The 288,358-nt window shown below is 45.6% G+C and overlaps 1 protein-coding gene across 2 annotated transcripts; it reads left to right on the top strand.

The window, feature by feature from the left end:
* Positions 1-147,094: 147,094 nt before the first annotated feature.
* CST7 (cystatin F) lies at positions 147,095-287,871 on the top strand. Of its 2 annotated transcripts, XM_085609325.1 has the most exons (5): positions 147,097-147,310; positions 195,635-195,714; positions 199,342-199,508; positions 235,791-235,907; positions 287,656-287,871. In XM_085609325.1, the coding sequence occupies exons 3-5, from the start codon at positions 199,350-199,352 to the stop codon at positions 287,731-287,733; spliced, it is 354 nt and encodes a 117-aa protein (XP_085465451.1). In that variant the 5' UTR covers positions 147,097-147,310; positions 195,635-195,714; positions 199,342-199,349; the 3' UTR covers positions 287,734-287,871. The 2 variants fall into 2 exon arrangements, with proteins under 2 accessions (XP_085465450.1, XP_085465451.1); XM_085609324.1 differs by lacking the exon at positions 195,635-195,714 and having other exon boundaries at positions 147,095-147,310.
* Positions 287,872-288,358: the final 487 nt, after the last annotated feature.

Below are 288,358 nucleotides of genomic sequence, written 5' to 3'. Positions count from 1 at the left end.
CCAACGAGACACTGAGACTTTTGGTGGATCCCTTGATCCCTTCGTGTAAATATTGACCTCGTTAACCTTTTTATTGCTGATAAAGAATTGCTTGTCACAAGACAACCTCCTTGAGTCCGGTGTGGTGGTGTTACTGTGCTAGTACGTGATAGGAGAAGGATCTCTCAGGAGACTTCTCGGCAGCGCTCGGCTACTTCGTGCAGTGAGAGGGCCCCCCCCCTTGGTGGTCTCACCGACTCCTCGGGGTCCGCCTTCCAACATTTGGTGGCCAGCGACGGGATCCGAGCCGAATGCAGTACGTACCAGCCAGTACCCACTAGCTACCCATCCAAACGAACAGCATCATGAGCAGCCAGGAAAACAACGCGACAATGGAGTTCCAGCCCGAACGGCTGGAAGAATATACGCACAAAGAATTAAAACAGTTCTGCAAAGACAAAGGCATTGCAACCACCAGCCTAGGTACCAAAGAAGAGATGCAGAAAGCTCTGAGGGCATGGTTGGAGGCCGGGGCAGGCCCCTCCCAGGAAGAAGGGCCCTTGCCCCTGACGGAGACCACAGCAACCGCACTGACTCCGGCAACCGGAGGAAGAAAGAGCCTAGAAACCGGCCTCTCCGAAGAAGAAATACGAGAGCGGGAAAAGGTCCGGAGCCACGAGCTAGAGCTCGCCCGACTGCGGCTGGACGGCGAACTCCAGCTGGCAGAAAAGAAACTGGCCCTCGAGCAGCTACGCCTTCAAGAAGAGATAGAAGAGAAGAGACGACACCGGGAGTTGGAGGAAAAGAAACTAACTCTTGAGCACGAGCGCAGTCTCAAGGAGCTCGAGATCAAGGCCAAGAACGGAGGGACCGACACCCCCAGTACTAGAGACACTCTACCGCCTTCCGAGGCCAAGGTACATATCCCGAAAGAGGTCGTCAAGGAGTATTACAAGAATGACGACATCCAACAATGGTTCAAGGCCTACGAGGTGGCCATGACCTCCCATCGGGTGCCCCGAAAAGACTGGGGCGCAGGCCTGTGGGGGCGATTCCTGAGTGAAGGGCGGGACACGCTGCTCCAGCTACCGGAGGAGGTGATGACCTCCTACGTTCACATGAAGGAGGCCCTGCTCACCCGCTACGGGCTAACAGCGGAAATGTACCGCCAGCGGTTCAGAGACTGCAAGAAAATCCCGGGTACCACATGGGTGGAATATGTGGACTTTTTCAGTCGGGCCCTAGAAGGGTGGATCAAAGGAAGCAAAGTAACCACCTACGGGCAGCTGGTCGACCTCATCGTGTGGGAACATCTTTCCAACAATTGCTTCGTGGAACTGAGACAGCACCTCCTCGACAGCAAAATGACCGACCCGCGAAAACTTGCCGTCGAGGCCGATCGATGGGTCAACTCCCGGGTCCCCCGGAGCTCAATGGGGGAGTACCAGAGGAACCCCAACGGACCCCCACGCCAGCGCGGTGGGGGGGAGGGCCGAACAGGAACCGAGACCCTCCCGCCGGGGCCCCCAGGAGCCCCCCTCGAGGGCCACCGCAGCCACATCTCTCCCCGAGCCTAGCTCGAAGGGTGGGCCCGGCCCGACCCGGACCACGGCCACCAGTGACCTGCTATGGCTGCCAACAAACCGGACACTTTGCCAGTGATCCGGCCTGCCCTCTGAACCGAAGAAACGGGGCCGGCGGGCCCCCGCCCCGGCAGCTGACAGCCGCCGCCTTGGGGGGAGGAGAAGAGGAAGAGGAGGCCCTCGACCAAGAGAACACTGAGTGGGAGCCGGCAGCCATGTCCCTGGTCTGCCTGGGTAGCCGAGAGATGGTACCCTGCACCCCCATCCCAACCAACACCCAGAAGTACCGGCAGCAGGTCACGGTCAACGGACAACGGGCCGAAGCCCTTCGCGACACAGGCGCCAGTATCACCGCTGTCCGCTGCCACCTGGTGACCCCTGAACAAATTCTACCGAATGTGTTGTGCCCCGTACGGACGGCCGACAACAGTGAAAGCCTATGCCAGATGGCCCTGGTCCCCTTCGAGTGGGGAGGGGTGACGGGCCTGCTGAAGGTGACAGTGCGCGACGACGCCCCGGTCGACTGCCTCCTGGGGAACGACTTGGAAAGTTCCCCCTGGGCTCAAGTAGAGCGACGGGAGCACCTCCGAATGTTGGGACTGGCTGATTGGGCCTGCGCCATCACCCGGTCCATGACCGCCCAGGCCCCCCGCTCATCCTCGACCTCCGGGACCGCCCAACCCGAGGGGCTCACACCCCCTCCCACCAGCAGCGAGGAGGAGGCGGACACCGACCCTGGGCCCAGCGAATCCTCCCCCGAAGAGATGGCTTCTCCGAACGCCCTACCAGAGCTGACGCAATGGCGACACGAAGGGGGCCCCACCCGAGAGCAGTTCCAGCAAGAACAACAGTCCTGTCCCTCTCTCGAAGGGGTCCGACAACAGGCGACCGCGCAAGCCAACGGTGACCAGACCGGCACCCACTGGATCTACTGGGCCGAGGGCCTGTTGTACAGTGAACAGAAAGTAGCAGAACTCGGGGCCAGCCGCGTGTTGGTGGTCCCCCTCCGCTTCCGGGAGTTCCTTCTCAACCTGGCCCATGATGTGCCCCTCGCCGGACACTTGGGGCAAGACAAAACGTACAGTCGTCTGGTGACCCACTTCTACTGGCCCCGGATGCGGAGAGATGTGGACAACCACTGCCGGTCCTGCCAGACCTGCCAAGCCAGCGGAAAGACGGGGGGTCGGGTCAAGGCCCCCCTCCAGCCCTTTCCCGCCGTCAGCACCCCGTTCGAACGGGTCGGAATCGATATTGTGGGACCCCTGGACCCCCAAACCGCCCTGGGCCACCGCTTCATCCTGGTCCTCGTGGACCACCCCACCAGGTACCCGGGGGCGGTCCCGCTAAGAACTATAACGGCCCCTGTGGTAGGCCGGGCCTTGATGGGGATCTTCTCCCGAGTGGGATTCCCCAGCGAAGTGGTGAGCGACCGCGGCACGAACTTTATCTCCAGGTACATGCGGTCCCTGTGGCAACAGTGCGGGGTCACATACAAGTTCACGACCCCCTATCACCCTCAGGGGAACGGACTGGTTGAGCGGTTCAACCGAACATTAAAAGGGATGATCCAGGGCCTGGAAGAACCCCTCAGGCGGAAATGGGATGTCCTGCTGCCCTGCCTCCTGTTTGCCTATCGGGAGGTCCCGCAGAAGTCCCTGGGGTTCAGTCCGTTTGAACTATTGTATGGACACCCGGTCCGCGGACCGCTCAGCCTGGTCAAGGAGGGCTGGGAGATGAAGCCCCGAGGCGCCCCTCCTGACGTCTACCGATACCTCCTGACCCTCCGAAACCAGACCCGCAAGTTCCGAGCCATGGCCGAAGCCAACCTCGAGGCCAGCCAGGAGGACATGAAGCGGTGGTACGATCGCAACACCTCTACTGTAGAATTCGAGCCAGGTCAGAAAGTATGGGTCATGGCCCCGGTCGAACCCGGCGCCCTCCAGGACAAGTGGACCGGGCCCTTCAAGGTGGTGGAGAAGAAAAGTCCCGTCACCTACCTGGTCGATCTGGAGTCCCCCCGGAACCCCCTCCGGGTCCTACATGCTAACAGGCTAAAACCCCACTTCGCCCGGACCGAACTGAGCCTGCTGCTGGCGACCGACGAGGGGGGCGAGGACGACTCCGAGCCCTTGCCCGACCTCTTGCAATCCGACATTCACGATGGATCGATCGAAGGGGTCCAACTCGCCTCGTCCCTGACCCCGGAACAGCGCAACGACTGCCAGCAATTACTGCGGGACTACGCAGCCCTCTTCTCTCTCACCCCGGGGGTGACCCACTGGTGCGTCCACGACGTCGACACCGGGGAGAGCCCCCCATACGACACAGAGCCTACCGGGTGCCTGACCGAGTGCGGGCCTGCATCCAGGCCGAAGTAGCGAAGATGCTGGCCCTGGGGGTCATCGAGCCTTCCGACAGCCCGTGGGCCAGCCCTGTCGTCCTGGTGCCCAAGGCTGCAGCTCCCGGTCACCCCCCGGAGTTGCGATTCTGCGTGGACTACCGAGCCCTGAATGCAGTAACCAAGACAGACGCACACCCGATACCCCGGGCCGACGAACTCATCGACCGCCTAGGGGCCGCTCGCTACTTGAGCACGCTGGACCTCACCGCCGGGTACTGGCAAATCCAGCTCACCCCCGGCGCCCAAGAAAGATCCGCCTTTTCGACTCCGGATGGGCATTACCACTTTCGGGTGATGCCCTTCGGAATGAAGAACGCCCCGGCCACCTTCCAAAGACTGGTGAACAAGGTTTTGGCCGGGCTTGAGGCCTTCAGCGCGGCCTACTTAGATGACATTGCCGTGTACAGCAACCACTGGGCCGAGCACCTCCTCCACCTGAAGGCCGTCCTGGCCGCCCTCCAGCAGGCCGGGCTCACAATCAAGGCCAGCAAATGTCAAATCGGCCACGGATCCGTGACCTACCTGGGCCATCAAGTGGGGAGCGGGCAGGTGGCCCCCCTCCAAGCGAAGATAAATGCCATCCAGACCTGGGAACCCCCCACTACCCAGACCGCTGTCCGGGCCTTCCTGGGCCTCACCGGATACTACCGGCGGTTTATCCGGGACTATGGGAGCATTGTTGGCCCCCTCACAGAGTTAACGTCCAAAAAGCAGCCCAAGAAGGTACACTGGACACCCCGCTGCCAAACAGCCTTCGACACCCTAAAAACAGCCATGTGTACTGCTCCGGTGCTGCATGCCCCGGACTACCAGAAGGAGTTCGTGGTACAGACGGACGCCTCCGAGTATGGGATCGGGGCCGTCCTATCCCAAGCCGACGAAAAGGGGCTCGACCGACCAGTGGCCTTCATCAGCCGACGACTACTGCCCCGAGAGCAACGCTGGAGCACTATTGAGCGCGAGGCCTTCGCTGTGGTGTGGGCCCTCAAGAAGCTCCGGCCCTACCTCTTTGGCGCCCACTTCCGGGTCCAGACCGACCACCGGCCCTTGCAATGGTTAATGCGAATGCGGGGCGAGAACCCCAAGCTGCTGCGATGGTCCATCTCGCTACAAGGGATGGACTTTGACGTCGAACACCGGCCCGGCAATGACCACGCCAACGCCGACGGCCTGTCCCGCTTCTTCCGCCTTCACGAGGAGAATCCCCAAGGAGATGGGTGACTCTCCATGCCTTCGGCTGGGGGGGACGCCTGTTGGACCCGGCCTCGTGGCGTGGTCCTTAACCCCCTGGATTGTGCCCGTTCCCCGCCCCGGCCGTCACGGGCCACCCGTCTGAACTGCACCAAGGCCCTTCACTCGGAGCTGCACGTGGTCGCATACTCCTCGTGGCTCCGCCATCTTGTTGGCATCCACGTCACACCGTGCACCAGCCGGCGCGACCCCGCTCAACCCGGCCTCGACCCCAGCGAAGCCCCGACATCGAGGCACCACGAACTAGCCAGGGGGTGCCGCAGGAACCATTCATCGCCCCCGGCGGAGGACAGTATCGATGGGACCCCCAACTGTCCTCCCCTCTCGAGGTGTGATCGCCCTGCAACTCCCATGGGCCTGGCGCCTCTCCTGCTGGGCGTCTGGCCACCTCCACCCGGCCACTCCGCCCCCTCGGGCGCATAGGTCCGGACATCAAAGGGCTCCAGACCTATATCTGGGGCGACCCCACCACAGCTCGGCAGTTGTATCCCAGAGTCGAGAGCCCTGCTGATTGAATCGCGGCTGACCCTACGGAGAAGAACTCTTGTCGGAACCATCACGAGCCCTGCTGACTGCGTCGCGGCTCCTTCTTGTGAACCCTTTTTGAACCACCTGGAACATCGGAGCCCTGCTGACGCTGTCGCGGCCCAACCTCGCTGAAACCTTCCTCGGAGCCCTGCTGACGACGTCGCGGCTCGAGCTGAGCAGAAACCATCTTGAGAGCCCTGCTGATTGAATCGCGGCTCTCCACGAACTGTACGCCAGAGCCCTGCTGACGCCGTCGCGGCTCGACCCCTCCGAGATCCGGAGGTCCTCCAGCTTGAGGATAAGAACTGGGCCCCAGGTACCCTCGTACCGCATTCCTGCCAAAGACTGTCCCGCTACCCCGACCCTTCCAACGAGACACTGAGACTTTTGGTGGATCCCTTGATCCCTTCGTGTAAATATTGACCTCGTAACCTTTTTATTGCTGATAAAGAATTGCTTGTCACAAGACAACCTCCTTGAGTCCGGTGTGGTGGTGTTACTGTGCTAGTACGTGATAGGAGAAGGATCTCTCAGGAGACTTCTCGGCAGCGCTCGGCTACTTCGTGCAGTGAGAGGGCCCCCCCTTGGTGGTCTCACCGACTCCTCGGGGTCCGCCTTCCAACAGGCTGGTACTCGACGAAGAGGCTGCTGGTGTTGAAAATATACCTGTTCCTTTGGGCCCTTCACCTTGGGAGGAAATGGGTGGTGGTAATGTCCAGTCTCTAATATAGGAGCCTCTCCCTGTGGTTACGGGGGTACTGGTTCTGGAGTGCCCTGCTACTTCTCTACGTAGGGTTCCCATTTCATTCCTAAGCTCTTGGGTCTCTCTACGGGAGGTCTGTACTTCTTGTTGGAGAGCATTTATGCTTTCCAACAGTGAGGCCATGACCGTTGCAGTGTCCATCGCTCAGGCAGGCTCATTCCTTGGGCTTGCCAATCTGTCGTGGAGTCAGTGGTTAAAGAACACAAAATTGCCACTAACCTCGGAAGGAAGCCTTCGGGAGCGATGGAGCGTGGTTTATCCCCCCTCGACCCTGAGGCGCAGACCCTCACAGAGCAATAACCACACTGCTGCGCGGGAAAGCCCCCCGGGGAAAAGGGAAGTGGATAAAATAAGAAAATGCTGCTGGGCGGTGAGATCTCTGATCCTGCGTCTACGAGGGGATCTGTGACTCAGCAGAGATACCTCCCAGGAAATAACTACAGAGGGAAGACAAGTGACAGAAAGGTAAATACGCGCTTCCCACCCCCTGCCTCCTCAAGTTCTCTAAGTTACGGTGTTACCCCCACAGCAAGCGAGACTTACTAGAGACAGTAGCAGCAACTGTACAGCACTTCAGTAAAGTCAACAACAGGTTACTTCAATGATTGCGCAAGGGTTGAGCGCGAGCATGCATCTCAGAACTTGGCAGTAGTAGATACAGTCAATCTCCCCCACACTGTTACGTCACAGTTTGGGGTTTGAATAATCGCTTCAGAGTTCACTTAACTGTTCACGGTTACAAAAACTGGGTAATCCCTGGGCCAGCAGGCTTCTAGGTATAGGTGAGTGTTTCACGTGCAGGTAGACTTGAAGGAGAGAAACGAACGGGGTCTAGCAAGGCAGCTAGCAACAGGGCAACAACCAGAGTTCTACGCATGGCCAAGCACACAGGGGGAATCAAGATGTTACTTGCTAGTGCGCTACTCACAGAACTGCATCAGACGGGAAGTCTCGACTTGAACTCATCGGCGGTTGATGGCTCCCTGGTCTCGAAACGGCGATGTCTCCGTCACAATGGCGCGGTCTCTTTTGCGGGTCGAGCCGCTGCAGGTCATCCGGCGCAGCGTCCGTTTCCATCACATGAACGTCTCCATCATGCCTACAAAACACAAAGGAAAAAACACAAAAAAGGACCAAACAAGCAATGACAAAGCCAATAAATACCCTACAAAAATTAATTGGACAAAGACACACCCACAACTCCAACGATATAAAGGACTACAATCACTACCATCATCCCTTGCAAACAGGAGACACAGCCAGCAGCAAACACCAGTACACAGCAACCACAGACACACTCACGACTCACACATCACACAACTCACACACCATCAGCACCTCATACAAAAGCACACACACATACACCTAGCAAAACCAACACCAACCCAACATCACTTGCACCCTCACACACACATCCCCCACCACCACCACCCATCACCATGCCTCCAAAGAAGAATCCAAAGTTCACAGATAGTGAGTTAGAAGTGCTGGTAGACGAGATCATCAGAGTAGAGCCACATTTGTTTGGTACATTGGTTCAAAGGACCCCCATCTCACAGAAAACCAAGATGTGGTGAGGATTGTGGACAAGGTGATCGCACAAGCACCAACGTTGCGCACAAAGGACGATATCCAGAATCAGTGGTATGACGTGCGCAGGAGGGTCAAGAAACTCATCGAGAAAGATCACGCCCTGAGTCAGCACACCGGCGGTGGCCCTCCTGCCAAACCAGTCTACTTCAAGACCTGGTAGGAGAAGGTGCGGGACATCCTACCACTAGAGAGCGTCCATGGCCTAAAAGACATCCCATAGCCTGGTGAGTACACAAACAACATAACCAAGATTGTGTGGCAAGGGGACAGTGAAACCATGCACCCCAAGCAAAGCTACACTACCCAATAGATAATCAACCCAAGATGTGCATGCCAGTCACACAAACACAATACCTGCCATCTCATAGTGACTGGGGACTGTGTCATGACATGCACCAACCTACAAACAAATAGAGCAAGCCAGTGACACTAAGCCAAATACACCCAGACAGACAGTTTGCCACCACAAACACACCACCTCACAGTGCAGCTGACTGTCAGGAAGGAATAGTGGGGATGCAGGTGAAGTGAGTGTAGACAAAAGCATGATGGGGCCTGTAGTCACAGATAATTCTCCCCCTCCTGATTGGCCCATCAAGTCCCCTCTGAAACATGCCCACATCACAGGGAGTGGAAAATGACTGAAAAGATGGCTGACACTGGCTCCTGCTGTGGGGAGCACAAGGCCCTGCTAGGGCCTGTGTGCAAATCACAAGCAGGACACCACTGACTGACATCCTGAAAGACAACTTGCACGCCCTACAATGGAAGCACGTTTCATGATGGGAAGGAGGACTGACAGCCCTGACCATACTAATCAGCATGGGGAGATACCCCCCCAACACAATCTCCACACAACTCACCAGGTACAATGCATTGACACACACCTCATTGAAATATCAGCAAAAGATACCCCGTACTGGGTGCTGCTGTGTGAAGCACAGGGGCGCACCTGGGACTTGTAGCCAAACAAACACCAGGATTTCACAGTCAGCCATCTTGCCATTGATGTCACACCCCCTCACAGGGAAGCAGAGTCAAGAGGAGGAAGCATGGGCATGCTGGGAAAGGGGGGTAGCCAAGAGTATGATGGGACTCGCAGTCACACACAACCTACACCCACCCACATGGCCCTGCAAGATCAACCTGAGCCATAATCGCCTCACAGGGAGTGGGAAGGGACTGACAAGATGTCTGACACTGGGCTCTGTTGTCGGGAGCACAAGGCCATGCTGACAAATGGCCAACAACAAGATCAAACTCTGTATGTGACAAGCTGGGAAAAAGCAGTGTACAGGCAGGCATCTGTTTGAAAAGTAGAAAATGTCATGTTTGTGAACCAACGATGCATGTAGAAACATAAATCACATTGTGTGTCTCTTCCAAACACAGGTCGTGCTGGGCACCCAGCGCCAAATGACGAGGATACCCAGTCCCAGACTCTGGTGGACACTGAGCTCTCTGGTCTGACTCTCTCACTGTCCTCTTCGGATGATGACAACCAACCTGGCCCCTCCGGTTTGAGCCATCATGCAGCACCAGCAGCAGCAACATCTGCACCCCCTGTTCCCATGCCTCCAGCATCTGGACACCGACAGGGCACCCCCGCCAACACGGACAGACCAAGGACAATCAACACCCACAGCACAGGGACACAGGACCCCCCGGAAGCTACAGCCAACACCACCAGCAACACCACCCAAGGGGTCACAGTGTCACCTGTGCGTACCGCTGCTGGTCCTGCCCGTGTGGAGAGGGATGCTGGGAGGGGTGTGAGGCACAGGGCACGCCTTGCAGAGGGGTCTGGACTGCATGATGACCCCCAACTGGCACGCATCTTAGATGCGTACCAGGATTGCACCGGAGGATTTGGCCAAGTAGTGGGGATCCTCAAGGACATGCAACAAGAGCAGGTCGCCCACCATGCCCGCATGGACGTAAAGTCGGATGCCCTTACTGCGGTGCATCGGGACATACTACAATGCCTCCGCCAGATCAACACCAACCTGTCCCCACCCCACTGTGTGCCCACAACATCTGTCGCAACACCCTCTGCCAGCGCCACAGGGAGGGAGGAGGACTCTGGCAGAGAGTCCCCTGCACCGCAGAGGCCTGCACAGGAGGATCCCCCCCCCCGGAAGAAGAGGGGCCATCCGAAGAAAGACATGTGAGAGGCAGATGTCCCAGCACATCCCCCAGGGCCTCCAAACCTGTTCTGGACAATGTTCTTTGTGGGCAACCCGTTCACCTTGTCCAATCGCACACAACTCGCCCACATTACATGGAGGGTTCATGTTGGGCCAATGTAGCAGACGACTGTGGACTTTACTCTGGACATTTCATCTACCAGCACTTCCAACTCCAATGTGAACTTTGGATTCCCAAACCACTGTACAGCACCCACAATCCTGTGCACTTCACTCACACATGTTTGTAAATAAACTCACCAGTACACCATACTTGCCTCTGTTGTGATTCCAACTTGTCATGTTCAGGGCGAAGTCGATCTGCTACACAACACAGTGCATGCCAAATACTGCATCAATGTGACCAACGTAAGGTGAGTCATGGGGATGTGACACATGTGAAGGAGACACACCACTATGGCAACACAAAACATACTCACCATGGCCATGTTACTCATCACACACAATGATGTTGACCTGAAACACATTGGCATGCACAGACACAACACCAAGCACAGTCAGTGGTAACAAGTCCACAGGTGAGGTAAGCAGATGTCACTCAGGTGTGGGAAGACAGACAACGCACATAACAAAGCGTAGCACAGGTTCATTACACATCAGCAACACGTTTATTCCAGCACTAGTTGCACGGTAATTTTACGTAACATTGGACACACGTTCACAATGTGTTGTAGAATGGAAGTCCAGGGATGTGTGGTACATCAGTTGATGGGAATTGTCAACTTCCACACTGGTGTTGGCTTCTGGGTGTTGGGCGTCAGTGTTGACCACACAACAGACAAAGGACCCTGGGAAGGACAGACAAGATACAGTCAAAAGCACAGACAAACGGGAGAGAAATGCAATACACATGCACAAAACATGTTGCAAAACACCTACACAAACACTAGTTAGCAGCACTACCCTATTTTGGAGTACACACCACCTGAATGGACACATCATAGCACGCATCCAGTCAAGTGGCACACTCAGACAGCAACAGAGCTGGCTCAACACATTCCAGGCTACCTCCATACATTCACATAACAACACTGGAAACTCACATTCAGGTGAAGAAGTTGTTGATGAGCTGGGAGCGGACGTCACCATCATCTTCATCATCACTGGCATCTTGGCCCAGGCCGGGATCCTCCACAGGTGCCGGACATTGGTCGTCGTCATCGTCATCCTGGATGAGAGGCACCCCCTTCCGCAACGCCATGTTGTGTAGCATGCAGCAGACCAGTATTATTTTGCACACCTTTGCAGGCTCATATGGGAGTGCCCCTCCGGTCTTGTCCAGGCAGCGAAAGCGGCTTTTCAGGAGGCCGAATGTCCGCTCAATCACCCTCCTGCTCCGACCATGTGCCTCATTGTAGCGCAGCTCGGCTGGTGTCACAGGGTTCCTGAGGGGTGTCAGCAACCACGGCATGTTGGGGTATCCAGAGTCACCTACACACACAAAAATGAACAAGTAGCTGAGTTTTGTAGGAGTGCGGAATACAACACTGACAAACACACACAATGAGAAACAGTCAGTACACACCGACAAGCCAGGCACGCTGAGCTGGCATCTGTGACATCAGCGTTGCAATGTGACTACTCCTCATAATGTAGGCATCGTGCGCCGAACCAGGGAACCGTGCACACATGTGTGATCAACATGTCAGTTTAGTGATGCATCTGCTCGGGTCCGCTTTGGACGAACGGGAGAGTGCACGGGCAAAATCCCCATTAGGAGCGGTGTCAGGCAGGGCTGTGTCCTGGCACCAATCCTTTTTAATTTATATATTAATGGATTGGAGAACGCCCTATGTAAGACAAGTTTTGATCCCCCATATGTAGCTGGCCGTCCTATTCCATTATTAATGTACGCGGACAATGCCGCACTAATGTCTCGCACCCAAGTGGGTCTACAACGCATGGTTGAGAATTTTGCCCTTTTTATGAAAGATCTGGGCTTACGAGTCAATATATCAAAAACCTTCATCATGCGATGTGGTAGAAGTGCAAAAGTAAAAGAAAACATATTTATTGATGGTCAGCAGCTATCTTGTGCAAATCAATTCTCTTACCTGGGCATTTTATTTACCGCAAAGGATGCTTGGAGCGAGGCTATATCAGCTAGAAAATTGGTAATGAATCGTGCAATTGCCGCTCTTAGATCCTTCTCGAGAAAACTCGGCACCAGACCTCCCACTGAACTAATTAAGATATATAAAGCCAAATGCGTTTCTGCCGCAATGTATGGTAGTGGGATCTGGGGTTTTGCTGATGTTTCCCAGCTGCAGGTTCTTGAAAATTCTTTTTTAAAAATTATCCTCGCTGTTCCTAGGGGTACCTCCAATTTTATTTGTCATTCAGAACTAGGTCTCCCTTTTATATCTGACCTTATTAAGTTGGAACCGGTATTACTTTGGCACAGGGTTTGGACAAAAGAAGAACCCAAACTCAACAGAGTCATACTGGCAGATGTTTTAAAACTAGATGGATACTCGAGGATACCGTGGTTAAACTATGTTCAAAAATTCTTAAGTGACATTGGTAAATTGGATTATTATTCAAAACCCCACACCATGTCTAATATTTCACGGAAAGACCTTAAAAAAGAGGGGTTGCACTTTTTAGAATCCTTAAGAATTACTGCTGAGGTCTTAAAACCCACTGTTTTAAATCATCACCTAATCTTAACTTCTTTTAATATTCAGCCCTACTTGATCCATGTTACACGTAATTATGACAGATTTTTATTAACTCGTTTTAGGCTGGGCCTTTTTCACAGACTGGTTAGTTTTCCATCAGTTAATAATTGGTCCCATGTATTACCTCCTTGTCCCTGTGATGGAAGTTCTCCCCAAAGTACAATGCATGTTGTTTTATTTTGTAAATTTTATCAACAAATGAGGAATGCCCAATTGTTACCTTTTCTAAGAGAGCTTGGCCACCGGCAATGCCGCCCGGCCATGTACGAAATTCAACGGTTGGACAATTGCCTCTGTGTTGCAACTATTACATTGTACTTAACCCCTTGAGTGCCCGCCCCTTTCCCCGCCCTGTGCCGGGCGTTTCATTAGCGGGCGGGGTTTATGACGAGCTGGTCTCGTCATGGGCACAGCGCAACCGCGGCCCATGACGAGACCAGCTCGTCATGGGCACTCAAGAGGTTAAAGAAAGTGATTTATATTAGAAATAGGATTATTATGTAAACGGTTTTCTCCCCATACTCTCTCTCATGACAATGTATTTTTTTATATGTTGCGTCTTTTTAAAAAAAATGTTTTTAAACCTTTTACTATGAACTGTACTGCTGTTATTTTATACTTTTATGATTGTATTCATTCACAATCGAATAAAGTTACAAATTAATTGAATTGAATTGAACATGTCAGCAAGACAGACCACCAGAGCATTGATCGAATGGTAGTGCTTCCTGTTCCGGTATGCCTGCTCATGTGCCTGTGGTGGTATCATGGCAACATGTGTCCCGTCAATGGATCCAATGACGTTTGGCATCCTCCCCAGTGTATAAAAGGCATCCTTCATTTCAGGGAGTTCATCTTGGCTCGGGAACTTGACATACAGGTCGAGGAATTGCAACATCCCCTCCAAGACATCGCGTAGCACCCGACTAAACATCGTTTGCGACATACCACCAGCAGTAGCCACAGTGTACTGGAAGGTACCAGTAGCAAAGAAGTGCAGGGCTGCCATCACCTTCACCTCTGGGGTCAGTGCTGTAGGGTATATCCAGCCAGGTAGCAGATGTGGCGCCAACTGCTCCGCCAACTCCTCATTCAGTGGCCTGGTGAAGTGGTACCGTCTGATGCTGTCGCGTTCCTGCATGGTTGCAAGGTCTGGGAACGGCCGATGGAGAGCTGGTACCCTGCAGTACAGAGATGCACAAAGGAAGATTGTCAGTACATCCACCCATGTGGCCATGACCACGATCACTATCACATGCTAGTTCATGACATTACACAATGTACTGAGGTGTGTGCTGTTGGGCATGGACACATATGTCACCTACAAGACCACCATCTCACATCTCAATTCCACATGTCCACATGAGTGCCATGTAGTGCAATGGGCTAATCATCTGGCTGTGTCACCCAACCTATGTGCTGCTGCAACGTTCAAAAAACCCACCCCAGTGACAAATGAGGACTCATGTCTCCCAGGCATCACAGATCTTTGCCATGCAGAAACCCAGGGTACCTGTATTGCCACATCAACACAGCAATGGACATGGCATAGCATGTACACACCACAAGGCAAGCGTAAGTCCCACAGGTAGTGGCCACTTTTGTTCATGCCGGCCCTACATGTACGTCTCTTAGACACACACCCCATCAAGGTTGATGCATATACCACATGGATGTGGAGACTGTCACCCATTGGTAACATGTGATCAGACACATCTGAGACACAACATGCACAAAGACTGTGGGTGCACATCAGTATTGGGGCCACAGGTCCCACTGTGACGTACATGCCATCACCCCCAGGACTCAGGGTGTATGTGACATGTCTTAAACATATCCAACCTGACACTGTGGCATTCACTCATGCCCATTACTGTCCAATTGCACATCACAGTGCTAATGTGCACAACACACAAAGGACTCTGCCCCCATGTACAAGATAACAGCTTGGGAGTGGCTGCACAAAGTGCCAGACAAAAAAACAGCTGTGGCCCCCTCAAACACCCAGGGAATGCAGCCTCACATGCCATGGGACACCGTGTGGCCAATGCTATACTGTGGCAGGTGAGTGCAGGTGTCCATGGCCAGTATATGTGTGTTGCATCCATCTAATAGTCACACTAATGAGGTCCGACGCGGGTGACAATGCATACGCATTGCACGGGTCATGACCGAGCCGTGCGTACGCCTTGTCATTGAATCCAATGAGGTCTGACGCGGGTGACAATGCGTACGCATTGCACGGGTCATGACCGAGCCGTGCTTATGCCTTGTCATTGAATCCAATGAGGTCCGACGCGGGTGACAATGCGTACGCATTGCACGGGTCATGACCCAGCCATGCGTACGCCTTGTCATTGAATCCAATGAGGTCCGACGCAGGTGACAATGCGTACGCATTGCACGGGTCATGACCGAGCCGTGCGTACGCCTTGTCATTGAATACAATGAGGTCCGACACGGGTGACAATGCGTACGCATTGCACGGGTCATGACCGAGCCGTGCGTACACCTTGTCATTAAATTCAATGAGGTCTGACGTGGGTGACTATAATGCATACGCGTCGGACAGGCATGGTCCGAGACAGGCATACGCCTTTGCCATTGAATCGTATGGAGACGGGTGCATGTGTATATTCAAAATACGCGTTGTACAGTCAGTTGAACGAGCCGGGCGCACCCATTGGCTCAGGACTGTCATGGAGACGGATGCGGATTCAAAACTTGTACGAGTTGTGCACTGGAAATTTAGTTGGATGCCTACAACAATGTTGCAATTTCAAATGTTCCATGAAGGTGAAGATTTGAACGATGCGGAAGGCGTGTACGAGTCGTACTTTTGAATGGATTGGCCAGATTCATAGGATGCAACCGTGTTGGACCTATCACTTGGGACACATGGCACAGAGTCTGCCTCTGCAGCACAGATATAAGGCTGGCTGGCCCCCAGGGAGCTCACTTGCCTGCACTACATGCTACTGGGCCACATCCCTGCTACCACTGCTGCTGTCTATGCATCCTCTGGCTCCTGCTATGGCACGTACACTGGAGAGGGCCCCAGCCTTCACTGAGGTGGAGAACCAGGCCCTGCTGGACGGGCTCCTTCCAGAGTACAGAAAGCTCTATGGGACACCAGGGGAGCAGGTGAGTGTGCTGTCCACTGCCTTCCTAATTATGCATGTTGTCTGACTAGCAGTACTAGCAGTGTGTACACCAGTGGCAAGCATTCTCACTGACTACTTTCATCCACCAAAGTGTGTAGGTACATGTAATGAATAGTTTTCCTGCTGCTAAAGTGCATTGTTGCAAGCTTAAAATATCCAGGCATTGTTAACATGTCAGACATGCATGTGAGTTTTCATTCCCCATGGTTGCACTACCTGTGTAATTTATTTCCCTTTGTGATGATGACATGTATATCCAATTGTGTGCTGCACAAATCTGGGGCATGTGTGTCAATGTATTTTTCACTTTGTCATCCTCACAGGTTGATGCCCACCAGAAGCAGGAGATCTGGCTGACCATCGCCCGGGCTGTTCGTTCTGTGGGGGTCTACAAGCGCCCCATCCGCAACTGCAAGAAGAGGTGGCAGGACCTTTGGGGCTGGACCCGGAGGATAGCTAGAGTCCAGCTGAAGCTGTCACCTCCACGCAGGAGGGGCAGACACCGGACCCTGACTCCCCACATGCTCCGTATACTGGCAGTGGTCTTCCCGGACCTGGATAGGCAGCTGAAGGCCAGACAGCAGCAGGAAGGGGGTAAGTCCATGCCTGATCTGTGTACTATGTCTGACATGCAAATAGCAGTCTTTTGTCCTGGTCACACTTCCACATTACGTAGGTCTTGTAGTCCCAAAATCAGGTCCCTCATCTGTGTGATGCACCCTCCTCATCTGTTCCACAGGTGTGGCCCCTACAGTCTGTTGCTTATTATTTTATTTTGTGTATTTTATATAGCGCGCAGCTACCCCAACGGGGTGTCCCGGCGCTTCTGAGTGAAAGCAGAGTGATAGTCCTGGGGGGGTTAACAAAAGAGAAAAGTTTTTAGTGCCTTACGGAAGGGTAATTCTTCCTGGATCATCCTAATTGCGATCGGGAGTTCGTTCCAGAGAGTTGTGGCACAGACCTGGAAGGTTTTACCTCCAGAACGTGCTTTCCTGAAACATGGTATGGAAAGCAGATGTTGGGAGTTGGAACGGAGGTTCCGAGAGTTACAGTAAGGACGGATACTAACAGAGAGGTAGGCGATCCCCTACCCCTAGTTGCTCGATGGGCTAAGGTCATGGCTTTAAATGCAGCTCTTTGATGGATTGGTAGCCAATGTAATGCTCTGCGATGAGGCGAAATATGGGTGCGTAGGGAAACCCCGCCGACCAGCCGAACAGCCGCATTCTGGACTGTCTGGAGCCGATGTAGGAAGCCCGCGGGCAACCCTTAATACAGGCCGTTCGCATAGTCCAGGTGAGATGTAATCAATGCCTGGACTATAGTTTTCCTGGTGTCACTAGGGAGATAGGTGATGAATTTCCTAATCATCCTGATCTTGGAAAAACAAGCGGCTGAAACGGTCTGTATTTGGTTGCTAAAAGAAAGATTTGAGTCCCACTTGACCCCTAGATTTTTTACAGAGTCCTTAGGGACAGGGGGAAGGCTAAGTTCCTGTGGCCACCAGAGAGTGCATCAAGAGGGGAGAGTTGATGGAAAAAGAGAACCTCCGTTTTCGCCGCATTCATGCCGAGGCAGTTATGGTCCATCCATTTTGAAATGTCCCGCAGACAATCCTTCAGAGGATCAAAAGTAGTCTGCGTGGCACTCTCATAGGAGAAAAGCAGCTGAATATCATCTGCATAGGAAATAGCTATGATGCCCGACCTAGCAATGAGTTCAGCCAGAGGAGACATTGAACAATAGTGGGCTCAAAGCCGAGCCTTGAGGGACACCCCATTTCAGGGTACGGCTAACAGAGGTAAAAGGGTGAGTATAGACTGCCTGGGTGCGATTAGACAAAAAAGAGGTCAGCCACTCCAGGGCCTTCCCCTGAATGCCCTTCGACCGAAGACGGTCAATCAGGATGGGGTGAGAGACGGTGTCGAATGCTGCCGACAAGTCGAGCAGCACCAGCACCGCTCTGGAACCCCCATCCAGTTTCCACCGCACAGAGTCGGCCATTTCTATAAGGGCAGACTCAGTGCTATGGCACTTTCTAAAACCATGTTGGGATTCATGAAGTAGGATGTGGGATTCAAGAAAACCTGCCAGTTGTTGCTGAGCTAGCTTTTCAAGGACCTTGGCAGGGGCTGGGAGCAAAGAAATGGGTCGATAGTTCACCGGCTCATTAGGATCTGTATTAGCTTTCTTTAAAATCGGGACCAGTTGGGCATGTTTCCAAGACTCCGGGAAAATTCCGGTTTTGAGCGAGTCATTCCAGATGTAGTTGAGGAAGGGATTAAGAAAAGAGGCCAATAATTTATATTGCTTGGCTGGCCAAGGGTCAAGTGGTGAGCTGGAGCGGCATCTAGACAGTTCCATCAGTGAGTGTTCCAGTGAGATTGCCTCAAAGTCTGAAAAGGTGGAAGAAGACTCGATGCGGTCAGGTAAAGGCGTATCACTCCCTAGATCATTATTCTTGGGGAAGGTGTCACAGATCTTCGCGATCTTGTCTTCAAAGAAGTCAGAGAGGCGGGAGCAAAGGGCCTGAGAGACTGGAAGACACTGTTTAAGAGCCAAGGATTCTGTGAAAGTCTTCACTGTGTTAAAAATTTCCCTGGCCGAGCCATGCGCTCTATTAATTTTCTCCTCCAGGTAACGTTTTTTATGCTCAATTATTTTCCTACGGTATTCTTTGAGGGCCAGTTTATATTTAAGTTTTGTGTCAATAGAATAGGATGACCTCCACCGGCGCTCCAACAGCTTACAAGAAGAATTATATTTCCGAAGCTCGTCGGAGTACCATGGGGCGGAGGGAGCTGCTCGAAAGGTTTTAATCGGTCGCATAGGAGCGAGCGAATCAATAGCAAAGGTGACCCAGCAGTTGAGGTTAGTCAGGCGTGAATCTAAATCAGGGGCGTCTTTGGGAGTGGTATTTACAAGATGTAGGGCAACACTGTCAGGGGAGATCTTACTCCAATTACGTCCTACCGCCTTAGGGGGAATTCTAGGTCTCACATGCTGGCAAAGATGAATAGCAAAAGGGATAAGAAAGTGGTCCGACCAAATCACCGGATAGGGATCCTCAATCAGGATGTTTGAGAAATTCGAGCAAATAAGATCAAGAGTATCACCAGCTTTGTGCGTAGGTTGAGAAACCAATTGGCTTAATCCAGCATCTTTTAAAGTAGAAAGAAAGTTAAGGCAAAGCTTGTCAGAAGAGTCCTCTGCATGTAAATTTAGGTCTCCTAGTAAAGTAAAATTGGCATAGCGTAGGCTAGCCTGAAGGACATAGTCCAAAAATGTAGCCAAGTAGGAAGCCTTAGATTTAGGAGGGCGATAGACCAGTAGCCCTGTCAGTGTGGTGTGTTCAGCTAATTTAATACAGAAGGGAAGGGCTTCAACCAGTTCAATTTGTGTGTAAGGGAAGGAAGAGATCGTCCATTGGGATCTATAAATAATAGCTACCCCACCTCCCCGATTACGACCCGCTCTATTGGCGCATAGGATATTATATTCCGGGGGAATGGCCAGGCATAAAGACGGATTAGATTCATCCTCCAGCCATGTTTCCGTAAGAAAAAGTAAATTCCAGTTATTGTCCATCAGAGACTGGGCGATATAGAGAGAATGTTTAGGCAGGGAGCGACAATTAATTAGGCCAGCCTTCATAGAGAAATTGCTGGTGTCTTTAGGGGCCTGAGACGGCGGCTGATCAAAGGGGCACGGGACCAATGTGTCATTCAGCATATTGCAAGGTATGCCCAACTCTGGATATAGGGCTAAGTCCCTTTGAAGAGAAACAGTGAGAGCACAGCATTTGTGTTGTATCGAAAAAAGAGACTCCTTACTATCTGTTTTGAAGCAAGATGTTGGGGTTTCCACAGAGTACCTGGCCTCGGCCGCGTCCTGATTGCAGACGGGCGCAGACGGGCAGGACTCTGGCACGACTCCGGCGCAGATCCGGCGCGTCCGCTGACCGCGTACGCTGCGCGGAGACATGACCGTTGCCTTTTATGCTGGTGACTGGACGCTTCCCCTACCCAAAATGGCCGCCGCGCTTCTGCCGATTCGAGGGAGAGCCTCCCAGCCCCAAAATCGACCGAGGTAGGCTCAGGGAGCAAGGCAGTGCGGGGAAAAACAATTTAGGTAGGATACCACGTCGAGTTTGAAATTATGAGCAGATTAAAACGATGTGCAATGTGCAAAGAAATCAAGCGCTTTATTTAAAATACGGCGATAATAGAGGCAATAAAGTATATAAAATGGTCACAGAGTCACAGCGCACAACAACCTCCCGGCTTCCGCCTCAGGAGAGACTCACACACTCACTCAGAAAGCTTATGTCACTAGGGCACTGTGTCCCTGCAGTCAGCTATGTTTCAGGTACCAGTCAGCATCAGTTCCCGTGACTCTGTTGTGTGTTTCATGGGTGGTTCAATTGTTTACACAATGCCTGAGATCTGACATGTGAACTGTGTGTGCCCTTGAGATGTTTACCAATTGCTGGTCTGACTCGCAACATGTTTCTGGGGTATTCAACACAAAACCATGCAGCAGGGGACTCAATTTTTTGGGCATCAGGAGTATGTATATCAAGTATGTCACAATTGCTTAGCCACCTGACTACTGTCCGGGGCAAAACACTGTTTCACTTAGTCCTGCACAGTCATGCCCCCTCAAGGGCATTCAGAAAAACTCTGTAATCCCACTCCTGTGTATGAAATTGCAGGTTGTGCTTAGTGACCTGTGCCCTCAGGTGTGTGCCTCTGTGTCATTAGGGTGTGGCTTGTTGCTACGTACACCTGGGGTGTCCATGATTCAGAGGGTCAGCATGACATCTGCAATGAGACTGTGGGAGACAAGACCTGTGTGACATATAGGTGTGTGATCATCTGACAGCGCACAATGGTGTATGCAACTGTGTCCCTCTAGCAGCTGGGTTATATGCATGGCAGACTGTGATGTGATGTGTTAATGTACATGTTAATGTACATGGATTTGTGTTTGCGGAGACTCATATGAATGATTTTCATGATGTGGGGTCTTCTGGGTCCTGGATATGTAGTGCGCTGGTCATCTGCAGAGTCAGATTTACCCCTGAGCTAAGATTGTGAGTCAGTGCATATTGTTGTTGTCTGGATGCCCTGCCCCTGTGACAGGAGACAGTGTTGACTGACTTTCAGGGCATCCCAGTGCCATGGCATTGAACTTGCTATGAGTGAGCCTGCGTTGTGTTCAAGTGTGCACCATGCACCCCATTGTGGCCTTGCCCATCAGGACATGAGTACATCATAGTGTGGGTTGCTGGCATGCATCCCAAGCATGTGAAATTAGTCTCTGCCCATCCCTTCATCCGGACACCTGTACTGAGTCAGTCGCAAGAGATGTGCTGTGTGTCTAGTGACATACTCCTACATGTTCACTTGCATGTACAACTAATGTGTGGGTGGTGCATGTTGGCACATTGGTGTGTTAGCATCCAACATGCAACGGACATATGTGTGAAAGTCAAGGAGGGATATGTGTGCCATGGTTGATGTTGAGAATGACATTTGTCTCATCCTAAACAGTGTTGGCACTTTGAGCTGTGTTCAGCTGATGATGCCAGGGCTTGCCCTGTGATGTGATGTACTCACTGTGGTGTGTGCAGTTGGTGCAGGTGACTGATGTTGTTCTCTTACTTCCTATTCCTATCCAGATACATCCACGGCCACAGGAGGGGACAGCTCCACGGACCAGGAGGAGCCACAGAGCCTTACAGGGACAGAAGGAGAGGAGTCAGGTGGACCCCGTGGCACGGAGGGTGAGTTGAGCCACACAGAGGAGTCGTCAGCACCATCCCCCCAGTTGAAGGCCACAGCAGCTCTGAGGATGACTCCCCTGTGGAGGCGGGTGTCACCAGCCTCCAAACACCGGCTAGTGAGGCTGTCTCCGCCACCACCACCACCACCACCACCCCCTCCCATCGGCTCACATCCATATCGGTCCCTGTGGGCTCCCGTGTTCGTGAGCATGTCTCCTTTGTGCCAGGCACCGCACCCCCTGCCCATGTGTCACCTGCTGCCCTGAGTGAGGAGTCTGTGGACTTACTTAGACAGATCCATGTAGGGCAGACGTCGATGCTGAAGGTCCTCAATCACACAGGTCTGTTGACACAACTGGTGTCATTCATGGAGGGCATTTCCTCGGGCATGTCTGCCCTACAGAGGACCAACCAGTCGGTGGCCTCCTCCCTGACGGCAGCAGTGTCCCTCCTCCAACAGTCCCACACCCCTCCTACCCCTGCACCACCCACGATTCCTAGCACCCTACCTGTCCCAAGCACCGAAACCCCCAAACCAAGGGGTAGATGTGCACACAAGCAAGCGCAGGGGACTGATTCCACACTCACAGGGGCTGGTTTGCTGACACACATCCACAACCACTCCACAGTCCTCCGAGACTTCCCCCTCCCAGCCCCCTTCCCTTGCCTCACCTGCAACCCCATCCCCCAGAAGCTCTTCCTCTGTGGCCTTGGCCTCTTCCCCACCGACCCAGCAGATCCTGATTACAAGGGGAAGAGGAAGTCCCCACACACAGAAGGGAGTGCCCCTCACACCCGGACACCCTCCCCCAGGTGCAGTCAGACCGAGACGCCCACCCGCAAGTCCCCCCGGTGCAAGAAGAGCAAGACCCCCCCACCAGCACGCAGCTCCAAGGCAAAGTCTCCGTCCTCCATCCCCCAGGCCACCACTCCAGAGGTTCCCTGCCACTCCCTGCCCCGGGTTCCCCACACACAGATACACCATCCCCAAAATGCTAAGGCCATCCCCCCCTAGCACTTGCTCCTCCACACCTGGTCAGACAGTTGGTGCCACTGATGTGGGGACTGTGTCCCCCCCCGCCCTGCCGACCTCACCTGTCCCCCATTTCGCTCCCATGGATGTAGGCACTGCTTTGGAGTCCACGACCACCCCGTCTGACTTGGGCACTGCAGTGGTGAGCCAGTCCACTCCATCTGGCCTACCCACTGGAGTTGTGCCGGCACCCACCCCATCTGACTTGTGCCCCATAGTTGTGACAGCACCCACCACTTCACTCAGCTCCACTGCAGTTGCAAGTGTCTCGCCTGCATCCCCCACCTCTTCACTGCCTCCTTCTGCTGCGCCCTGATCCTGTCCCTGTGGTGCCTGGCCTGCCCCCATGTATGCCCCTCCGAGGGGATGACCCCGGTCCTTAGCAGTGCAGGCATGCAGGGTGTGACAGTTGTCACTCTAGTTCACTCCTTGGCATTTGACATGGACTGGCCATTGGCCTTTTGGTTGCACAGACGTTTAGCATTTCATATACTGAATTTGTCACTCTAGTTCACTCCTTGCCATTTGGACATGGACTGGCCATTGGCCTTTTGTTGGAACAGACGTTTCACTTTTCATATGCTGAATAAAGCCTTTTACTTTGTCCCTGTGAACTTGATTTAGCTGTATATCATGTTGATATTGTTTTACATGCCCTTGCACCTGTAATGTTTGGTTTACAATGTTGCATACTGATGTGTTGATGTGAGGTACTCTCTGTGGTCCATGGGATATGTATCCTACTCGGGTGGGTATCCATGTCATCCTTTGCAGCTACCTGGGTGTGTAAAGATCAACTATTTGTTTACATCTCTCTGTGAGCATTTCATTGGCATGGTCACATCTGTGGCTTGCACCCCTGCACATATGATGTGCTTACCATTGTCCAAATTGTTACTTCCACATACTTCGTGCTTATCACTACAGGCCCTACAGGTGTGGGCATCATTGTAATAGGAGCAACTGGGTCCTCTGTGCAACATGCTAGACATATGTTTTGGGCATGTGCAGCTGACTTAGGGGAGACTCCCATACCTAGGCTGTTGTGACCAGAGCCTTCATTGTGTGGTAACTGATGGCTGACTGACCAAGTGTTCTGCAGACATGAGTGGGACTTGCGGTGAATATGTTTGGCACAGCTGGACTCCCACAGGAGTTGTGTCCCCTCAAGTTAGTGTGTTGTCCAGTGACATGGCCTGGGCCCATGGTGTGTGTTGTATGTGCATGTGTGTGTGTCCACATCCCTGTTCATACACAGACAGGGTTCCCTTGATATGTTCCTGTTGTTGATGCTTGCTGAGTGGTACTGGGTTCATCCCACTACTTTTCAAATGGGCTACCAGATGTGTGGGTGCATGACACACTACTGTTAATTGGTGTATCATCATTGTGATTTGTCAGTTCTGAGTGGTGATGATGTTGTCAGACACAGATGGGACACAGTCAGAGTTCCTCAAGGCACTTGTTTGTTCGCAAATATCATATATTTGTCCCTAGGTGGTAGTTTTCAGTGATTGAGACATGTGTATGTGTGTGTGACTGCTCCCACTTGTCGGGTTCACGGCAGCGATGCTGGCAGGTGTCAGCATGGGTGCCTTGTGTTCCACCCTTGGCATCGGCATAGTCCTGGGACTGTGGCAGGGATTCTGAAGGTTAGATGACCTTTGAGGTCATTGCCATGTACCGCATACTGTGCAGTGTGTCTGTCATTCCCCAGGGTTGTAAACAGTCCTTGTGTGATGTGTGTGTGCACCTTAGTTCCTGGCAACATTCCTGTGTTTGTCATGGGTGCATGTGCAATGTCACCTGTCCATGTGGACTTTACAGATACACATTGTTGCAGTTCAGGTGTGTGGTGTTGATGGTGGACTGATGTGAATGTTTGCATGGATGGTCCCCTAGATCCCGTTTGTCCATGGATGAGGGGCCATGCTGAGTGATTTGTGTTTGTGTATGTGTGATGTACGTTTGTGGCACAGGACACATGTCTGGGTTTCCCAGTTTGTACAACATCTGCCTTTGTCATCACAGTGGCGGTGTCATGCATGCATGTGTCACCCCACTGTCTGTTCCCTGGGGGTAGTGGTGTTGTGTGTCAGTCTCTTGCTGTGTTGGTGTTCATTCCAGCTTGTGTCACATGTGTCTGTTGTGCTTCCTCTCATCTCCCAACGCCTGATTGCCCACTGAGGGTGTCCCAATGATGGTTTACTTTTGTATGGCACTGTGTCCACATCTGTGTCACTGTGGTTCAGCCCCCCTCATGTGTTGTGTAGTTGCCTGGGGATACTGTGACACACACACACACACATGTTGTGTCCGATGTGCAGTGTGAGTTTGCCTGTTTGTGCATCTGCACCAGTGCATTGGTATTGCTGTTGTGGGCCTTGGTCTGGATGCTGTTTCTGTGATTTTGCCTGCTGTCCCTGTGAGTCATTTCACATCATTGTGCACATTCATCCTGGTTGTTGGGTGCCATTGCTGGCATGGAATGTGAGTTTGTGAGCTGACACCTACAGTCTACACATGTTGTTTTTATTGGTGTGTCTATTTTTGAGATGTGTGCATGCCTGGTGATGGTCACTTCTGCTGTTGTGTCATTGTACGCTGTATGCATTATCAGCCCCCATGTGTGGTGCTTGTCTGCACATGGCCGAGAGTGTTATGTTTTCACAGCACTGTTAGCCTCACCACATCTCTGTGTGTATGGGACACAACCACTAGTTTGACCCAGAAGTGTTTGATGTGTTGGGAGCAGGGATCATACATGCTGTTTGTTATTTGCAGCTTTGACCATGATGACACTTACCTTTTGGTCACTGTGATGAGGGGGGTTTGGTCCCCATCACCACAATGCTCCACATCTGCTGCATTTTGTGAGTCCCCACTTAACTTCTGCTCTACACAGTGAGGGGGTGTTCTTTTTACATTGCCTCAGTGCTATGGTGATGCTTGCCTTGTGTATGTCACACTCATGTGTTGGTCACACATGTGCTGTTACTTACATTGTATGCTTGTAGCCATAATCACTGTTGTGGGCATTTGTCACAAACTACACACTGTTGTCATGATGTCATGGGGGATGTATTTTGCGGACATACCTGATGTTTGCGTATGCTGGATGTGTTGCGCATCACCCATCCTATGGGTGTGGGTGGCAGGGGTGATGGGCAACAGGTCCCCTGTGAGTGGGGGAGGCAGGGGTGATGGGCAACATAGTCCCTATGGGTGGGGGTGGCAGTAGTGATGGGCACCAGGTCCCCTGTGAGTGGGGGTGGCAGGGGTGATGGGCAACATAGTCCCTATAGTTGAGGATGGCAGTAGTGATGAGCAACAGGTCCCCTGTGAGTGGGGGTGGCAGGGGTGATGGGCAACATAGTCCCTATGGGTGAGGGTGGCAGTAGTGATGAGCAACAGGTCCCCTGTGAGTGGGGGTGGCAGGGGTGATGGGCAACATAGTCCCTATGGGTGGGGGTGGCAGTAGTGATGAGCAACAGGTCCCCTGTGAGTGGGGGTGGCAGGGGTGATGGGCAACATAGTCCCTATTGGTGGGGGTGGCAGTGGTGATGAGCAACAGGTCCCCTGTGAGTGGGGGTGGCAGGGGTGATGGGCAACATAAGCCCTGTGAGTGGGGTGGCAGGGGTGATGGGCAACATAAGCCCTGTGAGTGGGGGTGGCAGGGGTGATGGGCAACATAAGCACTAGGGGTGTGGGTGGCAGGGGGGATGGGCAACATAGTCCCTATGGGTGGGGGTGGCAGTGGTGATGAGCAACAGGTCCCCTGTGAGTGGGGGTGGCAGTGGTGATGAGCAACAGGTCCCCTGTGAATGGGGGTGGCAGGGATGATGGGCAACATAAGCCCTGTGAGTGGGGGTGGCAGGGGTGATGGGCAACATAAGCCCTGTGAGTGGGGGTGGCAGGGGTGATGGGCAACATAAGCACTAGGAGTGTGGGTGGCAGGGGTGATGGGCAACATAGTCCCTATGGGTGGGGGTGGCAGTGGTGATGAGCAACAGGTCCCCTGTGAGTGGGGGTGGCAGGGGTGATGGGCAACATAAGCCCTGTGAGTGGGGATGGCAGGGGTGATGAGCAACATAAGCCCTGTGAGTGGGGGTGGCAGGGGTGATGGGCAACATAGTCCCTATGGGTTGGGGTGGCAGTAGTGCTGGGCAACAGGTCCCCTGTGAGTGGGGGTGGCAGGGGTGATGGGTAACATAGTCCCTATGGGTGGGGGTGGCAGTGGTGATGAGCAACAGGTCCCCTGTGAGTGGGGGTAGCAGGGGTGATGGGCAACATAAGCCCTGTGAGTGGGGGTGGCAGGGGTGATGAGCAACATAAGCCCTGTGAGTGGGGGTGGCAGGGGTGATGGGCAACATAGTTCCTATGGGTGGGGGTGGCAGTAGTGTTGGGCTTCAGGTCCCCTGTGAGTGGGGGTGGCAGGGGTGATGAGCAACAGGTCCCCTGTGAGTGGGGGTGGCAGGGGTGATGGGCAACATAAGCACTAGGGGTGTGGGTGGCAGGGGTGATGGGCAACAGGTCCCCTGTGAGTGGGGGTGGCAGGGGTGATGGGCAACATAAGCCCTGTGAGCGGGTGTGGCAGGGGTGATGGGCAACATAGTCCCTATGGGTGGGGGTGACAGTAGTGATGAGCAACAGGTCCCCTGTGAGTGGGGGTGGCATGGGTGATGGGCAACATAGTCTCTATGGGTGGGCTTGGCAGTAGTGATGGGCAACAGGCCCCCTAAGGGTGGGGGTGTTAGTGGTGCTGGCCATGCAACCCCTATGGTGGGCTGTTGTTAGTGGCCAGGATGTGGATCCCCTGTGTGTGTGTGCCATTTTGCAGGTACGTGTTGTTTGTTTATGTGGTAGGTGTCTGACTTACCACCTGCGCCGTCGGCGTCGGTTCCTCATCTGGTCATAGATGTAGAGTACTGGTATGACCTGCGTGATGGGATTCATGATGTGTTCGTGTCGTGCACGCTGCTTGTTGCTCCGTCTCGTACCCGCTGCAAGCTGGTCCGTCTCGTAGCCGTGTATTGATTTGGGGCGCGAATCGAAGCTGATATGCTTGTTTTCCGGATGCTGTGACGTGCCGTACGTGATGACCCATCCGGCACATAGGAAGTACGCATCGTACTTGTCATGCCGGAAACTGCTATGGATACTGCTTCCGGGCGACACGGTTCCCCTTTGGGAGTTACAGCTCGGACGGAGAATGGGGCTTGATTCACAGCCTACGTGTCGGTCGTTTTTGTGGCAGTTATGCGCATCGTACTTACTCTACAGGACGGACCGGCTCTGGGTACGTGTCAGCCGCAGGGTAAGGCTACGGACAGCTGTAGACCGGCCATAGGAATCGGCCCCTAAGTGTAACTCAAAATCGTGGTTTCTTTTGAAACTAATACAACCTATATCAGCAGAGATTTTTTTGTTAGAAATATACAGTATACGGGTGATACCTGTGGAAAAAACAGAAAGAGAGATCAAATACTGGGGTTATTCATGAACTAACTTTGCAAATGATGAGTCTATTTTACTCATCCTAAAAAAGCACATATGCGTATCTGGTGAAATATGTGAGAAAGTTGAAAATGAACTTACCCGTACATTACGAGTAAGAAACCTCCCTTCACCTGGCAACAGCTCAGGACGGGAGGCACCGCTCTAGAAAGAATGTTGGCATCAGTCTGGCTAAAATGTACATTGTAGCCTGACGGCAACTAAATGTTCATAATAAAGACAAAACGTACACATTACATTCCTAACCGGGATGAATGCGGGAATACATAGAGTGACAGATGACAAAAGGATAAGTCGTTTTGAACCAGACAAGTGCTGTCATGTGTTTCTAATATTACCATAGCATGGTCCTACGTCATTTAAACCATATGCCCTGAAGATGGAATTCTATCATGCTGTGTCGATATAAAACTGCCGCGGCCTTTGCAGTCTCTCAGGAAAACAAAGCTGTTTTTCAGAGCGCAGCAACATCAATAGTGCTACAACTGTGCTATTCAGATGTGAGAAAAACAATATAACTCTATCTGTGCCGAAGACTCCTCCCAGGGAATCGCTGCCTCACCAAATGCTAAAATAAGGTGACAGATATGGCACATGTAAATCAACCCTGGTTGAGGTGTCACCTTCTTCTTGCTGCTTGTACCCCGCAGCGACGGTGGAGGGCTCCAGTGCACCTGTTGCCTGTTGGTTTCTTCTCCTTCCTTTGGAGCATCCTCGGCCGAACCCTAAAAAAGGTCGGTTGGTCTGAAACTGAGGATGAGGCTGAAATGGCATCAGCTGTGGCGGGAAAGGTGGATTCAGAAATCCCCAAGGTGATGGGGACCACCACTGTTGATGTTGGGGACCAAATCGTCCCCCTCTCCAATAGGGTCTACTGACATTCCCACGGCCTCTGTTGGATTGTCCACCTTGGTTTGATAAATCAGAGTCACTCGACAATTCATCTGTACAGGATGATGAATAATTTGAACCATAGCATCTTCCTTTCTTGTTAAACTCAGGTGGAGAAAAAAAATTGTCACTAGTGTAAGGATAGACTCTTTCTAGAGAAAAACATGACAAATCTTTCTTAAATTTTTAAATTTTTGTTACTAAGATAGAATCTTTAAATTCTTTGTTGGGCTTATCAGATTCTTCTACATTCTTTTTGAATAGAGTGGCAGAGATGACAGTTTTGATCTGGGATTCAAGCGTTTGTATTTTAATTAAGATTGTATCTGCAATACCCTTGGCGGCGCTGATAATTAAAACCAGCCATTCGAGCATGCATCACCACGCGATGAGAGACCAATCTTTCATGATTCATTTGTCTTTCAAGAAGAGTTTAGGAGTGTTAGTAACGATCAGGACTGTTGGAGCACAGTTCCCTCTCAGGTACTCAGTCATTATAGCACCGTGTATTAGAGTGTGTGAGTGTGATTTCTTAAGCATGAGTAAAGTGGCCCAGTCATCTCCCTGGGTATTCCGAGCAGTTTGGAGTGTACCAATGCTTGGAGTGGTTAGAATAGAGTGGACCATAGCGTCTTCAAAGGCTAAGCCTGTAAACTCTGTCATGATGGAATGTGAGTGTACTAATTCTTTGATTCCAAAACAAATTGAATTTGAGAGCTAGCAAAACGCATTCAAGAAATGCGGTGTATCAAAGGACCCTCAGCCGCGGCTGCTCAAGAACAAACAATACAAAACCAGGAGTAGGGGGTCCTAGGGAAATTTTAAAGACCAGCACGCATAATTTCCCAAATCAACTATAATATAACACTAGGCTTCACCAAAACCTTCAGAGACCTAAAACCCAAGCATCCGAACTCTCATTCAAGCATCTAGTGGATCGTTAAATAAGGATGGAATCCCATCACTCACCATGGTGGCATGCTTCAATATCTGGAATTTCTCCTCTTGACACCTAGTGCAGCCAAAGGCTACAACCCCCTCACTGTGAGGGAGGAGCTCAGGGATGTTTTGTGATACTAATCTTGCCGAGGATCATCTAAAATCCGAGAACATGTAAAGCACTAAAGGTTATTTTGAGTAATGGGCGCAGTGCAAAAAATAGTGAAGTGTGTGATAAAACTAACTACTAAGGGAAAAAGACAAATAATTAACTCTTGGTGCCAGGATTAAAAACAGTGCAAGTGCAGTTTGGAAATAATAACTGCATCTGTCCGGTAAACAGGTCTACATGTTTTGGCCAATGTGACCTAACAAGTGTTGTGGCCTTCCTCAGGACCTAGATTTCATAGTGCTACTATGTAGTGAGATCAAACAGTAAGTGTAACTCAAAAATGTGGTTTCTTTTGAAACTAATACAACCTATATCACTAGAGATTTCTTTGTTAGAAGTATTCAGTATACTGGTGATACCTGTGAAAAAAACAGAAAGAGAGATCAAATGCTGGGGTTATTCATGAAAAAACTTTGCAAATGGTACTCATCCTAAAAAAACACATATACGTATCTGGTGAAATACGTGAGAAAGTTGAAAATGAACTTATCCGTACATTACGAGTAAGAAACCTCACCTTACCTGGCAACAGCTCAGGACAAGAGGCAACGCTCTAGAAAAAATTTGGCAACAGTCAGGCTAAAATGTACATTATAGCCTGATGGCAACTAAATGTTCATAATAAAAACAAAACGCACACACTACATTCCTAGCCGAGATAGATGCGGGAATACATAGAGTGACAGATGACAAAAGGATAAGTCGTTTTGAACGAGACAAGTGCAGTTGTGTGTTTATAATATTACCATAGCATGGTCCTACGTCATTTAAACCACATGCCCTGAAGATGGACTTCTATCATGCTGTGTCGATATAAAACTGCTGCTGCCATTGCAGTATCTCAGGAAAACAAACCTGTTTTTCAGAGCGAAGCAACATCAATAGTGCTACAAGTTTGCTAATCAGATGTGAGAAAAACGATATAACTCTATCTGTGCTGAAGACTCCTCCCAGGGAATCGCTGCCTCACCAAATGCTAAAATAAGGTGACAGATATGGCACATGTAAATCAACCATAATGGGATAAAGATATATCGGAAAACTGCTCAGTATCGTGGACGGCGGCTTTGGTATTATGGCTGATAGCATTATGGAGTGTTGGCTGCACAGTAATAGGGAAAATATATAGGTTTGAAGGCGCTTGCGCTGAAAAAACTGAATGAGGGTCAAGCTAAAAAACGGAACCGCGTCTCATATTAGCGGTCATATGGTTTAAGCATGATAGTTGCTAGGTAAATGTTGCTGCAGTTGTAGGCTCAGAAGCGCTTCTGTGTGAAACAGCTCAGTGACGCTTAAATTAAAAATGGAGCTGATCGCTAAGGCAAAGAAAGAGCAAATTTGATTTGATAGGACAATGCTATGGTAATATTATAAACACATGACAGCACTTTCCTGGTTCAAAACGACTTATCCTTTTGTCATCTGTCATTCTATGTATTCCCACATTCATCCCGGTTAGGAATGTAATGTGTATGTTTTGTTTTTATTATGAACATTTAGTTGCCGTCAGTCTATAATGTACATTTTATCCTGACTGATGCCAACATTTTTTCTAGCGTTACATATAAGGGTAAACCCAAACGTCACTGGGACCTGGGTATTGAACAGTACAATATAGAGTGTTCCCAGTAGGCAATATTTAAACAACAAACAGAAAAAATATACATGAATAGGAAAATAAATTGGAAATGATCACGTTGTGTGAATGATAGGACAGTGTTATTTAATCACACTGTACAAACACTATTTTATAGATCAACGATGCCATGGAATACTTTAAAAACAGCCAGCGCCCAGAAGAAAGAGGAAAGGGTCTGGGAAAGTATGGTGATTTGAGTGAGGGTGAAGGGGTACAAAAGGGAGAGAGTATTGTGCAAATCACATATTCATGTTTACATCAAACAGGGGCTCATCCTTTAGCCAAAAGTTTCATAACATTCTACATAGATTATTGTGTAGCCATGATCGAGAAGAATAACACAGTAGACCAATCATTGTTGATTATGCTGGCAAAGAAAAGAGTATCGACGTTTCAACCCCAAAATGATGTAGGCTCTTGAAATCCTTACGAAGGGGTCTTCCTCAGGACTGTGATGAAAGGGGAGGGGGCACCTGGGGAGTAAGTGTCCCTTGAATTACCATGTGCAGCCCTACAGGGAGGGCCGGTTTCGCAAAACGTTGGGCGCGTAGGCTCCAAGCGAACGAGGTTGGATGACTGCACCTGCAAGAGTAAGGTGTAGTTTATTAAAACCACCCAGCAGTCTTGGGGGGTCAGGAAGGTTAAGTCAGCTAAGGGACGCGGGGGAACAAAGCCACTTACTTAAAACGGATAGATATCCGACATGTCCCTTCCAATTAATCGCCTGATCAAGACCAGATTACTTGGCTTGGATCCCTCAGTTAAACAATCTGAAAAGTAGAGGACAAAGAACCATTGCTATAACAGACCTTGGATTGTGCATAAGCACAGTTTATGTACCACCACCACCACCCCTTGAGGCATAACAGAATTACCTGCTTATTTCTCTGATTGCAGATAGGCCCATAGGGCATGCAGTCAAGAGATTAAGGGAAAGGGAAAGCAGCGATTATACAAATCGACCTACAGCAAATTCAAGTACTTGCTGTTGATAGGCAGTGTGACTCAAAAAATGCGAAACCACTCACCGCTCTAAGGGGGGTGAAACAGTGTAGGAATCAGGCGGCCCAGCGGAGCAGAGTCTACGATTAAAAGAAGACAAGATCGGCGATTCAGAAGGGCCTTAAAAATGGGTCTGTATTACATAATTGTACCTGTTCACATAGGGACAAATACAGAAAGCGCCCATTCACAAAACTCACCGCTACACACGGGATGCTTCAATCTATGAGGAGGGAACTGGAGCTAGACAACACATGTGGTTTAAATAGAAACGCTCGTTCTCTAGAGCGTGTGCGTGACGTGGAGCCCCCAGATGATGGATGCTGATCAGGACGTGTCAGTACATTGCGTCTTTTCCAATGAAATGGAAAATAGACTTGCGTGTGGTCTATCAGGATACAATGTGTGTGCAAAACATGTCAGAGCATTGCGTCAATTTAAAAGTAAAGGCAAAGAATAGACTTAGTTGTGGTCTATGAGGATATAATTAATAGGACCCCTAAATTAGTGATTCAATAGTGTATAAATGCTCGAAAGAAGAAAGATTGTGATATTGCCGTGCCCTACCTGTGCGGCCCACTGGGGGATTGCCCGGTGCCCACTATGGCCAGTCCGGCCCTGGTTGTATTACTTTCAAAAGAAACCACGTTTTTGAGTTACACTTATTGTTTGATCTCACTACGCAGTAGCACTATGAAATCTAAGTCCTGAGGAAGGCCATGACACTTGTTAGGTCACATTGGCCGAAACATGTAGACTTGTTTACCGGACAGATGCAGTTATTATTTCCAAACTGCACTTGCACTGTTTTTAATCCTGACACCAAGAGTTAATTATTAAAGTCTTTTACTCTTGGTAGTTAGTTTTATCACACACTTCACTCTTTTTGCACTGCACTCATTACTCAAAATAACCCTTAGTGCTTTACATCTTTTCGGATTGTAGATGATCGTATGCAAGATTAGTATCACAAAACATCCCTGACCTCTTCCCTCACAGTGAGGGGGTTGTAGCCCTTGGCTGCACTAGGTGTTGCAGTCAAGAGGAGAAATCCCAGATGATGAAGCATGCCACCATGGTGAGTGATGGGATTCCGTCCTTATTTAAGGATCCCCTAGATCCGTGGTACTCATAGTACGGCCTGTGGGCCTCCAGCAGCCCGACAGGCCTTCCTTGGCGGCGGTGGACCTTGCAGGTAATGTACCCATGGCCCCCACAGAGAGAAAGAGAGAGAGAGAAAGAGAGAGAAAGTGGAGAAAGAGAGAGAAAGTGGAGAGAGAGAGAGAGAGAGAGAGAGGGAGTGGAGAGAGAGTGTGGAGAGAAAGACAGTGGAGAGAGAGAGTAGAGAGAGAAAGTGGAGAGAGAGTAGAGAGAGAGACTGACTGACTGAGAGACTGAGAAACTGACTGACCGAGAGACTGACAGAGAGAGACTGACAGAGAGAGACTGACTGACTGAGAGAGAGAGAGTGACTGACTAATAGAGAGACAGCCTGGCAGAGAGAGAGATACTGACTGACAGAGAGAGAAAGAGACTGACTGATAGAGACTGACTGACTAAGAGAGACTGGCTGGCTGAAAGAGAGACTGACTGGCTGAGAGAGAGACTGACTGGCTGAGAGAGAGACTGACTGACAGAGAGAGAGACTGACTGACAGAGAGACTGACTGATAGAGACTGACTGACTAAGAGAGACTGACTGGCTGAGAGAGAGACTGAGTGACTGACAGAGAGACTGAGTGACAGAGAGAGACTGACTGACTTATTGAGGTAGAGAGAAACTGGCTGACTGACTGAGGTAGAGAGAGGCTGACTGGCAGAGAGAGAGAGACTGAGAGAGGCAGACTGACAGAGAGAGAGAGACTGGGAGAGACTGACAAAGAGAGACTGACTGAGAGAGAAACTGACTGACAGAGAGACTGACAGACAGTGAGAGATTGACCGAGATAGAGAGAGAGAGAGAGAGAGAGAGAGAGAGACTTGGAGAGAGACTGGCTGACGGAGACCGACTGACTGAGAGAGAGACTGAGACTGAGATAGAGAGAGAGAGAGAGAGAGAGAGAGAGAGAGAGAGAGAGAGAGAGAGAGAGAGAGAGGCTGACTGACAGGGAGAGAGAGAGAGACTGACTGACAGAAAGAGAGAGACTGACTGAGAGAGAGAATGACTGACTGGCAGAAACTGACTGAGAGAGAGAGAGAAGGGGACTGACTGAGACTGACAGAGAGAGACTGACTGACTGGCTGAGAGACTGACAGAGAGAGAGAGACTGACTGACTGAGAGACTGACTGGCAGAGAGAATGATTGACTGAGAGACTGACTGAATGACAGAGAAAGAAAGCGACTGACTGACTGAGAGTGAGACTGACAGAGTCTGACTGACAGAAAGAGAGAGACTGACTGAGAGAGAGAGAGACTGACTGATGACAGAGACTGACTGACAGAGAGAGACTGAGAGAGACTGACTGAGACTGACAGATTGACTGACAGAGAGAGACTGACAGAGAGACTGGTGACTGACAGAGGGACTGACTGACAGAGAGAGAGAGAGAGACTGACTGACAGAAAGAGAGAGACTGACTAAGAGAGTGACTGACTGAAAGAGACTGACTAAGAGAGAGAGAGAGACAGACTGAGACTGACAGAGAGAGCATGAGTGACTGACAGAGAGACTGACAGAGAGAGAGAGAGAGGCTGTCTGACTGACAGAGAGAGACTGACTGACAGACAGACTGACTGACAGAAAGAGAGAGACTGACAGAGAGACACTGACTGACTGAGAGAGAGACTGACTGAGACTGACAGAGAGAGAGAGACTGACAGAGAGAGTGACTGACTGAGAGAGAGAGAGAGAGAGAGACTGACTGAGAGAAAGAGAGAGTGACTTGGAGAGAGACTGACTGACTGACAGAGACTGACTGACAGAGAGACTGACAGAGAGAGGGAGAGCGAGAGAGAGACTGACTGACAGAGAGAGACTGACTGACAGAAAGAGAGAGACTGACCGACAGACTGACAGAGAGAGACTGACAGAGAGAGACTGACTGACTGAGAGAGAGAGAGTGACTGACTAAGAGAGAGACAGCCTGGCAGAGAGAGAGATACTGACTGACAGAGAGAGAGAGAGACTGACTGATAGAGACTGACTGACTAAGAGAGACTGGCTGGCTGAAAGAGAGACTGACTGGCTGAGAGAGAGACTGACTGGCTGAGAGAGAGACTGACTGACAGAGAGAGAGAGAGACTGACTGACAGAGAGACTGACTGATAGAGACTGACTGACTAAGAGAGACTGACTGGCTGAGAGAGAGACTGAGTGACTGACAGAGAGACTGAGTGACAGAGAGAGACTGACTGACTTATTGAGGTAGAGAGAAACTGGCTGACTGACTGAGGTAGAGAGAGGCTGACTGGCAGAGAGAGAGAGAGCGGCTGAGAGAGGGAGACTGACAGAGAGAGAGAGACTGGGAGAGGCTGACAAAGAGAGACTGACTGAGAGAGAAACGGACTGACTGACAGAGAGAGACTGACTGACAGAGAGAAACAGACTGACAGAGAGACTGACAGACAGTGAGAGATTGACCGAGATAGAGAGGGAGAGAGAGAGAGAGAGAGAGAGAGAGAGAGAGAGAGAGAGAGAGACTTGGAGAGAGACTGGCTGACGGAGACCGACTGACTGAGACTGAGGTAGAGAGAGAGAGAGAGAGAGAGAGAGAGAGAGAGAGAGAGAGAGAGAGAGAGAGAGACTGACTGACAGGGAGAGCGAGAGAGACTGACTGACAGAAAGAGAGAGACTGACTGAGAGAGAGAATGACTGACTGGCAGAAACTGACTGAGAGAGAGAGAGGGGGACTGACTGAGACTGACAGAGAGAGACTGACTGACTGGCTGAGAGACTGACAGAGAGAGAGAGACTGACTGACTGAGAGAGAGTGACTGGCAGAGAGAATGATTGACTGAGAGACTGACTGAATGACAGAGAAAGCGAGCGACTGACTGACTGAGAGTGAGACTGACAGAGACTGACTGACAGAAAGAGAGAGACTGACTGAGAGAGAGAGAGACAGACTGATGACAGAGACTGACTGACAGAGAGAGACTGAGAGAGACTGACTGAGACTGACAGATTGACTGACAGAGAGAGACTGACAGAGAGACTGGTGACTGACAGAGGGACTGACTGACAGAGAGAGAGAGAGAGAGACTGACTGACAGAAAGAGAGAGACTGACTAAGAGAGTGACTGACTGAAAGAGACTGACTAAGAGAGAGAGAGAGAGAGAGACAGACTGAGACTGACAGAGAGAGCATGAGTGAATGACAGAGAGACTGACAGAGAGAGAGAGAGAGACTGACAGAGAGACACTGACTGACTGAGAGAGAGACTGACTGAGACTGACAGAGAGAGAGAGACTGACGGAGAGAGTGACTGACTGAGAGAGAGACTGACTGAGACTGACAGAGAGAGAGAGACTGACAGAGAGAGTGACTGACTGAGAGAGAGAGAGAGCGAGAGAGAGACTGACTGAGAGAAAGAGAGAGTGACTTGGAGAGAGACTGACTGACTGACAGAGACTGACTGACAGAGAGACTGACAGAGAGAGGGAGAGCGAGAGAGAGACTGACTGACAGAAAGAGAGAGACTGACCGAGAGACTGACAGAGAGAGACTGACAGAGAGAGACTGACTGACTGAGAGAGAGAGAGTGACTGACTAAGAGAGAGACAGCCTGGCAGAAAGAGAGATACTGACTGACAGAGAGAGAGAGAGACTGACTGATAGAGACTGACTGACTAAGAGAGACTGGCTGGCTGAAAGAGAGACTGACTGGCTGAGAGAGAGACTGACTGGCTGAGAGAGAGACTGACTGACAGAGAGAGAGAAACTGACTGACAGAGAGACTGACTGATAGAGACTGACTGACTAAGAGAGACTGACTGGCTGAGAGAGAGACTGAGTGACTGACAGAGAGACTGAGTGACAGAGAGAGACTGACTGACTTATTGAGGTAGAGAGAAACCAGCTGACTGACTGAGGTAGAGAGAGGTTGACTGGCAGAGAGAGAGAGAGCGGCTGAGAGAGGGAGACTGACAGAGAGAGAGAGACTAGGAGAGACTGACTAGGAGAGACTGACAAAGAGAGACTGACTGAGAGAGAAACTGACTGACTGACAGAGAGAGACTGACTGACAGAGAGAAACAGACTGACAGAGAGACTGACAGACAGTGAGAGATTGACCGAGATAGAGAGGGAGAGAGAGAGAGAGAGAGAGAGAGAGAGACTTGGAGAGAGACTGGCTGACGGAGACCGACTGACTGAGAGAGAGACTGAGACTGAGATAGAGAGAGAGAGAGAGAGAGAGAGAGAGAGAGAGAGAGAGAGAGAGAGAGAGAGAGAGAGAGAGACTGAATGACAGGGAGAGAGAGAGAGACTGACTGACAGAAAGAGAGAGACTGACTGAGAGAGAGAATGACTGACTGGCAGAAACTGACTGAGAGAGAGAGAGGGGGACTGACTGAGACTGACAGAGAGAGACTGACTGACTGGCTGAGAGACTGACAGAGAGAGAGAGACTGACTGACTGAGAGAGACTGACTGGCAGAGAGAATGACTGACTGAGAGACTGACTGAATGACAGAGAAAGAGAGCGACTGACTGGCTGAGAGTGAGACTGACAAGAGACTGACTGACAGAAAGAGAGAGACTGACTGAGAGAGAGAGAGACTGACTGATGACAGAGACTGACTGACAGAGAGAGACTGAGAGAGACTGACTGAGACTGACAGATTGACTGACAGAGAGAGACTGACAGAGAGACTGGTGACTGACAGAGGGACTGACTGACAGAGAGAGAGAGAGAGACTGACTGACAGAAAGAGAGAGACTGACTAAGAGAGTGACTGACTGACAGAGACTGACTAAGAGAGAGAGAGAGACAGACTGAGACTGACAGAGAGAGCCTGAGTGACTGACAGAGAGACTGACAGAGAGAGAGAGAGAGGCTGTCTGACTGACAGAGAGAGACTGACTTACAGACAGACTGACTGACAGAAAGAGAGAGACTGACAGAGAGACACTGACTGACTGAGAGAGAGACTGACTGAGACTGACAGAGAGAGAGAGAGAGAGACTGACATAGAGAGTGACTGACAGAGAGAGAGAGAGAGAGAGAGAGAGAGAGAGAGAGAGACTGACTGAGAGAAAGGGTGGTGTGACTTTGAGAGAGACTGACTGACTGACTGACAGAGACTGACTGACAGAGAGAGACTGAGACTGACAGAGAGAGAGAGACTGACAGAGAGAGGGAGAGCGAGAGAGAGACTGACTGACAGAAAGAGAGAGACTGACTGAGAGAGAGAATGACTGACTGACAGTGACTGACAGAGAGAGATAGAGAGAGACTGACTGAGACTGACAGAGAGAGACTGACTGACTGGCTGAGAGACTGACAGAGAGAGAGAGAGACTGACTGACCGAGAGAGACTGACTGACAGAGAGAATGACTGACTGACAGAGAGAGAGAGAGAGGGACTGACTGACTGAGAGTGAGACTGACAGAGACTGACTGACAGAAAGAGAGAGACTGACTGAGAGAGAGACTGACTGATGACAGAGACTGACTGACAGAGAGAGACTGACTGAGACTGACAGAGTGACAGAGAGAGACTGGTGACTGACAGAGGGACTGACTGACAGAGAGAGAGACTGGTGACTGACATAGGGACTGACTGATAGAGAGAGAGAGACTGACTGACAGAGAGAGACTGACTAAGAGAGAGACTGACTACGAGAGAGAGAGACAGATTGAGACTGACAGAGAGAGCCTGAGTAACTTACAGAGAGACTGACAGAGAGAGAGAGGCTGTCTGACAGACAGAGACTGACTGACAGAGAGACTGACTGAGAAACTGACTGACTGACAGAGAGAGAGACTGACAGAAAGAGACTGACTGACTGAGGGAGAGACTGACAGAGAGAGAGAGACTGACTGACTGACAGAGAGAGAGACTGACAGAGAGAGACTGACTGAGAGGGAGAGACTGACTGACAGAGACAGAGACTGTGATGGTATTGGGGTGAAAGTGTGAATAAAGCTATGCAATACCTCTGTCATGATGTGTCCATCCGGGACTGGGAGAATGAAGACTATACTGACCAGTTACCACCTTATGTTTCTCCTGTCTTTTGTTTTCAGTCACCGTGGGAATCGTCCATGCAGACTGTCACGTCCCCTTTAATTATGCACACTTCCCGGAATACCGGACCCATGTGATGGAGCCACATGTTCCTATGTGGAGTTCGTATCCTGAGGAGGCCGTCCATCCATACAGGAGGGGAGGAGCGTCGTCACATCGGACCACAGAAGTGAAGACTCCGGAAGAAACCTCGCAGCATCCCGTGAGATTCCCCGACTGGCAGGACAAGCAGCCATCATCCCTACGGGATCAGAGGGGGAGAGAACGCCGGAGCCACAGCTGAGAAGCCATGACGAACCTTATGAACGGAAGCCGGACCCCATCCTGTACTGCAGACAAGCCAGCCACGCTCCTGGAGTAGCGTGGCTCCCAGGGGTACATGCCCGCGTACCGGGCTGGTTTTCAAAAGGAGATTCGACTACAAGGAAACCTCTCTGTAAGCCTGGGGAGGAAGGAGGGAACTAAAGGGCTGACCCACTCATAGTGAAAGTCCCGGGTGGCGCTCACGATCACTTGGTGGCGGTCAAGGTGCTCTTCCCCCACACCTTTCCCTTGCACTGCGCGTGCCCAAAAGCCTCTGGTGAAACCCGTTTCTTTCTTCTTTCCTTTGTTTCCTATGATTTCATCACCTCACCTGTCCCAGAGTGAGAAAGAGAACAGGAGGATCCAGTAATGGACTGTACCCTACCTCTGAAGTCAAGAAAGAAAAGGGGATCTTGTTGCATTGCAATTCACTTAATAGTGGTGTGTCTCTAAATAAAACTCCTTGTTTCACCACCCTGGTATCCTGGTCCCTTACTGGTTATCCACACCCTCTTAAGATTGCTACTGTCTGCTAATAAAAATATATTATCAAAATGTGCTCTTTGTAGTTGCATCTGCTTTTGAAATACAGCATTTTCTAATGTTTTGAAATGGGTTTGATTTTTTTTTTACTCTAGGCCCCCCACTGACTCCATCCCACTCTCCCAATGATCCCACCCCTACCGGTGCGGCCCTCAGCCACAAACCACACTGTAATTTTGGCCCCCCCACAGAAAGTTTGTGAGTACCCATGCCCTAGATGCTTGATTGAGAGTTCATATGCTTGGGTTTTAGGTCTCTGAAGGTTTTGGTGAAGCCTATCAGACCCGCGGATAACCTAGTGTTATATTATAGGTGATTGGGGAAATTATCTTTGCCGGTCTCTAAAATTTCCCTTGGACCCCCTACTCCTGGTGGTATTGTATTGTTTAAAGTAGATATTTTCCACTCTCGTCTCTTTGACAGAATAAGCTCCTACTTCATTTTAGCCGGGAGCAAATTAAGGGCCAGTAATCCAAAAGGGGGTCCAGCTTCTTGGTACACAACGGATTGCAGATCCAAGCATTCAAAAATAGTATCGGCCAATAAATCTAAAGACAGCAGCCTAATTAGAGCCTCTAGAAGGAGTTATAAGGCAGTCCTGTACCATGCAAAGAAGGCGGGGGATGAACTCAGTTGGCAGCAACTAAAGGAAGCCTGTGCTGACAAAGATTTTAAAACATTCTGGTTCTTGTTTACTTGGGGTGACAAAACAGTGGCCCAATCCCCTCCAAGTCACATCACAGCTCAAGCCCGGTACGATCACTTTAAAAAGGTTTATTCCGATGTTGCTGACCCGCCCCCTACAGAGGATGCTGCTTGCCCTGTCCAGTCCTCAAGTGACAATTATTTTCTCCCTGAGCGAGATTGAGAGTTCTATCGGACGAAAAGCACAGTCCAAAGCCCCAGGGCCAGATGGCATCCTGGAAGATCTTTTTTTAATGGATATCTCTAACTCTGCTTGCTGCATTTTACTTCTTTCAAATGCCATAGCCAGTGGTGCTCCAGTTCCAGGGCCCTGGAAGGGGGGGGATGGGAAGTGGCCCCTATATATAAAAAGGGGATAGACGACAGCCCTGCAATTACAGGCCTATTAGCCTGATGGATGCGTTGCACAAAGATTTTTGCAGAGCCCTTCTATCAAAGATCCAAATATGGGCGGATGAAAATGCCATTTCATCACAATATCAAGCAGGTTTCAGAGAAAAGACAGGGACCATTGACCAGGTATTTCGCCTTTTGCTTCTCTACTGGAAAGTCGTAGTGATTGGCCAGGCCAGTCTGTACTCAGCTTTTATTGATATAAAGGTTGCCTTTGACCTATTTCCCAGGCTGAAGCTATGGCATGTGCTCAAAGACAAGGGAATCCCGCCACCAATTCTTAATATGGTTATCCGACTGCACAAGGATAATTTTGCTCGGATAAGATGAGGAACGCAGGGGCAACTCACAGACCATATTCCAGTCAGTAGGGGAGTATGCCAAGGCTGCGTTTTAGCCCCCACGCTTTTTTCTCTGTATATGAATGGAGTGGTAAGTTTCCTATCACAAGAGCCTGCCGATGCCTAATCTTTAGGTGGGGAAAAGTAACAACCGTCCTATTTGCAGATGACACGCTGCTGGTGTCAAAAGCCCCAGCAGGATTACAGTCATTACTAAATAGATTTAAACTATTTTGTGACACTCGGGCCTGGTAATAAACACCACCAAAACTAAATATTTGGGGTGTCATTACGATGCAGAAGGTCTGCCACCGCCAGCAGTGCGGTTACGGGCCTTCCACCATCGGAAAGCAATTTCCCCCGCCACATTACGATGGCAGGGGGAATCTGACCGCAATCATGGCCGGCGCAAAGACCGCCCACCACGGATCCGCCACAGGCAATAGTCACGATTGCCTGCCGGAGCGGTCAACATTCGTAAAATGGTGGCGGTGCCTAGCAGGCACCATCCGCTAAATTACGAAGCTGGCTACAGCCAGCCTTTCCATGGCCGCAAAACCACCATGGAAAGGCTGGCGGGGATTGGTTTGGGGGGCCCGTTGTACACCCCCCTTGTGTTGGGGGGAGGTGTGGGTGCACTAGGGGGGTACCCATGGTACCCCCCTACATTTCACTGCACTAAGTGGCAGGCACCGTTTGGTGCCTGCCACGTAGTGCAGTGAAATACACAACCAGCATTTTTTACATCGCGGCGGGCGCTGCAGTCAGCAGCACCTGCCGCAATGTGAAACTGCAAAATGCGACTGCCATGATGGTGGTCGCATCCTAATTAGGAGTGCGGGACCGCCGCATGCATGGCGGCCGGTCCCGATCCCTGCAACGATGGCGGTCGGACGAAAGTCCGACTGCGATCGAAATGACCCCCATGGATTTTAACCCCCACAAGTCACATGAAGGCAAACCAATCTCAGCGGGGACTCCTCTGGAAAGAGTTAGCACCTTCGATTATTTAGGAGTCAGGCTTGCGGAGAAAATGACCTGGAAACCCCATTTAACAAAGATGGTGCTGAGCCATAAGCGTGTCACAGGGGCACTAAGGAAAAACATCGCTCCTCTCACAGTAGACCTGTCGATGCACCTCCGCAGGTCTATGACTTAAAAGCTGTTAGCTCTGCCTTGAATGGGGCAGAGCTGTGGGGCTTTGACAAGACAATCGAGCTCTCTAGATCAGAGCATAAATTCTTAAGGAATCTAGTGATGCTGCCCCAAAGCATCCCACTTTTGCCTTTAATGTTAGATATGGGACGTGGACCTATTAGCGACATTGCTAGGCTCGGCCCTCTGTTGTTCTGGGTCAGAATTCAGAGGACTCTGGAGCTACTGCCTTATGCTGAGCCCTGACAGAGGTCATCCATTTGGATACCTCTACCAAGGTGGGGTGGATAAGAAATGTAAGGAAGATCGTGACTGACGTCGGGCTTCAGGAAGCCTGGGAAAAATCTTATTCACCCCTGCTCCAAAAAGACACAATAAAGAGACATTATTGGGAATGGGTTGCGCAACAAGATTCCATCAGGCCTGACCGGGGGAGACTCACCACGCAATTCCTATTGCACAAACAGGTCAGATTCCTGGAACCTTACCTAGACTTAATCCAGGTACCCCAGGATAGGAAACTATTCATCCAATTCAGGTTTGGCACTCTCCCTGTGAATGAGGTATCAGCCAAGTGACACAGCAATGACCCAAGCTTAAGCAACTGCCCAGGATGTAGGCACCTGTGGAGTCTGTAACCCACGTGCTGATTGCATGTCCAGTTTAAACTTGCCTAAGATCAAAATGGATAAAACCCATCTGCCATCAAATGGGCACACAGAATTATCGGGAGGCCTTGCGTATCCTCAAATCTGATACTAGACCTCTTTTTGTCTGTGCAGTTTCCAAGTTCCTTGGCCACATGTGGGGAATTAGGAGAAAGACACTTGAGAGAAGAGGTACAGAACTGAGCGGATTGGTCTCTAGCACCTAATTGGCCCTGGGCACTAAGCACTATCGCCTATGGAAATATGCTCACCAGCAGAGGCGTTGCACAAGCACTTTATTGCACAAAGTAAATGTTCTTTTAACTTGTACGGCAACAATGCACTTTTAAGACGTACTGTTTTTACTCCTATTATGATAGGCGGATACTTTTTAAGGCAGGCATGCCGGACTAAACCTTAAGTTCCAGTTGGTTCTAACACTGGCAGAGTGTCTCGTGAGGAAACTGGATAATGGATTGTGCTCTGATAACCACTTAACTGTCTGCACTTTGTAAAGACTCTGTCCCTGCATAAGGATGAAACTGTGTGTATTTTATGGCATGTCTCTCACGAGCTGCTCATATTTTATATTTTTTAACTATATTATATGTCTGTTGTGTTTATTCACATTTATGACAAGATTTGTCAAACAAAGCTTGTATTGATTGATTGAATAATTGACTGGAGCCTTTTGATCAATCCTTGGCAGAAATCCTGGGGAAATTCCTGGAGACAATTAAAATAAAGGGTGGGGATTTTAACGCCGTTTGTATCCTGGCCAGGCGTGATGAATACAGGCCCCAGCTAGGCCCGCAGGACACAAGGGTTCGCTCTCCTGTAATGGAATCTATAAGGAAGTTGGCACGGAAACTGCAAAGTACAAAGACAGCATTTATTAACCCTTAAGGGTGGTCCTACAATCCACACAACACTCTTCAGTATTGCATAGAGTAGCACAAAGAACTTGCGTACACGGTCCCCTTTTATACACAGTAGAGGGGCTCATAAGTGGGTGGATACAACATGAGGCAAGGAATGTTACCTTTTATGGACATTTTCGATGCAAGATCAATATGTGGGCGGAGCTGACACACTCCTTGAGCCCGCGAAAACATGGTCAAGCAAGGCTAACTGATAACAGATGTGGTCAAGTCTGGGCATGTGCCAGATGGACAAAGAAGCTATTTATAGACTGTTACTAGGCAGATTACAAGAGCAGCTAACACAGAGGTTGGACTCTTCTCGTGGGGAACACGTGGAAGCATGATAATACAAATGGAGTCCGAACTTCGGTCAACATAACGGAGAAAACATGCTCTATAAGAGGGGAATTAATGTCTTTAGTAAATGCTTAATCACATCGTTGTTTCAATTTACAACAGACGACCCTTTCAGCATTTACTGAAGACATCCGGCTTGTTAGGATAATCATCATGTATGTCAATTGTCATCATTTCTTCAACTTCTTTAGCTAAATGTTTCTGGTGAGCAACATTGGCAATAGTTTTCTTATCGGGGATACAAAATGATACACATAATGAGCAGAGTAAAGGACCACATTGAACGCAGATACAGCATGAAAACAGAACCGCTACAATAATGCAGAGACCAGTTAGAACCTTCCATCCCCAAGCAGTAATTAACGCCCAAAACCATCCAGAAAAGGACCAAGTGCCGTTTTCTGTATGGATCTCAGCTGCAATTTTATGCAGTTTATTGATGGCATTATAAACTGATGGCGTATGATCAGGGATAAACACACAACAGCTACTTCCAATAATTTTACATGCTCCTCCTCTATCAGCTAGCATACCGTCTAATACCATACGATTCTGCAATGCAACAATTCTAGTAATTTGCAATTCCTCCGTAAGATTCCCAAGTGCAGCAGCGGTCTGATTTGTCACCGCTTCTACCACTCTTGTTAATCTTCGGATCTTTCTACTGTTCAGGGCAGCTCCAACAAAGAAAAACAATCCTAAGTTAAAATCAATATACTGCTGCAGACTGGTATCAGTCTGATCTACATCGTCAAGTGATAAAGTACGTTTATACCTATTTACAGTCACATTATTCAATAATTTCAGATCCTTATGATAAGATGCGGGAGCTAGGAATACAGGAGGTAATAGAAATGATACATAGCATACCCCAGACCACCCAGCCGGCAGACGGTAATAACCTTTATTTCCACACACGAAGTACGTATTATGGGAGGCTAAAAAGGTACTATTGTTCAACCCGTCAATGTTTAGAACAGTAATACAATCACTAACACCAACAGGAATGAAACCCACACTCTGGACACACAGGTCCGCTTGAGCTTGTGCTACTTGAATTACAAACTTGTCCTTTCCCACAGTGTCTCTTGTGTTCGTGAAGATGTAGGGAATGGATTCATTGTCTGGTCGATACTCTTCCCACTCCCAAATTGTCCCATTCGCTTGTGGATACCCATTTTTGTCTTGATGGCATTCTTTATTGAGTCTGAAGAGCAATCGTCCCACTGTCGGTTTCCGAGTAGCAAAAAGCAAAGTATACCATGCTCTACAAGAGCCATTATGAGAGAAAGGAAGAGGTATAAATGGCGTTCCTCCTTTCTTCTGATGAGCTGGCATCATCCCACATATCCAACAGTTCGTAGCATTCGTAGCAACGTGGGTATGATGCAGCATCTGGATGAAAGTGTTATTCAAATAAGACTGTCGATGCTTCAACTCTTGATACGGTAATGTATAAAAGTAGTGCTCCTCAGGCACCGGAGTTGTCAACACAAGAATCTTCCGAGCAGGAGTTACATCCTCCACGAACCATGTGGTTATCCCAACAATGGCTACTGTCAACATGAACCCTAATGCACAAAGGATTTTCTTTTTCTCCATATCAAAGTAAAAATAAAACCCAATATCTTCCTGAAACTAAAAGTCTGTCAGAACTCTTCCCCTTGGGCAGCGGTTGATTTCTTCACCAGCGGGCCAAGACGGGTGTCGCTACACTAATGCAGGGCTGATCCCCCCCCTTGCCTCATCGGCTCTCCGTTTCACTAACCCAAGGGCCGTTCTGACAGTATGTCCCGGTACTGGAAAACTCACTTCCTTGGTCGAAGATGATATCGCCTTCCTCCAGGAGTCGTGTGGTCCGGAAAGAGCTCCTCAGTGGCGTTTGGCTCCGCAGCACGGCCTGTCTCTGCAGCCAAGATTTCTCGTTGATCGGTCAGCACGGCAGGTTCCACCAATCCGGGCGGCACCTTCCTACAGTGCAGGGAATGGATCCAATTCTTTCTGTTGGAGACTCGCACAGCCGTCCTCGTTGCGAGGAGGACCTGCTCAGGACCCGCCCATCTCGGTTCCAAGCTGTTCGTCCTGTCGAAAACTTTCACCATGACATGGTCCCCAGGCCGGAGACCATGTCCTTCACCGGTAGACCGATCAGGGAGCGCCTCTCGGACCTGTTGATGGATAGAAACCAAGTTATCCGTTAACTGTGCCAGATAATCGCTCATCATTACACAAGGTACATCATACACAGCCTTAGGTCTTGGTGGACCCCAAATATTCATTGGGCGTCCGAAAACAATTTCATAAGGTGTAAGGCCAGTTCGAGAGTGTGGTACCGATCTAATTGACAATAACGCCAGTGGCAGAGCGTCTGGCCAAGTCAAAGACGTTGAAGCTTGAATTTTAGCAATCTTAAGCTTCAGTGTACCATTATACTTCTCAACTAGGCCTGCAGACTGAGGGTGAAACACGGCATGGAACTTCTGAGTGATGCCTAGGCCCTTCAAGACATACTTTATAACATCCGCTACAAAGTGAGGGCCGTTATCACTCCACAGAAGTCTACAGACGCCATATCGAGGGAAGAACTCTTTCAGCAGCAACTTCGCAGTAGTCATTGCAGTATTGTCTTTCGTAGGGTACGCTTCAACCCATTTGCTGAAAGCGCAGACCACTACTAGAACATACTTCAGATTGTTACAGCGCTCAAGCTGGATGTAATCCATCTGCAAAACCTCGAAGGGTGCAGTGGGTGTCGCAAACCCTCCTGCTGGAGTTCGAGTGCCCTTTCCTGGGTTATACCTCAGGCAGATCATACAGGTCTGCACCACCCTCTTCGCTGTGCTAGCAATCTCTGGATGCTCCCAGACTTGGGTAAGCAATTTTACAATTGCGGAAGCTCCAACATGTGCTAGCCCATGTGCCATCTGAACCATAGGCTGAACAAAAGCCGTGGGTAATTTCCATCTATCCATCTGCTTATTTCTCCAGCAACCCTCATCATCCAATTCTCCCTCACTAGCCCATTGTTCCCGCTCTTTGTCAGAAGCGGTCCTTTGCATTTCTCGCACTTCCTCCTTCGCATCATGCCATCTTTCCACCTGTGACTTTACTACATACATGGCAGTAGTACCGGGCTGCATCGCAGTCTCCCGTGCTACTCGGTCTGCCAACGCATTCCCTTCTCCAACTTTATCAACTACTTTCCTATGGGCGCTACACTTGACGATGGCAATTTTCTTTGGGTATGTCAATGCAGTTAAAAGGTTGTGAACTAACTCTCCATGCATTATCTGTACTCCATGTGACGTTAAAAACCCTCTCTCCTTCCAGAGTAGGCCGAAGTCATGCGCTACTCCGAAGGCATAGCGGCTATCTGTATAAACATTCACACACAATCCTGTACTGAGCTCACATGCTCGTGTTAATGCTATCAGTTCCGCTGCTTGAGCTGATTTCTGTGGTATGCGTGCTGTCTCCACTATCGTTTGCAATGTGGTAATCGCATACGCTGCTGAAGTCGTACCATCTGGTAGCTTCAGACATGATCCGTCCACCCACAGTTCTCCATCTACATCTGGAAAGGGCGTATCCTGGAGATCAATACGACCCTTTGTTTGTTCCTCAGTCACGAGAATACAATCATGCGCTTTCCGCGCCTCATGCTGGGTTTCGGGGTATGGCAACAATGTTGCCGGGTTTAACGTTACGCACCTTTTTATCGTAATATGAGGAGCCAAAAGCGTCAACTCATATCCCGTTAAACGGGCGCTGGTCAAATGCTGCGTCTTCGTTTGATTGAGCAGGGCATCGACAGCATGGGGGACTAATACCAACAGCTTATGGGATAACACAATTCCCTCGCTTTGGCGTATTGACACAGCTGTCGCCGCAACCGAGCGAAAACACCCCGGTAATGCTCGGGCGACAGGATCAAGTACAGCCGAAAAATATGCACAAGGGCGCTGCTTATCGCCGTGCATCTGCACTAAAACTGACAATGCACATCCATCTTTCTCATGCACATACAACGAAAAGGGTTTTGCATAATCAGGGGTCCCTAACACTGGTGCTGAACAAAGGGCCTGCCGTAGTTGCTGAAAAGCAGTATCACACTCATCTGACCAAGGGATTGGGATAGGCGTGTCCTTTGTCAAGAGGGCTAACAATGGCTTAGCTATATGCGAAAACCCCAAAATCCACTGTCTACAAAAAGAAACAAGACCCAGAAATGCACGCACATCCTTCTGTGTGGACGGTCTCGGTGTATCCAGAATTACTTGGATACGATCCGGTGTGAGTGCACGTCCCTCCTTAGACAAAAGGTGACCCAAATAAGTCACCTTTGGTCTACAGAATTGCAATTTCTTCCTAGATACCTTATGATTGTGGGATGCTAAAAAGGAAAGTAAGGATAACGTACTTTTTTCACACAACTCCAAGGTGTCAGCCGCCAGCAAGATGTCATCGACATATTGAATGAGGGCGACCCCCTCGAGCAGAGCAAAGGAATCCAATTGTCGTTTCAAAGCCTGACTGTAAATACTAGGGCTTTCTGTGTAGCCCTGGGGGATCCTACAAAAACGATAAGATCTATTATTTAATGTAAATCCAAAAAGATATCGGCTATCAGGGTGAATAGGAATGGAAAAGAAGGCATTCTTCAAATCAATCACTGAGAACATGGTCGCCGTAGGCGGGACCAAGGTAAGCAACGTCGTGATATCGGAAACCACTGGGTACTGAGGTATCACGATCTTGTTCACTTCTCTCAAATCAATTATAAACCGATAAACTTTGGCATCCGTATCCTTTTTCAGTATGGGAAGAATCGGACTGTTACAAATGTTGTAGGGGACTTCCTCCACTACCCCTACCGCTATCAAATCCTGCACTATCTGTATAAGAGCCTCCTCCCCCTCCTGGGGAATACGGTACTGTGGGAGGCGTGGTAACACCGCCCCCTCCTGGACGCTAATGTGGACCGGTGGAATCACCATTTGTCCCACATCAGTATCCGAAGTTGCCCACAAAGCACGAGGGAGGGTAGCCAACAGCGCATCCTCAGACATCGTACACATCCGTTCTGATCGGAGGTAATTGTCATTCAATATTACCCGTACACCAGCAGGGGAGCAACGGATCGTAGCCCTAAAATGCTTTAACATATCAAGACCCATAATGTTGTCCGGTGTGTACGGGGCAAGCAGAAACGGACAGGGTGCAGAAAAAGAATCAACCTTAAACATGAGGGGCTGTGAAAGAGGGCTTCGGGAGAGTGTACCGTCAAACCCTACCGATGTGACCATTAAGCCGGATGGGGGAGCCCCCGGAGCCAATTGCTTAGACAGTGCACTACGTGTCGCTCCTGTATCCACTAGGAACTGATCAGTAGAGCCCAAAACCTCAGCCGATACATAAGGGCCCTTCTGATCGACCGGCACCTCAACTGATTCTAACCCCCATCCAACGCATTCCTATGCATGCTGAGAGTCATAGTACCCCGACCGGTCAATCCCCGACGCTTGGTACTGATGCTGGCGATCAAAAACATTCGATCTATCTCGGTGCTGCCCAGCAGAGTCAAACCGAGCCTGTTCGTTAGAATTCCCTCTAAAGTTCGAGAAACCCCCTCTACCTCGCGGGCCACCCTGAGTATGCCCCTGACGCGAAGCATGCAACACCGGGCAGTCCCTAGCCCAATGACCAGATTGCTTACAATACGCACATTGGTTCCTATTCAAATCAGATCGGCCCGAGGGAGGACCATAAGATCCTCCCCTACCTCTATTACTACCCCGTCGAGGCGGGCCATAGACTTGTGCCAACATCACCTTTGTTTTCAAATCTTTCGATTTCTTTTCCTCCTGGCCCTTTGCTTCTTGCTCCTGACGCTCATAATACTGGGCGATAGTCAGGAGGGCCGTCGGTGTAGCGGAGGACCAAGAACTTTCACTCGCTTTTAGACGGGCCGCAACTGCCGGCAGCAGATTAGCCACATATTTATCCGCAAAGAGGTGGCGTCCCGTATCGTCGGTAAGCGACTGTCCACTAAAATCATGAAACGTCTCCTCAAAGCGCGTAAAGAAGTCCGCAACTGACTCGTCAACTTTCTGTTTACATGCAGCTAACATATTCCAGTCAATCTTTTAGGGGGGATAATTGTCTTCAACTTAGCCACAATAGCAGCAGGGAGATCTAAAATAATCTGGGGCGGTTTCTGCGCGGGCTTCCGTTCCCTATCCTCATCCTCAAGGTCAGACCACCGGGCCTTAAAGGCAACTGTATCATCTACTTTTCGGACAGATCGCCACATATCCGGTGGTAGAATAAGGCCAAAGAACAGGTCTATATCTGCTAAGGTCATAACGCAAGAATTCAAGGCCCCCTCGACTTCTTCGTAGAAGGCCGCTGGATTCTTGCGGGGGTCAGGCAACGCATTCTTTAATGCCATAACATCAGCTCTATGCCACGGAGTATAAACCCAATTAGACACAAAATATCCCTTAGCATCGGCGGAGGTAATGTCCGAGCTAGTCCCCGCTCCTTTAGGAGGAACATACAAAGGCGCCGCCTCGCGCATTGGTTTAGCATGCACTAGATCGCTCTTATCTGATTGAGAGGTGGATGAGTGGCCTCCTGTAGTACATGAATCCGACTGCGTCTCCTCCCCTGCTCGTTGGCGCGCTTTTTCTTTATGGGCCAGCACCGCGTCCCGCAAGGCGAATAGCCGCCGAGCCGTATCAGAAGCCTTAGAGGGAGAAAAAACACCATCATGTAATGCTTTAGCATCCGATGTCACTTCTTCAGGCTCAAAGACACTAGAATATTTCCGAAAAGCAGCAATCACTTCCTCAGCGAAATGACCCAGAAAATACAATTTCTCTCTATCCTGCCACGACCCCCAGGTATGGAACAATTCATCCACGGACACCTTACCCTTAAGTGCACGGAAAGAGATTTGCCGAAGCTCAGCCATATGCTCAGCCGATAACATGGACCGCGTATCTACCTTACCCGGACTCGGGACAGAATCTTGCGGCCTCGGAGCAGATGCGCCAACATAAGGGGGCGGAGAGCGATCTAGTAAATAAAAATCATCATCAATATTATTAAGGACAGGATAGAGTGGCTGCCGAACAGCATATTGACCCGAAACTTGCAGCCTACGTTCTTTCTCTTGTCTCTCTGTCTGTTCTCTGTCTTCCCGACGCTTCGCTTCCTGGGCTCGCACATGATCATTCTTCCGTTGTTCTTTATCAAACAGCGCTTTCTCGCGCTTCTCTCGCTCACGCACCTCCTTCACCCACAACCGTACACACTCAAACATATCCTGACGAGCACGCCGCTTACACATACACTGTTCCACATACTCAATCTTACGTATATCAAACGATCCATACAAAGGCCATCGCAACTCAGGATCTTTTTTTGTATATTTCCTCCATACTGTGCTGTACATTATGGAAGAAAGACCATGCTTCACATACATATCCCTATTAGGAGTTCCCTCTGGGGGAGCTGGAGCAGATTCCTCGAGGTTCAACCGGTTCCCAAAACAGCAACACCACTTACGGAGTGCGCTGAAAGCAGGCATGCTCAGAAATAATGCAGAATATGCAATATTATAGAAAAAATGGCACTTAATCGTTGCGCCGTTCAAAGTTACACAGCTCCGGAGAAATCTCTCCACATTACCTGCCTATATGTGTTGCAACGCATATATTTTCATCAAAGACAAATACAAAATATGACTAGTCATCACAAATCAAACTCAAATAGCCAGACCAGGCTTCAAAAACTCGGAGCAAGTACCGTACACCGGTTCTTACCAATCAAGAGTCCAGATTCCAACTGCCAAGCTCCACAATCGCCCAAACGGCTTTCACGGCAGGTCCGACAGAAGAGGTCTCAGTCGAGGACCGGCGCCACCCAGACGGTCAGCTCAGAAGGGAAGGAAGAAAAACCTTGGGATGCCAGGGCTAAGACGCCGCTGGCAGTGATCACGTCCCCGGCCAAATTCCTCACCTTCGTCGCGACCAGTCCTTCGAGCATCCGAGTCGCCGATGAGCCCCACGTGACGGGCGCCAATTGATGAATACAGGCCCCAGCTAGGCCCGCAGGACACAAGGGTTCGCTCTCCTGTAATGGAATCTATAAGGAAGTTGGCACGGAAACTGCAAAGTACAAAGACAGCATTTATTAACCCTTAAGGGTGGTCCTACAATCCACACAACACTCTTCAGTATTGCATAGAGTAGCACAAAGAACTTGCGTACACGGTCCCCTTTTATACACAGTAGAGGGGCTCATAAGTGGGTGGATACAACATGAGGCAAGGAATGTTACCTTTTATGGACATTTTCGATGCAAGATCAATATGTGGGCGGAGCTGACACACTCCTTGAGCCCGCGAAAACATGGTCAAGCAAGGCTAACTGATAACAGATGTGGTCAAGTCTGGGCATGTGCCAGATGGACAAAGAAGCTATTTATAGACTGTTACTAGGCAGATTACAAGAGCAGCTAACACAGAGGTTGGACTCTTCTCGTGGGGAACACGTGGAAGCATGATAATACAAATGGAGTCCGAACTTCGGTCAACATAACGGAGAAAACATGCTCTATAAGAGGGGAATTAATGTCTTTAGTAAATGCTTAATCACATCGTTGTTTCAATTTACAACAGGCGGAGGTTCAGATGAAACAAGTACTGATTGCTACAACATTCCTAGAGCCTCCTTTTCATCTGGCTCAATAAAACAGGAGGTTAAGGTATTGAGTCAATGGCTGGTAATTTAAAAAATGACAACCTAGCAGCTGCAATATTTTGGCAGGGCTGTTCAGAGGGCCTGATTGATTATATATTCATTCCAGCCTGACAGTTTGGACTCTATCAAGATTTGAAAGTGGCAAAATATAGGGGAATTGATCATTGGGCCACGTCTGTTTCCATATGCTTTCATGAACCCGTGGCAGCCAATAAGGTGCTGCCCCTGGGGGTCTCCTTCCCTCTTAGACTCACAACACGTCTCGATCCAACTCACCTTAAGCTTTTGGCTGCGTACCAACTGACGGAAGACAATTATGGTTTTTATCTGAAATAAGGAAATAGAATCTTGCGGTTTAAGGGGATTATGGATAACGTGTTGGACCGTATACGTGTAAATATCACACATGGGTCACAGACAACGGACCATGTTAATGGGAAGGGTTGGTTTGACTTTGCCTGTCAGCAAATGAAAAGTCTGCTGAGAAAGACATCTAAACAATTTAGGTTGAGGCCAGAAGCTTATCCCAAACAGGAGTTGTACATGCTAAAGTGTCAATATAGGTAGTTGATTAAAGAGAAAAAGGGAATTTTCTACCATAGTAAGTGGGATGATGTGCTGAAAATTATTACAGTCAGGGGACCAACAAGAGTTGTGAATGAAGGGGCGTGGTTTAGGCGCCAGAAGGAATGGCCGCCGTTCTCGGAAGCTCCGGGACCTCGTAGCGGAGCCGAGACTCCTCCGGGCGCTCGCCGCTGGATTCCTGTTCGCAGAACCGTTATTCTGTCTCCGGAACTCCTCCTCCATGCCCTGACATCGACGTGGAGACGCGGGGTGAGCCTACAGGGTGTTTCTCTGCATTATGTATCGGCCGCGGCTCGTCTCGAAGTCGTGACTGCCATTTTAAGCATTTTTTCAGCGTCTGCAGCTCCCCGTGCGCTCCACAGCTATCTTTCCAGGATATCTCGCCCTAAGATGCCTATATTGATGTTTTTATGGGCTATATGCAGCAAATCTTTCCTATTTTATGCTGCCAACTAATTTTCATGACATTTGGTCGATTTTTGGCATTTGTGGACAATTTTTTCCTATCTCCTCAGCAGTGAATGTTCTTTTCCTGGCCACCATTTTAGTTTACTACTCTGTCGTCGTCCACTGTGCTCATTGGAATAAAACAATGTGACTTTCTCAAGATTCAAGACTTTATATGTGCTCATATGGCTGAACGACTCACTTAATCTTTATTAATTTAATTTTTGCCTTTTTTCTCAAGTCTTTCCAATAATTTTTGACACGCCTTTTAGGGTCTTGTGAACACCTCCCACTACTTTTCTCCACTTGTTTTGCGAGGATTATGGCACGTTCTAATCGTAATTCCGCTCAATTTATTAATACTGCCTGCGTGCCGTTAGTGGACAACAATCATTTCAGTGTGCTGCAGGATATTATGGATGACATTTGCACTGACTCTATTGGTCTCAAGGGCTCCACTCCTATCACCTCTCGATCAAACGCCAAACCTAACTCTAAACTACCTTCTGCTTCAGGGAAATGAGTGAAGGCAAATCCTCCTTCCCCCACCGACGCATCATCTTCCATTTCCATGGAGCTTCTTCTTGAAGAAATACGCTCCCTTAAACCGTAAATGGCCGAAACAAATGTTCGTCTTCAGAGCCTTGAGGATAATTGGTCCCATACTGAGCAACAAGTGGCAGATCTTGAGAGGAAGATGTCCTCAGTGCAGATAATCTCTGACCAAGTTCCAGGAATGCAGAGAGAAATACAATCACTTAAACAACAGGTTGAAAATGTGGAAAACCGCAACAACCTACGTATTTATGGCCTTGCGGAAGGTCTTGAAGGCCCTAACCCTATATCCTTCTTTCAATCCTTCCTGCCGACACTTCTTGGTCTTCCAACTTCTCCTCCACTGAATATCCAACGAGCACACTGATTAGGTCCACCCTCTCGCTCTGCCAATTTTGCTTCCCCCTCAACGAAGCCTAGAGGTGTTATTCTATACTTTCTAGAATATACAGATTTGATTAACGTTATTCAAACTGCTAAACAGAAGGGGAAATTTACCTGGAATGGCGCCAATCACTCCTTTGCCCAAGACTACGCTAAAGCTACCGCAGATCGCCGCAAACAGTTTTTGGACATGAGACCTGCTCTTCATTCCCTGAATGCACGTTATGGATTGTTCCATCCTTGTCTCTTCAAAGTGACTTATAACAATAAGACGACCAATTACGAAGCTCCTGCCCTTCTTCAACGATTCATCAACTCCTGCAGAGATGATTCCATGGACACTCCTCGTTTATAACTGTTTTATTGGTTTTTGACTGACCCATTTAATTTCTCTCTGCCATTACTTGTTTTTATCCTTTTTACTGGTGTAGTTGTTTTATCCTGCGATGCCCTCCTAATGTTTTCTTTTTTCTTTTTTTGTCAGGTGCGGTTCTGTGATCCTGTTTGGTGTATGACCTTTTCGTTTATGCCTGGAGGTTGTTCTCCCTTTGCTACGTCCTCTTGGAGTATTCCGTCTGGTGTACTGCTTTTCCTTATGTGGTTCCTCCATCCCCACCTTCATTGTTCGTTTGTGGTATGTCTTTTAGACACTTTTATGCCTTATGTGTTGCTTGCTTTATCGTATGTTTTTGGTTTTGTTTTCTCTTCATTTCTGTCCTTTGTTCCCTCTTTCCCTTTCCTTTTTCCTCTGCTCTTTTCCCCTTCTCTTTTTGATGGAAGCTTTATTTCTATATATTTTCTTTGTCTAATCTGGAACTCATGTTTCTTTTCCTATCACTTTGCTCTATATTCTTTTTCCATCATTACTTTTAGTTTTTCTATTGCTTGCTTAACATTTGTTCAAGTTACTTTAACTGTTACTTTTTTGTTTCATCTTTATACCATTTTCTCAGTAATAAGTTTATTCTCTGTCATTGATTGCATAATATTTGTTCAAGTTAATTTTTGATTGTTTCTATTTAGAGTTGTTACATGGAACGTTAAGGAAATAAATAATCCCATAAAAAGACAACAGGTTTTATCCCACTTATCTAAATTAAATGCTTACATAGCGCTAATTCAAGAGTCCCACTTATCTGATGCTGAAGCATCTAAATTAAAGCGAGGCTGGGTTGGTAATGTTTTCTCTTCTCCAGCCTTAGGCAAGAAAAATGGAGTTTCTATTTTATGTCATAAAAAATATCAGGTATCTGTCTCCCATCAGGAATGTGACTCGGAAGGTCGATGGGTAATAGTCAAACTTATCGTAAATCAGATATCTTTAGTTCTTTTTAATATTTATGCACGAGTTACTGTTGATAATACCTTTTGGACTCTAATATCTGAGAAGCTTCTTTTGTTGAACGATGATTATATTATTCTTGTTGGCGATTGTAATCAGGTTTTTGACCCAATACTAGATAGACACTCTTCTGTTAAGTTTTCACACACTAAGATGCAGTCCCAATTTACTTCCACCGTACGACGTAAGTCCCTAGTTGATGTCTGGAGGCTGTGTAACCCTGACACTCGAGAATATAGCTTTTATTCCCCCGCACAACATTCACAATCCCGTATAGACGATCTCTTTTTTAGTAAATCCCTATCTCAACAGGTTTCCCATTCCGAAATTGGATCTATTTTAATTTCGGACCATGCCCCAGTTTTTGTAGATTTTGATTTGTTACCCTTTACTCCACATGCTCGTAGATGGCGATTTAATAATACTTTATTAGCTGATCCTGCTTTACATCCCAGTTCACCTCGTTTGCGTCTGAATTCTTCTCAATCAACTCTACTCCAAGCTCTTCTTCGGTTATGATTTGGGACTCTTCTAAGGCGGCTGCCAGAGGCTTTATTATCAATTTTGTTTCCCATGAGAAGAAATCCTTTGAAGCTAAAAAGTCCCAAATGCTTGCTGAAATTAAACAACTTGAGTATACTTACTATCATTCAAACTCTAAATCTTCCTTAAAAAAACTCATTGAAGCTAAATTTAACTTCAATAAATCTTCTAAAGAAGCAGCCTCTTCATATCTTTTGAAAAGCAGTGCACGTTATTATGGAGGTCAAAATAAGATGGGGAAGCTTTTGGCAAATTTTTTAAAAATACGGCGTGATCGTACTAGGATAGAATCTATACGGAATAATGCTGGTGTCTCCTTAGTCAAAGACAATGACATCCTAAATGAGTTTGTTTCTTTTTATAAAACCTTATACACCCCTGAATGTTATCCATCCTCAATTGACCTTGTTTCCTATTTTCATTCTATTGATCATCCATCGCCTCCTAATGTTGATTTTACCTCTTTAAATATGGATATCACTCTTTCCGAACTTACTCATGCAGTTTCTGTACTAAAACGGGGGAAAGCTCCAGGCCCGTATGGTTTTACTGTAGAATTATATGCACATTTTGCTCATATACTCCTCCCACGTCTTTTACTTCTTTTCAATTCTTTTATTACTGTTGGCGCTTCTGCCGGTCCTTTCAGGAAGCCACAATCTGTTTAATCCCTAAAGATAACAAAGATCCATCTCTTTGCAAAAATTATCGTCCAATTTCCTTAGTCAATCTTGATTATAAGATATTTGCAAAAATTCTTGCTCTCCAAATCGATCCTATTTTACCTAATCTTATTGGTACTGAACAATCGGGTTTTGTAAAAGGTCGTCTATCTTCTGATAATTCCAGAGTCTTTTTTAATATCCTTAGTAAAGCCCCTACTCTTAATTATCCTATTGCAGCCATAGCGTTGGATGCAGAGAAAGGATTCAATAGGATTGGATGGGACTTTATGTTTCAAGCTCTCAAATGGATAGGATTTCCTCCTAAATTTATAGCCCTTATCTCGTTACTGTATTCAGGTCCTACAGCCTCTATTTTTGTTAATGGTAAAGTCTCAGACTATTTCCCCCTTCTTAGAGGTGTACGCCAAGGTTGCCCTCTATCTCCTCTTTTATTTATCATTGCTTTAGAACCCTTCTTAACCAAGATTAGGCAGGATACTCTGATCACTGGTTTTAAGCTTGCTACCTCCCATGTCAAAATGTCTGTTTACGCGGATGACATACTTTTATATTGTTCTAATCCTTCTTCTTCCATTCCATCTTTTAGGGCACAGGTTGATGTTTTTTCCCAATTATCTGGCTATTGTCTTAATTCAGACAAGTGTGAAGTTCTCCCCCTAAATGTCCTTTGCCTTAAACATGACTTCAGTTCTACAGGTTTTTCTTGGCAAACTTCAAAGATAAAATACTTAGGACTGTGGTTCTCTTCAAACATTCCGGAAACCCTCAAATTAAATTTTGATCACATAACTAAGACTTTATCTGACTCTATTGATCGTTGGCATCCACTTTTTCTGCCTTGGTGGGGACGATTAGATTCCACTAAAATGATGCTTTCTCCCATCATTCTATATATTATCTCTATGATTCCAGTGCGTATGCCTGGTTTTTATTTAAAAAAAATAGATTCTCTTCTAACAAAATTTCTGTGGAAAAACAAATCTCCACGTATAGCCCTATCCTCTTTGAAGGCGGAAAAAAGCTCTGGTGGTCAAAAGTTTCCTGATTTCCAAAAATATCATCTTGCCTTCTCATTAAAACAATCTTCCCGTTGGCTTTCTCCTGATCAGACTATACCTTCTCCTATTTGGTTGACTATAGAAAAATATTTTATAACACCATTTAAATTTGAAAAATCTCTTGCCTTCACCAATAATATTTCTTCCTTTCGGAGCCCGATTATCTCTCACACCTCGCAAAATTCTTATTCCACTTCTGCGTTCCTCCTATCCCTCTCTTTCCTCGTTAGATCAACAGCCCATTTGGCACAATTCTTTACTCCGCATTAAAAATCGTACTTTCTACTGGAAATCTTGGAGAAATAAGGGATTACTTTGGATTTCACAATTATTATTACATGATGTTCCCTTGTCCTTTTCGGATCTTCAAACACAATTTGGCCTACCCCCTTCCTATAGATCTCAATATGATCTTTTGTATCCTTCACTTTGTCAATACCTTCGATCCTTATCATTATTGCCCTCCTCCTCATCTGGTAGCTCTGCGCTTTTTCCCTTACTAACGAGCTCCTCCTCTGCTTCATCGTTATATAAATGTTTATCTCTATCTCCTGACAGGTGCAATTGGCTTGGGAAAGTGATCTCCTACAATGATGGACAACTTCTTTTTGGGATAAGTTGTGGCTCAAAATTCATAAAACTTCCAGGGCTGCTAATACATCTCAAACCCTCTATTTTGTTTATCAATGTCTCTTATTTACTCCTGCAAAATTAGCCTCCTTCAATACAAATTCTACCCCGATTTGTTGGTCTTGCCCTTGCACAAATGCAGATCTACTTCACAAGCTTTTTGGTTGTCCCCCTGTGAATTGTTTTTGGTAATTGGTTTGGTCTCAAATTAATAAAAATTTTAAAACAAAAATTCCCTTCTCCCCTTCCAATGTTTTTCTAGGCTCTCTATCCCCCTGCTGGCCCCAATCTCCTTCTAGTTTTAAAATCATAGATGTGTTACTGGCAGTAGCTCTTCACTTAATCACCTCTAACTGGAAACAAGCTGACAAAGTTACTTTTAGAGCCTGGTGGAATGCAGTGTGTTTTCATCATAGACTTGATACTAACTTTGTTACCCCTATTTCAGTGTCCATCAAAATGGATCTTTTATGGCTCCCTATATCCACTTATTTAACATATATTGCCTCACATAGTGCTCCATTAGTTCAAACCTCTGACGAAGTTCAAAAACCTCCATGATTTTCTTGTTGTCTTTGCTTAGTTTTTCATTAATATTCCCTTCGATATTTATTATTATTATAGCTTGATAGTGATATTTTTTAACAATTTCTTTTTATGCATACCAATTTGTTTCATATGTTATTCTCTCTTAAAGGCTATTATAGAGTTCAGATTACAACGGAATGTATTTTCTCCTATTCCTTCTTCCCTTCCCCCCCCTTTCCCCCTTTCTTCTCTTTCCTCTATCTTTTTCATATAAATTATTATTTACTTGAAAATTTTCTTAATTACATTCAATATTGTTCTCTTTTATATATTGTATTATATTGAAGTTTGCTCAATAAACTTTGATGTTAAACTTAAAAAAAAAAGAAAGTTGTGAATGAAAGTAAATGAATCCTGCAGTCCTCATGAGGGTCCCAAACATGTATCATTGCCGAGGATATCTGGGCTGCGTACTTAGATAGCCTGTATGTTAGCTTATTTACTTCATTGAGCCTAAAAAGTGTTCCCACTAAGAATTTGCCCCCCATCTGGTTTTCTATGTAAGATGTAAGGGCGATAATTGATAATATCAAGCTATCAAGAGCAACTGGCTCCAATAATATCCCAGCAGTTTAATTAAGTAAAATAGCGTCTGGTAAGCAAGGATGTATTCTCTTCTGTTCTGTTGGATGGCCACTATCCCCCGTCATTGAGGCTGTCAATAGTGAAATCCTTATTAAAAAAGGGGAATGGTTCGGAACCCCTCACATTATGGACTATTCAGCCTCTGGACATCTCGAAGAAAGTGTTCTCAAAAATGTTATTGTCCAGTTTGGATGATCGGGCAGATGAGTATAAGATGATACCGATTGAGCAAGGAGGATTTTGGGAGGGTCACTCAACCATAGACTTTCGTTTTGCTCTTTGGACCATCATTCAGAAATTCCTGGAAGGGAACCAAAGGCTATGTTGTAGTTTTGTAATGCTTTTGACACATTAGATAGGGGACTTTCGATTGACCTCCTTAATGTATTACAAGCATTGCATACAGATAATAACTAAGGCACAGGTCGAACTTGATAAATCTGGTAGATTATCGCAAAAGATCCCAATTCAGAATGGCCTCAGATAAGGGTGTGTCTTAGCTCCTTTGCTTTTTAGCTTATTCCTGGCAGACATTCCTGCAGCCATTGATGTAATGAATTTATTTTCCCATAATGTTGGGAAACAGCATGTCCTTTGGCTGCTTTATGCAGATGACTTGGTTCTGCTGGATTACACGCCTGTCGGTCTGCAAAGAAAAGTGGACATTCTTGAGGCGTATAGCAAGCAGAATTCACTGAAAATTAATTTTGATAGAACAAAGGTGTTGGTCTTTGGGAAAAAGTTGAATACCTTTTAATGCTACTTGTACACCCGGGAAGTGGAAGTGGTGAATTTCTATAAATATATACGCCTATCCATCAATAGGAACCTAAAATGGGATACCCATATGGAGAACGTCAAGCAGAGGTCCATGTTGCAAGCTGGTTGTCAGGTCAAATTTAACCAGAAATATAGAAGCTTGGCCCTTACACTTCTAATGAAGGCTTATGAAGGGAAAATACCTCCTCTGAGGCTATGGAGCAGAGGTGCTTGCTCTTGACCCCTCTTGCAATTGGGATCCAATGGAGGGGGGGGGCTCCGAAGGAGGCTGTTGTCACTGCTACCAGGAACAATGGTTCAGAGTATAAGGAGATAACTAAATCTGGTTTCCTGGAACTTGTTGTCAAACTCCCATGTTCTGAAAATTCTCAATACGCTATTGGTTGATAGTGAAGCTCCAAAGGGCTCTTGATTATGTTGGGAAGATATTATTGGTAGGGAAAGAAGGTGGGCAAGGGTAGCAAGAACCAGGATAACGGATTAAAAAAATGCATTCTCTTTGGGTTTCAAATGAAACTTGGTCCTCCTTCCCCAGTAAACAAGCTCTTACAGAATCTGTAGGAAAGGTTGATGGTTCTCTAGTCCTGGCCTATTTGAGGGAGAAGCCTTACATCAGCTTCTCATGAAATATTCTTGTCCAGCACACATTCTTTCCCTACTTGTCCCAGGTACCTGACCCTAGGTTATGGAATCAAATTTTAAAGGTGAAAGTGGGGTGCAACCCAATCTTTTCATCCCCTAAATGGTGTAATTCTGGTCATGATTTTAATGGATTTAGCACATGCTCCCTGAATGTAAAATGCTCCTCGTCTCATGCACTTCTGGACTGTATTTTTTATATTCCCACTCATATTAAGTTTTTAAGACCTTTATGTTTAAAATACCAAAAACTTTCAAGGTAGAAGGTGATGGAGCTGCTATATGAAATATGTTATCATGATGTTGCAGTAGGAAGTGCATGTTTTACACTTACTGTTAAGCAGAGTTTTAAGGATGGGTTTGAATAGGTCATGCTGCTCTTTGGGGGGGTCAGTGGGTTTTAAGTTGATATAATGTAACAGCTGTAATGTTGTATTGTTTTAAAACGTTTTATTGACAAATGCCCTAATAAACTTTATTTTTTAGCCGCCACCCCCCTCCCCCCGGCAGAGGGAGCAGAGAGCCAAAAGCATCATACAGTGCACACAACCTGAATTACTGGCTGTACCTCTGTGGTCCAGCAATGTATCTGTGTTTATGAGTGTACTCAAACTTAACTAGTAAGTATAGCTGCTAAGTGACAAGATCAGCAGCCAGGGTTCGATGTTGCTGCCAAATACTAATAAGAAACAACAGTGACCCTGGTTTTCACTGTCAGGTTCACATTCAGGAAAGGAACCTGTAGATAGATGTCTGGGAGCACTGTGGAAGTTTACTTCTGCTCCCTCCTGTCTTTATATTGGGGGATTATGGTACCTCAAGAAAGCAGTGACAGGCAGGTGCCTGATAGCTAACTGCCTCCCTGTAGAGCTGCTCATGGCTTGCACAAGCACAGAAAAGGCCTCTGACCTTCAACAAAATTGCAGGTATAGAACTAGATATGTGGGTGTGCTCTTTAATGTAGATGAATGTACACATGTGGAATTATGAACATTGACCAGCAGAGTTGTTTTTATTGTATTTTACTTTTTGTCGGCATACCTCTAACACTGTGATCCAATGCTCAAATGTTTGGGCAGTCTACTACCACAGACTGAAGGTATGCACTGAGCACACATGCATGAATACAGTGAGAGAGCTGATTGTCCAGCAAATTATACACTCTCGCTCTTTCCCAAAAATGAGTTTAAGCATACGGTCGAAAATGTCACTCTCTGTCTCCTTTTCTTTTTGGACCTATCCACTGCCTTCAAGACAGAAGATCATCAAACCCTACTCAACAATCTTTTCTCAAGATAAGCTCTGTCTGATCGTGTAACTGCGGTGCCCCCAAAGTTGCGTTGTATCTCCAATAACCTCCAACCTCTACATGGACCCCTAAGGAGTCACACAAATCGACAATGGCATCAAGATCCCCCATCCACCAATGTGTGGGTAAGACTAGTGTGTACCTACAAGTCACAGCAGGAAGTTACATCACATGTCTGAAATATTGCCTGACCAATATGAAAGTCTAGATGCCATAAACCTATATGAAAGAAGCTCAGCCACAAGAGCTTCTGCATATCCCCTGAACAGCCAACAGAAACAAGTGCAGAGTTGGCTGTAATCTATGAAGCGCATTAGCTTTACCCCAAATATTGCTGACAGAGCCAGCTCCAGAACTCACACCCCGTAAAGGGTGCAACAGCCTGGCTCCATCTCAAATACTCCACAAAGGGAAGGTCTCCAGTAAGCCATCCATGCCCGGTGCTCTCACCCTCAGCAGAGGTAATATCTTTCTCATGGGTATCCCGGGAGTCTTTACAAACCAAACTTGAAGAGTCGTCTTAGCTTCTTGACTGATCTAAGTGCCAAGGAAATATTACAGAACCTCACTTCCTTCAGAGAAGTCCATTCCTTCTATCTGCCAGCCTGCATCACCTACAACGTCTCCAGTATTAACTTATCAACTCAAGCATTTGGTTGCTTCAGATAAGAAAACATATAGGAAGGCAATGACAATATGTACAAGGTCTTCTAGCGCTATGCTTCTAGGACCAGGGAACTCCCTCCCCACCACCCTCATCCCTCCTCCTTGTCAGTAAGGAAGATCAAACATTTCGTGCAACACCTCATTTATATGTAACTACTTTGTGCTCTGTTCTACTGCACCTCTTTCCACGCTGCCTATGCTGTTTGATTGTTCACACTGCATCTGCTATTACTGCTCCTGCTCACATGCCCATTGAAAACAGTCACAGTGTTGTCACTGCTGATTGGCAATTCCTCAGTCCACCCTGTGCCTAAGGTGTTTGCACAAGTATTGTGGGGACAAAATATTATGTCAAGAATACCATGAACAAGAATATTGTGAAGGTTAGTTTCTATGGGTATGCAAAGTTTTACTATACTTAACTCCACATATATGTACCTTGCCACTATATATATGTTCAAGCTACGGAAGTTAAGATTTGCAATCTATACCTACGTATCTGAACTTCACTTCTCGATATTTTCATCCTCGATATTTTTGTCCTCAATATTCTGTCAGTGATCCCAGAACATGCAAAGAATGCCATTTCCCTCATTTTTTAGGTCTCACCTAGCGTTCCAGCGTGAATGCGCTGCCATCGCTTTGCGAGGCATGCAGTATATACTGTATCGTGGAAGCTTCGTACCACCCACTCTCTACCCATTGGCTTTTGTCCTAAATGCTGTCTTCTGATTGGGTTGAAGCTTGTTAGTCCCTCCTCATTCGTCATTTGCTTCCACGGCTACCGGCCCTTTTACTTCCAACTGTATTTTTCTTCCCCTGCCTTCCCCCCTCCCCTCCCGCAGTCCGTGACTTCTCAGACCACACCAGCCCCTTCCACTCCCGTTTGTGCCTTTTTCCCACCCGCACTTCCGATTCTAATGCAAGAGGTCTCACGTAAATGCTTGCTTATAAATTCCTTTCTGTGACGTAGGAGGCATGCCTCTGTCCGCACTTGCGTCTCGCTGGTTTTTTTAAAAGATTATTTTTTTTCTGGTTGAGTGCTTTTTTTTTCAAAATGCAGATTCACAGGATATGGACGCGACCCCATGGCTCGAACCTTGGTTTCCAGCACCAAAGTCGGCAATCTAGCCATCAGACCACATCCTCTCACTTTGCTTAACAGGAGTGAAAAAGAAGATAGCCAAAAGCAACATAAAAGAAAGCATCACTGAACCTCTGTCCGCTTGGATTTAAATTGTTTCCAAGTTACGTAAAAACTTATTTTTCTAATTATGACGATTTTGTATTCTTTTGATACACATATTTGAATTGAAAATTATATTATCACCTACGCGTAAACCCTTGCGAGTTACTTTTAGAACTAAATTGTTTAATTTCAACAGCCATCGCGTTAACGATACCGGATAGGAAAATACATCACTTTTTTGAGTCAAACTAGGTATCCATACATTCTATTCACATTCGTTTCCCTAGGAGGCATTCCCATATCAACATTTCCGCCAGATTCCATTGACTACATTGATGACTCCCTTGTCCTTTTTCTATGCCGTTGAACTGTTCCTTGTTTTCATTGTTTTCGATTTTGAGTTTTTCATTTTTCTTGGTTTGCATGTGTTATGTTTGCTCTTCAGTGTCCATATCTTGCCTTTGTTTGTTCCTGTGTGTCTTCTGTATGATGACTTGCTTCTGGCCTAATGGTAGTCTATGTTATATGCCTCTGTATATATATCTCGAGTTTGTGTCTCCGTATGCATGCCTTATGTCTCTGTGCCTGCATGTATTTCATGGTTTTGTATTCATTGCCTATGTGTGTACCTCTGCACTCATGTCTGGTTTGTGTGTCTGTTGCATGTCTTAAATCTGTGCATCCATATGCACCTCTAATGCACACGAGCCTGTGTTTCCACTGTGCCTGTATGCATGTGGCACAGTGGAATCTGTATACATGTCTTGATTTTGTGCCTGCTTCAGGCGGGAGAAGGGCATCAGATATTGTGCAGGCACTGCTAGCCATCCACGGTCCACTAAGAGAAGTCAGGGTATGTAAACACGCCGTGCTGCCCGGGGCCAGGGAATTCAGGAAGGGTATTTTTACTGAGGGGGAGAAAACACAGAGGGATGCCTATGTTCACTGTCAGTGCTACAGATTGCTCTCTGCCCTGTACGAATATCAGGATATATTGTGGTAGGACATTGTTTTTGTAAGGCAAGTATTTAGGGGTGGGGTAAATCCAGCCACAGGTCATACCTGCGGACCTTTCAGATGAATCATGCTGTCAGTCCAAAGAAATTGCCATCCACTAGCACCCGTAGACAATAATATTTTTTTCAAATCTTGTATTTTCAGTGATATGACCACTGAAGGTCCTGCTTTTATATTAAAAACAGAGCTTTTGACTATACCATTTCCAGTTCATAGGCAAGTTTTCTCTCCATGTGTTCTCATACCTGGCATGTCACGCAGTTTGGTGCTTACTTTCCCTCCATATTAAAGAACAGTAGATGTTTCAGCACCCAGGCTAATGTGCTGCATAGCTAAATACATATAAGGTCCCAAAGGCGAGACCGATTGCATTGCAAATGCTTGTTTAACGTGTGCTGCTGAGCTCGGTCTACGTCGCCTCACTCCTCCAACAGTCTGATTTAACTTTACAGTTTGAGAGATTAGTACAGGAGCACACTGAAATGCCATTCTGTTTTTTTAATTTTTTTTAATTCTAAGTAGTCATCATGTACAGTGTTAAAGGCGACTAACCTGTAATGTAGACTTGCTTCTGTTATCCAGATCAATGACTGTAATATTACTACAGCACGAGCAGTAGCTTTTAGTGGGAAAATGCACTGTGTGGCTGACTGGAAAGCCATTGTAAATGTACTTAAGACTTGTCAAAGTAATCAAATCCAAAGGCTTTGAAATGAACTGCAAGAAGCACGGCTGTAATTGGATTGGGAATGAATATGTTTTGCTCTAATTGAAACTAGTTGCATGAAATGAAAAGCTTTTCATTATTTATTGGCCTTTAATCCCCGATGAATGTGTCTAGTGTGTTAATGATCAGTGCAACTGATTTGCGACTTATTTCATTTGACCCCTGTGTCTCCCAGACACGGAGTCCTCTATGTATGTTTTTTGTGTAGCAATAGACAATCTCATGACATATACTTGCAAAGGAGGTTTCTGCACACAATAATGATGAGTTACAAAAAGAAAGCACACTACGGGGGATATTCTCAAGAACGTGTGATAACCATCGCAAAAGCTACTTAACGCAACCTTCAACATCGCAGTCTATCTCGGGAAAATCACGGCGTGTTAACGAAGCATTCTCAACAGTGCGGCACCATGCAATATTCCCCAGATAACGCATCAACTGACTGCGTTAAAATCAACGCCATGCCGCAAAAATGCAAAACGCGAACGCAAAAAAAAGCTGCTATGATGCCAATTGCGATACAAAAATCAGCGAAAACCAGTTACAGGCCTGCAATTCACACGCATCATGCGGGAAAAATCACATTAAAGGTAGAAAAAAACTGACAAACAAATGCCAAACAACAGCCAAGCACAGTGGATGCTGCCGTAGCAATTACGGAGGAGAACCAGAACCCCACAAGCCCCCCAGAGGACCTGCCTGGAACTTCAGGGTCAGGGAAGGGCAAAGAGAAGAAGAGTAGGAAGAAGCGCTTCAGTCCGCAGGAAAACAGGAGCCTGATAACGGAGGTGGTCGAACACCATCAACAACTGTTTGTCACCTCCACTGTGTCATTGGCAACAAAAAATTGACTATGGCAGTCCATCGTGGACAAGGTGAATGCAGTCTTAGTGCTGAAGAGGACAATGGAAGAGGTCAAGAGGCACTGGAATGACGTCAAGCGCAAAACAAAGCTGAAACTCGCCAACAATCGGAAGGCAGCAATGCAGACTGGAGGTGGGAGTCCTGCGCCACAGGAGGAGCTGGACGACATGGAGGAAATGGTATCCACAGTCATCAGTGGGGAGATGGTGGCTGGAATTGGGGGACCGGACACTGCTCAACAAGACTGGACACAACAGCACTAGGGTGAGTAACGACCAGGGACTTGTGGGACAGGGGGAGATGGGCACAATTGCACACATGCACTATTGAGCAGAGCACATCTGCGGACAAATCATGCCCCAGACCCCAACTCCCACCAAGAGAACAATGTACCCAAGTATGCTACATGTCAGCACTGTACAAGCACAGAAGTCAAAGGCACACTGCATGAAAGGGATAAGGGGCAGCAAAACAGAGCAGCAGGGGCCACCCCCCATGCAGCACACACACATAACATGCAGAGAACATCGACACTGACAACAAAGTGGCACAACACGTCCACAACAGAACACAGGACACAGGACACAACTGGCGCCTACTGGGTGTAGACACTGGCCAATCACAAGTGGCATTGCAGGGAAATTTAAGTAGACAATGTACAAGTTGAAACACACATCTGTGATGTTGTCGAAGTGTCCACTGTCCCGCAGCAAATAGGCAGCCCCTCCAAAACAGCCACGATGTACACAGTCATGCAGTCTGTATGTGAACATGTACAATCCGACAACACACATGTGAACACATTGTCAAACTGCATCTCCCCTTCACATTGCAGAGGGACAATCAACACCTCCTTCGAAGCAGCCCGAACCTCTCTTCTCTGATGATGAAGAGGACCACCACAGCTTTGACTCCGACGCCCTCCAAGAGTTCATTGACATTCTCCGCAGCTCACCTCCAGGAGCAGGGCAGACCAGCTGCAACGGGGACACCCCACCCCCTGCACAGACCACACAGCAGGCAGCACTCACCACCACGGCTGCCTCCCAGGACCCCTACGAAGAACACATGGCCTTCCAATGCCGTGTGTTGGGATGCCAGGAGTAGCTGGCTGAACAGGTGTGGGTGGGCTTCGACCGCATGGCAGACAAACTAGATGCCATACTTGGGTGTCTAAGTCCCATCAGGGACAACTCACAGTCCCTAACGGACACCCACAGTCTGCTCCATGCTCTCCAACGAACCATGGCTGACATCGCCAGAGTCCTGACTCTGAGACAAGAACGACTGTCTAGTCAGAGTGCCTCCAGCGAGCTCGCCCGGGAGTTGGGACTCATGCCGAGGCTCATGGAGAGCATGGAGCGGGCCAATGCGAAAAGAGCGGCTGCCACGGCTGCACACCAGCGAGAGGTAGCTGGGTTCCACAATGACCTCAAAACCATCCTCATGGCATTGCTGCCACAAGGCCTGGCACAGCTACATGCCACTACATCCACATCTCCGCCCCCTGAAGTGTCAGTGCCACACAGTGCTGGAGAAAGGCCAGCACCACCCACACGTGAGGCACATGAGACAGCAGGGGACGAATATGCGGATGAAACCGCCTTACTTGTACAAAGAAAACTCTAGCATTCATCTCCGCCATATGGCCGGTCTTAGCTTGGTTCTGCCCTTTGCATCATCACCTTCCACTGTCCCCCAATACACTCTGCGACACTCACCTTGTACCTCGCAATGGACTGCCATATTCTGTATCAAAGCCAATGACACAGCTATCAGACTGCGGACTGAACTCTTCCTCTCCCTTTGGACGTGTCACTCCCTGAAGGACTCTGGCTGGCCCTCCATAGGCCAACATTGTTAAGTGGGCTTTGCATGGCCCTGTACTGCTCCAGATGCAACACTCCACTGAATGTGCATTAAACATTCCGAATCACACAGATGTGTTGTGTCTATGGTCTTTCACGTGTAGCAGTATGGATGAATGTGAGGTCAGTGAATTCCTCTTACGTCCATGTGGCTCATGCCGTTGGACTTGGGTCACAGGGTGACACATTGCTAAATCTTATCAGGGTGGCGCCGACACAACAACAGCGACACACGCATTTGTTACTTCCTTGTCCAGCCCAATACGGAACAACGCCCAGAACCCCGGGGTCATTGTTCAAACCCTTACGCTGGACTGGCATACGCCAGGCCAGCCCACTCGGCTTACGCTTACAGCAGGGGATGACAACGCTACATGTCCCAGGTCTTCCATGCACGGATCTGCTGCTCACAGGTCTAGTTGTCAGCATGCCACAGCCGCTCCCTCACAGTTGGTGTACACCCACACCAAACCCATCCAGCACACGCGTCACAGCACATGTGACCCTGGCAATAAAAAGGGCCGGGCGCACGTGCTCGATGCCATTTCCAACCTCTCTCGGGGTGTATCCGTGTGGTGTGCATGTAGGCATGGGGGCTCAGGGGCCTGCAACATCACATTCCGCAGGCCCGGAGGGGACATGATGGCGTCCGCACCACAATACCCAATCATAAAGTGTCCATGACTTGCGGGGCACAGACTTAGTGGCACCGGATACACAGCGGCCGGCGCAGGCACACCACCACCACGGGATGGTGACTTTCGGTGCACTGAGGTAGGGGCACCATAAGTGCTGAGCGGGTATGTAGCCTGCGATGATGCCCCTTCCCGGCGGTCTGGACTGCTCAGGTTGTAGGATAGTAGGATCTGCTTCACATGGGTACCCCCAATTTTTGCTGGTGTTTCACTGTTTTTCGACCTTAGTCTGGCTGTGGCCCTGCTAATCAAATTCAAATTCAAAAAGCTTTATTTCGACAGTTTGTCATAAAAGCACATAAATACGACACATATCACTCAACATAATAAATAGATAACACATAATACATTACAATTACAAGATAAAACATAATTAAATTCCATATACTGTCATGTATCTAAAAAACCTTAGGAACAGTTAAAAGAGGAGAGACAGCACAGTGAAGCAGATCATATTTAAAAAGTACATTTTAGGATTAGGTTGCAGCAATAGTTTTGTTTAAAGTGCGAGTGCGTATGATCCAGGACCAGCCCAGGAATTTGGCAACTGCTATAGCTATACTAGGACTACAATCCGACCCTAGGATTCTCAGCGCAACAGCACATCTCCGGGCACCCAGCAAAATACAAATCGGCTTCAGCCATCTCCGCCGTGGGGCCGCATATAACGGACAAACAAAAAATACATGGGGAATGGTCTCAGCCATTGCCATACAGCAGTGGCATTTGTCATCAGTTCTAGAAGCCCATTTACAGGTAAAGGTCTTGATGGGTAGACTACCTATCCTGAACTGAATATAAAGTTTTCGGTCAAAGGGCCTCTCGATCAAATCCCAGTAGGCCTCACACACTGGCCACGATTTAGAATCCAGAAAGCGACCTGTTAGGCTAGTTGAGATACTGGAGTGAACTACAGATGCATAGACCATTTCCCAGTATTTCTGTTTCAGTTGCACCTTTGATGGGAAGACTGCCATCTCAGGGTTGTCCCAAAGTGTCTCTAGATCCAGTTTAATGAGAAGGGACCTGATCTCTTTTAGCCAACCTACTCTGTGGAAGCAGTCCTGTAAGATCACATCCTTAAAACCCAGGGCATATTGCTCAAGTTTCGGAGTGACCCAGAGACGTCTCCAATAGAGGAGTGGCCGTAACTTTGCTAGGTCCGCTATATTTTTCCTCCCTAGGTCTAAGTGAAGCGGGATCATAGGAGTGCTTTGTGGAACGCTAGCAAGGTTACGCAAAAATTTGTTTTCTAATCTTGCTAGCTGTTTTATATCGTTAAATCCCCAGAGCTCAGCTCCATAAAGGGCCGAGCTCACCGCTTTAGCGTTATAAATTTCTAGGGCAGGGGTGACTGGTTTTGTAAAAGAGGACTTATATTTCTTGGTCAGACACCCTATATGCTGGTGTAGTTTTAGAGCTGTAAGATCCAAGTGGTGTTTCCAACCCAAGTCCTTCTGGAGGGAGATACCAAGGTACGTAAATGCACTCACCTGTTCTAGGGGCACATTATTTAGTAAAATACTGCCTCTAAAAGATTTGTGCTGATTAAAAGCCATAAACTTGGTTTTTGAAGTGTTTATTTCTAGCCCTCTTAAAGAACAAAATTCTCCAAATGCATTAATGGCCTTCTGGAGGCCGCTCGGTGTCCTGGAGATGAGCAGAGTATCGTCCGCAAACATGAGGACAGGGACATGGTTGCCAGCCAGCAGGGGAGCATCAGTGGGGGTCACCGAAAGGTACTCAACTACCCCGTTGATGTACAAAGAGAACAGGGTAGGAGCCAACACACACCCCTGTCGGACACCACGCCCAACAGGGAAGGAGTCGGTAGCCTCCCCCTGCACCCCCCCATCTAACTTTTGCAAAATTGCCCTCATGTAAGCGAGCGAGAAGTGTTATCAATTCCGGAGCCATCCCCAGGTCACCGAGCACACCCCACAATTTCCTCCGAGGGACCAGATCAAACGCTGATTTAAGATCTACGAAGACAGCGTAGAGTGACCCCCCATTCAGGACCACGTTCCTCCAGTAGATAGTTAAAAAACGAAAAATTTGGTCTGTGGTGCTGGTACAGGAACGAAATCCCGCTTGAAATGGGGACAGAATGTTAGCATCCTCAACCCAGGTCTGTACTTTTCCTAACACTAAACGACCCATAACCTTTTGTATTGAATCAATAAGACTTATGGGCCTGTAGTTACTGGGGAGGGATTTGTCTCCTTTCTTAAAAACAGGAATTATCTCAGCACCTTTCCAAGATGGGGGCACTGGAGCACCATTAGCCACTGCATTAGCAAGAAGGGCTATGTACTGGCACCAGGTTGGCTTATCACTAAGAAATACATCGGCCGGAATTCCATCCATACCTGGAGCTCTGCCCCTTGCCACACAATCAAGTGCTACCTCAACATCCTTGATATAAAACACTGTGCCAGAATAAAACTTTAAAAAATGTAATGGTAGATCCTCCCCAGTTGCGCTACCAGCGTACTGGGGTCTAAAAAATTCAACCCATTGTGCCTGAGGAACATTATTCTGGGGGGGTCCGGACGCCCACCCCAGTCCCAGTTGACAATGCTCCAAAAAATTCTCGAATCCTTTGCTGCGCAGGCACTTCTCAGATCCTGCCACCATGCTTGGTCCCAGTCTTTTTTTGCTTTTTTTTGCACATCCCTGTAATGATCCCTTGCACCTCTTACCCCCAAGTGGTTTCTTGATCTTAATGCTTCACTCAGCTTCTGGCGAGCTGCTCTACATGTAGTATTAAACCATCTAGCGTCGTTGATTTTTGGAACCTGTCTCCCTGGCTTCACATCTTTTAAGAAGTAGGTTTTCAAGTTATCAAATAGACTTGTATGGGCTTCTATCACAATTCGTGGGAATTCTACACTAGAGACTCTTGACATAAGGAAGTCGGTGCTCTTAACTACTTCAGCTTTAAGGGCTTCCAACTTTTCAGGATGTTCAACTGTTTTGTTCCATTTTACATGGCGTTTATCATTTGCGATCACTAAATCCGAGGATATAGTTCCCTCAGCTTGGGTCACGTCTCCCTCCCCAATCGTGGCCCAGAAATCAATACATAGGGGATTGTGATCACTTTCAAGCCGCCATGTTACCTTCATGTCATCAAGTCTATGCCATATCCTAAGATCAATCAATATATAGTCGATACGGCTAGTAGAGCGCCCATTATCAAAGGTAGTTACTCCTTTCGAATCTGATCTAGTACGACCATTTGCAGCCCTAAGGCCTCTTTCAAGGCACAACGCCTTAAGTTGGATTGCGACATTTGACCATCTTTTAACAGGGGGTAAATCAAGCCTTGGGTTTCCCCATCTAAGGTCCTGCTCTATTGATAACTCCTGCACCTCGTTACCCAATGGTTCAAATGTAGTGTTAAAATCCCCTGCTACAATGGGAATAATATAAACGGGAAGATTTTCTAATTGTAGGTCCAGAGATGTTATAGTCTCTGAGCTTTGTCCTCCCCTCTGGCCCCTAGCATACACATTAAAAATAGCAAGGGTATTCTCATTAGCCCTACTAAATTTCAACACTAAAATATCTTGATCAGGGGATTTTAACAGTTCTACACAACAGCCTAGGTTTTGCCGAACCCAGGTCACAAGGCTACCTACAGGACGCCCTTTAGGGTTTTTTTTTGCAGGGATGTAAAAGTTAAGGTATCCAGCCCTAAAAACAGGATCAACAGCCCAGGACTCCTGAAATAGACAAATGTCATATTTGTCAATAAAGTTGCCCCAGTCAGGAGACAACATTTTCTGAACAATGCCTGCAATGTTCCATGATATCAAGGATATTTTGCTACCACTATTAGGAGTATTTTGTAAGGGCTTTCGCCTTTCTACTGCCATAGGATTATTTATTATATTGCCAAAGGAGATCATTTGTTCATTTGACCTATTACAAACAGATGCCAATATTTGCGTAAAGACTCGGGCACTAGTACAAGCAATTGTTTCATCTAGAGTTCTGTCTCCGATCAGCATGTTTTCATGGGGGTGTGTTCGAACAGGGTAGTTATCACTCCCCCTATGTCAATCACATTCCTCCAGATCGGTTAAGGCGATAAATCTATTTTCTAGCCTAAGATCACTAGAAAAACTTGAAAGTGCCCTCCTACCAGTAGCTATATTTAGGCCATTAGATGATTTTAGCGTCACGTTTCGTCTTAGGGATCTGGAATTACCGATAAAAAATTCCAATGTAAGTGGAATTATACCAGAATCCCTTTTCTGAGGTGGTAATAGGTTGGCAAGAACATTAGGTAATAAATACATAGTAGCAAAATTAATGACAACACAATCTCCCCCAAATTTTTTCTCGTTGTTTCCTAGCCATGGAACACGTCTGGCCATTATAATTTCTCTTGCCAGTTGTTGTTGGCCACCCACTCCTCCAATGTTCATGTTCCTACTAAGCCAATGTAATGCTTTATCCATCAGCGCAGTTGTTGACTCTGCTTGCCCTGGTCTTAGATGGGGGACATTGGCAAGAACAAGAACCAAAGGAATGGCCTCTCTGACAAACGGGAGCCCTTTTCCTGGGAAGGTTTTTTTTACATTCATAGTAGGAGTAGGCTCGATAAGGGGAAGTTCGTTATTATGTACATTAGCAATTTGGCAGTTTTGGGTAGGCATAGTTGATGATGGAATCATAGTGTGAGTGGAAGAGCCTGCCACCGCTGAGAGGGGCAAATAATCACCATTAGAGGGAGCTTCCTTCATTAACACAGGCACAGAGCGCTGAGGTTGGTCAGGGATTCTTGTTTCCGACAACACCAGGGTAGAAGGTTGCACAATTGTTGTCATGGCACTAAGCTTCGCTTCCAATATAGAAAGTCTATCTTCGATAGGTATCAATCTGTCAGTAATGGGGGCCAGTATAACATCCAATTTTTTCTTTATTGCTGCCCAGAGTTTGTTAGATAAAACCTCCACCTGAGGCTGAGGCTGGGGGCCCGAGCCAGATTTAGTAATTCGTACCGAAGTCTGTTTCTTAGATCGTACAGCGGAAGCCGGGCCCCCGGCTCTTGTGCGTCTTGTCTGGATTGAAACCAGGGGGGAGGGAGAGACCTCTACAACCAGGGGCTCTTGGATATGAATTGGGGAGGTGGACACACAATGCTCAATAGTGTTTGGGGGGGGAAGTCATAAGTTCTGGCAGATCGACTAGATCCCTGGGAATGCCTGGTGATTGTTGTTGTGTTTGTAAGTCTGGGGTATCAAGGGTCTCGTGGATGAGGGCTGTTGTCTTATTCCCTACCCCCATCGACAAGCGCCTTTCAGTTCTCTCTATTTCTTCAGTCAGGACATTAGCAGCTCTGACTAGATATGAGTCCAGGTTTGCCCCTACCACCCCATTTGGTTTAGCTCCAGTGGTCTTCTTTTTCACCATGGTTGGTTACACCTAGCAAACGGATGTATGATGTTACAATGCATGCTTTTACAACGCATGCTGTTACAACAAAATTTTTACAACGCAAATGCAGTGACAACGCAAGTCTTTACAACGCAAGTCTTTACATCGACTTGCACTAGATGGCGTGCTAACATTAAAAAAGTGTAATTTACTATTCTAACTCCAGTCCACGTAACAGTAGGGAAGGTGTTTGGATAGTAAACTACACTATTTTTAATGTTAGCACGCCATCTAGTGCAAGTCGATGTAAAGACGTGCGTTGTAATGGCATGCGTTGTCAATGCATTTGCGTTGTAACAGTTTCATTGTAATGGTAGTGCGTTGTAAAAGTTGCGTTGTAAAGGTTGTTCCCCCTAGCAAACACCACTAAGCACAATACCTTGTCTTGACGCAGATCACAGAAAGCAGGCCCAGCCCGGCCTCTTCCGGCCCCTGACGGCCACAGACGGCCCGCCCTTTGGCCGGGCTTCGCCCGGCGCCGCCCGCGCGTGGTCCCGCGACGCGGGGGTCAGGAAGTTGTTTAAATCGCCTCCAGGTGCGGGTGGTGGGCGGGAGCCTCCGGGCTCGGGAGCAAGGGCGCCTGGGTAATGTAGTCTCCCTCCAGACCGCGGCCGCGAGATTGACAGACGCGGCGGCGGGAGGGAGACACGAGCACACCAGGCAGGAGAGGCAAAGAACACCGCCAGGAGTCAAGGAGCAGGTACACAGGTCACCACGCCAGCAAACCGGCACAAAGATAGTCCCCCTGCTAATCAGGACCACAGTCTAGCTGCTTCCTCTCTAAAATGGTTTGCATGTACATTAGGTACATATCTAATTGGATTCTGGAGTGCCTTATAAGCCCCTAGTATATGGTATACTATGAACCTAGGGCATATGTACCTCAGAGGCCTACCAGGGGCTGAAGCATGTATTATGCCAACCCTGGGAAGCACTCCAAAATGGCACCACAGGTCTGCTACAGCAGCCTGGGTAAGGGTGTGCTTCCACCCCTTACAGTGGTATAGGCTACCTATATCCACATATATTTCCTGACACATATAAACCTATAAGCCACTCCTATGGCAGCCCTTGACAATCCTGAAGGCAGAGTGCTTGGTTTTGTGTGAGAGGGTGCCCAAGCATGAGCTGAGCCCCTCTGCAGCTTTCGGAAATACTTCCTTGTGGCTGTTCTGTGATACAGCCATACAATATACTCTTAAGTGCATTATAACCTCGGGTTTGGTGTCAAATGCTTTGAAATACTACCCCTGCCAATTCTGGCGGCGGGGGTAGCATTCCACCCTTCTAGAGGGAGAGACATGTTCACACTAGCTAAACCCGGTAGGACTTTCCTGAGCACAAAATGGATGCCTCTGCCACAGACATGGGTCTGGCCTCCTGCTGCTGACCGAAACTTCCGCAGGGGAGGCCTGGACAATAGGTTTCCTGTCGAAGGGAGGTGTAACCACCTCCCCAGACAGGCAGATGTGTATTGGGGATGGGCGGGAGCACTCTCTGGTGCTTTGAATTCCTGCACTGGGGGCACGTTTGCTGTCCCTGTGCATAGCCCAGTTCAAACCGGTTGCAGGGGCTACCTGCCCCTGCTCTGGCGCGAAACTGGATAAAGGAAATGGGTGTAACCACCCCTCTTTCCAAGCCCACCCATAGGTGGGGCCTTAGAGTTAGTCCATCCCCTGAACTTACTATAAGTATAGGAATCCAGTCCCTAGGACTTTAGATTACCCTGGACGAAACTCTGCAACATATATCCTGGACCTTTGACTTTCTATTTCAACTAGAAGATGGAAGAAATCTCCCTTGGGGTCAAGGAGGGACTCCCCTGCTTGGCAGGCACCAAAAAGCAACTGACCGGTCTGCATCGCTGAAGCTCCCGCAGGACGCCGAAGTCTTTGCATCACCAGAGGTGGATTTCCAGACTTCCCTGTGGCTACCCTGAGTCCACAGCAAAGCTGAGGCCCGTGGCTATCATGGGTGACGTGGAACCGTGACCCCTGGACACCGTGAACTTTTGCAGCAACACTATCTTCCTGGTACTCCTCGAAGTTGTGCTTTAGGCTCCGAGTAGCCCCAGCCTTGAGCACCTCCTGCACTGAAGGTTGTTGGCCTCCACTCCACGAGTGACCCAAGGGCCAGCTTCAAGTGCGACTGCTCGAGGCTCCTTCGCAATCACTAGCCCGTTGGCTAGTAGGTCCCCACGAAGGCAACTCCTTTTCTAATTGGGCTTTCCTGGTTGCTCCAGATGTTCCCTGACTTACCCTCGCTGGGTGAGTCCCTCAGACCTTGCTGGTCTGCACTGCAGTCCTTTCTCTGAATTCCAGTGACTTGCCGTTGCCAAGGCTTGTTGGGTCCATCCTGGTCACCGACACCGCAGCACTCGACAGACTTTGTGGGACAGCTCGAATCCGGCTCGTGGACTCCGTCAAGACCTCCTGGACCTCTTGGCTGAAGAGTCAAGACACCCATCAACTCACCTGAAGCACCCGACATCTGTGGTCATTGGTCCATCCTGCCCTTGGTCACTGGCAAGTGACCCAGACTCTGTCCCCTCTGCTTTTAGGTTCCTTCCATCCTAGATCTAGGGTTGGATCTCTTCGGACACTTCTCCTCTTCGCAGCAGCAGCAGTTCTTTGCAGTCTTCCATTGAAATCGACGACGCGACCCGACACCCAAAGACACCTATGTACCCGGCTTCCCTGGGTGAGGTAACTCGAGTACTCCGGTGCTCTCGTGGGTGCTAGTCCTAGAACTTCTTAAGTCCAAAAGGGTTTGGTCCTGACTCGATTAGAAGTGTCCCTAATATTTAAATTTCCAACTGCGACATTGCCCATAGAAGATAACGGGAACCCGCGGTTGTGTTTTCACACTGCATACAGTCCCCGTAGGTCCCCTGTGTCACTACCTTGGGTAGTTCCTTGGGGTCCCAGCGATTCTACAGGCTTTAGGCCCAGTGTCTATTCCAGTCGTGGTTCTTATACCTCTTGGTATATGGTTTGGTACGCCCCTAGGGCCCAACGTGTATTTGTGCTATTACTGATAATTGCTGACTTGTAAACAAAGTACTTCGAACTTCAGTCTCATTGTCACGCTTTCCCCATTTAATGCGGACGCGCCTGCAGCGCGAAGCCGATACGGGCGCCGCGCAATCAAAACGCTATAGATCCCACGCATCGCTTCCGGGTAGGTGCGCACGCAGCCTGATGACGCGCCTACCCAGAAGCCATTTAGGAAGGGCGGAGGCAGTCAAACAGCGTTGCGGATTCAGAGATGCCGACGAACGATTGAGACGAGGACCAGCGCCGACGCGCTAGAATGCCTAAATCAAGCAGTTGCTGAGAGAAGGGCGGTAAGGGTGACGGTGTCACCGCTATTCAAAGGGGGAAAAGCGCAAGACTTTATTGTGCCTCTATTGGAGTGTCAGAGGCACACGCACTGTATAATTGGTTATGGTGCATGATGGGAACGGTAGTTTCTCAACCTTAGCGGAGTACACGAGAACTGAACTACATTTCTTGAGAGCCTTGCAGGTGTGCTTTGGAACCACGAGTGCGCCGTGCGCATACAGTTTTAGACTATTCGCAGGGAGTGTTATGTCCCAACAATACGTTATTCACAAAAGGAATATTGGGCCTGAGGAGAATTCCCTGATTACGCAAAAGTTATTTTCATTGTTAGGTGTCTACCTATATCGTACATGCCTTGGTGCTCTTGCTTTCTCTCCTAGCAGGGGTTTGGTGTGAGAGAGCTCAACCGCCACTGTGATGCCTTTGTTACACGGATAGTGGTGGGTACGAAGTTATACGTGTGTGTGTGTGTGTGTGTGTGTGTGTGTGTGTGTGTGGGTTTGTGTTACTATCTTTGTGGGGACTTGAGTATGATAACACACTCACGCTGTGGGGACTTGATTGCACTGTGGGGACCTGAACCCAAGTCCCCACAAGGTAAAGTCTTCTAAATGATTGGAAATGACTTCAGAAACATCTGTGTCAATTTTTACAACTTTTTTAAAAAGTGCCTTGTGGGGACCTGTGTTTCACCATGTGTGTTTATTTTTTTGCTCAGCTCTGCCCCCATAGACAGGAGGTGGTACTGCAGCCTTAAACACACTTAACATATTAAACACACTTCAGTAATTGAATCCAATCTAGCAATAGAAGATAGGGCTTTTGAAGGAGCTTATCCATCACAAAACGGAATAACTGATTAGAATGGCTTTTTTAATTGTATGTAACTTTTGTTTCGAAGCAAAACGTTAATCAAATGAAGCGATTGACGTTGCACTTTTATTTTATTTGCTGGTTGTTTTCTTTGAAAAGCTAAGAAATGCACAATAGATTGAATGTTATTATTTTACATTTCCTACACATGACCGATTCCCTATTAAAGATCTCACATTACCTTATAGTTCAATTATTGATCATGACTAATGCATATCAACTAGGCCTTTACTTTTGTGCGCAATATAACTTGGTTTCTTATGGGTGCTCACAGTTAAGCTGAAAGTATATATGAGTACCTTTTCATTTGGATGTTATTTTGGTAAAAGTGGATACTCTATCGTGTAGAATTAAGGAGAACATTTCCTGCTAGAAATGTTCAATTTGTTATATGCAAAATGAAAATTTCACACATTTTATGCATTGTGAGTAGGGGTGGGCGAAATTTGCGAAAGTGACTTTCGCAAATTATCGCGAAAATCTTCAATTTCTCCACAAACACGCGGAAATATCGTGAAGATGCGAAAGTTTTTTTCCCGCCCGTTCGCGGTATTTTCTGCGTGGTCGCGGCTCGCCAACTTACCCATGCGGTTGCTCGCGGGCGCGGCCATCTTGTTTTCACTCTTCTCGCGGTGCATGATCGCGAGAATAAAGACATGGTCGCGCGACCAATGACATTACTGCGGGCGCGAACTGTCGCGAGACAGCGCAAATGGCTACCAACAATCCAACATCTCGTGGAGAACGCGACCGGATCGGGAAAACTTGTTGGCGAACGCGGGGATTCAGGTAAGGCGATCTCGCTCGCGAGAATGTATTATTTTACAGCGCGAGCAAGAAACAAATTATCGCTAAGCTGCGGAATGCGGAAATTTTGACATTTTCGCGCTCTCCGCAGAACGCGAAAATGTCAAATTATCGCAATTTCCGCGAGCGGAACGGAAATTTAGCCCAGGCCTAATTGTGAGTTTCACTAACTGAATTTCTCATGAGCCTAACAGGCCTAACATTTACGCAATGAATACAAAACTTTAAAAATAAACAATAAAACACTCTTTCTGAGTTTAAAATTGACACAATCTCAGGCAAATTGTGTTTGTGCACACTCTATTACAGCGCTACTGCGTTAAACACATATTGCAGAGATTTACTGACCAGCTGTAACAGTTTCTTTTCCTGGCATAGTGAAATTTGCCCAGGTCAGTAAAACGAGTAGCCGGTTAGATATGCAAAACCAACTGCAGGCACCATGCCTTCTACTTAAAATGCAACACTTTTTCCACAGTAAAAAACATAGCATTTCTTCAATCTATGAATGAGTGTTAGATATTTTTTCTAGCCGTTTATTTGTAATGGGATGAAAAACAGGTATGTATTACTCTGACACTGAAGGCACATCCGCCCGTCTTTAGAGGCCTGAATAAGATGATCAAAGATTAAATGGTGAGCGCATTCATGTCAATACAATTGAACAGGTTAAAGCTAACCCCCCTGCCCTCCTCCTGAGCCATTCTAAACAAAGTGGGCTCTGCCTTTTGTGGTAAAAGTTCTGAGTCAGACGGTTATAAGCCAAAACAAATCAACTGTATTGACGGGAATGAAGTTAAGGCCTTATTAAATAGTTGTTTCTTAAACCAGGAATGTCTGCAAAATCGAGTTGCTCTGTAATTGCACTTTAGTATTGTGTTGACATTAAGAGCTATGTGTTCCAAAAAGATTAATGCTATAGTGTTGTTTATATGCTGTGATTGCAAACTCTTCATGTCACGTATACTGGATGCAGCATATTTATTTAAGTCTCCATGAGGCACTTACGCCGAGAAGTTATGCCTAACCTTCTTTTCCAAAATTGTGTGATCCTTGGCAAGCAATTTTAACCCAATGTACCAAATTTGTTGCTACCTACACTTGATTAATTTCATTGCACACTGTGCAAAACCATATATATATATATATATATATTGCTTATTAGGGTATAACTGTGCTGCATAAAAAACATACCCATTTTTAACCATTATTGCAAGGGGCGCAAACTTGTATGAGTGCTAACAAGGCCGTCAGGGCATTGTTTTTAAAATGTTTTTAATTTCATATTTACAAAGTATAGTGTTTTTTGACTATCACTTGTAATGTGTTATGTGTAACTCAAATGAAAATCAGCACTGACAAAGCCAATATGTCTATTTTTTAATCTGGATTTTTGAATCCGGAGACCTCTCTGTAATGGCAATAAATCGGAAGGTAACATATTGAGTTGCATTGTGCCTTTCACAACCTACTGTGTGGTAGTACTATGTTTGGAAGAGTGTGAGTTTGTCAAGGGGGGTACATGGGTAGTGCTTTGATGTCATGCCTGAGAACAGTAGATGACCTATACTCATATTCCGTCATTAATCCTATGTGACAATTCATAGTGAAAAGGTATGGTCCCAGGATGTCTTGGCATTACATGCTGGTAAATGGATGGACTGAAAGTGTGTGAATCTGTATGGCCTATCAGTGGAGCGTTATGGCATTAGGAGAGTATGAAAGAGGATGCTCAAATTGTCACAGCAAGTGCAAAGTTGCGCAACCACAATGTGATGCAGAAAAGTGTGAGAAAAGACACCATTGTTCATGCGAACATGTGCAAACCAGCCTAACATCTGATGCAGAAGCCTGCACTAGAGACTTTTAGGAGATAGGTGAGCTCACAGAAACAGCAACACATTACAACCAGATGTGGTCTTGATCACTGTGATTAAGACCAGACCTGGACAAAACACAGAGTTTTCTTTTTGATTTGTCATAAAATATTTTTTAGGACTCCATATAGTGCAGCCGGTTTCTCCTTCTAGTGGGATTTCTATATATATTGTGCTGACCTTCAGCATTGGTTAGTGTTCCCAACCTTTCAGTTGTTGCCATGACTGTGGCTCTTGCAGTGTTCCCTAGATGTGCCCAAGCTTGTCCACGCTTCTGAAGAAGAACATTGGGTGCCCTGAATGGACTACACATAGGCCTACCTCCAGCATTTGCAAAGTGTCTGCCATGTGGACAATGCAGGCAAAGAGGAGAAACTGCTGAGTTAAGGCACTTTGTCCCTGTCTGTCAAAGCACTCATTGGCTGCCCGTGGGGCATTCAGCATGCTCAATTAGAACCACCTGTTGCTGCAAAAGTGCATTGAAGCTACCAACTCACCAGATCGGTATCTGAAGGAAGAGTCCATCACTTCATTGTCCAGGGAGACCCAGTAACTATCACCAAGACTCACCAGTCCAGATTAAGTGGACCTGCTGCAACCTCGGGGTCCATTTCCTGTTGACGCTGTCTCTGTCTGAAGATAGCTGCCGCCATTGCCTCCAGGACACTGTCATGGAGACTGCACCAGCCCAACTTGAGCAGGGCAGCAGCATAACTTCACTACAACCATCAAGTCTCCAGTGAAAAAGGACTCTGTGCTGGATACCAATCTGAGGCCTACCACAGCCCAGAGAACAGGTGAGAGAAGGAACACTGCTATAGATTCAAAAAGACTGATATCTAAAGTAGGGAAGCACTACACCTGTACTGTTTTCTGTACATGAAGCACCCTAGTACATGAGAAGGGGAGAAAGGAGAAGAGTGGAGAAGCAGCTTCCTAGCTGCATAAAACTTACACCCAGATATTCCAACTTGGTCTGGAGTGCTGCCAGCACATCACCAAATAAGCTAATCCTATGTCCCATGCCTGAAAGAAATATTCATGTTTTCTGGATCTTGTTTTAAAGTGGTCACTAGTGGTTCTATTGGTAAGGCAAATAAAAGTGGAGACATAAGGTATCCTTGTGGAGTTCATGTATGAATCCCTTTCAGATTTCCACAGGGCAGGCATGGGTTACTGGGCCCAACTGTGGTGGTTGAGGCCTGCTAATCCTGGTGTCGGGGGACCCGACCTACTATGTGGATTCTGAGTAACTGGGACAAGCACTCTTTCTGCACCTGGCTCTCAGTGGTAGCTCTTGTCAAGCAGTCAAGTTTCCCTTGAGGGGGGGGGGGGGGGGGGGGGTTGCTACTGGTCAGTGAACAAAACTCACAACTCAAAGTGAAAACAGTGTGAACAATAAATCAATGTCCTGCCAAATACTTGAATTTATAGGAAAAAGTAGTATTTTATTTCTAACTATACACATGCAAAGGAATATGACATTCAGAGGCAACAACACAATTCCTCTTGGGGTCGTGGCTGTGATAGTTGTGAGGCAAATCCCTGTCCCACCTTCCTGTGTGTAACCAGTTCAGAGTTATTTCCCATTCATTGGTGGCTGAATCAGGTAATGCAAAGTATTAGTTCATAGTCAAGAGTTCTCCCTTCTGATTCCTCAGGATCTCAGTCAAAAGTATCTATGGCGCTGCAGCACCTTTAGCAGCAAGTCCCAAGGTGCCCAACAGGCCATTTCTTGTCTTAATTGCTCTTGCAGCACAGCAGAGTTCAGTGATGCAGCGAGTACCTCCGACTCGCACACATTGGTCCTTAACTACCCAGAGAAGTTGGGCTGATTTTGCCCTTCACTGCAGCACTCGGCAGCACAGGCACTCTGAGCAGAGTGGCCTGGCCAGAGGTCATCCCGATATCAGAGCGGCCCCTTGCTGTTGAGGGAGCACTAAGATGACTTGGTACAACAGGGGTGAGGAATCCTTCCTTAGAGCTCTCGACTGGAGCCAGCAAGGATGCAACGTCCTCCATGGCATCTCCAGGAGTCCTCCAAGGTTCGCCGGGGGCAGCACCCTTGCAGCATGGATCAACCCACAAGTCGTAGCCTCAGTCTCTCCTTCGATGAAGTTGGTACCGGCAGCCCCTCCTGGTAAATTAGATTGCACTCTCTTCCAGCCTCAGCACCGGGGCCCAGACAGTCACAAGCCTTGGCACTCATGTAAATACTTTTTCCGGTGTCGCTCTCTGGCATATGGGGTCATCGCTGGGTGGCGGTGGAGATGTAACAAGAAACGCATATTGCTCAACACAAGGCTCACTCTACGGTCGCCCTCTTCTGGCATACGAGGGTCACTGAAAACTGTCCCCCACTTGGACTATGGCCCGATTTGTGCACAGCTAAATCCTCACACCTCCACGGGAAGTCCTCATGGTAGGTCTCCCCACTGGACCTATCTCCCTCCAATGCTCTCCTCACAGAGCACAATAGTCTTTGCAAGCAGGCAGGCACTGGTGCTTCACACTCCAAGGCAGGTAGTCTTGGTTTCCCTTAGTGATGTTCTCTCACTCAGCATGGAGAATAGCAAGCCTTGGCCCCCAGTCCTGGTCACAGGCAGAAGTCTTGCATTGTTTCTCCTTCTCACAGAGCCCATGTGGCTGCTTGGCAGTTTTTGGGAACTCATCTTCCACGTCTTATAGTTTTTCCTGAGACCAAATGTAATTTAGGGTCTTTGACTTTGAAGTTTTATACTGGAGTTCTGCTTCTTTTGAAATGGGCACTCCTCCATTTCATCTTCTTTCATAAAAGAGATCTGCCACAGCAGGCACAACTCTGAAGCTGAATGTCCATAACATTATTCATGTGAGTGACCAGAGTTTATACCTGGATGTCAGTCACAGTGATATGTGCATCAAGGGTTAATGCCAGACCACCCAGTTCCACTCTTTGTGATTCTCATCTCCTGAGTAACATTTAGTGCTATTTTCACAGTGCAAAATGCATCCTATGGACCATTTTAGACGCAAGAGTGCATATTGAGCTAAGAAAATAGCACTAAATGCTGGATTACGCCTCTCACATAATTATGACTAATTATGAGTAATTTTGTGGTAATTAGGCTGGGTTATGCCAGTTATGCTCACCCCTGTTTTAAATCAAGATGTATGTCATATTTTACTTTAATGGATGGCAGAAAAAAATATTTTTGCTTTTAAATTATTAATGCTTTTTTGTATATTTTTCATTATCGATGACTGATGGTGATCATTAATCTTTTTCATTTCTGTAATCAAAGCCTATCAGAGTGTCATGTAAACAACTGCTTTTATTTCTTTTTGGGTTGAAATTTATTTTATAAAGAATATATGTTGTTGCTAGGCTTGGGCTGCAACCCAAAATGAATAAAGGTAAATCTGATCTGAAAGAACAGTTGAGGCAGTATGACGGTACTCAAGATGCCGAATCCACTCTTACGCGCAGATTTATCAATATTTTACTGTGCCCTTGCATGGTCATGCTGGGCGATGCAAAATTCAAATTTACCAAGCCATGCAAGGCCACCCTGCGTGGCCCTGCATGGCTTGGTAAATCTAGTGTAACGCAAAGCAGCACAAGTTGTAAATTTGAAAAAAAAATGTAAATTTGATACTTGTATAGCGCACTACTCACCCGCAAGGGTCTCAAGGCGCTTGTACGAATACCGCTGTGGAACCCATCCTGGCTTTCCCTGTGAGGCGTCCACTCCTGGGCACCCCCAAGGTGGAGGCCAGGCATCCTTAGCGTTATGGGGGCCATTGTGGAGATTAAGCAAGCTATTGCCCAGAGTTGCAGAGTGGGACTCCATGATTGGAATAGGCACCGAGGCGAGAAATATCAGGTCCATGGAATTTTCTTTTCTTTTTTTTTTTTTGAGCCCAAGACCCGCCGAAGCAGGGAATTGAACCCTGGTCCCGGGCTAGACCTCTGCATCAGGGTCTGCCGCTCTAATCATTGAGCCACACTTCTCCAGTTGCTGCCTTGTGTTACACTGTGTGGTGGCAGCATTACATTAGTGGAGTGTGGATGTTCCCAAGCATCCACCAATGCATGCTGATGAATTCCCAGATTTTCCAAAACTGGTAGACCTAGGAATGCATCAGAATTGTACACCTTTCCACCAGAAGTGTAACAAGGAGAAATATCATTCTTGCTCCTCATTGTTTCCTCTTTCCAAATGTTCTGCAGCACAAGAAGGAACTGCATTTTAGGATTGTTTTTCGTGCAAGAAGGTGTCCTTTCCAGGTCAAAAACAATCCTGCCTGTAAAGTAGGAACCATGGTACAAGGGTGCCTACATTGGTAGTATGCGCCACTGAGTATGACAGTGCAAGAAGAGGACAGGAATGCACGATATCTTGAAAGATATGGCACATTCCTGCCCTCTCCCTTTCACGCAGTGCAGCACAACAAGGTGTCTTGCTCCGTTGTGTTGAATGAAAAAATGATAAATCTGCCCCCTACTGCAGATCCATAAATAGAGAGCGCTGGCACAGGCCTTGAACTCCAACGACATTGAAATGGATATGTCCCCAAATTTGAAGTAAATGCATAAAAAATAGGACTGGAGCAATATCGGTTGCTTTGGAACCTTAGTCAATGGAGAAATGGAAAAAAGGTCTTATGTCACCAACGGCTGAGTTTCCTTTATACCTAATGTATGTCACTTTCCACTGAGTCACAAGACTTTTTTTAGAGTGTCAAGTGCCCCAACTGATATTGGTGTCTCTGAACCGCTACAAAAATATTTTGAAATCCACTCTGGTGTCTGAGGAAGTACACTAAAGGAATCTACAGAGCAGTATCCATTAGAAACCTACTTTAGCTGGAGATGTTGATGCCAAATTTGTTTTTATGAAAGCCCTCTCATGGGGGATAATGATTCCCAAGATAAATATGTATCTACAACTCTTTTGGTGGAAATATTCACCTTTTTCCCAAAGCTGTTGAAATCCGAAAACTTTGCAAAGTCGTTATATTGTTATCTATGTATTTCCCCACCAACAGAAAAATGAATGTGCGCCACTAAATAATAGGCCGAGAAGAAACCCATAACCAATGCATACTTCAATTACAATTTTCTTTCAATAGTTGGGCTGAGGCAAGAGGAAAATACTATTAAAGGAGTGTGATTGAAGTCCTTATTGTAATGGTGTTAGAACTGTAAAAATGAATGGGACCTTCTGTTCAATCTGAAATCCGGGAGAACAGGGCTTCAGATGCCAAACCAGTGCATCAGACTGTTTCAGACTTTCAGCGCTCTTCTGGGTTATCGTCAGTCCCCCTAAGCTCAGGTTCTCCAATCCCTGGCGCAGCTTCTCACAAGCTCAGTAGCTCTTATCAAGAAGTCCCTTGTTACCTCAGATTCTTAAGAGACAGAACGTCTGCTTATTTGTCCAGCTTGTCAGCCTCTCTCTTAGGCGTTTGCATTTCCTTACTGTAAACATTGACATACTTCTGAGCTACACACCCATCTTATCACTGGGAGAACTCTTGGGACACTTCGACAGTATTTTACAGCCAGAAGTTTTAATGTACCCAATATTGGTCAGGGCATCAAGTAACATAAAAACATTTTCTGTTGCTTATCACATAAATAATTGCAGGATCTTTGCCGGATTAGTTGTAGCCTTCGCTTGTGCTACTCAGATCCTCCTCTTCAAATGCCTAGCCATAACATTTTTGTTGAAATGAAAAACAACATTTAGGGGCAGATTTACAAGAAACTGACGCATCTCTGCGTTATAGCAGGGATGCGTCAGTTTACTTGCGTCACTCAAAAAAACCCTTGTGCCACCATGGATGCGTCACATTTACAATGCAGCGCACCATGGCGCAAGGATTGAAAGGTGTGTCAATCATCTGTTGGCGTAAAGGTAACACATTGCTGGAGTTGTGTCGCAAGCTTGACACAACTGCAGCAATGCTCAGGAATGCCTATTCCTACTGTGCTGCGTCACTCCTTACGGCTGCTTCAAGCAAGAGTAAGGTTTTGATGCACTGGCGTCATAGAAGTTGCGCCGTGAAATCTTGTAGATTTCACTACATCACTTTTACGAGGCTTTCTTGCGTCTGAACGCCCACCCTGCATACACTATACCTGACGCAGGTATAGTGTGGTGCAGGGCTTTACAATGTGACGCATCTCCCTAGATGCGTCACATTGTAAATGTGGTGCAATGTATACGTCCCGTCACAACAGTGATGCAACAGCGAGGTAAAAATGTCGCAAGGGGCTTGTAAATCTGCCCCATAGTTTGTACTGTGTGCTTTACAGTACAGCCGTTTAATATTAGCTAGTGACTAAACGTGATTCCAGGGGACAGTAAGAATGTGTTATATTTTCTGCTTGGAGAAGGCCTGAAGTGATGCTCAACATGTCCAATAAGGAGCTCATCTGTCGGAGCAGCATTAGACAGAACTCCATGCTGAATTAATGAGCACAGTGTAAAGAGCATTGATCAGGGCCACCGAAGGAAAAGTACTGTGGAGGAAAGATTGATGCCAGGGTTCACCAAAATATGTGCCATAAAAAAGCAAAATAATGAAGAAACAACAAGGCATATTATGCAATTTAAGGCAAACTATGCAAATCGTTCTATGGCCTTATTATTTAACAATTTTTACACTTTAATTCACAATACAGTGTATATAGAAAATCCACTGTATACTCAGCAAATTCTTTTAAAAATAATGGGTTTTCCTGTATGTGTTACACGAACACCGTTTTATACATGCACACCATTTTATTAATGCTGGTCTTTCTACCTCTAAGATTAAAATAATCTTCGTAAAACATTTATGTTGCACACGGAAAACATACCTGCGAGAATATACATACCTGTGATAAAATGTGCGCTTATTTTATTCTGAACATCCTGTTTGTGTTTAAAAATGTATCTTGAGTTTATCCTGTGCTCACGCCACGGCCATACAGCCGCTGGATATACCTGTTTCCTATTTTCACCTGTTTCCTATTTATCTATAACATATTTAGGTCTTTTATTAGGAGGCACCATGACACTGAAGCCGTAAATCCTTTCACAGAGATGTGATAAAATAGATCGTATTTTAAAATCTGAGTACCCGTTTTTCTGTGTCATAATTTTTTATCGTAATCGGAGTGCACTCTTGAAATAACTAACAGATTCAAAAGTGCCTGTAAACTAATCACCGCTTTGAGAATAGTGCATGTGATATAATCTTGAATGCACTTCAGTAAAAAACCGAACTATTTCAAGTGTAAGAAGGAAAAAAAAATCACATTGCATTTGAGGAGCAATTTAAACTAACTCTACTATCCTCAGCCTGTAAATAAAGCCTCGCCCTCAGTCCACCAGCAAGGATGTTGAATGTATCTGGCTTGAGACAAGATACCAGCCACGTCATGCAGACACATCTATGCATAACAAAGGGCCCATTAGCACGTCAAAAGGCCCGAGTGCTGGAAGCCGGTGAAGTCACTTTACTTCCCAGATTGGGGGATGGGCCCTGCTTCCAAGAGCACACCTTTAAAGGAAGAAGGAGCTTCTGATGCCGCGGATCTGACACCCGGACAGCAGCAAGGGTGGGGCTCGGGCATCTAAAAAGAAGCTATCTCTAATCTCAGACTCGAAATTTTAGCTACTTTACCAACAACAGTTGTAATCTTAAAGTGCATTGGACATTTAAATGTGCTGGTGTTTTTATTGTAATTCACAGAGAATTCCTTCTGTCCAGAGGTTTGTACTCAGTGAAAGTGAAAAACATCTCGATCTCTTCACAAGCTATATTACAGTGTTTTGGGGCTTTTTCTTAACATCCTCACATTGAAAGGTAATGCGCATTACAAATGGAGAGATGAGAAGAAGGGCAAAATGGCAGGACCGGGGCAAGAGAGGGAGAACGTCGAACTTTGAAGGATCTAAGAAATGAGTGTTTGGAATTTTGGGGAAGTTTAATATGAGGAATGAAAAAACATAGGACGTCGGTCTCACAAGGAAGACGAGGGAGAAAATTAACAGATCTGAGGAAGGAAATTATGAAAGAGCTCAGGTGGAAATGGGATGAGGGAGAGAAATAGACAGGGGTCTGATATATGGAATGTGTGCAAAGGAAGAAATAACGAGAGTTAGTGTGATGAGAGAGGGGAGAGGGATGCCTTAAATCAACATTAGTAAACACTCAAGAAGTATAATGATTGAAGAGATTGAAGTGTCTACTGTTCACGCAGATGTGAGGAGAAAGTGCACTCAAGTAAGACTCATGCTCCCACAAATCCTGCCTACACTGGTCACATGGGGAATTATTAAGAAGAGCCATCACCAATCAATGAATTTCAGAGCTTTTCAGTTTGCATAAGATACAAATGTAATGCGTTGGGCACTTTATTGTTTATAATTTGTACAAGATAATAAGACAGCACTAGGACAGATAAGAGATGGGGAGCAGGGGCGTAGCTTACATTGGTACAGCAGGTGTAGTGCACCAGTGCCCAGAGGACTGAGGGGCACACTGAACCATGATTCGTTCTGAATTTCATAATTCAGACAGCAGTCAGTAGGTATATTTCCTCCTTTGCACCAGGGCCCATGACACAGTAGCTACTGTACTGATGGGGAGAAAGACAAAAAAAGGAGATGGGGACAGAGAAACAAAAAGAGAAAGAAAGTCAAAGATAAAGAGCGACTGACAAAGTCAGAGAAAGGAAGAGATGTGGAGCAGGAGAAAGAAAGACACAGGGAGAAAGTGAGAGACTATAGAGATAGAAAGACAGGAAGAGACAGACAGAAACAGTGATTGGGAGAGATAGAGGAGAGAAATGGTAAACAGCCATTACAACGAGGCTGTTACCACACAAGTTGTTACATCTCATGCGTAAAAACGCATGCGAAGTAATAACGACTAACATTACAACGCAAACCATTATATCGCATGCGCTTTTAAAACGCATGCAATGTAATGGTTATCCACATCGTTGTGAGAAAATTGGGTTGTTCCGTTTCCTCACGACGTGCACCGCCCCTCTGTCGACGCTGGAACCAGGAGAGAGGAACCACGAGGAGAGAGAGGTAAGGGGGATTGTGCTTGGGGTGGGGGTTAACATTTTAAGGGTTTAGGGTAGTGTCAAAGTAGTTTAGTAATGTTTGTGTAGTGTAGGGTTGGACGTAGGGGAGGGTCATGCTAGGGATAGTGTTTTAGGGTTTAGGGTAGTGGTGTGGTGTTTGTGTAGTGTAGAGTAGTGTTTTAGGGTTAAGGGTACTGTAGGGGGGGCATGCAGGATAGTGTTAAAGTGTAGGGACAGGACTGGGGGAAGGTGGAGGGTCGTGCTGGGGGTAGCGTGTTAGGGTTTAGGGTAGAGTTGTGGTGTTTGTGTAGTGTAGGGTAGTGTAGGGTAGTGTTTTAGGAATTAGTATAGTGTCGGGGGGGGTTGTGCAAGGTAATGTAGTGTTATTGTAGGGATAGGACTGGGTGTTGGAGGAGGGTCGGGGAATTAGTATAGTGTCGGGGGTTGTGCAGGGTAGTGTAGTGTTATTGTAGGGAGAGGACTGGGGGTCTGGGGAGGCTGGTACAGTGGAACTACATTAGGGATTAGGGTAGGGTAGGTTGGAGTCACTTACCTTGCAAACGTTTACCATGAGTATACCTTTACCACACATGCCTTGGCGTAGAAATGGCATGCGTGGTAAAGGTATGGTTGTGGTAAAATGTTGCATTGTAATGGTACTCGTTGTAATTGACATCGAGTAGTAATACCCGCTTTGTAAAGGCATGCATGGTATTTCTATGCGATGTAACGAGTGCTATTCGAGAGAAATGTTTGCGAAGAGAGAGAGAAAGATCTGGACAGACCTAGAAATACAGAAAACCCCTGGAGGAGAGTCCACAAAAATACAAGGATGCACTGAGAGAGACAGAGAAAAAAATAAAGGCGGACAGAGAAAGTCAGAACAAAAAAATAGAGAGAGGGTGTAGAAATCGAAATAAATATGTAGAGAAAAAACATTTGAGCTAGAGAAAAGCCATGAGATATGCTGGGAAAGGGAGGATGGATAAAGACAGCAAAAAGATAGGCAGAGATAATGACATGGAGAAACTAGGGAAGAGAAAAACTGAGAGAAAAAGAGCAAGAGAGACACAGAGCGAAGCAGCAAGGGAAGATAAAGACTGAGGAGTATAGGCAAATGCAGAGGGAGAATGGAAGTGAGATACAGGAAAAGGCAGAGTGGTGGAGTCAAGGAGAGAAAGAGCAGGAGAGACAGAAACACATGCAGACACACAGAGAAACAGGGGTGATAAAGTTATAAGGAAATATACAAAAATGACAGGAGGAAAGAGATATAAGAGGAGAGGGAAGACATGCACACTCTGAACTCAATCTGCATCACTTCAAATCCTATCTATCCATCTATCTATCTATCTATCTATCTATCTATCTATACTTATGGCTATCCACTTTTTACCTCTGTCTCTGCCTCGCTATCTTTCTCACTGTTTGTGTCTTTCTCTGTGCCCCTGTCCCTCTGTAAGTTTCTCTTTTTAAATTCCCTCCTGCTGCCCTCAATCCTGTCTCCCTTAATCTAAGTCTGTTTGAATCACAATCCCTTCCAGCATCTGAGAGGACCCAAGTGAAACCTGGGCACAATCTGACCCCACATATTGTGGAAAGAATTGCATCCTAGGCACAATTGGAACCTCACATCTGCATGGACAGAAGTCTTACCACCAAGAGTGAGAAGTAAAGGTGAATTGAATCTCATAGTGTGCATTATTATTTAAAGAGAGAACACCCGGAACAATATCACATTTTACCACAATCAATATAGAGAGCTGTCATCTATGAATTTGGTAGATCTGTGGATGAAGTAATAAAGTTTCTCTTTTGGCGAAAACTGAAGGCTGGGTTGAAAACAGATAGGGTAATCTCAGGGAGGGCAAAATGGATGACCCAATCTCAGCTGGGGCATGATTTTCAAGTTCAGCTTTTCTTTCAATAAACCATTGTAATCTAGATTTCTGGTTCACAACATTGAATTGAAGTTGATATGCACTGCAACTCTGTGAAAGTATTAAGAAGACGTTGAATGAGAGCTCAGGAATGGAAGAAGATGCCCCAGATAACAAAGCCATCTGGAAGCTTTATGATCAAACTGAATCACATCTGAATAGTGAAAACCTGTAGATATCGGTGAGAGACAAAATAATGAAATCTGAAGCAAAAGGAAAAATCTGCAGAGAAGAAAATGATGAAATTGAAGAATTACCACATGACTCCATGTTACCAGGAAACAACTACTTGAGTCAATGCCATTACATTATATCAAGTGATGAGAAGCAGGACTACAATTACTAACCCTGGGCGTAGCTCGCGAAGTAGCACTTCGCGAAGCTACGCAAAGTGCACTTCGCACTACGCGAGCTACGCGTAGCACTTTGCGAACTGCGTAGTACCTTGTTCGCACTGTGCCAGATGTCGTTTTCAATGATTGCACAGTGCGGACAAGCAACCGGCACTGTGCAATCATTGAAAATGGCATCTTGCACAGTGCGAGCTGTAGTTTTCTGCTGCTCGAGTAGATTTTTACTCGAGAGGCAGCTTTCTCAACGCGAACTGGTAATTTCTCATCGCGAGCGGTCGCGAGCATACGTGACCACTCGCATTGAGAAGCCTGACCTCCTCGCGTTGGGAATCTCGCCGGGAGGTTTATTTTCCATGCTCGCGATCACCAACTAGATGTTGCTGATCGCGAACAAGGAAAAAGTCTCGCCGGGATGTCATTTTGCTTGCTCGCGGTCACCAACTTGACGCTGAGGACCGCAAGCAAGCAAAAAATGACCGCAGCACTACGCAACACTACGCTACGTGTGTTCGCACTCTGCTACGTGCAGTTCGCGTAGTGCAAAGTAGCGCGAACTTCGCAAACTACGCGAGCGTAGCGTAGTGCTGTGCCCAGGCTTAACAATTACCAGAATACAGTGATTTTGTTTTTTCATTAGAAGGTACAGGACTGGAAAATAGATTTCTTGGTGGCATGACAATGTTAATTAAATCTAGTAACCATATGAGGAATGAGGACGAGTAAGAGAAATTAAGGGGATGAAATGGAGAGATATCTGGGAGAAAGGTATAGGCACAGTAAAGAAGTTATTACGCTGGGGTAACTCAATGGTCTCTCTTTGCCAGGACTCAAGTTTTTAGGTCTGAGCCTCACGTTCAAAAATCATTGTAATCAGATGCATTAATCCAGTTTGGTAAATTGAATAAAGATTAAACTTTCAAAAATGCAATGATTTGCTAACCTAAACTGTGAACTGGATGGGTGTCTCAGCATAAAGTCATCCGGTAAGCAAAGCTTATTCACCTCAGTGACTGCTGCACTTTATTGAAAGGCATGCACATTAAAAACAATGTCCCCTTAAAGAAGGGCAACATTTTGCATCTTCCCCATCCTCTTTATTGCAACCACAGATACAGGAGACTGCAGGATATTACTTTGCCATTGACCAGTCCTAGGCGACAGTCGAGAAACACAATGGCCACTTTCTGGCAAGTTGCTTGGTTGGTATTTTCCCCTGCCAGGATGCCCACCTTGGGACTTTTTCTTTTGGAGAATCTTTGTTGCATTCCCCGTCTAAAACCATTTACCACAGACATGAGTAGCATGAAGAACATTTCCATTTAATGCTGCTTTCGTAAAATAAAATAAAATAAAAACCATGCCAACTGGTGAGATTTAAAAAATGTTAAGTTGCCCAAAAAAGGGTTTGTTGCTTCCAATTTGACACCTGCAGCATAAGCTATGGACCCATCCATACAATTACTTTGGTTTTCAGAGATGATGAATGCAGATTTCACAAAGGTCTAGTAGATGAACAAGGAGTTTAGATATAGAAATAAGAATCACTTATATCAGTACCATACATCCACTCCTATACCCCAATGACCTCCATCTCCATGCAGATATGATTCCCATGCATTCCAAATCCCAAAGGGAGTCATGTGACTGTCAAGGAAGGGTCTAAAAGTTTACCAAACAAAATGTCAAACATGGCCCAACTATCGTTATCATTAGCTCTAAACAACCACAGTGTTCATAAAATCTAAACACAATGTTTATAAAAATGAATTGAGAGTAGCACATGTACCTGCTTTGTGTATTACTTTCAGAAGCGCATGCTGCTAATCACTGGCTAAGCATTGGCACACCCTTTTATCTTGTTGCCGGTTATGTGAATACGATCCCAAGGAAGCAGAACCCAACTTGTGAAAGATTTCAAATGAAGTCCAAGCAGGCAATATAGGAGGGCCTGTCTGACAGAATTATAGTTTTGTCTGGAACAGAAGCTTATTTCATGCTTTCACACTTGATCTGAGCATAATCTAAGGGCACCATAAGCATGGCCCTGGGAAATGGGACCGCCTGCAATGCATGCAGCGGTCCCGCAGATACAATTAGGATGCGCCCGCCACACTGGCAGGCGCATCCCACATTTTTAACATTGCGGTGGGCGGTGCAGAAAGCACCCCCCGCCGCAAAGCCAAAAATGCAAGTTGTGCATTTGCATGAACAACGTGACAGGCACAGCGCTGTGCCTGCCACGTTGTACATGCAAATGCAGGGGGCGGGGGTACCATAGGAACCCCCATGTGCACCCCCCACCCCCCAAAATTACCTGGGGGCCCACTACGGGCCCCCAATGTGAAAGACTGCATGCCTTTCCGTGGCGGCAACGGCAAATCCCCGCATGCATCCTGATATGGATGGCGGTGTCTAACAGACACCGCCACCATATCAACAGCTTTTCCGCCCGGTAGGCAATCGGGCGGATTGCCTACCGGCGGAAAACCGGCGGACGGTCTTTCCGTTTGCCGGGGTCCCCCCCGCCATAGTAATATGGCGGGGGGAATTGGCCGGCGGGCGGGAGAAAATGTCGGGCGGATCGCCACCGCCATGCGGGCGGTGGCGATCCGCCCGACATACTAATGGGCCTCTAAGTGAGGTGTTGATACCAAGATGGTGAAGGAATCGCTCCTTAGACAAAGATTTGAGAAGAAGCTTGAAAGATTTCCAGATTCTTATGAAAGTCTGACAGTTTTGTTTATTAAAACCGGTTGAAAATGGGGAGATCCTTCAGAGCTAATTTAATCCAGAATAAAGAGTAGTATTTTACCTTTAAATATGAGAGATTGTGTCTTGTTTGCCAAGATAGTGAGGTTGACGATGAAGGATGTCACCTGGTGAGGGGAACCAGAGGCATGCTAAGGTGTTGACACTTCCAAAGCCAATATTTTTAACAGCTGTATATTTGCAAACCTAGGCCCTCTCAAGTACTGCAAGACAGCTGACATTACCTTGGTGAATCCCTGCAGATCTGATCTCAGGTTGAGGGTTGTGTTGAGTGCTAATAGCAGACCCTCTCCTGTGAAAAAGTAATGGCACTTCTTGTGGTACAGGTATTGCAGCACACTCCCATAAAAATATTAAAGGTAGTGATTTAAAATAAAAAACCCAAGGCCTAATGTTAAAATAAAGAACAGTATTTAATTATGTAAAGAGTTTAAAAATATAGTTATATTTAATTTATTATTTAAAAAAATCTAAAACAAATAGATAATTATTAATGTTTTATTGCATTGATCTTTTTGTAAATATAAAAATTATTCTAGCATTAGTATTTATTACAAAAATAATCAAATTACTGTTAATTCTATACGCCACTTCTAATACTTTTAAATACTTAATACAAATATATATTTTTACTTTAGATGAGAATTTCTTTCCAGTTAACCGTCAGCTAAATTATTTTATTTTAAATGGTATACAGTCAAAATAACCATTTTAAAAAAAATTCATTTAGTAATGCAGTATTTTTTTTGTCACTCTACATTTACAATAAAGTTATTTCAAAGTTTAATAAAGTTTTAAATCTTTCCATACGCTTTACCATTGAGAGTTTTCTGCCCTTGTAGTGGAGATCCTTGACAAGGTGTGGAAAGTAACATGTTGTAACTTCAAGCTCATAAATTAGGCTCCTGCCCCTAAATTCAGGGGGTGGGGACATGTAAGGATAAACTTTTCAGTAACTTTACACTTGTAAATGGTGAGCAGTCTGAAGTGGTAAAGTTGCTCAAAAGTGTAACTTACACTTGTAGATATACTTATATGTAGGTTTACATTTGTGAGTACAACTCATATGTTTGTGAACTGTAGTCCTACTTTATGTTCTACGAATGCAGTTTGTGAATCAACCCCTGTATCTTTGGGAACTTGAACATGACTATTGTAACAAAAAGAGTCTGCAGGGACTTCTTTTGTATAAGTAAAACTACACACTAACTCTGGGGAGACCTGAGCAGCATTGTAATCACATACTATCTTTAGACTTCATAATCTTTACACACCATCTTTGTTTGAGTTGAATATCCATATAATTCACACATTATCTCTGTGACCACTTAAACCCCAGTCGGTCGATTTTTCCTCTTTTTATGTGTGCTGCATTCTTTAGCACACATAGGATGAGGAAAATGACTCAAAGTATTGTTTTTGTGCAGGAAGGTGCCCCTTCCTCCACAAAAACAATCCAGATTACAACGCAGGTACCTTTGCACCATGGGTCAAGAGTGCCTGCATTGGTGCTAGGCAGCACATTGTGAGCCAGCACTGGGAAAAGGCAGGAATGCGCCATATTATGTCAAATGCAACGCTTTCCTGCTCTTTCCCTTTCATCCGGCGCAGCACGATGACTTGCTACACTGCATAACTTTTTGATAAATAGGCCCCTATGTTGGTAGGACTGGAATATCACTATAATCACATGTTATGCAGATTCTTGAACATGCCCATGGTCACACAGTATTTCTGTGGAGACTTCATTATCGTCACACACTAACTATGCAGGGACTTGAAAATGTTTATCTTCACACCATCTCTGAGAGGTCTTGCACATTCCAATAACCATACACTATTGTTGTGAAGATTAGAACACCTCAGATACTACACATTTTTCTTGTGGGGAATTGAACATCCCAATACCCACACTCTATCGCTGTGGAGAATTGACCATCACTATAATCACACACTATCTCTGTGGGACTAGCATATCATTCTCATTTCACACTGTGTTAAGTTATGCAGATATGTAAAGTGCACTATCACCAGAGAGGGTATACTGGCTGTCACTTTATGGACTTGATCATGATAGTCTCCACAAAGTATGTTGGTAGAGACTTGATCACAACTTTAATCACATACTACGTGAAGGCCTAAGCATGCCTATATTCACATACCAACTCTGTGGGACTTGAATATCAGTATTTTTATGCATTTCCACTGTAAGGACGTGACCATGATAATCTTCACACACTGAATCGGTAGTAACTGGAACATCACAATTATCACACAGAAAGAGAGTTATTGAACATGCCCATTATCACACGCTATCTTTGTGGGGACTTGACCATCATCATCTGCATACACTAGCAGTCTAGAGACTTGAACATTATCTCCATACACTATCTTTGTGAGTACTTGAACAGGCTTACCTTCACACACTATCTCTGCGAGATCTTGAATATCATTTTATTTTCATATTAAGTTGTGCTATTTATGCAAATTTGAAGAGCACACTATCACCTGGGAGGGTATCATGTCTATCACTGTATGGACTTGACCATGAGACTTTTTACACACAATGTCAGTAGAAACCTGAGGCCACCTATAATAACACACTATGCTCCAGCTTAAATGCCTATGATCACACAATATATTTGTGGGGACTTGAATATCATTATCTTTTAAACACCACGTTATGTTGTGCAGATTTGTAGGGTGCCCTATCATCCAGAGGGTATTCTCGCTACCACTATATGGACTTGACCATAATAGTTTCAACACAGCATATCAGTAGAGACTTGAAACCTTGCTGACAGGTTCTATTTGTTTTCCTCAGCGTGTTTTTTTATTGAAACTAATGAAATTGCACATGACTGTACTGTATTTCTCTGCCTCACTTCTGAGAACTTATGCTGCTTTTATCAAATTGAACATTGCCACTTTGCACAAATATTTTAAACTTTGATTGTTGATATGCTATTTTTCGTGCGGTGGCCATTTTCAGGGTGCCACACGCTTTTCCTGGTCAGCGCACTAGTCTTTGCACGCCGCACTGTCTCATTCTCTATTTAAATGAGCAGTAAGCGGACGCACCGGCGGCGCGCCAAAGGCGCGCCAAAGGCAAGCCCATCTGCGCCCGTCCGCGCCCTTCCGCGCCCTTCCGCGCCCTTCCGGGACCAGAGGCCATGAACCCTGGCCAATTATTACCTAATTTGGCTGCTTCATTGAGGTATTCACCCGAACAGCTACTGAAATATAGCCCATGCATAGATTTAAATTGTAACATTAGCTCTGTTTTAAACAATGTTTTCTGCTGTCCTTGTTGCAATTTCTCGTTTTGCTCGGCACTCCCCAAAGATAAGAGCTACGAAACTTTGACTAGTTCCCCCTCCCCCCTTCTTTAAGAAAGACTGTTTTGTTGTCAGGTAAGAATGCTGTTAGTAAAGTTTTTACATTCTGGAACGTGAATTGTCGTTCACTGCCCAAACATAAGATGGATATATTTGACCTCTTAAATAGTGAACATCCTGATGCAATCTTTCTTACTGAAACCTGGTTACATTCCAGTTCAGGTCCTGATGTTGTCTTGGCTTTACCATCTAATTATACCATAGCCAGAAGGGACAGGGTCAGCGGAAAGGGTGGAGGAATTGCTATAATTTATGATAAATCTTATCAATGTAAATTGGAAGATGTAGCTATTTCAAATTCTGAGGCAGCTTTATTTAAAATTACATTGACACCGCAAATTACTTTTTCAGGTACTCTTGTTTATCGCCCCCCTGGACCCTCTAACTCCTGGGCTTTGTTACTGCCAGAGCTAGTTGCGCCATACCTTCTCAAAGCGTCAAATTTCACCGTACTGGGGGATTTCAACTTGCATCTTGAAAACTTGGATTGTATGATTAGCAGTACACTGAATGCGGACCTTGTAGCTTTAAATCTTTTACTTGGTAATAGCGTCCCCATGCATGTGGCCGGGCATTTGTTGGATCCTAATTTGACTTGCCTTCACTGTGATCCTGCTCTCCCTTTATGCTGGTCTGATCATTTTGCTACCAAATTTCAGTGCACTTTTTCACTGACTCCAATCACAGCTTCTGCAAGTAGTCCTCAAAGTATTCGGAATTGGAGTAAATTGGACCTTGAATTCTTTAATAGGACTCTTACTGATAACGTCCCTACTATTGAACAAACATCAACTGACTCATCTAGTATGATACATGAATGGATTTCGGATACAGTTGAATGTTGTCTTCCATTAAATACAAAAAAGAAATATAACCATCGTCCCCCTGCTCCCTGGTTTATGGAACAATTGAGAGTTGAGAAAACCAAATTTAAAACTCTGGAAAGGATCTGGAGGAGGAATTACTCACAGGACTCTAAATCCAACCATAAGTTAGTCTTAAAACAGTATCAAGCCCTTTGTAAATTAGCCAGAAAGTAATATGTATCCTCCACTATCTCCAATGCCCAGAACTGTTCACGTATTCTGTTTAGCATGGTAAAAAAACTTGCTGGTTTGGACACACAGTCAATGCCACCTATCCTTAATGAACAACAGTGCGATAACCTCGCAATTTATTTTGTGAACACAGTTGAACAAATATACTCTGCATTACAAACTACTCAGACAGTGGCATCTGGTATGTCATCTCCCATGATTGAGTCTGACCATGGAGCGAGTTATTCCATGAAACTTGAAACCTGGACATTATTTGATTTTAATTCTTTAAAAAAAATCCTAAATAGTATTAAATCTGGCTCTCCTCGTGATCTCATCCCTGCTTCTGTGCTGCAGCAGTTGGATTCATCCTCTTTGATGCTCATTATGCAGTTACTAAATGCCTCTATCCAAGAAGCCGTTGTCCCCTCAGATTGGAAGCATGTGATGGTCCTTCCTCTCTTGAAAAAGGCCAATGCGGATCCTTCCCAGCTGTCTAATTTTAGGCCTATTTCCTTGCTTCCCACTTATTCCAAAATTTTGGAAAAACATATTAATCAGCAACTTATTTGTTTTGTGGATTCAACTAGCCTTTTACATCCCTCTCAGTCCGGTTTCAGGGCAGGTTTTTCTACTGAGACAACTCTGCTTGGAGTATCAGAGGTGCTACGACAGCGACTGGATGCTGGCTATACTGTAGCTCTTATATTGCTCGATTTGAGCACTGCATTTGATACGGTGTCCCACACCGTGTTATTAAACTCCTTTCAATCCTTTGGTATTACTGGCACAGCACTTGGCTGGCTCGCGTCTCTTCTTGTCAAGCGGACATTTCAAGTTTTTTCATCCAGAGCCACCTCTAAAATGTACCCCTCTTCCTATGGGGTGCCTCAGAGCTCTATTTTGAGTCCCCTTTTATTTAATTTGTACATCAAACCCCTGGCAATGATGATAGAGGAATCAGGGTTGTGCCTGTTCTCTTATGCTGACGACACCCAGATCATCTTTTCCCTTTCCACAGGACAGTTGTGCGGACCTTCAGTGCTTCAGACTGGTCTAAGAAACATTGCATCGTGGATGCAAGGTAATCTTCTTAAGCTTAACGGCGAAAAGACCGAGGTCCTCATCTTGGGGAAAAATAAAAATCTCTGGGGCCCTCAGCATTGGCCATGTGAAATGGGCGCTTTCCCTCAGCCCTCTGCCTATGTCCGCAATTTGGGAGTCTTGATTGACGATAATCTATCTATGAAGCAGCAGGCTGTAAATGTAGCTGCCACTTGTTTTACCATCTTAAAATGGTTGGAAAAAATCATTTGGATGCTTCCGGTTTCCGCCCAGAAAACTGTAGTCCAGGCGCTTGTGACCTCGAGAATGGACTATGGAAACATCCTCTATCTGGGTTCTAATAAGGATGTTATACGGAAACTACAAGTGGTCCAAAACTCTGCTGCTAGGTTGTTATGCCGGCTTCCCAAACACTCTTCAACTTCCAGTGCTCTGCATAAACTTCATTGGCTTAAGGTTGAAAACCGTGTGAAGTTTAAAGCCATGAGTTATATGCACAAAATTAAAATTGGTTCTTCTCCAAAATACTTACAAACTTTGGTTCACCCTTACCTGCCTACTCGTGTGCTTCGCTCAGCCACTCAGGGTAAATTTGTGGTGCCTAGTGTCAAACTTAAAAGAATGGGTGGTCGTTCCTTTGCCTATCTAGGTCCAGTGCTCTGGAACTCTCTCCCCACTGTCATTCGCAATGAAACCTCATTTCCGAGCTTTCGTAAACTTTTAAAACCATGGCTATTTAATCAATAATTTTAATTCTTTGATTATATCTTACTGCTTTTGGTCCTCTGCCAGGTTTAGCGCTGGGAAACCCTAGTTTGGGTAGCTGTGCGCTCTACAAAATTTACCTAACATAACATCACATACTATGCGAAGGTTTAAACATGCCTATAATCATATTCTATCCCTGTGGGGACTTGAATATCATTATCTTTACACATTAACATTATATAGACTTAACTTTGATAATCTCTAAGCTCTCTGTTGGTGGGGACTGGACCATGTTATGCAGATTTTTAACATGACTATGGTCACACACTATCTCTTTGAAGACTTCAACATCATTATCTTCACTCACTATCTGTGTGCTGACTTGAACATTATCGTCACACAGGGAAGAGGTGTTGCGCAGCGGCCAGGGCAACTGACACCAAACGCTGGGGATCATGGTTCGATTCTCGGCACCAGCGGCAGGTTAGCCCAGCACCATGTGACTCTGGGCAATAGCTCGCTTAATCTTCCCGACGGCCTCCAGCGCCAGGATGCCTATGGGTAGCTGTGCGCTTCACAAATACTAGATTTACATTTTACACTATCTATGTAGGGATTTGAACATGTTTATTTTTACGCACCATCTCTGTGAGAGTGGTGAGTTATAGTCCATTCAATGTGGCAAGTGAGTTGACAAGGCTGTGTAGGTATGTGCATGAATTCTAGAAATGTGAAGGTGTTGCATAAGTATAAATGTGAGTTATAACTATGACATAGTAATTTGAAAGTGGTGCGCAAATTATAAATTGAAGTTATAACTCTAACTTTAGAATTTCTAATGTTTGTGTAGTTTGTTTGGTTTGTGTACAAAGAAGAAATAAAGTTTTCCTAACTATATCTTATCCTTAACCTTAGTTTATTTCATGTGATTTCAATGGTTTTTAAAATTGTAATAAAATGTTGTTTAAAAATGCATAGTTTACTGTTGTCAAGTGGAGTTTTATTAAATGGAGTGTGGTACAAAACAGTGGAGGATAGTGTTGTAATGTATACTGTCATACAGCATAGTGTCCTAGATTGGAGTTGAGTAGAGTGGCATGAGGTTCACTCGAGTGGCGTAGAGCGGAGTGGCGTAGAGCGGAGTGGCGTAGAGCGGAGTGGCGTAGAGCGGAGTGGCGTAGAGCGGAGTGGCATAGAGCGGAGTGGCATAGAGCGGAGTGACGTAGAGTGGAGTGGAAAACAGTGAACTGGGATAGGACAGAGTGGCATAGAGCGGAGTGGCAAACAGTGAAGTGGGATAGAGTAGAGTGGTGTACAGCAGAGTGGCATACAGTGGAGTGATGTACAAAGCAACAGCATATGGTAGAGTGGCATACAGTGGAGTGGTGTATGATGGAGTGGTATAGGGTGGGATAGCATACAGTGGAGAGTGGTACAGTGGAGTTGCATACAGTGAAATAGTGTAGAGTGGGTTTGTGTACAGTGTAATGGCACACAGTGGGGTGCTATAGATTGGAGTGTTGTACAGTGTAATGGCATACATTGGAATAGCGTAAACTGGAATTCCATACAGTGCAGTAGCATGCAGTGAAGTATGGTTGAGTAGACCTGCATACAGTGCAGTGGCATAGACTGGAATAGCGTAGAGTAGAGTGGCATAGAGTGGCAGGGCGTACAGTGAAGTAGTGTAGATTGGACTTGCATGGAGGGTGGTGAGGTACGGTGTAGTGGCATAAAGTTGAGTAGCATAAAGTGGCGAGCAGCGGAGTGGCGTACAGCGGAATAGCATACACTGGAGTGGGGAAGAGCGGAATAGCGTAGAGTACAGTTGAGTACAGTGGAGTAGCATAGAGTGGAGTGCCGTACAATGGAGTAGTGTTGTGTTTAGTGGCATTAAGTCCAGTGATGTACAGTGGAGTGGCATGTAGTGGAGTAGCATAGCTTACAGGGTCATACATTGGAATAGCTTAGACTGTAAAAGCGTAGAGTGTAGTGACATACAATGAGGTGGCATACAATGTAGTGTTGTACAGTGTAGCAGGATACAATGGATTGTAACAGAGTGAAGTGTGGTATACTGCTGTTGATTATAGTAGAGTGCTGTTGAGTGGAGTGGCATCTAGTGGATTAGCGTAGAGTGTAGTGATGTACCATGAAGTAGCACAGAGTGTAGTGGCACAGAGTAGCATAGAGTGTAATGTCAGAGTGGAGTAGCATACAAGGGAATATCATACAGTGGGGAGTTGTACAGTGGAGGGATATACAGTAAAGTGACATAGACTGGAGTATAATAAAATAGAGTGGTGTATAGTATAATATCATAAAGTAGAGTGGTGTAGCATAGAGTGGCCTAAAGTGGAGTGAGGTGGAGTACAGAGGAGTGGCATTCAGTAGATTAGCGTACAGTGCAGTGGTGTATAACGGACTGACGTAAAGTGGAATGGTGGAGAGAGGAATAGCATAGAGTGGAGTGGTGTAAAGTGAGATGTCAGAGTGGAGTGTGTTAATTGAAACAGACGTAGCATGAATGTGTGTGAATGAATGTAAATGTCATTTGGCAGGAATATACATTATGATGTTAATTTTTGGTTGTGGCCTAGAGTGGAGTGAGATGGAGTACAGGAGTGGCGTATAGTGGAATAGCTTACAGTGTAGTTGTGTATAATGGACTGACAAAGTGGAATGGTGTAGTATTTGTAAATAGTGTAAGTAATGCTAAACTTATAACTTTAAAAAAATATACTTATATATTGTGCCTCGTTATACCATGGTATGTTCATGGTATACATGGGGCTTTGAAGTGAATATGTGATTTGCTAATTGCTCTGCTTACCAAAGGTAAAAGGCAGTCATGTAGCTTTTATCATAATTTTGCTGGTTTCTGGTCTATGTTTCGCTGCATTTTGGTTTAGGGTGTTACTTATAGGTTAGTATTAGGTTTAATGGTTGTTCACTATCTATTACTACTTTATTTAAGTGGCAATAGGTGGAGATTTTTACTTATAAATTTCTATATATTTTATAGGAGTTTAGGGTGAACTGCACTTTTTTTAAGTAACAATAATTTGTAGCTACATGAATAATATTAACATTAATGAAAATAATTGTAGAAAAAATAATAAAGACATAACACAATTGGGTAAATAAAGACAACTAATATAAAAATATACATTTAAAATAAATATAGATTTTTTTAAAACAATAATAAACATAAAAAGATATATAATTTAAACATTTATATGAGCAAGTAAAAGAAACAGCAAAAAAATTAGCGAACTCGAATTAAAATAAAAGTATGAAAAGTGTTACACTTGAAAGGTGTCGCATTTACTATTCCTACTCAACATAAACAAACTCATTGAAAATATTGGACTTCAGACTCCGATCTAAGCAACAGTAGAGTAAGGTTTGGATTTTGGAGAGGTTAGATTCACTATTCCCACTCTTATTTAAGCAACCCAAGAAAAAACTTTTGACTTCAGGGAGGCTACATTTACTATTCAACTCCAATCTAAGCAAAAGTACGGAAAGTATTGGACTTCAGAAGGGTTGGAATTACTATTCCCACTCTGACCTATGCAACAGTAGGGAAGGTTTTGGATTTAGGAGGGATTAGAGTTACCATTTTCACCCCAGTCTACGCAACAGTAAGGAAAGTGTTGGACTATGACAGGTTACATTTGCTACTCTCACTCCGATCTAAGTAACAGTAGGGAAAGTGCTGGGCATCAGAGGGGTTCAATTTCTATTTTCACTCCAGTCTAAGCAACAGTAGGGAAGGTTTTGGAATTCTGAGCGGTCAAATATACTGTTCCCTTTCCACCCTAAGAAAAAGCAAGAAAACTGCTGAATTTTAGAGAGGTTAGATTTACTATTCCCACTGCAATGTACGCAAAGCTTGGAAAGTGTTGGACTTCCGAGGGATTAGATTTTCTATTTCCACCCCAATATATACAATAGAAGGAAAAGCATTGGACTTCAAAGGGGTTAGATTTACTACTCTCACTCCATCCTAAGCAACAGTAGGGAAAGCGTTGGACTTTGAAATTGTTAGATTTACTATCCCCACTCCAATTAAGCAACAATAAGGAATGCATTGGATTTGCATCGGCTAGATTTACTATTTCCAATCTAAGCAACAGCAGTGAAAGGGTTGGACTACAGAAAGGTTCCATATACCATTCCAACACAGGCATTCAAATAAATATTTAAATATCTAAAAACATAACATGATTAACCATATTCAAACTAAAAACTTTATCTTGTATAAATTTAAATAGGATGCAAAATGTATTATAAATCTGCCTGTTTTCCGTTTTTACTGATTTTTACACATAAATACAGACAGAAAACATTTATTTCTTGTCTGTATTTATTTTTAAATGTGGATAAAAATGGAAATTGGGTTGCTTTTGGAGTAATTCTAAATACTGTCTGCCATGACTGCCAGGCCAATAGCTGCATGGATTGATAGGTAAGGGATTAAAAAAGAAAGGAATTTTAGTAAAGAGGATTTAACAGCAGTAGATATGCACAAGGTTGATACTGAAATTGATCATATTTTCATATAAGTGCATTGATTTATCTTCTGTGGATGTTCGCAGCATTGAAACCTGACAGGCATTCAAGCATGTGTGCATATTTATCGGTTATATAAATTGGGAAATATACTAATTTCAGCTTAATTTCTCCACAAACACAAAAGAAATATGGATAAATACAGATAAAATTAGCAAAAAATAAATATGGATAAATAGAGATGGAAATGTAAAAAAAAAAATACCAAAAAACCGGGAGCCCTATTTATAAATATACAAAATAAATGTATAAATAAATTAAATATTGAACTAAACATACATGGAATTCATTTCACTCGCTACTACTGAACAAAAACCACAAAACCAAAAAGATAAATTGAAATATAAATAAAATTAAAATAAAATTAAAATAAAAGAAACATAAAAATAATAAATGGTAATATAATATGCACTTGTTTATAAATATTATCAATTATTTCTTACACAGTCCAAGTAAAAGACCAATTGTACAATATTAAATAATCAAGGAAATAATTATATAATAATTTATAAATTAAATATTTAAATAGCTTAAAACATAAAGAAAACAATTTTAATTAAAATATTATCTCACCCTACTCCCCTACAAACCATACAACATGCTACTAAATTATAGATGACTAATTATACTATACAAAATATCAATTAAAAATGCAAAATGAAACCCCAATAAATGAAAGAACAATTAAAACATTTAAACATTTACATAAGAAAAAAATTAATATTTACTTTACCTTATATCACTTAATATTAAAAACTACTATTTAAAATGTATTTAACTTGCCACCATATTCCCCTACAAACAAAATGACCGCTACTAAATTATAAACTACTAATTACATAATAAAAATTAAATTACTCAATGAAAATTACAAACTATATTTAAAAAAAGATGATTATACTAATATTCTTAGTATGTATATATATATATTTAATTAAAATCAGTGTTTAATACAACTATATTAAAGTACAGAATATTAATGACAACAATTTTCTTCATGTAGATATTGCATAATAGAACCTATATTCTTACTTTTGATATTTAGTTCCACAATATTTTTGCAGAGGTGATATTCTTGACAACATGCTTATATCACATTTTGGAATCAATGTGTGTTTCATTGCCATATTTAACATGTGCCATTTTGGAAAATGTCCCTTTCCACATGAAAAGTGTTGTTACACAACTGTAAGTGAATTTTTGTACTCCGGCACAAAGGAACCACAAACCTAATTGAAAAATTAGTGTTTGAGACTCTATGTACAAAATGTCCCCTGCTGAAAACATGTATTTCAACTTTGACATGGGCACATTTTAAGGATTCTTTTAACACAAAAACAGCTAGCGCATGACCATCAAATTATGTTTCTATATTCCTGAACAAAGAATTCACCGGCCCATTTTAGTAAGTCTAGTTGTATACCTGTTGGAAGGCGGACCCCGAGGAGTCGGCGAGACCACCAAGGGGGGGCCCTCACACTGTATGAAGTAGCCGAGCACTGCCGAGAAGTCTCCTGAGAGATCCTTCTCCTATCACGTACTAGCACAGTAACACCACCACACAGGACTCAAGGAGGTTGTCTCAAGACAAGCAATTCTTTATCAGCAATAAAAAGGTTACGAGGTCAATATTTACACGAAGGGATCGAGGGATCCACCAAAAGTCTCAGTGTCTCTTTGGAAGGGTAGGGGTAGCGGGACAGTCTTTGGCAGGAGTGCGGTACGAGGGTACCTGGGGCCCAGTTCTTATCCTCAAGCTGGAGGACCTCCGGATCTCGGAGGGGTCGAGCCGCGACGGCGTCAGCAGGGCTCCGGCGTACAGTTCGTGGAGAGCCGCGATCCAATCAGCAGGGCTCTCAAGATGGTTTCTGCTCAGCTCGAGCCGCGACGTCGTCAGCAGGGCTCCGAGGGAGGTTTCAGCGAGGTTGGGCCGCAACAGCGTCAGCAGGGCTCCGATGTTCCAGGTGGCTTCAAAGTGTTCACAAGAAGGAGCCGCGACGCAGGGCTCGTGATGGTTCCGACAAGAGTTCTTCTCCATAGGGTCATCCGCGATTCAATCAGCAGGGCTCTCGACTCCGGGATACAACTGCCGATCTGTGGCGGGGTCGCCCCAGATATAGGTCTGGAGCCCTTTGATGTCCGGACCCAGGCGCCCGGGGGGGCGGAGAGGCCGGGTGGAGGTGGCCAGACGCCCAGCAGGAGAGGCGCCAGGCCCAAGGGAGTTGCAGGGCGATCACACCTCGAGAGGGGAGGACAGTTGGGGGTCCCATCGATACTGTCCGCCGGGGACGATGAATGGTTCCTGCGGCACCCCCTGGCCAGTTCGTGGTGCCCCGATGTCGGGGCTTCGCTGGGGTCGAGGCCGGGTTGAGTGGGGTCGCGCTGGCTGGCGCACAGAGTCACGTGGGTGCCAACAAGATGGCGGAGCCACGAGAGGTATGCGACCTCGTGCAGCTCAGGATGAAGGGCCTCGGTGCAGTTCAGAAGGGTGGCCCGTGAAGGGCGGGGCGGGGAACGGGCACAATCCCCGGGGGTAAGGACCACGCCACGAGGCCGGGTCCAACAGGCGTCCCCCCCAGCCGAAGGCATGGAGAGTCACCCATCTCCTTGGGGATTCTCCTCGTCAAGGCGGAAGAAGCGGGACAGGCCGTCGGCGTTGGCGTGGTCATTGCCGGGCCGGTGTTCAACGTCAAAGTCCATCCCTTGTAGCGAGATGGACCATCGCAGCAGCTTGGGGTTCTCGCCCCGCATTTGCATTAACCACCGCAGGGGCCGGTGGACGGTCTGGACCCGGAAGTGGGTACCGAAGAGGTAGGGCCGGAGCTTCTTGAGGGCCCACACTACAGCGAAGGCCTCACGCTCGATGGTGCTCCATCGTTGCTCCCGGGGCAGTAGCCGTCGGCTGATGAAGGCCACTGGTCGGTCGAGCCCCTTTTCATCGGCCTGGGACAGGACGGCCCCGATCCCATACTCGGAGGCGTCCGTCTGCACCACGAACTCCTTATTGTAGTCAGGGGCCTGCAGCACCGGGGCAGTACACATGGCTGTCTTTAGGGTGTCGAAGGCTGCTTGGCAGCGGGGTGTCCAGTGCACCTTCTTGGGCTGCTTTTTGGACGTTAGCTCTGTGAGGGGGCCAACAATGCTCCCATAGTCCCGGATAAACCGCCGGTAGTATCCGGTGAGACCCAGGAAGGCCCGGACAGCGGTCTGGGTAGTGGGGGGTTCCCAGGCCTGGATGGCATCTATTTTCGGTTGGAGAGGGGCCACCTGCCCGCTCCCTACTTGATGGCCCAGGTAGGTCACGGATCCGTGGCCGATCTGGCATTTGCTGGCCTTGATTGTGAACCCGGCCCGCTGGAGGGCGGCCAGGACGGCTTTAATGCGAAGGAGGTGCTCTGCCCAGTTGTTGCTGTACACGGCAATGTCATCTAGGTAGGCCGCGCTGAAGGCCTCAAGCCCGGCCAAAACCTTGTTCACCAGTCTTTGGAAAGTGGCCGGGGCGTTCTTCATTCCGAAGGGCATCACCCGAAAGTGGTAATGCCCATCCGGGGTCGAAAAGGCGGATCTTTCTTGGGCGCCGGGGGTGAGCTGGATCTGCCAGTACCCGGCGGTGAGGTCCAGTGTGCTCAAGTAGCGAGCGGCCCCTAAGCGGTCGATGAGTTCGTCGGCCCGGGGTATAGGGTGGGCGTCCGTCTTGGTCACTGCATTCAGGGCTCGGTAGTCCACGCAGAATCGTAACTCCGGGGGGTGGCCGGGAGCTGCGGCCTTTGGCACCAGGACGACAGGGCTGGCCCACGGGCTGTCGGAGGGTTCGATGACCCCCAGGGCCAGCATCTTCGTTACTTCGGCCTGGATGCATGCCCGCACTCGGTCGGGTACCCGGTAGGCTCTGTGTCGCACGGGGGGGCTCTCCCCGGTGTCGACGTCGTGGACGCACCAGTGGGTCACCCCCGGGGTGAGGGAGAAGAGGGCTGCGTAGTCCTGCAGCAGTTGCTGCCAGTCGTTGCGCTGTTCCGGAGTCAGGGAAGAGGCGAGTTGGACACCTTTGATTGATCCATCATGGACGTTGGATTGCAAGAGGTCGGGCAGGGGCTCGGAGTCGTCCTCGCCCCCCTCGTCGGTCGCCAGTAGCAGGCTCAGTTCGGTCCGGGCAAAGTGGGGTTTTAGCCTGTTAGCATGTAGGACCCGGAGGAGGTTCCGGGGGGACTCCAGGTCGACCAGGTAGGTGACGGGACTTTTCCTCTCCACCACCTTGAAGGGCCCGGTCCACTTGTCCTGGAGGGCGCCGGGTTCAACCGGGGCCATGACCCATACTTTCTGACCTGGCTCGAATTCTATGGTAGAGGAGTTCCGATCGTACCACCGCTTCATGTCCTCCTGGCTGGCCTCGAGGTTGGCTTCGGCCATGGCTCGGAACTTGCGGGTCTGGTTTCGGAGGGTCAGGAGGTATCGGTAGACGTCAGGAGGGGCGCCTTGGGGCTTCGTCTCCCAGCCCTCCTTGACCAGGCTGAGCGGTCCGCGGACCGGGTGTCCGTACAATAGTTCAAACGGGCTGAACCCCAGGGACTTCTGCGGGACCTCCCGATAGGCAAACAGGAGGCACGGCAGCAGGACATCCCATCTCCGCCTGAGGGGCTCTTCCAGGCCCTGGATCATTCCCTTTAGTGTTCTGTTGAACCGCTCAACCAGTCCGTTCCCCTGAGGGTGATAGGGGGTCGTGAACTTGTATGTGACCCCGCACTGCTGCCACAGGGACCGCATGTACCTGGAAATAAAGTTTGTGCCTCTGTCGCTCACCACTTCGCGGGGAAATCCCACTCGGGAGAAGATCCCCATTAAGGCCCGGCCTACCACGGGGGCCGTTATAGTTCTTAGCGGGACCGCCTCCGGGTACCTGGTGGCGTGGTCCACGAGGACCAGGATGAAGCGGTGGCCCAGGGCGGTCTGGGGGTCCAGGGGCCCCACGATATCGATTCCGACCCGTTCGAACAGGGTGCTGACGGCTGGAAAGGGTTGGAGGGGGGCCTTGACCCGACCCCCCGTCTTCCCGCTGGCTTGGCAAGTCTGGCAGGACCGGCAGTGGTTGTCCACGTCTCTCCGCATCCGGGGCCAGTAGAAGTGGGTCACCAGACGGCTGTACGTTTTGTCTTGCCCCAAGTGTCCGGCGAGGGGCACATCATGTGCCAGGTTGAGCAGGAACTCCCGGAAGCGGAGGGGAACCACCAACACTCGGCTGGCCCCGAGTTCTGCCACTTTTTGCTCACTGTATAGCAGGCCCTCGGCCCAGTAGACCCAGTGGGTGCCGGTCTGGTCTCCGTTGGTTTGGGCGGACGCTTGCTGGCGGACCCCTTCGAGAGTGGGGCAGGACTGCTGCTCTTGTTGGAACTGCTCCCGGGTGGGGCCCCCTTCGTGTCGCCATTGTGTCAGCTCTGGTAGGGCGCACGGGGAAGCCATCTCTTCGGGGGAGGATTCACTAGGTCCAGGGTCGGTGTCCGCCTCCCCCTCGCTGCTGGCGGGAGGGGGTGCGAGCCCCTCGGGCTGGGCGGCCCCGGAGGCCGAGGATGAGCGGGGGGCCCGGGCGGTCATGGACCGGGTGATGGCGCAGGCCCAGTCAGATAGTCCCAGCATTCGGAGGTGCTCTCGTCGCTCTACTTGAGCCCAGGGGGAACTCTCCAAGTCGTTCCCCAGGAGGCAGTCGACGGGGGCGTCGTCGCGTACCGTCACCTTCAGCAGGCCCGTCACCCCTCCCCACTCGAAGGGGACCAGGGCCATCTGGCACAGGCTTTCGCTGTTGTCGGCCGTCCGGACGGGGCACAGCACATTCGGTAGGATCTGTTCGGGGGTCACCAGGTGGCAGCGGACAGCGGTGACACTGGCGCCAGTGTCACGAAGGGCTTCGGCCCGTTGTCCATTGACCGTGACCTGCTGCCGGTACTTCTGGGTGTTGCTTGGGATGGGGGTGCAGGGCACCATTTCTCGGCTACCCAGGCAGACCAGGGACATGGCTGCCGGCTCCCATTCAGTGGTCCCTCGGTCGAGGGTCTCCTCTTCCTCTTCTTCTCCTCCCAGGGCGGCGGCCGCCAGCTGTCGGGGCGGGGGCCCGCCGGCCCCGTTTCTTCGGTTCAGGGGGCAGACCGGATCGCTGGCATAGTGTCCGGTTTGTTGGCAGCCGTAGCACGTTACTGGTGGCCGTGGTCCGGATCTGGCCGGGGGCGCCCCCCTTCGGGCTAGGCTCGGGGAGAGTTGTAGCTGCGGTGGCCCTCGAGGGGGGCTCCTGGGGGCCCCGGCGGGAGGGTCTCGGTTCCTGTTCGGCCCTCCCCCTCCACCGCGTTGGCGGGGGGGCCCGGTGGGGTTCCTCTGGTACTCCCCCATTGAGTTCCGGGGGACCCGGGAGTTGACCCATCGATCGGCCTCGACGGCGAGTTTTCGCGGGTCGGTCATTTTGCTGTCGAGGAGGTGCTGTCTCAGTTCCACGAAGCAATTGTTGGAGAGATGTTCCCACACGATGAGGTCGACCAGCTGCCCGTAGGTGGTTACTTTGCTACCTTTGATCCACCCTTCTAGGGCCCGACTGAAAAAGTCCACATACTCCACCCAGGTGGTACCCGGGATTTTCTTGCAGTCTCTGAACCGCTGGCGGTACATTTCCGCGGTTAGCCCGTAGCGGGTGAGCAGGGCCTCCTTCATGTGATCGTAGGAGGTCATCACCTCCTCCGGCAGCTGGAGCAGTGTGTCTCGACCCTCACTCAGGAACCGCCCCCACAGGCCCGCGCCCCAGTCTTTTCGGGGCACCCGATGAGAGGTCATGGCCACCTCGTAGGCCTTGAACCATTGTTGGATGTCGTCATTCTTGTAGTACTCCTTGACGACCTCCTTCGGGATATGCACCTTGGCCTCGGGGGGCGGTAGAGTGTCTCTAGTACTGGGGGCGTTGGTCCCTCCGTTCTTGGCCTTGATTTCGAGCTCCTTGAGACTGCGCTCGTGCTCAAGGGTCAGTTTCTTTTCCTCCAACTCCCGGTGTCGTCTCTTCTCCTCTATCTCCTCTTGAAGCCGTAGCTGCTCTAGGGCCAGTTTCTTTTCCGCCAGCTGGAGTTCGCCGTCCAGCCGCAGTCGTGTGAGCTCTAGCTCGTGGTTCCGGACCTTCTCCCGCTCTCGTATTTCTTCTTCGGAGAGGCCGGTTTCTAGGCTCTTTCTTCCTCCGGTTGCCGGAGTCAGTGCGGTTGATGTGGTCTCAGTCAGGGGCAAGGGCCCCTCTTCCTGGGAGGGGCACGCCCCGGCCTCCAGCCATGTCCTCAGAGCTTTCTGCATGTCTTCTTTGGTACCTAGGCCGGTGGTTGCAATGCCTTTGTCTTTGCAGAACTGTTTTAACTCTTTGTGCGTATATTCTTCCAGCCGTTCGGGCTGGAACTCCATTGTCGCGTTGTTTTCCTGGCTGCTCATGATTACTGTACGTTTGGATGGGTAGCTAGTGGGTACTGGCTGGTACGTACTGCGTTCGGCTCGGATCCCGTCGCTGGCCACCAAATGTTGGAAGGCGGACCCCGAGGAGTCGGCGAGACCACCAAGGGGGGGCCCTCACACTGTACGAAGTAGCCGAGCGCTGCCGAGAAGTCTCCTGAGAGATCCTTCTCCTATCACGTACTAGCACAGTAACACCACCACACAGGACTCAAGGAGGTTGTCTCAAGACAAGCAATTCTTTATCAGCAATAAAAAGGTTACGAGGTCAATATTTACACGAAGGGATCGAGGGATCCACCAAAAGTCTCAGTGTCTCTTTGGAAGGGTAGGGGTAGCGGGACAGTCTTTGGCAGGAGTGCGGTACGAGGGTACCTGGGGCCCAGTTCTTATCCTCAAGCTGGAGGACCTCCGGATCTCGGAGGGGTCGAGCCGCGACGGCGTCAGCAGGGCTCCGGCGTACAGTTCGTGGAGAGCCGCGATCCAATCAGCAGGGCTCTCAAGATGGTTTCTGTTCAGCTCGAGCCGCGACGTCGTCAGCAGGGCTCCGAGGGAGGTTTCAGCGAGGTTGGGCCGCGACAGCGTCAGCAGGGCTCCGATGTTCCAGGTGGCTTCAAAGTGTTCACAAGAAGGAGCCGCGACGCAGTCAGCAGGGCTCGTGATGGTTCCGACAAGAGTTCTTCTCCGTAGGGTCAGCCGCGATTCAATCAGCAGGGCTCTCGACTCCGGGATACAACTGCCGATCTGTGGCGGGGTCGCCCCAGATATAGGTCTGGAGCCCTTTGATGTCCGGACCCAGGCGCCCGGGGGGGGCGGAGAGGCCGGGTGGAGGTGGCCAGATGCCCAGCAGGAGAGGCGCCAGGCCCAAGGGAGTTGCAGGGCGATCACACCTCGAGAGGGGAGGACAGTTGGGGGTCCCATCGATACTGTCCTCCGCCGGGGGCGATGAATGGTTCCTGCGGCACCCCCTGGCCAGTTCGTGGTGCCCCGATGTCGGGGCTTCGCTGGGGTCGAGGCCGGGTTGAGTGGAGTCGCGCTGGCTGGCGCACAGAGTCACGTGGATGCCAACAAGATGGCGGAGCCACGAGAGGTATGCGACCTCGTGCAGCTCAGGATGAAGGGCCTCGGTGCAGTTCAGAAGGGTGGCCCGTGAAGGCCGGGGCGGGGAACGGGCACAATCCCCGGGGGTAAGGACCACGCCACGAGGCCGGGTCCAACAATACCCCACACACACCAATGTACAACATTTGGCCTCACACCTCAAAAATGTTTTTGTTAACATTGCAAAAGACTTCTTTAATTACAGTAGGAGCATTCTGAGGTTTTTATTCCCATGAAAAAGACCACTGTACATCAGCCAAAGTAACTTTCTCTACTCTTACACAATGAGCATACCAGTTCAGTTCAGGAATACAATTGGTAAGACTCTTGCATATGGTTTGACCTTTAAATAAGACCTTAAACACTGAGAAAGTCTATTGTAGTTGACGTTGGCACTTCTGAGAAGGTACCTTTTTCCATGTAGAAGGCTGTTGCACCGCGTGGCCAAACTATCCTTATCTACTCTTGTACAAAAAAACACAAGCCTGGCTTAAGAATTTCTATCCTATGCTCCAAACATAAAATGTTGGTTCTAAAATGGATGTTTCAACTTTGTGAAAGTTTCCCATGTTTCACCTGGGCACATTTTGAGAATGTATCTTATCCAATAAAAAGGCGGATGTAACACTGCCAACTTGACTTTTTTCTACTCTTGCACAAAGGACAACTAGCCCCATTGTGGAAACCCAATTACAGAATTTGTGCTTCAAACACAATAAATGTTTTAAGTTTGTTAAACAAGGTTTATGTACATTTATACATATTTGAGTATGAATGAGCCTGGGTAGCTAGAAAAAGCCCCAGGTAGAAGAAATACTTTGAGAGAAATAAGAGCTTTATGAGGCGAGGACAATTACATTCTTGAATTATAGAGACAAAAATTATAAAGATGTGCCAGTTCTTAAATCTATTTCTCTATTGTAAGAATCCTAAAAGGTCAGGAAGAATCAGCATGGGGAGTTTGTTGCATTCAAAAAAAAAGTTTTATTTTCCTGATGGAGACTAGATTTCTTAAGACGGTGGCTAGAAAAGAGAATGAGAACTCAGATACTTGGATTTTTAAGGAAGTGTGTAACTTCCTGGAGGGACACAGTTTAAATCAGTTAATGCTGCATTTGAAGTGGGATTAATAGATATGTCATAATTCCAGTCTATCTCTGGTGGTAGTTTAAGTACCACTATTATCATATCACATCACATCATCTCATGTGCATATATAAAGTACACATTCACACCTAGGGGTGTCTTGGAGCCGACTTCCATATTTTTATTGTTATCCAAGTAAATGGTACTTATTGTATGAATCTTGGAAGTATGAAAGGCTGAGTGAAAAAACACGGATTCAAACATGTGAGAGAGAGGTGAAACACATATCCCACAAGTGGATTAATTAGTTTAATAAGCAACTAGACTAATATGATATATATGGGTTCTTCAACATCCCTATAATTACACACATCACTCTGGAGACTTGAGCATAACTATAATCGCACACTAACTCTGTGCAATCTCCCTGTGCATACCTATAATCGCACGCTATCTCTGTGGGGACCTGGGGATGTCTATAATAACACATTATCTCTACGGGGACATTGGCATGTCTATAATCACACACTATCTCTGTGAGGGCTTGTACATCCCTATAATCACACGCTATCTCTGTGGAAACCTGGGCATGTGTATAATCACACACTATCTCTGTGGGGACCGGGGCAGGCCTATAATCACACACTATCTCTGTGAGGACCTATAATCACACACTATCTCTGTGAGGACCTGGTCATATCTTCAATCACACACTATCTCCGTTGGGACCTGGGCATGTCTTTAATCACACACTATCTATGTGGGAACCTGGGCATGTGTATAATCACACACTATCTCTGTGGGGACCAGGGCATGTGTATAATCCCACACTATCTCTGTAGGGACCTGGACATCCATATTATCACACACTATCTCTGTGAGGACCTGAGTATATATTTAATCACACACTCGCTCCGTGGGGACCTGAGCATGTCTTTTTTCACACAATATCTCTGCGAGAACCTCGGCATGTCTCTAATCACCCACATTCTCTTTGACAACCATGGTAATACTATAGTCACACACCATCTCTGTGGGGACCTGGGAATGTGTATAATCACACACTATCTCTGTGGGGACTGGGCATGTCTATAATCACACACTATCTCTGTGGGGACCTGGACATCCCTATAATCACACACTATCTCTGTGGTGAACTGGGTACATCTTTAATCATACACTATCTCCATAGGGACGTGTCTTTCATCACACACTATCTCTGCTGGAACCTGGGCATGTCTATAATCACACACATTCTCTTTGACAACCATGGTAACACTATAATCACACACCATCTCTGTGGGGACCTGGGCCTGTGTATATTCACACACTATCTCTGTGGGGACCGGGGCTTGTCTCTAATCACACACTATCTCTGTGGGGACCTGGACATCCCTATAATCACACACTATCTATGTGAGGACCTGGGCATATCTTTAATCATACACTATATCCATGGGGACCTGGGCATGTCTATAATCGCACACATTCTCTTTGATGACCATGGTAATATTATAGTCACACACCATCTCCATGGGGACCTGGACATCTCTATATTCACACACTATCTCTGTGGGGACTGGGGCATGTCTATTATCACGCAGTATAGTATCTCTGTGGGGACCTGGGCATGTCTATAATCACATACTATCTCTTTAGGGACAGTGGTAATGCTATAATAACACACTATCTCTGTGGGGATCAGGACAAATCTTATAATCCATCGCATACTATCTTTGTGGGGGATTAAACATGAGTGCTATCACACACTATCTCTGTGGGGACATGTGCTTCACTATAATCCCACAATACCTCTGCAGGGCTTGAGCATGACTATAATCACACACTACCTGTGACCCCACCTAAACATCACTATAATCAAAGATCATTTTTGCAGGAATCTAAGCATGACTAATATAATACACCATTTCTCCAGGAACCTGAATATTTCTATCCTAATCCTATTTATATAGTGAGTTGAACATGACTATCATAACACTTTTTATATGGGGACTTGAATATGAGTGTAACCATGCATTTACTCTGTGAGGACTTAAACATAGCTATAAATATACCCTACACCTGAGGGTAACTTGAATATGAATATACGCACACTCTTTCGGAACTTGAGAGTGATTATAATTAAATGCTATATCTGTGGAGACCTGGGCACAACTTTTATGACAGATTGCTTATGCATGAACATCAGCATAAATATCATCGCATACTTTGTAGGACTTGAACATGACTATCACACTACTCTCTATGTGGGGACTTGAACATGACTATAATCACACACTATCTATGCAGGGACTTGAACATAACTAATCCTACACTATCTCTGTGGGGACTTGGGAATTATTGTAATAACACACTGTTTCTGCATTAACTGCAGCATCACAATCCTCATACACTATCTCTAGGGGTACTTAAACATGACTATGACCAAACGCTATATCTCTAGGGACCTGGGCACGACTATAATAATCATACCCTATCGTTTGGAGGATTTGAGCATGACTATAATGACATGCTATCTGTGAAGCAACCTGGGCATCACTCTGACACACCATCTCATGTGACTTCAACACAACTATCATCACACCCTATCGCTACAGAGAATTGAGTATTATTATAATCACACACCATCTCTGCGGGGGCTTTAACATAAATATAATCACACCCGGTCTATGGGTACTTGAGAGTGACTATAATTAAACACTATATCTTTGGGAACCAGGGCATCAATATAATCATGCACTGTCTCTGAGGGGGCTTGAAAATTACTATCACAGCACACTATCTCTGATAGCTATATAACATAACACATGCTATATCTTTGGGGACTATTATTGTACATCCATACCTAGACAATGGTGGAGTTCATGCAAAAACAAAGTAACCTCAACTTGGCTTTCCCATCTTACCACAGTGTATGCTCTTTGGCATTTACAGGAATTTAACTAATCACTATGTCCTTATCCCTCAGTTTTTGTGAGAAGTCAGCAATAGACTAGATATCTGAAAATCCCTTTCCATTTACTTTATATACTATATTTCTCCACTGAGAAATGCATTATCTTCAAACTATATCTGCTGGATGGTCCTAGGACACAAATAGATATTCATATATGTCTAAACTATCATGTAATATAGGTAAAGCAGAGAAAAACAACATTTAGTCATTTGTTTGTGAATGTATTCAATCAGAAATGATAATTATTGAGTAAGTCCCCGCAAGGATAGTAAGACACGTTCAAGTCCCCACAAAGATGGTTCTGTGCGCGTGATTAAATAACAATATATTTGCAGATTTGAAGCAGGATCCTGTATAATGAATTTTTTCTTAACATTTTTCTGTTATTGGGATGTTTTTAAAACATTGGGAAAGGTTAGTCCCCACAAGGCAGGTGTTCACACATAGTCCCCACAAGGATGGTAACACGTGTATGTGTGTTTGTGTTACTATCCTTGTGGGGACTTAATTATGATAACACACTCACGCTGTGGATACGGATAGTGGTGGGTACGAAGTTATACGTGTGTGTGTGTGTGTGTGTGTGTGTGTGTGTGGGTGTGTGTGTGTGTGTGTGTGGGTTTGTGTTACTATCCTTGTGGGGACTTAAGTATGATAACACACTCACGCTGTGGGGACTTGATTGCACTGTGGGGACCTGAACCCAAGTACCCACAAGGTAAAGTCTCCTAAATGATTGGAAATGACTTGAAATACATATGCGCCAATTTATTGTTTTAGTGTTAGAGTGTTTTAGTGTTTCAGTGTTTTAGTGTTTTAGTGTTTTATTTTTTTATTGGTTTATTGTTTTAGTGTTTTATTGTTTTATTGTTTGAGTGTTTTATTTTCTTAGTGTTTTATTGGTTTATTGTTTGTGTTTTATTGTTTTAGTGTTTTATTGTTTTATTGTTTTAGTGTTTTATTTTCTTAGTGTTTTATTGGTTTATTGTTTGTGTTTTATTGTTTTAGTGTTTTAGTGTTTTATTGTTTTAGTGTTTTAGAGTGTTAGAGTGTTAGTGTTAGAGTGTTTCAGTGTTTTATTGGTTTAGTGTTTTAGTGTTTTAGTGTGTTAGAGTGTTTTAGTGTTAGTGTTTTAGTGTTTTAGGGGCATATGTATCAACATCACCATTTGCGATTCTCAAATAGCGATTTTTAAGGAATCGCTATTTGAGAATTGCAAAACGGGATGTATGTAAAAAATTGCAAACTTTTTGCGATTTCTTAAAATTCCTTAATTGCGATTAGCAAATTGCGAAATCGCAATTAAGGAATACCTGCCCATTCATTCCTATGGGCCAGGAGACCCATAGGAATGTATGGGAAGTAATTCTCAAATTGCGAATCGCAATTTGCTAATCGCAATTTGAGAATAATTTCAAAGGTGCAAGGGTGTCAAGATGACACCCTGATGCACCCCTGAAATTAGCATGTGTGGTCATATGGCGCACATACATGCCCTAAGGGCATGTATGTGCGTCACGTGGCACTTTGTAAAATTACAAAACGTGCATTTTTAAAAGAAATCGCAAATTAACACCAACTAGTAGTTGGTGGTAATTTGCGATTTCTTAAGGATTAATCGCAATCCTTAGGTGAGTGTTACATCTCATTTAAGAAATCGCAATTTGCGATTTCTTAAATGCTTACGCAAACTTAAGAAATCGCTAAATTAGCGATTCCTTAAATTTGCGTTGGGATTTGCCTCATACATCCCGTTTTGCGAATTTTTAATCGCAAACGCTGTATTTTGCGAATCGCAGCGTTTGCGACTAAAAATTCGCTTCATACATATGCCCCTTAGTGTTTTAGTGTTTTAGTGGTTTATTGTTTGTGTTTTATTGTTTTAGTGTTTAGTGTGTTAGAGTGTGTTAGAGTGTTAGAGTGTGTTTTAGTGTTTTAGTGTGTTAGTGTTTTATTGTTTGTGTTTAATTGTTTGTGTTTTAGTGTTTTACGGTTTTATTGTTTGTGTTTTTTTAGTGTTTTAGTGTGTTAGAGTGTTAGAGTGTTTTAGTGTTAGAGTGTTTTAGTGTGTTTTAGTGTTTTAGTGTGTTAGTGTTTTATTGTTTGTGTTTAATTGTTTGTGTTTTAGTGTTTTAGTGTTTTAGTGTTTTATTGGTTTATTGGTTTAGTGTTTTAGTGTTTTAGTGTTTTAGTGGTTAGTGTGTTAGAGTGTTAGAGTGTTAGAGTGTTTTATAGTGTTTCAGTGTTTATTGTTTTAGTGTTTTATTGTTTTGGTGTTTTATTGTTTTATTGTTTTAGTGTTTTATTGTTTTATTGTTTTAGAGTGTTAGAGTGTTAGAGTGTTACAGTGTGTTTTAGTGTGTTAGAGTTTTTCAGCGTTTCAGTGTTTTAGTGTTTTATTGGTTTATTGTTTGTGTTTTAGTGTGTTAGAGTATTTCAGTGTTTTAGTGCTTGGTTTAGTGTTTAGTGTTTAGTGTGTTAGTGTGTTTTAGTGTTTTAGTGTTTTAGAGTGTTAGAGTGTTTTATTGGTTTATTGTTTTATTGTTTTAGTGTTTTATTTTCTTAGTGTTTTATTGGTTTATTGTTTGTGTTTTATTGTTTTAGTGTTTTAGTGTGTTAGAGTGTTTTAGTGTTAGTGTTTTAGTGTTTTACTGTTTTATTGGTTTATTGGTTTATTGGTTTATTGTTTTAGTCTTTTAGAGTGTTAGAGTGTTAGAGTGTTAGAGTGTTTTAGAGTGTTTTAGTGTTTTAGTGTTTTATTGGTTTATTGGTTTATTGTTTTAGTGTTTTATTGTTTTAGTGGTTTATTGTTTGTGTTTTATTGTTTTAGTGTTTAGTGTGTTAGAGTGTTAGAGTGTGTTAGAGTGTTAGAGTGTGTTTTAGTGTTTTAGTGTGTTAGTGTTTTATTGTTTGTGTTTAATTGTTTGTTTTTAGTGTTTTACTGTTTTATTGTTTGTGTTTTTTTTTATACTTTTAGTGTTTTATTGTTTTAGTGTTTTAGTGTTTTATTGTTAGTGTTTTTTTATTGTTTTAGTGTTTTTTTGGTTTATTGTTTGTGTTTTAGTGTTTTAGTGTGTTATTGGTTTATTGGTTTATTGTTTTAGTGTTTTAGAGTGTTAGAGTGTTTTAGTGTTAGAGTGTTTTATTGTTTTAGTGTTTTATTGTTTCAGTGTTTTATTGGTGTATTGTTTTAGTGTTTTAGTGTTTTATTGTTTTGGTGTTTTAGTGTTTTAGTGTTTTATTGTTTGTGTTTTATTGTTTGTGTTTTAGTGTTTTAGAGTGTTAGAGTGTTAGAGTGTGTTTTAGTGTTTTAGTGTGTTAGTGTGTTAGTGTGTTAGTGTGTTAGAGTGTTAGAGTGTTTTAGAGTTAGTGTGTTTTAGTGTTAGAGTGTTAGAGTGTGTTTTAGTGTTTTAGTGTGTTAGTGTGTTAGTGTGTTAGTGTGTTAGTGTGTTAGTGTTTTAGAGTGTTAGAGTGTTTTAGTGTTAGAGTGTTTTATTGTTTTAGTGTTTTATTGTTTCAGTGTTTTATTGGTGTATTGTTTTAGTGTTTTAGTGTTTTATTGTTTTGGTGTTTTAGTGTTTTAGTGTTTTATTGTTTGTGTTTTATTGTTTGTGTTTTAGTGTTTTAGAGTGTTAGAGTGTTAGAGTGTGTTTTAGTGTTTTAGTGTGTTAGTGTGTTAGTGTGTTAGTGTGTTAGAGTGTTAGAGTGTTTTAGTGTTAGTGTGTTTTAGTGTTAGAGTGTTAGAGTGTGTTTTAGTGTTTTAGTGTGTTAGTGTGTTAGTGTGTTAGTGTGTTAGTGTGTTAGAGTGTTAGAGTGTTTTAGTGTTTTAGTGTTGGAGTGTTTTAGTGTTAGTGCTTTAGTGTTAGAGTGTTTTAGAGTGTTTCAGTGTTTTATTGGTTTATTGTTTTAGTGTTTTAGTGTTTTATTGTTTTGGTGTTTTAGTGTTTTAGTGTTTTAGTGTTTGTGTTTTATTGTTTGTGTTTTAGTGTTTTAGAGTGTTAGAGTGTGTTTTAGTGTTTTAGTGTGTTAGTGTGTTAGTGTTAGAGTGTTTTAGTGTTAGAGTGTTTTAGTGTTAGAGTGTTTTAGTGTTAGAGTGTGTTTTAGTGCTTTAGTGTGTTAGAGTGTTTTAGTGTGTTTTAGTGTGTTTGTGTGGGTTTGTGTTACTATCCTTGTGGGGACTTAAGTATGATAACACACTCACGCTGTGGGGACTTGATTGCACTGTGGGGACCTGAACCCAAGTACCCACAAGGTAAAGTCTCCTAAATGATTGGAAATGACTTGAAATACATATGCGCCAATTTATTGTTTTAGTGTTAGAGTGTTTTAGTGTTTCAGTGTTTTATTGGTTTATTGTTTTATTGTTTTATTGTTTTGGTGTTATATTGTTTTAGTGTTTTATTGTTTTAGTGTTTTATTGGTTTATTGTTTGAGTGTTTTATTGTTTAGTGTTTTAGTGTTTTAGTGTTTGTGTTTTATTGTTTGTGTTTTATTGTTTGTGTTTTAGTGTTTTAGAGTGTTAGGGTGTGTTTTAGTGTGTTAGTGTGTTAGTGTTAGAGTGTTAGAGTGTTTTAGTGTTAGAGTGTTAGAGTGTTTTAGTGTTAGAGTGTTTTAGAGTGTTTCAGTGTTTTAGTGTTAGAGTGTTAGAGTGTGCTTTAGTGTGTTAGAGTGTTTTAGTGTGTTAGAGTGTTTTAGTGTGTTTTAGTGTGTGTGTGTGTGTGTGTGTGTGTGTGTGTGTGTGTGTGTGTGTGTGCGTGTGTGTGTGTGTGTGTGAAAGGGCGTGTGTGTAATTCTGGCAGTGCAGTGTCCAGGTATTAAACGTATGTGTGGTTGTCTTGATTATGTCACTTGCATAGGAGCTGGCATACGTGATTCTCAACGCTTACAGTCTGCTTTCAAGACAGTCAGAAGTATTTTCCTTTACAGGTATGCACTACATCCCAAGGGTTATTAGGTGGGTACTAGTTTAGGAATCAGGAGGATAGAATGGTTGGTAAATCTTGTTTTGTTTTTCACTTGTAGGTCTCCCTCCCCGCTGTCCCCAACCTTTCCTTCCCTTGCTTAATCATTCTTACCCTCTGCGCTGTCATAACATCAGAGAGTGGAGCAATTGAGAGGTGGACCCATTTGAGCAACGCACCGATCCTGGGAGTTTGGAATAAAACCTTGACACTCATAAAGAGACTAGAGGGCTGTGTTTTATCTTAAATACATATATTTTGAATATATACCTGGTGTGGTTGTCTTTTCATTTGATCATTCAAGAGATTATAGACTGGCAAAAACAAGCTGTTTTACATTCCTTCAAGACTTAGCCTGACGGCTGCTCTCCATAGATACCACTAGGATGGCTTTCCATAAAGGTTGTCTTAAACCATTCACCATAAGGGGTTGTTTGGACTGATACAAGGTGCCCACTAGAACTAGTGGACAGCATATATCAGGCAACCTTCTGTCAGGGCTCATCGGGCCAGATAGCTCTAAACAGCGGACACGGAGTACACGACGGACATGGAACTACATTTCCCGTCACTCCATCCGCACTGACGACGCATGCACCAACGCGATCACGCTCCCCGGCGTACTGTCAGCGGAGAGGTATATCCAAAGATGGCGCCTGGATGAAGACGCCGATTATTCCTGGAGTTTCTTCAGTCTGAGAGTTTGGACGGTAAGGGTGCGGGTGCGCACCAACCTGTTTCCCTGTTATTGTCGTCCCGCGGTGTATTCCGGGAAATACACCGTATTCCTCCCGTTGGCGAGACGCACGCTTGTAGAGGTGGTCTCATGCGGGAGGGAAAGGCTGGCACTTCGCTTTCTCCCATTGGCGAGACACACGCTAACTCTGGTGGTCTCATGCAGGAGAAAGCCTTTCCCTGATACGCTTCCAGGAACAATAGCCCTCTCGTTGTGAGGAAATAGCGAGAACCATCTCTGCCTGGATATGGGCAGTACGGTATTTCTTATTAGCAGGCACTATTGTGGATTACTACTCTCATTATGAGGCAATCGCAGGAGAAGTACCCCGAGTGATTATTGGCCTCTTCAGCACTGATAAAGTTGTTTTAAGTTGCTGCCATATATATATTGAAAGCGCATTGAATAGAGCTTGTCCATTGTGGTGCATAGCAACTGAGAACTTTTTAAAGAGACTCTCTGGATGTACAGTTAACCTTGGACTCTATGTTATCTTTCGTTTACAGGGGAGATCTTTTGGGGGTACCCAGGGCTAAACGGTCAGAGTTTAGTAGGGGACTGGCATGATCCTATTGAAGGTATGCGCCTAGTGGTCCTACTTGTTGATCACCTAAAATAAGGGGTGGCTGTCGCTTCCTGGTGTTGTCTGTGGAGGCTAACTCTGTTTTTTCCCTCATGACAGGCTCAAGCCGATACCTTGTGATTACCCTCATGTCTCACCCCGTTTAAAGTCATCGTTATTTTCTTTTACATAACTGTACATATATAGCAAGAATTCCTTCAGTATGATGTTCAGTGACAGACAGGAATAACTAGGAGTGGAACCTCATAGTAAAGCTGTTTTCTCTTTCTTGTTTACTCCTAGGTCTCCCTCCCTGCATTTCCTACCCTTTCCTTCCCTCGCTCGACCATCCCACTAGTCCGAGAGGATCTATTCCATCCGGACTTGGGGCTGTCGAGAGGTGGACCCCATAGAGCTTCAACCTGATCCTGAGGATAATCTGGTGCCGTGACACCTTCTCACATTGATGTGCAGCGTGTGGGATTCCAGCTTGCTATTGTTTTACCAGATCATCTCAATTGAATTGATCAACTGAAAACCACTAAAGGTACCTAAGGTACATATAATATCAAGTTTAGCTACAGTAAGTTCTACTGAACTTAGAGTTGTGTGTTAAAGGATAGCACACCCTTTCTACAACTCAAGAGAGTTTAGTAGGCCACACTAGTGTAGGTAGTGCAATACACCACACCACATTAGTAATGTCTAACCAGCCAGGAACCAGTGGGTCCCTACCAGGAACCAGTGAGCTCCTTCCCTATAAATATGAGGATCTCTCCTTTGCTCAGCTTAGGGCCTTATGTTCCATTAGGTAGCTGAAGACAGGCAAAAGTCCATCCAACCAGCATCTCATAAAGATACTTAAGCTGGATGATATCACAGGGCCTAGTGGGCCTGATGGGGTAGACAGTGTGGGTGGGACAGCGCCAGAGGGTGGGTCCAGGGGTGGAAACTCCTCTGACCCTACCTCTGATGCTGACCACACTGGTGACAATGACCAGACTCCGGTGAACCCAGATCTCCTAGATGAGGATGAGGAGGATGACAATAATGCTACTTCCTTTATTCCTCCCGGTAGGCCTGACCACAGGGCTAGAAGGGATAGATCTCTGTCAAGGGGATCTATCGAGTGTAACTCCTCCACAGGGATCTCTGTTTCTTCTCACAGAGGGAGGGAAACCTCCCAGGAGAGGAGAGAGAGACTGCTGAAGTATGAGCAAGACAAGTTCAACCTCAGAAAGCAGCAGATGGCCTTAGATAGGGAAGCCCTAGAGCTCTACAGATCTAGTAAAAAGGAGGGACTAGAGTCCCTTGGTGGCAGCAATTTCCCTAGAGATAGGGAGAGGTCTTATGACCATAGAAACCTAAGTAAGATTGTCCCTTGCAACCAGAGTGGGGATGACATCCACAAATGGATAACTGCCTTGGTGAGGGCCTGTAAAGTACAGAAGGTCCCTCAAGAGCAGTGGGCAGCAATCTTATGGCTCTCCTTTGCAGACAAAGGTAGAGACAAGCTCCTCACTGTAAGAGAAGAGGATGCTGATGATTGCAAAGTCTTGAAAAGTGCACTAATAGATGGGTTTGGCCTAACCACTGAACAATACAGGCTAAAGTTCAGAGACACCCACAAAGCACAAAATCAAGACTGGGTTGACTTTGTTGACTGTGCTGTCAAGGCTCTGGAAGGTTGGTTATTGGGCAGTAAAGTGTGTGACTTCAAAGGATTGTACAATCTAATAATGAGGGAGCAGATTCTTAATAACTGTCAAAATCAGCTGTTGCACCAGTACCTGGCAGACTCTGATCTGACCTCTCCCCAAGAATTGGGAAAGAACTTTGACAAATCTTGTTTGTGGATCAACAATCTAAGTTAAAGAAAGTGACATTTATATTCAGTGAGTTACTCATTGATTAAAAGGGAACATCGGAGTAAAACCCTACTTTGTAGCTAGCACAACCGAGCTCATGCTTCGCTTCGCTGCTCCGTGGCCTCCCTCCGCCGCAAGCCTTCCTGACACACAGAAGGTATTCCCTCAAACTGTAGCGGAAAACCGGGTGCTCTACAGGACGCACTCTCGAGGCACCTGAGCGACCGACTGAGGGAGAAAGCGTCGATCTGTCTCCCGGACCAGATCCTGCTTGAATGTTTCTGCCTGAACGCTGAACGAGATGGCGGCCGCGACTCGCGGAGAGTGAGCCGGCCGCTGAGGTGCACTGTGCATTGTGGAGCCTGGGGCGCCTTCTGATCAGCGGAAACAGTGCCCAGGGTCGGAGCGACAACTGTAATTAGCAGTACGGTGGGACGACATAGCCAAATTACGGTGAGAGTGATAGCGGGATCCACAACCATTCAGTGGTAATTGCTTGGCCTTAAGATGGCGGCGTAGGAGGCTCTGGAAGCTGCGGTAGGGTAGGGCCACACATTACCGAACTGACTTCCCCGCGGGGGAATTTGGCAACACTCTTCTGCCCTGCTGAATTGCTTACTGTAACGTCCTGGCTTTCTCGGGGTTGGGACAAACAGACGACGGACCAGAGAAATGGAGGTTTAAGGATGATTTAATAAACAGATAAACAACTACAGACAACAAAGAATACCGGTACTGGAATCACCAGTTAAAGTACGATACCCATTCACAGCTCGTCTAACCGTCCTCCGCATGCACACCGGACCCGGTATGCTCCAACGGAGGGCACAGTGCTAAGCAGTGGCCGACAATGCCACTCGACCGCTGTGAAGGGTAGTCCAAGGTTGTGGAATCTACGGGGGGCACGTGGGAGTCACCCGGCCGGGCTCTCTACCACCTGGGAACAGCCGCTCTACCAGTATCCCCCAGAGTACTGCCACAACACAAAGACGCTGGGAACACCTCCTAGTGTGCGTCTCTTGTATCCGGGTTTAAGTGATGATACCCAAGGTGGCGCAGAGAATGGATGGGAGCAGCCGCTCTACCTATCCCAGTTCTCCTACGAGTGTCGATGGCTAAGACGCGGAAACACCTCCTAGATAGCGTCTTAGTTCTAAGCGTGTGTTTACCCAAGGAACGAGGGTTGGGAGCTTCGGCTCGCACCAACCTCGTTTTCTCCAAATTGTCATGCCGTTGGGAGCTTCGGCTCTACCAACGGGACTTGTGCCCAATGACGTTGAATACGGCTCTCAGAACGGGACAGGACACGGGCAGGAAGCACACGCCAGCACCTCTCCTCCGCTCCTTAGAATGTTCCTTCCGCCGCTCAACTCACCAACGGGTCCGTGTACCTCAACCAGGTACTCCGGCAAAGATCAGAATATCCGACGCCGAGTCCCAGTGATCTTCTCCTTAAGTAGTACTCTCGGCGTTGTATAACCATGACTCTTGAGTTGCATAACATGAAAACTAGGCGTTCCCCTTGGTGTTATGCAACCAGAACTCTTGAGTTGCATAACATGAAAACTAGGCGTTACCCTTGGTATTATGTAACCAGAACTCTTGAGTTGCATAACATGAAAACTAGGCGTTTCCCTTGGTGTTATGTAACCAGAACTCCTGAATGGCATAAGGCAATTGTTGCCGGAGGGCATTCTGGGAGTTGTAGTCCGCTCTCCTCCATGCGCACCAGGTTCACGGAAGTGGCATCGTGGGAGGGAATCCATGTGCGGGAGGGGATTCCTGACACTTACATGAGCCTGAGCCAGGTGAGATCACAGTGCCGGTGAGGAGCCCGTACTTACCTACTGCGGGCAAAGTGCTGCTGCCTTCACGCCTGGGACGCAGCTGCTGGGGGTGCGAAGGGGCCCGTCTGCCGCCATTGCCTGCCGCCTGCTGCCTCAGGTGGAGTCTATCTGCCACCATTCTTTGCAGTGCGCACGTCGCGCATCGCATCACCCAGCGCCGGGAGGCGATGAAAGGGGGCAAGGGCTCCCACGTCAGGGGCTGAAAGAGGTCGGGCTGGGCCACACCCCTTAGTCCAGTCTAGGAAAGGAGGTACAGTCACGTTTGACGTTGTAAACGCACTTGGACTGGGCCCACTAATACTGAGTCAGGATCCTAAAAAGATCGAACCTGGTAGAGCACAGGGCCAAATCTGAGGAGGTCGGGTTGGTATTGTTTATTATTTGGGAACTGTGCCTTGTTTGAGTTTTAGCTCAATTTACAATGAACAAGAGAAAATCTTTTACTGGGAAGGGGGTGGCAGGAACTTTAGATGCATTTTTAACAAGGGCAGAGTCAGCACTAATTCATGAAATACAGCTTACTGAGCGTAGGCTCTCATTGGAACCACAAAATCGTACAACCTGCCCTATAGACATTTTCCCAGTTGCAAAACGCCCCTACAATAGTGACCTATGTACAAACTCAGCGTCTCATTCGATTTTGGAGCTCTCAGAGGACGCGGCCTTAATAGAGGACCCAGAGATCTGTAATAAGATGCCTAGAATATATGTGACCACGAGAGGCCAAAAGGCCAAATCCACTGCTTGTGATAGTCTTACCCCCCCACCCAAAAAGGGGAAAGGACAATGTGTAAATAAACAAAGAAAACCTGTAAAAAGCCAGGCCAATAAAAGTAAGCCCGCGGGAAAGATATCACAACAGCAATTAGATCAGGTTCCAACTACGAGTGGTCAAGAAAGTTTACATCCTGGTCATCAGTCGGATACTGGGCGGGAGGATTTTGGTTAAAACTTGAATCAATTGTGGAGTCTATGCTGGACCCATTAAAACATATGTTAACACAAATTGATAACAGGCTGACAGCATTGGAAAGTTTAATGAATACTAATACAGTGGCTTGCAGCCGCTGTAGTCATGTAGTCCACCCCAGTTTGAATAGAGTGATGTCGGGTGATCATCATTTAAATGAGAATGAGAGTGGTATTGTCCGACAGCAGCAGATACAGCCAGTTACGAGCACCATAAATGTCCCGATTAGCTCAGAGTTGCCGAGAGTAAGTGCATCAAACACTTCCCATGTTCATCCACAGCCAACCAATTCCAGACAAGGCACCCTACCGGGGACAGGGAAAGGGAGGGGGTAGAGGATCCAATGCAAACAGCTGACGTGGCCAGCAAGCCTGCAAACATAACAGGTAACGCAATATCAGGACAGGATTGCCCATCAGAAATTAGTAACTTGCACCTCCCCCCCGAAGCAACACCATATAGGGTAGTCCAAGTGAACGTCCCTCCACTTCCAACTGGTATAGTAGAGCATTGGTCTACTTTGAGAAATAAGTCACTTCATCCCCTGGGAGCAAGGACTGGGCTCACTAACATCCTATTTACTGAATTCAAAATGACTAGAAGAATTGCCTGGGTAGGAGGGTCTGGTAAATCCTTGCCAGGAGACTGCATAGTCCTAACATTTGGTTCACCTAGCCTGATTCAAATGATATTTGAGAGAGCTGGATCCAGGTATGTCTCTACACTGGGAATAAATATTCTACCATTGGGTTTTTCTATCAATATTTCAGGTGCCCATTGTACCCCGTGGCGACAGAGAATTTGTCTGGGGGGGTCAACAAAGATTCCCTATTCAAACTAGTAATCGCTTCGAAGCTCTTAGCTCTCTGGGGGAAATTGACTGACTGAATGCGGGGTTGTATCAAAATATTGAGGTAGGAAGGACCATCAGGGAGGCTTCTACAACACCAGGGAGAAGCAATAAGGTGCTCAAACTTAGTAACCAGCAAAGATCAGGGGGTGAGAGAGCGAGGGGTCTAGAGTATGGTAATTAGGCATCTTCACCTCCAAACTCCGTCCCTGATAAGCAGACACTAGAAACGATATGCACTGGTGTCAATAATAATTCCAGGTATCCTCAATCGCCCCAGTTATCGAATAGTGACGTGCCTACCTGTGATATCATCTCCTGGAATATTGCGGGGCTGCAGTCAAAAAAGGATGATCCAGAATGGCATAAGTTCATTCAAGATAGAGACATAATAGGCCTACAGGAAACCTGGACCAATTAACCATATCGTATCAGCGGTTTTAAAACCTTTAATACACCGGCAGTGAAGGGTTTAGGGGGTAGGTTTAAGGGCAGTCTGAGCGTGTACATCTCGAACAAATTGGCAATTACCAAAGCTCAGGCACTCCTGAGGAGTAGTTTTTATCAGATAATTAAGGTATCTATAACCACGTACCAATGTATAATACTTGTACATTTTTATAATAATGTGATCCCCACAGAATTAAGTGAGGTTCTAAAAAATGTAAGTGAGGATTTAAAAAAGAATTGTAATGCTAGTCCTGCTAATACTATGATGATAATGATGGGCGACTAATTGTTCAACGTGCCCTCTGGATGATAAGAGATTATGTGGCCACTTATATGAGGAACCAACTAATTTTACTCACTTTTGTCACTCCCCGGTGGGAGAATTGTTTAATGAACTTCTAGCTACAAACAACTTAGGTTTTGTGAATGAGTTTAATGGATCCCCCAGTAACAATGCCATATACTTATAACAGAATGTATCTACAATCGATTATATACTTGCTTCCCATAATCATGTTCTAAGACTAATTTCCTTTGGGGTCGACCAGATTCCACTTAGTGACCACTTTCCTCTACACTTGGTTGTTGCCCTACCCATAAAGAAGGCACTCATTACAAATAAGGACAGTGAGGAAGCGGGTGAATTAGAATTACATAAGACTAATGGGTATTCACTTAAATGGTCAAAGGTGGATCCCACTGAAATCACTAGATCCCTTGTGGTTAACTGCAAGTCAGCAATTGATATTTGTCTGACCGAGTCAGCACCTGCTAAAAGTATAATAACATCTTATGCTGAAATATCGAACACCCTCAAAAAATTACTATTAGCCCAGCATCGTAAGAAAAACAAGGAACTAGGCTGGTTCAATTCAAGATGCACTCGAGCCTTTTCCAATTTAAAAGCAGAATTACATAGGCAACCTAGACTAATGGATAATGTTAGACTCGCAAGACTGGAATATCGTCAGGCAATAAAGGAAAGGAAGAATACCCTGAAAAACAAAGCTTGGGAAGCCCTTCATACAGCTGAAGTAATGAAGGATAGTGCAGCCTCTGGAGGGCAGTGAAGACACCATTCTTAGTCACACACAAGGGTCCTTCAATAGCCATAGCTATAACAGAAGAGGAATGGATAACCCACTTCGCACAGGTATACAATAGTATTGAAACTTCCTATAGTGGGTCGACGATGATCTAGGGAATGACCATTTAAATACCAATTTAAATTTTACTTTAGATGAAGTGATCAGAGCACTTCACGGGAGTAAGACTGGTAAAGCACCTGGCCTGGATGGCATCCCTATAGATTTTTTTAAATTCAATATCGCACTATGGGGGCCCATCATCATGCAGGTTATCAACGCAAGCTGTCAAACAAAATTGCCTGAAACTTGGGGTGGGTCAATAATAGTGCCAATTTTTTAAAAAGGGGATCGTCAGAAACCAGGTTGCTATAGACCGATCTCCTTATTAGACTCAATGGTGAAAGTGGTGGGCCGTGTGATTTTAGAGCGTTTGCAGGATCGGTCAGAAGAAAATAAGATCTTAACCGACCTACAATATGGTTTTAAGAAAGTACTTGGAACCACTGAGCAGTGTTTAAATCTGGCCCTTCTTATTGGAAAGTACACAAGGGCAAAAAACATTAGATTGTACATGGTCTTTGTGGACCTAACTGCAGCTTTTGACTCGGTAAAACATGCAAGATTATGGGAAGTTCTTGAGGACTTAAACGTAGATCCTCAAATTATTATCTTCCTAAGGAATATTTATAGCAAGGCAGCAGCTTGTGTACGTTTTGGAACAGGGGGGAAAATGTACAGCTGATTTTCCCGTTAGAAGGGGGGTGAGGCAGGGCTGTGTCCTGGCCCCCTTTCTGTTTAATCTATATACTAACGGGTTAGGAGAAGCATTAGTTAGAGAAACACATGACTTTCCCCATGTCGCCGGCCGACCCATCCCGGTACTTCTTTATGCGGATGACGCAGTTATGTTGGCAAGAACCCAAATTGCAGAAATTAAGCTCAACTAAGAGTTTTTCATATTTGGGCGTTTTGTTTAATAACAATGAATCATGGGCCCAATCTATAACTGCCAAAAAACTGATGCTCATCCAGACAACAAATGCTTTGGTGGGGTTTTCTAAGAAACTGGGCAGGAAACCCCAGGTGGAGCTGATACAAATCTATAAGGCGAGGTGTATCAGCTCCACATTGTACGGAGCTGGGGTCTGGGGACTAGCAAATATTTCACAGCTGCAGCAAGTGGAGAATTCCTTTCTAAGATTTATATTATCTGTCCCCCAGAGCACATCAAGTTTTGTATGTCACGAAGAGCTGGGCGTCCCTTTTCTATCTGACCTAATTAAAATAGAACCGTTACTATTGTGCTTTTATTCCTTCCCATGCAATCACTAATAATTTGTCTTCCTAAAGTCGCCTCAGGGTTTAACCAAATTTTCAGCCATGCCAAAATGGATCTAAGTTTAACCAGATCTTCTAAATATGGCCTCCCTAGTTCGCTATGGGCTATTGCGGCTGGGGTACTCTGCGGAATCTTCAAAATTGAGCGTAACATTTTGTTTTCCTCCCGCTGTAATTGCTGGATGTTTACAAAGCCCCACACTTCTGCACCATAAGTGGCCTTAGAGCAGCAAATGGAACCATAAAGATTCATTATTTGTTCAGGGGACCAACGACCCACTCACCGCCCATAGCCTGCGATAGCACCCTTGGAGGATACCAATTTACAACAACGTTCCTCCACCAAGGGCTTAAATTGTAAAGAGCCATCGAATAGTAGACCCAGATACGAGAAAGACTGTACCTTTTCTAGTGTATGGCTTCCTATTTTATAAGAGAACTTGGTACAGGGTTTATTGCCAGCTAACATCACGTATGATTTACCCAGATTAACCGACAGGTCTAAGGTTTTCATAAACTCTACAAATCCATCTATTAAGAGCTGTAAGCTCTTGGGGGTGCGTGCAAGTAGGACAGCAGCATCCGCGTATAAAAGTACCGGGATAGGACGCGATCCTACGCTTGGGCAATCAGTTTTTTAATTGATCAAGAACTTCTCCAGATTATTAATATAGAGTGAGAATAAAAAGGGGGCCTGGATACAACCTTGCCTCACCCCACTGGTACATGGAAAGGATTCAGTCAGCCCCCCCTCTGTATTATAACGTACCATTGCAGAAGTGTCCCTATGTAATTCCCTCAGGATGTTAATCAAGCCCAAATCTATCCCCAAATGTATCATCATAGCCCAGAGTTTGTCCCTGTTCACGTGATCGAAAGCGGCTGCCAAGTCCATGAACCCCAGGTAGATGGCTTCATTGCTGGCTTTAGTGTATTTTGCTACCAGCATGTACAGGTTCAGGCATTGGTCACTGGGTGTCCGAGATGATATTATTCTCCTCAGTCCACTCAGTGAGGCGATTCAGAATTACCTGACCCAAGATCTTAGCTGACACATCGATCAGTGAAATTGGTCGGTAACATTGTGGGTTGTCCCTGTTCCCCTTTTTAAAAAATCGGGACAATTATAGCCGTGGACCAGGTATGAGGGAGGCCAAACCTACAGGCGGCATTTATCACTCTAGTGAGTATTGGGGCCCATAGCTCAACATTACTCAGGAACAGGTCTGGTGGTGTCCCATCAGGGCCAGGGGCCTTGTTTTTTGTCAGACCCTCAATTCCCACAGTGATTTCTTTTAAAGTAAAATCTATTTCCTGACCCTGCTTTACTATCCCCCCCTCCTCTGGAACAAGTATTGTTTTATAATTATATAGACCCTTAAAGTGGGTGAGCCACTGATCCGGGAGAATATTTGTCCCAATCACTGGTACATTACTGTCCTGGAAACAAGGTTTGTTAATTATTCTCCAGAACTCGGTAATGTCTCTCCTTTCTGCAGCCTCCCTTACATCAGACCAGACTTCACCCTGGAGAGTTACTTTCCCTCTCTTGATTTCTTTCTTGTACATTAATCTACACTGGGCTACTTCTTGTTTGTCCCTTGGCCTTTTCTTAAGACTGCATTTAAGTTCCCTTAAGGCACGTGAACAGTCCTTGTCGAACCATCTCGGGCAATCAACTTTCCTTACTGGGGCATTTGATTTTAGAAGCCCGTCTACCAGGTTAGTTATTTGTCCGAATGCATCAAGTAACGGCAGCCCCTCCACTGTAGGGTCAAGGCACTTATTAATGAAAATTTTCCCCTTGTCCATAAGGGATTTATAAAAATGTTCCCCATCTATTTTCGACCACCTCAATAAAGTAATCAACAATATCATTCATAAACATCATAATGGTTTTGACCTAGGTCAAAATTTTAGTGTCAATACTCATTAGCATTCTCGGTTATTGATGTGGTCACTGTAGATAGTATCCCTGTAGTAGTAATTTTATTTGATGCAGAAAAAGCCTTAGACTTTGTGAGTTGGAAATTACCATTCAGAGTCTTGGAAAAATCAAATTTTCCTGTGCATCTCACAAGGACGATAGCCACTCTCTATCAGGGCACCTCTGTGCAAGTCAATCAATAATCAGCAGTCGACAAGGCCATCTTTCCCCCCATTTTTTTTGCTCTTTTTATCACACTTTTAACGCAATGTATCAATTCTCACAATCAAATTTCTCCACAGCTTCTTGGGGCGGCAAGATTAAGCCATAAGCAGAAGATGTTGCCCTTTTTTTTATACCCCGAGAGAAGCAACATTGAAATGGCTCTTCAAGCCATAAAAAGGTAAATCTTGCTATGGGGTTACAGAATTAGCCACATTGGAAAGTTTGTATTACTTCTTTTATATGGAACCACGAGTCAATATAAAGAGCATACAAATCCCCAAATCAAAAAGTGGGTTTGGGGTTCCTAACTTTAGGCTGTACTATGTGGCCTCCTATATGCTCTGAATATGTTCATTTTCTATGTCTGCATCTCCATCAGATGATTTTTAAATTTCTTTTGATGTTAAAAACTATGGCATAATCAGTCTCTCATGGGCCATAAAAGAACCCAAGTCACCTAAAAAGGTCATATATAAGACTTCGCAGTTCATATGTGTTACACCTGTCAGCCTTAAGGAGGTCTTCCCCAAACTTTTTTTCTTCCTCTTCCATTTTGGCTACTCTTGTTTTTGCTCGCCTTACTTTATCACTGCTGACCAGTGCTATAGTGCATGTGCATGTGCTCACATAGCAAAATTGGTTTATCCCCAATTGGCATATTTAATTTACTCATAAGTCCCCAGTAAAGTGGCACTATATGTACCCAGGACCTGTAAAATGAAATGCTGCAAGTGGGTCTGATTGTGCCATCTAGCTAAGTAACCCTTTAAAAATGTTTCAGGCCAGACATTGCAGCCTGTGTAGGCAGTTGAACACCCCCATTTAGACCTGGTAAACTAATTGTTTTTGCCAGGAGCAAACCTTCTTTTTTAATACATATACTTTACCCCTAGGGTAGGCCCTGGCTAGCCCAGAGGGCAGGGTGCAGTGTAATTAAAAAGTTGACATGTACTTTTAAGCTTTACATGTCCTGGTAGTAAAAAGCTCTTAAATTCATTTGTCATTACTGCAAGGCCTACCTCTCCCTTTGGATAAAATCAGAGTTACCTTATTACATTAATAAGCTGTAATTTCCAAATGGAAGCAGGTAATCAGGTCATGATTTGTGTCTTTGGAATTGCAATGAAAAATCGTAACTTATGGTGATGTCGGATTTTAAATTACAATTTTGAGAATGACACTTTTAGAAAGTTACAAGTTAAAAACCAGTATTGACACTGGGTTGTGCTGCGCACTGTTCACTTGGTAATAATACCACAATTATAAACACTTTCGATTCACTATCATTGGAGTTTTATTCCTCCATTAAATCTGATAAAGTTTTGCAAATTCAAAAAAACATTTTAGTACCAATGGTTTACGTATTTTTATACATATATAGTATTTCTAGATACATCTCAATATGGTTGTGTTTCCAATGATTATTTGGATTCCTTGCTCGCATAGGAATCATTGGGAAGTTATTGTACCAATATGGCCGCTCAGTTTGTATACAAATTCGGGAGTCCGTCGTTGATGCTAACTCTGCATGTACGTGCGACTTATAAACACGCGAGAATAGGACTAGTAAGCAACGTTTGTTCGCGTATCGTCAGATTGCGGTTGTTCATGTACGGAAAACGGCATCATGCTTTAGGTATGACACGGGACAAATCATTTTCAGTGATAGATTAGGTTATTAAAAAAAAATTCAATTCGTGAGCTGATTGTGAACTGGTATTTGTATTTTTTTATGTTTCAGACTCGCTTGATAAATAACTAGCAAGGTAAGATATTCGAGTTTCTTTATTATTGGAGCACGGTCGCTAAGTGTAGATTCTGGCATATAACGATAACGATAGGTTTTTAAATCAAAACAGTTTCTTCTTGCAGGTATCAGGACAGGTTGAAACCTAAAGGTAAGGTCCGATGAGTAACCTTACGGTTGTGTCTTTAAATTGAATAGTACGAACAGTAGTGTTTGGTTTTTCTCATCAGTGGTACTGATTACTGGTCTATTTCAGATCACTTGAATCAACATATACATGCAGGCTAGAGCAAGGTATGATATTACCAGATATAATTACACAATCACCTAAACACATTGGGTGTCATACATATAAAGGGTACGAATAGGAACTAGCAGCACAGGTCAGCATGAGATCTTATATCTCTCTATTAAATAACAGGTAATCTTGAATTCCCCCTGAACATTCATTTAACATGTTTATTTTATGTTTTCATTTTGCAGACTGGCCCCTGAGGAAGGAACAGTGTTTGTTCCGAAATGCATTGGGCAAAATAATTTTAAAAAGCATGATGTTGTACAAATAATGATGTTGTAACTAAAAATGTACACAATGTGGGTTAATGCAACTAACTGATATTGTAAATATGTGCATTATACATTGTTTAAAAAAATGTTTTTTTGAATTTGCAAAACTTTATCAGATTTAATGGAGGAATAAAACTCCAATGATAGTGAATTGAAAGTGTTTATAATTGTGGTACTATTACCAAGTGAACAGTGCGCAGCACAAACCAGTGTCAATACTGGTTTTTAACTCGTATCAATATTCGACAAGAGTTGGCAGCTCTTGCCGGCTGCAGCACCTTAAACCAAACAGGATTAAATTGATTGAGATTAAGGAGTGCACCCCTAGTCACTATAACTAGTCTAAACTTTTAGAAAGTTAGCATTCTCTTTAATTAGCCATTTAGTGCCTGTAGCCAGTCTCTGGGTCACATGACTGGGTGTAGCTGACAGTTGGGCTTTGTGTATTCCTCCTAGACAGCCAAGCACAATGAGAGCTTAGGTGTGCCTGGATGTCCCAGGCCTGAACGTATCCTCAGGATCAAATCGATGCTCTAGTGGTCCACCTCTCAACAGCCCCAAGTCTGGATACAAATAATACGCAGACTAAAGGGTGGTTAAGCGGGGGAAGGGAATGATGGGGACAGCAGGGAGGGAGACCTGTATGAGACACAAAGATGAACAAGGGTTATTACAAGAACCTTACACCTCTTCTCCCACTCTCTCTATTGTTCTCTAGTACCCATACTTCATCTAACCTGTAAAGGAAAATAACGATGACCAGACGACAGGGGTGCTGAGTGTGAATCCTCTATGCCTGTGTGAAGCTTAGGACGTGAGGGAAAAACCTTGGCTCTGTCAGTCACCCCTGTGGAAATGAAAGGATATCACAAACAACGTGTTTTTTGGCTGATAGTCAAAAGAAGGCAAGCAGTACAGCGATGCACACAATGTTTAACTGTAATAGTTTGCCAATGTCAGCCGGTAGAAACAGGTACACTACCAGTAGAGTTACGTCACTCATACATAGTGCAATGTCACCTGAGATAGCTGTGGTTTGAGGGCGACCCCTCCTTCGTAAAGGATCTGGTGGTAATTTCCCTCGCATGAACTCTGTAATCGGATTCAGGGAAGAGTTCGCCAACGTTGGGAAAAGCACACCACAACTCAAAGCAGATCAATAAATATTTTACCAACAGGGCGAGCGTCCCTGATTCCCCATAAGAGCTTCTGGCAACTTAGTTTAAGACTCTTATGAAGAATGACATGGGAAGCACAGCGCGCTCCTCATCGTACAGGAATTCCCAAGCGTAGAAGAGTGGCTGCCAAAGAACTCACCGCCTTCTAGGAACACTCTTCAATGGAACGAGTGGTGCCAATGGCAACCTTACCCGACCTCAGGAACCAGGAGACAGCCAGCGAGGACCACAACTCCGGCGGAATAATCAGCAGCGTTTCTTCCTGCTGCCTCGCCATATCACCGCTTCCGCATCACGTGGGTCGCGGTGATTGGCGCGGCGTCCAACGTCAGGCGGCATGCAGAGGCTGCCGGGAAATGTAGTTTTCCCTGCCTTAGCGCCTGCCAGCGCGAACGGAGCGGCCGTGACCCCTGACACTGGATGGGCATGACTGGCAAAATGGGAGGGCGGAGCTGAGGACAGCCTTACTAACACTTGAACAGGCTGTGTCCTGTCTCAACACAAATGGCTGCAAGCCCCCTGTAGTTAGCCTCGAGCAAGGACAGGGAAGGCAGGATGCCTAGAAACGTCAAAGAGAAACCTCAAGAATCAGCACGCATTCACTCTCGCAGCTCCTGGCAGGTGCCAGCTTTCTTTCCTGAGCTGCACTTACCAGCACCCTGACGATCGGAGTTGCTCCAACTCCAGCCACACGCAGTAAGTCTTTTTCTTGCTTGCTCAGGGATGGGGCAGTCTCCTTGCTCCGGCGAGAATTCTGACGGTGTCTCCTCTGTCCTCAGGCCTCCTCGGATACAAAGCCTTCCTCGTCTTGGTTGTGATAGCAGTTTCATTTCACATGCAATTACCTGGATCTCTGGCCTCAGCACTTCATTTGGCCCCTCCTGGCATACAGGGTCACTGCAACGAACCCCACTGTCTGGTCATGCTGACCTCAGGTGGCCTTCTCTGCAGCCTCTCCTGGCTCGTGAAGTCACTGCAACTATGCGCACACGGGCAACAGCCAGATCAATGTAACACAGTTCTTTGGCACACAGTGGCCCCTCCTGGCATACGGGGGTCACCACACAGGCAACGGCCAGATCATCGCAGTACTGACCCTGGTGCAGGGCAGTCCCTCTGGCATATAGGATTGCCAAACTTTACAATGCGGCACACGGGCAATTGCCCAATCGATGTGGCACTATCCTTGGTGCACTGCGGCCCCTACTGGCATATAGGGTCACCAAACTTCACAATGCAGCACACGGGCAATGGCCTGATTGGTGCGGCACAGCTCCTCACTCCTCGCTCAGGAGCCCTACACATCTGGGTTCCTCTCTGGATCTCGCACTCTCCAACACGCTCCTCTCAATCATGGGCACACCAGTCTTGGCGAGCAGTCAGGTACTGGTGCTCCAGACTCTAAACAGGTGAACCTTGTTTCCTTAAGTGATGTCCACTCACCCAGCAGGGAAACTAGCAGGCTAGGCCCCTAGTTTGGATCACAGGCAGAAGTCTGGCAGAGCTTCTCCTCATACAGCCCGGCTGGCTGCTCGGCAGACGACAAAGTATGAGGTCTCAAACTCCTCTACTTATGGTTCTTTTCCAGACACAAAATGTGATTTAAGGTCTGGACCTTTGAAGTTTTATGTCGGGGTCCTGTTTCTTTGAAATGCACATCTCTCGCCTTTTGTCTTCATCCTGAAGAATGTCTGTCACAGCAGGTAGGACTATGAAGCTGGTTAACCCACAACATGATTCATGGGAGTGACCAGAGTTCACACCTAGATGTCAGCCACAGTGATCTGTGCATCAAAGGTTAATCTTGGGCCCTCAGCCCCCACTTTACAATTCTCTTATCAGCCCCATCTCCCTCTTCCTAAGATGTCACTAGGCCCTTTCCTTGTGATCTGCCACTGAATCATAGAGCCCTTTGAAATTCACAGGGAGAGCCTGGCTTCCCCTCACTCAGTGCTTGATCCACCGAGCTTACAGGAATGCAGCAATATACAATTCTGTCTGGGGAATATTCCACTACTCCTCATGTTTTCACCAGACAGGCCTGGGCTCACAAAATGGAGCCCAAGGTACTACTTGTAACGTACCAGTGCAGGCACTTCTGCACTCAGCATAAATTCACAGCACACTCTATTGTCCAGTTTTGTTGTGCCCAGGAACCATGCTACCACAGGCATTTTCACATGCAGCAGACACACTAAGTCTGTGCACACTGATCAATACTACAATCTCTTTGTACAGCACCATAGTGTGTCACTTTAAAAACATCCTGCCAGCGCACACACATTTGCCATGTGCACATTGTCCCACACTACACCCTCTGTGTAGTGTGGACCCGGGCCGGGAAGGCAAAGCCAGACCTGATGGGGGCCTGGGTTGAATGCCGACCAGCAGCTGGAGCCCACCACGACCCCCTGCGCATGCAAATTCCCGGCTAAGTCCGGGGGGGGGGGGCTAGGATTGGCCCCAGTAACGTAAAGAAGCTCCCCCACAATCAGGGGACGAGCAAAGAAAGCCAAGGGGGGGGGGGTTAAAAGGAGGCCAACGGCCCAAAAAATCACAATGCACCTCCCCCCCTCTGGCATAGAAAGAAGAAGAGAAAAAATAGACGGAAGGCTCTCACAGTGTCCTTGGGATGCCGTACGGCAGGGGCACAGAGGGAGAAGATGGTAGGGACTCAGCCTCAGGAAAGAAAGACTAGATGCTCAAGTAAGGTCCTTTCGGATGCCAAACGGCAGGGACCCCCCACTGGGAGTACGGAGGGCCCACAGAAATGGACCAGGGAGAGCGGGACGGCAGTTGCAGCCCGGGCAGGTCCCAATGGACACCCCCCAAATCGGTAGCAAGTTGAAGCCTAGACCCGCGGATTGAATCCCAGAGACAGGGGTCCCTCCCTCCTCTCCCAGGATATTGAGAAGGCTGGGTCCCGGAAACAAATGAAAGCTAAACATGGACATTGATGAATTATGACCATGGACTTTGAAATGTTCAGAAAATTGTATGTGATTTTTTTTTTGTTGAAAATAAAACTGCGACCTTTTCAGGCACCAAAGAAGTTGTCAGTGGTGAATTAAGAGGAACGCGTGCAGTTGGTGGTAACAAGTGGGGGGGAGCGGGAAGGGAGGAATCTTAGCCTGGAAGGGGTTTATGTCTTGTGCACTCACATGCACTTAGCATGTTTTTACTATGCACGCACTTCTACATCAATCGGATGTAGGCCAAGCCTGAGTTAAACGCACAGCAGCAGAACTTTTAAAAAGGTGAGTGAGCCTGTAGTCCTCATTCAAATGACAGGGTAAAAGGACCTGGTCACTACTACTGATCATTACACTGTATGCTGTAGCCACCGTGGTTGTGCTGTTTAACTCCGGGTGAACAGTGGATGCTCCTCTGCTAAGGCGGAGGAGCATTGCCCTACTGCTTTATTTGTCCCTGCTGCAGGAGAACATGCCCAGGCCCCCATTCCCCCAATCACAACGCTGCATCGCAGTGTTGTGATTGGCTATGTGAAGCCTGGGATCCCAAGTGCTTACTGCTTCCTGTAGAAGCCAGGAAGAGGACTGAGAGGACGAAGGAGAGGCGGCAGCTGCGATCCGGCAGGTAAGTGATCTTTTTATTTTTTATCCCTCTCCCCCCCTCCCTGGCCCACTGCTGCTTTCTTGTAGCAGCCTCCACTGCTGGTGAAAGCAGTAGTCTTCCACCACTATGAGGGTGGTGCTTTAGGCACACCTCCCGGTACAACAGGACTGCAATCCGTGAGACAGGCCTATGTAATGGTGCACTCGCATGATCAGTGTTCGCCGATAACAAAAATTCAGCATTAGGGATCCAGACAACAATACAGTTGGGCACTCAGGGCTGGGATACACATCTCTACCAAGCAGAGGACTTTTCCGTCCCAACAGCTTCCTTGGATGAATGCATCAAGCTATGTGTGACCTGGCGATCCGAATATCTGTGGTGCCTTTACTCATATGTTGAATCTCTGCAGCTCCGAGTCACCACTACATCAGGCAGTGCAGTAAATACTTTCTAAAGAGTGGTGAATAGGACTGAGTGGGGGTCTTTATTCTCTAATGTTTTCTGGATCCCTGCCTCAGTGAAGCAGTTAGAATGGGTTAAGAGCTTGTAGGATGTAATCAAGGTACCCCCAAAACTATCCATAATCCACTCTCATTAGGCACAGTGATAATAAAATATGCCTGCTCCTGTCTTGAAATATTTAGCTCAATCCCATGCAACGCGCAAGGATAGATCCGAGAGAGTGTATCAACTACCAGGAGAGTAGAGCTGCAGAAGCATAAGCTTAGCTTTCCCAGTATGTATAGTTAGGCTGACTGAAACACGAGGAATTGTTGAAGGAGTCACAAATGACATAGGGTGACTTCACAGGTTAGGTGATCACAAGATACCAGATACATGAGCACCATGTTTTCCAGTGCTTGATTTGCACCAATGAGTTCAGATGGGATGCACCAACACTAATTTTTGGGCACCAGGACGTATTTATTTTTTATCATCATCAGCCTTTGACCGAGAGCGAGAGACAGAAATGCAGAAAAGGGGGGAAAAAGAACAGAAAGACTGGGAAACAGTGACAAAGGGAAAAAGCAGAAAAGCAAAAATAACCCGCAAGAGTGGGATTACGAGAGAGACAAAATGTAAGGTGATGGAAGAAAGAGCTATGAGGTGGGGTCGAAACTAGGTAGGCTTGGCATGTAGCAGCCCTGGTATTCGCAAGCCTTAGTGGCGGCTTTGTAAGAAAATCTTTGGACTCCTGCAGTTATTTATTTAACAAATTAGGCACTACTGTTTCGAGGCCAGTGGTTTTCTTTTTTAACTTTTTGCCCATAGTATTGACAGATTTATTTATGAGACCAAGACATAAAAGTTTCCTGCCCTATGCTTCTCTTAATAAACGTTTTCATCGCATAAGGAAATGGTCTTTACTCCATACCTGCAACTGTCAAGTGGCTCCATGTCAGGCTCATCAGCACTTTATATCCAGCATTCCATATTTTGAATAGGAAATGCAAAAATACAAGTCCCAGAATGCAAAGTGGTTTTTTTTAGCTGAAAATGCATTACAAGCTTAAGGTGTCACGCATGGCATGGGTCTCTTTGCAGCCAGCTCCCTGCTTGTCATGCAAGTTTTAAGCCAGGAGCACTACGAGTGTTGGGATTTGAAGTCCTATTCTTATAATATTAAACGTAAAACTACAGCTCCCATTATGCTTTATGCTGCTGGCTGAAATAGCAGGATGAGATAAAATTATCCACTCGCAGTGGGAAAAAAAATTGGTGGTCCCCTGCCGACCAATCCGATCGTTCTGACGAACTGCCTTCCTCTTTGAGGTTAGCCTTCGCTTCAAGGAGAAGCGGCAACATTTCTCAACCTCTCCTCCGACAGCAGTGACAGCAATGGGCTTTAGACGGAGCCACGCTTTCCTTCTGTGCTTGGCTGTCGTGGGCTTGACAAGAGCTGCCAATGGTAAGGCCTATTTCATTCGCCCTCAAACTCCCTTCTTCGTCAGTTTGTGCTCCATTCATAGGTCCCACACATTGCTGCAAACAGTTTATGTTCCCGGCTTGAAGGTATTGCCTTTCAAACGAGCTTTTACCACATTTGCCGGAATAACAAAAAAGCACTGAAGCTTTTCGCGGGCAAAGTGTACCAGTGTTTTAGAAGGTTTCTCATGTCATGAAAATTAAGTATTGGCCTTTGTGGCTCTTTGTTTTTTTCTTTTGACGTATACATTTTTCTTGTGTGATCCTCGGCAACTCTACAATTTTAAGAAGGACAAGGACACGTGTTTTTAAATGGCGACCTGCTGGTAATCCAGCTTGGTGGTAAAAAAAGAAAAAAAAAACGAATTGATCGATTGTATATGTAAAATGTTCTTGACATGCAGTGAATCATTCAGGCATATTGCACGGTTGTTTCTCACAACTATAGATGCACGCATTTATGTATTGCACTGACGTGCAGGACGTGGTGTGGGTTGGGGGGAGCAAGTGTTAATATTCTAACCGAATTAGCCTTGCTCTGTAATCTCACTGTGGTTTTCCTCTGAGGTGGTGGGAGGAACTTGTTGCAAAAGCAGTGAGTGGTCTTTCTCGGAAATGCTTTAACACTTTTTTGTGAGCTTTCCCCAAATATGTTTCAAAAAAGCATTCTAAAATGCAGAACTCTGAATCTCACAGGACGAAAAATGTGCTCTATGGCCAAAGTGATGTTTCTGGCACGCATTCTGATAGTTGTACTACCGTCTCTATTGTCATGACGTTGTAAAAAGTCATAATAAATCTCGCTATGAATGTGGACCAGTCGTGAGACACTGACAGTAATTCATTATTTTCGATTTATTTAAAATCTGCATTAAGCCTCGCGACTATTGCAAGCATTTGTCCAGGACGACTTATGTTTGCATCCCTGCACTTGCGGATCGGAATTTCTTTGTACAAATGCAGGTCTACAAGTACCAGAATGCATAAGAAACAAGCATTGTCAAAGTACCTGCTATTGTCTGCCAGCCTTCTAGACTTGCTAATGATTGTTTTGTATTGCCATCATTATGAAGGAACAAAACTGTTGGGGAAGCTACCGGCCCTTCCTCAAACTAAAATCAAAGATATTTATTACCATAGTAGTTCCTGGCACTTAAAAGAGCCACTTTGTGTGTTGATGTGTTCCTTGTGAAAGAGCAGAATGCAGTCTCTTATAGTGAAATCAAGCAAAGGCTGAACCACTACCTCGTGCGCAGATGAAAAAGGTGATTGACAAAATAACATACCAATAGAGTAAGAGGGTTCAGTGAAAACCCTAATAAGAAAGTGTATTATACATAATTTTAGTAGATTTCAAAAGTATTTTGCTTTTGCCAGACCTGAAATCAAGACTTCAAGAGCCACTCCCAGCTGATATGTGACCACATTCTTTGGTGTTAGGTCGCAGTTGACCTATGTAAAACTTAAAAAAAAAATGTTCTTGATAATCTACACACCTTTTTTCACCAGACCTGGCTCCGGGAAAGCAGGAGAATAGTTGGAGAAGTGAAGATAAGAGAAAGAAGTAGAATGAGAGAAAGAAGAGGTGAGGCAATAAACTAATTGTGTGGTAAATTGGGAGGTTAGGTTGTCACAGAGAGCAGTGAAGTATAGAGAGGTGAGACAGTGAAGGAGATGTGAGGTAAAGAGAGAAATGTATTATAGGGGTAAGGGAAGAGGTGGGGTAGAAAAGTGGGAGAGAGAGGCATAAGATAGTAGAGAGAGAAGTCAACTCCCTAATATTTATGGCACAGAGCAGATTGGCGTAACCTAGATGCAATCTATATAGTATTTATGCAGTATTTAAACATAAAACAAGAAAAATACCAAACCAATTTCAGAAAAATAGAGTAAAGTTTAATAAATAAAATGGGACCAAAACAAAATAAATCCAATAAGGGAAACCGGGGTTCTGAATATGTTAAGTTTAAGTTCAAAATAGAACTAAAAGGCGGTAGGCGCCCATGGAAGTCAACTGGTTGGGCTTAACCGGTAGCTATGTGCACATTAAGATGGAGCTTGAGTCAAAACAGAAACCAGGTTCAACCCAGTTTGAAGTTTTACCTTCACCATTGTGACGCAGTAACCAGGCTGCCGAGATCTAAATCAGCAAATAAACAACAAAGGGTCTTGGCGTATTACGGATGGAGGGCTGACTTCCGGCAGGAGACTAAAATCGTTTGACAAGGCGAGGATAGCCTGAAGAGACATGCATACGAAGCCGGCATGCCTTCATTCCAAACAAGTATTGTGATTGTAAAAGGAATCTACAATCAAAGAAGAGCCAGCCGTTAAATTAGCAACCACTGTTGCCTCTTCCCACTATTTAAAAGGAAAAATAATTACAGAGGAGTCAACAGTTACTGTTGCCTCATCTGAATATTTAACACCCCAGCTTGCAAACACACAGAGTTCTTACAGGACAGTCAAAGACTTGGACACCTCAATAATTACTACTTGCACTTAACGACACAGAGCAGTAGGCTCTTCTACGATAGCTAAAGCTGTTGTGGTCCGGAAGAGAACCCTCTAAAAGAAGTGGGTTCAAAACGCGTCGACCTTGCGTTTTTGTGCCAAACAAACGTTTAGTAATAATTTTGCTTTTGTTCGCTGTAAATATTTTCCAACTTTGGGAATTTATTGTAAATTTTGTCCTATAGTGCACTAGAAAGACGTGTAGAATCCTTTCCGTTGTTTGGTTGTTCCCTCTGGTTTTCAAAATATTAAATAGGTCTGTTGATCCAGGAAGGGATTGTTGTGTATGGCTGGAATGTAGTGTGGGTTATAAATGGTTTTGAATGGAGGTTATTGAATGTGAGAAGTAGATGATGAAGTGAGAGTATGGTGTCTGTAGATTGAAAGTTGAGTGAGATTTTTTTATATTGCATTTATTTAAAAGTTTGTCCTGAATAGTAAAAAAAAGTTTCACTAAGTCAAAGAAAAAATAATTTTGAAATACATTTTAGAGTTCAATTATGACTTTAGCCTGTCGTAGATTAATTCCTATGGGCCTTCTAAATAATAACTAATTGATTATCAGTATTGGCATTGTTTGGTTTGAGATCTAAATCGGGCCATTAGTCTCTGGAAGTAAAAACTCTTTTGAGGGGCAAGGCAGCAGTCTGGGACTGATAGCCGCTGAATGAGGTCTCAGTGAAGTTACTGACGTTTGAGGGGGAAAGCTCTGAGTGGAAGTATTTTTAATTATTCACCCAGAGAAGGCCCCTTGCCAGTTGGATACTTTTTGGTGTCTTTGTCCGGAAAAGATTTCTACTCTTGTCATTTTTTTGGAGCTCTGATTTTTCCAGCGGGGTAAGGCTGTAACCAAGGAGAGTTCCAAGAGGCTGGATAACTTCTATGCGAAGTCCCGCTGAAGAGGATTTGTTGTTATGAAGAAGAACGTAGGTGGACCTATCAGAATCTTGGGCATAACGGCAATGTACTTCCGTTGGATCAGCTTGGCTGGTTCCAGTACCCCCCACCAGATGTCAGGGCAAAGTGTAGGCAAAACATTTCTAAGTCCTGGATTTCAGGATATGTTGGCAGAAATTCACTATGAAACCAGCCAAGGGTGCAGGACCTTGGGGACAGCACTTGGGGGTCAAAACTCACTCCAGTAGAGGCCTGCAGCAGAGTCCAATGTAGGTCCACTTGGAACGGGTCAGCTTGGAATGCAGGAAAATAGGTTTCTTGATGGTTGTTGTGTCCCTATAGCCAAAACAGGTCATCACCCTTTTGACCCTAGGAGTCTACTTCTTTGTCCTGGGCAGAGCAGGTCCCATCTTCAGGGGACCTGTTAGGTTACAAACAGCAGGACCAGTCCTTTTCTGTTTTTCCACAGGTTCACAAAGTGTTCTGAGGAGTTTACTGTGGGTGCCACATTTATGCACTGCCCCAGACTGTGGATCGAAGTGACTGAGCCCCTCCTAATCAATGGGGTAAAAGATTCAACGGGCAACCCCATGCACGTTTGCAGCACTTCCTGTGTGCCCTATTGCAAACAATCCAACAGTGACCCCCCTCCCCCAGCTGATTGCAAATGAATTCCACAGTTCCATTAAAGCATCCGTCAGACACTCCAGGCCTGAAGTCTATTAAGTAATGCAAGTCCAATACCGTCCCTAACTAAAACTTGCAGTCGGAGAGGTAAGAAAGGTTCTCTCCAGTTACAAAACCCATAATTATCTTTGGAAGTGGTCTCTACTTATCATTAGATACTCTAGTCTTCTATACATGGTGAGAGGTGACAAATAAAAGGGAATCAAATTACCTATCTGTCGGGTGCTGATCTCACCATGTGTCTCTCAACCTCATTCTGCAATAACTCGCTTCAAAACTTTCCCTAGATCCTGTCTGTGGTTCACATCTGGCGTGTAGCTGTCCAGTAAGCCATCTAACATGCAGTTGATGTGTCCTGCCCATATCACTTGCATTTAACGGCAGAGGGTGCATATTCATGGAAGTTTGGTAAAGAAATTGAGATACTCCACACTGGGGACAAATACATTTACAATGCAGATTTATGACTATAAATAATGCTTAAAGCAATGTATGTTGTCTCTCATGGGCCTAAATTGTCTTTATCACTATCAAGGGCGGATCCGGTGCCACAAAATTACCTACAGCGTCTAGTGTATGATGAATAAGATACAGCATTTTACACCTTCCATTGTTTTGCGAGTTGGCTAGTCAAGGAGCCACTGACTCCATACCCTGCAGTATGATGGTATTTATTCACCTACATGATCTATAATTTAAGGGATCATGACCCATGAGCTCTATTAATTTGTTTTTGTAGCAATCACACAAGTAGTGCAACTTCGCATTGTTCCTAAATACATGCTGGGAAGAAATGACCAGCATTTCACACTTTTTTTTAATATGCAACTTTATAAAACCCCATGTTTTAGCCAGCCATATACCAAGAAGGAGATCAATTATATTGGAACAGTCTGCAAATATTAAAAGAGTAATGGCCCAAGACCTTGTATTGCACGGCCTATTTTATTGCTGCCTCTTCTAGGAGAGCAACTAGGAAGTCTAATAAATAATCAACTTATAGCCCAATATGAGGAGAACAAAATCCTAGACCCTTTCCATTCGGGGTTCAGGTCCTTCCATAGCACCGATACTGCTTTCACAGCTTTTTGTGGATCTCTTTACTGGATTGGGACACATAAAGTGCCATCACTTGAAGTTGTGCAGATGTGAGAGATCATTTCCAGCACATGGCTTGCAAGCACGTGTATGGGTAACAAAGGCCTGAATCTTTGTTGATAGACACATATGTTTCAGAGCAGTGATAATGTGTAGGTTAATAACTGATTGTATCTAGATATCGATCACCAATTGCTGGAAAAGGACTAATGAATAAAGGGTACTTTCAATATATTATCCATGTGGCCAATTCACTAAACCATCCTGACCAGTGACCCAGGTGGGTGATATATTTCTATAGTTTTTGCACCTGTATCATGTGTCCCTATTAGATCAATTGATTTAAATTGTTTGACATCTGGAATCACCCAAACTCTTTTCAAAATGGCAGTGGTTAGCTATCACTCTAGTCGACAGAGCAAGTATGGGCCGTGATCTCAGTGGGAGTGCCTGCCCACTCTTCACATTCATGCTGTACGCAGTGGTGGATGAGGACACGCGTCTCTCAAATCATGGGTTGGTAAGAACGCATTGCACTGGAATCTCTCCACTTTAACACAGTGTCACCGGCTGAGTCAACCCCATCCGTCTGCTAGCCCGTTCCTCCTCGCCTGGCCCGGAAGTCTGGCAGAAGGGAGGAGTCATGCTGCGATGCATGTCTCAGAACAAAGGGGAGACAAGAGGCCATGCCGGCGAGAGGAAGGAGATGAAAAAGAGAGGCGCAAGAAGACAGAACGCCGAGTAGAGGGAGAGAACGAGGACGCCATCCATGAAGGAGCTTCTAGAGCGACGAATCAGCTAGAGCCTGATTCGCCTACAAAGGAGCAGAGAACCCGCGACATGACGGAGATTCCTCCCCACCGCTGGACAACCAATTCCAATTCGCTAGGGTGCTGGTGGAGAGGAACTCCAAAAGACCTAAAGAGAAAGAAGATGCTGTGAACTACAGATCTAAAAGTCCCAAGAACCTTATAACAATCATTCAATAAAGTATTTTATTGAACCCTATACCATTCTTTAGTACTCCTTAAGCGTTCAACCCTGACTTGATCACACACAGCAATTAGAAAAGTTCTAACTCATTACCATTCTTTCTAGAAACTCACAGAAGTATTGAAACTATGTGGAATGATTGTTTTATGTTGAGTCATTGCTGGACCAGGTCAGTTAGAAATCTCAGATGACCTTTTTTGCACAAATTATTTTTGGAGCTGGGTGCACGGACACTAAAACACAAGTGTGAAATATGGCTTGAGTCACTGGTTGGCTATATGTGACAGTGTACTGATGAATTATTCAGAATGTCTGGGCGCTACTGCGGTTTTGCCCAATGTGAATGCATATGTGTTAATCACAGGTACACATGTGGCTGCACGTATGATTAGTTGGGGAGGTTGCTCAGATTCGCCCCATCCTGGTGAATGTTTGACCTCTCAAGCAATACACCGAATCGGCACAGGACTATTGCGAGCCATGTCTTTATGCAAACACAAGGCCAGCTGCAGTCTTCATTCTGTTCCCAGAAGAAACCTGGTTGTGACATGTCAAAGTGCAATACAGCAGTCTGCCTTTAGGCACAAGCAATGCTTTTGGCTGGGGGACAGACAGCCATATGCCTGGGGAAACTCAATCTCTGGCCACGCAGGCCCAGGTTCGCAAATCTATAAAAGCTATGAAAAGCTCCTGTGCACCAGGTCCCAATGGCCTCCCAGCAAATATATTCAAATGCGTCCAGGAGGACTGTGCTGAAGGTGTTAACCCCCCTTTTCAATCAAACCTACACCACTGCACAGGTCCCAGACTCATAGCAGGGCTCCACTCTATGCCCAATCTTCAAAAACTATCAACTTATAGCCCTCCTGGACCTAGAGGCGAAAGCCTATGCCCGGTCTCTTCTTCAACTGCTAGAATAATGGGTCGCACAAAGTAATATCTTACCGTATTTCCAAACTGGGTTCCGTGCTTTACAATACATAATATCTCAGCACTTGCCATCTTGAATCATTGCGCAGCCCTCAAAAGGTGACCTCCTCTTTATTGCTGTTTTATTGACTATAGTGCCACATTTTATAAGGTGGTCCGCATCACCCTCTGGAGAAAACTAAATGAGTAGGGGGGTTCCCTGGCAGCTGCTCAGGCCCATTAGCTCACTGCACTCAAATTCATGGGTACGGGTGAGAATGGGCCCCACCAGTGTATCCTCAAAAATCACAACCAATGACGGCCTAAAGCAGGAGTGCATCCTCGCTCCCTCCTTTTCAATCTAGACACAGCTGATCTGGGGAGATTCTTGGAGCACAGCTGCATGCTTCCACCACAACTCGACCACACAAAGCTACACATTTCACAATACACTGATGATATCGTCATAATGGACCAAACCAAAATCTGAATCCAATGAGCCTTGAGCAAGCTTCCGGAATACAATGACGCCAACTCTCTTAAAATCAACTAGGACAAGATCAAGGTCCTGATCTTTGGCCACTGTAGAAAAACAGAAACTCATATCTTGGCGCATGGGTATGGTTCAACAAGTCCTCCAGACCCTTGTTCCACCTAGCTGCCCTGAAAAAGAAAGCCGGAGCCATCACACACAGCTTGATCCATCTCAATAAGATCTTAAACAGCGTCTCGGCCACCCCCATACTAAAGGTTATGAAACCCACTCTTCTCCCAGCACTACACTACAGGCAACCGGCTTTACCAGAGGAGTGTGCCACAAGCCTAGACCACACTCCATGCTCGGCCTATCAGTGAATATTTCAACTCCCCAGATTCATTCGAAGGTCCAGATTAGTCTTGGAGCTGGGCCTTCCAAGACAATCTCACACCTGCAAGGCTGACGCCCTGAAATTCGACATAAGGGTTCTAAAACCACTGGAAAACACTCTTAAAGCATGCCTAAAAGAAACAATCAAGAGCCCTGGGAATCCCTGACACCAACAAATTCAAAAAACTGTAATCCCTCTACAAATTGAAGGTACTGCGCTAAAATCGGATATTATCCCCAGCCTTGAAAAGGGTCATCAACAGGCAGCTGAAGCTAACCTCATATCTGCTGGATCACCATTCCTTAAAGTCATCAACTATTTTATCTCCCCTTAATGATTCTTACTTACCGGTGAAGTCACAACCATACCTCTCAGATGGTCTAAACAGACAGATTCGTAGAGAGATTTTATTTATACACCTGCTAGGCATACAAGTGGCTGATTTCAACCAATGGGCTCCATTGTGAAAGGAGGGGGCCTGCACGCTTTTCAACTACAAGAACGAATCGTTGCTCCACCATTTTTGCTGTTGCTCCACGCTCGACACCCCCAGGAGATCTCGCCTTAAACCACTTTATCTACAGAAGGATATTCTCTCATGCCTGGAGGCATTGTTACTGTGCTTCTCCCACACTGACCCACAAAGCCTTGCGAGGTGCTGCAAATATGTCAAGAAGCTTGAAGACCTACTCCGACCCTGCCCTGCCAGTCCACACCCCATCACCTGTTTTGAAAAACCGATACTGGACTATTTCTTGCTGTGACTCTGTGCTCCCGCCACCCATGGGGATATCAACACCCGCACTATGCACTTTATCTGTTTTACTCACACTCCAAGGAAGACCAGGAAGTCGCGGGTCTTTCAGACTTTAAACATAGACCGTAAACATGCCCACCTCATTTACTGTATAACCTAACCTTTGCCATGGCTAAAATTGGTGCCCACACTGGGGCCCTTTTTATCCTTTTAAACGTTTTATAGTACAATTGTTATGGTTTTAAGTAACTAAAACAATTAATATTCCCATTTGAGGCTGTTCTCAATTAACTGATCTCACACCACCACTTGATTTTACATTTTTTTTTTTTATCAGTTGACTGTTGGGTTCAAAATGTTAATGTCCCACCTGGTAAGGGTGCAAGAAACGTCCCTTCCCTTTCACATCTCCCCAAATGTTTTAGTTTTATCAGTGAATCCATTTATCTATTTAAAAAAAAAAAGAGATGAGGAAATGGTCACTGTTTTGTAGTGGTATTTTCAAATATGTTCCATTCTTAGTGTTCATATTTCGTCAGTTTTCCCATCAGTGGTGTGTTTTTGAATGTTCTCTAGTTTGTGACTATTGCATAGTGCCTTTGCGCACTGAATAAATGTGTGAGAGGCAGGAATTTAAGTTGTCCTGTTGTTCTGTGGAGATAACGTAATTAAAGTCCCTTCGATTCCCATTCCCATTGTGACCTAGTGTTAAATCCTTTTTTCAACCTCTAGGATGGAATGTTGAGCTATTGCATTTTAGTGTATTCCTGTCAGGCCACCAAACCTAGACACTCCAAAATCCTTCCACATTTCCAGTTCTTTTGTTCAAGAGCAGGGTAGGAATTTCAAGTATAAATACGTCATATTAGCCAATGCAACATGCACGTTTGCAATTAGTCTCTTAGCGCTTTGAACAAGCTTGTCTGTGGTTGTAGGTAACCCTGGGCGTAGGATTACACTACGCCTACGTAGTTTGCATAGTTTGCGCAACTACGCGCTACGTGAATTGCATGTAGCACAGTGCAAAAACACGTAGCGGGCATTTTTTGCTTGTTCGCGGCCCTCAATGTCAAGTTGGCGAACGCGAGCGTGCAAAATAACATCCCGGCGAGACTTTTTCCTCATTCGCGATCAGCAACATCAAGTTGCCGATCGCAAGCGTGGAAAATAAACCTCCTGGTGAGATTCTCAACGCGGGGAGATCAGGTTTCTCATTGTGAGTGGTCGCGTATGCTCGCGATGAGAAATTACCAGTCCGCATTGAGAAAGCTGCCGCTCGAGTACAAATCTACTCGAGCGGCAGAAAACGACCGATTGCACTGTGCAAGATGCGGTTTGCAATCATTGCACAGTGCGGACAAGCATCAGTCACTGTGCAATCAGTGCGAACAGCATTTTGCACAGTGCACTACGCAGTTCGCGTAGCTTGCATAGTGCGCAGTGCACTTCACGTAGCTATGCGTAGCGCTACTATGCCCAGGGTTAGTTGTAGGTGTCCCTCCGGGGCAAGAGCTCTGTGGAGGTGTGTCTTAGAACATGCTTGGGCCGGATTAGTAATTGTGTTGTGGAATAAGCGTAGGGTTTTCCTTATAGATTGAATCCTTGGATATGGGGCAGAACCTTGAGATTCACCATTCAACCTGTGTACAGATTCTTCCTGCTTGTGTTTTCTCTATTTGGGGCTTTGCTGTGGTGTTACAGGACTCCAGACCCTCTGCCCAACCTAAGTCAGCTGTGAAAGTATTGGCCCCAATTGAAGTCTTATCTGACCCTTTCCACCCCCCACCTCATCACTGAGAGTGCTGGTTACTGCCGTTCCTATGTGTTAGTGAGTGTTCATGCTGGTGGTAGGGGGGGTTTAAGTTGGAACTGTCCTTTTATGTAGTTATTCATCTGCTCAGCCTTCAGTTTCTGTATTATTACAGTGTTCTCATTTTTCCCCTAAGAGATTGAATTAGCTGAATTGTGTGCTCAGTTGGGGTACTCAAATCCTTCCTTAGGTTTAGAGCAGTATTCCTCCTTTCCCCAGGACCCAGGTTCCCATTTTTCCTTTTATCCTTGTTTCGTTGTGTTTTCTAAATGCCTTGCTTACTTTCTCCCATCAATTCTGAAGTGTGTTCCATTATAGGGTAATTACTGGTTTAGTAAGTTGCATGGTAGTTGTTTCAATGGCATTTTATAGGAGTGATTCAAGGATGTATATTATTTTCCCTACAGGAAACAGGGCTGCTTTAAAAAATAAAGGGTTTGTTTGAGAGTTGGCAGTGATCCCATGGATTTCCTTTGAGCAGTGTGAACATGGTGTGAAACTTGGAGAGCAATAGCCTGTTAGCAAGTTGGGCCCACACTACTAGGGTAGTCCGATAGACAGAGAGAGTATGAATCAATAATCCTATACCTAATATCCAGCCATTGCATCTTCCAAATGTGGGTCCCCACAATGACTATCTCTGAAATACTACTATTGTCAGATTCTAGTCTTTCCCATGCAACAGTATAATATAATTGGGCTGCTCGAAAGTATCCGACTGTCCAGGGAATATCCAACTACCATGGTTTGAAACCTAAATAAGAGTTGCCCTGATTTCACTGACCTCTTCCTAACCCTGCTTAAGTTGTCAATTGCCCTATGAAATGTTGTAAGTAAAGTTGAAGGCATTGGTAAAACAAATATTTTAATAGGGACTATAATTTTTTGCTAGGTGGTCATTTTAATTGTGGCCACTCGCCCCAGCCAAAACGAGCCCCCACATGCTAAATCTGAGCGTTTTTTCTTCTTCTCTCAGGAGTGAAAAATAGTGAGCATGTCTGCTCCAGACCCCAAAGTAATCCAGTTTTTGCCACCCATTAAAAGGGAATTCGGGCCTGCAGAAGTGGCAGCTGGTCGAGAGATTTAAAGTTTATGACTCTTGCATGTTGATGTTCAAGCCCAATACACAACCATATCCGCATAGTTCCTAAAAGAAGCAAAGGATATAATATGCAGGATCTGTGCTTGAGAATTGGACGTCTTCAGCGGATGAAGATCGTCTTGAACTCAGGACGCCTTCAGTGGATGATGATCATGAACATGTCCTTGCCAATGCACACCTCAGATATATAAGCTTTTCTACAAATGTGTTCTGCTAGAAATTCCATCATAGGGTCAAAAATCAAGGGGCCAGGGGATGCCATTGACTGGTACAAGGTGTATATAGCAAAGGAGAGAGACAAATGTCCATTGATGCTAAAGAAGGCCAACTGCTCTTTATAAGCACAAAGTACCCAGTCATGAAACCAGGGGCAAAACCAAACCTCTCTAGTGTTCGACCACGGAAATGCTAATGCACTTCTTCATTTTTATAACTAAATCCTGATAGGTAAACAGATTTTGTGTATATAGGTAAACATTGAAAATGGGAGATATCTTAGTAATGCAACTTTCATGTATGTATAGAAAATGGGTACATCCCACCAGCAGCAACAGCCACTAGGCTCAGCTCTCCGTCTAACTTTCAATTCTCCACATTCTGGCATGCATAACAATTCCAAATATTCTACAACCAATGTCCCATATTCTGTCCATAAGTTAGCTTTGAAATCTCTGTCGATTGGGATATCCAATCGTGACTTAAACCATCGATTTTAAACCAGAAAAATGAGGAGCCTTAGTTTTGTAAGCAATAAAACAGATGCATTTATGATTTATTTGATAGTAAGTCTCCTAAAAATATCAGTTGGCAAATTCAACTAATGAAATAATATAATAGCAACTTTAATTCAAGTACAAAACATTCATTATTCGATGAAAATGTTCATCAAGACAATAAAATGTTAATTATTACACATAGTTTAATCACAAAACAAACTATTGCTACATCATCACTCTATATTACTATTAAAAAATACTCGCTCAAACATGGCTCCTCATGCATACACAGGAATTCACAGAGCAGTCAAAGGAATAGCTGTGTTGGCTTATCAGGGAACTATCTAGTTTAAAGACATAGATTGAAAAATTCCATACATAATAGTACCTATTCTGTTCCTTTCCAGACCTTCTTCAGGACAAAGGAAGATGTCAACATGTTTTTATAAACACAATAGATCACCAATTTCTAGACTGGATATACTGAATAATCTGTTATGGCTAACGTATTCATCTTAATGATTGCATGTAATGATTGAGTTAAATAATTATCCTTGAGTGCAGATTTCAAAAAGGAACCAATCTACTTGTGCACATTACATACATTGAGCCCAGCAGGCCACCATACCCGGGAGTGCCAGCTATGCCCATTGGGGTCGCAAATTGCGAGTGCCTCATTAATATGCATGAGGCATTTAATTTACGACCCCACTGGGAATCGCAGTCAGTGTCGCAGACCCTGTTGTACATACCAATTTGCGACTCGCAAGTTCCTTGGTCGTGCATCTGGCCCTAAGTGATTTATCCAGAATCCCAGGATGTTGAGGGTTGTTGGAGAGAATCGAACCTGGTTCCCCAGCTTCGAGGTCGACCGTTCTAGCTGTAAGGCTATATCCTCACCCTGAGAATTGACATTGTAGACTGGGCAACATATATACAAAGTGAAAGAAGACAAAACAAAATGCTTCTCTACCTGCAACAGACAACACAGACATGAATGCAAAGCATTAGTATGAGAAACCGATCACACCACATGGGCACACAATGAACTTAACCACCTACCAGTTAGAGAACTAAAACTCCTCAAACAAATTAGGAGACATTCAAACCGCCAGAAAAGATACATCAACAACATCTATTCAATCAATGTAGTGTGGATCATGCTCTTTTAGCCAGGTCATGGTCAAATTCAGTAAGAGTTGTAAGGTGAAGCTTTTTAAATGTGGACCCGGGTAAAATTTCAAGTACGTAGATGTAGTCTGTTGTAAACTGGGGCATTTTACATTAATATTGTTGCGCAAAATCACTAAGATTACACTATTATGCCATATTGTATAATTCAGCTTTTGTTCAGATAAAAATCCCATTGTGGGAGATTGGGGAGAACGTTAGTGACTGTTCTTCATGTCACATATGTTTTTGTGTTTTATTATTACGCATGTAATGCACCGAAAAGGCATTTTGCATAATTGGTGATTTTGCATAATATTTGGGGTATTTAATGTAATTTCCATAAAGAAATTTACACAAAGTTTACCCACGCTTAATAAAATGCCTTCTGATTAAGGAATGCTCCTTCTGAAGAAGAGTAAGTCTTGTTGGTGTCTTGGGTAGGTTGGTAGGGAGTTTCACAAGATTGTTGCCACTCAGGTGAAGCATCTGTTTTGAAAATGTGTGGCTCTAATAGTATGGAGTTTTTTGCTTTTGAAGTCTCTGGATCCACTGGAACATGTCAAGTGGTTGGTTAGGCAGTTGGGTCTTTTCTAGTGGGTGACTTAGTGAGTTAAGCATTCAATTTTGAACTTTGATCTGGCCCCCCATTAATTGGGAGGCAACAGAGATCAGATACAACTGGCAAAATGTGGTTGATTTTCTTTTTCGCTGTAACATTAAACACTGCTTTAATGGGAGGAATATGAGTCAATGGAGTACCTGCTAACATTGCATGCCAAGCAAGAGTCAGTCATGAAGCCTGGTGCCAGCAGCCAGTGCTAAGGTATGTGTAAAACCATCCAATTTCCGTTTCTAGAGTATCTCTTGGCTCAATTTATTTTTGGATTTAAGTTAGATTTGTATACATTTTGATCTCTCTGGATTTAGCATTAGGAACGTTTCAGAAGGATCAGGAACCCACTTTAATATGTCTGGCAACATACCTCAACCTTAGGAAAGAATTTAAAACTTCTCTTTGCAAGGATGCTTTTGATGTACCATTACTATCCTTCCTCTCGAAGCCAAGTACTAGGCCCTTTCGGACAACAAGACCTGATCTATGAACGAAACTGATCTATGAACGAAACTATCTTTTAAATTGACTCTTTTTTGATTAACTGACTGCACCCCCACCCTGTTAGCTTGAACTATTCTAATCCTGGTTTGATAATATAATCTAAATCTGAGGACTCTTAGTAGTTTCTGGATTGGAAACTTTCTTAAAGGATCACACCAACTACCACCAATGGTGCCTAAAAGGCTGCAAAGTTATAGTATCCTTTGTGATATAAAACTCCATAGGTAAATCAATAAATATGGTATGTCACAGATTTGAAAGAGAAGGCCGAAAATTGCATTTCTGGTCCAGTTCAAGTAATAGTCTGTTGATTAGGCACCCTGATTATTCGATCCATTAGACAGCAGTCATTGTCTGCTATGTGTCAACATGTGTACAGACCAGGAACTGGCATTAATTGTTTGCTTACTGGGAACTGGCAATTTTTTCCTTTCTGGGGACTGGCAGTAATGTGTGCTAAGTAAGAACTTCCAAAGATGTATGGTGACCGGAGGGGAGGAAACTTAGTTAAATGGGGGTAGGGCGATTAATAGAAAAAGAGGGGATGTAAGAAAGGAGTACATTTTTGCACAGGTTGATACCTGAATACTTGTTTGCATATACATGGTACTCATCCGTACACTCTGGGCATTAATGGAAGAAAATAGGAGATTACTGTTACTAGTTACACATTCATATGCTTGATTCTATATGAGATTTCATATGTTGTAAATATAGGTTTTATTATATGTGCCCCTACATCACAGCGGTTTGTTGGTGCTCCAAACTAACATTTCAAATTGAATTCATTCTAAAATGAACTGTGCTGTGTTCCACCAAGGGGGTGATAGGACAAGAGTCAAATAAGTGAGATGTGGGTTTATTGGTAAAACACAGGAACAACAAACAGGTCCTTCCCATTCCCCAGCCACCTCAAACTGCAGTTTACCCTTTGACCAGCTGACATTGTGACGCATTCTTACCTCATGGCAATCAGTTCTGGCAATCAAACTAGAAAACATCGCATTTCCTAAGCAAAATAACAGAAATTCAATAATCAAAAACATGAAATGTTCACCAAAACAAATTCTATAAAGAAACAGTGATCTAAGAGTATTAACCAAAATACAACACATATACCTGAAAGTTTGTTCATAACAAAACTGCGTACAAGAAAAATTGCTAATAAAACATACTGCTCTTCAGAACAGAGTTGAAACCAACTCCTATTTTTTGCAATAATCTTTCATCCACACAGGAGCAGGCACAGCTCTTTGTGGTGAAATAACACTTCTAAAACAGATGTTGTGACTTACATTTTGCCTGGGTGCACCAACAGCACCATCTTGACACCTATTGTCCACAACAATGTTTCATTCATCCTTTTCTCTCACTCTAACCAACATGGACACAATCCACCATTCCTCAGTATGTACACGCACCACATTGAGCTTCAGATCCAGGATTCGGAACGGTCCAAAATAAAAACATTTTTCCACCTTCACATGAACCGTGGTTTTTTGATCCACAATTCATCCCCCACAGACCACAAAATGTCACTCCCTGTTTGTGCTCATACCTTTCCTTGTACTTCCCTTGATACTTAGCAATTCTTTCTCTCATATCTTTGTTCCACACTTTGCCTTTCACTGCACCCCCTTTTAACCACCAGGGATTTATCTTGGTGGCAGCCCTTCTCCCTCTCAACACGCTAAAAGGGGTAAAGTCAGCGATTGAATTAGGTATGGTTCTATGTGCCCACAATTTCTCTCTCAGTACACTCTTCATTGAAACACCACCACACAGTGTCTACTGACTACACTCTTTCACTAAACTTTTCATACTCTCCACTAGACCATTGGCTTGACATGAGTAAAGCGCAGTCCTATAGTGTTTAACACATGCATCCCTCAAACATTCTACCATCTTGGAAGGGATGAACTGTACTTCGTTATCAGTCACTATACAGTCAGGCACTCCTTCCTTTACAAATCTGTCTTTCAAAACTTCAATCACTGTTTAAGTGTTGACCTATTTAACACACTCTGCAGACACCCAGTTAGAAGCGCAGTCCACCAATATTATGACAAATTTCTCCACTTGGGACAGTGCATCAGAAGGCCCCACAATGTCCACAGCCACCTTGCTTGTTGGTTTCCCAGGCACCTCCACAGGTTACACGAAACAGTTCTGGTCACCATGATCTTGTCACAGTACGCACACTGAACACACTCCTTCACCAAATTCTCCCCCATGTGATCCATTTGTGGCCACCAGTACCAAACTTTCACCTTAGCCTTGGCCTTGCCAAATGACCCTCATGATAGAATTTACAATTGTTTCCCACAACCCTTCTTGTGGCACCAATCTCTCTGCACAGAAAATGTTAAACAATCATCAATTCGTCACATTCCTTCCAATAATATTGTACATTAGCCCCAAGATACTTTTTCTCTGGCCACCCTCTCTCAATGTGCTCTTTCACGGAGATCATAGCTTCACCCTCCTCTGCTGCCGTACTTCACTCCTACCGCTTCAAAGCTTGTTTATTTACCGATGACACACTGCCTTCTTCACAATCGTCACTACTCTCCATCGCAGGTAGTGTTGATAAGGGTAAACAACAGTCAACCCGCATCTGTAACCCCGCATGCTGTTACAACACGGTCGTAACAACGACCGCGTTGTGACAACGCGTACCATTACCCCGCAAGTCGTTACAACGACTTGCGGAGGGGGGAGAAGGTGTTGGATTTAAAATCCAACACTTTCCCAACAGTCCGCACAGACTGGAGTTTGAATAGTAAATTTTACTATTCCAACATCCAGCGCCCCCCCTCCGCAAATAGTTGTTACGACTTGCAGGGTAATGGAATGCGTTGTTACAACACGGTCGTTGTGACGACCTCGTTGTAACAACATGTGGGGTAATGGTATGTGGGGAAAAGCTGCATATTCGTTGACAAGCAGTCTGCAGTCTTGTTGCAAGACTTACACAGATATTCCACATGAAAATTGTATTCCCTCATCCTTTAGCTCCACCTAATATAAGTTGTAGCTTTCTCACTACCTTTGCAATTGAACAATATCGCTAAAGGTTTAGGATGTGGCCTCATCCCAAAAAGTAAGCCCCACAAATAGAATTTCAAGTGCAAAATGTCCAACGTACACGCTAGAGCTTTCCTCTCAATAACTGAATAATTATTTTCTACACTCCTCAAAGCTCTAGAGGATAAACAACCAACTTCTTTCCCATCTACAATTTGAGTCCATACTGTACCCAGTCCCTTTAAACTGGCGTCATAGGTTAAATTGTTTTCTTAAAGACCTCAAAATGGCCAAGCTTGGGTAATCCTCCAATATTCTTTAACAATCCCCAAAACATTTTGCAGTCATCTGAGCACACAAATGTATCTCCTTTCTTTAATAGTGACGTTCTGGGTGGAACCACACTTGCAAAGTTCTGAATAAATTGGTGGTAGTATTTGGCTAATCCCAGAAACGAATGTGTCTCATCTTTATTGGTAGGTTCCAGGGCATCAACTATAGACATAGCCAAATCAGGCTTATACTGATACCATCCCTGGAAATTGTGTTTCCCAGGTAAGATACTGACATCACTCCAAACTTGCATTTCTCTTTCTTCACTGTTAAGCCATAATCTCAATCTACCAAGCACCTCAAATAATGTATCATGGTCTTCCTCATCTTTACCATTCACCAAGATCTCCTAAAAATGTCCAAATGGACCTGTAAGTTCCCAGAGGTGTGAATAAGGAGATTAGGTGTTTGGATTCCTCACTCATTGGCTCTTGATAAGCGGCCGAAAGGTCAATCACACTGAACAGACACACATCCTTCAAAAGAGACCATTCTTGTCCAATGTTTGGCAAGGTCTGCCTATTGGCACAAATGTTGTTTTTAGGGTCCCTCAAATCTATGTACGTTCTCAAACTTTTTCCATTATCCTTTGGTGCCAGTACAACCAGAGCCAGCCATTCTCTGGACTCAATCTCCTCAATCAGACCTAAGTTCAGCAACCAGCCTAGCTCTTATTTCAAGGCGTCCAACATAAAATGTGACATCTTTCTGCCTTTGTGCACAACTAGCCTTGCTCTTTCCTTTTAATTTGATAACATTGTTCAAAACCTTTCAACTTACCCAACTTTTCTTCAAACACTTCAGGGAACTTCTTCAAAATGTTCTCATTTTTCTGTTCAACATCCACAAGCATAACTTACTTGCATGCATTAGGATTTAGAGTAATATCCAAAACTCTTGGTGTCTCTACCCCAACAAACGATCACCTCTTTTCAGTACAAACCCTTTTCCCCTATGTCTTCCCTAACCTGAAATCAATTAACCTGGGAACATACCCCATAACATCAATGCTCACACCACCATAGCAAAAAAGGTTTAATATCCGGTATAATAAGTTCAGTTTCTTCCCTTCCATACACACCTTCCCAGATATCATAATCACCAACAATGGTATAAGGAGAACCAGAATCTGCCAACACAGTCCGTTGTATTCCCCCCAACCACCACTTTGCATCCAGCCATACTCACACTATCCTTATCCCGCAACAAATCCTTACAAAGAACTTCATCCGTGATTGTCAGTACCAAATTCCTGATCCCCTCACACACTTTATCATTTTCATTTCATTAATCTTTATTTCGACTTCATAAAGTCATAAAAGAAGAACATTAGAAATAAAACCAAACACTACTATTAATATACATCATTAAAAATTGTTGGTGAGAAGTTATAGCATCTCCAAGAATATTGACCAGGAAGCAGGACATCATGTAATACAATTAAATTTCATTTTGTCAAGAAAGTTCTTCTAATAATCCATACAGCAGCTAAATACTTGCTGACAGCAAATACAGTTAAAGGGGATAAGTCCGTTTTCAACAGTCGGAAGGCATCCAAATGGTGCCTACAACCCCAATTTCTGCAGATGGGAATAATCCACTATTTCTTGATTTCATGTAGAATGGACAAAAAAACAGTACATGAGTTTCATTTTCTAGCTCATCATTACATGCAGGACAATTTTTAGGAGAGGGTGGATGCCAGCTGCTAGTGAGAGCTCTTATTGGCAATGCATTGTGTCTCCGTTGAAGGAATAGTTTCCTAAGGGCAATGGGGTTAATGTCGTCCAGGACTGTCTCAAGCTTATAGTAGTCCTTCATGGTTACGAAAGTAGTAGTCATCATCCCAGTTGAATCATTTGCTAAAAAAGCGGTCAAATTACGTTCGTAATACAATGCGACCAAAGCTTTACGAGATAACGTGCTACAGGCCTCTTGAGGATTTGTCCACAGGGCCGATAGACCCAAACGGGATAACTCATTCTTTATGTAAATTAACCATGGAATTTTTCGCAGAACTGCGTGCTGAAAAAATTCCATAAATTCAGCCCGGTAGCACGAAAGTTCAGGGGTTACCCAAAGTCGCCTCCAGAAAGTCAAGGGCTTCACACCTGATACCTCCTTTATTGATCTTAGACCCAAATCGAGCCTGAGGGGGAGAAGAGGTGTACTCGCTGGTAGAGCAGCCAAGTTACGTAAGAACTTGTTTTCTGTCGTAATAATTTCAGGGGCACAGTTATTGCCCCAGAGTTCGGCACCATATATTAATGCCCCACGCGCCTGAGTTTTGTAAATTTCCAGTGGCGGACCAATCGGATGTGACAAAGATTTGTTCCACAGACTTATAATACCCCCCACTTTTTGTGTTAATTTTAAATTTGATTTGATCAGATGATGAGACCATGTCAGCTTTTCATTCCCAGATACTCAAAGATATGTACTCTCTCCAGACTAATACCGTGGATGACAGGGTTAGGGCGGGTTATCCGAGAAGGGTTAAAGATCATAACTTTTGTTTTGGCTGTGTTGATCTCTAGCCCCCTGTCGGCACAAAAAGCAACAAAGCCATCCAGGACTCGTTGGACGCCCATAGGTGTCTTGGCAAGTAACAGGGTATCATCTGCAAACATAATTGCTGAGATTCCTGTACCTGCAAGTCTTGGGGCGTCCCTATTAGGGACCTGGTTCAGGTGGGAGATTAAACCGTTTACATAGAGGCAAAACAGGGTAGGTGCCAAAACGCACCCCTGTCTTACCCCCCTGCCAACGGAAAAACTAGATGATAAACCACCATCACTCCCGCATCTGACCTTTGCAAAATTATTAGTGTGGAGGCGGACTATAATCTGCAAGAGAGGTTCTGGGATGCCTAATTCCCGCAACACAGACCAAAGTTTCGTGCGGGGGACCAAATCAAAGGCCGCGCGCAGATCGACAAAAACTGTATAAAGAGAACCCCCCTCAACCTTAACTGTCTTCCAGAAGAGCATACTCAGTCTAAAGATCTGATCAATGGTTGAGACGCTCTTTCTGAAGCCCGCCTGATAGTGGCTCAGAATCTCAAACTCCTCCATCCAGTCCAAAAGACGATAGAGGATTAACCTAGAGAAGAGTTTCTGAGCAACTTCTATCAGGCTGATTGGCCTATAGTTGGCGGGGAGCAAAGGCGACCCCTTTTTAAAAATAGGGACAACTTCTGCGCCAAGCCATGTGTAGGGAACTGGCATACCCCGTGCAGTTGCGTTAAATATCATCGTGAGATAGGGTGCCCATATTCTGGGTTCATGTTTATACAAGTCACCAGGAATCCCATCCAAACCAAGGGCTTTGCCAGCGGGAAGCATAGATATTGCGCGATCGATTTCGCTGAAAGCAAAATTAACCTGCTCTAAACACGCAGGATCACCCATGACAGAGTTAGGCATGGAAGGGTCCAAGCTGGGATGTTCCTCCCGATAGAGGATACTGAAGTGTTCTTCCCAGATTTCGGGGGCGATATTTGGTTTCACTGCTGCTTCTGGTTCAGCTCTACCAGTAGACACAATCAACCAGAATCTTCAGGGATCTCTAGCCTGAAGGGCAGATGTTAACCTGAGCCAATTTTCAGTAGCCCACTCGAGCTTTGCATGATGTATTCTATTCCGATAGGTTCGTCTTCTATGTTGGATATCATCCCTACTGGCTTTCTTTTTTAATGCGTCCAACAAATCACGCTTAGCCACACTGCATGCCCTGTTGTACCATTGGTACTGTCTAGCAGTCCTAATCCTGCTAGGGACGTTAGGGTTAAATATATCAGCTAGGCTGGTAAATAACTCTTTATTAATTTCAGCCAATTTACCATAGCAGACAGGGGAGGGATATTGGTCCGTTAGAGTATGGACATCATCCAAAGCTGTACCTACCCTAGCATATACTTTGGATAACTCCCCTTGATTGCCAGCCATTTTGGCCCATTTAATCCTGCGTCTATTATTGGTCAAGATCGCTCTATTTTGTACTGTGGATTTAGATGGTGGTACAGAGTCACCAGGGCACACACCCAATAAAGAAACATCCAATATCAGGGGATTGTGGTCACTTTCCCCCCTTGGAAGCACCACAAAGTCACATACTCTATTCCACTCCTTGCACTGGACAAAGATATAGTCGATTCTGGCCTCCCTGCCCGGCTTATTGTACGTGGGCCTTGAAGGGATATCGGAAAGTGTTCGGCCATTGCAGGCCCTAATCGAATGGGCCAGCGTTAGTGAGGTTATTTGGACTGCGAGAGGAGCCCAAGACCTAACCGTTGGGCCAACTACCTGAGGAATATGCCATATTTCATCCTCATCCTGATTTATATGGTCAGACAAACCACTGAGAGGTTCAAAATGAGAGTTAAAATCACCAGCTATGACAAACATTGAGCCCGCGGGAATCTTAGTTAAAACATTTGATAAGGCATCTAAACCCCAGATTCCATACATAAGTTCACCGGTCTAGAATACACATTTATCACCACAAGCTTGGTACCTGTTCGCCAGTCCAATGACAAGCAGAGTACATCCTCAGACCCAGTTTCTAGAATCGAGGCAGTACAACCCAAATGGGTAGCAACCCCAATAGTTAGCCCACCCGAAGGACAGCCTCTACCACCCCACATGGCCGGGATAGAGAAAGAGGCAAACCCTGTGCGATGATATTCTTGCCTTGCCCATGTTTCTTGGAAACAACATATGTGGTGGAGGTCTATAAAAGAACCCCAAACAGGGCACGCAAGCTTGTTGGCAAGTCCTGCTATATTCCACGAAAGAATTTTTCGTATAGATGCAGGATTTGCCATAGTATCAATTCTTTTATGCATAAGGGGTTCGCTAGAATTCATCAAATCAGTTGGGGATATGTCAGATGGAACTAAACAGGGAAGCTGATCCTTGGCAGTATGGTCAACCTCAGTACAGGGGTTGGAAGTAGCGACCTCTTGACCCAGTCAATCGACCTCATCAAGGCAAGCGTACCTGTTGCTACACAAATAGTCACCTCTAAGCGGGACATCAGAACGAATGTGCCGCGACCTTCCTCTAAATGAACTAGGTCCAACTCTCACCCAGTTTTCAGCATTCCCAGTTTGGGTAAAAATGTTTGTTGGGGGGTAGAAAAAGGCAAGTGGAAGAGGTTTAATAGAGGTAGCTCCATTGTCGCCTGGCCAATTACAAATATATGGCGCAGTCTGGGGGTTGTTGAAATTTTACCAGAATACAATCACCCCTAATTTTCTTAATAGTATTTCCTAACCATGGAACCCTCCTGACCATAATAACCTCAGAGCTGATATTTGGGGGGAGTGGCCTGTGTGTATTTAGCCAACTAGTCACTTTGTTCTTGAGAGAATCATAGCTTTCTGAGTCCGGATTGACAAGCTCCGGTACACCACTTAAAATTGTAACGTAGGGCGATGCTTCAGGGGGAAGGTTAATCACATCTTTCCATCTAGTGCTGGCCATTTCCCTAGATAAGGAGTCACCTATATCCCTAGGAGATCCCCCTACTTCTTTTTGGATTTGTCTGGGTACTCGGATGGGACTCTTTAACAAAGTGGGTGGTTGAGTTGGAACAGGCAGAAGGGTAGGAGTGATGGAAGGCGAAGAGTTGTGTGTAATTGGTGTCGATCTAGATGGGCTAGGTTCAGTACTAACAGGTGGATTTGACGTAACTCTAGGTTTGGAAGACAGAGGGAGTTTAAAGTTTGAGCTTTTACCAGTGCTCCCCAAAGGGTTATCTGTTACCACTAAGAACCTCTCTATTTCTTTTAGTCTTGCGTCGATAGTGTCAAACCTAGCCATCGGAGGAGTAAAAAACTCCCTAAGAGCAGTATTTAAAGTATTTATAAACTGAACATTCCCCCCTTCAGATCCCTCTCCCGGAATTGAGGCAGGCAACAAGGTCGCAGGTTGTGAAGAGTTTATCACTAAAGGTATGTTTGAGATCAACCTGGTACCTAGAACAGGACTAGTGGCCATTACAGGTGAAGTGTTTAGGTGGGAATGATCCAATCTCGCTTTTTTCCCACGATTAAGGTTCCCCTCTCGTTTCCTTTTAGGTAATGCACCCTGGCGAGCCAGTTGAGCGCGACTCAACTCAGCATTACTCTTTGGGCTCCGCTAAATTACAGGAGATCAGGCTGCACATAAGGGACGTCAGGCTACACCCTTTTTTACATAAATATCAACAATAGTAAAGAAAAACAAAAAGCAAGGCGAAAAACATTGAAAGGGCGTCTAACCACAGCAGAGGAACTCCACATAGGACCACCCTAGGGTGGTCAATAAAAAGGGGGTCTGAGAGGGAGGGGGGGGGGCCACGGGAAAACCAAATCTATACTCAGATGAACAAATTAAGCAAGGAACCCTCAAGGATCAGGGGGACAAGGTAACCTCAGACGTATCCACCAGGGGGGGAGAACAGATAGTCCCTCGATACACATTCCACTGACCCCAGATTCTACCCCACGCCCCCGGTTTACCACGAGCCACATACACCGTCTTCTCCCTGAACATGCACCAGTCCATGTTCTCCTTCCATACGGACACGGTGGGAGGCCGTTGGGAACCCCAAAGCTGCGCAATATCTCTCTTTGCGATCATGTTCCCAAGGGCCGCCCACCGAGCCTGGGCGGCATTATAATCATTGGGCTCCCACACATTCAGAACACATCGGCGCACCTCCGGCAGCAGAGCGACCCCAGTGACTCGTTTCATAACATCATGCACCTGGCGCCAATATTCCGCCACCTCGCGGCACTCCCAGAGGATGTGGAGAAAGGTGGCACTGAGCCCGCAACCACGCTTACAGAGCCCGTAGTCAGAAAACCCCATCGAGACCAAACGGGGACCCGTCACATAGACACGATGGAGAATCTTAAGCTGGACCAGACGGAGACGGGCCGGGATGGCAACCTCCTTAGGGGATGACAGCACAGACTGCCAGTCCTCGTCGTCCAACTCAACCCCATCTCCCGTCCATGCCTCCCGAAGACGCACCAAGAGATCAGCCCGATTATTTATTCGTTTTTTATAAATCAGGGAGATAGTACTGTCGGGGACGTGTCCGTCGAGTATACGGTCCTCGAGAGGCGAAGAAACAGGGACCGTGGTCCCCTCCCCAAAGACCGAGAGTAGGGCGTGCCGAACCTGGGCATAGCGGAAGAACTCCCTTTCACTAAGCTCGTACTCGCTCTGAAGCGCCGCGAAGGATTTAACCGCGCCTTTAACCCATAGGTCCCCCACTCTGCTAATGCCGATCGTATCCCAGTGCTCAAAGCCTTTCGTTGTCCAGAGGCTTCCCAAGCGCTCTGAGGCGAATAAAGGAGTAGCACACGTTAAACGCTCACTCCAGCCCACAGCTACATTCGCCGCCTTCCACAAACGTACCGCAATCCTAGTAGGGCCCGTGAGGGTCCTTCCGGCAGATCGAGAGTAAAGCGCTCTGTTATAGTTACCGCCGGGAAGCAGGAATTTATCCATCTCATATGCCGGGTTCGAACCAGGAGCGTACGTAGCATGGTTAATGGCAGACAGCTGGGAGGCCCAATAGCACCTTCTAATGTCAGGTTAGGTGGTATCTGAAGGATGTTAGGGAGTGTAGATTCAGGAATAGGTTGGAGATTATCTCTACATGTGGCAGTACTAGACCTAAGGTCGGAAAGGACAGAATCAATTGTTTGGTCAATGCTCTTTAATAGAGCTGTGTGCGAGTCATCCAAATTAGAGGGGGGACCTAGGCAGTGCCATCAAACCCAACGAAGACCTCCTAGTGCTCGTAATACCATCGGACAGGCGCCTTTCTAAGACATTCAATTCATTTTCTACAACAGAATTTGCCCTAATAATGAAGCTGTCCAACGTACCAACAACCATAGAATTGCTTCTTGTGGGTTTGCTTCGAGTATCCATTGTGAGGAACGTCTGGCGTCACAATAAGATGCAAATAGGTGCGCCAAGAGAGTGGGCCCGGTCCGGTCTTGACCGTGCTTGAACGGGCTTAAACGGGCCCACCCTTTGCCCGGGCTTCACCCCGGACTGCGCCCCGCACGCGTCCCGCTCACGCGAGACAGAGTGTGGCTAAAGTTGAAAAAAGGAGGAGTCGGGAAGAGGAACCAGGTGCGGCTGTTAGGCAGTTCGCACGGCGCCCTGGTCCTCGCAGTCCCGGAGATTCAAATGCAGAGTTTTTAAAACAAGCGTTGTCCTCCTGAAGCGTTGTTTCTTAGCCTGCAAAGCAGCCCAGGTAAAGAGTGCACAATGACGAAGCCTTCGAGCGGCTCCCGCGAAGCGGGGGCCGCGAGGCGCTAAGTGCTTGTGGGGGGAGGAGTCGGGAAGAGGAACCAGGTGCGGCTGTTAGGCAGTTCGCACGGCGCCCTGGTCCTCGCAGTCCCGGAGATTCAAATGCAGAGTTTTTCAAACAAGCGTTGTCCTCCTGAAGCGTTGTTTCTTAGCCTCCAAAGCAGCCCAGGTAAAGAGTGCACAATGACGAAGCCTTCGAGCGGCACCCTTTATCAACATGGTGCACCACTTTGTTTTCATTACTCATGTCGGAGTCCCTTGCATACTCTCGCAAAATGTCCTTTCTTTCTACATTTCCTACAAATTGCATTCTTTGCAAAACATTTCAGGTAATTTGCCTTATGCTGTCCCCTGCCACAGCAATGTTTGGATTTGCAAATATCACGTTTGTACTTTGGCTCACACGCTTATCGTCTTTCTTAGTACCCCCTTCATCGCGATCTTCCTTCTGCATTTTTTTCACCTAACATGATGTGTGTTCAATACTAATAGCAATGGTCTCTTTTAGATTTGGGTTCTTAGATCATAATTTGTCCTGTACCTTAATATTGTTTGTACAGCGCACCAATTGATCATGAAATAACGAATTAGTCAAGTCCCCAAACTCGCACATCGTAGCTAAATTTCTCAAACATGCTACATAGTACCCGATGTGTTTCACTTCACTTTGCCTTGCTGGCGAGCAAAAAAAACCTATGGCGTTCCAAAACCACATTTGTCTGGCTTCTGAAATGCAGCTCTTACATTTTGTATAGACATCGCAAACACATCTCTGGTGTCACCTTCTGCATGCCCCACAGGAATCTCATCCAGACTCTCATATATGTTCCTGCCCCTACTCCACGGTTGTGTAATAAACCACCTTTTATCCTGGATGTTGAGACATTCTCTCCCCAATGGCCACTAAGTAAGAGTCTTTAAAAAGTTTCTTCCAACTTATCCATGGTAACATTGGCTACCCCACGTCACTCAAAAGTTATGAGGGTTGTAACATCTTTCCCGTTGATGTCATAATTACACTATGCAACATAAAAAATGTAAAAAAGAAATGATCATCCAGCTGTGAGTCTTAACTGCTTCCTCCAGTCAGTGTCATAATGAGCCAAAACCAAACATTGCCTGTGCGTTCCAGAGCTAACCCACCACAAGCGATGTCCTGTAAACTGCAATGCAATGCGTACAGAACAAAGGGGCATATGTATGAAAATCGGAGTTTTGCGATTTTTAGCGAATCGCATTTTGAGAATCGCAAAATGCGATGGAAATAAAAAGTTGCAAATAATTTGCGTTTCCTAAAAATTCGCAGAATGTTTCTGTGACCCCGCTAATAGCGATTTCCTTAATTGCAAATTCGGAATTAAGGAATCGCAAAAATAGAGAATCTGCAATTCAGGTGCAGCTTGATGACATCACACCCAGAAAGTGTGACTGCCCATGCTGTTCCTGATTGCCTGAGGCTGTGTCCGAGGCTGGGAAGAGAGGCAAACAACTGTGTACTACCACTCCTACTATTCCAAATGGATACCCAGGTGAAAGAGAAGGACAAGGAGGAGGCTGGGAGGAAGAGAAAGCAAAAGTTCAGCGAGAGGGAGCAGGAGATGCTCAAAGAGGAAATGGTACATAGTCATGAGTTGCTCTTTGGCAAAAAATATGGCTGGAGATCCAGGCAATGGTCAATGCCATTGGTGTGACCCAACGCTTTTTGAGGACCTGCGCAAGCGATGGTATGATATGCGCTCCAGATCCAAGGACATGGTGGCAACCAGGCTGGCAGAGGCAAAGAAGACCGGTGGGGGAATTTCCACAGAAACAGAGTCTACGCCCCTCGAGGAGTTGGTGGAGTCCTCTCTTCAGCCAGAGAACGTCAGTGGTGTTGCTGACATCGACAGCTCCGACCCTCCCAACACCAGACAAGGTAAGATGCATGCCAAATCATCCCTCACACATTAGCACCTCAAACACACACTCAGGAATGCGCCAAGTACAAAGCATAAATGCTACTCCAGTACACGTTTCCCAGCACACCCAGCAATGCATCATGGGAGATGTAGTCACAAGCATCATACAGTGGAGCAATGAAACACAGCAATGTAGAATCAGTATAAGTAAATCGGGAAAGGCAAAATACGCTAGACATTACTTAGCTAACGCAAAATAAGAAAACTTTATTCAGTGAACAATGTGGAGCAGAACACACAATTAAAATGTGCCTTTTCATTTACAGTACCACCTGAAGCACAGGATGACATTTCAGTACCTGAGGAGGCATCACATACAGAAGAGCAGGCGGGGCAAGAGGACACAGAGGAAACCACACTGACAACAACTGTCCCACAGAGACAGCGTAATATTGTGCTTCCACTCCCATTGCTAGAGGTAGAACCACAGTCCATAGGGGATGATGCCCAGTCACACCAGGGCCAGACTGCATCACAGGTCCAAGAACAGCCCACTCTGCACCGTAGGGAGGAAACATGTGCAAGACGCATGCCAAGGGCGAGCACCAGCGATGTTGCGGATGAGGAACACGCGGTGTTTGCCAGACTGGAAGGCAGCATGGTCCAGATACAGCGCCTGCAAAGAAAATCAATGCGGTCAATACACCGGCAGCTCATCTCTGTCAACCACAACCTGAGTGACATGAGGGAGGGCTTTAGGGAAATGAAGGGCGCAATCGAATAACTGTGTGCCACAATGAAGAGGGAGCCAGACGCAGGGAGAGACAGCATCTCTACAGCCGTCTGGACATCTACAGCAAGGCCCGTCAACCACCTGCGTACTGCCACGTCCCTGCTGTCACACCGCTCAGTAAGCATGCAGGTTGAAATGGCCCACTGCAGCCAGGATGTGGCCAAAGGTCTGGTGCAGGGGATGACTGCTGTGGAACAGCTGCAGACAGCTACCACAGGTGGCACAATACTCCTGGGCTCAGGGGATAGTGAGGAGCTCCTCACTATCACTGTCAAGCAGGAGCAGCGTCACCCCACCAGTTCCCGTACCCAGACAACGCAATGGGAGGCAGGAAACAACACCTGATGAGTCAAGAGAGAGCAGTCAGCACCCTGAGCGTGCGCCAGCAGGCTGTTCCCGCAAAAAATAAACTGGCACCACTGAGGAATGCCAATGGGTGAACTAACCCATTGCATGTGGACTTGTGTTTGGCCGTCATACATGCACTGTGGCCATAACATGTGCAACATCTTGTGACACACAAAGTGTCTGTCAGGCTGTGTAACTGATAACTTCCTGCTGCCAAGGATTAATAAAACACAGTTGTGCACAAAACTTATTTTGCATTGTGTCATCATTACTCACCTAGAAATAGTTTTGGGTTCTCATCACATCTCTGGCATCCGGCAGCTGCCCCAACACCACCTGCTGGTCTGCAACGCGGACCTGGGCCCTCATCCTCAGATGCATCTGTATCAGTAAGTTAAACTGGAATGCCTTTTTTCGTAGCTATGTTGTGAAGCATGGCACATGTAGCCACAATCTTGCAGCAGGTCTCTTGGCTGTATTGTAGTGCTCCTCCGCTTTTATGCAGGCAGCGGAACCGGCTCTTCAGTATCCCAAATGTCCGCTCAATTACACAGCGCATAGATTTGTGTTCGCGATTATATCTTCACTCCCTTGCATTGGCTGGACTGAGGTACGGTGTTAGGATGAAGTCTCGCACAGCATATGCACTGTCTCCTACAGGATGAAAGACATGAGGTCAATCCCTGTCCTCCCACTTCAGACCTTAACTGTATGTTAGAATGTTAGACATGCATTTACCTAGCAGATAGCCTTCACCAAAATTGCCACTAGTGAGACGTCTGTATATCCCACTGTGTCTAAATATAAATGAGTCGTGTGTGCTGCCAGGGTTTTTTCCAACAATATCGTTGATGATATATTTGGCATTGCAGATGACCTGTATGTTTAGTGAATGATAAGATTTGCAGTTCCTGAATACATACTCATAGTTTGATGGGGTGAGAGGGCTACATGGGTTCCATCTATACAGCCAATGACCTGGGGAAATTGGGCAATCTAGTTGAAGTCCTGTTTTGTTTGCTGTAATGCCTGTTGCGTGCTAGGGAATTGGATGTGATGATTTAGCCTCTGTACCATTGCATCCAGGAATGCATGGAAGAAGCGCGACAGGCACCTCTGGGAGACCCCTCCTGCTGCTGCTATCACCCCTTGAATACTCCCTGATGCCAGTAAGTGCAGGGAACACAAGACCTGCACATGGGATGAAATGGTTTGGGTCCTGTGTGTTGGGTATTCCAGCAAGTGTTTTAGCTAATCTATCAAGTCCATAATGGTGGCTGAATCCAGCCTATACTTCTCATGGATCTCCTCGTCAGTCTGCTGGAACAGAGTGATGCGCACTCTGAAGATCCGTTCCTGTCGCTTCCTTCTTTGTGCTGCAGCTCGAATTCGCATGCTCCTGGCTATCGCGTACAGCACTGCCATTGTGAAAGACCCTGTTGCATTGTGGGCTTGTTTAAATAGGTTGCACCTGGTTACCACCTGCTTTGAGTTGGTGGTAAAATCCATGTGCAAAATTGCAAATCTCACGAATTCGCAAATTGTGGGGTTTTTTGTTTTTATACATCTCTTTGCAAATTTGCAATTTGCGATTACGCTATTTGCGATTATCGCGAATTGAGTGTCGCAGATTGCGAGTTCGCAATGATTATTGGCAGATTTAGGACATCGCTAAATTGGTATTCGCATTTGCGAATACCTATTTTGCGATGCAAACCTGTTATGCAAACACTGTTTTTATGCGATTCACAATCTTTGCGATCGCAAATTAGCTTGATACATATGCCCCAATATCCTTAATTAGGATAGCTCACAGCAAGCAATGTTCTGTACACTGTATTGCAAATCCATGCACTGAACTGCCCTATCTGTAAAAGCAGCACCAAACGTTATCAACACGATGAGGAAGATCCGTCTAGACCGCTCAATACAGTTTAAACTCCTCCTGACTCCGAGACACAATTCTCCATCACTGTGATGCGGCGATACGATGAAGCTACTGCCCAATCCAAAATGGAAGCACCGAACATCTCCACATGTGATGACGCAAATGCTAGGCCCATTCACAAAAAAAGGCATTGTGATATGATGCCGCAATGACAAGACACAGCAAAACAAATGACCTGCACGCAGCTGCTGGCACGAGCTGTGCTTGTCCTCCTGACCACCTCTTGCACCTCACCATGGCCATTTCCGTAGCTAGAAAGTATTATTCTTCCTTCATAGTGTATAATTTTCCACGTTTCCTAGTTGGCTGAGTCAATGGCGACCTAACGTACACAGTCCTAGGTGTCGTTGTTGTAGTAATTCTGCCAGCTCCTCAGCTCGTCACCAAATTTCTTATGCTGTGTCCCACCAAAGGAGTGATAGGTCACAAATCAAATAAAATGAAGATGTGGGATTATTACAGGAACAATGCCAAACAGGTCTAGCCCATTCCTCAGCAAACTTCAACTGTCATTTCCCTTTTCAGCATTCCACGCCAGAGCCAGATGACATAGTGACATGGATATCAGTTCTGGCAATCAAAACATGACAAACTGCTTAAATTGCGTAATGTGGGGCACCCAAGGCTACAGTAATCCAATTAAGAGCATGATATAATCTACTGAGGGAATAGGCAGATAATATGCAGATTGTAGTTCTCTGTATTGGTTTCCTGGCGAGCAGCAGGGGTAAAGGAGGCCTGTCATGCAACCATTGGTTCCTTAGGGTGTGCCAAAATGCTTTTTCTAAATGTAAATTCTGGCCAAGGTTTTTTATTTTTTTTAAACTGCGACCACATCATAGTTCCAAACCGACATTTTGCTTCTTATGAGCCTTGTCACAAGTGTTGATCCAGCGGCGTACCAACAACAGATACTCCAATACCATATACTCACCTGGGCCCATAAACACACACCCACACAGTTCGGTAACCACTGGAGACAAAGTTTATGTTTCTGAATCCAAGATTAGTTACCTTTATTCCTAACTAACCTTTCACTGATGAAAATGTTCTTTCCTCTGGTCGATGGACCATTAGTTGAACTAGTTGATGGTGAAATGACAAATTAATTCTCATATATAATAATGAAATGACCACAGACTCGGGACACGTTTAAATCTTTATCTAAATTAATTTCATGTGAACCACTTCAAAGTACAGTACAGTCACCATCACTCATAGGAGAGAAGATTCAATTAATTAATCATCAAATGCGTTCTTTATATTTATGCAATGACTTTTGCTAAGAAAGGAGAGGACAGAGAGAAAAGAACCTCTACAAACTCACGAAGATATATTTACCTACGATGGTGTGAAGACCAACCCCCTTCAGGACAGGAATCAGGACAGGATAGATTACCTCTCTAACGCCGACGCTTGCTTCGCACCCCTCTCGGGGACACTCTTCCTCCTCAAGATTCTTCTGCGATCTTCTTTCTAACCTAATTAAATTAGGATAGTAGGTTCTGCATTCGATTCTTCATCCGTATCTCACAGCATCTCTCCGACAGCACCCACGGCTCACAGCATCGACGTCTCTCTAACTAACTAAAAACTACCTCAGTTGTACCTTTTGACCTTCATGTACCACCCACTAAAGTTTCAATATCGTAAAAATACTAATTCTGATTGGTCAGGCAAGGGGGTGGGGATCCTCACACCATGCTTACATATCGGTTTTTCAGGTAGCTCTTTGTTAACAAACCCATCCCCTTAGTTTTTATTCCTACTTTATTTTCCCACCCGCATTCACATCACATTTGCAACAATTGTATTTGTTAGAACATATAGTCTCATTCATTCAGGTTCTTCTCTGCCGGTTCCCAGGCTTCAGGCAGACCGCGACCTTGTCCTCTTCTTAACCTACTTATCATTCTTCCGGCCGGTCTCTCAACTGTCATTCGCAAGACCCATGTGTCTCGGCTCACTCTGGACATACCAAGAGGCCCAAATAAGCACTAATGATAAAGTCAGAAAGACAGATGTTACTTTAAAAAATAAAATGGTTTCACCACCCATCTCCACTCTAACCCCCAATACTTATTAATACTTTCCCCACATTAGCATTTAGTAAAATAGTTAGATTTAGTTTCAAGCAAACAGATGCAAAGCACGCGAGTCTTCATGACTCCATATTAGTATCTTCTGCTCATGCGCAAGAATTTCACTCCACGCGACAGCTCGTCATACTGCTTAGATGCAGTTGACGCATGCGCAATAAAGATTTCCCATTTGCAGCCATTTTAGAAATTAGTTTGAGTTACCCACGTTAGTAAACACATATGCAAGCTTCTCTAACCCTCAATTTTATGTGGTGCTCTTTAGTTTTACACAATACGTAATTAATATCATGTTAGGAGTTAAATGAGAGGATTGCTTCCGAGCAAGTCTCTTTTCTACAGGGCCTTTCTCCATCAATCCCCTCTCTGATGGCATTTTGAGCCATCACAAATTACCCATCCCAAACCAGATGCCAACTTTAGCATATCTCATTTTCTTTTCCTTCCTCTTCGTTCTTAATCTCATCTTTGATTGTTTTTCAAATCTTTAAATCTTTTATATAACTTTCATTTCCTCCAACTGAATTTCTTAATATTTTCTTTTCTTCCCTTCCATTTGTTTTTGCAACATTTACACCATAGCATTATTGTTAAAACTATAATTGTTATACCGACTAATGGGAGAACTATTTGACCCTCGGTAGTCCACACAGAACCGCAGTTCTGATGTGACACCCGGTGCGGCAGCCTTTGGGACCAAGACCACTGGGCTGGCCCAAGGACTGTTAGAGGACTCAATCACCCGCAACGCAAGCATCTTGGAGACCTCCTCCTTGATGAAAGCTCTCACCCTGTCAGTCACTCTGTAAGTTTTGTGCTTAACAGGAGGACTGTACCCAGTGTCTACATCATGGACGCACCAATCAGTGACACTAAGAATCAGGGAGAACAGATCAGAAACTGTCCCAGTAACTGGTGACAGTCATTCTGTTGCTCAGGGGTCAGGGTGGAAGAGAGGTTCACACCATCCACTGACCCATCTTGCTCTGATGCAGACAGGAGGTCAGGAAGAGGCTCAGTCTCCTCCTCCATTCCAGCATCTGTTTCTAGGAGCATGCCCACTTCGGACCTCTCAAAGTGGGGCTTCAGGCGGTTGACATGTAGAACCCGCAAAGGGTTCCTTGGAGACCACAAGTCCACCAAGTAGGTGACATCACTCTTGCACTCCACCATCTCAAATGGTCCAGTCCACTTATCCTGGAGCGCGCAGGGCTCCACTGGGGCCATGACCCCATACTTTCTGACCAGGCTGAAGCTCAACCAGAGTGGCTTCTGGTCGTACCACCGCTTCAGCGCCTCCTGGCTGGCTTTCAGATTTGCCTGAGCGAGTTTTCTGAATCGCCTAGTCTGGTTCCTGAAAGCCAGCTTGTAGCTATATACATCCTGGGGAGGTTTCCTGGGAGCTTGCTCCCAGTCTTCTTTGACCAGACTCGGAGGTCCTCTCACTAGGTGACCATAGAGAAGTTCAAAGGGGCTGAACCTTAGGGACATCTGTGGCACCTCACGGTAAGCAAAGAGAAGGCATGGTAAGAGGACGTCCCACTTACGCCTCATGGGTTCCTCAAGACCCATAATCATGCCTTTGAGGGTCCGGTTGAATCACTCAACCAACCCATTACCTTGGGGGGGGGGGTGGTAAGGAGTGGTGAACTTATAAATTACCCCACACTCCTGCCACAGGGACTTCACATACTTGGAAATGAAGTTTGTACACCGGTCTGACACCACCTCTCTGGGGAACCCCACGTGGGAGATAATCCCCATCAGTGCACGTCCCACCACAGGGGGGCATCACAGTCCAGAGAGGGATGGCTTCTGGGGACCGGGTGGCATGGTCCACCAAGACCAGGATGAACCTGTTGCCCATGGCTGTCTTTGGATCCAGAGGCCCCACAATGTCAATGCCCACCCTTTCAAAAGGGGTGCTGACCACAGGGAATGGCTGGAGAGGAGCATTGTGCTTCCTCCCACTCTTTCCACTTGCCTGGCAAGTCTGACAGGTCCTGCAATGAGTGTCTGAACTCTTGTGCATTTGGGGCCAATAAAAGTGGGTGACTCTTTCAAAGGACTTGTTCTGCCCCAAATGTCCTGCTAAAGGCACATCATGAGCCAGCCCCAGTAGGAAGGCTCTGAAGCGCTGGGGTACCACCAGCACACACGCTGACCCAGGCTCCGCAACCTTATGCTCCCTATACAGGAGACCATTCTCCCAGTAGATCCAATGTGATCCAGACTGATCACCTGCTGCCTGGTTTGCCGCCTGCTGCTGGAAACCCACAAGAGAAGGGCACTTCTTCTGCTCCTCGCAGAACTCTTCCCTAGAGGGTCCTCCCTCCTGCTGCCAATAGGTCAACTCAGGCAGGTCCCCCAGTTGAGCTATCTGTTCCCCTGTAGGTTCCGGGGCATCCCCCTCAGGGTCTGCCTCCTCCTCGACCGCGGGAACTGTGGGGGCAGGTTTCCCACCCCCGGCCTCTTCTGTTTAAGGCAGGCACCTGGGCCACTCTTTCAGGCTCCAGGTCCTCTTGAACACCCTTACTGGCTGTCGTAGACCGAGTGGTCACGCAGGCCCCCTCAGGCAAACCGAGCAGCTCTAAATGAGCACTTCGCTCCACCTTAGCCCAAGGGGAGCTCTCCAAATCGTTACCCAACATGCAATCAACAGGCATGGCTGGCCTCACAGCTACTTGAAGAGTCCCTGAGACCCCCCCACTCAAAGAGAACCTGAACCACCTTGCAGTGGCTCTGTGTTGTCAGCGGCAACCACTGGGTAAAATGCATTGGGGATTACCTGCTCTTCAGACATCAGCTAACCACTGACAGCTGTCACACTGGCTTCGGTGTCTCTAAGAGCTTCCACCCTATGGCCATTGATGGTCACCCACTGCCTGTACTTCTTAGTGTTGTCAGGTAGCTGGATCCTGGGGACCACCTCAGTCTCCTAAAGAGACTAGGGACATCTCTGCGGGACCCCACCCACCTTGGGCACCCATCTCCTCCCCCAGGGCTACACTAGCCATCTGCCGGGGTGGTGCATCAGTGGGTGCTGTCTTCCCATACTGGGGACATCTCGCATCATAAGAACAGTGGCCCACTAGACCACACTTAAAACAGGTCTTGGGCCCCCTCTGAACAGGCGTATCTGTCCGGGCCCCTGCCTTCTTCTCAGGGGGAGGCTGGGAACCCTTCCCTTGGTTCCCTTGGGGATTACTTTGGGGCCCCTTCTGGAACTCTCTCGGTTTACCATTGTCCCCCCCCCACTCTTCTGCTGGGGACCCTGTCCACCTTTGGTGAAGTCTCCCACATGACCCTTTTGGACCCGGGTTCTCACCCAGCGGTCCTCCTCCTCAGCAAGCTTCCTAGGGTTAGTTAGCTTACTATCAATCAGGTGCTGGCGTAACTCTGGAAAACAGTTATTGGACAAGTGTTCCCATGCAAACAAATCATAGAGCGCCTCAAAATTTATCCACTTTGCTAACCTTCACCCAACCATCCAAAAGACACATATTCCACCCAAGTGGTAGACTCCAGTTTCTGCAATTCCTAAACCTTTTTCTGTCTAACTCTGGGGTCAAACCATATCTGGACATTAGGGCTCCCTTCATGTGGGCATAGGACACCTGTTCCTCTGTAGGTAAATCTAACAAAGTGTCCCTCCCATCACTAACAAAGCTGCCCCACAACCCCGCTCCCAATCCTTCTCAGGGACCCAGTGGGCCAACATTGCAGCTTCATAAGCCCTAAGCCATTGACCAATATCCTTATTTTTGTGGAAATCTTTAACTACTTCTTGTGGGGATGTAGGCCCTTGCTTCTACAGGCACTGGTGGTGCGCTGCCACCAGAGGGAGGAACCTCTAAACCTTTGGCCTTGAGTTCCAATTTCCTCAACCCTCTCTCATGTACAAAATGCATTTTCTTTTCCACTAAGGTTAACTTCTTCATTTCTAATTCCATCCCAAGCTCTATTTTCTTGTTCTCTGTCTTTCTGACACTCCATCTTGAGCCTAGCTAGCTCAAACTTGTGCACCCTCTCCCTCTCTCTGTCCTCCAGCTCTCCTGGGGACAGACCCTTGGAAGAAACACTGCTGCCTGCCCTGGAAGGTACTTTCTCCCAGGTTCGGCCCACTGGCCTCTCAAGCCGCCCATCTAAATCCTCTGCCTCCACCACCGGCTCCTTAGGATGCTTACTGGCATTCCTAGATTTCAACCAGGCCCTCAGCGCCTTTTGGTAATCCCTTTTCCTGGTGAGGTCTTTCACAGAGATTTTACATTTCTTGCACAAAACTTTGAGATTAGGCACAGTGTAAGCATTAATTCTCTCTTCTTTCAATTCGATGTCCACAGGTGCTATGGATGTTGACTTACTCATGGTGACTGGCAGTTCTCAAGAACCAAACATCGAAAAGAAGTTCCAAGGAAAAAAAACTCTACCAAAATGTATGTGGTTGCGTTATGGTCTGCACTCACTAGTAGGGTACACCAATCACTGTATATGAGTCACAAATGCAAGTCCAAATCCTCACCGCTGACCACCAATGTTAGATTTGGGGGTCTCTAGTTGGCAGAGGTAGGTACCTTTGACCAAATAGGGACCCTTGCATCTAGTCAGGGTAAGGGGATACACTCCTAAAATAACCCCTGCTCACCCCCTTGGTAGCTTGGCACGAGCAGGCAGGCTTATCTCAGAGGCAGTGTGTAAAGCATTTGTGAACACATAGAGTAATCCAGTGACAACACTACAGATGGACACCACACAGGTTGTATTATAAAAATAAGTATTTTTATATAGACTTAGCACAAGACCAAACGACAAAAATCCACAGTACTGTACTCAAAAATAGACTCTAAAATAGTACAAAATAGCTCAGTTCTCTCAAGTTGACCATGCAACACTTTACTCTCAAAGTACCTTGGATGCGTAACGCAATGCAAAAAAAAGGGTCGCAGGGAAGGTGATGCGTCTGTTACTTACACTCGGGGGAGTGGATGCGTCGGTTACTTACTGCTGCACAGAGGAGTTGATGCTCGCTTCCTTACTGTGTTGGGAGGTGATTGGTTGGTTTCTTACTGCTCTCCGGTACGATGCGACAAGATGGCGTCTTGCTCGCGATGCGAAAACGTTGATGCAATGCGTGCATGCCCGACGGCCGTGCGGTTTCTCGATGATCTTTGGAGCCGCGACAGGCCCTGCAACGTGCTTCTCCGGTGATGCGCCGCGCTTTAGCGATGTGATGGCGGCAGCGGCGGCACGCTTCCTTGGCGATGCGACAACTGCTGCGGCGGCGACATGCTTCTCGTCCTTGAGTCGCACTTCCAGCTCCCAGCGACACGCAGTCTCTCAGAAGGCCCAGCACAACAACAGGCACTTCAATTCCCATCAAGGGAATTCTGGAGGGAGCTGGTTGGTGAAGTCTTGTATCCATGAGACTTCAGGCAGGAGGCAAGCTCAAGTTCAAGCCCTTGGAGATTCTTCTTCAAGTTGATGAAAAGCACACTCAGTCCTCTTTTCCTTTCTTTGACAATGAAGCAAACACTGCAGGCCAACCCGCAAACACACAGCACAGGGGTAGTCTCCTCCTTCAGCTTCCTGGTTCTTCTCCTCAGCAAATGGTCGTCTCGATTCCCAGAAGTGATCTAAAGTTCTGGGGTCTGGGTCCCCCTTTTCATACACCAAAATCTTTTGTCTCTGAAGGCAGAGAGTGTCTGTACCAAGTCCAAACCAGTTCTGTTCAGTCCTGGAGCACTTTGTTTACAAGACTCCTTCTCTTCTTTGTCAGGGTGGGCCAGGGTCCTCAGATACACCACAGGAGGTGGGCCAGCATTGTGGAAGGCAGGCACAGCCTTATTCAGGCCCAGGTGTTACTCCTCCCACCACTCTACATGTGGATGGGTCTATTCAGCCCTGTGCTGACTCACCCTGTCTCCTGGAATCCCCCCAGCCCGAGTCACTCACAAACCAGACATGGAATACACAACCTAGCCGAGGCAGGCTTAGATGGTTAGGCAAGAAAATACCTACTTTCTAAAAGTGGTATTTTCAAACACAGAATGTTAAAACCAACTTTACTAAAAGATGTATTTTATCATTATGATTTCAGGCATACTAAACTCGAATTTCTACCAGGTTCCCTGGGTCAGTTAGGATTATAAGGTGTTCTAATCAAACTGGTAACAACTAGCAGTCCCTTGAACACAAATATATTAAAACAATATAGATTTTCAAAGATAGTCACTTTACACACAATCAAATTAAAAAAACCATATACATTTATTTTATAAAAACATGTATTTCATCACATTTAAAAACATCACTTTGTATTGATTCCTATTCTAATCAACACCCTGAGTCTAATCACATGAAACATATAATGACTCGCAAGTACATACAACAAGCCAAGACAAAATTACACATTTATCATAAACAAGTCGAATGATTAATAAAATACACAACCCTATTGTAAGCCCGCATAACAGAGAGAATACAACATAAAGAAGACACTATACTTTGTCATAAACTATACATCCAATTTAAGACAGCTCTGGGCATTAAACACTTGTGAGATCTTGACCCATTTATCCTATCAAGTGGATATCCTTTTCTTTGGATTGTATTTGTCCTATGCGTCGACGCGTTTCGATGGGCTAGATTTATGCCGCTATCTTTGTCAAGACCAGTAATCGATGTTTTTCTCTCGTTCAGTGTTGGTTTTTTAATTTCAACTGAGTATATTTTTCCCTTTGTTCCTTATTGACACTGCCCACTACGGATGGTTGAGCGACACTTCTTGTGTAACGGGAATTAATGTTCCACCTTCATCCTTCACCGTTAGATTTGTGTAATACTGCTACGGCTTCTCAAGGAAAAAGGGCACTGTTCTTTATCTGTTCAATTGGCCCAGCTACTGTTTTCCGTTTGTAGTAATCTTTTTCTTGGCGTTTATATTGTGGCCCGCATGTCGTTCCTTTTCTTCCAATTTAAGGCAGGTACAATTGAGACCTGTTCGAGGACCGGCAATGAATGGAGCGTCCTCCCTGTTTAACAATTCCCCTATTCTTGGAGATACAGGTTCTGTCGTCCATGCGGGGATAGTTCCTTAATGCAGCATTAAGGACGCTCCATTCATTGCCGGTCCTCGAACAGGTCTCAATTGTACCTGCCTTAAATTGGAAGAAAAGGAACGACATGCGGTCCACAATATAAACGCCAAGAAAAAGATTACTACAAACGGACAACAGTAGCTGGGCCAATTGAACAGATAAAGAACAGTGCCCTTTTTCCTTGAGAAGCCGTAGCAGTATTACACAAATCTAACGGTGAAGGATGAAGGTGGAACATTAATTCCCGTTACACAAGAAGTGTCGCTCAACCATCCGTAGTGGGCAGTGTCAATAAGGAACAAAGGGAAAAATATACTCAGTTGAAATTAAAAAACCAACACTGAACGAGAGAAAAACATCGATTACTGGTCTTGACAAAGATAGCGGCATAAATCTAGCCCATCGAAACGCGTCGACGCATAGGACAAATACAATCCAAAGAAAAGGATATCCACTTGATAGGATAAATGGGTCAAGATCTCACAAGTGTTTAATCCCCAGAGCTGTCTTAAATTGGATGTATAGTTTATGACAAAGTATAGTGTCTTCTTTATGTTGTATTCTCTCTATTATGCGGGCTTACAATAGGGTTGTGTATTTTATTAATCATTCGACTTGTTTATGATAAATGTGTAATTTTGTCTTGGCTTGTTGTATGTACTTGCGAGTCATTATATGTTTCATGTGATTAGACTCAGGGTGTTGATTAGAATAGGAATCAATACAAAGTGATGTTTTTAAATGTGATGAAATACATGTTTTTATAAAATAAATGTATATGGTTTTTTTAATTTGATTGTGTGTAAAGTGACTATCTTTGAAAATCTATATTGTTTTAATATATTTGTGTTCAAGGGACTGCTAGTTGTTACTTGTAAGAGTACCCTATTCCCTTGAATCTCACAAGGGGTCTCTCTCTATTTTCAAATACTAGTTCTAATCAAACTGCCCATTCTGGCCCATGGGGACTGGTAGCCTTGCAAAAGTGAAAAAACAGAAATGGCTGTAATTCACTATTAGGACATGCCACACACACATGGGCATGTCCTACCTTTTACCTACATTGCACCCTGCTCTTGGGCCTACCTTAGGGGTGTCTGATATGCAGAAAGGGAAAGGTTTGGGGACTGGCAAGTGGGTGCACTTGCCAAGTCAACAGGCAGTACCAGACTGCACACAGGCTCTGCAATGGCATGCCTGAGACACACTTTACAAGCTGCTCTGGTGGGTGGCACAGTCAGCGCTGCAAGCCCACCAGCAGCATTTGATTTACAAGCCCTGGACACACGCAGTGCACTGTACTAGGGTCTGACAAGTAAACCAAATAAGACAATCATGGAGTCACTAATCCATACATCAATTTAACATAGGGAGCACTTGCACTGTGGCACAGAATAGCAGTGGCACAGTGCCCAAAGCATCTAAAACCAGCAAAACATCAGAGGCAGCAGCAAAAAATGGAAGGGAGACCCATGCCAATGGTGCCAGGTCTAACATCTATGCACTGGTGCAAATTTACAACTTTCAGGCATGTACTAAAGTGTACCAAAATATGTGAAACCATACTCCTAACAAACAGATGTACACTCTTACCCTGCACTCCATTTTTCCCATCCTGGAAAATGTTTTGCTCCTGTCCTTGTTAGGAGTACGTTTCCAACTTTGTCCCATGTGGGAAGAGATTGGAGGAGTTGGTGAATAACCTTAAACATGTTAGCTTGTGAATGTGCATGGAATGCCAGAGTATTCCCACCCTGGAACTACCGCTTGCCTCTTACTTCAAGCCCCTCTATGTAGATTGCAGAAAGTTGGCAAAATCAGTGGCATAATTAAAAACTGATATAATATGAGACCTATAAAAGCATAAAGGCACTGCAATAAAGAGAACGCTGCAGTAATGTGTCACCTAACTCTATGGCACCAAAAACAACAAGTGGATTAATTTAGAGGACAAGTAGGTTTCTGAAGCATCTCAAGTTAAAGTTCAAAAGCTTTTATTCGGTTTGCATAACACAACTATATAAGCTGGACAATTGTATCAACATATTTAAAAATCAAAGTTTAAAATATCAGTCTCCTCTACATGTATAATTATTATAAACACAAATTTGTCAATATTCCTCGTCTTATACACTTATTGTAACACATGTTCGTGGATCAAACATCAAAGTGCATTACGCTATAAAATATCAAGTGTAATCACAAAGAACTCCACAATGTATGGAGGGGGGAATGGGAGGCGTGGGGTTGTAGGAGCTAGCGGCCTCCATTACTAAATGTTTACCACAGAAAGCTGCTCCTAGTGAAGTGTGACCCTACTACAGTTATAGAACTGTTGTGAGTTATGACATCTCACAAAAAGTGACGGACTGGTCTCACACACCACCTGGTGTCATGCTTCATCATCGGCCAGTCCTCGCCCTCCAAAACCTTCGTTTGATGGAGGGCGGGCATATACCTGGAGACAGGGATGCACTTCTAAACTAAAGAGTGGGGGCCCGTGGGATGGAACGTGAAGTTAAAAATCATTATAGTTACCAGAAAAGAAATTTTAATGTGGCCAATAACTATATGATGCTAAAAACAATAGGACGGTGGGTGGGGTGTTTAGTGTCCCCTAACCGTCTCGTGAAAGGTCGACATGTTTCTGCCTAGTTGGCCCGAGCGGGTCCAGGGCATTCATCAGGACCTAAGTTTGAATTGGGGGCTCCGTTCTTACCAACAGGTAGCAAGAAAGTCCCACTGCGCGGGTGTGGCGAGGGCCGCACTCCGCTTCCTAAATGCCTTCCAAACGTCAAGCCTATAGGGAGGAGTGAATAAACAATTGTGTAATAACTGTAGAAAAGGGTCAAAAACACATAACATTAAAAGACAAAGATGAAAAGAAACAGCGCATGCGTAAGTTCCTTAAGGTGAGTGACTATTCACGTGACTTGTGCCACTCTATGTGTGTACACAAACAGAACGAGAGTGTAGAAACTCTCGTGGGTCTTACCCTAGTTGAAACAACTACTTGCCACATGGGGGGAGGGGAGGGGAAACTCCTGTTCATTCAGGAGGGAGAGAAGGTAAATCACAGTATTCATCAGAGTATTACCATCCGGTATATGGAACATGGAAATTCCACATGCGAGTAAAGTACACATCCATTCACACAGTAACGAACCAGAGGGGTCTAGTTACAGCTATAATCGCATTCACACTCTTACTGTCTCAGGCAAAGTATCCCGCGTTCAGCCTATGGTGTTGCTCCCGGTCCTCCCGAATGTAGGAATGAGGCCGCGGGGTCAGGGTTTAAATAGTGTGCTTGATGCTTTAATTGGAGTCAGCGTTGAGTAGTTACGGCTGAAAAGTGACTCCTTTTTGTTTCCGGTGTCCGCATCATATAGTTATTGGCCACATTAAAATTTCTTCTCTGGTAACTATAATGATTTTTAACTTCACGTTCCATCCCACGGGCCCCCACTCTTTAGTTTAGAAGTGCATCCCTGTCTCCAGGTGTATGCCCGCCCTCCATCAAACGAAGGTTTTGGAGGGCGAGGACTGGCCGATGATGAAGCATGACACCAGGTGGTGTGTGAGACCAGTCCGTCCCTTTTTGTGAGATGTCCTAACTCACAACAGTTCTATAACTGTAGTAGGGTCCCACTTCACTAGGAGCAGCTTTCTGTGGTAAACATAAAATATCAAGTGCCAGAATCCAGATATGCAAATATCTGTCTAACTATTACAGTACATGAAACTGTACAAATTCGCTATAAAGTAACATATGCTTAAGGGCAAATTTCCATTTTAAAATAAAATTTCATAGTACTATCAACTTTCTAGCAACTCTACATTCCATTATAAAATTTGCTACATAAAAACAGATGCCTGGGCTCTCAAGTGTACATAATAATTTCATAGCATTTGCAGTTAGTCGGATATTATATTTTAGAAAGATAGGCTTTAAAAAAGAAATTCTAAGTGATACATAAAATTTACAAAATAATAAGAAATGGCAGCAACTCTGTTTAGAAATGTTATCACATGGGCATATCACTTTGGAGCTTTTCCCATAACCGGGAAGGCTACGAGATGGTGGGCAATTCCCAGCCTAAGGCGTGTTAATACAAATCGATGCGAAGGTCTTGACATATCCACCAAATACGGCTGAAGCCCACTTTTGAGTTCAAGTTGCCTATAAAACACAAATGTCTTTTGGAACCCAATTAATTTTACTCGTTCCCTCCTCTTATAGGACATAAAGGAATCTTTTATCTCTTTTTTAGATAATGTTATTGGATATTCGGACTCATCAAGGATATTAAAATCAAATAAGAGATTATACCAGTGGTTAATGTAACTTAACCACGGTATACAGGAACAGTGGTCCAGCCTTAAACAGTCCTTAATTATAGACTGTGTGAATTCAGTTTCACTCTTAGACCAGATGGAGCGCCATAAAAGTAGGGGGCGCAAAGCAGCCAAATCACATATATAATTAAGACCAGTTTCCAAATGAATTAACTCAGTGGAGGCTAGGGCAGGTGCACTCAGTAACCTTTTAAGGAAACTGTTTTCGTCTGATTGGAGTTGGTCAGCGGGACAATGGCCCCATATTCCAGCCCCATACAGGGCTGAGAAGACACATCTTGCGTTATATATGGCCACCATGTCCTTTACCCTCCGATCCCCTAATTTAGCTGCAAACCTAAATATACCATTCGTATTCCTGATCATTTTATATCTGATATTTTCATGTTCACTGGTCCATTTACCACTACCCTCAAAAGTAATACCTAGGTAACAAAAAGATTTAACTGCATGTATTTTAAAACCATCTAAGAAGAAGGACCTTGATGAGTTCGACTTCTTGCCACATGTCATAGTAAATGTTTTTGATTTATTGATTAAGAGTTTTCTGCCTTTAATAAAATCTGTAAAATTGTTGATGAGCCGTTGAAGGCCTATCGAGGTACGAGATATTAAAATAGCATCATCGGCATATAATAATAGCGGTACTGCCTTATTATCTATCATTGGTGCATCTACTGAAATGTGACCTAAAACCGTGGCTATTTGATTAATAAATAAAGAAAATAAAAGGGGGGCCAAAACACACCCTTGCCTGATACCTCTTCTCACAACAAAAAAGGGGGTTCGTTCACCAGTTGGCCCATAACGTACACTACAGGATAGTCTCTCATATACTCGTGCCAAAAAGAATACTATCCCTTTCGGGGCCCCAGATTCAAGCAGTACGGTCCACAAAAGAGTGGTCAACTAAATCAAAAGCACTGCTTAAATCGGCAAAACATAAAAACAAGTTACCCCCTTTCACTGATGTATATTTATTAATTAGCAAATCAAGGTTCGCACATTGTTCTAAGGTACCTAGGCCTTTCCTAAATCCGTATTGAACAGGAGATCAAATCTTATAGTCCGAGGCCCAGGTTTCCAATCTTTTTAAAAGAACCCTGCTCATGACCTTTATTGAGGAATCCAATAAGGCTATAGGACGGTAATTACAGGCTTCAGAGCGAGAACCCTTTTTATAAAGTGGAATAATTAATGATTGATCCCAAGATATTGGAAAGTTCCCTAGAGCCGCAATATTAAAAACCCTCATAAGGATTGGGGCCCATAGATCCATTTCGTTCTTATATAAGTCGATCGGGACCCCATCCGGACCTGGTGCTTTTCCCCCCTTACTATTGACTAGCGCTTCTTGTACTTCTTCCACATCAATTAACATGGGCAATGTAGGCCACGTAAAATCGTCATTTAAAGATGCAGTTGAGAGCACCCTATCTGGGTTAAAAATATTAGAATAATGTTCAATCCATTCTGTACAATTCACATAGGACATTAATTCTGGAGTACAAGTATCTTTTTAAAAAGGGACTATTTACAATTTCCAAAAAGGTTTACTATTCTTAATATTGGCTGCCAAACTTAATTTGTCCCATGCATCTACTCGAAGCTCTTTTTTGTGGGCCAATGTAACTTGCTTATATTCAACTCGTAACTCATGAATATGCCATTGGTTACGAGGTTTGGTCCCCAGCGCCAATTTCAACTTCTGCAATGCCTGGGTGCATTTTGAATCAAACCACCTCGAGCCAGCTTTTTCCAAATTTTTAGTACTATTGGTTAATAAACTCCTAATTGATCTATTTATATTAGAAAATGCATCTAATAGAGTATCAGAGAGGACCTCTTCACTAAGGCAATAGTCCATTTCTTTTCTACAGTTTGTGACCACTTCCTTTTGAACTTAGGGTGGGTCTACTGCGACCCACTTAATTCTCATGCCGTTAGGACTAACAAGGAGAATGTCCAAAATACATTCCTCAGTATTCGTTAGTTTATTACTCCAATCTAGAAGTACTATAGAAATGCTATTATGGTCACTGACCGCCTGTTCAAGTATACATAGATCCGTATAAATCTATTTTTTTTAAATTAAAATATGATCTATGTTACTATAAGCATTATGCCCATTAAAAGTTGGGCATTTGATATGGCCCTTTCTCATGGAGCAATCTAGTAAGTCGAGGTCAAATTTTGCCATTATCGTATTTAAAGTCATACCGTATCCACAATGGGGAAAATGTAACAAATCATCATTGTTCCCATTAGTATTATTGTGGGCTTTCATAAACCCACATGAATTAGTTTGTATTAAAGAACAAACTCGTATGTTAAAATCACCGGCCCATAAAATAATGGCAAGTTTACCAGAGAGTGCCAATACCCTATCTATCTCCTTTTCCAATGCATCTAATGATCCTCCCCTATCGTTGGTAAAGATAGAATTATAATAATTAATTAAAACCAAGTCCTTACCCTTTGGAAACTCAAATCTCAATACTTGGCTATGGTTATCGATAGATGAGTAGCTTATAATTTTACACCCAAGTAATTTATTTGATATAAGCAACAGCAATCCTCCCTTAGCTCTTCCTGCTGGAGAAGGTATCGCACTCAGGCAATATGATGAATATCCTTCGACTACAACCGGGACCGTACTCCATGTTTCCTGTAGGCAAATAAAATCATTGCCACGGGAGATAAAATCCTGCCAAAAAGGGGTATCTAGTGTTTTGCCAAGGCCTGCAATATTCCATGTTATGAGTGTATAACCCCTTTGTATTATTGTTTGTATTCCTTGGCTAGCGGTAGGATTTGTAGTTGCGACAACATTCACCGGGGTCTCAGCATGCTGTAACCCAGATATTAACTCATTAGCATTATTTATAACAATGTGGTCGCTACTCCCAGTGCTATCACAACCTATATCCACCTGCTTGGGGTCTATATATGGAAGTTGTTCTTTACTAATTTCATTTCCCCTTTCAGTTGGTCTATAAACTACCCTCCTATCTAATTCATCATTTGGGGATACACCCTCATATCTCTCACGTCAATCATTATCCTCCATAGGGCTCAGGAGCTGGAATCTATTATACAACAGAATAGAAAAACATGTGGGTCGGGCTAGTAATGGGGGCATTGAATTAATATTAGGATGGTATGCCTTTTGGTTGGCAGCATGATCACTTTTCTACAAATGTCTGTAGAAGTAGCCCAATGGCAGTAATGTTGTATTAAAATCCCACCTTGAAGGGGGAGGTGCATTTGGTAGGGTTTTATACGCCCAACCTGGTGACCTGAAGTTAATTATTATACAGTCACCGTCAAATTTTTTTGGTAGTGGGCCTATCCATCCAACTCTTTGTGTAAGTATTATCTGATCAACCCCCATCATGGGAAAGCCACAATTATTTGATAACCAATACAATGTTTTATTTTTTAGAGTTTCATAGGTTTCTGATTGACCTTCCCGTAATTTGGATACATTAGAGAGGACAACGACATATGCCCCGCATTCTGGTGGTAAGTTAATAACTGCTGGTATATCAGTAATTTTGGGATTATCTGTATTACGTGACCCTCTTGCCTGCTAAATGGGTCTCTTTCCTCTGGTTTACTTTACCTATCGGTGGCATAATTCTTTTCTCGTATGGTGGATTATTTAGTACCTCTAAGTTTTTGCCATTATCTGAATTTCTGGGTGCAATCGTACCTGTACTAGGACCAGCCGTCGTTAAAATTGGCGGGTTACTCAATGCCGGATTGGAGGGAGCATTATTTGTAATCACATTAGTCTGATCTCTTGGATTAGCTATTTGATCTCGTAATCTAAGTTCATCCATGTGCCCACCAAGTTTGTGTACCTCTCTTGTCAAGTTATCAATTTTTTCATATAGTGGCCGGATTAACTCAGTTATTTTCTCAGTAAGAGCCTCTATACTGAATGTACACTTTGCTTTTCTTTGGCTATCCTGCCATTTCCCTGACCTGTATTTCTCCTTTTGCCCCCTTTAATTGGATTTATAAGTGGGAGCAAAGGGGTTACATTAGATAAATTTGGTGTAATTGAGATCCGTGAAACGTGTACGTTCTCTGTCAGCCATAGCTGTGTCAGGTGTCATGTCCGGGACCCAGTCTGTAATGGTCAGTCCTTCCTCCCGGGTTGTATGGATCTCTACAATCGAACTAACTTGTTCCCCACCCCTTGTACCTGTTCCCATTGATATACGTCTTTCTGTGAGGTCTATTTCTTCCGCCAGGGCACTAACCGCTTTGGTCAGGTAAGTATCTATAGAGTTATGCGTTTTATCCATTGGAGGTTTTACTCGACGCTAGTCATAATTGGATAATCTCAAGGAATATGTTAGATAGGAGAAGGAACAACCAGCAACAATAACTATCATATGAGGTCATAGGACACATGTAGTAATATCCTAACAAACTTTGATTTCAACGTACTAATTTGGTATATAATACTCAGAACGGAAATATCAGTGGGATGGCCCTGCCCGGCCTCCTCTGGCCCCGGACGGCCACAGACGGCCCGCCCTTTGCCCGGGCTTAGCCCGGCAACACCCATGCGCGTCCCGCGACGTGGGGGCTCTCCGCAGTTCTTAAGCGCCTTCGGGCGTGGAATGGGCGTGTGCAGCTGCGGCTTCCTGCCGCAAAGACTCTTGGGCAATGTAGTCTCCCCCGCTCTGCGGCCGCGCTAGAGTGGCAAAAGCTGCGGCGGCAGGGGGAGACTGGTACCGGGAGCTGGAACCAGGGTCCTGAAGTCCTGAGGCTGCGAGGTCAAGGTACGTTTTTCCCCCAAAGCGTTAAAGCACCCTTTACCATTCCTTGGACAAGTAGATAATTTATAAAATCCCACACCCCTGATATATCCACTCACAGCCAGAATTCCATCCTGAAATAGGTCAATGTGGACAAATCTGTTAATCTGTCAACCAGCTAGGAAAGCAGTTTTGTGAAATCTGCAATCAATTCCTTTTTCAATTAAATGCATTATGATGGACACACACAGTAGCAGTGATGCTCATTAAATTAACAAAACCGTCCTACAGAGGTGGATAACCCTCATTAGCCTAATATGAAACAGAATATCTTTGATTTTCCTAAGTGTCATGAAATGAACAAGTACTGATAACGGAGAAGTCTCTGTCTGAGGTGAAGAACACTTTCACCATGTCTCAGTTTTACATGGTGCATTATAGCTTTTAGGTCTTGCTTGAAAGCAGAGTGGTTGCCAGACCATATGTGATCAACAGAAAAAGATAAGCCAGGATCACTACTAAGAAAGGGATTTGGGCCCAGATGTACGAAAATAGGAATACCGATTACGTAATTGAGATTTTCTTGAGAAAAGCAATTGGGAAATAGCTTTTCACAATGTATGAGACTCTTTTGAGTTTCCTTAGTGATTTGTTGCGGGTCGCAAATAGACCTACCTCATGAATATTAATGAGGTAGGTCGCAATTTATGATCATTCCGTTTCTCTGCCATCACAGGGATGGCGCCATGCTAGGGTCAGCAAACCACCATGTCTGTGATTGCTTTCAAATAAAGCAATCATTTGTTTTTAAGTGCAGCCCACTTTTCTTAAAGGAAAACAGGATGCATTTACAAAAAAATAAAATGAAACTTTGAAGTTTCATTTTTCAGGAGTGGACAGTGGTCCCACTGCCTGGTCTCAAAAAAAAAAAATTCAATTATTCTCAAAGGAGAAGTAGTCCCTTGGGGACGGACCTCTCCTCATTTGTGAATGGGTTACCACCAACTTTCAATTGGCGCTAAATTACAACTGTTTTGGGCCCGCATTTCAGTCGCAAAATGTTTGCACATACCATTCCAATTCGATATTCGGAAGGCATGCCCTCAATACACACATCCATTAACCGAATCACAAAATCTCAAATCACAAATTGGGCTTTGTACTTCACAGAAAGCATTTTTGTGGATGCATACAGCCAAATTCGCAGAATTAGCTATTTGTGTATGCAAAAGTGCTTCGTACATCTAGCCCATAGTTCCACCTACATGTTGATTTGCCTGAATACAACATTTGCTTAGGCAGAAGTTTCAACTGAAAAAGAGTGTTGTTAATAAATGTTTCTCTTGCGGGAAAGCTTATGATATAGACCTCTTTATTCTTTAAAGTTGCGACAGTAGGTCTGGTGTCATATCATATGCTAAATCGAATAGGCATTTAAAGATAAATTGTTACTACACTCTGCTCTAGCATTTACAGAGGTATTTTGTTGATTGGAATTTCACAGAATACCAAAGTAGGTTTTGGTGTTTATTTCCTCTGACAAACCCTGGGGAAGAAGATTGTCACTGTGCTAACCACTATCAGGAGGACTTGTATTTTGTTTTGTAATGTTATGCATTTGCAATTTTGACACTGCATGCCTGTTAATTGCCTTGTGGGAAAGCTTATGCTCTATGTAGTGGGCCTGATTCAGTTATGGTGTAAAGCCAATGATAGACAGTAGGCCTCGCTGGTTCAATGGGAAAATTTCTATTGAGTGCCAGCAATTAGCTTTATATATTGTGAAATGTTATTACAAAGGCAGTATGACTGACCTATTTCTTGTGAAAAGCATATGTTGAAGCAATATATTTTTAATGGCGGAATGTAATGGTGGAAGGGTGGACAAACCCTTGGGGAGAAAGGTTTACAATGTAACAATATGTGTTGGACCCTTTTAAAAAGAGTTGGATCATGTTTTGACGACTGTAATATTGTTCATATTTGTAATTTTTGAACTGTATTTTTGATGTTTGCCAGTTTATCCACAATATAGTAGGCCTAAACAGCTAATGGTGACAAACCAAAGACAAAGGCTGTTTTCAGGGGTGATGTTCTTGGCATGTCATGGATGTTTGGCCAGCATCTGAGTTGAATGTACACTTACCACCACAGGAATGCAAAGCCAAATCTAGCAGTGGGCTCTTTCCCCTATAGATGTGAATCAAGTTAGTGATAGTATTGTATGTGTGCGTCTGCCAGCGCGAGCGTAAGACACCACAGTGTTTGTCAGAACATTCAGTACTTGAGTGGGATGTTTAATCGATGCAAACAGGAGCAGTTGTCTTGATTTCATTGAATTTGTAACCAGGAAACGTTTGTTTCTGTCTGTCTGCAGTACTCTACATGCAGAAGCCAACAATTCAGCCTGGATTTCCCAGAAATGCTAGAACAGATGATCCTGCTGTTTTGAATGCAGCCAGGTTCGCCATTTATGAATACAACAACAGAACAAATGATATCTTCTTATTCAAGGTTTCGGATATAAGAAAAGCCATGATCCAGGTAACTAAAATATGTCTTTAAATTTCATACACTTGCGACAAACTCTCCTTTTGTTTGTTTTTTTACTAAAGGTTCTCTATAATGGGAATTAGACTAGGTTTCTGAGAACCACATAGTAAAGATGTAATATAATTGTGTACAATGAGGATAATGAATAAAACGGCTACTAAAGAGAGGTAGTGATGATCTGTGATGTCAGGTGGCCATGGTATTGCAGTCATTGAGAAAAGTATGGTGCTTGATTACCTGTAAATGCTTAGACGGAGGTGCTCATGGCAAGGGATGGATTATTGAATATGGTGTGACAAGACTGCCAAGCCAGGGTGCATGAGCATAGCCCTACCCCCTTGATACCCACATGCCATCCTCGTACCCTACATCCCACCTTCACAAGGATTCACAGAGCTGCCAAGCTACACAGACTCCCAGCCTGGAATTCACACTACTGTGCTATCCCCCAGAAGCAACAGACCCTGCAGGCTCAGAACTTGCATCAGAGCTTTCCCCAGGTTACACATTATTTCAGGTGCTGATTCAGGCTACTGAGCAATCCCTCAGATGAAATAGAACGAACTGGCTCAGACTTCAGGCAGCAGGGTCATCCCACTAGTTGAACTTACTCGTAGCCTCCGAATTCAGACTACTAAGCCGGTTTTTATGTGAAACAGAATATACAGGTGTAGGCCTTACAGTAGGGTTATTACACATGATACACATGCTCACAAGCTCTGAATTCAGACTTACGAGCTATCCTTTCAGTTAAGAAAAATGTACAGGCTCGGACATCATGTGAGAAAATGCCCCCTTCTGAATGCTACCTCTTATATTTTTTTTTTTTTTTTTTGTGTGCTGAATTCTATTGCTGGTGCATATTCTACTGTCCAGTGCCCAGTGTATGTGCTCTGACCCCTAAAACATGTAGAAATTGGCTAATCCCTGAAACACATATTTAAGTTTTCTGTAAGGCCATAATGTATTTGGAAGAAATACACGCATGTTATGAAAAGTTAATTGTTACCTGTGGACGGAAACACTTATTGTGCCATCCACTAGAGATGGAAAGAAAAACATGGCTTCAAGACTACCATTGTAGCATGCCTGCTGCAGAGTAAAACCTGCAATGTGACATGTTAAAATAACCCTTTTTCTCAGGTAAAAAGCTCCCTTTTAAATATTAGTAAGTCATCGCTTTGTAGGTCTTGTAGCCTACAAAGTATGGTGCATGGTAATTAAAAGTGGGACATGTAAAAAATGTTACCCTGTCCCTACAGTGCCAGGCCCTATAAGGTATTTTAACTGTGGCTGGCCTAGTTGTTCTATGTCTAAAACCGGAGTACAGATTAAAATATTAATACTGTATCTCAGGAATGGGACCAGCTAGAAAAATAATTAAGCCACTATTTGTAATAGTTATTAAAATTTCCAATTTAATGGTGAAGTTGGATTTTTAATAAATATTAGTGAAAGGGAACTGTTAGCAAGTTACCTTGTCTTTGCCTGATGTTTCTGTGGGCTAATTTGCATTAACTCTCCAGCTTCTCTCAGCCTGCGCTCAGTGAAGGAAGAGGTGTGAAATGCCTCCTAGCACCATTCACGTATGACTTCACCAAACGTAGGGAGGCCAGACTCGGTGCAGCTCATGATGCTACTCTTAGGGCGACCCATCATCTGATCTGACCTGAAAGTGAATGATGAATGGGTCCTACATCATTATCCCCATTACCTGGCCTTCCTGCGGCATGCATTGTGAAAGGCAGATTGTTCCAGCCCTGCCCACCTTTTCAGGTCTTTTAGCTATTGTGTAACTGAAAAAAGCTCGGGCACCTTCCAGGACATTGCATTTTGGCGTTTGCATAATATTAGGGCCAGTTTGACCATCCTGCACTCTATTGTATACTGTTTTGAACTGGGCATCCACCCCAAAAGGCAGAGGCCAAGATCAAGGGACAGGTCTTTTCCCACCATGTCCGGCAACTTCAATAGTACTGCTCGGTAGACTTTCACTATCTCCAGGCATTCCCACACCATGTGATAAGTGTGACCCGGATATCTAGGACACTGAGTGGGCAAGTTCAGGAACATGCTGCCAATGTGCTTAGGGGGGGAGGTAAGTTTGATGCAAATAATTGCACTGAATAAGTCTGAACCTAGAGTTGCAAGAGGCCTGCTTGGTGCAGTTCTCAGTCTTAATGCACTGTTTGTCTGAAATCTCACAATTAAAGCATTATGCCAGAGCTTTGTAATACCTATACACCCTCTGCAAAGTCTCAGCAGGCACTGAAATGTGATGATTTTAGGTGGCTCCGACTGCCCCACAGGGATCACAGCCTATGTTTCAGAGTGCTCTGTGCCTTGAAGTGGCTTGGTCCTATTCTGAATCTCTGCCGTATTCAGGAACGCACATAGCTTGCCCAGATCCTACATATCTCCCACTTGGGTGATGCCAGCCTCAGTCCATGGTCCTCTGCCAAATGTTGTTGCATTCTCCCCACAGTGGTAGCTGTGTAGTGTACCAGCATCATTCGCTTTTTGGTTGTAAATATTTAGCCCAGCAGGCCTTTGAAAATCTGTGAATACCAGACATCCCGAAGTCTGCTGCCGAAGGGTACACAGCCATTCAAGCATCTGGTTATGTCTTAATGCATGTGCTAATGGCTTACCTTCTGGGCCACTCCCATCATCAAGCCATCTCATGGGCCACTGGAGCTATGCCTCTATATAGTACCAATTGTAGTTGGGGGCACCCAGCACATCCTCTACAATTCTGAGCTGTGTCTTGTGGAGCGCTACCCTATTGCGCTGCCTTACCCAGATTAGGTCTGAGATCATGGTGTGTATCTCTGCAAAGAAGGGCTGTTTGAGCACCTCTGGGATGGCTGAGACAAGCAAAGGAATCAAGGGAGGATCAGCATTTTGGTTACAGCCACATGGCATGCAGAGGATAGCGGGAGAGCGCACCAGAATGCGGTTTACGGTTTCGTCCCCAGTAGCACCCTTTTAAATTTCCTCTTACCAGGCCATCGTTGTCATGATACACGTTCAATCCTAGGTATTTACAAGTGTTGTCCTCCCCATGTAAGCCTGGTGCAAGGGAGAGCCGCCCAGCCCAGTGTCTGATGTTTCTTGAGTGGGAATAAACCAGATTTGGCCCAATTAATCTTGCACCCCGGTAATTCAAAGAATCTGTCTAGCTCAGTCATTAACGTGATAAGAGACTCTCGGGGGCTGTGAAGGTAAAAAAGGGCATCATCCCCCATGTGAGGAGATCACGAGCCACTCCCCCGACCCCCACCCACCCCGCCCGGGGGAATTCCCCTCTCTGGGCCTCTCTTGTGCAATGGGCACATTAGTGGTTCAATCGTCAAGGCAAATATGATGGGAGAGAGAGGTCACCCGTGCTGTGTGCAATCTAGAATCCTACTGAGATGAACTGTCCAATTCGTACTCTGGCCAGTGGTCTTGTGTGCTAAAGCTGGGTCCATCACAGGAACTCCAGCCCTAGCCCCAGCCTCTCAAGCACCGTCTGCAGGTATGTTCTACATTTCCTACAAATGTAGTAGGAATGTGTATTTAGATCAACAAAACTTTATAATACGAGACTGCGTCTTCTTATATAATCTGGTAATATTGGTTTGGCTAGCTCACAGTACCACATCTAAACCCCTAATCCTACAGAGTTATCAATGTTTGTCGGTAACCTCGAACATGACCACTCTGATTCCAGAGAAATTTGTGGAAACAGATCTAACTCTTTTGTTTCTCAGTTTTGCATGCCCAAGGTGCCACAAAGAAGAGATATGATAATGCATTGTCAAATGTATATTGAAAAGCCCTAATCTTTGTAAATAAAACATGCACTGACATTATTAGAAAGATGAGACACATCATTGTTATAAGCATTATTAGAAAATACAAACAATTTAGCCATGTTAATTGTTCCTAATGTTACTAAGGTTACTCCTATCTATTACTAATACCTCTAAACTAATGAGGGCATGCTCGCAGTACCCATCTGCAAGGCCGGTTGCAATTACCTAACCCCACACCTTGGTATCATGTGTCAGGAAGCCAGCCTCTGTGCATTAACAAATGCACCCTGTATTGAGTGTGCAGGCTTGCACATCCCTCTTTTGCACTTCTATCTTCTCATGTTGAGGGTCAGGCCTACATAGCTGCATCTCAGTCACCTCTCACTGCAGCTTCCATGATAACTCCAGTGTGAAGTGAAGTATCTCTTACAGACTTCAGCATGGAAGCTGTTTAAATAATAAAACAGTAAAGCTTTTTTATACGGTGCCGGAGGCGCAGAATACCATCTTTAGTTAGTCTGGGGAGCAAAAAATGATCTTCTACGAGCACAAAATAAAAACATGGGCATTGCGTTCTACTGTGTAACCCTGGAACTAATTGTGCAGACCACAGGGTGACAACATCTATCAGAAATAAATGCGTGCATGGCACATTCTCACATTAGGGCAAACCTGTGCAAACCACCACTAGAAAAAAGATGTTAAGTTAAAAAAAGAAAAGCTAAAACGGTGACTAAGTGTAAGCTCTACAACAGGTAAGGCCAGCCCAGTGTGTCAAAGGCTTTTCGATGTCCAGCAACACTACTACTGCTTTATCCTCTTCCACTCCGTCTTTCTCCATCAGACCCAACAGTCGTGCTACGTGCATGAAGGTGTTACTGACAGGGATAAATCCATTTTGGTCTGTGTGGATCACGGTCGATAATAGTAGCAGGAGCCTATTGGTCAGGATGCGACTCGGGATTTTATATCTCGATTCAGAAGGGATAAGGGTCCGTATGAGTGGACATCTAAGCGATTCCTGTCTTTTTTTGTAGGTTACACAGCGATCAGTGCTTCCCTAATAGACTGCGGGAGTTCCCCCCTGTTCCAATTCAGCCTGATACATGGACAGCAGCTTACTGGCAAGGGACACTCTGTATGTTACATAGGACTCTGCTGGCAGTCGGTCCGCACCATGCTTCCTCTTCCCTGCCACCTGCAAGATGGCTGCACATAGCTTTGAGATATACAGTAGTTCTTTCTGGTCTTGGCATTGTAGCAGACATACCATAGAGGTGGTAACCCCACTCGTATATTTGCACAGATGGTCGAGGTCAGTGTCTCCCCTTGCAACATATAGACTTTGATAGTAAGCAACAAAAGTTTTGCACTTAACCTCTTGCATATTAAGTTCCGCAGAGACAATGCCTCTAATGGTGCTAATCAGAAATTAGAACTCTGGTTGGGGCTATTTTCTCTTAAACCTTTAAAAAAACTATATATCTGGTTTGCGTTATTGTATTTTTGTAATTTGAGTCATTTTGATTGTTTAATTTTTATATATTGGAATGGAGTTTTTATTGTGTTGTGTTTTTAAACTGTTTTGGTACTTCTCAATGATTGATCTATTTTTGTTAATTTACACCTGTCTGTGTGCCATAGCTATCGGGGTGAGCTCATGTTTAAACTACTGAAACCTTAGAATGAACCTAACAGGATAGTGAATTTATTACTTGTGGTGGGCACAAACCCACCTCAACTAATAAACCACTGTCTCGCACCTCACACAACAAACACTGGTGTAATGAAACTTGAGGGGGGACCCCTGCAAGGTAGGTGGAGGGGCCCACTCCAGACTAATTAAGGAGCTCACCGGACAGAGTACTGTGCTGAGGAGGCCCCCAGGAAGTTGATGCCCCTCCCCTGCACCACCGGGACTGCTGGGGCCTGTGTTACACCATTGACAACAAACCTATCCGACAGGTTACAGAAACCCACAGACTCCAGATTCAGACTACTGGACTATTGCTTAGTTGAAATAGAAGGTGCAGGCTCAGATTGTATCCGGTAGAGCTGTGTGCTTATGCCTGAGCCAATAGGCAGAAGGTACCCCAAAGGTTACATCCTTTCTATTGTATAATTGCTTAAAAATGTAATCAATCAATGAGTTACTGACCCAGGATTACTCCAATAACCAAAATATGATGGGAATACCACATTTGAAGCCAACCCCCCCCCCCCCAACCCATTCTCATTGTTTGACAGATACTAATGCACATATTTTCAGTATTCAACTTTACTTGGGTTATTTTGATGGCTAGTGTTAGCTTCCATGGTGAAGCAAACCTGATTCATGAAGATGGATTGACTCCCAGCCATTATGCATAATCACACTCACTCCCTTGTACGTATTTTTCCCATCACTCACACCTACCCTCGCTTCTCTTCTAAAACAGTCTGGCCAACCTCAAGGGTTCTCTTTATCGTTGTTCAATATTTCATGTGCACAAACCTAGTGGAAGCATTAATATTTGTTGATGTACCTATATCCACTATTAAGTGTAGTACATTAGGCCCTGGTAGTAATGACATTACAGTAACTTTAGCAATTGCCCATTGTTGGTGATAAACATGTCTGGACTAACCTTACATGAAAGGGGAATAATTGCATTTCATGATACATTGTGTTTAAAATTTGTTTATTGGTATTTTTGCATTTCATGTTACACATTCACATTTTATATCATTGTAGTACATTGACATATGACTGTAGATAGAAAAAAAATGACTGAAGAATAGCATGTACATCATTACTGCATATCAAGCACCTCTTGTCTAAACCTTTGGAGGAGACTAGTTTACCTGGAGGAAGACGCTTGATTTTAAATCTACCACCATTCCTAGCCGCCTAGGGTGAGAGACAGTGCAATCTGCCTGAAGGACTCGTGGTCTGTGGCTAAAGGGTGCAGCAGGGCTGCGAGCGTTTCAGCAGGGACTCCATCTCCCAGGAGTCCCTGCCAGACCGACTGCCAACACCTGGTCCGCTCTCCCTGTTGCTCCGTCCACGGCCTGTAACCCCGCCCTACTTAAACGATCTAGATCCCCGCTGCGCGGGAGCGCCTGGGGCTAAGCCCGGGCAAAGGGCGGGCCCTCTTAGGCCCTCTGAGGCCGAGCGAGGCCGGGCAGGGCTCATACCCTTTCATCTTTTTCCCTTTCCATTTGTATCTTTTGTTAGCATTGTTGCTATGGCCCAGAGTCTGGACAATGTCATTCTAGAAAAGCCGGGGGGGGGGGTCGTTAAATGGCACTCTCGACAGTTACTTTACAAGGGTTCCCATCGATCTAGATAGGGAATCAACACTAGAAGAGCGTAGGGCGGAGCGTCGTCGCTCGGTTGAATGTCTGAAAAATAGGGCTCCAATAGATCTTACGCCTCACGCCCTCTCCCTCAGTGGAGGAAGTCTCAGTGGTATTGCCGACCTTACATCTTTAGAGAGTGTTCCACTCCTGCTACGTGATTGCACACCTACACCTTGTCTCTCCATTGAACAGCCCAGGAGTTATACTCCCCTTCCCAGTCCCGTCAACATAACTGCCAATTTGATCAACCCGACCACTAGTAGGGGAAAATCTGTCCGAAATAAGATGAATAAATTAATGCCGCATAAGGGCTATGGCCCACCACCAGGCAAAAGAAGACGCAAAGGGGGGGGGGGGGGGAACAACAAAAGTCCAAGATTAGTCATACCGACTTTGGCAGGCCTTCCAAGCCGGCCATTAGAACAGATCAGGCGTCAGTAGCCATATTAGTCAACTTGCCTAACTTGGAAGTCCCCCTTAAACCTCCATTCATCAATAAGGAAGTTAGTACCATTGTACCTACTGACATTTCTGCTGAATCCATGCTGAAAGCAGCATTCCCCACCGTCCCATCAGATAGCATGGAACAACTAATTAGGTTTTTTATTCTACCAATTATTGAGGGGCTAAAGAGGGTGGAGAAACGACTCGAGGCCATCGAGTCTGTTATTAGCAGTAAGGACGGTGCAACTAGGGCCACAGTGAGTACGGCGGTGCCACCCATAACCCTGGTTGCACAACCAACCAGTTCTGCCTCTAAAGTTTTATTCCAACCCACCAAAGTTACATCACAACTTCCCAATCTAGCAAAATCTAATCAACAAAGGTTATTTCCCCCATTGCAGGCAAACAAACTAGCTGTAACTCCTGCCAGTGAACCCACGAGGGGAATGGAAAAGGTACTTGCAGGAAAAACGCGGGAGGAGGGGGGAAGCACCAGACATGTAAGGGCACCAATGAACAAAGGTCCACTAGTTGAACTTCCCCCTGAAGCTGTGCCCTTCGTGGTTGTCTTGACGGGGGTCCCTATACTGACAGACAATAAAAGGGAAGGGTTCGCCCAGTTAAAAAATAAAATCATGCACTGGTTCAGTATATACAGACCAATCACAAAAACCATCAATGGTGAAATAGTGCATGTTCGGCGACTCCCATGGTTGGGTGGTAGAAGTAAAGACCTTGAGGGAGACGTAGTTGTAGTTAATTTCAGAGACCCACGTGTGGTCAATTACATATTAAACTGGCCCACGGGCAATGGCAATAACTGCATCACCCCTCGTGCCCTGACCTACTTCTATCCCAGATCACTTGTGTTCCCTCCAACCTACATAAGTGGACAGGCACCTACCTATACAAATTTCTTAGCACCCTACAATACTGGACATTTTGTGCAAGCACAATACCCAGTACCTGTTGCTGATCCCTTTGGGTGGAATACTGTACCTCCTAGTTTTAACACAACCACTAACAGGAGAATGGATCATTTGAGACCTTTCACACCCTTGGAGACAGTAAACAGGTTTGATGTGTTCACTGGCATGGAAGGGTGCGATTGAAGATTACAGCCCTTGCGGGGCATGTGGGCCCGCCCGGTTGGGGGTGCTACCCACGTGAAGCCACAACTCATTGAACCCTCTAGTACACAAATAGTTCAGTCTGCCCCCCTCACTGACCGCGATTCCATTATTGATCATGGTAATATTTGTAGGGAGGAGGTTTTGATGGTTGGTGAGACTTGCTCTGTAGATGAAAAAGGCCTAACTACAACTCTTAATGTGCCATCCCCTTTGTCAGTTCCAGTTAGGGAAGCGCCAACCGAAGGTGGGGAAGGGGCAGGAAGTCTAATGTCATGGAACATTGCGGGCTTGCCTCACAAACAGGAGTCCCAAGATTGGGATGACTTTGTTAATGGTTTTGATATATGTCTATTTCAAGAGACATGGATGTGCGAACCCATGTTCCTTCAGGGCTATTTGAATTACTCTATACCAGCTACTAAGGGCCAAAAGGGTCGACCTATGGGAGGTCTGATGATCTGGGTTCGGCAAAACCTGTGTTTTAATATAAGAGTTATTGAGACAGGGAGTAAGGATATCCAACTTATAAATCTTGATTTGGGACCTTTAGGGCGCCTTGATTTATACAATGTATATGCCAGGGGTAACCAGGGTGGAAAGTCAGAAGTTTTAGCTTCTTTGGTGGCTCTCCTAGAGACCCACTCCCTGGTTAATAATATCATAATTGCTGGCGATTTTAACCGTACATTCGAACCACTAGACATAGGCGATGACTGTATTGGGTCAGAAGAGGATAGGCATTGGGGTGTCCCTCCACTAGATCTAGACCCGATAAAACGATGGTCTGATGATGTTATTTGCCTAAACGCCATCTGCCTAGAGAGAGGCCTCCGTGCGTTGAATGGGAGAACCAAGAGTGAGGGCTTGCACTTTTGACAATGGTCGGAGTAGGAGTAGGATAGACTATGTCATGTGTAGTTTGGAAATATGGAAGCAGGTTAATGATATGGAGGTTATGCACAGGTTGGAAAGTGACCATGACCCTCTGTGTATTTGTCACAGATGGTGGACCTTGCCTAGCGGGAATGTTCGAACAGAGTGGGAAGGTCTCCCCTTACCAGTTCCTTCCAATGATACACGCCGGTTAAAATGGCCTTGTGTACTGGCCAATCAAGATTCTATGGCTAGTATAAATATGGAGGTGGATAGAGCAATTGAGGCCTTGGAGCAGGTTGCCATTGTTACCCAGGGGTCGCAGGAAGCAACAACAATTCACGACCTTCTCTTTTTAACTATTAAGTCACATTTCCAGAAGGTAGGTAGGAATAATAGTAGGTCCCTAAACAGGACTGCGAAGTGGTACAATGCACAGTGCAGGATGGCAAGGCTTGCTTTGGGCAGTGCTATTAAGACTAGGGATCTGGCGGTAATTCGTGGTGCCAGAAGTAATTATAAAGATTGTATAGTCGCAGCAAAAAAGGAGTGGGATGAGAGGCACTGGAGAGAGCTACTGGAAGCCTGCGGCTCCAAGGATTCCCGGCTTTTCTGGAGTATTGTTAAATGGGGGAGGGGTGGTGTGCCTGACTGCCCTGATAATAATGTCCAGGAGGAGGATTGGGTCAAATATTTTAAACCTCAATATGCCGAATCTAATCCTGGCAGGGAGATGGACGGGTTTAAGGTTGTCTATCCCAAAGAGCCATTTTTTTGCCTCAAAGAGGTCCTGTTGGCGTTAAGTGTAGCATCGTCGGGTAGAGCCCCTGGAATGGATGGGGTCCCGGTAGACCTTTTTACTAATGATAAGGAACGATGGGGTAGATACATCCTTCTCCTCGCTAATGCAGTCACTCAAGGAGCACCGGTACCGATGAGTTGGAGGGGTGCAATCATTATTCCCATATTTAAGAAGGGCGATAGGGGGTCGCCTGTGAACTACCGGCCAATTAGCTTGATAGCGACCATACAAAAGGTTGTGGGGAGGATGGTGGTAAACAGGCTCATGGAATGGGTTGATGAGCATAATGCACTATCACCCTACCAAGCAGGGTTTCGGAGGGCTACCAGCACGATGGACCAGGTGTTTCGATTCACTCTGGTACAGTGGCGGACTGTGGTACTTGGCGGTGGCAGCTTGTACGCTGCTTTTGTAGATTTGCGGGCTGCCTTCGACCTGGTGCCTAGGTCCAAGCTGTAGTTTGAATTAAGAAGCCTGGGTCTGCCTGACGATCTACTGACTATGGCTATGCGGTTACATGAGGCAAATTTCGCCAGGATACGGTGGTGTAGGTAGGGTGAGACTACTGCTGATTTTCCGGTAGAACGGGGTGTGCGACAAGGGTGTGCGATGGCCCCGCTGCTCTTTTCACTATTTATTAATGGGGTAGTAGCAAGAATGCTATCCGCGAATGTGGACGCACCCTCGTTGGCGGGCATCAAGATACCGATCTTGATGTTCGCCGATGATACGCTGATCCTGTCAAAGACTCCCAGTGGTCTGCAAAGGGCCCTCTGTATTTTTGACGATTTTTGTAGGAATAATGGTTTGGAAGTCAACGTGGCAAAGACTAAACTCATGTTTTTTAACCCTCACCGCAGCGTCAGATCCAAGTTGTATTTAAGCCAACGCCCCCTAGATGCAGTTGGAGCCTTTACTTATCTGGGCATCTACATAACTGATGATTTAAGATGGGCTCAGCACATTGACTTGGCTGCTCTAAAGCATAGGCAAGTGGCTGGAGTCCTCGGGCTCGAGCATAGGAAATCACAGTCGAAACCTATTGCACCAGCTTTGCAGGTGTATGAAGCAAAAACCCTGGGATCTGCACTGTATGGTGCAGAATTGTGGGGATTTGGTAACCTCAATTCGATGCAGATGTCTGAGAATGAGTTTTTTAGGTCATTAACCGGTCTCCATAAAAGCACACCTCTGATCCCCCTCAGACATGATTTGGGAAGGAAGGCAGTAGGTGACCTGGCAAGGTTACGCCCGATTTTATATTGGAGGCGGCTCTGGACTACACCTGAACTTAAGCATTATGCCGAGGGCTTTGTAGCAGTGATTAAGGCCGATGTCTTCCATAAGATCCAATGGTTGAGTAAACTTAGAACATTGTTATGTGTGCTTGGGCTAAAGCTGCTATGGGATACCCCATTAGAAGCATCCTTTCCAAGCAAGCAAGCAAGCAAGCAAGCAATCAAGGAGCTGTATTGGGCCCATGTGTCTGAGCAGGCATGGAGAAAATCTGATACTGGTTCTATGTCTGGTCGTTTCTTGGAGGTTAAGCCCCTCCCTACACTTGAACTATTCTGGGACATTATAACTAACCCAAGGGATAGGAAACTTTTCTTTCAATTGAGGATAGGTGCCCTCCCTTTAAGGTCTTTAACCGGGAGGTGTAGGGGTTCTACCGATACTACCTGTCCTGCCTGTGGAATTACAAAAGAGTCCATTGGGCACTTCTTGTTTTCCTGCAAAGCCTATGCAGCCCCACGACGTATTTGGTTAGCACCGGCCTGTAAAAATTTAGGTGCTCCCAGCAGCTCTGTAGCTATGAGAATTATTTGCACTAGCTCCTGTCTTCAACTGACTGTAGCAATCGCTAAATTTTTGGGGTGGGCATGGTCCATTAGGCAGAGTGTCCTTGTTTAGGAGCTATTTAATTAAAAGAACGTAATATTGGTTACTGTGCTAATGCATTGTGTTTATATCTAGCTTTCCGAATTTTGATCGTCTGTACATTTTATGAGGTATGATTTTAACAATGTTTTCTAAAAATTATCATTGTGTGTACTGCTTTTATGAGAATTTCTCGAATAAAGCCTCTTTATTGATTGCATATCAAGCATTATAAACTAGGCACTGTAAAAGATTTCTCTGGGATGACCCCCTTGCCGAACTGTTTCTAGGTGGTATTCTTTCTAGAACCTGGCTGGGTTAGCTTCCCATGAGTGTGTACTGATGCTTTAACCCACATTTATCTTTGTGTGTCAACACAACTGATTTTACATGAATGCGTTCCCGTTTGAAAGTCATCGGGTTTGAAAATACCGATGAAGTAAAAACTGCGAACTTGGGGAGTGAACTGGGGAAGATGTTAGGAAGCTGTCGGAATGTATATCTGTGAGATCGATTGAGTGGACGGTTGTTTTACCATTTCACGGTGCGGTGTCTTGTGTGGGGGGGGGCACGTGGGGGGTCACCCTGGTGTAGTTGTTGAGACCGCTTGAAGTGGCCTTGATATAGCACCGGCTTTAGGCGTCTGCTGTCTGCCTTGGGCCGTCTGCTGTCTGCCTTGGGCCGTCTGTTGTCTGCCCCATGGGGGACAGGGGTGGGGTCTCAGATTGGGAGGCAACAGGTACTTCCGCAGGGGCTGTTTCATGTGTGAATTGATATAATAATTGTGCCCATTCTAAAGATATGGGATATTTACGTATTCCCTTCACCTTCTCTTAGCACCTCTTCTTCCGCCGCACCCCATTTTTTCATGGCGCCTACCCAGGCTGCTTCTGGGGGTCCCGACAGTGCATTGCTATTCCCCTTTTTGCTAAGAGAATGGCTAGGGATGCAAAACGGCTCTGCATTTTTTCGGTCTTCTGCCTGCGGAAGATCCCAAGGGCACATGCTTCCTATATAGACATGGTTGTAATGTTGGTCGTCACTCGGAGTGTTCGGTGTATGTGATCCCAATATTTTTGAAAAGTGGGGCAATCCCAAACATGTGCTTGAAATCCGCCTCGGGGGCTTGACAATGGGGGCATGCAAAGTGTGTGTCAGGATAAAAATGGTGAAGGCGGTGTGGTGTAAGGTATGCTCTGTGGAGGTTATTGAATAGAATGTTCTTGTAACACGTGTTCCTCGAGACCTTTTTGGGATATTCTAATGCGGTCTCCCATTCTTTGTCATTAAACACCCGCCCCACTTCATTTTCCCATGTCTGTCGAAATGATTGTAGAGGGTTGAAGATTAGTTCTCGGACGGCTTTGTAGAGCCATGTAACTAAGTGTCTACCCGCTCCCATATGCAAAATGGCGTGTATCACCAGGTGTGTCGGAGGCTCCCCCACATTTGGGTCCCAGTAGCGGCGGATGCTGTCTAAGAGTTGCCTATGTAGTAGAAATTGGCCTGGCGGGAGGTCGTATTGGTTAGTCATCTGGGCAGAAGTCTTGAGCTGTCCGTCTTCGAACAGGGTTTCTAACTCCGTGACTGTATGTTTGGTCCATATCTGGAGAGCACCGGCAGTATAGTATTTCTCCTTTCAGGGGAATCCTACCAGCGGGAGCAGTGGTGAGTACCGGGTCTTCCTCTGGACATGTGATGGATTTTCAGCATGCATGTGCGGGCTATGGACACCTGTAGAGGGTAGGTGTGCAGGGGCTTGGTGCCTGGGAGGAGCATCCTGCGGATTACCAGGAGGGGTATACGACCTTCCTCAGTGACTGTTTCTCCGGTATAACGCTCTGCCGTCCAGTGTGATCACCACTGAAGCTGAGCTGCCAGGAAGTATGCTTCGATAGATGGCGCCTCCAACCCTCCATGAATCGTGGGCAAATACAATGTGGTTAATGCTACCCTGTGTCGACCCCCACCCCAGATCAACTCGGTGAGCAGGGTATCTAGCTCCCTGAAGAAAGGGTGCGCTGGTATTACTGGGAGATTGGTGAAGTGGTATAGCAGCCTGGGAACCATGATAATTTTGGCGACAGCTACTCGTCCAATGGGGGCCAGGGGCAGTGTTTTCCAGAAGCCCACTGCCATTCGTATCCCCGCCAGCGCTCTGCGGTGGTTCCCTTCGTACAGGTCCTCAGGAGAATGGTACAGCCTCACTGTGAGAAGTTGGCCTGATATATGATGTCACTAGTTCTAGTGTACACCTTTATCAGTCCAAACAACCCTTATGGTGATTGGTTGTAAAGTCAACCTTGTAGACCAGCTATCCTAGTGGTAGCATGGACAAGAGCAGTCTTAGGCTAAACGCTGTATGGCATGTGAAGCCAGCTGTTATACCATTTGCAATCCCTTGAATACCAAATGAAAGGACACCACAACAGATATATATAAAAAATAGAATGTATTTATTCTAGTCAAAATACTCTCAGCACTCTTTATGAGATTCGAGGTAAGTACAACACAGTCTTATTTAAGCATACATTAAGTCACACAGGTAAGTAATACAGTTAGGCCCTAGGGGCCACGCAAACCATATACTAAGTAAGTGGTATAAGAAGCACTGTCACGAACACAGGTTAGGCCTAGGCCTAGGGAATCGCTGGGGCTACACTACACTATCAATTGTTAGGAAGTGGGAGGCCCACGGGATTCAGGTGCAGAGTGGAAACACTCACGCGTAAAAGTCGGTAGAAATAGTAGTATTTAGAAATTAAGAGTTTTAGGACACTTCTGAAGTAGCTAGGAGTTCGAGACTTGGAAACTAGACCCTAGGTTAGTCAATACCCTTGTGAGCACCGGAGTACTCAAGTTACCTAGCCCACGGGTGCATAGGTGTGAACTTGCGTCGGGTTTCGTCGTTGACTCCTATGGATGCCTGAAGGAAAGTTGCTGACAGGCAGTCAGTGAAGAGTGTCCGGTGGATCCCAAGGATGGAATCAAGAAGGAGGATACCTGCAAGCAGAAGGGACAGAGTCTAGGTCACCAGCCAGGAGCCGGGAAAGAACCAGGAAGGAACCAGGCGATGTCGTGAAGATGCAGGTGAAGAGGTGAAGCTTGTCGCAGCAGCCACGGATACCAGGAGGTGTCGAGGACAACCAGGACCAGGAGGCGAGCTGTCCCACGAAGGCTCTTGCTGTCGGCGGCGTCAATGTCGAGTTAGGACCCAACAAGCCTTGGCAAGCGTAACCCACGCAGGATGGTGGACTTGCTTCTGGTGCAGACCAGGAAGGTCTGGGGTGCTTCCCTTTCACAGGGGAGCGAGTGCCAGTCTGGAGGAGACGGACCAGCAAAGCAAAGTCGAAGGTTTGTCATCACAGAGGTTACTAGCCAACGGGCCAGCAACAGGACAACACGTCTAGCAACTCAGGTGCAGAAGGGCCCCACGCAGAACACGTGAAGTGCGGGGAGCTGATCTTCTTTGCAGATGGTGCTCTGGATTGGGGCTTCTCAATTTCCCAAGCACAGCCTCGAGGAAGCCTCAGAAGTTGAGCTAGTCAGTTACGTCCCTCGTCGCCTCCACGGGTCTCAGCTTTGCTGTAGATGTGGATCTGGTTCAGAGGTGTCTGGAAGTCATGGCGCTGGTCAGTCTCTGCAGTCGTCCCTCGTAGGATCAGTCACAAAGCAAGCAGCGGTCACTGGATGGTGCCTGGTTGCCCAGGGTGGTCACTCCTTGGCCACAAGGGAGATTCTTCAGTCTTCTTCCTGAGGTCAAATGTCGAAGGTCCAGAGTTTCTGTTCAAGTTGCAGATTTTCAGGGTAATCTAATTCTGCAGGGCTCAGCTACCTTCTAATATACTGGGCTAGTGGGCTGGGCTACCTGCAAGGTCCCTCCTATGGGTGGGACCAGGAAGGGGTGTGGCTACACCCCCTTTCCTTTGTCCAGTTTCGTGCCAGAGCTGGGGCTGGAGTGCCCCAGCGCCGACTGGACTATGCATAGGACACCTTGTGTGCCCCAGGCAGTGTCTAGTTTCTTTCATCCCTCCCTGCCCCAATACACTAAGTCCTGTCTGGGGTGGTGCTAGCACCTCCCAAGGCAGAAAACCTATTGTCCAAGCCTCCCTCGATGGAAGGACTCCCAGCAGCAGGAGGTCAGACTTGTGTCTGTGGCAGCAGCATCCATTTTGTGATGCTGGGGTTCTGGTTAACTTTAACCGGGTAAGTAGGGTTTAACATGTCTTCTCCCTCTAGAAGGGGGGGGGATACTATCCTCATCACCAGACATGGTATGGGGGTAGTATTCCAAAGTGTTCGACACCTTACACGACATGTTTTGATAAAGCCAAACCATAGTTACCATAACCGCGAGGATTATAAGGCACTTTAAGAGTATATGGTAGGCGATATCATAGAACAGCTACAAGGACATGGTTCCGAAAGCTGCAGACAGGCTCAGCTCATGCTAGAGCACCATCTCACATGTTACCAAGCACTCTGCCTCCAGGATTGTTAAGGCCTGCCATAGGAGTGGCTGATAGGTACACATGTGTCTATATATAAGGTAGGTATAGGAATACTACACCTAAGCAAGGGGTGATTACACGACCTTGCCCCAGCTGAGTGATCAGCCAGTTGTGTCACAATGGAAAGCCAGCCAGGGGTGGCATAATACATGCTGCAGCCCCTGGTAGGCCTAGGGTACACCTATGCCCTGGGTACCTAAGGTACACTGTACAGGGTCCAATAAGGTGATCCTTACCAATTGGGTTATGTACCTAAAGTACATAGTATGAATTTAGAGAGAGAACAGCTGGGCTGTGGGTCTGATTAGCAGGACCACAGCCACATCTAAGTCGAAAACCAGTAAAGCAAAAGCAAAAAGTGGGGGTGAACATAGAAAGCAGACCCTACTCTCCTACATTCACCCCCAGACATCTGGGTGCTTTAGCGCTCCAGACGAGTTTCTGAGCTCCAACATGGATGTCGAATGGGGCCAAGTGAGGGCTCAGTGGATACAGAGTGGATTTTTCCCAGCTTACTTTAAGGCCGGAGGCCTCCGCAAAGTCCCGGAATGTCGTCCAGATGAGTGTGAGGTCACTTGTAGCGTCATGGATATGTATCAGGAGGTCATCTGCATATAGTGATATGCAATGCACCGTATCTGCTAGTGGAATACCCCATATCTCGCCCTCCTGATGCAGACGTATCGCCTGGGGCTCTATCGCCAGGGCAAATAGGAGGGGGGACAACGGGCACCCCTGCCTAGTTCATCGTTAGATCACGAATGGAGGAGAAATATATTTACCTATTCTCACCTGCGAGGTAAGGCCTGTATAGAGAAGTTTTGTATAAGCCATCAGGGTAGGTCCTACGTTTTTTTTTTTTTTTACAGAGGACAGCAAATAGATATGGCTACAGCAGAGTATCAAAGGCCTTTTCGAGGTCTAGAATCAGACCTGCTGCATTGGGGAACTGAGCTCTCGTCCTGTCTTGGATATGGGATAACCTATGTAGGTTCTGTGAGGGGTTACGCCGCGGGACAAATCCACATTGGTCTGGGTGGATCCGTGGCGCAAGAATTTGGGTATAACGGTCCGCTAGTATTTTACCCAATTTTTTACAGTCTGCGTTTAGTAGGGCTATTGGTCTATATGAGGTAGGGAGCTTTGGGTCTCTGTTTTGGGAATGTAACTAGGATCGATTCCCGGAGTGAACCTGGGAATTCGCCTTTTTCCAGCGTATCGTTATACATGGTCACCACACAGGGGATCAGTATGGCTGAGAAGGTGCTATATTATTCGAGTGGGAAGCCGTCCATTCCTGGCGGTTTGTTGCGCGCCAATGCTCTGATTGCTTGGGTGACGTCTGTGGACTTGATCTTCGCCTCCAATGCTTTTTTGTCTGTGGGTGGGATGCATGGCACGCGGACTGGGTGAAGGAAATGGGTAATCACATGGTGGTCTCCATGCACTGGGGCCTGATAGACGCCGTAGTAATAATTGTGAAAAATGTGCAAGATATCTATCTGTGAATGTTGAAAGGTGCCGGTTTCGTCCATTATTTCCGTGATTGGTTTCACATCTGTGTCTTGCTTGGCTAGCCAAGCTAGGAGCGTCCCTACTCTATTGCCTTCTCGGTGGACCTTGGAAGCATAGACCCTAAAATTATATTTGCGGAGGTCTCTCATTGCCTCTGCGTGGGATGTCCTGGCGATTGCCACATGGTATGAGGTGGCCTCGCCTGTATCTTTTTTTTCGTTAAAGCCGCTAGAGCCAGTTCCGTGTTTTGCAGTGATCTTTTGAATGTTCTACGCACCCCTACTATTTGTTGTATGCAATGCCCTCTGGCTCTGACTTTGAATGTGTCCCAGTCTGGATGTCACTGTACCGGCGTTTAGTGTGAAATGCTCTTGGATGTGTTCCCCATGTTCGTGACAGAACACCTGGTCTGTGAGGCAGTCCCGTGGTAATTTCCAGGGTGTATGGGGGGGGCAGTTTCCATCTGAGGGTCAATATGTGGGCGTACTGATTCGATAGTACTCTACTCAAATAGTCTGTGTGCTGTACTTTTGGGAGTATTGTTGTGGAGCAGAGAAACCTATCTAGGCGTATTCGTAGGTTATGTGGGATGGAGTCAGAGGAATACAGTTTGGTGTTTGGATTCCGCTCTCGCCATGCTTCCATTAATGCCCAGTGTTTCACCCAAATGCTAAATCGTTCCATCTGTTTGTGGCAAGGTGCCTGCGCTGGCAGGGGGTGGGATCTATCGAGACAGATGTCTAAAGCACAGTTGTAATCGCCCTCGAAGAGCCACTGGTCCAGCGTGTGGTGGGTTAGCACTCCTGTATGGCGGCTCCAGAATTGGCCTTGTTTTACATTAGGAGCGTATATGCTCCCTAACAATATGCACTGACCCTCTAATAATCCCTCCAGTATGGCGTATCAACCTTCTTTATCTACAATACGCGTCTGCTCCCTGAAGGGGATCCCAGGCCGGATCCAGATTAGGGCCCCCTAGCGAATGCGGAGTATGTTGTGGCACAGATAATACCCCGCCATTTCTTGCGCAGGCGATCCACCTCGACCGCTGTCAAGTGTGTCTCCTGTAGGAGAGCTGTGTGCGCTTGCTGTCTCTTTATATATGCGTAGATGGCGTAACGCTTGTTCGCAGTGTGCATGCCCCTGACGTTTATTGTAATGATTTTTATGTCTGCCTTAGGGATGTTAGTGGCCATGTCAGCTGTCGTCTATAAGAAGGCCGTCTATGTGTGATGTTCTGTTGGGCTCTTGGATCCTCCTCCACTGGAGTGGCAACCATCCATATACATTTTACCTTTCCGCTAGTTTGCTCCTTTAAGGGTAATTGGGGAACTTGAGAAAGGGGAAGGTTAGAACTGAATACCGGGAAACATTCCCAACTTGAGGGACCTATCACTCGAGGCAACACGGCCAAACTGTATGTCATGTACTGTCTTTCGTTCGTTGTTTGAGGGAAGTGGCTGTATGTTTTCGCTGGCCACTGTCGTCCCAGCAGCCCGCTATGAGACGGTGAATTTGAGATGCCTGGGGGATTCCCTTCACCCCCTCCTACTTGCAGCATTCCAGTCCGGTATATTGCTGTGTAATGTTCGGGATGTCGTTCCACTGAATCCCGCTTAGCATTGCGGTGTCCTCTTTTCAGATACTGCAGTCTCAGAGGACCCCACATTCTATGTTCGTCTCTTAGCGAAGTGGTCATCATATTATTGTATCCGCCGTTTGAGGGGTCACTATCAGAGGTGTGACCGAGCCATCACGGGAGGTGTTCGGGTCACTACCTTCCTCTTCTGAGGTGAATATATGTGGGCCCTTCTCTCCATCTGAGCTTTCCCCTGCCAGTCACACCACTGTGGCCGCTTGTAGTGCTCTTCTGCGTTCTGCTATGGTTTGCTCAATATTGGGAGAGCTTTTGGTGATGGAATCAGATCTTTGGCTCGGTTGTGTGAGGGTGACTCGCTTGTGTTGCCGCCGCTGACGGCCAGAGGGCCGATGACTTCCTGCGTTCATCTAGGTCTGCTAGACGTTGTTCCGCCCAGTTGCTTGCCTATGTGGGGTCCGTAAAGAAGTGTGTGGTCCCGTCGTGTATAATTTTGAGACGAGCAGGAAATAGCGCATATTGTATGTTCTTTTGGCGCAGGGTACGTTTAACTGCTAAAAACGTGGCTCGTTGTTGCTGGACAGCGCAGGAACAATCCGGGAAAAACATGACCTGTTTGTACTCTACCCTGAGTGGCCCTGCCTGTCTGGCTTCCCGGAGAACAGTATCTCTGTCTTGGTAATGGAGCAGTTTCAGTAAGAATGGTCGGACGGTGATCCTGGAGGTGGTTTGCGGGCCGGGACCTGATGTGCTCTCTCTACTGAAAAGGGGTTAAGTTTTTTTTGTCTGGGTGAATGTTTTAATCCATGTTTCGATGTATCGAATTGGGTTGGACCCTTCTGCTCCCTCCGGCAAGTTCAGGATGTGAATATTGCTACGGCGGGAGCATCCTTCCAGGTCATCCGCTTTGTTTTCTAGAGTCTTCACCCTGGCTTGCAGATCTTTCATGGCGTCATGATGCAGCTGCACTTGTGGTTAAATGGTTTGGAGCGTTTTCTCCCCTTGTTTTACTTTGTCTGCTAGATTCCTGTGGTCGTCCCGCAGTAGATTGAGGTCCGTAGCCAATTCTCCGAATCTATTTTCCATGGTCACTCTGGAGTGCTCGATTGGCGCTAGGACTTTATCCAATTTGTCGGACATGGAGTCTGTGCGGGAGGATTCTCCTTCCGGCTGGGTGGCCTTGGGATCCGGGGAGGGCTGTCTGGTGTCATTGGTGCCTGCTGGCTGTGCTCCGGTTAAACATTGGCGCCCCATGTTGTCCTGAGTCCGCGTGATCTCTTCCTGGCAGGCCCCTGTGCTGCACCCTGGGGATACACGGCTGGATGGTGGAGAACTCCTTAGTGTCGCTCTCCGCAGCTTGTTATTGTCCTGCCCCCTCTGTTGGGTTCCTTATGTGTAGGTGCAGTCGATGGCGAGTGGCCCTCGTTTTTGGTGGTTGCTTCTTCACAGTTCAATGGGCGAAGGTTGTGCCACCAGCAGTTTATAGTCTACAGTTACTGCAAATTTTCTGAGAAAGGGGAAAAAAAGGAGGGGGGAGAGTGATATGGTTGTGTAGCCCGGTCGATGGAATTATGTGAGGCTTCACAGTCCCGAAGTCATTGTGGCCCCCTCCTAGCTCTCCGTCGTGGTTCTACTCCACCTCGCGTCTTCTGGCTGTTTCAGTGCAGGTCCTGGGTGTCGTACTGGCTGTTATTGACCTGTAGGTTTCCACTCCGAGAAGTGCCTGTCTCGGTCCATCCGTCGCGCGCCTTGGGCCTGATGCCGTGCATCTAGGTTCCCTTGAAAAGATTTAAGGTTTCCGGGGGGGGGGGGGGGGGGGGTTTGCTTCCCCTCCGTTCCGCCTCCACCCACCCGGGGAGTGCGTGGCCACGATCTCCGCTGTCACGGTCATTCTGGCTGCGGTCTACCAGGGCCCAACTGTGGTCCAAGGCAGCAGGCCACGACCAGAGCCCGCCCGGTCCCCTCCGTCTCCTCGCTGCGTGCCTAGAGTCCTGGTGCCGCTTGGGGGGTAGCTTCCGTGATCCGATGTGGTGGGGTGCAAGGAGCGATCAATCAGTAGTATTCCAACCCCAGTTCACGCCCTGTGCGCCTCGCGGCCCAGCACCGTGCAGACTGGGTCCAGGGATCTACGTGGGGGGGGGGAGAGGCCCGGTCTGACCGAGGAGCCCACCCACCCGTCTCGGATAGGATCTGCAGTCAATCCTTCATAGTTTGGCACCCAAACCACCATGGGGTTCGAGTGCCAGAGTGAAGATACATGATTAACCACGCTCTCCTAAAGAATCGACACAAGTCACTGCCGAAGTCGTAATTTCACTCAGGGCACGCCCAAAGAACGCCACTAAAAGATATTTAAGTGGCGACGCCACTAATGCACTATTATACAGAAGTGCAGCAACTGAAAGAACCTTCAGATTTCTTCTGCTAAACGGACAAACCAGTACTTCGCCACCACAACAGTTTCACAAGTCATTGGCTTACGTAGAAACAACATTGGAGTTTCTTTTTAAACATTTAGCTGCAGCAAGTGTTGGTCCTGATGAGAATCCCCGTATGTGGAGGGATTCGAAACGCGTAGACCTTTCCGCTTTTGGCCAATCTATTCTACATAACAGAGTGCAGTGTTTCACAATTATGTTAATTTATGTTTGTTGATGTCCTTGATGTCCATTTATTGCATCTAATTATCGTTTTGTTATAAATGATGTCCGTTGAGTATGTTTGATCAGTGTGTCTGAGAATTATATGTGGTTGACTGTTGTATGGAAGTGGTGGTGTTGCGTAAATGATTAAAGTATGAAGAACATCAGTATATAAAAATGTCGATGTCAATGTTGTATTGTTGGTTTTTCCTCTGATTTGCCAAAATTATGTGTTGATAACTGAGAATTTATTTAATGTAATGTGAAAAAACATTTTTGATTAAATCCAACTGAAAAAGTGGTTGTTAGTGGAACTGTTCCATTCAGTTCACTGTTTCATTTCTAGCAGAGTTAAGTGCAGCATTGGCACTCTTTTTGTTTTTTGACAATCCCTCATAGGTCAGGGTTCCTAGCTGGGATGAAAACAAGTTCAGAGCCCCAGCTCTGTTCAGATCGACCTTGGTGCGCCTTTGCCCCCGTAGAGCCGGTGGAGGCCTCACGGTAGCGTTTGAGGGAGCTCTCGCTGGTTCAATTTACATGCCTGGAGGTCGCACTATCGTTGCCAGCCCCGCAATGTCAAGGTTGGGCCATGCTTGGGCTAGATGCTATAGTGAGTCTGTGAGGCCTGCCTCGGCCGATGGGTCCCCCGCCCTTCCCATCCTCCCACTGCGCGCCTTGAGTCCCAGCACTGTGCAGGGGGGAGGTTACAATTTCTGGGCGTGTCAGGGCGCAGGGTGCAGCACTTCGCGCTTGAGGCAGGAACCCCCCAGGTCAAATCGTCGAGGCGGGGGTTATTCTCATTGGGGTTTGCAAAGAATTGTGAGCTGCACCCGGGGTCTCGCCGATCACCGGGCGCGCTCTCACCTGACATTTGTGGAGTCTCGGTGGCACTCAGGGGGGCATTTTCACTCACTGCTCTGCCGCATCGGACCGGGGACAGCCTGAATGAGTGCTCAACCCCGTCTTTTCTGTGGCTGGCCTTCAATTTTGGGTGGGCGGGGATTGCCTCGCGGCTTGCGATCCGGACCTCAGCGGGGACCCATTGGGATATCGCCGGCTCCGGTGCTGGTTTCATGTGGGTTTAGGGTGATTATGGCATGTATGGTTGTAGATTGCGCAAGCCGCCGAACGGAGCACTAGGAAGGTGCGTCTGCCATCTTGGCTGGCTTGGCCACGCCCCTTGCATTTCATGATGCAATAATCACACTTTTGTTAAATCGTGTTATCAACATGGAAAACTTTACTTACTTCATATTCAAGATGATTTTCCACCTGACTGTAAACACTAGATGAGGTACTTAAAGTTGATGTATATGGACAATATCTCTCTTCCGTTTGAATGCCGCTACCTGAATGCATAGGATATATGTCAGTCCAATCTGTTAGTATAAGCCTACATGTCAGTGACCTATTGATTGAGATCCTGTTCTATGCTATTAACCCACTTGGTACCATGTGTTATCCTAGTCCACATATTCACAAATTTTGAAACTACATGAAAAATATCAATAAAACAGAAATCCTAAATCGCAGGAACTGGGAGACACTGAGTATATCGCCACTGTCCTGAAATTGAAAAAATATCCCTGAGACTTGGGGAGCAGGCATGGGTTCCCATGCATGTTTACTGTCCTACAACCTTTCGGAGTGACTTTGCCTCTGTGCCTGGAACATACAGATGTTTGACACAAATGCCATTTGTACCATCAACAGTTTTTAGAAGATACTGTCCTAGAAGATCGCAGAGATCATCGGCTCAGGTGAGAAAACTTGCACTTAGATTATGCAAAAGTTCTTTGGATTGAGCTTTTTTGACCACCTATGAGACCTCAATATAGTACACATTGCCTTTGGCTACTCAGTCGTCCAAGTATCATTACATACCTGGAAAAGCTATAAAGGCCTGCTTCTTCAAGGAAACTTATAGCTAGATGATAGAGTCACTGGTTGTTTTTAGGTCACAACCTCCCAGACGCTAAGGACATCTTGGGGACATTCAGAAAGCTGACCTAGGAATGCATTCTGCCCGGTGCTTACCATTGGCATTGTGGTTTGTAACTTACATTTTCTGGCTTTCTATTTGCTGGCTGTATTTGCTTTAGGCAGTCCAGCTTGAGTTCATCACCCCCCCCCCCCCCCCCATTGCCCAAACCTTGCTTACTGTAGTCTTCCATGAACTCACTTTCTGTCAGCAGGCCTTTACATCTTGTTCTTATCTTGCCATGTTTGCTGTGCATTCAAAGACAGAGGTCAAATGTCAAGTTCTCTCTTCCAAGGGAGCTTGATGTTTACTTTTCTTTCTCTGAATTCAAAGTGAGAAAATGTATGTGACAATCCTGCTGAGTATCCATGTAAGAGGAGAAGGTGTAGGATGTCTTTTTCTAGCACACAAAAACAAAGTGAACTGTGATGGTGTATCAAAATATATCAGATTTAGTGCAAATGAAGCAAATTTTCTTTCCAATTCTGAAGTGTGGTGGAAACAAATATTTGAATTATCAGAAGACATCAATACACCTAGGTGATAACATTTGCACATATCATCGTTTGTGTGCAGTAAAACTTTACTTCGATGCAAATGTAATAGTCATTTCAATTGAAAATGTGTTGTCTGAAATGGTAATGCTCTACCACACCATGCATATTTCATACTACGCCACTCAACGCCTTTCCACTCTATGCCACGCAACTGCACTCTATGAGATGGCACTCCACTCCCCTCTACTCTAAGACACTTTACATGTGACTCCATGCCACTCACTCCACTACAAAAAGCCACACTCCACGCATCTCCACTCCCCCCACTCCACTCTACCCCACTCCCCTATCTATCCCACTCCACTTCACTTGACTCCAATGTACCCCAATATACCCCACCCCACTCAGTCTACCAACACTCTACTTGAATCTACCACTCCGCACTCCACCCCAATTTACCCACCCACCTCCACTCCAATCTACCCAGCCCACTCCACTCCAATCTACCCCATTCCACTCCAATCTATCCTAATCCACTCCGATCACATCTACCCCACTCCACTACAATCTACCCCACTCCACTCAGTTTTACCCAATCAAGCCCACCCCAATCTATCCCAGGCCAAAAAATCTACTCTACTCAAATCTATTCCACTCTGTTCCAATCTACCCCAGTGGACCACACTCTACTCCAATGTACCTCAATCCACCCCACTCCAATGTACCCCAATCCAATCCACTCCACCTGACTCCACTGCAGCATACCTCACTCCAATCTACCCCTGTCCAATATACCCCACCCCAAACTCCACTGCAATCTATTCAACTACTCTCTACTCTAATCTACCCCACTCCACCACAATCCGCCCTACTCCAGTTTATCCCACTCCACTCCAATTTAACACATTCCAATCCACCCAATCTACCCCACTCCACCCTACCACACTCCACTCTACTGTAATCTACCCCACCCAAATCTACCCCCAATTGACCCCTTCCAAACTAACCCCCTCCTATCTATCTCACTCTAATCTACCCAAATTAACTCCAATCTACCCTACCATATCTAGCCCACTCCAAACTACCACACTCCACCCTGCTGTACCCCACTCCAATCTACTTCTCTCCACTCCAATCTACCCAACTCCAATCTTCCCCAATCCACTGCTCTCTACTCTTCCCCAATCTACCCGACTCCACTCTACCCCACTCTACCCCAATCTACTCCACTTCCCCAATCTACCCTAATTCAATCTACCCGACTCCCCCACTCCAATCTACCCTAATATATCCCACACCAGTCTACCCCAATAGATCCCACTCCACTCTACCAGGATCTACCCCACTTCAATCTGGTCTACTCCACTTCAATTGAACTCACTCTACCCCAATCTTTCCAACTCTATCCACTCCGTCAATTTACTTCCTCTTTCAGCTGTCCCTTTCTCACCTGCCCATCACTTTATCATCAGTTTTTGCCAGTCCACTCCTTTAACACCTATCCCGTTTTTGGCTGCATTTCTGTCCCTCGATCTCAGCTCACTGTGTAACTTGTATTTCTTTGTCACTCCTCTTTTATCTCCCTGCACACTCCCTCACAACTCTTTCTCAGCTGTTTATTACTTTCTCAGCTATGCCATTTTGCCTCCCCTTTTCTCTCTCTTAGCTTTTACTTGTCTTTAGCTCACTCTGACAACTTCTTCCTCCCCATCTCTCTTTCAGCTATCTTTTGTTTAACATGCCTGTCTCTTCATTAGTCCACTCTCTCAGCATTCCTCTCGCTCTCTTCCTTACCCCCTTTCTCTCTGTCAAGGAAGACTAAGCTGTCTCTTTGTCACCTTTCTCAGACACATCTCACGTTTTTCTTAACTTTGATACACTTGTTTCCAGCTCTCTCACTCTCTAAGCTGCCCTTAAGCTTTATCACCTTTTGCACACAAGTCTCGATTCTTTTTCTCAACTTCATACACTTGTTTCCAGCTCTCTCTCTAAACTGCCTCCAAAGCACCACTCATTTTGACACCACTCGCTCTATATGTTTAGAATTTCTCACCTTAGTTGCCACAAGCCAAGGTCTGTTTCAGATAACGTTTGGCCCGACACTGCACACGGCGTGCCACATCCTGCTTGCAAGCCTTCCAGGGTGCTTTCTAGCCCTGATGTAAGGCTTACAGAAATTGTGGTGGTTCGTTTTGAGGCATGCCTCTCTTAGGCTGATTACTGACCTCTTCTATGCATCATCTGCACAACCCTGATGCCTCCTCCCTCCTTTTGCGTGCATTCTCTACTAAGCATAAATGAAAGAAAGAAATGAGAGCAGAAAGTGTGGTACACTAATGTGATGAATAATCTGATCCAAAAACAGAATTTTGAAGAGATCTAGGGTGTAATTTTTAAAAAGTTTGAAATTTTAAATGGAGAACGTTTAAGCTAGAAACTTTGTTAGAAAATATGTACTTAAATTTCGAAAAGCAATTATTTTGAGACCATTATGTGGGAACATGTTTGCCCAATCGAAAGACCCTATTTTCCCCCTAAAGTTCTACAATCTAATACTAACGGATATTACATTTTTCCCCTATGCTTTCAAGTTACCTAAACTCTAATGCCCAACTCCTCAACCCTAACTGAGATCCCTAACACGAACTATAATGACCTTCACCCAATAACCCTATAGTGTGTTCCTAATGTGACTCCCACCATATAACACAATGGTATCTGCATCCATTCCTCTGTGCTGTAAACTACTCTAATCTAATCTCTTTTACCTATGTCGGCCTCTGATTGGCTATTGTCTCCGCCAGCTAAGATTTCGCCTCAGTACATTGGAGCTGGTTTCATGAGTATTGTAGAAAGATGGGCCTGGGTGAGGAATACAGCTGCCTCCAAAATGAAGGGGTCCTTCCTTTCCTTTAAAATCTTATGGACTTTATACCCCAATTCCTCACTAGAGAGATGTGCTCCAAAGATTAACAGTATTGTGTTCCTGAGAGTGATTATTGTGTCAATCTTGCAGCAGTTTATCCCTAGCTGCCACACGGGCTTCCACGACCAAACCTATACCTTCACCTTGACAAATGTAAAATTCAAAAGGAGATCTGTCTAGTGTAAATTCCCTCCTGGAGCACAGCACATAACCTCATCTGCAGCCATCAACAGTTACTTATTAAGGAGAGATTGTGGTTTGTAGGCCCTGGGGAATAAATGTTTTATAGTACAGAATCCACCTTTTCATCATGTGGATCCTTCAGGGCACTGTCAGTCTGGAAGACAAGACCCCCCCCACCCTCCCACGCAGGCCCCTACGAATCAGCAGGACTCAGGGGATCAGAATACACTGGTCACGGTCTGTCAGAGGCACATCACATCTCAGCCATGGCTTGTAGTAAATTGATCCAGTTTGGATTTTCTCATTCTAGGGCATGTTTAATGTAATGATGAATGGGGCAGACCAAATTAAGGTCACTGCTGGAATTGCACTATTCTGGGTTAGAGGAAGTCCTGGAATAAGCTGGAACATGAATTTCCATGCCCACCCCAGTGCAATGCTTCATCCAAAGGAGCGGTGCCCCTAGCCTCAGCTTAGTTTTTAAGCCTATACTGATTGGAGAGCAGATCTTTTGACAACATCGAAGACCACTGTCCGCCCGGAGAGTATATTTCATGACCAATGAATAGCTCATCTTTAACATCTTGTAATTTAGACTCTGCGCTTTTGACACAGTAGGATCTTAATGTAGCTTGTTCCAGGATAACGGTGATTGCTTTGCTAGGAAGGTCTTGCTGGGTTAACAGGGAGCTGGACTAGCCAAATGTCCTGCAGCAGCTTTATTGAAGGCACCCATTAAATTCAATCAATCAATCAATCAGGGTTTTGTAAAACGCGCTACTCACCCGTGAGGGTCTCAAGGCGCTGGGGAGGGCGGGAGGAAGGGGGGGGGGGCGGGTGCAGCTTCGGTTCAGTCAAAGCGCCAGGTCTTGAGGTTCTTCCTGAAGGTGTGCAGGGTGGGGGAGCCTCTGATGTTGACAGGGAGCTTGTTCCAGGCCTTGGCTGCAACGTAGGTGAAGGTTTTTCCACCTGCTCTGTTTCTGTGGATTTGAATAGCCTTAAATAAGGCCACAATGTATACTTTAAGAAGGGTAATATGCTCCTTTTCTAAGGTTGATAATTATTTGGTATCAGAATATAGGTAAATTGGTAAGAATTGGTTAGCTGGAGAATGGAATAGAAGAAATAGGGCCAACTCTGGTGGCAGTAGAACGACTTCAGGTAATGGTGGATGATAAGCTCTATAGGCAAACCCTTGTTTTTTCTTAAGAAGCGATTCAAAGGTATTTCCTGTGATCTCCTCATTCTGTGTTGATTCCTGTGAATAGGGTAAGTGTCTATATGTGTCATATTTGGAAAGAAATAGAAAACCACAAATAAGCGGGATAAGAAGGTAATATCAAAGTAAATACGGTAATATGTAAAACACAGACCTCAAAACCTACATATTAACAAAGAACACTGGTGCAGGTGACGCTTTACTGTGCAAAAGGCTAGAAGAACTCGAAGATCACAATTCTGTAAGAGAGAACGTTGCTGAAGAATATTACTCCCCTGACGCCTAAAATCTCCTCAGGTGGCTCTATGAACTGAGCCCTAGGACAAGTATCTCCTTAAGAGTCCTTTATCAGGTTCTGACAGCCCCAGTGAGGGAGCAGGAATTTTTCGAATTCATCCATCATAAAGATTTGTAGCTCCCTAGAGCATACGAAGCTTCCATTATTGACATATGGGACCGTGAATGCAAACTTCTTTCCCAGGCCACTCTCCCTCTTGGCTTATTTCTGTTCTTCTGAGTTCTAGCTTGCCCGTGGACAGTTTGAAAAGCAGTACAAATAGGATTTTGATGGGCATCTTGCTTTTCTTACCCTAGGAAAGAAAAATTGTTGGTGCAGTATGGTAACCTATCTGTCAAAGAGCTGCTAAGACATGTACAAGCCCAGAATATGAGCTACCTAAATAAATGGTAGACTGCCAACAAACCTGAATTTGTAAATCCCATCTGTACTGTGTGGCTTCAGCGACTGTGGCACACCTCCTACAAATTCTGTGTCTTAAAAAAAGAATTTCCAGCAAACTCGTTGCCATCTTTCCAAGTACAAGACAGTGGTGTTGAGAGAACCCCATGCTCTTTGTGAACAAAAATAATCAAACTCACAAGATGTAAATTCTCTGCACAGACGAACCAGACTCCGTGCAGTTTAGCCTCAACCCGCCCTGAACAGCTACGTCAGCAGAAACAACTTGTGCAGTGCTAATGGAAGAAAGAGCCATTTTGTTTTTCTTTTGAAAATGGATCCTCAAAAAGAAATAGCAATATGCGCATTAGAAGAGCCCTGGGAGAAAAAGGAATCCAACATGGAGAAATCTCGGCTACTAGGAGAAGTAACCACGCTTTCCATACAGAAGTGTAATTTACCTTGGAATCGGTAAAATAGTGGTAACATTGGTTCTTCATCCTCCAAATGGTCCATTAATTCCACCCCTGGTCCATAATCATTTGCATTATGCTGCCACTTGTTGTTCATTGTTTCTTTTAAGCAGACCAAAAAATACCTTACTAGTACAGACAATCAAATACACAAGTATTTGAAGCAAATGAGCAATTTTCGAATCCTAGAACAGCCTCCATGCAGAAAAATACCTAATACTGGGAATATATTCAGCATGCATGTATCTATTGTTTGTAGAAATCATCTAGTAGTGCATTCGTTTTGTTAAAGACTATGAATTGCTTTCTTCACCGCTCTGCTAAACGCACTAACGTTACATAAATTCATACCGTGGATTAATACTCCTGTTTTAGCTTTTACACCTATGCAATTTTACATTAGCCAAAGCCAATAGATCTCACATTGGCAAACTGGTGTGTTTTATTTTTTATTTTTATTTTATTAAAAAATGTTTCAATTTTAATTTTTTATTGCAAGCATGTGCCACAAAAATGAAAAGGGGAAAAAAAAGCAAGCTGACATCAAAACATGGTGGCCATGTGCTTGCAATAAAAAATCAAATTAAAAAAAGAAATAATCATATTTAATTTTAACAGAACAAGTGTTTCCTAGCAGGCAAGTATACTTTAGATATGTATAAAACCTTTATAGTTTTAATGCACATGAAAGGAACATATGAACATTATTATGGTAAAAGGGAGGATTCTATCGACTTTCAATTACTGTAACCTAAACATACAGCATACAAAAGGTTAAAGCATGGACTGGAAAAAAAGCATTGCCAACAAAGTGTTGGACCACCAGATTTAGCTCTGGGGTACATTTCTTTTTAGGCAGATGGGCAAATGTAATTGGAAGAAAAAAACACTACTCACATTGGGGGACAGCCAGTGGCTGAAGTGGGATGTCCCATTCAGTATTTTGTGGTGAGTGGAAGCAAATTGTGAATGCCAGTTAAGCAGACCAATGGACAAAGAGGGCGCATCCAAAACCTCTTACATGTGAACATATGTATGGTCTGTTTATTTTTGATTTTTACTAATAATGAGGTTGGACAAACCGCTAAAGCTGCCTGTAAGCTGCACCTAAAAATTACATAGCAAGAGTCCTGGAAGTGGCTGCTTTGTAAGTACATGCTAATCTCCACTTTTCATCCATTTACTCATTTTTTAGCAGAAATCTATGCTTCGTAAATTCCTTAATGGACGGGGGAACCCTAGCAACTATAATACAGCAAATAGTTTCTTACACTAATGACATATGTAGTACTAAACATTGAAAAATAAGAATCCTCATGCGTTCTTTTAAATCTCCCCGGTAAATTCACCATGTTGCTGCTATTTTCTTAGCTTACTGTAATGCACACAAATGAAATCGAGCAGTGGCCAAGTGAATAGGCCTTGCACTGGCTGCCAGCCTTTTAACAATTCTGGTTTTGTTTTATAATGGTTTTTGCAAACCTTTATTGTTTGGGAAGCTGCTGGGCCATCATCAATCTAAACAAAAACATTGGCTAGAGGCAAAGATGTTGTTTTGGTCTCAGAAAGAACACATTGCCAAAGAACTCTCTGGCACTGAAGGGAAACACTTTGTGCGTTTATGTGCTCTTTGTGGAAAGGCAGCAAGCTGTAACTCATAGTGAAGTCAGTCAATGCCTGAAATTGGATGACATATTGGCCCTTGTTGCATGCTTGAGAGGGTGGAAGAAAAATGTGAATGACAGAACTGCTGATTAATGGACGAAGTCTTGCGAAAACCCCTATAGATTTATTGTATACATAAACTAAGTAGGGCTAAAACTGACTTAAAAAGACAATCGGTCTGGCATTGGCTGCCAGTCTCTTACCTTTGAGACAAAAGGAGGAAGGCGAGGGAAAAAAAGAGAGAGGAAGGAAGGCAAGAAAGAAAGAGGGAGGCAAGAAAGTGGAAGACAAACAAAGAAAAAGGCAATCAAGATTCAGAAAGAAAGAGGAAGGTAAAAAATAAAAAGGCAATCAAGAAACAGGAAGGCAAGAAAGAGGAAGAAACTAAAGAAAAAGGAAGGCACGAAAGAAAGAGGCAGGCAAGAAAGAACGAAAGAGGAAGGCTAGGAAGAAAGAAATAGGAAGGCAAGAAAAAAACAGGAAGGGAAAAAAGAAAGAGGGGAAGAAATAACAATGAAAGAAAGAGGACGGCAAGAAAGAAAAGAAGTCAAGAAGGAAAAAGAAAGAGGAAGGCAAAAAAGAGAAAGGCAAGAAAGAAAGAGGAAGGCAGGCAAGAAAGAAAGAGGAAGGCAGGCAAGAACAAGGAAGGAAAGGAAGTAAAGAAAGAAAAAAGACAAATGAATAAAGAGAGGATATCCAGAAAGAAAGAGGAAGGCAAGAATAAAAGAAAGGGGAAGGCAAGTAAAAAGTGGAAGGAAGGGGGAAGGCAAAAAAGCAGGAGGAAGCCAAGACGGAAAGAGGAAGCCAAGACGGAAAGAGGAAGCCAAGACGGAAAGAGGAAGCCAAGACGGAAAGAGGAAGCCAAGAGTGAAATAGGAAGAAAGAAAGGTAAGGAAGGAAAGAAAAAAAGAGATGAAGGCAATTAGACAAGAAATAGGAAGGCAATAAAAAAGGAAAAAAGAAAGTAAGGCAAGAAGGAAGAAAGAGAGAGCAAAGTGTTAGACATGGCATCATTGGCGTGGGTTTCCCCTGTATTTTTTGCCTTAGCTTCCTGTGTTTTGCTGTGTTTTGGACTCTTTTTGCTGGTCTAGATTCTTTGGGCACTTTGCCACTGTTGTTCAGTGCCAAAGTGCAAGTGCTCCCTCTGTAAATTATTGTTATGGATTGGTGAATCCATAAATGGCATATTTGATTTACTATTCAGTCCCTAGTACAGTTCACTGAGTATGCCTCGGGCCTCTAAAGCAAAAGCTGCTATTGGGCTTGCAGCACTGATTGTGACATCCACATCAGCAGCCTGTAAAATGTAACTCAGACCTGCCACTGCGGTGTCTGTGTGCAGTTTTGTACTGCTATGTCAACTTTGCAAGTGCACCCACTTGCCAGGCCCTAACCTTCCCTTTTTTTTAGATGTAAGTCAACTCTAAGTAGATCCAAGGTACTCATGTGGGCAGGGAGCGGTGTATGTGAAAGGGCGGACATGCCCTGATGTATGTGGCATGCCCTGACTGTGACATACTTCCAATTTCATTTTTTACTATTGCAAGGCTATCCGTCCCATAGAACAGAATGGTGAGTTTGCTCATAACATCTCATGAGTATTACTGCCCATGGGATGGGAACAAGATAGGAAAATAAAGCTTGAAATGCCTTAACTCAGAATGTTAAGATGCATCTTGTAGGGAGGGTGACTTACATTCTAGGTTTGAAAATACCACTTTTAGAAAGTAGATATTTTCTTGCCTAACCTTCCAGTGCACCTCTTCTAGGTTGTGTATTGACTGTCTCGCTTTGGAGTGACAGGGGCTGGGGATGTGCATTCTGTTTAGACAGCCACTCGGGGGGTTGAGGTGTGTCCTGCCTTTCCAGGGCGAGTCAGGGCTGGGCTGAATAGACCTAGGCTGCATTCAGAGTAGGGGGAGGAGATTTCATTCACACCTGAATGGGCCTGGTCTGCCAAGGACAATGCCATCTCCAGCTCCTGCCAGGAAGCTGCACCAGAGAGGACAGAAAGTCTCCAAGGACTTGAAGTAGAGCTTGCCCCCTGATCAAGAGGTCTCAGGAAGAGCAAAGAGCTCACCATCCTTCTGGGCATCGTCTCTGGAACTGCTGGTTTCATTTGCCACAGAAGAAAAGGGCAACCGACTTTGTCAAAGAGACCGTCACAGGATTCCTTGTCCTGAAGGCCCAGCAGAAGGCACTGCCGCACATTGCACCGTGTCCTTGGTCTCACACCTACGCCGTCTTGATGATCGTCACCGAACCGTTGCTCACACTGCATCCTGTGGGCACCACCTCGCTTCACTCTACCTGGACGTCACTGTTGCTGCCTGACCAGTATATTGGCCGGCTCCGTTGCCTGCACCGCAGCCTGCCAGCACCACATCGAGCACCGTCTCACCTTGCACCGTAAGCCTTGGCCTCACCGATGCTATCTGGACGATCGTCACCGAGCCACTGCCTGCACCGCATTGAGAGGGCACCGCACCCTGCACCACTTCCATTTTGGAACGCAATCGCGACGGTGGCCCCAACCGGCTCATAACATTGTGTCAGCTGCAATGAGAAAGGTACTACTTTCGAGTCTATCTTTGCTTTAGCTGACCTCGCACTGACGCAGCTAGCTGGAAATGTTAGACTGTCGTTTTCAGCATCGCGGTAGGCCCAGACAGCCCTACCAAGTCGTAAGAATGGTGTTTTTCAGCTATTTCTGCAATTTAAAGGTTATATCGCAAAGTAGCTATTTTTACAGTATTGTATTGGGGATTTTTGTCATTTTGAGTCTTGTTGGGTTTAGATAAAGTTTTACTTATTTTTCCAAACTGGTGTGGAGTCCATTTGTAGTGTTTTCACTGTGTTACTGCATGCCTGCACAAATGCTTTACACACTGCCTCTGAGATAAGCCTGTCTACCCGTGCCAAGCTACCAAGGGGATGACCAAGTGTTATTTACTAAGTGCACCCCCCCTTACCCTGACAAGGAAGAAGGGTCCCTACTTGGACAAAGGTACCTTCCTTTCCCAACTAGAGACCCACATTTCTAATAGTAAGGTAAAAAGGGAAGAAAGAAGGCAAGAAAAAGAAAGAAAAAGACACAGGAAAGCAAGAAAGAGAGACATGAATGTAAGAGGGGGAGGGGAAGGCAAGAAAAGAAAGAGCAAGAAAGAGGAAGGCAAGAGAGGAAAAAAGAAAGAGGAAGGAAGGAAAAAAGAGAAGTCAAGAAAGAAGACAAAAAAGAGGAAGACAAAAGAAAAGAAGGACGGAAAAAAGAGAAGGCAAGAAAGTAAAATAAGCAAAGGAAGGAGGGAAGAAATAAAGGAAGAAGGGTAGAAAAAGGGCAGAAAGAATGACAGACAGACTGGGTTGCAGAGATAGAGCACACTCATGAGCTTATATTCCGAGTTCGTGTGAGCTGCTAGTATGTTGTGTAAAAAGCAGCAGTTGATCAAGAGAGGTCATTTCAAAAGGAATGTACAATAGCATTGGCTGGAGCCAGGAACTGATAAAGCTAGAATGTGCCCTGTGCTCTCATCAGGTAGAAAGTGGCATGCTATCACATCGGGGTCTATAAACAAAGGCAACACTAAAGTTGTAATAAAGTAAAATCAAAAACACTGGCACTGAAAGAACTACCTTGTGTGCGGATGTCCTCCTATGAAAGGGCTGAATGCAGTCACTCAAAATGAAGGTAGCCAGTGGCTGAAATACAGGTATTGTGTTCGAATAACTGGTGATAATAAGGTTGGAGGAGAGACCTTGTGTACGGAAGGGTATTGGGCCGCACACACAAGTTGCTGATTCTTTATAACCTTATAATACTATTTTGATGAAAGCAATTTCCTGGTTCTGCAACAGTAGGATACTACTTTTTTTGGTCTTACAGTATGTGTAGATTAATAAATGCTTACGTGGAATTTAGGTTACACAAATGTAATTATTCTATGTCGGCTCATTATAAAGAATAATTCACTGTCATTTAGTGCTGTATTTCAGGGCAGGAAAATTGTGACTGGCTGTCTTTGGACAGGTGGGAGCCCTCCTCATGGTGGAGCCCTGTGAGATATAACTGGGGGACAAAAACTCTTCTTAATAAGTGATTTACCATCATAGGTTGTAAAAGGGATGAAGTACATGCTCGAGACCAAGATTGGAAGAACAGTCTGCCGCAAAGAAGAACCCTATGACTTGGACAAATGCAAATTCCAGAAAGATCAAAAACTGAAGCAGGTAAAGCAGTCGTTTCTTTTCCTGTTAATACCTTAAAAACGTAATCAAGGTTCCAATTTCGATTGGAATAATAATCCATATTTGTAATAATCCACATTTGTAAAGCGCGAACAATCACTCGTAAGGGGACAGGCTATACGTTGCTCAAACGTCATGCTGAAATTTTGTCTAACGTTGCAATAGGGCTTTCTAGACAATGGGTGAAGGCAAAGAGATGATTTCTTATATAGTAATCTAGTGAGAAACCTTTTGATATTTTACGCGTGGCTTGACAGCACTTCTGTATGCAGCACACATTGTTTTCAATATACAAAAGTGTTTGTTGTGTCAGCTCCCTTCAGGCATTGAGTTGTCAGTCCCTTTCAGCCATTGATTTGGGTTTTAGTCAGTCACATCTTGGATAAGCCTAGAGGAGTATACATCTCTTCTAAAGCTGTTGGCTGCCTGGAGCATCATCTCCTAGGAAGTGGTTCCATTACAATGTGGGAGGAGCAATTTACATCTGAATGTACTCTCAACCACCACACTTTTTGTAACATCAAACCTTTATCTCACACATGCATTCTTTAAAGAATCCAAAAACTTAACTGCAACAAGTATTTTGTAATGCTTTGGTCAGGGCTCGAGTGTGAGCCGGACCCTAACTTGGTCACCTCATGGGTATTCCTTTTTCCACACGGGATGACCATCCTTCCGTCAAGCATCCTGACATCAAAGACAAACCAACCAACTTCAGTCATAGCATTACTAAATATTTAATCATCAGTATCTAACCTTTTTTTTTAACAATGTTGATATCACCAAGCTCCATTGTGGCTGTGTGTATTCCTTTTTTCCTGCATATGTTGGCAATGCTTTCTTCAACAAGCATCTTTTAGACCAGAGAAAAAGTTATTATCTATATTAACAGCAATACCTATACATATTAGTGTGTCTTCACCTGCTTTTTCTATAACAACAATAGGTGCAATCGCAACTGTTATAAAGACTATCGCCATATCCCAGCATTAGCAGAATATTTAGCTCCTAGAAAAGCTAGACAACAAGCACAAATCACTACACTGGCAAAAATAAATATGCACACTAAATATTGGAGCCAGACCCTCCACATGATTTGCCCTGCTCAAAATAAAAGCATAGTTAGTTTTGCTTTTGTTTCGGTCCACTTTCCATAAAAGGAGACATTTAAGGGAGTCACCTCTGTACACATTTCTCTGATATTCTGAGATTGAGGGCTCATTGGTGGACGCCTATAGCCTCTCATACTTCAGACTTGTACATCAAGGACTTGTGTCTGACTCAAGATGGATATCTAGTAACAGCTTGTGGTAATGCAGTTTGTAAACGGCTGTTCAAGCACTTGTGCCTGACTCTAGAAAGACACCTACTAACGGATCATATTTAGGGGTGTGTGAAATTCATGTAATTTGCTTTACCATAACTATGCAAAATGTTGGCAAAATATGTGAAATTATGCGTAATTACACAAATTGGAAATCCAGCATTGAGTCAGCGGTGGCTGCTCCGTTACGGCAGAGGAGCGTCGCCTCACTGCCTCAGCAGCATAAAATCATGTACAATATAATGATAATAAAGAAGTTTTATTATCATTTTATTTTTCATGACAGGAGCCGAACAGAGTTTTTGGGGTGGCACTAAGGCAAGTATGGAGGGCACTTGCAGCGTAGGGCACTACAAGTTTGCATTACGATTTGGCAGGCTATCTTAGGACGGTCAAACTGTCATGCGCACTGAGATGTCTCCGGGCTGGTGCATGGAGGTACGTTGACACAGGCTCAAAGTCGCTCTTGGAGCAAAAAACCAGCCCGCTTGCCCAATTCCGATGCAGCGCTTATGCTTGGTGGTAGTATTACCAGCATGAGAGCAATGTCTGGATTGGCATAGGAGAGTCTGGGAGCCTGTAATCAGGAGAAGAGCTGCTAGCACCGAGGTGACAGGTACGTTTTTAAATTAGAGTGTATTTATTATTGCATCACCACTTTTCCCTTCTAGCAATCACCACTGCATTTAGCAAATGCATCCTTGTGTCAATTTTTCCCACATGGGTGCATTTTGCGCCCAAAAAAAAACTGTGAACAGCTGGTTGCATTCTGTAATTCCTGTGCATTCGCTGTAAATTTTTACAGCGAATGGTGCTGAATTATGCAACGTGGAAACATTTCTGGAATTTTGTATAACCGGTGTAATACAAATTTCCTGAAATTACACTTATTACGCCAGCATGTTTTAAAGTTCACCTAGCCAAGTTATATTGAACAGCATGAATTACCAAAGCCAATAGGCTTGGCTCTAATGTGATAATGCAAAGACAGGTGTGCATATTGTGTTATGCCCATGAAAACACATGCATACATAAAGGCTTTTTGCTCGTATTACCCCATTAATGTCAGGCCTATTGGCCTTGCCAGTGCTTGTTAAGTGTGTTAAATCCACTAGCAGTAGGATTACTAAATATATATCTCAGTGTGCTTTAGGTCAGTCACAGCATTCTGAAGCAACCAAAATGCAGCACGTAGGAGAGGGTATAAAAAACGTTCAATGTAACGGATAAAAGAAATATGTTGGATGCCCGAGTGGCCTCTGATTGCAAGTGACAAGCATCATTGGTAGGGTCTGTACACCAATACATCTATCTAGACACCTACTCTGTACATACTACCTACCCATCATCCATCATACAACTTCAGGAAAAGAGGCATACACTGTACTCAGTATCACTTAGGTGAGAGGTCATTTGGTAGCCCTGATGTAAAACCATTTTCTAAACAGCTAGTCAGCTTCCTGAGAGGCACACGTACGCTGCTGCATCCGTTCAAAATTGGATGTTGTATTCAATATTCTGGTACATAAAATACGTCACTGGATCATACCTTCATCCACAAATGATTTGACTCACTATCAAAATACAATTACCCGGGCAATTACGGGTGAATCTTCAGTCACCTGATTTGAACATGTTGCACTGTTTTCATTGTTTAGTAATTCTATTATATAGAACTTTATACTTATGAGGCAACAAAGCGCATTTGTGGATCAGTAGCATGCTTCTCTGTATACTTTGGACAATGACTGAGAGCTCCAGTGGAACAAATGTGAACATTTGTTCTCTGCCCCAGCCGATTTAAAACAAAACAAATTAAATAAATAAAATATATATATATATATATATATATATATATATATATATATATATATATATATATATATATATATTGTGGCTCCAGGTCTCACCCTTGATCTGCTGAACTCGTGGCGGGTGCTAATCTTCCGCTGGAACGTGAGGGTGAGGTCACGGAAATATTCAGGCTACAAAATGCGGAGCACTCACGGGATGCAGTCAGTTGAAATAATTTATTGCAAATGCATTTCGGCGTCTAGCCTTCTTCAGTGCATGTCAACTTGGCATTAAACATTGCGCAGGTTTAAATACTTTTTGAAACGATCTCATTGGAGAGGCACATATTCATAGCCAGAGATAAGGGACAAACGCAGTTCAGTGTCAAATACCTTCTTCTTGGCTGCCATGTTTGCGTGTTACCTTCTTCACAGCCTGATGGAAAGTATTTCGTTTTTGTTATTCAAAGTTCCCATGTACGATTGCTTAGGTGTGATATGCAATGTCATTTTCACGCTGCATGGCTTATGCATTACAACAAACAAATGATGGACGGAATGCTGACAATGCATACATTCTCCCCCAGTCAAGAGATCTGGGTTAAATCCATCGTTCTTTTGCCCACTACACCACCCCAGTTCAGACATGGCCATATGCAAATCAGTCTTGACCCTGTGCCTCATGGGAACAGTCCAGCCCGAACTGCCAAGCCATGTCTTCCCTGGACCGGAATCAAGCATCCTAGGACCGGTTTCTGGCTATCAGCCGTCATCAGCCAGGATAGCTTGACTCCAGTGGCGTAGTGAGCACGGGTCCCACGTCTGGGAATACCCATCCCACTTAGGGCGAAAAGCGTTACAACAAACAAATGATGGACGGAATGCTGACAATGCATACATTCTCCCCCAGTCAAGAGATCTGGGTTAAATCCATCGTTCTTTTGCCCACTACACCACCCCAGTTCAGACATGGCCATATGCAAATCAGTCTTGACCCTGTGCCTCATGGGAACAGTCCAGCCCGAACTGCCAAGCCATGTCTTCCCTGGACCGGAATCAAGCATCCTAGGACCGGTTTCTGGCTATCAGCCGTCATCAGCCAGGATAGCTTGACTCCAGTGGCGTAGTGAGCACGGGTCCCACGTCTGGGAATACCCATCCCACTTAGGGCGAAAAGCGTTACAACAAACAAATGATGGACGGAATGCTGACAATGCATACATTCTCCCCCAGTCAAGAGATCTGGGTTAAATCCATCGTTCTTTTGCCCACTACACCACCCCAGTTCAGACATGGCCATATGCAAATCAGTCTTGACCCTGTGCCACATGGGAACAGTCCAGCCCGAACTGCCAAGCCATGTCTTCCCTGGACCGGAATCAAGCATCCTAGGACCGGTTTCTGGCTATCAGCCGTCATCAGCCAGGATAGCTTGACTCCAGTGGCGTAGTGAGCACGGGTCCCACGTCTGGGAATACCCATCCCACTTAGGGCGAAAAGCGTTACAACAAACAAATGATGGACGGAATGCTGACAATGCATACATTCTCCCCCAGTCAAGAGATCTGGGTTAAATCCATCGTTCTTTTGCCCACTACACCACCCCAGTTCAGACATGGCCATATGCAAATCAGTCTTGACCCTGTGGCTTATGCAGCCCCTCAAAATTAATCCAGCCATGGTGCCTCCAATTGTCAATGCCATGATATAATATTGCCATCCCTCGCCTGCCATATATATATATATATACACACACATCACTACAGGCACCTCCTTGCATAGTGATGCATGCCATGGGTCCTGAATGGACCTAAGCATCACTGTTTAATGCCAATGTTGACTATTGGTAGACTATCCTGTTTTAGGTATAAACCAATAATAACTGATAAAACCCCACCAAATGGAAAAATAGCCCTCACCAGTGTACACATGTAAACACTGAAAAACACCTTCTCAACCACAAACTAAATGCCTTTCAAAGAAAGGAAAAGATGAGTGAAAAGAGTCATTTTTATAGCTTCCTGAAGGGGCCAATACAATGTCACTTTGTTATACAAGGCAGCAGCAAGAAAGACTAGGCTAACCTCATTCAGCTTGAGTTTTGTTGTTCAGGGATGTCACTAAAATATGTTTTCATCTTCCTTTTGCTTTTTTCAGTTTTGTGGGATATGGTCTAAAGATGCAGGGTTTAGAATCATGTGTTAGGCCTTATTTAATTATTTTATAAACTGTAGAGAATCAGAAAATGTTAAAATCATATTTGATATTTTGGCTATGTTTGATTCTTTCACTGTTAGGTAAAATGGTTGATTTCATCAGAATCTTTCCTAATACGTACCATTACATTTACCCACAGACAGAGAATGGGTGAAATACTTTGCTACATCAACCCCCTTTTCTAGTGAGTCTGTATTGTTAGCGGGTGACTTGCCAAACACCCCAGGCTTTAATCATTCAATGCAAGGCGTAGTGACAGGTATATGTGAAAAGAGTGCTGTCGCCAAGCATCTGGGATGGTGATGAAAACATGACACCAGATGTTTGGGAAACATGGAACACAGTGTCACTTGGAATTATGCTGAAAAAAGCTCATATCCAGTTCAACAAAGATTGGCGTAGTATAGTTTGTATTTGCAGTAATTGAGTTATGTATATGAAAAAGTTGTGTGATGACCTGTCAAAATCGATACCTGAGCTCAAGTGCTTCCCTGTAAGAGATCCTTGCCACTTGCTAGGTGGTATGCAAAAGCATCCTTACAATCTTCAGAGTTAATGAAGAATGCTATTGACTTTGTAGTCCATTCTGGTGCACTGTTTCATTATGCGCAGAAACTAAATCGAAAATATTTCTCATTTTGTGCTTTGTGTGTCATCCAAGAAGGAGTCATTCAAACTTTTTTATTTAGCCGGTGGTTCTCAGTCCTAGAGGCCGTGAATGCTATATTATCCACGTGGCTGCTGTTTACAGAATTTTTTCTTAGTGATGATGCTAAAGGCAAGAAATGTGAGGATCTTTGGTTGTATATTGATCGTAATGTGGAAAAAGTACACTCTACTGCACTCTGATTTTTTCAGGAAATCATGTATGCTGTAGTGGACATATTAAAAAAACTAGAGTCGGATAACACCCTTGTCTACCAAGTGTTCAATGTAATTGGTGTAGATGTGTAGCCTCTCCTTGAGAGTAGGCTGGGTGACACTTTTAGTGACTTCGGCACTGCCACATGTTCCATGTTAGAATTCTTATCAGTTGATGAGCAAAGAAATGTTGAGGAGCAATTCAGGAAATGTTATTTTACAGTGCATGAGAAATAGCTTGCAATGATGCTTAGAAAGTACCTTCACCAACCATGGCATTTGAAGATCCGCGCGGGACGCTGCGCACATGTGTCACGGCGAACGTAGTCACTACGGTCACGCCCCCGGATATGAAAACAGCCAGAGAAGACGAAGATGCTGAGATAATGGCTTTTTTTTCTTTGTGGCAAGCAGGAGGAAGGAAAAGATATATGGCCTCATAAATAAAGCTGAGGGACAGGTAATGGCTGCACAAAGCTGTGTGTGATAGCCGTCGCTTCACTACCAGCGGTGCTCCCGATCCCACCTCAAGATAACAAAGCTCCCCCCCCCCCCCCCCATTAGAGTACGACAGTGGTACATTCAAGTGCAAACGCTCTGTGCCCTGGTGAGTCACTCGTGTATTACCGGCTGCTTTTTTCAATGTAAACAGTTGGGGGGCCTCCCTCTTTCTTACTTTTTGTATACTGAAACTTTTCTATTTGGAATGGTTCTTTGCAAGAAAGATCGGGGTGGAAGAGCCCACGTTTGGCAGGTGCCCTATGTTTCAGTGTATCAGCTGTGGCTTATGGTGTTTTTTTGGGCGACAGAGTTATAGGTGCAGAAAACCGAGGATAAGACTGCGCAACACGGGGAGCTGAGCTCCTGCCGGTGCTATTTTATTTTCCTTTTGGGAATTCTGCACCAGTTCACCTTTTAAAAACTTCTCTCTGAGTCTCTAAATTGCTATTTGCAAGCTGGCACTGATTGTTAAGAGGTGACTGGCATAAAAGTGGTACAACGGAGGGGGCAAGGAAAGATAAAGAAATTTGAAGCTTGCTCACATTTAAGCGAAAGCCTGTAACTGTCAATCCCCCCCCCGTGGCCACTCAATCTACCCCTGCTCAAAAGCTATGAAACTGGGGTGGGTTAGAGAAGATAGTGGAGACCTCCCACACCTCCTGCACCTCACGTAATGTACAGCAAAGGATCGATCTTAAGGTGCAACAGCTGCTGGAAGCCGAAAGGCTGCTGGCCACAGACTCTCTGCCAGATACAGAAAATGGTGATGTTAATGTGAACAATGTAACCAAAACACCACAGATGAAGTGCTCCTTTGGGAGTTTGGGAAGTACTGATGAGTCTAACAGCAATACGGAGGTTGGCGATCTCAATGGGATGTTCATATCTGAGCCCTTTTCCACCCCCACCTGTTGTAAACAATATCCTTTGTTCTCAAAATCCCATATGTTTGTGACACCTGCCAACACTGTCAACATTGTCGATCAAGCACCAAGTTCCATAATAACATTAGCTACACCAGTCTCCGCACAGCAGGTGGGAAGACCAAAAGAAACATCAACGACCATTCAACTCGGTTTTCAACCTGATCCTCAACCTGTTACCATCAGGATAGACAATGAAGAACTGTCCCAGGAAAGGGGGAGGTGGAAAAATTTGAACCCTTCGGTTAAGGATATGTTTAATGTGATTCAAGCAGAGATCAAAGAATCGCGGTTGATTCAGACACAAAAGATTGCTTCGCTGCATGCAAGATTGTCACTAATAGAGGATGCAATGGGAAGGGCCCCATAGCGGCTAACTGAAGCCGAGCAGCGTTTTTCAAGCTTAGAGGATAAAGCGGTAACTTGTGATAAGGCAATATAACAGATCAGACAAAATATAGAAGTATTAGAATCCAAGTTACAAGATATGCAAAACTACAATTGGTGCTCTAATCTACGGCTAGTGGGAGTTACGCAGGCAGCAGAGGGGCCACAGTTTCAGTTGTGCGTCGAGTCCCTGTTGAAAAAAGCCGTCCCATAACTATCAGGCGATCTAACGATCACAAGAGCCCACTGGGTACCATTACATTGCCCTAATAACGCAAAGTTTCTAAGTACCCGTCATGATGTCCCTGATGTTCCTGGAGAGTGGGTACCGCAAGCGACGCTTTAAACCTCCTTCGCATACAGGATTGGACTGGCCCTTTAAATTCCACTTGGGAACTACCGGAGGCCATGTCCGGAGGCGGGAAGTTGGACCCTCTCCGCCTATCAGGAGGCCTCTCCACGCCTAAAGAGGAGGAACGAGAACCCGGAAGAGCGCAAGCCGGAGGTCGAGCCGAAGAGGAAGCCCTTGGAAGAGAGACGGAGGAGCTGCCGCTGGGTTCCGACAAATCCGGAGGTCCTGGGGTCCCAGAGAAGATGCCGGGGAAGGAAACCACGCCGGGAGGCCAACGACACTACGCGTCGCCCTGCCACGCTCCAGGAGGAGTGTGGCTGGAGCAGGTACGCCAGCGTCTACAGGGACTTTCTTTCACACGGGGTGAGAACGGGTAGATTAGCAAGGGTGGGCAGCGTTTTCTTTCACTAAGTACATGTGGTGGCAGTCTGGGTGAACCCTCGCACAACCCCTTCCTTATCATCTTGCGGCTCCCGTGTACAGCCCACTCACCTGTGGTTCTGTTTGTTTTCTTTTCCCCTGAACCAACCGGACGTTTACTGCTGGAGCCGGAAGCAAGTAAAAGCCATCCTCGCCGCCGAAACCAGTCGGACAGCAAAGAGACTGTTATTCTTGTTGTTTTTGGTTTTTTTTGCACCTCTTCCCACCCCCCCCTTGGCCCCAGAAGAAAGTGGTGGCTGTTGTTTTCTGTTTGGACCCTCGCCTTATTGCTCGAATTAAAAGAACCACCTCATAGTATATTTTGGTCTCCTCCTGGTCATTTTGGGTTCTGCCTTCTCGTGAATTCACAAAGTGCAGGGGGCCTGTGACTGTACCAGAATTTTTCTGACTTTAGAATTAAGGAAAAAAAACTTTCCAAGGCAATCAAAAAGAGAACCTTGTCTACTCAAATCTCACAATTCAAAATATTTACGAATATGTCCGCGATAGCAGCTAAAAGGCAGAGCGAATTTATCTGGATGATTGATTCCTTCAAATCTGAAGGGGCGCAGGCAACCATCATTCAACAATCACAGTTGAAGGTTCTTGCAAATGGCAAATTCCACTTAATTGACAGCGTAGTAAAGGCACAAGAAATGCTTCAGTTGATATCTAACTGAAAAGAGTATTCAATTATTTGTTAAGAATGCAGTTTCCCATGCCACGATTTAACTCTATTTTTTCAAACTTTTTTATTTTTTTCAATGTGGCAAATGCGTACGAATTGCTTTTGCTGATATCCAACTGATTAGAGAGTTTAATTTGCAGCCAGAATGTAGTTTGCCATGCCATGATCTAATTCCTTTTCTTTATATATACTTGGGGGGCATGACCGGCCCGGGGGACATGTTCCCCCGGCAAAAGGTGAGACACATCAAGGGGTGCAGCGCGATTGCACCTAGTGCACTAGCAGGGGGCTGAGAGGAGATGTGGGCCATTCTTCCGCAGTGTAGAGTGGGGGAGGGCGGGCACTTGGGTAGGGACATTCAGGATTTGAGTGGGGCACATTGGGATTGTGGGGCGGTAACAAGATGAAAAAAGGGGATAGTTCTTCCAAACATCAATATAATCTACATGATATTGGGAACCAATACAATACAAATAAGATCAATGAATGAAAAGATCAGGTTAGGGCTCCAGACACTATTGTTACATCATTATGCACTTTATTTTCTAATTGCACCGCACTGTCACTTTCAAATGTCTGGGCATATATTCCAAATAAACAAGTTATGTCTACTATAGAGGAGTATCGTACTGTATTTTCACTTTACTGGGCCTACATGCATAGATGCATAGACACTTTAAGCGTCAAGTATTGCAATGATAACGACAAGTTAGCTAAGCACTTTATTTGCCATTTGCACTGCACTGCCACTTTAGTCTTTCCTTATGCACAGACCCTTTTTTTAGTCAAACTAGGTATCGTTCGATGTAAGCTGCCTAAGGAGAATAAGCAGCAAGAATATTCTGGGTTTTTTAGTGATGGTTTATATATTTTGTACTTGTATCCTATTTTTGTATCAATCAACATTTTATCTTGTTTTAAAAAGTGTTTCAAAGCACAGATAAATATGCAGATACAAGGTAGACTGAATATAATCTGTTCCTGTCGATGATGTCTCATCAACAGGCAATTAAGGACTCTGTAAGAAGTCTCTCTTTTAATGCTAATGGTTTGAATAAAAAAAAGTAAAGCTTGGGCTGAATGGATGAAAGCCAACTCCCCAGATATCATATTGATACAAGAAACGCACTATGTAGCTAACAGGAAACTCTCATTTAACATGTTTCAGCAGTGGGCAGATACTAGCCATTTTACATCAGCAAGTACAGCCCAAAGAGGGGTAGCAATCCTTTTTTAACATTTGTTTTTTCCTTTTCAGATTACATATTCCCAGATAGATAAAGAGGGTAGATGGGGATTTGTAACCGGCACAATTAATAATACCAGGCTGACAATAGCCATGATTTATGCCCCAATAGAGGATAATCCTGCATCTCTTTTGGATTTGTACTATGCACTGTTGCTACTCCTCGGTATGGTCATTATAGGGGGGGGCTTTAATTATCTACAGAATCCGGCTCTAGATTCATTTTCTGGGATAAGAAAACAAAATAAGCCACACACAGGTGAAGCATTAACTGAAAGTATGGAAAATCTAAACTTGATAGACAGCTGGCGGGTAAGATTACCTACAAAAAAAAGAGTATTCGTGCATCTCAGCCAAATATAAATCTGCCGCTAGGCTGGAATCTAAGATTTTTTTTAAAAAATGAATTTAAATCTGGTTGATTGTACACGTATACAAAACAGCTCCTCAAACCATGATTTAGTATTACTTGAACTGTCCATACTTGGGAGGGACAAAAACACCCTTTAATAGAATACACCAAGGAGGTGAAGATTGGTGCAAGGAAATGCAGAGGGCGATTGAAAGCTTTTTTCAGATAAAAAGAAATATGGCCTCAGTAGAGAATGTGTGGGAGGCCTTTAAAGCTACAATTTGTGGTGTTATATCATCAAAACAGATTGCAATTAGACGTGCCCAAAATATAGCAAGAAAACATCTTGAACTCAAAGTTAAGCATACGAACAAACAATATTTAAGGGTGAAAAATAGTAATAATAAATCTGCTTTAGATTCAACCCACCAGGACATGCAAGACTACTACTATACTAAAGCATATACATCAAATTCTGCTTATCTCCAGAGGGTCTACGAAGATAGTGAATTTACAGGTACATTTTTATCTTGTCAAATAAAAGATAAACAGGCCCAGCAGAGAGTCCATGCATTGACTAATAAAATCGCTAAAACGCCTCATTACAAATGAAGAGCTTATTCAAAATGCATTTTTAAAACACTATGAAACCACCTATTCTGTCAGGCAAGAGGTGGATAGTTTGAAGTTAAAATATTTTTTTATGGATTGCAAATTCCAAAATTACAGCCAAATCAAAGTACAAATCTAACTGCTAGTGTTACATTGCAAGAAATTGAAGCGGTTGTTCAATCTATGGCTAATGGTAAAGCATGCGGGCTAGACAGCATTCCATCAGAATATTAAAAAATATTCAGTGTAATTTTAAATTGGGAACTAGTTCTGTTAGCTAATTATATTTTACAAGGTGCAGAAATACCATCCTCCATTCGAACTGCTGTGGTAGTCAGATTCGTGAGAAAAAATAAAGATAAGGAGGATGTAAATTCTGATAGATATATCAGCCTTTTGAACACAGACTATGAAATCATAGCTAAATCATAAGCAAATAGAATGGGCAGCTGCGTAGGGTGAATTATTCATAAAGACCAATGCGGATTTGTCGCAGGCTAAAAACTATCATTAATACTACTTTTTTAGTTGAGGCCTTGGAATATTTTACTCAAAATAAAATCCAGACTCAAATTTTGCAACTAGACACCGAAAAGGCTTTTGACCTTGTATGCTGGGAAAGTTTGTTTTATATATTGGCTGAATTCGGATTCCCCTCTGTGCTGATTGCTGTAATTTCTAAAATCTGTGTGGGGGCTACTACTCAAACAATTGTAAATGTCAATAAGGTTGGCATTTACAGAGTAGTTAGAGGGACGAGACAGGGCTGCCCCCTATCTCCTCTACTTTTTGCGTGTTTTATAGAGCCCCTTACCATAGCCGTCCATTCAATCAGCAGTTCAACATCTCCAATGTCTGATATGACAAACATCAGACTTTATGCTGAAGATATTGCCCTCTTTTTAAGACCTAACATTGAAGTCCAAAATCGAATTTTTTATATATTTCAGGAATTTCAATCCAGTGGTGGATATAAAATAAAACAACCAAAAACAGAGATACTGCTCTGCAATTGTACGCCTGATTCCTTATTAGCAGAATTGTCTCCACAGGTAAATACTCCGCCTAAGAGGTACTTACACGTGTACGTTATGTAGAATATCTATGATCTCGATGCCTTAAATTATATCCCCTGTACAATATGATAAAAGACAAACTGATAAAATGGAATGATCTTTCAATATCAATAATGGGCCGAGTAGTTATAATTTGTTTGATGATTTAACCATTATGTAATTTTCTCTTTTTAGCTATTCCAAATGAAAAAAATGTAAGAAGTGCAAGGCCTGTTCTCCACTTTTATTTGGGCAAATAAGGTTTCCAGGCTGGCAATGGATGCACTTTTTAGACCGGTGGCAGAAGGGGACTAGCTCTCCCTAACTTGAAAGAATACTACTTTGCGAACTTTGCACAGACCATTTACAGAACAATGAAGGTCTTAAATACAAGTAGATAGGCTAATTTATTTTTTGGATCTAATCCACAAAGAATATCTAATTAAAGATTTTATGCCTCTAATAAAAACTCCCAAAAAAGTCAGATACAAAACTCTACAATGGAGTATTACGTGAAAAAACAGCTTTTTTGGTCATTATATGATCCCCAATCTAAATTAAGAAACTCTCCTCTCTGATGCACAAATTGGTCAAGACCCATTGCTAGATCCAGTAGTTATAGCTAATTGGAGAAGTAAGGGCTTTTGCAAAATGGTTGAGTTTTTAATTGGGGACTGGAACACCTGGACTGAAATAGAGCAATGTATTAATTATAGTAAAATAATGTTACAATGGTATTATTTCAGGGTCAGACACATTTTACAGGAACCTAATCCAATGCATATTAATGAGGCCTGTGAACTAGCAGGGCAACTATTAGATCCTAAACACCGTTTATCGATTAGTGGCCGGGCCTCCCTCTTTCAAGCTCAAGTGGTAGGTAAATTATTTCAGAAAGCACAGAGGAAATGGGAAACCCAGGAAGGGCTGCATATCTCTACCATAGCATTGAGTCAGATAAATAAGTTCAACGGCTCTTTGCTGAAAGCGGCCAATTTAAAATGAATGCAATATTACTCTAAGGGACTGCTTTATCAAGTGCCAGATTTTCTCCATAAAATAAGCTCTCAGATCTCTGCAAACTGCTTCCGTTGCAATATGGAGGGAGAAGGGAAGTGGACACATATCACCTGTGAGTGTCCGAAGTTAAATAGATTCTGGAGAAAGAATAATCAGCACTGTTTTAATATTCTAAAGGTTCCGCAGGTGTTAGATACCGAAACAATGGTTCTAGGATACTCTCCCGACTTAAAAGCTTCTCCACTTAAAAAAAAAGCAGTTATAAATTTTGGTTCTGTTAGCCCGGTCGTTGATTCTTCAAAGGTGGAGGTCTAAGGATACCCCGACTTTTCAACAGTTACTCTGTAAACTAAATAGGATTAGGGAATATGAAAGAAAATATGCTCTAAAATCAGGCTCATAAAGGAAGTTTAGGATTTTATGGGAAAATACGAGTTAAGACACAATCAGTGATTATTACACTGCTGGGTTAGATATAGAATAATCATGTTTTTAGAACTATGCTATATGATCTTTCTTCTGAAATGGTGTACTTTATAAATTTCACAGTTTTTACTGTATATGGTTTTTATATTTTCAATCATGTGGAAACAGATGATGCTGTAATAATTTATTATTGTATTAAGCATTGATGAACCACCCCTAAATAAAACAATAAAAAAAAAAACCTGTGGCATTTGAAGTCAATGAAGCCTCACTGATGAGCTCGCCCCGCTGCGCAACACCGACAAACAGCGCCCCAGAAAAGCTGCCTGGTTCACCACTGATCTCCAAGCAAACAGGCGCACCTGCAGAAGCCTAGAGAAGTACTGGAGAAACACCAAGTCAATCGAAACCTACGCCACTTACAAGGACGCCATGATGAACTACCACAACCAAATCAGAACCACCAAGAGGAACTTCAGCCAGAACAAAATCCTCACCAACTCCACCAAATCCAAGGAACTTTTCAGTGTCATTCAGGAATTCACCAACCCACGCAGCGAAGCCACAGACATCACCCCGTACCAAGACCTCTGCGATAAGCTCGGAACCTACTTCCACCTCAAGATCAAAAACCTCTATGAAAACTTCGTCAACAAGCCACCAGATGCCACAGCTGGTCCACTGCCCCCAAGAGACACCAGCCAGCCCACCGACCCATGCCCCCCTCACATCTACCACAGAGCCATGGCTGCCATCGCACCTGAACTACAACGCATCAACACCACCTTCAGAACAGGCACCTTCTCAGATGACTGGAAGCACGCAGAAGTCCGGCCCCTGCTTAAGAAGCCCAAAGCTGACCCCACTGACCTCAAAAACTACTAGCCCATCTCGCTCCTCCCCTTCGCGGCCAAAGTAGCAGAGAAAACAGTCAACAGGGAATTGAAACTATTAATTGAAGAGAACGCCATCCTCGACCAATCCCTATTGGGATTCCGAAGCAACCACAGCACAGAGACCACCCTACTCGCCGCCACAGATGACATCCGCACCCTCCTGGAACAAGGCCACTCCACAGCCCTCATCCTACTCGACTTAACAGCTTTCGACACCATATCCCACCGCACACTAGTTGCCAGACTACACAACACCGGCATAACAGGAAACAGCCCTGGACTGGATCCAATCATTCCTCACCAGAAGAAGCCAAAGGATCAGACTGCCACCCTTCCTCTCCGACCCCACGAATATCACCTGCGGAGTCCCACAGGGGTCATCACTGAGCCCGACCCTCTTCAACATGTACATGACCCCCCCCCCCTCGCAGACATCGTCTGACAACACGGCCTCAACATCGTATCCTATGCTGACGACACGCAGCTCATCCTCTCCCTCACCATAAACCCCACCACCACCAAACTCTACTTCCAGAGAGGAATGCAAGGCATCACAGTCTGGATGACCAACAACTGCCTAAAGCTCAACGCCGGAAGACAGAAGTCCTCGTCCTTGGAACCACCCCTCAGCATGGGACAACACCTGGTAACCGACCGCCCTCGGAAGCCCCCCTACCCCCTCAGACCACGCTAACAATCTTGGCATCGTACTCTACTCTTCACTCACCATGAATCAACAAGTCAACGCAGTCACCTCCAGCTGCTTCAACACCCTCCGCATCCTCTGAAAAACCTTCAAATGGATCCCCCCTGAGTCAAGGAAGACAGTCAACCACGCACTCGTCACCAGCAGACTTGACTACGGAAATGTGCTCTACGATGGCATCAACAAGTCCCTACTCCGCAAACTTCAGACAATACAAAACACCGCCGCCAGACTCGTCCTCGGATCCCCCGGCACGAACACATCAGCCAACACCTACGAAGACTCCACTGGCTCCCCGTGGAGAAAAGAGTCCCATTCAAAATCCTAACTCACGCCTTCAAATGCCTACACAACAACGGACCCAAATACTTCAATGACCGAATCAACTCCCTCGTACCCAAAAGAAACCTCCGATCGGCTAACCTTGCGCTAGCTGAAACCCTGCTCATCCACAGAGCCAGAGCAGCCATAAGAGCCTTCTCTCACATCGCAGCCAAGACCTGGTATGAGCTACCGGTAGACATCAGATGCACCCCCTCCCTGAACACCTTCAGAAAGAGCCTCAAGACTTGGCAATTCAGCTAAAACAGACCTGCGCCCCCCCCCCCCCCTCAGCACACAGAGACCCTCACGGGTGAGTAGCGCGCTTACAATCCCTTGATTGATTGACTGAGGTACTCTGCATAAGTTGTAGATCCCTTCCGTAAAGGGGAATTTTCTCCCGACTTTGAAAAGTACTGCTTCATTTTTGCCACCTTCAATAACTGAGGGCATATGTGTCCAGTTCAACGCATATGTTGCAGAACCTGTCCTAGAGAATCTCAATCTTCAGGTGCACCAGTATTGGCATGGAAGGCTATGTCAGTGGCCGTAGTTAGCAAATTGTGTACTGGCTGTTTTGGCGCTGCCTGTCTCAAATGCCAATGTTGAGAGGACTTATTCACAGATAAACGTTTACATGGGAAGGAAAGAGCAAGCAAGCATTACCAAAGATCCACTAAAGAAGTATTGCATGATGTACTACAATAGGTTTGATGTGTAAAAATGTATTTGGACCCCCTGCACGCACACTGTCTACACATGCACTATCAGTGCAGAAAGCAAGCAATAATAAAAGCAAAACATTTGGAAAAACACTGTTTCTGTTTTTAATGGCACCAAAATGTACACTGACAACCACTGTTTTTTAAGGTACTGAAAACACTGAAAAAACACCACCAGAATTTACCAAAAATAGGAACTGAAAACAGAATAGCCTAGCTATTGGATTCTGGCCGCTAGCCAAACAGTCTGTTTGCTGTGGAGGACAGTAGCATTACAGTGAAGAGCGGGAAGCAGCGGGGGAAGGGCCTTGGGTGATGAGTGAGAAAACATTTGATACGTTTATGAGCTGTTACAATGACGTGTAATTAGAAAGTTAATGATGGACCTAGTAGTGTTAAACAAAAGGTGATGACCAACCATACAGATTTTTTGCTAAAAGACAGATGCTCTCGGATTGTTTGCTTTGAAGGAGCCAGTCACGTGTGAGGCCATGACCTCCCAGAGGTTTCAAACTGCTGCTGATGCAGGAGCCAGTCAGAGGCAAAGAGAATTGGTAGAGTGGAAGTTGAGGTTTTGGATGCATCAGATAAATAGATCATTTTTAATTTGGGGGGATTGAGCTTGAGAGAATGAAGGCCATCCAGTGCTCGATTGTAGAGAGGCCACTCAATATGTGAATACGGATGTCTTGTGCGAAAGGAGTGAAAGAGAAAGAAATGTGGTTATTTTAAAAATATATGGGATGAGAAGCCTTTAGAGAAGATGATGATACTTGGTAAGAAGTTGTAGAGTAAAAATAGAAGTGCTACAGGATAGAGCCCTGAGAAACAGCTCAGCCAAAGGGAGGTGGGTCACAACGTGAATGAGCATCAAGAGACTGAGATAGGTTACCTGAAAGTCATTCAGGGGAGGTGATCGGAATGATGAGAATGGTGACCACAATCAACAGAATTGTTTGGTCTTACCTTGAAAATGTTTTTGACAAGTCTGGTAACGTGTATGGAAATGGGTGACCGTATTAAGCGGATGCAATGAGGCTTTTAATGTAAAGTATGGCCACCCCTGTTGAGTGGCGAACCCAAAAGACAGAGTGGTTGGGAGGAATCTAGTAGGTAATTGCAGACAGCTAGTTGCTGTTGAAGAAAGAAAAGAAAGGTAGCTGAGAGATAGGTTGATAGAGGTCTTCCTGTTGATTTATTAAAATAATGGTCAGATCATTGGCTACTTAAAACGCCAAGAGTGTGTCTATGTAAACGCATGATCAGATGAGAGCAGACAGAATTCTTTAGACAGGATGGTTTGTAGATATATGGCCACAAAGTGTCAGCGAGCGAGAAGGAGGTATTGGCAACATATAGTAATGGGATGGGCTAAGCAGGAGATGTTCTGATGAAGAAAATGAGAGAAGCAGAATCTTTCTTTTGGGAGGAAGTAAGGATGATAGAAAGGTGGAACTGTGAGAGGAAAGGTGAAGGAGGGCTTAAGGTTTAAAATTTTGAAGTGAAAGTAATGAGCAAAGTATTTAGCTGATAGATTAAAGAAAGATATATATTTAAGCCATTGCCTTAAGAAGTGTGCATCCCTTCTGTGCATGATGCACTTTCCAGATTACCTGTGGTTCCCGAGTGATCTGTGGGACAGCTAAATATCTGGCAAGACCATGGCATCAAAAAAGACAGTTTGGTGTATTGCCTACTTTAACTAAGCTGAAGGACCCCTTCATCACAGAACAGTACTAAAATGTAACATTTAATTATGGATTGGTCCCCTGGCACTTTTAAGAAAATATGTACCTTTCAAGGGAGTTATAACTCTCCCCGTGGACTTTGTAGTGCAAGCAGTTTGAAAAGATGGCATCAAGTGCCTTTATTAAAGGGTCCATGGAAGGCTCAAAGTTGTTTATTGAACATGTTATTACCTGCATCCAATTTAGATTTTTAATTGTAACCTTGTGTTCCATTCGGTGATAAATGTTCTTAGATACGTGTGCCTCTTTGCATACATTTTATTAACGTGGATATATTAATTTTTGGGGATGGCTATACAGAATAAATCACATTTTGAATTCACTATTGCACTGCTCACTGAATGCCAAATACTCCTATTTGGGTCATGACTCGTAATTTGGTAGGGCGTGTGAGAATACTATGGATCACTTTAGGAGGTGCTGAGGGCTTGGATCTCAGCTACAGTCTGGCACATAGTAGGGACACTCAATGGAGGGTCACTATCATTAGTAGAATATATGCCTTTACAGAGGGTCGCTAGCATCACTAGAATAATTGCCTTTATGGAGGGTCGCTATCATCAGTAGAATATGTGCCTTTATGGAGGGTCGCTATTATCAGTAGAATGTGCCTTTATGGAGGGTCGCTATCCTCAGTAGAATAATTGCCTTTATGGAGGGTCGCTATCATCAGTAGAATATGTGCCTTTATGGAGGGTCGCTATTATCAGTAGAATAATTGCCTTTATGGAGGGTCGCTATCATCAGTAGAATAATTGCCTTTATGGAGGGTCGCTATCATCAGTAGAATATATGCCTTTACAGAGGGTCGCTAGCATCACTAGAATAATTGCCTTCATGGAGGGTCGCTATCATCAGTAGAATATGTGCCTTCATGCAGGGTCGCTATCATCAGTAGAATATGTGCCTTTATGGAGGGTCACTATCATCAGTAGAATAATTGCCTTTATGGAGGGTTGCTATCATCAGTAGAATATGTGCCTTTATGGAGGGTCGCTATCATCAGTAGAATATGTGCCTTTACTTCCTAAAGTAAAGCAGTTAAGATGACTAAATAAATAAGATAGGAAAGTAAGACCCACGCACCTTTTGAAGCTATGCTATGATTTCGTACAGTTTTATAATATTTGCTGGTGCTATACTTGCAATTACATTGAAATCGGTTGTTAGTGATATCTTCTGGGCTGGGGATCGTGAATTGTTGGCAATATCCAAAATGCGCCTGTTTCCGTAGAATGTTACAAATGTATCAAGTGTGCTATGACATGTCTGACATTTGCAGTAATTTCTCAGCAGATCTGGATGCAAGATGGAAGGGTGAATTTTAACACAGATTCTTGAGTACATGCAAAAAATCTCAAAAACCCACCATCCAAGGTCAAATGGGATTCACAACCCACGAAGTTGATGGTTTCTGCATTGCAAAAGATGGGAATGTCAAGTGTACAGTTAATGGAGGCACCTGGGATTTATTGGTTGGTGGCAAAGTTCATGTGGGCCAGCTATAGCATCCACAGGCCCCAATAACAATGCACCAATGCAGCTACTCGTCCTGGGGATGGAATTGGCTTCAATATGAAGCTCTCTTATAGTACCAAGGTTTATGGGTATGTCTGAATAACAGTTTGTTGTAGCGCGGCATTCACAGCACAGCGGACACAGAGGTTCTCATAGATATCTGGGAGAATACTTCTTTAGTGTTCAGACACACCTGTAAAGAATGATATCTCTAAATCCGTAGGTTGCGGACTGAGGGTTCAGATGACTATAGTGTTAGAGAGACTAGTCTCTGGCAACTGACATGGAGTGAGACTGAAACCCCCTAATGGTCCTTTCAGGCTGGAGAAAGGTGCTATGGTCTTCCACATATCCAGGATGGCCAAGGGGAAGTGTGCTTACCATCAGATGCAGTGCTTCAGTTAAAAGTCAAGGTTCCTGTGTAGAGGATTTTGTGGTTATAAAAAGTGTCTGACATAGTCAGAGGAGACCAATTCTAGTTCCCACTGGTCCCAAAGACAATGTTCGAACAGGGGAGCTACAGGTTCTGGGCATGGACTATGGTCCCCTCTAGTGCATCCGTTATGTTACATTAACTGGCCTCACTTGTTTAGACAGCGTAGCTGTCCACTGATTTAAATAGTTTTTACTTGTGGTGTTTCAACGCATAAATTACTTTGTACTTTATTGTTGCTTAATCTCCATTTTTTTGCCAAGTATCATTATCTTGACTTTATCTTATCATATCCTCAAGTTCAATAATGTAGCTTACTTTCCTGTTTTTGTTATCGTCCCACACTCAGCGGCTCTAGCCAGTCTCTGCACAGGGTCAGATTTGGCGGTCTAGGTATACAGTGGACTATCAATGCATAAGCTGAGACCTGGGACCATAGTAAATCTGCACGTGGCACTTGTACTGTGGCTAGGATTGCCACCTGACCGGTTTTCTATCGGCATCACCGTGTTTTTTTAATGTCCAGGCTGGTACAAAAATAAGCAAAATCACCTAAAGCCGGATTTTTTTAGCCCATATCTGAACATGTTTTAAACAGCAAATAGAAATCTCTTTTAAATGTGTTACAGGGCTGTGTTAACGATCCATGGCTAATAACTGAAGTAAACAAAGAATGAAAAGTAATATTAGAAATAAGTACATACGATTTTGTTTAAAGTCCTACTTAGTATCCTGCCCGTGCCTTTGCAGACTCTTAAAACAAAAGGCAGATTTTTTTCTCATGGAAAGGTGGCAACCCTAGCTGTGGCACGCCAACATCAAACCCATCTGAGCCAAGGGTTAGTGTCAGCTTTCACTTGGATCTCTGGGACTCCCGAAATACCCAATACCTGCTCGCTCCCTAAACTCACCATTGAACTTTCCGTCTTGCTTTCGGCCATAATACTAACCGGCTATTTATACCAGACACGTGGTTAAAATCCTGGTCAAATTAGTGCTGATTGACACCGGCCTACCTGATTACACCTATATTTGAGCAGATAGTTGCGGTGAAAAGTGTGGAAGGGGTGCTGATATTTTTTGTATAGAAAATCTTCTCTTTTCTGTTCTACAAACTCGAGCTCTAACCCCAACCGAGTGCTTTCAATCACCATATTGCCTCATGCTAACCAAACCTTTTCTTTTACCATATCTTACACCTGCCTGTTCACTTCTTTTTAACTGAATTCAACGAAATGTTAATGTCCGTAATCACTTCTTACGACCAGCCAATTATTTTAGGGAATTTTAACTTCTGTCTCAACAAGCCAGTTGACAAATATACTGATCAACTATTAAATGTTATTCGATCTTGTTCTTGGAACATCTCATTGGATCTGCTTCACATATGGGTGGTCCCGTTTTATAACCTGATTATAGGCACTAAACCACTCTCAAGTCAGGCACTACTTCCCCTTTTGGCTGGTCAGACCACTTTCTGTTATTATATTTAAAGTCGCTAAAAAGCACAAGTGTATAAAGATGCTTTGTTTGTAAGACTTTGAGATACTGCATGAGGATGACTCCGTAGACAGTAGGACCCTTACTCAATTTTTCAACAATTATAATTAAGATACAGTATCTAGTGGTGATAAATAAAACACCAACGTAGTTCATTTTGCTAAAATCGATCTTAATTCGATTTAATATTTTCAAAATATCACATTTAGCCATTCAAACAATTAGTTCTACCCAAATCCCTTTGTTTGATTACCCGTGTGCATGCTTTAATGACGTTTCATAGTAACATAAATATATCAAAGATATATGTAACACAAGTCTGTAAACGCACAATGCAAGAACAGATACAATACACAGACACACAACTGTCATTTGCAAGTTATTCAAAACTACCTTGTATCTCCAAAATTTGTTTATGTGTAGAAGATGGTTCAAAACAATATTTGAGTCCTTGATCCACCTATAGGTAGTGATAATGGTAGGTAATACCAATGGAAATGTCCGTTGGTCATTTGAGACCATACCCAAATTAGTTTACACTTTAGTCAATCTTACAACAACTCCATTGTAAGGAGTCAGTCAACGTGTTTCGGGCTTATCGATTTGAGGCCTCTGCAGGATCAGAGGAAGACAAGAAATCTTAATCTATAAATAATAATATGCACCAAAAACATTATATACAACACAGTTATTTATATATAGTCACTTTACAGTTAAAATAATTAATAATTCAAACAAGAAAAAGTGCCCGGGCCACCTGAGTGGAATTGGATAACACAGATTCATTCCATGAACAATGATGAGACAATAGAACAAATGTAATCCTGCTATATGAGGATAGAGATTATCTCCATGCATCAAGATTTATCATCTCACCAGGTCAAAAGACCACATATCATAAATAAAGCAAGTGGTTCATTGCAGGTTAACTCATGTACAGGCCTCAAAGAGAATACCATGAAAAACCTTCATAATGCTGCTGTGCTTGAATGAAACATGCTTTTTATGTGCAGCCTTTAATCAGTGGACCACCGCTTGCAAATGTGGGAAGTAGATTATGGTGACCATAACTGTGCCCTCTTACCACAATAGCTGAATGAAACACTAAGGGCCCGATTATAATGTCGGTCAGAGTTGCCTCCGAACAACATCATGGCAGAATTGGGACTGACCGGCCTCCAGTCAGCAGTCCCGACCGCCTAATAACGATGCCACAGCACATGGTGCGTTTGCATACTCATGTTTCCCCATGGGAGCATGTGCTACGGCTGTTAACCGGCCATAGGACAAGCTACCATAGGAAAATTAGAGGTTGTGTTCATCCCTGCAACCTCGTGGCATGTCAGAAATCCTGGCATGGAAAGCCTGTCAGAAACCGAGTATAGTCATCACAACGGCGGAAAGGCCGTCCATTGGAATTACGGGCCGGCTTCCGACTGGCTGAAGGGCTCCCATCGGAATCAAGCCAGAATGACCAGCCGGTTTCAATTCTGACCACCTACATTGAAATTAGGCAGTCTGAATTGAAACCAATGATCTCGGTCGGAAAGCCTTCTACCTTAGGTCGGAGGCTTTCCAACCCAGATTGTAATAGGCCCATTGTATTATAAAGAAGAATCAACGAAATATGTCCTGCATGCAGAGGCTGTGAAATAATCTAAACAATGGTCTCTAACCACAATAACTAAATAAGTAATTGAGAGACGCAGATGAGCCAAACAACGAAGCAGAATCAATCATGCAAGCTGAGGCTATATCAAAATCCAAGGGGTTGCTTAGAACACCTTCACTAAAAACATGCATAACAAAAGGATAATACTAATCAGACCAATCTAGATCAAATCAAAGTTTGGCAATCCATGTCCTGTTACTGGTGGAAGCTCAATACAAGGGGTCAAGAGTTAATCTTCATATCACTGTCTGATTCATTCTACATGGATTAATATTGCCCATTAAATTGTAAAACTAATATTGGAGCCACAAAGAGAATAAGAAAAACAACATGAACAGGCAGCTGTACACTGTACTGTAGTTTGTAAATCACACTCGCATCTTCTGCTTGAATCAGAGGACCTGGAACCAAACCAGTTCGCAAGTTGAAGGCGGAGAGCAGCTCCTTTAGATTTTTCCAGCAAGTTGTGGATGGTACTAGCTAATCCTCTGATTAAAAGTGTATATACAATTATAGGTATATGTTAGACCTGTCAGCCATAGGGTGGTCTTCCCCCTACATTTCTTTTCCCTTTTTGCCTCGTTACTGACCGCCGTTTTTGTTGGACATAAGACTCTGGGCACCTTACCACTGCTTAACAGTGCTGAGGTGCAGGTGCTCTCTCCTAAAAACATGGTTGCCACCGGCCCCTGCTACTGCGGTGAGGCCACTGTCCTGTCTGTGCACTAGTAGTTGGAATAATGCTACTGTAACCTTGACCGTCCTGCCTCTTGTCACCATAGACAGACACCACAGAGTCCCTTGATTCTTCCAGAACCTTCCAAACCCCCAACTTGCCGCCCTTTTGGAGGGTCACCTGATTTAGGGGTCTGAAAGAAAGGGAGGGAGCCCCATAGCTGAATTACACTACTGGACCTGGGGACTCTCCGCTGGAGTGAAGGCTGCTGAACTAGTTGGGAGAGCAACACTACTGAGGCTGATTGATCCTAGGAACGGCTGCCCCAAGTTAGCTGAGTGACCCTGCCTGCCTGCTGATCTTTCCCTGTGGGGGAGGAACCAGGTATAACACCTCCAGTGTGTCTCCCCAATAAGCTTTTTCTCCTGTGACTGGCCCCTGCTCATTGACCTAAAAGATTCCTAAGGACTACCACCATCTAAACTACTGTAACCTGACCTGTCAAGCGCTGGGTGGAAAAAGCGCTGTGAGCCTTAAAGCATCGCTGCTACCTGAGGACCTCTGAGGTACCGTAGAGCGCTGTGTGGAAGGAGCGCTGTGTGCCTGCGACCAGCGCGCTGCTGACGGAACGCTGGGTGCCCAGAACCTGACATAGTGCCCAAGCGCGGTGTCTGCGAAGCACGGTGTGACCTGGACCTCAGATGAATGCCCGGTGCTGTGTCAGTGCAGCGCAACCGTGCCCAAGATCCCCGCCGCGGCCCTTGAGCTAAAAGAGAAGTGCGGGTCATCGCAAACTCACTGCTGCTGCTCATGGTCTGTGACTGCGGGGGAAGCTGCGGAGAGAGCTGGAGGGAAGAGCGCAGCTGGGCCCCCGATCCCGGCTGCGGCCCCTGAGTCCGGAGGAGCGCCGCCGAGGCAAAGAGTCAACCAGGAAACCCGGGGCCCGCCCAGGCACACGAGAGAGGGGCTCCAGGGACAGCGAGAATCCCCGAATCCTCCTGATCAATCCCCCGGCTGTGGGGAGGCCCACAGACTGCAGGGACACCCTCATTCCCAGGTAATAGCCCCGCAAAGAGTGTGGAGTGGGCTGACTGGGGACGGGGCTGGTTCAAGGAGGAAGAACACGGAAGGGGCCCGGCACATACCGTCCTAAACTCCGCATTGTCTCAGTAATCCCTAAGAGACTGAACTGCGGAGTCGGGGAGCGCTGTGGCCTCCGCTAAATCAGTGACTTCGTCCTATTCACAGCAGGGATAGCCCCAGGGGCTCCTGGGGCCGGAATACCTCGGGAGGATAGCCAGTCCCAAGCAACCATAAAATTGAAATGCCCTCTGCTGTAATGTTTTTCCTGAAAGTGTATTGCATCTCTGCATAACATTTGTTGCCTGTATTGAAATTGATGAGACAAGAGCCTTTTACCTTGCCTACAGTGAGAACCTGGCAGTTTTCATGCCTAACACGAAGTTAGATAAAGATACTTGTTTTCCTACCTAAAATTGGAGTGGTGTCCCCTTCATTGTGTGTGCTTTATTTTGTCAGTGTGGATGTGTGTTGCACAACTACTTCACACATTGCCTCGTGCGTGCCTACCTGCTTCGCGCCAAGCTACCTTGTTGGAGTCGGTGGTCCATGCTTGGACTAGGGTGCAGACTCTGGCCAACTGGAGACCCCGGGTCGAACAGTATACAAACATATATGTAAATCAAATTATGTGTTAAACATTAGAATTATTATATAAATTAAATTATAAGGGCCTAAAAGATGATACCTACATACAGGGCATTTAAAGGCACTAGAGAAGTAAAGGTATGCACTGTAAAAGCACTCCCGGTGTTCTGCCATTCGATTTAATGGCTCTTCTGATGTTAAAACCGTGATGTAAGTATCCCAATATAATGGACTCAGAAGTAATGACTGACAATCACAGATTACACACAGATAGCCTTCTGGCAACCAAAGAATACATTCCAAGAAATTGTGTTCAGTGGAGTGTGGACAAACCAGTTTGCCAATATGTTCTATTAGAATTTGGGTGTGCACTCCTAAAAATGGTATAGTGGGAACTCTGTAACACACTAACCCTAGCAGATATCAGTGGAGGGAAAAAGAGGCGTTGGGCACTTGGAGACAGCTGGCCTCCAACCTAACGTGTAAACACAACTGAAGCTGCTCCAAGTATTGTGACTGAAACCTAGATACTGCTAGGTGAAGCAAGTGATGGCATCTTACAAAAAGTTAAGGACTGTCCTCACACGCCACCTGGTGTCATGCTTCATCATCGGCAGAGCTCACTCTCCAAAAACTTGGTTTGATGGAGAGCGGGCCTACACCTGAAGACAGGGCGGCACTTCTACAAATAAGTGGGGGCTCATAAAGTGAGTAAGTTTAAAAATCTGTATAATCCCTAGAGTGAAATTTATTCTGAGGAGGGGATTATATGATATTAAAAGACAAGACCAGTGAGGGTGGGGAACTTACTGCCCCATCACTGTGATGGTAAGTGTTGTCGACATGTTTCTGCCTATCTGGCCCAAGGGGACTGTGGCATTAATCAGGACAAAGAATAAAGAAAAAGGGCTCCTTATCTTACCACACACATTGGTAGGAAGACACCACTGCGTAGGCTGACCTATGTCAAAGCTCTACCTAATGTGCACTTCATGAAGTCCTATTAGGGGAACCTACATGCCCCATGGGAGGAGAGAGAGGGAGAGACCCCTGTAGTCACACTTTCGTCAATGTGCGTCTCTCGCCTTAACCTGGGTTCATCTGCTCTACATCCCTGATTAACATTAAGTCAGAGCACGGTGGAGGGAGGTAGCGAGGGGCGGGCTGCGCGCACATGCTATAAAGTGGGTCCTTTCCTGTCTGGACATTCCATTCCCTGTTTTATACCCGCATGGTCTACTGACCCTCACTTTAGCACATCTACACTTTTAGGTCCCTCACACCCATGTCACCATACGGCACGGAATAAAAGATCTCCGCCAAAGAGCCCCTCATAGGGTGCCCGTCCGGTATTGCAGCGCCGACCTGACAAGGAGCATGCCCTATGATGAAGCATGACATCCAGCTGGCTGGGTGTGTGAGTGCCCTAATTCCGAAAGGAGGGATTCCCCTTTCCCTCCTTTCCTAAAGGACAACTTGTCGCCTCTTCAGACTTCTCTCTCTTCCCCCGCCCCTCTTTTCCTTCATAGCAACTGCATACCTTTTTTGGTTTTGATGTTGACTGGGCATGTATTCTAGACCTGAACAAAGCCCATAGTCCCCTCAATTTGGTTTGATTTCTGCACACATGCCTTTGCGTTTTTTGTCACAATAAACCCAGATCTGTTGGCTTTACCAATATGTGTTACCATTTAATGCTTATCCTAAGTCTTAAAAAGTGTTATTAGCACTGCTACGCCTCATGCTTAACATAACCCCACATCCTGCCCAACCTCCATCTACTCAAGCTCATCAGCCTGTCATCTTACCAACCTAGTCAGTGTGCCTCAATCACCACCCCAGTCCTGAATGAAAGTGTACCAATCTCCCAGCCAAATATTTCCTAAGTGTCCCATGCACCTATCTATCCATCACCCTACCACCATCCCCATAATGACTCGTCCTCTCAAATCCATGAAGTACCTTTAAAGCCCCCTGGAAAACCCCCTGCCCTAAAAAACACAACAATTGGCGTGATACCCTCAGAGAAATGCTGTTTGCTTCATCAGCAAGTCAGCAGGTTAGTACCAGATAACCAATGAGTTCACTGTGTGCTGCTAGTTGTTTTTTACATAAATTCAAGGCAATTCCATTAATTGGACGAGGATGGCTCTCTCGCGTAATGTGACATGCTTCAAATGCCAGAAACAGGTCCTAGGAAGCTTGTTTCCGGTCCAGGGAAGACATGGCTTGGCAGTTCGGGCTGGACTGTTCTCATGAGGCACAGGGTCAGACTGATTTGCATATGGCCATGTCTGAACTGGGGTGGCAGAGTGGGCTAAAGAACGGTGATGGATTAAACCCAGATCAGTTGACTGGGGGTGAGTGCTTGCAATGTTCAACACTCCGTCCATCATTTCCTTTGGTTTTGCTTTGTTCGCCATAAGTTGGCAGGGTATGCTCAGACGTGAGTCCCTTGCTCACTTTGCCACTGGATTCAAGCAAGCCTGGCTGAAGACGGCTGAAATGCCAGAAACCGGTCCTAGGAAGCTTGTTTCCGGTCCAGGGAAGACATGGCTTGGCAGTTCGGGCTGGACTGTTCCCATGAGGCACAGGGTCAGACTGATTTGCATATGGCCATGTCTGAACTGGGGTGGCAGAGTGGGCTAAAGAACGGTGATGGATTAAACCCAGATCAGTTGACTGGGGGTGAGTGCTTGCAATGTTCAACACTCCGTCCATCATTTCCTTTGGTTATGCTTCATCATTTGCCACCTCATCCCACCCTGGTAAGAGATTACTACCAGGGCGGACTCAACCTCCGAACAGAGCTTTTCTGAGGGAGTTCTTAGATATTTCTTCTCTCAGGACAATGATTTGGGTCCAGTTTATGACTTTAAAAAACCATGGGATAATCCACTAAAGTATCCTTTAATTTGGTGGTATCACTGGTTGATTACAAGATTACCAAGGGGTAAATACAGGAGGCATACTTGGGTGTAATGACCTGTAAGCGTCACTGTACAAATAATTAGCCAACATGTTTCTGCCTCTAATCAGCCGTGGGTCTAAGGCATTCGTCAGGGCCATGTATAGGCCCCTAAACTACAATTAGTAAGTATTGGGTGGGCTTAGATATAAACAGAGGACCTACCTCTCTACTGGTATCATAATTAGTGATAACCTATAAGATGATAAATACAAAAAGCAGCAAAAATTGTTGTTCATGAAATAGGTGAATGAGGAGTTACAGTTGACTTGAATATTCGACCAGAGACATGGTCGCTTTTACCGAAAATTGGGTCAATAGAGCGACCATCTCTCTGGTTGAATATTGTCCACCCTATATAATCATTTTGGCCCTTTTTAACAATCCTATCCTAGGGAAGGCAGTATCCCACCTTCCCCTTCGCACAGGGTCTGCCTTGTTAAGGTTTACAGACAGCGTTTCGTGCCTGTCGTGTCCACATTCCCAGACCCAGAAAGCAATATGCAGAGACGGGCAGGTATGTAGAAAGGATTGTTTATTCAACAAAAGTTGCCACTCTTTCCCATGTCCCACCCTGTCTGTACAACAAGTGTCCAGTCCCTGCCTCACCCCTTCCTAACCAGAAGTGGTGTCCGGTGTCCAGGGCTGTGGCCGGTGTGTGCAGGGTCCGAATGCCCTGCCACAGCCCGTCACTACACCATCCAGTGGCGGATGGTCCATTAGGGGCGCCGGGGCGGCGCCCCACAAAAGAAACTGCTCACTGCAGTTCGGGCAACAGGAATGTAAGCAGACAAATTGACAGCTTTCACAAAATTCGTTTGTTTACATTTCCGGTCCGGCCTGTGCTTCATGGAGTTAAAGTGCGCATGTCAGCGCACAGGGCACGCAGGCGAGAGCTAGAGTCCAAGATGACCTGACTGTGCATGTGAGCGAGGAGCGTTGCTCCTCACTCACATTCACACACCATTAGGTATGCTGCGCATGCCTAGTGTAGTGCAGGCATTTGAACATAGGCTCCTGCTTGGGCGGTGATGCGTTTTTCGCAAAGTTGCCCCATGCCCTATCAGATGCCAGGATACACAGTAATAAGGGTCAGCCGCCCGGCCCCCGTCGCATCCAGTCTCCTGATTTGGCAGTATTTCCTGTTGAGCGGCAAAAGAAAAGAGCGGGGAGAAGTTAGTTCCACGGTGCAGAGGAGACGTGATTTGACGTGGGACCGCAGGAGAATACTGGTACAGTGTTAGTCATTAAATTAACCCCCCACACCCTCATGCCAGCCGTGACTGCTGTGACGACACTTGAAGCACTAGTGCGGGCATTAATACTCTGACGACACTTGAAGCGCACCAGAGCGGAGAGCGCGGGCATTAATACTCTGACTGCACTGACTTGAAGCACACCAGAGCGGGCATTAATAGTCCGCAAGCAGCACCTTCAAGCTGGACTCTTAAAGGATGGTGCGCTTTTAAACACCGCAAACAAATCCGTACACGTAGACCTGAGGCCGGTGTGTGCGGGAAGCTGTCAGGAGTCTGTTAAAAAAAATGCCATGTCCTCGCTCGATCACACGGTGTGATCCTGGGCCAGGCCTCTGTGCACTGATCAATCAGCAACAGCTGGGAGTGCTTAGGTCCAAGCACAATGCTACTGGTGTGCAGCGCTATTTATTTCACACTTAGCTAATCCCTATTCTGCAATGCACCACTGTTCTCGTGCCTTGTACAGGGCGTGTGGTGTGCACTGATCCCACACTTCATGCCCACATGCGGTGTACCTGCACGCAAGGTATGTTACTCAGTCTGGCCAGCTGCAGGCTAGTTTTGATATTCATTTTGCTAATGCTGGAGGTCATTAACAGAGAGGCATAGGGGAGAACGTGGTTAATGATTGTATCAGTCGTTCACTGCAGGAGTCCTGCCATTCCGGGTTCAAAGCCACTTACGGGCGTTAGCGAGTCAGCGGCTCGCGAGACTTATGCAGAGGATTTTCTCTGAATATTGAACAGTAGAGAAGTGAATTATCCAACAGCAATAAAGCTGCTTGAAACAGGGGGTGGGCGCCACGCAGTCAAAATGTGCATCACTGAACCCGTTACTGTGCTGGTAACAGCAGAGCTGAGGCTATGCCTGACTAGCCTGGCTTTTGGGTGCTCAAAAGAGGGTAGGCAGGGGCCGTCACCACCTGTTTGCATTTTCTGACATCATGCTCCTTTTAATGAAACTTTTCACGTCGTTCTTTTAAATTCAATGTAGATCACTGAAAACAAAATGTTGAACCGGTTTGTAAGTGTACCCGCAGAAATCATAAGCACTTGAAAACACTATTTCTGTACTGTACAGTAATCATTCTGTAGCCTTCGAGTGATAATGTTTTTTTATTCAGCTAACATGTCTAAGAAAGCCCACTTCCAATGCCGGATGTAACAGGGTCAGCTCGAGTTACCTATTCAGTGTTTTATTTTTGACAAGGTAATCTTTTTAAGTTTGTGAAACCTCGCAAGGTAGGGTGGCGGCAGGGGGAGGGGGGTGTATTGGGCAGGCGTTGTTGCACAGCGTGCAGCGACACGCCTGTACGGTGACAGCTGAGTTACTTATCGCCGTTTTTGCTTCACTTCTGTCAGTGAAAGTATGCAAGTTCATCTTTTTGTTATTAATTTTGAACTTTGCTGCAAAGTATATTCTAGTCAGATTTTGCAAAGATCTTTATTTACTACATTTGAGCTGATAAGCTCCGACTCTCGCATAGTGGCAGCCTCATTCACTGTGACCAGGAGGGCTATTTGTACATACAGGAGCGACAACTGCTCCTCACCTGCCCTCATTAAACACCATTTTGAGACAGAAACTGTAAATACTGGACTTTAGATAACAGCTGATACGAATAACCTCTGCTAGCACCGTCATCGATTCAACACGTTAAAGAGGTAGACAAGACAGAAAGGACGTTCTAACTGACATGACAAGTGGAGACAAGTATCCCACTCTTTAACGTGTGTGTCCCCGATGATGGTGATAGAGCCCCCTGGTCACAGTGAAAGAGGCTGCTACTGTGGGAGGGGGGGCTTAACTGGAGCTGTGTTTGCAGGTGGGACCCACCGGCACTCTTTCGGGGGACCGGGACTTATTTTTAATCATCAGACTTTATCCGAGAGCAAGAGTGAGTGAGAAAAGCAGCAATATGTAAAAGCAGGAGGAAGTCAAAGACAGCAAAATAGTGGAAAATGGAGAATGCAGGGATGAAAAGTACATATACAAGGATGGCAGGGTCAGAAAGAATACATTGGTGGATGAAAAGCCGCATGAGGTGAAAAAAGTATAGACCGCCTTAGTATTCAGCACCTTGGCTGTCAGTGTGTGGGTCACAGAATGCAGGTGAGGGTTAGTGAGTGCACTTCTGAAGCACACCCGCCATTAGTGCAGGTTATTAGGCTGTGTCCTGACCTCACTGTGGCAGCTCACACCATGACAGTGTCTTTGTGGTGAGCTCCCTGGCTGATAGTGTGTACGCCTCTGTACCACTCTCTGCTTCAAAAACATAACAATAGAAATGATTCTGTCGCTAGGCCTTGCTGGCACACAGCGCGTATATTGCTCAGAGGTGCATGGCACTGGCAGGGCCTAGCTTCAGAAAGATTTCTATCTACATGTTGTTATATGACATCCTTTTATTAATGTAATAAACGCACTTTCACAATTGCTTTATTAACCTTCCTGCTTCTCAAATTGGTTTGAAAATGCACCATTTACCCTCCTTAAGATGTTCGGTCTCGCTCGCTGTGCTCGCTCGCTGTGGTACACTCTGACAGAAAGTTTGCGCCTCACCACTTTCAAATCTCACCAGCCGCCACTGACACCATCTCTCCTCTTTGCTAACAAAATGAACCCATTTCCCCTGGATAGGCAGGGAGAGAGAGAAAAAGACAGAAAAGAAAAAGAAGAGAGAGACAATAGCTGATTCTGTCATGTAGTTCCTACAAATCTCTGTAAGATCTGCGCATTTAGACAACATAAACTAAGGGATTGGTGTCCAGACTGATTCCAGACACCCCAAAAGGATATGTTAGTCTGTATACCAGCTAGCTCACAGTGCCACTATGAGCCTCTCTTACCAAGGAGCGCAGTTTCTAACAACTATCGAACATAACAACCCTGACCCCTCAGGACTCATGGAAACAGTACAGTACTTTTTTCTCAGTAACACATGCTCATTTTGTCTCAGACATATATAGAATAAACAGTGGGGCTGTTTTTCAATAAGCATTTATAAAACCAGCGTCATTCTAGTATAAAATACATGTGCTGTAACAAACACAAGACAGAAACCGATGGTATTCGCACCAACAGAGTAAGTAGATGCTGGAATTCTACCATAGTGCTAAAACAATGAATATATAAAAACATATAAGCATGACAGTAATAATGCATACTCCTACGAGACAAACCCTAACTGGATGTACGTAAGTGTACCTAGCATGTATGTAGGTGTAATAGCCAAGAATCCCCTTAGGATAGAGCCAAACCCATTACCTGATGTGGGAGAGTGAACAACCCCACCTTGGTCTTGAGATGGACACCTGTGAGGGATGTTAGACCACTGCATACTGTAGTGTCCATGTGCAGGAACCTCAGTGTCTCGTGTCAGTGTGGAAGTCTTTCTCCTTTGTCTGCCCCAGCAAAGATATGGTGCTTATATACCCAAAAGGTACCCTCTGGGGTTCTACTATGCTGTGGAATGTCAGCCGAAGATGACAATAGTAATGAACCTTGTACATAGCTATTATGCAGAAGCTGGTAATCCGGCTGTGATTCTGAGAATTCTCATGTATAATAAATGAGGCTAGTTTTTGGAGAAAACCACATGACATTTATGCAGCACCTAATCTAGGTAAAAGGTCAGCACCAAACTAGTTATGTAGTACAATGGCAGGGTCAATGTAGGTGAAAGGTTAGTAGACTACCCAGGCCTATATTGGGGTACATTGCAAATCATAACACCCCCTCCTCATTCGACCGGACGATACACTAAAAAGGGAACGTCCTTCTAATTAATCATAAAAACATTGTTAAAATGTCCAGAAATAAAAAATGTTTAAAAATTACAATAAGAAGCCTAAAAACTTTATAAGTCCTTTATGTATCTAAAAGGGTCTACAAGTACTTTAAACTATGTTCATATATGGTTGGAGCAACTGAGTACGTCTGAAAGCCATTGTGCTCATAAAAGTAAGAGAAAAAAAATTGCTTAAAATTCCAATTTCAGTTGTTTTAGAAAAAGGCTGAATTTTTCCCTGCACACATAGAGCCAAATGGGGTGTGTCCTGTCTGGGAGACACAGCATCATTGCTGCTTGCCTTCCCAGACTTCGGTCCCTGTAGCACCTCATAGATCAGGTCAATCGAGCAAGGATGCTCTTCTTCACTTCCCAAAGCCTGTGTGCCTGTAGGAAAGCCGGTAACCAAACCAACACATGCTGAAGCACCCTGTGGTGACTCTAAGAATGCAGACATCAACCTGGGAATACGCTGAGGACACTGCACTACTTGGGCCTTTTAACGAGTCCAGCAATACATCCACCTCCGGAGGCGCAACTGATGGAAGTGTTAGACAGAGATCCAACATGCATTCTTGTCTGCAGAACAAGCAGCGGAGAACAGGCAAAACACAGTCAATCCACACTGATCGGAATAGCTCCCGAAGTCGAGGTGTGCCCAGATGAAGTATCATGCGGTCACGGTAACATATCTCCAAGAGTGTTTTTTACATCTCCTTGGTGACTGGGAAGTCCATTTCCTAGCAGTAAAATTGTAATCGGCATACCCACTACCAGTAGCAGGATTAGCGGAAACCCTCCAAAAATGTTTCCAAATACAGAGTGTATAAAAGCTGGAATCACTCCAAAGACTGTCTGAACGGTGCTCAACAGTCCAGAACCTATGGTCTTAAATAGGTGTACTATAACCTTCATATCAGACATGTTATGTTACCACAACTTGTAAAGCGCAACAGCTGCCCCAGCAAAGGGGCATCGCGGCACTGACAGCAGAACAAGTGACATGTTCAGGTGGAGCAGATAGTAGGACTACGGTGCAGGAAAAAGGTGGGTTTATAAAGATACGCTGTACCATTTCTCCAAAATGGATTGGGAAATTTGTTCGTACCTGTGCCTGTATCTCAGCTGAGGACCTTGCAACCTGAAGATTAATAGTCTCTTGGGCTGAGGTCAAGGCCACATCCTTTTGTAAAAGCATGGCTTTCAGTCGGCTCAGAGAATCAAACTGTATATAGGTTACATTCAACGAAGGCCATAACAACACCTTCATGACTGTGTGGGTCAGTGGAAACAATACTTGCATACAACAATTAACCCTGGAACTTATTGTGACTGGATATGCGATGCCTGGAAACATCCCACAACAACCTTGATCATTCAGCATTAAGTAACTCCCATTGGAGAGCAGCCGAAGAAGGGATCTGGCTAAGCTGCCCAGAACTCCTGTGATGCATACAATCTGCTGAAATAGATAATTGGGTGCATATTTGTTTTCGGTAATAGCCCTGCAGAATTGCAACATTTGTTAATGACATTGCGGAATGCATCCAACTTCTAAAAAGTTATGCCACCATTAATTATGAATACAGAAGTTAGTTCGTTATACTTTATTCGATAAAAAGAATTTATCATAAAAGTAAATATACAGTAGTCATGACCTATATGAACATCACAATATAAAAAAGTACAATTAAATCATTAAAATTGCTCTACTTGAAACATCATAATACAAGGGGATACAATTAAAACTTATCAAGCTTGTTCTGCATTAATCAACATAACTACACATTTCCCCTGCTGTATAAATGTCTGTGGCAACTATCCTAACCCTAGGAGCATTCCTTCATGAAGACGCTCCGACCTGCAGGTTGAGTTGGGTCTTAAGTCTTCTCATACGTATCATCCAAGCACTTCCAATAAATTTGGCAACACCACACACCAACGAGGGAGAGGATGTCTCGGTACAGAGGACACGCAGGGCCATTACATGACATCTAAGGCCCAAGCCCTTGCATAGGGGTTTTAGCCATATTATCCTAGCCACCTTGTAAGCTGGGCAAGCAAACATAAGGTGCGCCACGGACTCAATAGGGGCTACACAACACGGACAGGCCTTTGATAAGCCACTTTGAATGTTCCACCCAGAAGTAAAAGCATTTACAGGAAGGATTCCAAACCTGATTTTTAAATATAGTGATCTATTCAGGGGTTTCTCAAAGTCAAGGAGTGGTTCAAATAACCTAATCCCCTTAAACTCTAGGAAGCGCTCGGTGAGAAGACCCCCTACACCTCTACAGGAAGTCTCCTGCTGGACCCACTCCCAATACAGCTTCTTGATAACTAGTTTGGGTGGTGGGGATTGGCTCTTCCAAAGGACACTTAGGCCTATATATCCGACCAGCTGCCTCAAATTACTCAGCCACATAATCCTATTGCCTTTATCTAGCAAGATGAGTTCGTCCAAAGCAGCTGCATAGTTCTTGAGCTCCTCAGTCCTTCTCAGTTGGACCCAAAAGAGTAGAGGGCGAAGGCGCACTATTTCTCTAAGAGGGCGCCTGCCCATATCTAAACGTAATGGTATTAATGGGGTGGAAACTGGTAAGGCAACCAGTTCTCTCAAGAACTTGTTTTCTGAGGTAATTAGGTCCGGAGTATTCTCGAACCCCCAGAGTTCAGAGCCATACAGGGCAGTTGGTAATATTTGGCCTTCATAAATTGCAAGGGCAGGAGCCACAGGTTTACTCGCAGACGCCCTATGCTCTCGCATTACCGCCCCTGCAACTCTTTTAAAATTTAATAGCATTTTAGCCAGATGATCATTCCAGCGCATCCGGCTATTCACCCTAACACCCAAGTAGTCAAAGGAGTCCACCATCTCCAAAGACTCACCATTGAGCGTAAAATTCTTAAATAAGGGCCATAAGTTTGGTTTTAGAGGTGTTAATTGTGAGTCCCCTATCATTACAAAACTCACTGAAGCGGTGTAATAACTTTTGGAGGCCTGCTGTGGTTTTCGAGATCAGAATGGTATCGTCCGCGAAGAGGAGGGTAGGGGTTTTTTCCCCTGCCAGGGATGGCGCATCCGCCGACTCTTCCCTCAGATGGTCCACCACACCATTCACAAATAAAGAGAAAAGGGTCGGCGCCATAACACATCCCTGGCGAACTCCCCTTCTCACGGGCACCCTCTCGGTCAATTGGCCTTGGGTACCCCATCTGATTCTCGCATAGTTACCCTCGTGGAGCTTCACTATAAGGTCCAAAAGGGGGCCCGGAAAGCCCATCTTCTCCAAAACATCCCACAGCCTAGCTCGGGGGACCAGGTCGAACGCCATCCTGAGATCTATGAACGCCAGGTAAAGACTACCATTGTTAATTGTCACAGTTTTCCAGTAGATCGCAAAGAAGCGGAAGACCTGGTCCATCGTGCCCACTTTTTTCCGAAACCCGGCCTGGAAATGGGAGAGGACCTGCTCCTCCTCCATCCATACACCAACTCGCACTATGATGACCCTGCCAACCACTTTCTGAATCACGTCAATCAGACTGATTGGTCTGTAGTTGGCAGGGTCGTCCCTGTCACCCTTTTTATAAACAGTGATCACCTCTGCACCCTTCCATGAATCTGGGACAGGATGTCCCTTGGAAATTAGATTCATTATTAATGCAATGAGTGTGGCCCAGGCTATGGGTTCTTTCAAAAGAAGATCCCCCGGGATACCATCTTGGCCAGCAGCCTTCTTCGGGGTTAGATGTCTTATGGCCAATACTACCTCCGAAATCACGAATGGCTCCTCAAGCATCGATAAAAGAGGGGCCCGATTGGCTGGATCATAAAAAGAAGATTCAATTGCATCTTGTCCGCCGTATAGGGCTGAGAAATGGGAATACCATTGTTGGCTAGTAATGTGATTGGCCAATAATGGCCTATTGTAATTTCTGACCTTATTAATCAAATCCCAAAACAGCGAAGCATTTTTCGTTTTAGATTAGTGTTTAAGGTCCTGCCAGTACTGTTCCTCCCACTCTTTTTTAGCCCGCACTTGTTCATTCGCGTATTCCCTCCTGACTACTCTAACTAAAGGTTGATTCTTTTTGCGGAGGGCAACAGTTAGCTCCCGTCTTTTAGCCCGGCACTTTGCAGAATACCAGGGATTACTGGGTTTAGGGGGTTTTGTTTTAGAGCTCTGGGTTAAAAAATGTTTACCAACTTCCTCAATAGCATTTTTGTATATCTGAGGAAAAAGCGACTCCTGAGCAACCCCTGTTCCCGAGGCTAATCCCGCCAACTCTCTAGTCAGCTCATCAATATGCATCTTGATCTTTGCTAATTTGTCAGGATGGGGGCTAACCTTGTCCCATTTCAATCTTCGATTGCCATCGTATGGGACCACCTCCTTTGTTAACCTCGATGGAGCTGGTTTTGAACCACCTTTTAAGTTGCTCCACCCTAACATCAAACACAAGGGGTTGTGGTCACTATCCTGCGAGGGAACCACCTCCATATCAACTAGGTCACACCACATAGTAACGTCCAATAAGATATAATCAATTCGGGATGGGCTACTAAGTCTATTAAACGTCATGGCTCCCTCCCGATCAGAAGGTGATCTACCATTTACTGCTCTTAGATTAAAATCCACAGTAAGAGCGTTAATCTGTAATGCCTTAGCGGACCATTTTTTGATCGGGGGTAATAACAAAGCTGGAATGGACCAACTAGCATCCTCCTCCTCTATACCGAGGGGATCATCCCCACTTAGGGGTTCAAATGTGCAGTTGAAGTCCCCCCACCCCCACAATTATTTTAGAGTTTGAGGGGCAATTAACTAATGCCTGTTCCAGAATCGTAAAAGTACAAGACGTTTTGTCTCCCCAAGTCCCTCTAGCATAAATATTAAATAACTCAATCTTACTACCCTTGGTCTGCCCTTCAAAAGAAAGGTGTTGAATGTCCCTACATTCCAAATCATAAGTTGAAATGTTCCAATTTAAATCTATTTTTATCCATATATGTAAACCCCCAGAAGGTCTGCCCTTACCACAACTATAAGCAGGTACCCAAAAGGTTGCATATCCAGTTTTGTATACTGGTAATAAGCTCCAAGTTTCTTGGAACATACATATATCGAATTTTTCAATAAAGTTGTTCCGTTCAGGAAGAGCCTATTTTTTTTCTAACCCAGCTATATTCCAAGATACCAGACGGATAACATCTCTACCACTAGTGGGTGGAGCAGAAATAACTCCATTTTGACCATCCAATACCCCTGATTTGGGTTCATTGGAAGTTACAGAATGGTCTATAATATTTAAAAAAAAAACTTTCATCACTACTACCTCCCACAGGTAGTGAGTGAGTAATGACGAGGGACTTGGTAACAGTCATACTTTTAGGATCCAAAGGAACCCTATCTCTGCTAGGGGATTCATTGACCTCACCAGAGATCTCAGTTACATTCCCCGCTAGCCTGGTAGGACTTAGACTGCCCCAATTACCCTTCCTAGACTGTAAACTTCAATCGCAGTCATCCATGCCCGTAAAAACATCAAACCTATTCCCTAGCTCCAGTGGCGTAAAAGGCCTCAAGTTCTCCATTCTCTGGTTGCTATTCCTGGTGGTTCTAGGAGGAATCATATTCCAATCTTGGGGATCGGATCGCAAATTCTTGCCATGTATACTATAGGAATAACTGGGTGAGCTCTAGCATTATTCCTGGCATGGGTTGGGAGGAACACCAAGGACCTGGGGTAAAAATAAGTCAAGGCTCGGGGGCTAATTCGACTATTACCATTACCTAAGGACCAATTCAATATAAAATCGACCGCGTCAGGATCTCTAAAATTAATCAGAACTATATCTCCCTCGACATCTTTACTTCTACCACCAAGCCAGGGGAGACGTCTGACATACAATATCTCACCATTTAATTTCTTATTTATGGGTCTATATAAACTTAACCAATGTATAATTTTATTTTTCAGCTGATAAGTCTTCTCTCTTGTGGTCAGCCAATGTGGGAACCCCCGTCAAAACCACCACCAGGGGCACAGCTTCGGAAGATAAATCAACCTGTGGCCCATGGTTCCCTAGGCCCCCATTCGGACTGGAGCTTCCCTGCTCCTGTCGTGTAATCCCCATTGGTGCAATGGTAGTCCCTTTCAAGGGGTTAATGACGGGCTTACTAGTTGAAGGTTTCACAGTCGTTGGAGGCCCATTTCTGAGACGGTCAAGTACTAAGTGATTAGGATCCTGTGGTGCATTTTTACTAAGGTCGAGAGTTTCCTGAGAAGCATTAATAGAGTGTAACGGGGCCTGGGGAATTGCCCTATTCACTTGGACCTTATCCGCAGCAATCAAGTTACTCAGTGCGGATTCAATGTCCTCTAACCTGTGTTCCAACCTCCTCAAACTGTCAGTGATGGGCAATATAAAAGTACTAAACAAATCTCCCAGTTTGGTTTGGAGAGCAGTAGAAAGAACGGCCGGCTGCGGGGGGACATCAGCGGGCAAATAGGTTTCAAGGTTATTCACAACTAATTCAGGGCCTACAGAAAGGGAAAGAGAGGCCGGTTTTAACCTAGTATCTGGCCCAGTTGCCAACCCCAAAGCTTTTCCATTTACAATCTTTGTGTGTTGGCCAAAGTCAGAATGGCTAATCCTAGAGTTAGCTTGGGCCGCCCCCTCCTTACGTTTTATTTTCCTAGGGGGAGGACCATGTATTTTCCCCTTAACCACTTTCCTGGCCTTTTTCCCTATTTGTTTTCCACGGCATAAAAGCCGCGTATTAGGGACCTTATGGCTTTCCCTGTCAATTAAAGGGGGCGAATCGCTAATGACATGAACACTAGGAGCATAATTTATAGGAGAACAATCACGTAATAATAAAGGAACATTATCTTGAGAAAAAGGGACATCATGGTTACCACAATCACCTAGGGGGACCTGGAGAATAGAGTCCTCAGGAACCCTGCGTTTCATATTCTCAACTGAGCGACGGCGCTCAGATCTGCGCTCAGCCATTAAAATTCCCCTTTCATCATCCGTTCCGATCTTCTTAAAGTAACTATCTAAAGGGCCATTTGGCACGCCCCCCAGTTTGTCCCCTGACACTTTATTTTCAAACAAGGCCATTGCAATGGTGAGATAACACGGTAATTACAATGACATTGACCGGGCCCTGCCCGGCCTCGTTCGGCCTTGGAGGGCCTTAGAGGGCCCGCTCTTTGCCCGGTCTTCCCCCCGGTGTGCGCCCCACGCGCGTCCCGCTAGCGCGTGGGGGGAAGTGTCTTATGATAACAAGGGGGGCGGAGCCAGGAGGAGGAGCCAGGTGCAGGCGATAGCTAGAGCACAAAGCAGCCTGGACCTCGCAGTCCCGGGTGAACAGTTCTGCAATTAAAATTCCCCTCAGAGATACAGCATCTCCCACACCCGCACTGCGCTTAACACAGCAGCGGGGGCACAGCCAAAGGGCTCAAGCGTTGTCCACAGCAGCACAGGGCATTCACAGCAACGATGATACTTCAGGCCAGGGATACACCAGTGACCACAGCCTACGAGCGGCTCCCGCGTAGCGGGGGCCGCGAGGCGTTGTGTAGTTGTTGGGGGCGGAGCCGGGAAGAGGAGCCAGGTGCGGGAGATAGCTAGAGCACAAAGCAGCCTGGACCTCGCAGTCCCGGGTGAACAGTTCTGCAATTAAAATTCCCCTCAGAGATACAGCATCTCCCACACCCGCACTGCGCTTAACACAGCAGCGGGGGCACAGCCAAAGGGTTCAAGCGTTGTCCACAGCAGCACAGGGCATTCACAGCAACGATGATACTTCAGGCCAGGGATACACCAGTGACCACAGCCTACGAGCGGCTCCCGCGTAGCGGGGGCCGCGAGGCGTTGTGTAGTTGTTGGGGGCGGAGCCGGGAAGAGGAGCCAGGTGCGGGCGATAGCTAGAGTACAAAGCAGCCTGGACCTCGCAGTCCCGGGTGAACAGTTCTGCAATTAAAATTCCCCTCAGAGATACAGCATCTCCCACACCCGCACTGCGCTTAACACAGCAGCGGGGGCACAGCCAAAGGGTTCAAGCGTTGTCCACAGCAGCACAGGGCATTCACAGCAACGATGATACTTCAGGCCAGGGATACACCAGTGACCACAGCCTACGAGCGGCTCCTGCGTAGCGGGGGCCGCGAGGCGTTGTGTAGTTGTTGGGGGCAGAGCCGGGAAGAGGAGCCAGGTGCAGGCGATAGCTAGAGCACAAAGCAGCCTGGACCTCGCAGTCCCAGGTGAACAGTTCTGCAATTAAAATTCCCCTCAGAGATACAGCATCTCCCACACCCGCACTGCGCTTAACACAGCAGCGGGGGCACAGCCAAAGGGTTCAAGCGTTGTCCACAGCAGCACAGGGTATTCACAGCAACGATGATACTTCAGGCCAGGGATACACCAGTGACCACAGCCTACTAGCGGCTCCCGCGTAGCGGGGGCCGCGAGGCGTTGTGTAGTTGTTGGGGGCGGAGCCGGGAAGAGGAGCCAGGTGCGGTCGATAGCTAGAGCACAAAGCAGCCTGGACCTCGCAGTCCCGGGTGAACAGTTCTGCAATTAAAATTCCCCTCAGAGATACAGCATCTCCCACACCCGCACTGCGCTTAACACAGCAGCGGGGGCACAGCCAAAGGGTTCAAGCGTTGTCCACAGCAGCACAGGGCATTCACAGCAACGATGATACTTCAGGCCAGGGATACACCAGTGACCACAGCCTACGAGCGGCTCCCGCGTAGTGGGGGCCGCGAGGCGTTGTGTAGTTGTTGGGGGCGGAGCCGGGAAGAGGAGCCAGGTGCGGGCGATAGCTAGAGCACAAAGCAGCCTGGACCTCGCAGTCCCGGGTGAACAGTTCTGCAATTAAAATTCCCCTCAGAGATACAGCATCTCCCACACCCGCACTGCGCTTAACACAGCAGCGGGGGCACAGCCAAAGGGTTCAAGCGTTGTCCACAGCAGCACAGGGCATTCACAGCAACGATGATTCTTCAGTCCTCAGGAACCCTGCGTTTCATATTCTCAACTGAGCGACGGCGCTCAGATCTGCGCTCAGCCATTAAAATTCCCCTTTCATCATCCGTTCCGATCTTCTTAAAGTAACTATCTAAAGGGCCATTTGGCACGCCCCCCAGTTTGTCCCCTGACACTTTATTTTCAAACAAGGCCATTGCAATGGTGAGATAACACGGTAATTACAATGACATTGACCGGGCCCTGCCCGGCCTCGTTCGGCCTTGGAGGGCCTTAGAGGGCCCGCTCTTTGCCCGGTCTTCCCCCCGGTGTGCGCCCCACGCGCGTCCCGCTAGCGCGTGGGGGGAAGTGTCTTATGATAACAAGGGGGGCGGAGCCAGGAGGAGGAGCCAGGTGCAGGCGATAGCTAGAGCACAAAGCAGCCTGGACCTCGCAGTCCCGGGTGAACAGTTCTGCAATTAAAATTCCCCTCAGAGATACAGCATCTCCCACACCCGCACTGCGCTTAACACAGCAGCGGGGGCACAGCCAAAGGGCTCAAGCGTTGTCCACAGCAGCACAGGGCATTCACAGCAACGATGATACTTCAGGCCAGGGATACACCAGTGACCACAGCCTACGAGCGGCTCCCGCGTAGCGGGGGCCGCGAGGCGTTGTGTAGTTGTTGGGGGCGGAGCCGGGAAGAGGAGCCAGGTGCGGGCGATAGCTAGAGCACAAAGCAGCCTGGACCTCGCAGTCCCGGGTGAACAGTTCTGCAATTAAAATTCCCCTCAGAGATACAGCACCTCCCACACCCGCACTGCGCTTAACACAGCAGCGGGGGCACAGCCAAAGGGTTCAAGCGTTGTCCACAGCAGCACAGGGCATTCACAGCAACGATGATACTTCAGGCCAGGGATACACCAGTGACCACAGCCTACGAGCGGCTCCCGCGTAGCGGGGGCCGCGAGGCGTTGTGTAGTTGTTGGGGGCGGAGCCGGGAAGAGGAGCCAGGTGCGGGAGATAGCTAGAGCACAAAGCAGCCTGGACCTCGCAGTCCCGGGTGAACAGTTCTGCAATTAAAATTCCCCTCAGAGATACAGCATCTCCCACACCCGCACTGCGCTTAACACAGCAGCGGGGGCACAGCCAAAGGGTTCAAGCGTTGTCCACAGCAGCACAGGGCATTCACAGCAACGATGATACTTCAGGCCAGGGATACACCAGTGACCACAGCCTACGAGCGGCTCCCGCGTAGCGGGGGCCGCGAGGCGTTGTGTAGTTGTTGGGGGCGGAGCCGGGAAGAGGAGCCAGGTGCGGGCGATAGCTAGAGCACAAAGCAGCCTGGACCTCGCAGTCCCGGGTGAACAGTTCTGCAATTAAAATTCCCCTCAGAGATACAGCATCTCCCACACCCGCACTGCGCTTAACACAGCAGCGGGGGCACAGCCAAAGGGTTCAAGCGTTGTCCACAGCAGCACAGGGCATTCACAGCAACGATGATACTTCAGGCCAGGGATACACCAGTGACCACAGCCTACGAGCGGCTCCTGCGTAGCGGGGGCCGCGAGGCGTTGTGTAGTTGTTGGGGGCGGAGCCGGGAAGAGGAGCCAGGTGCGGGCGATAGCTAGAGCACAAAGCAGCCTGGACCTCGCAGTCCTGGGTGAACAGTTCTGCAATTAAAATTCCCCTCAGAGATACAGCATCTCCCACACCCGCACTGCGCTTAACACCGCAGCGGGGGCACAGCCAAAGGGTTCAAGCGTTGTCCACAGCAGCACAGGGCATTCACAGCAACAATGATACTTCAGGCCAGGGATACACCAGTGACCACAGCCTACGAGCGGCTCCCGCGTAGCGGGGGCCGCGAGGCGTTGTGTAGTTGTTGGGGGCAGAGCCGGGAAGAGGAGCCAGGTGCGGGCGATAGCTAGAGCACAAAGCAGCCTGGACCTCGCAGTCCCAGGTGAACAGTTCTGCAATTAAAATTCCCCTCAGAGATACAGCATCTCCCACACCCGCACTGCGCTTAACACAGCAGCGGGGGCACAGCCAAAGGGTTCAAGCGTTGTCCACAGCAGCACAGGGTATTCACAGCAACGATGATACTTCAGGCCAGGGATACACCAGTGACCACAGCCTACTAGCGGCTCCCACGTAGCGGGGGCCGCGAGGCGTTGTGTAGTTGTTGGGGGCGGAGCCGGGAAGAGGAGCCAGGTGCGGTCGATAGCTAGAGCACAAAGCAGCCTGGACCTCGCAGTCCCGGGTGAACAGTTCTGCAATTAAAATTCCCCTCAGAGATACAGCATCTCCCACACCCGCACTGCGCTTAACACAGCAGCGGGGGCACAGCCAAAGGGTTCAAGCGTTGTCCACAGCAGCACAGGGCATTCACAGCAACGATGATACTTCAGGCCAGGGATACACCAGTGACCACAGCCTACGAGCGGCTCCCGCGTAGCGGGGGCCGCGAGGTGTTGTGTAGTTGTTGGGGGCGGAGCCGGGAAGAGGAGCCAGGTGCAGGCGATAGCTAGAGCACAAAGCAGCCTGGACCTCGCAGTCCCGGGTGAACAGTTCTGCAATTAAAATTCCCCTCAGAGATACAGCATCTCCCACACCCGCACTGCGCTTAACACAGCAGCGGGGCCACAGCCAAAGGGTTCAAGCGTTGTCCACAGCAGCACAGGGCATTCACAGCAACGATGATACTTCAGGCCAGGGATACACCAGTGACCACAGCCTACGAGCGGCTCCCGCGTAGCGGGGGCCGCGAGGCGTCGTGTAGTTGTTGGGGGCGGAGCCGGGAAGAGGAGCCAGGTGCGGGCGATAGCTAGAGCACAAAGCAGCCTGGACCTCGCAGTCCCGGGTGAACAGTTCTGCAATTAATACAGAAGTTGATTTGAGATAATTTATTTTTAATCATATATTATTTATGTTATTGTTGACCTAAATCAGATGGAAACAGAATTCTCTTGTGTTTGGATGTCTCAACAAAGTTTAAATACTGTTCCTATGTGGATAAGACTGCTTTAATAATTTGTCCAAGTTTACAGTTTACTTTCTATTCTTATCTCCTTGCCTCACTGAAATGAATGCATCAAATGTTTGATACATATTTTATTTAATTTCATCCCATGTCCCTATTTCCAGTAGAGGTGGTGACCGGTCCATCTTCCCATTCATTCGCTTTCTATGTCAAGATGGAATAGTCTCTTGCATGGCGATGGACGTGCACCCGTTCCCCGAGTCCCCCAGTTGCATGGATGGTTAGATCCTGTGCACTGATTTTAGGTCATAGGCAAACTCGGATCATGTATGTGCACCATGACCTAGACCTGTCTCACGGTAATGGGGTCTTGTTAGACCAGGAGATGTGCATCAAACTCTGCCCTCATAGTGGTAGAGGGCTACTGCCATTGCCAGGAATTACGTGACACTGTGTGGTGAAGGCAGTATATCTATTTTGTGTTTCATTAGATTCAGGCAGGCCTTTTTAATTGTGTCACTGGAGTAGTGCCTACCAGCCCACGCAATTAAAGTTCAGCTGCTGTGTATTTAGCTCACCCTTGGTCTACATGGTGATTGTGTGTAGCGATAGGCAGCATGTTATACTTGTTTGTGCAAGCTTGGATTTGTGTGCACCTGTGAATGGTACCCAACATGAAGGCCTTAAGGTTCCATTTTTTTTGAAGCCCAGGGTCAGGCAAGGCTAGTGGTGGTGAGGACCCTAACCCCCAGACAGGAAATGTGGATTGCTGACATTCATGTGGGCTGAGGTAGGATCACACACATTGGAGGAAGGCAAGCAGAGCATCCTCGGTCTACATCAAAGGTATCTTTGATCCCAGGAGGAGCTGCTGGTCAGTGGGGCCCGGGCTCATTGTAATGCTTGATGGTGGCTCTGATAAGATTGACACCCTAAGTACCAGGAAATCATGATGGTGGGATAGGCTTATGTCTTTGAACATTTGGTAGGCATATTTCTGTGGAAGCTGTTAGCCAGTTGTGATCCCTAGTTACTCCCTTGGCTCGTGTTGTGTGTCAATCAAAATTAGAGCGGCGATTTCTGTGGCAGAATGTCCCTTTGACAAAGGACAGGAGAGAGGGCAGTTCGAAGAATTCAACACTCACAAAAGGAATAGCAAAGGACCAGACACTTAATCGATTTGTGCATCAATTTGGACCATAAAAGTGTGAGCATGAGTCCCAGAATCTGTTCAACAGCCGATTTCAACAGGAGTAAAGACCACTAAGACTTCTAGCTGCTAGACCAGGACTACGTATCAAGGTCTGCTAGTCTACATGCTGGATGACTAGCTATCACCCAGCAAGTCAAGACCACTTGCCCTGAGCCTAGAGCACCAGCCTTCTGTCTGCCTGCCAACACCAGTGGGTCTGTGAGGAGGTGAAGAGCACCTGAAGGGTGCAAGTCCTAGTGGGGGACCTGCCAAGTGGATCACATAAAGTGTGAGACACCGGTCCAATCAGGACCACTTACGGAAAGCCCAACTGTTTCTGAGAAGTCAGCGACCCAGTGTGTCATAAGAGAGCAGTCACCCTTGTGAAAGTCAGCTCAGTGACCCCGTGTGTCAGGAGGGGGCCCCTGCAAACCTAGGGTCATCGCCCTTGAACAAGCAAAGGCAGTGACAGCCAGGTGTAGGGGCCAACTTGAAGGCAGGGCCATCAACCTAGATTGGCATGCCAAAGTTGCTTTGAAGAACACTTGTGGTTGCCGAAGGAGCAGGAATGAGGATGACTGACACTGCTGTGTGATGAGCAAAGTCTGAGGAGCTTTGACGTTTTATTGGGAAAGGACTGCAAGATGTTGTGGGCCCTCAGCATTGGAAGAGCAGAGCCAACAAAGAAACAACCACCGCGTGAATCTATTAATAGGGAAACGCGCAAGATTTGACAATTAGGACAAAGATATACATAACTCAAAGCATGAAGGACAATTCACCAAAATGCCTGGGATAGCGGAAGTGACATAACACAAACTTTGACCTTCACTTTCACTCGCACACGTTTACACATACACCAACATTGACATGCACACGCTGCCTCTCACATAAATCCAATCTCACCTGCAAGCACGAATACAGCATACATTTAAAATCTTTTTTTAATTACCTCATCTGCCAGGGAAGTGAATATTTCAGTTAAAAGTAATTAATTGTTTTACGCTAATAATACATAATATATTATTTACTATTAATGTAATGAAAAAATGGCAGAAAACAAGGGGAGTGGAACTTCAACCAGCAGCCATAAGGAAAGCTCCCGTTGTGTTCCGGGCACTGATTTTGTCACCTGAGGCCAGGGGTCCCAAGGGGCATGCCAGGGGACACAGCGATGCCCCCAAATGATGTATATGCCTCATACAGGCTATACATTTTTTCTGGCAATATAATGGGAAATCTTGTATTTCCAGAATTATCTATATAGGCTACTTTTTTCATTAAACATGTATTTTTCTTAGTAAATTGACCATTTACCCAATTGTTAGCCAGACTCATTGGTGAAAAAGCCTAAACAATGCTTTCGATTTGAACTGCCTTATTTGCTTTCGCAAGGAAGGACAATGGTGTGTAAGCAGAGACATTTACATGCTGTCAATGTCTGTGATCTAGTTAGCAGACCCAGCAGACCCTGGGTATCATTATTAAAAGAGCACAGTGCTGTGGTCTGCACTGTGGCACATCTTTGACAGTGTGCGCCAGCCCAGACATGGTCATTGTACTCAATAACATTTAATTTACTGCCCTAAGGGCAGAGTCAACCTTGTGCATGTGTTGCAGCGCAGTAACCTAGGTAAAGAGAATCAAGACAAAACCCATACCAAATATCCTCCCTTCGTCACAGACCAGACATCATGTTAACACATTCTCTCATTCAATCATTGGTGGGCCCATAACACCAACATTTACACTTCACCTTCACTGGTCTGCACTTACAGGAGAGATGAAGGTTCCAAGCGCTGACATGAAAAGAATACCTTATAACCTATAGAGAGAAAATTATTTACACATCTATACACTAATATCCTTATCTCTATACATCGTAAACCTATCTTCTCTCAATAAACGACTAAAACACATTTGCTTGTTAATCAATATCTCGTTTATCTAATTAATGCAAGAATTTAGTTACATCTAGTAAATGTATTATTCTTTAAGCAAATCACAGAACACCATATTTACCTAATCTGGCTATCGGTTGTCCTCTAAGTCATCAAATTTAGTCGTCAATCAGTCAGAATTCGAAAGTTCTTCATGCAGCACTCTACAGTCCCAAAGATTGGGTCAAGGACCAGAGACGTGCAAACATCGATCAGTGCCCATAAATTTTAGGAAGTCCTCAGTTAATCAAGAAATTGAGCAGCATTCAGTCTGTCAAAGATTCAGGAACGCAGCAGTCACGTAGCGTCACCGTCATCTCCGTCAGCAATGGGCAATCGGCATCACTCTCATCAAAATCGCATACCACATATTACCCTCTCTATTCTACCACCATTTTTATAATCAAAGTACGGTCGATGTGTTACATTTTATAAAATTTGGGCTTATCCCATTGGTTGGTCGGGATCGTCCGGTGAGGTTTCACACAGTTCAGGGGGTTATGTCATTATACATGATCCATCCGGTTCCTTGTGTCTGTCCGTTGTTGAAATGCTTGGCAGGCATCCCACCGTGACCTTGCTTGGGTACAACGAGTCTTGGGTCATGTCGAGGCCACTGGTACATGTTGTTAGCGCAGGCGCACTTCGCCCGAAACCTCGTGGAATTGTGGCCATCACGTCGCGTAAAGTCAGCGGCCATCTTAATTTTAGGACTAAAGGACAACTTAAGCGAAACCAACACAAGAGAGTAATTAATATGTAGCAATAATTAATAAAATGTTAAACCCTCTCTAATTCCCTTATGTGCTTGTAATTATCTAGCATATAGCGACATTTAAAGCGTTCATATTCACCCATTGATGTCATCTGGTGCGACATTACAAAAACGTCACAAAAGCAACATATATCATGCAATATTCTATTTTCTAATGTATTAGTATGCGTACGTATGTTAATTACAAATTATTTAGCCATGCAAAATGCAAATCCCACGTGTATTTTGTACTTTAGTAATTTTGATTAAACTTCATGCAAACACATTAATAATATTATAATTAATAGATTATTCAATTAATATAAACATGCAGAATAGGGGGTATACTAAATTTTGTACTACCCGCTCCATCACATGCCCGAAATGCAAATCAACTGTTTGAAGCAGGTAGTCTAGCTTTCACAGTATAGGCAAAAATATGACCTGCCTTTCAAAAAGGGGCTGTGATCCGCATGTATGTGAGTGCATTCCAGAGAAGTTTTAAGGCATGAGCAAAGTGGGCTCTGGTTCAGGGCCCTAGTCTTTCAGGGGAGCCCCATGAGAGAGTCATCTCTACTCTACAGGAAGTCTTGGCCTGGTGACCTTGAATAATTCTTAAACAGATTGTTTTAAATAAACTTTGTGGGTGATGTGCGTGAGTCCATTACATACATTTTGCAGAGAAGTGTTGTTTGTTTCATGCAACCTCCATAAAAAAGTTTGTTAGACCAAAACAAGACCTCGTGTGTGATAAATGGGAGGATGCCACAGAGATTATTTGCAGTAATGTTGGTGAGCTGCTTGCTGTTATAACATTGAAAACACATATCACTATCCCTGAATATTAGATGTAAACATATTTTGAATTTGGAAGAGTGTGCACTATCAGTGACATGACCAAAGGGCATGAAACAGCTGCCATTTGATCATAAATTCAAAGCTGTTCCAAAGAGGGCACCCAAAAAATATGCTTATCACAGGGATTTCAATATTCTAAAGATGTCCCTGGGGCAGTCACAGGGATGTCTGTGGCCATGGAACGTTCCTAGGGGCACACTGACTGCACCACCAGTTTGTGGAGCACACTCAATGTGACCAAGAGAGCTCCTTTAACTCAGTGCTCACATCTGTAATACAGCCAGTGGCGGCTTCCTCCGCTATTGCCGAGGGGCGTAGCCCCACTGCTTTTCAAGCAGTGCTAGAAGCGGAAACATAACATGGCAATAACTTTCAGTTATTATCATGTTATGTTTCCTTTGCGGGCTGGAGGGTGGGCACGGCTGCTCTGCTCATGGAGCAGGGCAGGGCCAGAGTGGTTTGCCGATGTAGGTGCGCAATGAATGCTTTGTTCGGCCCTCTCGGGCTGCCCAAAGCAGTCATGCGCACTTCTCTTTTTTCCATGCAGGCTGAACTACAGCCTACATGGAGAACATGCCCAGCCCCTGGCCAAGTGTTGTGCAACGGCGCTCAGACCAATCACAGTGCTCCATGAAGCATTGTGATTGGCTTAGGGATGGGAGCCTGGCTGCCTGCTTCCTGTTCCTAGAGGCGGACTCAGGAGAGCAGGAACACAGAAGACGCAGGACCCAGTCTCGAAGTTTTTTTAAATTTGATTTCTAAACCCCGTGACACCTCACCCCTGTGACACCCCCGTGACAAACCACCCCCGTCTGATATCCGCACCACCTTTGTGTTGATATTATTACAAACAGTAAAAGAAACGGATCATTGTCTATGCACCTGTGGTTTGAAATTACTGACAGTTGAAAATTGAAATGAAACTAATATTTTCAATTTTTTTTTCGATTCTGTTTACTTCAGACATTCAGCTGCTACTTTGAAGTCTGGGTTGTTCCCTGGCAGAAAATCGTAAAAGTTCCAGTCATTGCTTGCTACTGATGAACGTCACAGCTTCTAAAAACACTGCATTGGTGAAAAGAGAGTTTTCAACGTGTGGAAACACCACCTAATGTACTTGTAAAGACGACGAATTCACCTTCTACCAAAACATGTGCAAATAAAATAATAAATAATGTATATACGAGTTTGATGGTGTATGAAGCTGGAAATTAGTTGTGAGGAATTAAAATGTTATGTAGATTTTGTTTTTTAAGTTGCCATTCTGGTAAAATGTTACAGCTTACGTTGCTTTTGTGATTACAACAGGTAGACACATTAATGGTCTTGGAACACAAGTGAATTCTTGACAACAGTAACTAACAGTTTACTTTATTAAATCTCCAAGGACCTGGTTCACAAAAGTATCAGCAAAAATGTGTAATTTAACTAAGGCAATTTGCAAACCACACCTATACCTCGGAGTGAGTTGCTAATGTACAAAAAGTCCGTTTGATACCATGTGTATAACCTGCACATTGCACAAACACCAAAGGATACTTTTTTCCGAATTCACATAGAACATTGATTATTTTAGGCGTTGCATAGAGTAAGCATAGGCTTAAGTAACCGAAAAACATTATTTCCGTATTTTTTCGGGTGGCATAGTTAGAGTATAAGTCGAGGT

The sequence above is a fragment of the Triturus cristatus genome, chromosome 6 (genome assembly GCF_964204655.1).
Source record: "Triturus cristatus chromosome 6, aTriCri1.1, whole genome shotgun sequence".
NCBI classification, from domain to species: domain Eukaryota; kingdom Metazoa; phylum Chordata; class Amphibia; order Caudata; family Salamandridae; genus Triturus; species Triturus cristatus.
Note: the sequence above shows the minus strand (reverse complement) of the source record. Positions and strands in the feature narration are given on the sequence as shown.

Coding starts and splice junctions, on each gene's coding strand:
- CST7 (XM_085609324.1), top strand. CDS start 147,241: ATGGGCTTTAGACGGAGCCACGCTTTCCTTCTGTGCTTGGCTGTCGTG. Junction 147,311..199,341: donor CTTGACAAGAGCTGCCAATG/GTAAGGCCTATT, acceptor GTCTGTCTGCAG/TACTCTACATGCAGAAGCCA. Junction 235,908..287,655: donor AAGATCAAAAACTGAAGCAG/GTAAAGCAGTCG, acceptor TGTTTACTTCAG/ACATTCAGCTGCTACTTTGA.